This window comes from Ursus americanus, chromosome 13, assembly GCF_024610735.1.
Source record: "Ursus americanus isolate L20-20 chromosome 13, mUrsAme1.1.p, whole genome shotgun sequence".
Lineage (NCBI taxonomy): Eukaryota > Metazoa > Chordata > Mammalia > Carnivora > Ursidae > Ursus > Ursus americanus.
The window spans coordinates 72225691-72514048 of NC_142139.1; the positions used below are offsets into that span (position 1 = coordinate 72225691).

Genomic DNA, 288358 nt, shown 5'->3' on the forward strand with positions numbered 1-288358 from the left:
TGCAAATACCTTCTCCCATTCTGTAGGTTGACTTTTAGTTTTGTGGACTGTTTCCTTTCCTGTGCAAAAGCTTTTTATCTTGGGACGCCTGGGTGGCACAGCGGTTAAGCGTCTGCCTCCGGCTCAGGGCATGATCCCGGCGTTATGAGATCGAGCCCCACATCAGGCTTCTCTGCTATGAGCCTGCTTCTTCCTCTCCTACTCCCCTGCTTGTGTTCCCTCTCTCACTGGCTGTCTCTATCTCTGTTAAATAAATAAATAAAATCTTTAAAAAAAAAAGAGCTTTTTATCTTGATGAGGTCCCAAGAGTTCATTTTTGCTTTTGTTTCCCTTGCCTTTGAAAATGTGTCTAGCAAGAAGTTGCTGTGGCTGAGGTCAAAGAGGTTGCTGCAAATTCTCCTCTAGAATTTGATGGATTCCTGTCTCACATTGAGGTCTTTCATCCATTTTGAGTTTATTTTAGTGTATGGTGTAAGAAACTAGTCCAGTTTCATTTTTCTGCATGTGCCTGGCAAAAGACCCCTTTTGACATTCATGGGTTCCAGGGATTGATATGGACATATCTTGTGTGCATGTGTGTGTGTGTGTGTGTGCATGCGTGTGTGTGTGCATGCGTGTGTGCGTGTGTGCGCATGCGTGTGTGCGTGTGTGTGTGCATGCGTGTGTGTGCATGCGTGTGTGCGTGTGTGTGTGTGTGTGTGTGTGTGTGTGTGTGTAGAGGGCACTATTCAGCCCTTTGTACTCTCCTTTCACATGTTCTTATAGTTTTGTTTTCACCTGGTCATTAAAGTGGTCCCCTGGCCTTAGAGTAAAATGGAAAAACAAACAAACAAACAAAAACCCACAACTCCTTTTTTTTAAAGATTTTTATTTATTTATTTGACAGAGATAGAGACAGCCAGCGAGAGAGGGAACACAAGCAGGGGGAGTGGGAGAGGAAGAAGCAGGCTCCCAGTGGAGGAGCCTGATGTGGGGCTCGATCCCATAACGTCGGGATCACGCCCTGAGCCGAAGGCAGACGCTTAACGACTGAGCCACCCTGGCGCCCCCCACAACTCCTTTTAGTTTTAGTCCAAAAGACTTTATTTCCCAGGTCCCAGATAAGTCCCAAGCTGGACCGAAGGATCAGTCCTTAAGAATATATCTCTTCTTTTTTTATAAAAAAAAATTATTTTATTTTACATTATTTTTTCTCTTTTTAAAATTTAAATGCAATTAACAATTGTATAGTACATCATTAGTTTTGGTGTAATGTTCAATGATTCATTAGTTGTGTACAACACCCAGTGCTCATCACATCACATGCCCTCCTCAATGCCCATCACCCAGTTACCCCATCCTCCCACCCACCTCCCTTTCCACAACCCTCAGTTTGTTTCCTGGAGTCAAGAGTCTCTCATGGTTTGGCTCCCTCTCTGATTTCTTCCCATTCAGTTTTTCCTCCCTTCCCCTATGGTCCTCTTCACTATTCTTAATGTTCCACATATGAGTGAAACCATATGATAATTGTCTTTCTCTGCTTATGGATATTTCTGTAGGGTGTTTTTGGATGAGATTTGTAGTAAGTAGATGGACATCGAGTAAAGCGGATTGCTCTCCATAATATGAGTGAATCTCTGAAGGCAGAAAGAAAACAAAAGCCTGACCTCCCCCAAGCAAAGGAGAATTCTAGCAGCAGACTGCCTTAGGATTTCATCTTCAGTATCAGTTCTTCCTGGTTTGCCAATAGACTGCCTTTTTACCAAAACAGCAGCTCTTCTGAGACTCCAGCCTGCTGGTGTCCTCAGTCAGATTTTGGACTTGCCAAGGCCCCACAATTGCATGAGTGAGTTCCTTAAAATTAAATCACACACACACACACACACACACACACACACACACACACACACACAGCCCTTACTGGTTCTGTTTCTTTGGAAAGCTCTGACTAATGCACCCATGCTGTACCAAAGCCCAAACACAAAACCAGTGGCAAAAATACTGATTATTTTTAACTTGACTAAATTTGATATGGCTTTGCTCACTATTGAGTTAAAAGGCTTAGTATTCCAAAGTATTGGTGAGGATGTGGAGAAAAAGGAACTATCTTGCCCTGTTGGTGGGGATGCAAACTGGTGCAGCCACTGTGGAAGACAGTATGGAGGGTCCTCAAAAAGTTAAAAACAGAACTACCTTGTGATCATGCTACTGGGTATTTAGACCAAAAATACAAAAATACTAATTTGAAGGGATACATGCACTCTGATGTTTATAGCAGCATTATTTATAATAACCAAACTATGGAAGCTGCCCAAGTGTCCACTAACAGATGAATGGATAAAGAAGGTGTGACACATATATGTGATGCAATATTATTCAGCCATAAAAATAATAAAATTTTGCCATTTGCAATGGCATGGACAGAGATAGAAAGTATAATGCTAAGTGAAATAAGTCAGTCAGAGAAAGACAGATACCATATGATTTCACTCATGTGTGGAATTTAAGAAACAAAGCAAATGAGCAAGGGAAAAAAGAGACAGAGAGGCAAGCCAAAAAACAGACTCTTAACTATTGAGAACAAACTGATGGTTACACCGGGGAGGTGGGTGGGGGGGTGGGTGAAATAGGTGATGGAAATTAAGGAGTTCACTTGTCATGATGAGCACTGGATAATGTGTGGAATTGTTGAATCACTATATTGTATATCTGAAACTAATATAACACTGTATGTTAACTATACTGGAGTTAAATAAAAAGTAAAAAAAATTTTTTTAAAGAAAGATGCAGTGGTAAGGGGAAAAAACGTCTTAGTGTTCTTAAAAGTCATGTTGTGAAGTTTATTTTTATGTCCCACAATCTCAACAACAAACTCAGTTCACTTAACTGGATGCCTTATTTTTATATTTAGTTTGTTGATATGAAGTTTCCTCATGTCTGTGGTTGGCATCACTATGCAGTTTTATAAGCAGGAATAGAAGTTCCACTTAGCTTTGTTCTCAATCAGTAGAGGGGGTCTCAAAGAGCAACATAAGCATCACGAGGAACATGTTACAAATGAATACTCTCAGGCCCAACCAAAACCTACTGAATCAGAAGCTGTCAAGGAGTTTCTTTTAACAAGCTCCCCAGGTGATTTTGATGGAAGTTAAAGTTTGAGAATCAATTTCCCACAATGAAGATCAATGTCCTTCCCCAATTACCTCTATTGACTACTAGGGTCCTGAATAGAATCCTTTTAGATCAGCTATTGAAAAAAATATTAATTTCGTGCAACCAGAATTGCAGGTAATTTATAAAACAGTTCCAACCTGACTTTTGTTACACTTAAGAAATTAGCAAACGTGATAAAAAAATTTTTTATTCAGTACTTAATTAACACTTAATTCCTCTTCATTCCTGTTTTGTGACTTCCCTCATGCTTTATCCTGTCACCTAAATTACCTTACCCTCTCTCCAATTCATTGATTAATCATTCAAGGCCCAGCTGACGTCCTATCTTTCTCATGATGTCTTTTCAGCTACACTGCTTTCTCTTTTTACCAAATACCTCATTGGATTATTGCATTTTCTCATATGTAACTCGTTTCTCATTTCTCAGTGTGACTTAGCATTGGATTACATTTATATTTATCTTTTCTCCCCTCCCTGGGCCCTACAAATTATTAAAAACCTCTGAAGGGTAGGGTATACAACTTTAGGTAGTTGTACATTTCTATCTTGGTCAGCTCAGGTTGCTAAAATTAGTCACAAAGTGGGTGGCTTATCAACAACAGAAATTTATTTCTCATAGTTCCTTCAGGTCTGGTTTATAAAGCATGCAGCTAATCTCTAGTTTACTCTACTCCAACTGCTATATTTTAGAATCAACCCTATTTTTCCAGACTATAAGATCAAGTCTCTAAATCATAAACAAAGGAATTTTCATAGTGAGTACCATCTCTTCATGGCTGGACTCACACAAGTTTGGAGAGGTTGGAACTATTGAAGCCAAAGTTACTCAGACCTTGAGGTGTCCAAGGTCACCTGGCCCAGAATACTTGGTATTTTTAGAAACTGGTGTAGAGTTTCTATTGAGAAATGTGAGTGTGATAAAATTACTTCCAGCAGTATTTCTTGGCTGAACCGAATAATCTTGAAGGTTGTTTTGTGTTATGATAATAAGGTGAACAAAGTGTATGAGAGTATGGGATCTAATGAATTTAGAGATTTTTTTAAAAGATTTTTTATTTATTTATTCGACAGAGACAGCCAGCGAGAGAGGGAACACAAGCAGGGGCAGTGGGAGAGGAAGAAGCAGGCTCACAGCGGAGGAGCTGGATGTGGGGCTCGATCCCAGAATGCCGGGATCACGCCCTGAGCCTAAGGCAGACGCTTAACCGCTGTGCCACCCAGGCGCTCCAAATTTAGAGATTTTTTTCCCCATAAGCTTCTAAATGAAGCTGATCTCAAATACCAAAGGAATACATACTCTTTATTCGGGGCTTTTAGAATGTCATTGGTAACTTGAGGGTTGCAGCTTCAGTGGTACAGGATTCTCAGTATAGGATTTCAGGAGGACTCTTCCTTATTGGACATAATGGTAGCAGAGGTGGCCATATCAATAGTGAGGAGGAAAGAAAGTCCTGCTGTTCTCAGGCTAGGGAAGGGACTTAGAGATGTGAGGCCACCGGAATCTAGAAGGCCATATTTAGATGTTCTTAAGTTAATATGTCATAAGTTCTCAAAGAAAATATAAGAAAACTTTAATGAGAATTCTCGTCAGTTTGTTGGAGCTATTTTTGTTGTTCTTCTCCATGTCAGGCCATCTTTCAGAAAATCCAAACTTCCTATTAATAATCATATCAATGACTATCATTTATTGAGGACCTATCATAGCCTAGACCTGTGATTTCTAAAACAGTTTCAGCACGAGACTATTTAAATTTAAATTAAATTAGGTTAAAAATTAAAAATTCAGTTCCTCAGTCACATTAGCCACATTGAAAATAGTAGCCACATATGACTAATAGCTACTATATAAGATAGGGCAGCATAGGGAATTTCCATTACTGTGGAAAGTTCTTTTAGATTGTGGTACAGGCACTCTCTAAAATCCTTATGGGCATTATTCCTAATCCTCACACATCTCTACAGTAAATATTATTACCTCACTTTTGCTGCTAGGGAAACCAAATCTCAGAGGGATTCAGTGGTTTGGCCAAGTTCATGTACAAAGTGCAGAGGTGGGGCACAATTTTAATTTGGTCTCATTCCTAAGCCCCTTTTCCTCTTTTTGTCCCGTGTTTCTCGATTATAGTTTCTCATCATGGAGCCTTCTTTTCAAAGTCTTTCAAAAGGACATTCAACAAAGAGTAGAATTATTATTGAGCTACTGAGAATTTAAGTGGATGATATGATAAACTACCAAGGTGAAGGTTTCTTTAAGTTGTTAGAAAAATGGCATAGGAGCTTAGGTGTGGTTATGTGTAAATATACCCTATCATATATAGGTATAAGTAATGTAAAACAGATTTACAAAGTGTTAAACTGTATCCAATAGATTATCACCCAAGAAATGGATAAAGACATCCTTGAAGAAATCATTCCAAAGTACTCCTAAAGCCAAGAAGCATCAACCTAGGTGGATACCACCTATAAGCAGTGGGGAAAAAAGCAGAAAATGTGACTTCCTCTTATGGAAATTTATGTTTTGTCTAAAGCAGGAAGACTGTGTATATAATTTTAGAATGTACCTCAAGAAAGTCTTAAAATAGCTGTATAGAACGATCTTAGACATGGGAAACTAAATTTATTAAAGAAATAGATAACTTGTAGGTAAAAGGAGAAAAATATGTGCAAGTTTTTGCCAATGGGATAATAAAGGCAGGATTTTGACTACAGTAACCAGTCACTGTGTTTCTCAAACACAGGACCAGGTTTGCTGTTGTTGTTGTTGTTGTTAATCTCCTACAGCACATTGCATATTCCTGGCATACAGTTGTTGCTCATGAGCTATTTCTTGAACCAAATGTAAGAATTTTCTGACTCCACAGAAATAATTAGAGTTGAAATAATTAGAATAATAGGATGAAATAATTAGAATAATAGAATAGATAATATTCTAATGAAATATTTAGGATGAATATTTCTATTCATTGAAATGAAATAATTAGAATAAAATAATTAGAATGAAATAATGAAATAATTAGAATGAAATAATTAGAATAATAGAATAGATAATACAATGTGTCATTTTAGTCAATTTTTGGATTACAGCAGCTTTGTTCTTCTCTAACATGCATATTCTCTTCTACAACACATTTGTGTTTGATAATGTGTTCAGTTTATGTGGCTAACAATTATTATGGTTTACCCTAACAAATTCCCTGTGAGAAGACAAGTTCATATCTTTCAGATTTGCAGACCCTTCAAAGTCAGCAGAGCTCAGTTCCAAGGGAACCTGTGTGTTCCACCTCAGATGCCTATAAGGTGGTGTGAGTACAGACTGTGAGTCCTTGAAACTTGGATGTTTGCCCTGGAAAGCAAGCTGGACAGAGATGACACCACCTGACCTCAAACACGAGAGGACAATGTGTTAATGACACAGAGAATAGGAATCAAGTCAAAGGACAGTGGATAGAATGGAATGGCCAGAGGGAAACACTCTGTCTTGCCAACATTTTTCTACTTGTAGGCAAACAATCATATTCAAAGCTACTTCTTATCAAGGTTGCAATGATAGGAGGCAGATCCTGCCTTACCTCTTCATGCAATGTATGCTGATACTTTATATTAATAGAATATAATCAGCCCAGGTGTCAGGCTCTGTGATTCACAAGAAGAACAAACAGTGGCGTATGTTGGGTACTTGTAAACTTCCCAACAGTACAAATCCCAGAGCTGGGAGTTACTGCTCTGAGCGGGTAAGAAAGTTTTACTATGCTCTCTTTTTCATGACTCATGCCTTGAGTCATGAAAAAACTATACATTTCTCCAAGCCCGGGAATAAGGCCTGTGCCTGGGGATTGTTCAAGGAGTGATTTAATGGTTCCCTCTACTTTGGGTAAGACAGGGCATTAATAAAAAAGATCAGTAGTAGCACAGAGAATGTTACAGGGATGAGAAGGAAGGAAAGCACTCCTTAGCCACTCTTAGTCTCTGCTAGTTTCTAAACTTCTCCATACAGTACTTTTGTGCTGGGTCAGTGCATTTAGAAAGCTGTCTAGTCATGTCATGTTGGGAATGGTGCTTCGATTCATTCATTTAACAAATATTGAGCCCTTATTCAATAGTGTTTGGTCATGACACTAGGAGGGCACTTAAACTAAAATGGGGTGGGGTGTAGAGAAAGTCTCCTCCCTAAGGGAAAGATTTCTGAGATATGATATTCACAATGGTAGTAATTAAAACAAACAAAAAAACCTAAGGGAAAGTTGTTCTATGCCCCAGGTGTGGTATATGCAAAGGCATACAGGTGAATAAAAGTGTAAATATTCAAGGAAAAGAGGTTCACAGTGACTACAGCATAAAACGTAAAGTGGGAGCAGTATGGATGATGATAGAGGGGGGAAGGGCCAGATCAAGCTCTCTAAGCCACACAAGTCTAGCAGCTCACATCAGCAGAGTATTGGTATGAATCCAACACTTTGTTTTATGTGTGTGATTTTCTTTACTAATCACAACAGCCCTAGGAAGTAGTTACAATTATTTCCCCCAATTTTAAAGATAAAGAAAGTGGGACTCAGTGAATTTATAGGACTTGTCTGTGATCATTCTTCTGTAGTTAGTGATAGCATCAGAATTTGAACCCAGGCAAATTCTGTCATCAGAACAATTTTCAGGATTAATTGACATAATCAATTCAGAGATCTAGGATTGGTGACCAAAACCAGATGTTAACCACACCTAATGAGCCACAGTGCTTTATAATTTAGTTAGAGGATTACTAATATTAGAATTTAATTATTAAACTCATTAATTTATTCCTTCAGTAATTAATCACTATATATTTATGGAGCTTCCACTGTGTGCTAACACTGTTGTAGGAACTAGAAATAAACCAGTGAACAAAATATACAAAAATTCTTGCTTTCACAAAATACATTTCTAATGAGGAAAGTTAGACAGTTAAAAACATTAACAAAAATATAATAAATAGAATTAGGGTTTCTTTCAATAAATGGAACTCTAATTTTAATATGTTGAATGATAAATATTTTCTTTTTTTTAATGTTTTTTTATTATATTCCATTAGTCACCATACAGTACATCCCTGGTTTTTGATGTGAAGTTCAATGATTCATTACTTAGCATTATCTCCTCCAGAGCCGTCCATGTTGCAGCATATGTTGAGGAATCGTTCTTTTTGATGGCTGAGTAATATTCCATTGTATATATGGACCACATTGAAGCTATGTTTTTTTTTCTTGTTTTAATGTTTTTTTATTATACTATGCTAGTCAACATACAGTACATCCCCGGTTTCTGATGTAAAGTTCGATGATTCATTAGTTGTGTATAACACCCAGTGCACCATGCAATACGTGCCCTCCTTACTACCCATCACCAGCTTATCCCATTCTCCCCCCCGCCTCCCCTCTGAAGCCCTCAGTTTGTTTCTCAGGGTCCATAGTCTCTCATGCTTCATTCCCCCTTCTGTTTACCCCCCTTTCATTATCCTTTTCTTCCCCTACTGATCTTCCTAGTTCTTATGTTCCATAGATGAGAGAAATCATATGATAATTGTCTTTCTCTGCTTGACTTATTTCACTTAGCATTATCTCCTCCAGTGCCGTCTGTGTTGCAGCAAATGTTGAGAACTCGTTCTTTCTGATAGCTGAGTAATATTCCATTGTATATATGGACCACAACTTCTTAATCCAGTCATCTGTTGAAGGGCATCTCGGTTCCTTCCACGATTTAGCTATTGTGGACAATGCTACTATGAACATTGGGGTGCATATGGCCCTTCTCTTTACTACGTCTGTATCTTTGGGGTAAACACCCAGTAGTGCAATGGCTGGATCATAGGGTAGCTCAATTCTTAACTTTTTAAGTTAAAACTCCACACTGTTTTCCAGAGTGGCTGTACCAACTTGCATTCCCACCAACAATGTAGGAGGGATCCCCTTTCTCCACATCCTCTCCAGCAATTGTTGTTTCTTGCCTTGTCAATTTTTGCCATTCTAACTGGCGTAAGGTGGTATGTCAGTGTGGTTTTGATTTGAATTTCCCGATGGCTAATAATTTTGAACATTTTTTCATGTGTCTGTTATTCATTTATATGTCTTCATTGGAAAAGTGTCTGTTCATATCTTCTGCCCATTTTTTGATTTGTTTATTTGTTTCTCACATATTGAGATTGAGAAGTTCTTTGTAGATCTTGGATACCAGTCTTTTATCAGTAGTATCATTTGCAAATATATTCTCCCATTCCGTGGGCTGCCTCTTAGTTTTTTTGACTGTTTCCTTGGCTGTGCAGAAGCTTTTTATCTTGATGAAGTCCCACAAGTTCATTTTATCTTTTGTTTCTCTTGCCTTTGGAGATGTGTCATAAAAAAGGTTGCTTTGGCCAATGTCGTAGAGGTTGCTGCCTCTGTTCTCCTCTAGGATTTTGATGGATTCCTGTCTCACATCGAGGTATTTCATCCATTTGGAGTTTATTTTTGTGTATGGTGTGAGAGAGTGGTCAAGTTTCATTCTTTTGCATGTAGCTGTCCAATTTTCCCAGCACCATTTATTGAAGAGACTGTCTTTTTTCTACGGGATGTTTTTTCCTGGTTTATCAAAGATTAGTTGCCCAAAGAGCCAAGGGTCCATTTCTGGGTTCTCTATTCTGTTCCATTGGTCTATGTGTCTGTTTTTGTGCCAGTACCATGCTGTCTTTGTGATCACAGCTTTGTAGTACAGCTCAAAATCCGGCATTGTGATGCCCCCAGCTTTGTTTTTCCTTTTCAACAGTTCCTTGGAGATTCAGGGCCTTTTCTGGTTCCATACAAATTTAAGGACTATTTGTTCCAGTTCTTTGAAAAATGTCCTCGGTATTTTGATCGGGATAGCATTGAAAGTGTAGATTGCTCTGGGTAGCATGGACATTTTAACTATGTTAATTCTTCCGATCCATGAACATGGAATATTTTTCCATCTTTTTGTGTCTTCTTCAATGTCTTTCAAGAGTGATTTATAGTTTCTAGAATATAGGTCCTTTATGTCTCTGGTTAAGTTAATTCCTAGGTAGCGTATGGTTTTTGGTGCTATTGTAAATGGGATGGATTCCCTAATTTCTCTTTCTTCAGTCTTGTTATTCGTGTATAGAAATGCAACTGATTTCTGAGCATTGATTTTGAATCCCGCCACGTTACTGAATTGCTCTATAACTTCTAATAGTTTGGGAGTGGCTTCTTTTGGGTTTTCCATATAGAGTATCATGTCATCTGCGAAGAGAGACAGTTTGACTTCTTCTTTGCCGATTTGGATACCTCTTATCCCTTTTTGTCGTCTGATTGCTGTTGCAAGGACTTCTAGTACTATGTTGAATAATAGTGAAGAGAGTGGGCATCCTTGTCGTGTTCCTGATCTTAAGGGAATGGCTTCCAGCTTTTCCCCATTGAGAATGAAATTTGCTGTAGGCTTTTCATAGATGGTTTTTATGAGATTGAGGAATGTACCCTCTATCCCTACACTCTGAAGGGTTTTAATCAGGAAAGGATGCTGTATTTTGTCAAATGCTTTTTCTTTTTTTTTTTTTTTATTTTTTTATTATTTTTTTTTTGATATCATAGAATCCTTTTTATTTTTTTTTTTATTTTTTATTTTTTTTATTTTTTATTTATTTTTTTTTTATTTTTTTTTTTTTATTAATAACGATTTTTTATTATATTATGTTAGTCACCATACAGTACATCCCCGGTTTTCGATGTAAGGCTCGATGATTCATTAGTTGTGTATAACACCCAGTGCACCATGCAATATGTGCCCTCCTTACTACCCATCACCGGTCTATCCCATTCCCCCACCCCCCTCCCCTCTGTAGCCCTCAGTTTGTTTCTCATAGTCCATAGTCTCTCATGTTTCATTCCCCCTTCTGATTACCCCCCCTTTCTTTATCCCTTTCTTCCCCTACTGATCATTCTAGTTCTTATGTTCCATAGATGAGAGAAATCATATGATAGTTGTCTTTCTCTGCTTGACTTATTTCACTAAGCATTATCTCCTCCAGTGCTGTCCATGTTGTAGCAAATGTTGAGAACTCATTCTTTCTGATTGCTGAGTAATATTCCATTGTATATATGGACCACAACTTCATAATCCAGTCATCTGTTGCAGGGCATCTCGGCTCCTTCCACGATTTAGCTATTGTGGACATTGCTGCTATGAACATTGGGGTGCATATGGCCCTTCTCTTCACTACGTCTGTATCTTTGGGGTAAACACCCAGTAGTGCAATGGCTGGATCATAGGGTAGCTCAATTTTTAACTTTTTAAGGGACTTCCACACGGTCTTCCAGAGTGGCTGTACCAACTTGCATTCCCACCAACAATGTAGGAGGGATCCCCTTTCTCCACATCCTCTCCAACAATTGTTGTTTCTTGCCTTGTCTATTTTTGCCATTCTAACTGGCGTAAGGTGGTATCTCAGTGTGGTTTTGATTTGAATTTCCTTGATGGCTAATGATTTTGAACATTTTTTCATGTGTCTGTTAGCCATTTGTATGTCTTCATTGGAAAAGTGTCTGTTCATATCTTCTGCCCATTTTTTGATTTGTTTATTTGTTTCTCGTGTATTGAGTTTGAGAAGTTCTTTGTAGATCTTGGATACCAGTCCTTTATCTGTAGTGTCATTTGCAAATATATTCTCCCATTCCGTGGGCTGCCTCTTAGTTTTTCTGACTGTTTCCTTGGATGTGCAGAAACTTTTAATCTTGATGAAGTCCCATAAATTCATTTTATCTTTTGTTTCTCTTGCCTTTGGGGATGTGTCATGAAAAAGGTTGCTTTGGCCGATGTCGTAGAGGTTGCTGCCTCTGTTCTCCTCTAGAATTTTGATGGATTCCTGTCTCACATCGAGGTATTTCATCCATTTGGAGTTTATTTTTGTGTATGGTGTGAGATAGTGATCAAGTTTCATTCTTTTGCATGTAGCTGTCCAATTTTCCCAGCACCATTTATTGAAGAGACTGTCTTTTTCCCACCGGATGTTTTTTCCTGCTTTATCAAATATTAGTTGCCCAAAGAGCTGAGGGTCCATTTCTGGGCTCTCTATTCTGTTCCATTGGTCTATGTGTCTGTTTTTGTGCCAGTACCATGCTGTCTTTGTGATCACAGCTTTGTAGTACAGCTCGAAATCCGGCATTGTGATGCCCCCAGCTTTGTTTTTCCTTTTCAACAGTTCCTTGGAGATTCGGGGTCTTTTCTGGTTCCATACAAATTTAAGGACTATTTGTTCCAGTTCTTTGAAAAACGTTCTCGGTATTTTGATTGGGATAGCATTGAAAGTGTAGATTGCTCTGGGTAGCATGGACATTTTAACTATGTTAATTCTTCCGATCCATGAGCATGGAATATCTTTCCATCTTTTTATGTCTTCCTCAATGTCTTTTAAGTTCTAGAATAAAGGTCCTTTACGTCTCTGGTTAAGTTAATTCCAAGGTAACGTATGGTTTTTGGTGCTATTGTAAATGGGATGGATTCCCTGATTTCTCTTTCTTCGTTCTCGTTATTCGTGTACAGAAATGCGACTGATTTCTGAGCATTGATTTTGTATCCCGCCACGTTACTGAATTGCTCTATAACTTCTAATAGTTTGGGAGTGGCTTCTTTTGGGTTTTCCATATAGAGTATCATGTCGTCTGCGAAGAGAGACATTTTGACTTCTTCTTTGCCGATTTGAATACCTTTGATCCCTTTTTGTTGTCTGATTGCTGTTGCAAGGACTTCTAGTACTATGTTGAATAATAGTGGCGAGAGTGGGCATCCTTGTCGTGTTCCTGATCTTAAGGGAAAGGCTTCCAGCTTTTCCCCATTGAGAATAATATTTGCAGTAGGCTTTTCATAGATGGCTTTTATGAGATTGAGAAATGTACCTTCTATTCCTACACTCTGAAGGGTTTTAATCAGGAAAGGATGCTGTATTTTGTCAAATGCTTTTTCGGCATCGATTGAGAGGATCATATGGTTCTTGAGTCTTTTCTTGTTGATATGATGTATCACGCTGATTGATTTGCGAATATTGAACCACGCTTGCATCCCAGGTATGAATCCCACTTGATCGTGGTGGATAATCCTTTTAATGAACTGTTGGATTCTATTAGCAAGTATCTTGTTGAGGATTTTGGCGTCCATATTCATTAGGGAAATCGGTCTGTAATTCTCCTTTTTGAGGGGGTCTTTGCCTGGTTTGGGGATCAAGGTAATATTGGCCTCATAGAATGAGTTTGGTAGCTTTCCTTCTGTTTCTATTTTTCGAAATAGCTTTAGGAGAATACATATTATTTCTTCTTTGAATGTTTGGTAGAATTCCCCAGGAAAACCATCTGGGCCTGGAGTTTTGTTATTTGGAAGGTTGTTTATCACTGTTTCAATTTCTTCATAATTAATTGGCCTGTTTAAGAAATCAATTTATTCCTGTTTTAATCTTGATATTTTATAGGTTTCCAGGAAGTCCTCCATCTCTTCCAGATTGCTTAATATATTGGCATAAAGCTGTTGATAAAGTTTCTAATAATCCTCCAATTTCATTGGTGTTGGTTGTGACCTCTCCTTTTTCATTCAAAATTTTATTAATTTGGGTCCTTTCTCTTTTCTTTTGGATAAGTCTTGCCAGTGGTTTCTCAATTTTATTTACTCTTTCAAAGAACCAGCTTCTAGTTCTGTTGATCTGCTCTTCTGTTCTCCTGGATTCTAATTCATTGATTTCTGCTCTAATCTTGATCAACTGCTTTCACGTGCGTGGATTAGGCCTGTCCCTCTGTTGCTGTTCCAGCTTCTTGAGGTGAGAATATAAAAACTGCATTTTAGATTTTTCTATTCTTCTGAGTGAGGCTTGGATGGCTATTTATTTTCCCCTTAGGACTGCCTTTGCAATATCCCATAGGTTTTGGACCGTTGTGTTTTCATTCTCGTTGGTCTCCATAAATTGCTTAAATTGATTTTTGTTTTCCTGGTTTATCGAGTCTTTCCTGAGCAGGATGGTTCCTAGTCTCCAAGTGTTTGAGTTTCTTCCAAATTTTTCCTTGTGGTTGAGTTCCAATTTCAAAGTGTTGTGGTCTGAGAATATGCAGGGAATAATTTCGGTCTTTTGGTATTGGTTGAGAACTGTTTTGTGACCCAGAACATGGTCTATTCTTGAGAATGTTCCATGGGCATTAGAATAGAATGAGTATTGTTTGGTTCTGGGGTGTAGTGTTCTATATATATCTATGAGGTCCAACTCATCGAGTATGGCATTCAAAGCCCTTGCTTCGTTGTCGATTTTTTGCCAGGGTGTTCTGTCTATTTCTGATAGTGGAGTGTTGAGGTCCCCTACTATTAATGTATTTTTATCTATATGTCTCTTTATTGTGGTTAAGAGTTGGCTTGTGTATCTTGCCACTCCCCTGTTGGGGGCATATATATTTATAATTGTCATATCCACTTGTTGGATACATCCCTTAAGAATAATATAGTGCCCTTCTGCGTCTCTAACTATAGTCTTTAGTTTAAAATCCAAACTGTCTGATATGAGAATTGCTACCCCAGCTTTCTTTTGAGGTACATTGGCATGAAAGATGGTATTCCATCCCTTTACTTTCAGTTTGAATGTATCTTTAGGCTCAAAATGAGTCTCTTGTAGACAGCAAATGGATGGGTCATGTCTTTTTATCCAATCTGCAACCCTGTGGTGGTTTATGGGAGCATTTAGGCCATTTACATTGAGACTGAATATTGAGAGATATGATTTTAATGATGCCATGTTGCCAGTAAAGTCTTTGTTTCTATAGATTGTGACTTTTGTGTTCTGTATCCCTCTTGGGGTCTTTTTACTTTTATAGAACCCCCTTTAATATCTCCTGTAGGGCTGGTTTTGTGGTTATGAGATTGGTCAATGACTGGAGATTCTGGAAGGTCCTTATCTCTCCATCAATTCTGAATGACAGCCTTGCTGGATAAAGGATCCTTGGCTGCATGTTTTTCTCTGAAAGAGCTTTAAAAATGCCCCCCCAACCCTTTCTCTCATTCCAGGTCTGTGTAGACAGGTCTGACGTAATTCTGATGCCTTTGCCTTGTTTCGTGAGAAATTTCTTTGCCCTGGCCATTTTCAATACTGTATCCTTGGATCTAATATTTGCCAATTGCACAATGACGTGACGTGGTGTAGGTTTGTCATGGTTGAGCTTGGGAGGGTTCCTCTCTGCCTCTTGGACACGAATGTTTGTTTCCCTCGCTAGATTAGGGAAGTTTTCAGCTACAATTTGTTCAAATATCTCTTCTAGACCTCTGTTTTTCTCCACCCCCTCGGGGATGCCGATGATTCTGACATTGGAATGTTTCATTGAGTCAGTAATCTCCTGCAACCTACATTCGTGGGCGTGGATTTTTTTTTTTTTGAGATTTTGTTTATTTATTGACAGAGAGAGAGACAGGCAGCGAGAGAGGGAACACAAGCAGGGGGAGTGGGAGAGGAAGAAGCAGGCTCCCAGCAGAGGAGCCTGATGTGGGGATCGATCCCAGAACACCGGGATCACGCCCTGAGCCGAAGGCAGACGCTTAACGACTGAGCCACCCCTGGCCCCCCCTGGGCATGGATTTTTTTAAGACCAGCTTGTATTTCTGTTTTTTCCTCTATTAACCCATCCTCCAATTCACTAACCCGTTCCTCTGCTTCTGCGACCCTGGCCGTCAGAGCCTCTAGTTTTGCCTGCATTTGGCTCATAGAATTTTTAATTTCTGTCAGATTCGCTCTCATTTCTGTCCTTAAGGATTCTATATTCTCAGTAACCTTTGCGTTAATACTTTTTTCAATTCTACTCATCATTTTGACCATCGTTACTCTGAATTCCATTTCTGATAATTTGGTTACATCCATATCCATTATTTGTATGGCACAGACTCACTGTCTTTTCTTTGCTGGGGGGGGGCGGATTCTCCTTCTTGTCATTCTGATGAGGAGAGGTTGCAGGGTTGTCCAGAGCCCAAATTATTGACTGGGTCCCAGGCTGTGCCCCTTGTTTTATAGGGATCTTAGGGATGTGGGCTTCTTCTTTAAAGATTTTATTTATTTATTTATGTGGCAGCGAGCCAACCAGCGAGAGAGGGAACACAAGCAGGGGAGTGGGAGAGGAAGAAGCAGGCTCCCAGCGGAGAAGCCCAATGAGGGACTCCTTTCCGGAACGCCGGGATCACGCCCTGAGCCGAAGATAGGCGCTCAATGACTGTGCCACCCAGGCGCCCCGGGTTGTGGGCTTCTTGATTTTTCAGCCTGCCTTCTGGGGGAGGGGCCTGCCGTGCTGAAACTCAGGCAACCCTGTTTGGCTAGAGTCTCCGTGTCCCCTGTGAGGGGGGATGGGGATGGGCACGCTGTGAGCCGGTATTTCCAAGCTTTTGTTCTCTGGCGGCTTTCCCTGGTGGTCAGCTGTGCCTCTTCTGAGAGTCAGAGCAGCAGCGGCCGAATTTCAGCCTCTGTCACAGAACAGAGGGATTGCGGCCCGTTCTCTACTAATGTTCTGGCCACTTTAACTCTGTTTCTGTTGGTGCTGCTCAACCCTGCAGCGTCCCGGGATGTGCGCCCCACACCCGGAGTCCCAGCCCTCACTTCCAGGGCCGGCGCGTCTCTGTCCTTTGTGTTTCTAACGCCGCCAGCCGCCAGCCACCAGCCGCCCCCACATGCTCCGGGAGCTCCCGGTCTCAGTCTGAATCCAGTGAGCACACCGGGAGGGATTCCGTTGTTCCGCGAGATGCCTGGTGGCACGCGCACCCAGCTCACGGTCTCAGTCCGCTCTCTCGCAGGTGCCGATAGGTGAGTCCGAGTCCGCCTGCTCCCTGGTGCAGGTGGCTACCGCTTCCCGGGGCCCGAACGCGGCAGCTCCCTCCCCCTTCTGTTTATCTTCCGATATCTGTGCGCGGTTTCACGGCCCCCTGCTTTGTACCTCAATACTCAGCGCTGGAGATGTTCATTTGTAGAGATCCAGATGTATCTTCCTGCGTCTCAGGCTGATTCCGTGGTTGTTTAGGCTGGTCTGGTACCTATCCAGCTCGACTCAGGGGACCAGCTGAAAAAGGGGTCCCCTACTCCTCTGCCATCTTAACTCCTTCCTCGGTTTTTATGACTTTTAATTTAGTTTTTACATTTGCTTCCTGTGTCTGTTGTAGCAAATCACTACAAATTTTGTGGCTTAAAACAACAGAAATTTACTCTTCCACAGTTCTAGCATTCAGAAGTCTGAAACCAAGTTGTAAGCAGGGTTGAGCTCTCTACAGAGGTTCTAAGGGAAACACTTCCTTGCCTCTTTCAACTTCTGATGGCTGCCAGAATTCCCTCATTTGTGGCAATAACACTCCAATCTCTGCCTCCATTACCTTCATTGCCTTCTCTTCAGTCTGTTGTCAAATCTCCCTCTGCCTCTCTCTTATAAAGACACTTGTGATTGTCTTTGGAGCCCAGCCAGATAATCCAGGAAAATCTCTCCATCTCAAGATCTTTAATTTATCATGCTTGCAAAGTCTTTGCCATACAAGACAATTTTCATAAATTTCAAGAATTAGGACATAGACATCTTAGAAGACATTTTCAGCCCACTACAGGGGCTATGCTTAAATTTATACTATACAAATGTTCAGCTATTATTGTTCTAACAAAATATAAAGCAGACTACAGCAAGGAACTTGGAGCACTTTACCCTTAGAACACTTCCCCTTCTGAAAAATTTTAAAGATTTTATTTATTTGAGAGAGAGAGAGAGAGAGCACAAGCAGTGGGATGGGCAGAGGGAAAAGGAGAAGCAAGACTCCCCGCTGAGCAGGGAGCCCAATGTGAGGCTGGATCCCTGGACCTGATCATGACCTAATCATGACCTAAGCCAAAAGCAGGGACTTAACTGAATGAGCCACCCAGGCACCCCTCCCCATTTGATTTTTTAGAAACATTTTTCATTTATAAGAGAGAGAGAGAGAGCATGAGCAGGGGGGATTGTCAGAGGGAGAGAGAGGACCAGACTCCCAGTGAAGCAGGGTGCCTGACATGGGGCTTCCATCTGATTTTCATTACGTGTTTTATTTCTACTCATTTTTTAAAAAAAATAAAACATTTTTAAGTTTTCATTCAAGTTCCAGTTAGTTAAAATACAGTGTAATATTGGTTTCAGGTGTACAATTTAGTGATTTAACACTTCCATACAACACTGGGTGCTCATCACAACAAGTGCCCTCCTTAATCCCCATCACCTATTTAATCCATCCACCCCACCTTTGGTAACCATCAGTTTGTTTTCTATAGTTAAGAGTCTGTTTCTTAGTTTGCCTCACATTTTCCCCCCTACTCATTGTGTTTCTTAAATTCTACATATGAGTGAACTCATATGGTATTTTTCTTTCTCTGACTGACTTATTTTGTTTAGCATAATACTCTCTAGCTCCATCCATATCTTTGCAAATTGCAAAATTTCATTCTTCTTTATGGCTGAATAATATTCCATTGTGTGTGTGTGTGTGTGTGTGTGTGTGTGTGTGTATACACTATTCTTTATCCATTAATCAGTTGATGGACATTTGGGTTCTTTCCATAATTTGGCTATTGTAGATAATGCTGCTATAAACATCAGGGTGCAGGTATCCCCTTGAATTAATATTTTGTATTCTTTGGGTAAATACCTAGTAGTGCAATTGCTAGATGATAGGGTAGCTCTATTTTTAACTTTTTGAGGAACCTCCATACTGTTTCGAGGAGTGACTGCACCAGTTTGCATTCCCACCAACAGTGTAAGAAGTTTCCCCTTTCTCCACATCCTTGCCAATACCTGTTGTTTCTTGTGTTGTTAATTTTAGCCTAAAACATTCTTTTATTCAGTAGTTAATTAAATTGACATTTGTTGTCAATTTGTGGTACTATTGTTTCTTGTTCCTGCGTTCACTTTTTTCTTGCTGTTATTTTGTAGATATCTTAGCAAGGATCTATGGTCGATTAATTCTCTTGTCCATCATATTGACTGAGCACAAAATCCTGTTGACTGTAATATTCCTTCAACACTTTAAAATATTACTCTATTGTCATCTATTGTAGCTGGTGAGAAGTATGTTCTATGTCCAATTCTTCATGGGTGACATGCCCTTTGTTTCTGGCACATTTTTTTTTAAGATTTTATTTATTTATTCGACAGAGATAGAGACAGCCAGCTAGAGAGGGAACACAAGCAGGGGGAGTGGGAGAGGAAGAAGCGGGCTCATAGCAGAGGAGCCTGATGTGGGGCTTGATCCCATAACGCTGGGATCACGCGCTGAGCCGAAGGCAGACGCCTAACGGCTGTGCCACCCAGGCGCCCCTGTTTCTGGAACATTGTTAAGTTTTGTTTTAATTTCTTTAATTTCTCTAATTTACCAATTCAAAAATTCTCTCTTTAGCAGTCCATTCAAGATTTATATTTTCATTTACCAAATATGGTCTTTTAATTTAACCATTTTTTAAAAGATTTTATTCATTTATTTGACAGTGAGAAAGAGTGAGAGGGCACAAGCAGGGAGAGCGGCAGATGGAGAGGAAGAAGCAGGCTTCTGCTGAGCCGGGAACTTGATGCGGGGCTCAATCCCAGGACCCTGAGATCATGACCTGAGCTGAAGGCAGCTGTTTAACCAACTGAGCCACCTAGGTTCCCCCAATTTAACCATTTCTTTTATACTGTTCTTCCAGAACGTTAATAGACAAATATTGGGCCCCTTCTATTTATACTGTATGTCTTACACCTGCTATTTACTTTTTTATATCTCTGTGAATTTTGTACTGAGGAATTTTGTGTTAAATTCTTTTTTTTAATAATAATATTTTTATTATATTATGTTAGTCACCATACAGTACATCCCCGGTTTCCGATGTAAAGTTCAATGATTCATTAGTTGCGTATAACACCCAGTGCACCATGCAATATGTGCCCTCCCTACCACCCATCACCAGTCCATCCCATTCCCCCACCCCCTCCCCTCTGAACCCTTCAGTTTGTTTCCCAGAGTCCATAGTCTCTCATGCTTCATTTCCCCTTCTGACTACCCCCCCTTTCTTTATCCCTTTCTTCTCCTACCAGTCTTCCTAGTTCTTATGTTCCATAGATGAGAGAAACGATATGATAATTGTCTTTCTCTGCTTGACTTATTTCACTGAGCATTATCTCCTCCAGTGCCATCCATGTTGCAGCAAATGTTGAGAAATTGTTCTTTTTGATGGCTGAGTAATATTCCATTGTATATATTGACCACATTTTCTTTATTCATTCGTTTGTTGAAGGGCATCTCGGCTCCTTCCACAATTTAGCTATTATGGACAATGCTGCTATGAACATTTGGGTGCATATGGCCCTTCTCTTTACTACATCTGTATCTTTGGGGTAAATACCCAGTAGTGCAATTTTTGGATCATTAGATTTATTTCGGATCTCTAATCTTCCAATTTAAAAATTCTCTTTTCAACAGTCCATTCACGATTTAGGCAGAATTAGGGAGTGTGTAAGTGCTAAGGCTCTGCTTCCAATCTGTCTAGGTTCAATTCCACTTCTACCATTCATTAGCTAACTGGGATTAAACAAATTACTAGTTTCTCTGAAGTTCATTTTCCTTATCTGTAAAATGTAGATAATAGTACTTACTTTGTTGTAATTATGAATATTGGGAAAGCCAATATATGTAAAGCACTTAAAATTGTTCTTAGCATACATGGTAAAGCTCAGTAAATACTAACTTTTATTGATATTGTTCTATTAATATCTAAATTTATTTCAAAAAATTTAGGGAACATGGAAAAGTAGGAGAACCCTAAGCTCACCCCATCCCACATTCACAACAAGATATCGCTCACATCCAAGTCAATAAACCAGAGAGTGATAAAAAAACTGACAAAAAAAACTCCACAATTAAATATAGAAAAGAAGCTGCATCTGAAAGGTTAGGAAGATCAGAAAGGTGGAGGAGGGCTGCCTGTAGAAGGGAGGGAGCTTTCACACAGAGAAACAGGTCTTCACACTGGGAAGCTCACATGGGGAAGACTAATCCCCATGAAGTAAGCCTTTGAAAACCAGAGGGGCTGAATTTTTTGAGTTTGTATAATGGTTGAGACTTGGAGCCTGGAGCATTAAAAGTGGGTTGACTCTTATCATATGTATGATAAGAGTATGTATGGTGACTAACATAATATAATAAAAAAACATAATAAAATAAAATAAAATAAGTGGGTTGACTCAACATTGGGATAGAGGGGAGAGTGAGTGATAGCTGGGTTGCCACCTTTAAAGAGACAGTAACCTGCACAGAGAGACAACATTAAAACAGCAGTTTTTACAATGCTGGAGCAAATGGGAAATGAATCTGTTCATAGTGATTTCACAGTATGTTAGGGGACTTCTCCTAAAATGATGAAGATCACAGGCACTGTTTTCCTCCCCTGCCCCACAGCATAAAAATAAAGGAGGCGGGACTTCAGGAGGTGGGACTGCACAGACACTTGCTACCTAAACTGCTAGCAGCATGCCACACCCATAAGTTGTCCTGAGGGCTCACCCATTCCAATCCTGTTAGCACCAGCCCTGGGCTCAGGGCAAATTTTGGTAAAGCTGTGTACACATGGTGCCCAGCCACCAGGTGCATAGTTGTTTCCACATGCCGGGCCCAGCCGACGAGACTGTGGGATACTGGTGAGGTGAGGTGGCCTGGAGTCCGGAACCGATGACCAAGAAAAAATTCTTGAGACGTCTTTGGTGCAAAAAGGTGGTTTATTAAAGCACGGGGACAGGACCCATGGGCAGAAACAGCTGCACCAGGGTCATGAGGAATGGCCCATTATATACCCTGAAGTTGGGGGGGGGGTTAGGGATAGCATAAATCTCTAAGGAATTTTGGAAGCAAGGTTTCCAGGACCTTGAGGGTGCTAGCTTTTGTTGGGAAAAGGTCATTTATTACCGTCTAATAAAACTGTAGTCATAAGACCCTTCAGATGTATATCGGTGGGCCATATGCTTGGGGGATGATTGCCAATATGTATCTTGGGGGTGGGGATTAGAGATAAAAGAAGTTTCCAAAGGAATTTTTATATGTCAAAGCAAACTTACAGGATACTGGTTAGGGGGGGTGTTCAGGCTGGGATTGCTTTTTGCCCTTAGCAAAGTATTATCATTGAGGCAGTTGAATCCCTAGAGGAATGTCACTCTGCCTGTTTCAAGGACTTGTCAATGAGCTGCAGGTAGTAAAGAAATTTAATAATTTTTCTTCTGCCTTTGTTTCCCACATCACATGCCACTGTCATGGCATGCTACACCCAACTGTCACACTGCACCCAGGCTCTGTTGCAGTGCCCACCCACTGTTTCTCATCCAGCGGGGCCCAGCCATTGCTGCACCCAGCCTTGTACCCCTGGCTACCCCTGTGCACACTCCATAGCACTGCAGTGCTGCATAGGACTAGTGGCCCAGCACAAATTTTGCTAACACTGTTGCCCAACTCCCAAGTTACCCAGTGGGCACACCCTCTCAGAGCTGACCTCCCTGGGGTCCAGTAACAACACAAAGAGAAAACACAGCCCATAACAGGCAGAGAATCAGTGCAGATGATTGCACTGAAAGGAAAAGTGACTCAGACACAAAAGCAGGACATAAAATACATGTATTTTCCAGAAGGATACTTTCCTGAAGTGCCAGGATCTGGTGAACAAGGGTTCACTGCAGGCAGGGCACTCCAGGAACTCCTCTTCAATACTTTTAAGAGCAGAAGATATAGCTGACTTTCTTAACAGAGAAACAGACACAGAGAGGAAGATAAAATGAGGAGACAGAGAATTTTATCCCAAATGAAAGAACAGGATGAGGCCACATCCAAGTATCTAAACAAAACAGATATAAGTTAACATGCCTGATGGTGAATTTAAAGCAACAATAATAAGGATACTCACTGGACTTGAGAAAAGAGCAGATAAGGTGAGTGAGACCCTTAACACAGAGATAAGGAATAGCGCAGAGATAAAAGAGCTCAATAAATGAAATGAGAAACACACTCGATGGAACAAACAATAGGTTGGAAAAAGCACAGAAATGAATTAGTGACCTAGAAGAAGGAGTAATGGAAAATAATCAAGCTAAACAAAAGAGAGAAAAAAATAACTATGCAAAATGAGAGTAGACTTAGGGAACTCAGTAACCCCATCGAAGGAAATAACATTAGTGTTATAGGAGTCCCAGAAGAAGAAGAGAAAGATAAGGGGGTAGAAAATCTATTTGAAGAAGTAATAGCTGAAAACTTCCCTAATCTGGCGAAGGAACTGATATCCAGATCCAGGAGGCACAGAAACCTTCAACAAAATTGAGAAAAGCAGATCCACACCAAGATATACAGTAATTAAAATGATAAAATATAATGGTAAAGAAAAAATCTTTTAAAAATTTTATTTGTTTGTCAGAGAGAGAGACGGAGAGCACAAGCAGGGGGAGCGGCAGACTGAGGGAGAAGCAGACTCCCCACTCAGCAGGAGCCTGATGCAGGACTGATCCCAGGACTCTGGGATCATGACCTGAGCTGAAGGCAGACACTTAACCGACTGAACTACTCAGGCGTCCCTGGAAATGAAAAAAAATCTTAAAAGCAGCATGACAAAAAAAGACAGTTATATGCATATCTCTCAATAATTTGAATATAAATGAACTAAATACTCCAATCAAAACACATAGGGTGACAGAGTGGATTTAAAAAAAAAGACAAGGATTGCCTATATGTTGTCTATAAGAGACTCATTTTAGACCTAAAGAAACAGATTGAAAGTGGGGGGATGAAGAAATATCTATCATGCAAATGGATGTTTAAAAAAAAAAAAGCAAAGTAGTAATACATATATAAGACAAAATAGATTTTAAAACAAAGACTCTTACAAGAGATAAAGAAGGACATTATATAATAATAAAGGGACAATCCAACAAGAAGATATAACAATTATAAATGTTTATGAACACAACATAGGAGCACCCACATGTATAAATCGATTAATAACAAACATAAAAGGATTGATATAATATTCGTAGGGGCTTTGACACCCCACTTACATCAATAGGCAGATCATCTCACTGAATATCAACAAAGACATAAGGGCTTTGAATGGATGGATTTAACAGACATGTACAGAATAGGCCGTTCTAAGACGGCAGAATACACATTCTTTTCAATTGCAAATGGGACATCTCCAGAACAGGTTACATATTAGGCCACAAAACAGCTTCAACAAATTTAAAAAGATTGAACTCATACCTTGCATCTTCTCTGAACACAGAGCTATGAAACTAGAAGTCAACCAAAAGAAAAAATCTGGAAAGACCACAAATACTTGAAGGTTAAATAACATGCTACTAAACAATGAATTGGTTAACCAGAAATAAAACCACAGAAAATAACACGGAAACAAGTGAAAATGAAAACCCAATGGTCCAAAACCTTTGGGATGCAGCAAAAATGGTTCTAAGCGGGAAGTATATAGCAACACAGGCCTACCTCAAGAAGCAAGAAAAATCTCAAACAACATAAACTTACACCTAAAGGAGATAGAAAAAGAACAATAAAAAAACCTAAAACCAGCGGAAAGAAGTAATAAAAATTAGAGCAGAAATCAATGATATAGAAACTAAAAAAAAAAAAAAAAAACCCCATAAAAACCAATAGAACACATCAATGAAACCAGGGGTTGGTTTTTTGAAAAAAATCAATAAAATTGATAACCTCTAGCCAGACTCATCAAGAAAAAAAGATAAAAGACTTAAAGAAAAAAATGACAAATGAGAGAAGAGAAATAACAATCAACACTACAGAAATACAAACAATTATAAAAGACTATTATGAAGACCTATATGCCAAAATTGGACAACCTGAAAGAAATGGATAAATTCCTAGAAATATAACCTACCAAAAATGAAGCAGGAAGAAATATAAAATTTGCACAGACTGATAACCAGTAAAGAAATTGAATCATTAATCAAAAAACTCCCAAAAACAACAACAACAAAGTCCAGGACCAGATGGCTTCACAGGCAAATTCTACCAAACACTTAAAGAAGAATTAATTTCTATTCTTCTCAAAAGATTCCAAAAACTAGAAAAGGAAGGAAAACTTCCAAATTCAGCCTATGAGGCCAGCATTACCCTGATACTAAAATCAGATAAAGACACCACAAGAAAAGAGAAGTACAGGTCAATATCTCTGATGAAAATACATCCAAAAATCTCAACAAAAATACTAGCAAACTGAATTTAACAATAAATTTTAATCATTCACCACAGTCAGGTGGGACTTACTCCTGGTTTGCACGGGTGGTTCAATATTCACAAATTAATCAATGTGATACATCATATTAATAAAAGAAAAGGTAGAAATATGATCATTTCAATAGATGAAAAGAAAGCATTTGACAAAGTAGGACAACCATTCATAAAAAAAAATTCAACAAAGTAGGTTTAGAGGGAATATACCTCAACATAATAAAGGCCATAGATGAAAAACCCACAGTGAGCATCATATTCAATGGGGAAAAACTGAGAGATTTTTCCCCTAAGGTCAGGAACAAAACAAGGATGTCTGCTCTCACCACTTTTATTTAACGTAGTATTTGGAGTCCTACTCACATTTATTGGACAACAAAAAGAGTTAAAATGCATCCAAATTGGTAAGGAAGAAGCAGAATTTTCACTATTTGCCAATGACATGATACGATATCTAGAAAACCCAAAAGATTCCACCAAAAAACTGCTAGAACTGCTAGAACTGATACATGAATTGAGTAAAGTTGCAGGATACAAAATCAATGTGCAAAAGTCTGTTGCATTTCTATACACTAATAATAAAACAGCAGAAAGAGAAATTAAGAAAATAATTCCATTTACAATTGCACCAAAAATAAGATACTAGGAATAAACTGAACCAAAGAGGAGAAAGAAGTGTACTCTGAAAACTATAAAACTATAAGAATTGAAGATGACATAAAGAAATGAAAAGACATTCCATGCTCATGGATTGGAAGAACAAATATTGTTAAAATGTCTATACTAGCCAAAGCAATCCACACATTTAATACAATCCCTATCAAAATACCAACAGCATTTTTCACAGAACGGAAACAAACAATTTTAAAATTTGTATGGAACCACAAAACTCTAATAGGGATAACAATTTTGAAAAAGGAAAGCAAAGCTGGAGGCATAACAATTCCAGACTTCAAGTTATATTACAAAAGCATAGTAATCAGAACAGTATGTTATTGGCACAAAAATAGACACATAGATCAGTGGAACAGATTAGAAAACTTAGAAATGAATGACCTAGAATACGGTCAGTTAATCTTCAACAACACAGGAAAGAATATTCAATGGGAAAAGGAGTGCCTCTTTGATAAATGGTGTTGAGAAAACTGGACAACAATAAGCACAAGAATGAAACTGAACCACTTTCTTACACCATACACAGAAGTAAACTCAAAATGGATGGTGAAACACCTAAATGTGAGACAGGAATTCATCAAAATCCTAGAGGAGAATGTAGGCAGTAATCTCTTTGACATCATCCGTAGCAACTTTTTTCTAGATATATCTCCTGAGGCAAGGGAAACAAAAGCAAAAATAAACTAATGGGACTACATCAAAATAAGAAGCAAGAGAGGATACAATCAACCAAACTAAAAGGCAACCTACTGAATGGGAGAAGATATTTGCAAATGACCTATCTGATAAAGGGTTAGTATTCAAAACATATAAAGAAATGATAAAACTCAACACCCCAAAACAAATAATCCAATTACTAAATGGACAGAAGACATGAACAGACATTTCTCCAAAGACAACATCTAGATGGTCAACAGACACATGAAAAGATATTCATCACTTACCATCATGGAAATATAAATCAAAACTACAATGAGATATCATCATACACCTGTCAGCATGGCTAAAATTAACAACACAGGAAACAACAGGTGTTGGTGAGGATGTGGAGAAAGGGAAAATCTTTTATATTGTTGGAGGAAATGCAAACTGGTTCAGCCACTCTGGAAAACAATAAGGAGTTTTCTCAACGTGTTAAAATAGAACAAGCCTGCAGTCCAGCAATTACTCTACTGGGTATTTATCCAAAGAATACAAAAACACTAATTCAAAGGGATACATGCACCCCGGTGTTTATAGCAGCATTACTTAACAATAGCCAAGATATGGCAGCAGCTCCAGTATCCATAGTTGATGACTGGATAAAGAAGATGTGGTATATACATGCAATGGAATGTTATTCAGCCATAAAAAAAGAATGAAATATTGCCATTTGCAATGACGTGGATGGATCTACAGAGTATTGTGTTAAGCAAAATTAGTCAGTCAGAGAAAGGCAAATACCATATGATTTTCCTCATATGTGTAATTTAAGAAACAAATGAGCAAAGGGGAAAAAAGAGAGGGAGGGAGAGACAAATCAGGTAACAGAATCTAAATTATAAAGAAAAAATGATGGTTACTAGAGGGGAGGGGGCTAGGGAGATGGATTAAATGGGTGATGGGGACTAAGGAGTGAACTTATGATGAGTAGCAGGTGATATATCGAAGTGTTGAATCAATTTATTGTATACCTGAAGCTAATATAATACTGTATGTTAACTAACTCCATTAAAATAAAAACTTTTAAAAAATAAAATGGGAAAAAATTGGAAAAAAATTCAAAAATTTTTAAAAATTATTTTTATTTAAATTCCAGTTAGTTAACATAGTGTAATATTAGTTTCAGGTATACAGTTTAGTGATTCAGCACTTCCATACAATACCCAGTGTTTGTCACAAGAGCACGCCTTAATCCCCATCACCTATTTCACCCATTCCCCCACCCACCTCCCGTCTGGTAACCATCAATTTGTTCTCTATAGTTATGTCTCTTTCTTGGTTTGCTTCTCACTCTCTCTCTCTCTCTCTTTGCCCTATGATTGTTTTATTTCTTAAATTCCACATTAGTTTTTATATCATTTTTTAGTTGCTGACTTTAAATATAATTGCTTATTTTTAATGCAAATTTCATCTTCATTTATTTCTTTGAACATCACAAACATCTTTACTTTTAAGTATTTTCCATATTGCTCTAAAACCAGAATTCCATCTGAGAAAATTCCTTTTCCGATTCTTGTGTCTGTTGTCTATTTTATTAAATGTCATGGGTTTTGGGATGTTGAGTGACAGGCTCATTTTGAGTAGGAGATTTTTTCCTTCTCTCTTTTGCTCCAGGTAAACTCGGAATTGCCTCTTTCTTTCTAACAAGTTTGTGGTTGCTTCCATCTGGCCTTCTAGACCTCCAAGTAAGAAGATCCTTTGATGATAATTTGGAGCTCATTCCTACCCTGGATTGATATTAGGGATATCAAAGATGGTGTCACAGAATCAATCCCTAGTCAGGAACTATGAATTAAATAAAAGCAATGTATCATATTCTACAAAATCCAGGATGTTACTGACTAGAGGGTACAGTTTTATGGCATTCTATGCACCAATTAAAGAAAACTGCCAATTAAATCTTGCTATAATGCTTTTGAATCACATATAATTTTTACTTTATACTTATCAAAAAAGAATTCTTTTGACTTAGATGTCAATTTTTATTATACATTACTCTATACATGTAAAAAAAAGTCAATGGCCAACATGTTCCTAGAATATCTTTACCTCTTTCAATTCAGACACTGATGTTCCATATTTTCTCACATCATGTTGGTCCCTGTGCCAATTAGAGCCTGGGTAATACAGCATTTCTTAACATGTCTTCATGAAGTTCTTTGCAACTCTGACCATCATTCTAGTTTTGATTCTTATGGTTTGTCAGGGACAATTTGCATCACAAGTATCTGCTCTCCAAAAGAAATTCTGTAATGTTTTCAGGTTTTAGAGATATTGCGATGTGAAAAAATGCACAGCATAAAATTGTTTTTTAAAAAGTGGTAATTACCAGGGTGCCTGGATGGCTCAGCCAGTTAAGCATCTGCCTTCATCTCAGGTCATGATCCTAGGGTCCTGGGATCGAGCCCCACGTCAGGCTCCCTGCTCATCAGGGAGCTTGCTTCTCCCCCTCCTGCTGCTCCCTCTGCTTGTGCTGTCTTGCATTCTCTCTCCTTCAAATAAATAAAATCTTAAAAAAAAAATTAAAAAGTGGCAATTACCAGTTTGTATTTCTATCCAGAAAAAGATATTTAATAGAATTTGAGACATTTTAATTGAGAATGAAAGGGGAGGCACGCTAGAATTTCCACCATTTGGCTTAAAGGAGAATCTGTGGTGCTTAAGAGCACTGGCAAAAACAAACAAATAAAAATGAAAACACTTCTTAGAGATATCACCTTGGTCAAACGAATTAATCTCTCTGTACCTCAGTATTCTTCCCTAATAGGGTTGTAAGATAAGTAAATGAATTAATATATGTAAAGCACCTAGAACCATCTGTGTTCATGATTATCCTTCTTCCCATTCCTACACTTGTCTAACTGCCCCAGCAAAGTTACGTCTTGTTTCTAACATCCTTTCACTGGCAGGGAGGCTCCTCACCACAGCCTTTGACTTCTAGCTATAAGCTTGGTTCAGGGAAGTGCCCTTTCTCCCCTCACCCCAACCCTTTCTGCTCAAATGAGACTTGTTTTCAGTCATCTTTTCCTGGCAGAATCTCAGTTCTGGTCACAGTACCTATTTCCAGCCCAGAGCCTGTCCCTTTAGCCCTGTTAACTGCTCAATTTCCAGCTCATGGAAAAGTTTATCTGGTTTTTGAGCTCAGCTATGTCATTTTGGTTTTCTCTTTTTATATTTTACCACTGTTAAAAGATAAAACTGGGCATATTAAATTTTTAAGACTTCATTTTAGCAAAAATGACCTCAAATCAGGCAGCAACAAACTGTAAATGGTTAGGAGCACTCCACTCACAGAAGCTAGAGGAAAAAATTTTATAGAGAAGTTGTGAAAGCAAAACAAGGAAATTATTTGATTGGCTTAAGGAGTTGCACTTTTTGGAAAAGACTAGTTGGTTATTTGTAACTGGTTGTCCTTAGGTTTTGATTTCTTAACTTTGAGGCATTTATAGGCTTAGGTTTTCATTTGCTTACCTAGTCTGCTAAGGTGTTAGGGCTGCCTCAGCCTAATGGCCTTGCTTAATTAATTTAACACCAATAACAATTAAAGCATGAATTCTTTGTGTCACCTTGGCTGGAGTTTTTAACCACGTTTATATATAATTGTATTCTTTTTTTTTTTTTTTTAAGATTTTATTTATTTGACAGAGAGACAGCCAGCGAGAGAGGGAACACAAGCAGGGGGAGTGGGAGAGGAAGAAGCAGACCCATAGCAGAAGAGCCTGATGTGGGGCTCGATCCCATAACGCCGGGATCACGCCCTGAGCCGAAGGCAGACGCCCAACCGCTGTGCCACCCAGGCGCCCCATATAATTGTATTCTTAACTAGTGTTCACGCCTTATTCAACTTGGTGTTAGTCCAGCACCTGACACAGTGCAGTAGAACTAAACAGAAATGATTAGATGAATGAAATAAACATTTTGCTTTACTTCAAAACTTATTTCAGTGTCATTTTATAATGTTTTGTTTTATTAATTTAATTTGGAACTCTGAGTTTCTATTTTTGTTCTTATGAGATTTAAGAGTCATAAATTTTTGTTTGCTTTTTTTTAAATTTTAAATATTTATTTACTTATTCGAGAGGGCAGGAGGGAGGGGCAAAGGGAGAGAGCATCTTAAGCAGACTCCAAGCTTAGCACAGAGCCAGATGTGGGGCTCAATATCACAACCCTGGGATCAGGACTTGAACCAAAACCAAGAGTCAGATTCTTAACCAACTGTGCCACCCAGGCATCTCTTGTTTGCTTTTTTAAAAGCAAGGTTGTTGGTTTTTTTTTTTTTTAATAGTTTTAAATCTATAGAAAAGTTGCTAGGGCAGTATAAAAAAACTCTAGCTTTTCCACTTAAAATTTCTATTTACTACATTATCTCCATCTTCATCCTTCTCTCCCTTCTCTATGTATTTGTGTATGTGTATACACACACACACAGAAATGATGCCCCATCACCCCTAAATACTAGAGGACATAACTTCTAAAAACAAGAACACTCTCTTACATCACCATCTATAAATCACCAATGTAACAACACAACCATCCAATCTATAGTCTCCATTCAAATTTTCCTCATTGTTTCAACAACTTATTTTTTCCATTCTGGTTTAGGATCTTATGCAGAAACTAGTACCATATTTAGTTGTCATGTGTCTTAGTCCATGACCATAGTCTAGGTAGCTTATAAACACCAGATATTTATTTCTTGGAGTTCTGGAAACTGGAAGTTTGAGATCAGGATGGTTGGATTGAGGGCCCTCTTCTTGCGGCAGTTTTCTTGTATCTTCATGTAGGGGAGAAATAATAATTTTTCTCTATCCTTCTGTGTTCATAGCCTATAATATAAGACAGATTAACAGGAGAAATAAAACAATTTTAATCACATATGTACATATGGGAGCCCCACAAAAATGTGAGACTCAAAAAACAGCCAGACTATTAAGGCTTATATATCAGCCTGAGCTGGGCTAGGAGTCAGAAATGATAGGGGTGGGGCTTCAAAGAGGGGAAGGCAATTCACAGGAAGGTGAGAGGAGAAAATGTTCCACAAACAAATGTTTCCCTGCCCTGCAGATAAGTCTTTCAGGTGAAAAAGTTTTCTCTGGCACTCGTTCTCTACCTGGTATAGGCTCACTTTGTAATGGAAATTTCTTTATAAGTGAAGATTTTCCTTACAAAAGGGTAACTTCGACTCTGCTTTCAGAACTTCTTTTGTGCATGCAGTTTCTCAAAATAATCAGCTCAAGATAATTCTTGTGGCAGAAAAAAGCATATGTTGGAGTAGCATATTCTGCTACCCTTCACCCACATGGTGGAAGGGCAAAGAAACTCTCTCTGGCCTCTTTCATAAGGACATTAATCTCATGATGTAATGATTTCCTGAAGGCCCCATTCCTACTAACATCATATTGGGGGCTAAAGTTTCAACATATAAATTTGAAGGGGACACAAACATTCAGACCATAGTATCACATTGCATCAGTTTCCTTCAGTCTGGAACAGTTCCTCTCTCCTGCTGTCTTGGTCCTTCTAAGGCATTTCCTTCTGTAAAATGTCCCTTAACCTGGGCTCATTCAACATTACCCTGGCCAGACTTAGGCCATGCGTGCATGCCAGGGAATCCCACAAAATTTCTGCTGCTCCTTTCTTAGCTCATCAATCATGAGGGACACAATGTTGGTTCAGACCATTGCTGGTCATGTTACCCTTGATCATCTGGTCAAGTTGGTCACTTCCAGGTTTCTTTACAATAAAAACTGCCATTTTGTTTGTGTTTGATTAGCATTTTGTAAGGAGATAGTCCAATATTACACCAATATCCTATTTCTCACCAAATCTTCTCCATTGAAGAGGAACAGAATGTGACACACCAAAATATGTCTCTTTGGCATAAAGATTATCCTGAGCTGGTTAATTTTAAGAAACACTAGACATAGGTGAAGCTCTGAAAACTGAGTGGAAGTTACTCTTTTGTAAGGAACAATTTACATTTATAAAAGAAATCTCTTTAAAAAATTTTTTATTTAAATTTCAATTAGTTAACATACAGTGTAATATTAGTTTTAGGTGTACAATTAGTAATTCAACACTTACATACAACACCCAGTGCTCATCCCAACAAATGCATCAACTACTTCACCCACCCACCTCCCCCCTCCTCCCTGGTAACCATCAGTTTGTTCTCTAGGGCTGAGTCTGTTTTTTGGTTTGCCTGTCTTTGTCCCCCTCTGATTGAAATCTCCACTTGTAAGGGTGTATCCCTTTCTCTACCAGGAAGAAAAAGAAGTCTCTAAATCACAAGACCTCTTATTAATGAAGAAGTCACTTACTTAAATCTACATGACAGCTTTACCCTAGTTTCCTGTGCTTTTCCCTGATAACCTCCCATAATGTCACTCCTCTCTCTCCTGACCCCAATATCTTTTCTCTTTAGCTGAAGATGGTATTTAAAGTGTTGTCTCAAGCCATTTGTGGGTGTTACTCAGTTTTCTTGGGTATCTCCCTTGTATACAGAAGTTTACATGTTATTAAACATCTGTTTGTTTTTCTATTGTTAATCTTTCTTTTATAACAGAGGAGTCTCAACTAAAAACCAAGAAAGATAAAGAGGAAATTAATTTTCAGCATCCATTGATGACTCCTGCCTATATCAACTGCCACTGTCATGGTTGACAAAGAATTATTCTCAATTTCCATTGTTGGGGTTGACAAAGAATTATTCTCTATTTCCATTGTGGAGTCCACCCCACAATATACCACTTTGGCATATTGATCATTTTGAATCAAAGTTACTTAAGAAGCAGCTGGTATAAGGACACGTTGACCCTCCCTTGTCCCCCTGAAAGCAGGAAGTAAATCTTCCACATGAAAGGTATCCTCCCTATACCAGAAGGTAGAGAGATATTCTTATCACAAGAGATAGAGAACTTAGGGCTGCAAAGGCTATATAGACTAACCTATTTCTTCACCAATTTACTGCACAAGCCCAAATTTCTTTGTCTTGTCAATTCCTTGTGAATTTATTGTCCTTTTGTCCAAAACATGCGTGTTTTGGTCCCTTCTTTGAGTCTCATATTTCTATAAACTCCCAGATTTTTGAGATTAAAATTTGTTTTTTCTCCTGTTAATTTGTCTTGTGTCAATTAAATTATTAGACTAGAACCGAGAAGGGAAGAAACGAAAACTTCCTTCCCTACAGTTTTGGTGCCCACTATGACATCCTCCACTGACTGGACACTGCCCAGCTCAGGGCTACTGCAGCTGAGAGATCCTGGGACCTCTGACATAGCTGGCATAAGGTAGAAATTCTTACCACAAAATCCCCTTGGATCTCTGCCTGCAAAGTCTGGTGGAAGCAAGAGTGGTGAAAGTCCTTTTCTTTGTCTAAAATTAAAATGCAGGAAAAAATGTTTGTGTGAATTAGTTGCTTGCATATAGTGACTGATAACGATTTAAGTAGTCTTCATTTCTACTGATCCCATTCCTCCCAGAGATAGTCACTGTTTCTTTTCTTTTCTTTTCCTTCTTTCTTTCTTTCTTTTTTTTTTCTTTTAGGTTTTACTTATTTATTTGAGAGAGAGAGAGCAAGGAAGAGAGAGAGCATGAGCAGGGGGAGGGGCAGAGGGAGAGGGAGAAGCAGACTTCCCACGGAGCAGGGAGCTGGATGTGGGGCTCAATCCCAGGACCCCGGGGTCATGACCTGAGCCAAAGTCAGATGCATAACCAACTGAGCCACCCAGGAGCCCCTCTTTTGTCTCTGTCTTTTGTGCAGTTTCTCATAATGAGTTTATGAGGGGGGGGGGAACCCTCTCTAAAGGCCTGATATATAAGAGAAGCCATTTTAGATTTCTTTCTAAGTTAGCATGACTGTACACAAACTTTGTTTAAAACAAAAGCCTGATTTATGGCCCACCAAACATACATTGTACATCAGTTTTGTAAATGAGTAGCCTAAAGAAAAAACATCCTGTCATTCAGATATCAATCAATGCTTCTACCCCTGCATTTCTTGATATTAAAACTTGTGATTCCTGCCTTTATGTTAATCTATAATCTTTTGAGCTTTTTACAAGATGTAAAAAAAAAGTATATGTATATGATCCTGTAAAAACTGTTTATTCTCTGGAGCACTTTCTTCCCCATGAAGAGTATGTTTCCTGGGCAGCTGTCCTAACTTGGGCTCAAATAAAACTCCCTTTTTTAACTTTTAGAGATTCTAAAAGGTTTATTCATTTTTTGTCAACAGGCAAGACCTCAAGCATAGTTCCTATAAGCCACTGGTGAGCCAGCCTCACACATCAGTGAGCTCATACTTCTCACTGGACCAGTGTCTATTCCGTGAAGCTTTGCTGTGGGTCCCCTATGTAAAAAAACTAGGAACAGTTTTCTTTTCATCTTATTCTGTGTCCTGAGTGCTTGGTTTTGTGACCAGGATCTCTGGTCCCTGTCATCCAGGGGTGCACATAATGGTGTGAATCTAGTGGCCAGTTGAATATACTGGGGTTCTGAGATACAAAGTCACAAATAGCATTTTCTTTGTCCAGCCAGGCCAGCTGTCAGAGGAGTTTGTCATAAGAGGTCCCAGTCCATCAGGGGCCTTTGTCATCTCAACCTTTGTTATCTTGATTCTGCTAGAAAAGCCCCACCCCAGCAGTGCCTGCCCAGTGTCACAGATCAGTGAGTCTATGACTGGAGGTGCCACATATCCCTATGAGAGAGAAGAGACACTATTCTTACTACACTGTACTTACTGCCTATGACAATAAAGGTCTTTGCTTTCTTAGGATAACTCTGAGAGTAGACTTCTCAGTCATGTATGCTGTATCTTCTGCACCCACTTCAGGAATGCCTCTCACATACATGGTAAAGATTTATTCTAAACCTCGAAGTCACCTCCACGTTTTTCTATAAAAAAACACAAAGGAATATCATGACTAGCCTTAGGGACTCCTTTAACAAGATGGAAAAAAAAAAAAGAAATTGAACTTGGAACAAAAATTAAAATCCACATCCAATGTAAATTCCCTCTGTCCACCCTCTCATACATCTCATTATTCACCAACTCCCTGTCTCTGACCCTCCAGAAGATTTTTTGAATGTCTGGTCCCCTGTTTAAATTCCCCTTCTCAAAATCCAAACCTATCACCTCAACAACCTTTCTTAGCTCCCCAAATTCTCCAATGTCCTCAGAAAATCCCTAAACACACACATACTTGTTTTATCATCTCTTTCCTTAGAAGATTTACAGAAAACACCAAGTCCTGACCTCCATGTCCAGGGTAAACAGTTTATTTTTATAAATGCTAAATGTCAGGAATGAATGTAGCAGAAACACCTGGGACAGGTGGTGATAAGGATTGTTTTATTGTGCCTTGCAGCTCCTCCTTCCTTCCAGTGATCAGTAATCGGGTCCTACAAGTTTGGGGCCTTCCTATGCAATGTCCAGTGTGGGTGTATCCTAGACCCTCAGAGCAAAGAATTCATTTCCCTTGTACAACAACAGATCCTTTAAATTATAAAGCCCCTTTACTTATACTTTCAGAAGATTCTACCAAATTTATAGGGCAATTAGAAAGATTAGTGGCCATTCACAACTCCACTCACAGAGAGAGCTAAAGGGGTGTTTTCCCCCCTCCCATGATTATATTGTTGTAAAACAAGACAGATGGCCCCCTGGAGAAAACCTCCCCTCACAAGTAAAAACAGATGGCCAGAAACTCCCAGGCCCTCCTTAAAGTGACAAGGAAATAGCTCAGCTAGAGGATGATATTCAAGGCTTGACAGGTGTAATTTTAGAGGCTTTCCACCCTAAAATGAATTGGTCTAAAGTTGAATTGCGCATCTGAAGGTCTTTGTTGAATGCTTTATGCAAAATTTTCAAAGGCATTACTATGCTAAACCCAGAAGCTCTAGAGCACAGGAATCTTTTTTTTTCTTTTTTCAAAGAAAGAAACCTTTTAATTTCCACCTTAGTAGGAAATTTTCTTCCTGACATAAAGAAGCAAATATAAAATAATGTAGTTGGATGGGTCAGCCAACCTATTAAGTGTCATGGTAGAAGTAGTTACTTAATTATTTGAGAATAGGTTTCAGGAATAAGGGGGGGGGGATAAATCAACAATTGTTGCTTTGCAACTTAAATCTTTAGAAAGATAAAAGTATAACTCTAAAAACAACTCAGAGCCCTTCTTATTTTCCTCTAGACATTTGCAGACATTGTGAAAGGAAAAAAAAAAAGCAGGCCATTGGAAGAATAATTGTCCTGCACTTAAGAGAAAGGAACATTTTAAAAATAATCCCCCTAGGTCCTTGCACCCCTAGAGAGTGAATTTTTCCCCTCCTATGAGGCAGCTCACCATTGACTGATGAGATTAGCTGATCCTCAGTCACATCTCAGAGTTCTCCATTAAAACTTTTTAAAAAAGGATCAAAATCTGGATTTTAAAATTGACACTGGTGGGAATTTACCATCTGTTGAGAGGATTTATCTCTACCTATCATCTCTGATTCTAATGAGGCTGTCAGAGTCTCAGGGCAACCTATATCATTACCAATATCTCCGGCCACCCAAATATCTTTAAGCTTTCTTAACAACACCATGCCTTTCTAGTTCCCAACTCCAGCCAAACTTTTTGGTAGAGATCTCTTATGTTACATTTAATGCCACTATGAATTGTGATGAGAAATGCATTTTTAGTTCTCTGCTTTCAGATAAAACCTTAAATTTCTACTTTCTTTCTTTTTTTTTGTTTTAGAATTAAGCTTTTATTTTTTTATTATGTTATCTTAGTCACCACACAGTATGTCATTAGTTTTTGATGTAGTGTTCCATGATTCTTGTTTGCATATAATACTCAGAGCTCGTTGCAATACGTGCCCTCCTTAATACCCATCACCAGGCTAACCCATTCCCCCACTCCCATCCCTTCTGAAGCCCTCAGTTTGTTTCCCAGAGTCCATAGTAACTCATGGTTTATCTCCCCCTCTGATACCCCCCCTTCATTTCTCCCTTCCTTCTCCTAATATCCTCCATGCTGTTCTTTATATTCCACATATAAGTGTAACCATATGATAACTTACTATTGCTTGACTTATTTCACTTAGCATAATCCCCTCCAGTTCCATCCATGTCAATGCAAATGTTGGGTATTCATCCTTTGTGATGGCTGAGTAATATTACATTGTGTATATGAACCACATCTTTAAACCAAAGACAGCAGTAAGGAATGAAGAGGGACACTGTATCATGCTTAAAGGGTCTATCCAACAATTACAAATATTTATAACAATTATAAATACTCATGCCCCTAACTTGGGAGCAGCCAATTATATAAACCAATTAATACCCAAATTAAAGAAATACATTGATAATAATACAATAATAGCAGGGAACTTCAACACCCCATTCACAGCAAAGAACTGATCATCTAATCAAAGGATCAACAAGGAAACAAGAATGTTGAATGACACTCAGGACTAGATGGACTTCACAGCTATATACAGAAGATTCCACCCTAAAGCAACAGAATACACATTCTTCTCGAGTGCACATGGAACATTTTCCAGAATAAATCACATACGGGTTACAAATCAGGTCTCAACTGATACCAAAAGATTGAGATTATTCCCTGCATATTTTCACATTACAAAGCTTCAAAACTTGAACTCAATCACAAGAGGAAATTTGGAAACACTTGGAGGTTAAAAAGCATCCTATAAAGAATGAATGGGTCAGCCAGGAAATTAAAAAATTTAAAAAAATTCATGGAAACTAATGAGAATGAAAACACACTGTTCAAACATCTGGGATACAGCAAAGGGGGGTACTGAGAAGGAAGTACATAGCAATACAAAATCAGAAAAGTCTTAAATACACAAGCTAACATTACACCTAAAGGACCCGGAGAAAGAGCAAGTAATAAAGCCTAAACCAAGCAGGAAAGAGAAATAATAAGATTAGAGAAGAAATCAATGAAAGAGAAATCAGAACAGCAGAACAAATCAACAAAACTAGAAGCTGGTTCTTTGAAAGAATTATAAGATCAGTAAACCACTAGCCAGACTTATCAAAAAGAAATAAAAAGGACCCAAGGAGATGAAATCATGAATGAAGAGGAGAGATCACACAACCACCAAACAATTTTAAGAACATATTATGAACAACTATATGCCAACAAATTAGGCAACTTGGAAGAAATGGATGCTTTCCTGGAAACATATGAACTACCAAAACTAAAATAGGAAGAAATAAAAAATCTGAACAGACCAATAACTAGCAAGGAATTTAAGGCAGTAATCAAGAATCATGCCCCCCCAAAAGAGTCCAGGGCCAGATGGCTTCCCAGGGGAATTCTACCAAACATTTAAAAAGAAATAATACTTATGCTATTGAAGCTGTTTCAAAAAATAGAAATGGAAAGAAAATTTCCCAATTCTCTATAAGGCCAGGATGACCTTGATCCCAAAACCAAAGGCCCCATCAAAAAGGAGAATTACAGAACGATATCCCTGATGAATATGGAGGCCAAAATTCTCACCAAGATACTAGCCAATAGGATCCAAGTGTATATTAAAAGGATTATTCACCACAACCAGGTAGGATTTATTCCTAGGATATAGGGGTGGTTCAACATTCACAAATCAATCAATGTGATATATCACATTAATAAGGAAAAGGACAAGAATTATATGATCCTCTCAGTTGATGCAGAAAAAACATTTGGCAAAATGCAGCATCTTTTCCTGATTAAACTCTTCAAAGTGTAAAAGCCATCTCTGAAAAGCCCACAGCAAAATATCATTCTCAATGGAGAAAAACTTATCAAACTCAACATCCAAAAATAAATAATCCAGTCAAGAAATGGGCAGAAGACATGAACACACATTTCTCCAAAGAAGACATACAAATGGCTAACAGATGCATGAAAAAATGTTCAACATCACTTGGCATCAGGGAAATACAAATCAAAACCACAATGAGATACCACCTTACCCAGTCAGAGTGGCAAAAATTAACAAGAGAAGGAACAACAAATGTTTGTGTGGATGCGGAGAAAGGGAATCCTCTTACACTGTTGGTTGGAATGCAAGCTGGTATGGCCACTCTGGAAAGCAGGATGGAGGTTGTCAAGAAGTTAAAAAAAGAGCTACCATATGACCCAGCAATGGCATTACTGGGTGTTTACCCCAAAGACACAGAGGTAGTGAAACAAAGGGGCACCTGCTCCCCAATGTTCATAACAACAATGTCCACAATAGCCAGACTGTGGAAGGAGCAAAGATGCCCTTCAACAAATGAATGGATAAAGAAGATGTGGTTCATATATACAAAGTAATATTACTCATCCATCAGAAATGGTGAATACCTACCATTTCATTGACATGGATGGAACTGGAGGGGATTATGCTAAGTGAAATAAGTTAAGCAGAGAAAGACAATTATCATATGGTTTCACTCATATGTGGAATTAAGGAATAGCATGGAGAACTAAACGGGAAGTGAGGGAAAACTGAGTGGAAGAAATCAGAGAGACAAACCATGAGAGACTCTGGACTCTGGAAACAAACTGAAGGTTGGGGAAGGGGAGGTCTTTGGGTGGATGGGTAGCTGGGTGATAGGTATTAAGTGTCATGTGTTGTAATGGGCACTGGGTGTTATATACAACTAATGAATCATTGAACATTACATCAAAAACTAATGATGTACTATATGTTGGCTAACTGAACATAATAAAATAAATAAATAAAATAAAAAATAAATAAAATGAGTTTGCTGGCCTGACTCATTCCATAATGGAATGACAAATGCAAATAACCTGTTATTAATTTCTTTACTGCTATCTTGATATTAATTTCTTTACTACTATTGTAGCATCAGAGACTTACAATATCCCTGAGGTGAGTAAATGTTAACTGTCTCCCTCTAAAGGTAAATTCAACTATCATTCGATCCATCCACTAAACTTGCAGACGATAACCAAACAGTGAGAATAGCCCAAAGCTGGAGGCAAGTTTATAAAGTCCATTTGAAGCGCAGCAAAGGGCAGTATGTGCCTAGGAGGACTCGCTGGGCTTTACTGATTTCTTCTAGAAAGATGGTGTATTTACAATTGGTGCACTGGGAAAAGTTTGTTCAGACATTTTGTGGATGTCAAGGCAGAAGCAATTTCAGTTCCTTAGTTATCACCGTTCTGCTTATCTGTCCCGTTTAATGGGAGATAAGTACAAGCCAAAAAGTCAAAAGAGAGGAAGATAGAAGAAGTCCATTTGGCCTAATGTATAATCTGATAACTGTTTGGCACCTTGTATTTTTCATTTGTCTTTTTCAGATTGTGGGGCATTTGCCTGGTAGTTAATAATATCAGGCAAGGATAAAAGCAGGCTTAAAAACTGGGTGGAAAAAGGATGGGGGGCTCCATTTGAGGCTACAGAATGCCAGTGAGATTTAAGGATTGGAGAAACTATTAAGGATTTACAATATGCCTGAGATATGCAAATCCATGTTAACTGTTTCCCTTTAAATGTAAATGCAAAAAGAAATCACAAGTCAGGATGCAATGGGATTCAAAAGAAAGTTGAACAGAGGTAAATTACTGTAAATCAAGCTGTATCAGCAAGAATTAAAGAATAGTATCTGGATTAGGGACTATGGGCAGTGAGCAATTACAAAAGAGTTTATGGCTCTTAGGTCTTGCACAAACTGATTTCTGAGTCAATTTTGCCTTCTTTCCTTGTTGGCAAGATTAGAGTACCAGAGGCTGAGAAAGTAAAGACAAATACACCCTGTTACAAAAGCCAGTTTATTGTAAATTCAGTTCCCCACTATTCATCTCTCCCTAGAGATTTTGGATTACTGATGAAAATGGCTTATTTTTTTTTTCCAAGTAATGCACACAGACTCTGCATTTGGTAACAATCTAATTTCATTTTGATGTGTGGCCCAAGGGTTAATTGGGAGATTTTTAAAAATTTGGAAAAAATTATGTTTTTTTAAACTTTAATTCCAGTATAATTAACATACAGTGTAATATTATTTTCAGGTGTACGATATTAAATAATTCTATACATTACTCATTGCTCATCATTATAAGTGTACTCTTAATCCTCTTTGCTTATTTCATCTATCCTCTACCCACCCCTGTCTCTGGTAACCATCAGTTTGTTCTCTATTCTTAAGAGTGTATTTTTTTGTCTCTTTTTTTCCTTTCTTTGTTTTGTTTCTTAAATTCCATGTAATGAACTCATGTGGTATCTGTCTTTCTCTGACTGACTTATTTCACTTAGCATTATGCCCTTTAGATTCAACCATGTTGTTGCCAGTGACAAGATTTCACTCTTTTTTATGGCTGAATAACATTACATTGGATATATACTCCAAATCTTCTTTATCCATTCATCTATCCAAGGACACTTGGGTTGAATCTATAATTTGAAATGTCTGAACAAACTTTTCTATACAAATTTTAGGATTCTTTGTTCTAGTTCTGTGGAAAATGCTGTTGGGATTTGGATAAAGACTGTAAATAATGCTGCCGTGAACATAGGGATGCATATATCTTTTTTAATTGGTGTTTTTGTGTTCTTCGGGCAAATACCTAGTAGTGGAATTACTGGTTCATATAGTAATTTTATTTTTAACTTTTTGAGGAACTTCCATGATGTTTTCCACAATGGCTGCACCGGTTTGCATTCCCACCAACAATAGATGAGTGTTCCTTCTTCTCCACAGCCTCAACAACACTTGCTGTATCTTGTGTTTTTTACCTTACCCTTTCTGAAAGGTGTGAAGTTATATCTGCAGTTTTGATTTGCCTTTCTTTTATTAGTGAAAATTAGTGATGTTGGGCATATTTACATGTGTCTGTTGGCCATCTGAATATCATCTTTGGAGAAATGTCTGTTCATGGCTTCTGTTCATTTTTTAATTGGATTAATTGTGTTTTTTTGGTGTTGAGTTGTATATGTTCTCTATATATTTTGTACACTAACCCCTTATCAGATATATTACTTGCAAATATCTGCTCCCATTCTGTAGGTTGCCTTTTGGTTTTGTTGATTGTTTTCTTTCCTGTGTAGATGTTTTTTATTTTGATGCAATTCTAACAGTTTATTTTTGCTTTTGCTTCCCTTGCCTCTCAGGAGACATATCTAGAAAAAAATGTTGCTCTATCTGATGTCAAATAAATTACTACCTGTGCTCTCCTCTAGGATTTTTACGGTTTCAGATCTCATATTTATTTATTTATTTATTTACTTATTTTATCTTCAATTTTTAAAATTCTAGCTATTTAACATACAGTAATATTGGTTTCAGGAGTAGAATTCAGTGATTCTTCACTTACATACAACATCCAGTGCTCATCATAAGTGCCTTCTTAATACCCATCACCCATCTAGCCCATCCGCCACACACCTCCCTCCATCAACCCTTAGTTTTTTCTCTATCTTTAAGAGTCTTGTATGGTTTGTTTCCTTCTCTCTTTTTTCTACCCACCATTCATCTGTTTGTTTTCTTAAATGCTACATATGAGTGAAAAGATATATTTGTCTTTCTCTTACTGACTTATTTCATTTAGCATATTATACTCTAGCTGCATCCACGTTGCTGCAAATGACAAGATTTCTTTCCTTTTGATGGCTGAGTAATTATTACCCAGGTCTCATTTTTAGGTCTTTAATCCATTTTGAGTTTATTTATTTCTTTTTATTTAAAATCAATTACTTAACATATAGTGTATTATTAGTTTCAGAGGTAGAATTTAGTGATTCATCAGTTGCATATAACACCCAGTGCTCATTACATCAAGTGCCCTCTGTATGCCCATCACCCAGTTACCCCATCCCCCCACCCACCTTCCCTTCTACAACCCTCAGTTTGTTTCCTAGAGTTAAGAGTCTCCTATGATTTGTCTCCTTCTCTGATTTTATCTTATTTAATATTTTTCCATCCCTTCCCCTATGTTCATCTGTTTTGTTTCTTATATTCCACTTATGAATGCGATCATATGATATTTGTCTTTCTCTGACTTATTTTGTTTGGCATAATACCCTTTACCTCCATCCATGTCATTGCAAGTGGCAAGATTTCATTCTTTTCAATGGCTGAGTAATATTCCTTTGTGTGTGCATACCACTTCTCCTTTATTCATTCATCTATCGATGGATGTCTAGGCTCTTTTTATATTTTGGCTAATTGTGGACAATGTTGCTACAAACTTTGGGGTGCAGGTGACCTTTTGAATCACTGTTTTATCCTTTAGATAAATACCTAGTAGAGCAATTGTTGGGTTGTAGGATAGCTCTATTTTTAACTTTTTGAGGAATCTCCATTTGTTTTTCATAGTGGTTGTACCAGTTTGCATTCCCACCAACAGTGTAAGAGGGTTCCCCTTTCTCCTCAACCTCACCAACATCTGTTGTTTTCTGAGTTGTTAATTTTAGCCATTCTGACCAGTGTGAGGTGGTATCTCATTGTGGTTTTGATTTCTATTTCCCTGATGTGAATGATGTTGAGCCTTTTTTCATGTGTCTGTTGGCCATACAGGTGTCTTCTTTGGAGAAATGTCTGTTCATGACTTCTGCCCATTCTTGACTGGACATTTTTAGTTTATTTTTGTGAATGGGGTAAGAAAGTTGTCCATTTTCACTCTTTTGCATGTTGCTGTCCAGTTTTCCCGATATTGTTTGTTGAAGAGACTCTTTCTCCCATTGAATATTCTTGCCTATTTTGTGGAGGATTCATTGACCATTTAATCGTGGATTTAATTTTGGTCTCTCTATTCTGTTCTGTTGATCTATGTATCTATTTTTATGCCAGTATGTACTGTTCTGATTACTACAGCATTATAGTATAACTTGAAATCTTGGACTGTCATACCTCCAGTTCTGTCATTTTTCAAGATTATTTTGGCTATTTGGGGCCTTCTGTGGTTCTATACAAATTTTAGGATTCTTTGTTCTAGTTCTGTGGAAAATGCTGTTGGGATTTGGATAAGGACTGCATCAAACCTATAGATTGCTTTGGGTAGTATGAACATTTTAACAATATTTGTTCTTCCAATCATAATGAATGGGATATCTTTCTTTCTTTCTCTCTTTCTTTCTTTCTTTCTTTCTTTCTTTCTTTCTTTCTTTTCTTTTTTGGTGGTCATCTTTACTTATGTCATCAAAATTTTATAGTTTTCAGAGTAAGGGCTTTTACCTCCTTGGCTCAGTTTATTCCTAAGTATTTTATTATTTTTGGTGCAATTGTAAATGGGATAGTTATCTTAATTTCCCTTTCCAATGCTTCATTATTAGTATACAGAAATACAATGGATTTCTGGTATTTTGTATCCCACAACTTTATTGAATTCATTTATCAGTTCTAGTAGTGTTTTGGTGTATTCTTTCAGGTTTTCTATATATAGTATCATGTCAAGTGCAAATGGTGAAATGGTTACTTCTTCATTACCAATTTGGAAGACTTTTATTTCCTTTTTTCCAGATTTATTTTACTTTTTAACTTTTTTAAATTTAAATTTAATTAGCTTTTCTCCACATCCATACCAACATTTGTTGTTCCCTCTCTTGTTAATTTTTGCCACTTTGACTGGGTAAGGTGGTATCTCATTGTGGTTTTGATTTGTATTTCCCTGATGCCAAGTGATGTTGAACATTTTTTCATGAGTCTGTTAGCCATTTTTATGTCTTCTTTGGAGAAATGTGTGTTCATGTCTTCCGCCCATTTCTTGACTGGATTATTTGTTTTGGATGTTGAGTTTGATAAGTTCTTTATAGATCTTGGATACCAGCCCTTTATCTGTAATGTCATTTGCAAATATCTTCTCCCATTCCATGGGTTGCCTCTTACTTTTGTTGACTGTTGCCTTTCCTGTGAAGAAGCTTTTTATCATGATGAAGTTCCAATAATTCATTTTTGTTTTTGTTTCCCATGCCTTTAGAGACATGTCTTGCAAGAAGTTGCTGTGGCCGATGTCAAGGCGGCTCCTGCCTATGTTCTCCTCTAGGATTTTGATGGATTCCTGTCTCACTTTGAGGTCTTTCATCCATTTTGAGTTTATCTTTGTGTATGATGTAAAAGAATGGTCCAGTTTCATTCTTCTGCAATGTGGCTGTCCAATTTTCCCAGCACCATTTATTGAAGAGACTGTCTTTTTTCCACTGGAGGTTTTTTCTGCTTTTTTGAAGATTAGTTGATCATAGAGCTGAGGGTCCATTTTTGGGCTCTGTATTCTGTTCCACTGGTTTACATGTTTGTTTTTGTGCCAATACCATGCTATCTTGATGATCACAGCTTTGTAACACAGCTTAAAGTCAGGCATTGTTATGCCTCAAGTTTTGGTTTTCTTTTTCAACATTCCACTGGTGATGCAGGGTCTTTTCTGGTTCTATACAGATTTTAGGATTGCTCATTCCAGCCCTGTGAAAAATGTCAATGGTATTCTGATAGGGATTACAATGAAAGTGTAGATTGCTCTGGGCAGCATAGACATTTTCACAATGTTTATTCTTCCAATCCATGGGCATGAAATTATTTTTCCATCTCTTTGTGTCTTCCTCAATTTCTTTCATCAGTGTTCTGTAGTTTCTAGAACATAGATCCTTTACCTCTTTCATTAGGTTTATTCCTATTAATCTTATGATTTTTGGTGCTGTTGCAAATGGGATAGATTCCTTAATTTCTCTTTCTTCAGTCACATTTTTTTTTTTGGTGTGTGTATAGAAATGCAACTGATTTCTGTGCATTGATTTTGTATCTTGCCATGTTGCTGAGTTGCTATAAGAGTTCTAGTAATTTGGGGGTGGAGCCTTTTGGGTTTTCCACATAAAGTATCATATCGTCTGCAAAGAGAGAGAGTTTGACTTCTTTTTTTTTGTCAATTTGAATGCCTTTTATTTCTTTTTGTTGTCTGAATGCTGAGGCTAAGACTTCTAGTACTATGGTGAACAACAGTGGTGAGCATGGGCATCCCTGTCATGTTCCTGACCTTAGGGGAAAAGCTCTCAGTTTTTCTCCATTGAGAATGATATTTCACTGTGAGCTTTTCAGAGATGGCTTTTGTGATATTGAGGTATATTCTCTCTATCCCTATACTTTGAAGAGTTTTAATCAGGAAAGGATTAAAGTGCTTTATCACATTAATTGATTTGTGAATGTTTGAACCACCCCTACATCCTAGGAATGAATCCCACCTGGTTGCGGTGGATAATCCTTTTAAGGTACTGTTGGATCCTATTGGCTAGTATCTTGATGAGAATTTTGGCCTCCATATTCATCCAGGATATTGGCCCATAATTCTCTTTTCTGATGGGTCTTTGTCTGGTTTGGGGATCAAGGTCATGCAGGCCTCATAGGACGAATTTGGAAGTTTTCCTTCTGTTCCTATTTTTTTTAACACCATCAGTAGAATAGGTATTATTCCTTCTTTAAGCCATCTGGCCCTGGACTCTTGTTTTTGGGGGAGATTTTTAATTACTGCTTCAATTTTCTTACTGGTTATTGGTCTATTCAGATTGTCTATTTCTTCCTGTTCCAGTGTTGGTCATTTATAAGTTTCCAGGAATGCATCCATTTCTTCCAGGTTGCCTAATTTGTTGGCATAGAGTTGCTCGTAATAATTCCTAATAATTGTTTCTGTTTCCTTGGTCTTAGTTGTGATCTCTCCCCTTTCATTCATGATTTCATTGATTTGGGTCCTTTCTCTTTTCTTTTGGATAAGTCTGGCCAGTGGTTTGTCAATCTTATTAACTCTTTCAAGGAACAAGCTTCTAGTTTTGTTGATCTGTACTGTTTTTCGGGTTTTTAGTTCATTGATCTCTGCTCTAATCTTTATTATTTCTCTTTTCCTGCTTGGTTTAAGTTTTATTTGCTGTTCTTTCTCCAGCTCCTTTAGGTGTAAGGTTACCTTGTGCATTTGGGATTTTTCTAATTTTCTGAGAGAGGCTTGGATGGCTAAATATTTCCCCCTTAGGACCGCCTTTGCAGTATCCCACAGGTTTTGGACTGATGTGTTTTCCTTCTCATTAGTTTCCATGAATTGTTTAAGTTCTTCTTTAATTTCCTGCTTGATCCAATCATTCTTTAGCAGGATGCTCTTTAACTTCAATGTGTTTGCATTCCTACCAAATTCTTCTTGGGGTTGCGTTCCAGTTTCAAAGAATTGTGGTCTGAAAATATGTAGGGAATAATCTCAGTCTTTTGGTATTGGTTGAGCCCTGATTTGTGACCCAGTATGTGGTCTATTCTGGAGAAAGTTCCATGTGTACTTGAGAAGAATGAGCATTCTATGAAGTCCATTTGATCCAATGTGTCATTCAAAGCTCTTGTTTCTTTTTCAATCTGCTTAGATGATCTGTCCATTGCTGTGAGGGGAGTGTTGAGGTCTCCTACTATTAATGTATTATTATCAGTGTATTTCTTTATTGGTTATTAATTGGTTTATATAATTGGCTGCTCCCACGTTGGGGCATAGATATTTACAATTCTTAGATCTTCTTGTTGAATAGACCCTTTAAGTATGATATAGTGTCCCTTTACATCTCTTACTATGGTCTTTGTTTTGAAATCTAATTTGTCTGATATGAGGATTGCTACCCCAGCTTTCTTTTGAGGTCCATTAGTGTGGTAAATGGTTCTCCATCCCTTCACTTTCAGTTTGGAAGTTCTTTATATTCAAAATGAGTCTCTTGTAGAAAGCATATGGATGGGTCCTGTTTTTTTATCCAATCTGAAATCCTGTGTCTTCACATGGGAGCATTCAGCCCACTTACATTCAGAATAACTATTGAAAGATATGAATTTAGTTCCATTGTATTGCCTGTAAAATCCCTGTTTCTATAGATTTTCTCTGTTTCTTTCTGGTCCACGTGACTCTTGGGGTCTCTCTTCACTTATATATTACCCTTACTATTTCTTGCAGGGCTGGCTTGAAGGTCGCATATTTTTTCAGTTTCTGCCTGTCCTGAAAGCTCCTTATCTCTCCATCCATTCTGGATTACAGCCTTGCTGGATAAAGTATTCTTGGCTGCATGTTCTTCTCGTTTAGTACCCTAAATATGTCTTGCCAGCCCTTTCTGGCTTGCTAGTTTTCTGTGGACAGGTCTGATGTTATTCTGATGTTCCTCTCTCCATATGTAAGTAACCTCTTCTCCCAGCTATTCTCAGGATAGCTTCTTTGACTGTAAAATTTGCAAGCTGCACTATTATATGTCGTGGTGTTGATCTATTTTTATTGATTTTGAGAGGGGTTCTCTCTGCCTCTTGGACATGAATGCTTGTTCCTTCCCCAGATTAGGGAATTTCTCAGCTATGATTTGCTCAAACACCTTCTAGCCCTCCCCCCTCAGCGATCCCAGTAATTCTGAAATTGGAACATTTCATAGTATGATTAATCTCTCCAGTCTTCTTTCTCATGTGCTACTAGCAGCCTATCTCTGTTTTCTTCAGCTTCCTTCCTTTCCATCAGCTTATCTTCTAGATCACTAATTCTCTCTTCTGTTTCCTTTACCCTGGCTGTTAGAGTATCCAGTTTAGACTGCATCTCATTCATAGAATTTTTTAGTTCAGCCTGATTAGATCTCATTTCTGCTCTTAGAGATACTATATTGTCACTAATGCTTTTTTCAAGCCTAGCTATCTTGAATTTTATCTCTGACATCTTGCTTATATTCATATCCATTAGTTCTGTGGCAGTGGACATTGTCTCTTGTTTCTTTTCTTTGTTGAGAGCTCCTCCTCATAGTCATTCTGTTGAAGATGGTTGAGGGAATGTACAGAGTCCAAAATATCAACCATGACCAAAGCAAGATGCACCCTAGCAAAATCCAGAGTGGTCAGAAGCCTCCACCAAAAAAAAAAAAAAAAGCCAAAATGAAACACAAGAATAAAATTTTAAAAATTTTTAAAATTTTTTTAAAAATAAAAAATGTGGGGGAGAGGATGGGGGACTATATTCCCTCAGTGTGGACAAAGCAGAGTGTTTCAGTTGTTCCTGGGTGTGTTTTGGTCTGTGTGTTAGAGGACACTATATCCCAAACTTACAAAAAAACAAGAGCTTGTATATATATATATATATATATATATATATATATATATATATATATATATAAAGGTAAAATTGAATAGTGAAAAAAGGACTATAATAAAGCTTATATCTATAAAAAATGTAGGTGTGAAAAAATACAAGTTAGAAAGCTACTGAGAAATAAAAGTTGATATAATAAACATCTAGTTGAATGAGAAGGTAAAAAGAAAAGAAAAACAGAGAAAATCATAAGAAGGAAAAAAGAAAAAGAAAAGGAAAGTTTTATCTGAAAAATAAAGAAGTTGTAAGGTGACACCTGGAGATTAATATATAATTTTCCTGGGCCTTGGGATTTTACAGTCTTCTGGGATCCATAGGCTTGGCATCCAGCTGTCCTTCCAGCCTGTCTTCTGGGGGAGGGGCCTGCCACAAAGTTTCTCGGGTAACTCTGCCTGGGCGGAGTTGCTCCACCCGCTGTTAGGGGGATGGGCTCAGTGGAAACTAGTCTTCTGTGCGGCTTTTGTTCCCTGGGGGCTTTCTGCTCCTCTTCAGAGGATCAGAGCAAAAATGGCTGCTGCCCAGTCTCCAACCCAGAGCAGAAAATTCACAGTCTGCCTTTTAATAAACCCTCTAAGACAAACTGTCTCCACTTCTGTATGTGCAGCCAAAAACCGCAGCCTCCCGTGTGCCCACAGCAACTCTCAGAGGTAGTCCCAGGGGCTCAGGAGGGCCACTGCCCTTTGTGATTCTAAAACCTCGAGCAGCTGTGGGCTGGCTCACACACACCAAAAGCTCCTGGATCAGGTCTGGGCACTGCTCTAAACCCCTTTCTGGGACACTACCTCTCTGTGAGTTTTTGCCTGGGCATGGGCGCAGGTTCCAGATTTTTTCGGCTTGCAAAAAGCAGTTGTTTTTCTGCTTGTAGAGAACCAGATACATATTTTTACATCTCAGGCTGATTTCATGGGTGTTCAAAATGGTTTGGTAGATATCCAGCTAACTTCAGGGGACCAGTTGAAATGGGGTCCCCTACTCCTCTGCCATCTTCCAGGGAACTCATTTCATAGCAGAAATAAACCACTTGTTTGCAAAGACTCTGGAGTACTCATTAAAATTTCACATCTTGTACAATTCTTTACCATCAGAACAAGTGGTACCTAAAAATTTAGACAGAAGAAGGACTTTAGTAAAGATCTGTCAAGAAACGGGGGCTAGAGGGGCCTGGGTGACTCAGTTGGTTAAGTGTCTGCCTTCAGCTTGGGTTATGATCCCAGGGTGAGGAGTCTTCTTGTCCCTCTCCCTCTCCCTCTGCCCCTGCCCCCACTCATGCGTGCTCTCCCTCTCTCTCTCTCTAAAATAAATAAAATCTTAAAAAAAAAACAACAAGAACTAAAAGAGACTGTGGCTAAATGTCCAGAAGAATTGCTCTTGGCCCTTTTAAAGATCCAGAATATTCAACATAGAAGCTGTGAATTGACAAGTTTTCAGATAGTGTTTGCCTCATGGCATCTCTAAACTTTTCATTCCCAGATTAAGTGAACATTGTGGGAACTTAAGTGAACGATTTGATGCTATGACTAGTTATATATAAAAACTAACTAGTGTACTTGAAGTATATTGCCAACAGGTAAATGAGGCATGGCCTCTACTGACTGGCAAGCCCTGCCATCCCTTTCAACCAGGAAACCAGGTACACATCAAGTCTGTAGAAAGAAACATTCTCTGTCACCTCCCTGAGAAAAACTTTATGAGGAATGCTAATCTCCCACACTGCCACCAAAATAAAAGAAATACCTGAATTCATGGAAGCCATGCCAACGTAGATCCAAATTATCATTCCCATAATAACTGGAAGACAGGCCCTGCAAATGACTTCCAGAGTCAATTCCGAGGTTTTTTAAGCAGAAGGCATCACAAAGTGGACAGCTTTTCCCAACATCAAGAAGCCCTTTTTACCTGTTTCCCTTCCTTTGTAAGACTCCCTCCCCACAGAGCTTATTAATGAATACTTTTTTCCTTCCATATTTATTAATTATTAGAAGACTGACAAAAGATTGATTGTTTCAATCTGTCCTACTCCCCCTCTGGGTTTTACACAATAATTCTCTTTCAATCTATGTCTTGATCCTATTAAGCCTTACTTTTTCAACAAATCACATACAAACTAAACACTCGTTTATGCCATTTTACCAAACCCTGGTGAAACCAATGATTGATTATGTCAAAATTTGGATAGTGCAAAAGAACCCGAACAAAAAGTTCCTGCCAATGTGAATACCTGGTGGACTAAGTATGAAAGATGGATGAATGACAGGGCATGGTATCCACAACTAGAAAAACATCACTCTGTTTCTTCTTCTGGTGAGTTATTTGAACTGCAAAAACCTTGATAGAAGCTCAAGGACTGTCTTTTACCCAGATAAAGACAATAGGTGATAATATTTCCCTTTGTTTTGAAAACACACATGCCACTGGATGCCACTTTCCTGGGTAACATACCAGGACAATATTTCAATCAAGCCCTGTACTTTGATTTCAGACATTTCCAAACCTGTCAGGGAGATTAAAATTGACTGTAGCATTACCTTCTACAGCACAAATGTTGCCAAATCACAAGATGTTTTGAATGGTTCACAGGCCACCTTTGTATGACTTGGGGTATCTCAGCTGCTCCCCTGATTAGACTGCCCAACACCCCAAACTATATATGGATGGACGAAAAATCTGGACTAACTTGACCAGGTGACAAAACCAAGCTTTATAGCTGCCAAAACCAGACTGCAGGTCCCCCTTTTCAGGCAATTTGCAATGTGTTCTGCTCCTACACACTAACAGAAGTGCATGGTAAGTGGAGATGTATCAACGCTAACATTAATTGTAGCAAAGGTCATGGAATGTCTCAGATCTGGAAAATTACTAATTCTGCTCTGACTTTATCTTTGAATCACACTGGTCTTTTTATCTTATGTGGCAACAAGGTATATAAAGTGTTCCATATAAATGGTCAGGATGAGGTAGACTTGGATACCTGGCTCCTCTATCACCAGATATTCCACCTTAAATGCCAAACAAATTAATCACAAACTCAGGCTTCTTTTTTCATAAAGTCATATCATATGATCATATTAGATGAGAAATTGTAGAAAATCTGCCTGTGTATTACTACTCCAAGGTCTTCTCAATGTTGAGGACTTTAATCGCAGGCTTTGAGACTTAACGAATTTCCAATAATTAAGACTCGGGAAAAGGCAATCTTAAATCTTTATATGGTAATAGAACAAGAGTCCAGTGCTACTATGCAGACTTTTGAGCTATGCCAGTCAAAACGTAAAAACTAAGCCTCCAAAATCATGCTCTAGTTACACTGACTACCCAGCAAGGGGTAGTGAAAAAATAATGCTTTTATATAAATCAAACAGGACAAGTAGTGTCTAACTTACATCTGTTAAAAGAGAAGATTAATACTTTCTATCAGATAAATGAAGCACAGCCATTTTATTGGACTGATCTTATTGGGAGCTGGCTTAACAGGTTGTGGGGAAATGTTCTTCAATTTTTTTCGTTTCTTCATTTTCTAATCTATGGGTTTTTTTTCTCCCTTTGCAGATCTTTTACCAACTACTAAACTGATTCTGTTCTCCATATCTGTTATTTCAACTTTTGATATGTGAAACTTCCAGGGAAGTTTCAGAGGAGGGAATTGAACTGATAGGGTTTAGTGAAGACCACCCTAAAATATGTCACCGTGGCATTGTGATCATTTTGAATTAATGTTACTAAAGAAGGAGGACACTCTGTCACCTTGAAAGCAGGAAATAAATCTCCCATGTGAAAGGTATCTTCCCTGTACCAGAGGGTAGAGAGACATCCTTATCACCAGAGATTTAGGACTGAAACATATCTTGTTCGCCTTCACCAATTAACCCTGAGGCCCAAACCTCTTTGTTTTGTCAATTCCCCACAAATGTATTGTTTCTTTGTCTAAAAGGTATAAAAGCTGCTTACTTTGGTCATTTCTTTGAGTCTTATGTTTTTGTGAGCTCCTGCACATAGGAAATTAAAATTTGTTTTTTTTCTTCTTAATCTGTCTTGGGTCAATTTAATTATTAGACCAGCCAAAAAACCAAGAAGGGAAGAAAGGAAAGTTTTCCTTCCCTATACCATCATCACTTCTACATTTATTAAATGACAGTCTAATGTAAGAAATAGCCCTTACTTCTCCTCCATTTATTTATTTATTTACTTATTTACTTACTTATTTATAGACTCATGATTTCTGTTTTATTTATTGGTTTGTAATACGACACTCAGTATTGTCTGAGATTTTGCTAGTAAGAGTTCTGTGTCCTTTGTCCTTTTGGCATATCTGCATCATTCTCTGAGCACTTTCTTACTTTTTGATATAGGAAGATGTTTCAGACTCATCTTGGAATTTTCTTACTGCAGTCTTAAAATCAGCTATATTTTAGGGAGTCCTGGTTCCCCTTAGTGGAGGACGGTATTTAGAAACCAAGATCTGGGTGGTGTGTTCTTTGCTTATTGCTATTAGTGTGTCACTGTTTATTGGCCATATGGGCAAACAAAGTAGGAAATATATTTATGTATATACACACACATGCATACACACATATTTATATACAGCTGAACTCTGTAGCTATACAGACACATACAACCATTTCCACATCGATGTGCATATACGTGTATGTGAGCATTTCACAAGCACTTTGGCCACACACACAGCTTATCATTTCATGTGGCCCTCCCCACCTCACTGTCCTACTTCTTCAGACACCGGGTAATCCCTTCACACCACACCTCCTTCCACTCACCACACCATTTCCTAGGACACCTACATTCCCATGCCTGGAGGGAAAAGAAAGACAAGGAAAGACAGGAAGGGAAGAAAGAGTTGATCTTTATTGTTGTTTTGTTCTCTTCTTTACTTCTGTTTGAGAGATCTACAACACTTGACTCCAGCTTCCCACAGAAAGTATAAAGTAAATGATAATCTCAAGTTCCCATTTTTGTGAGAAGCTGATCTGTCTAAACAAAGAGCCTCACCCAGCTGCAGTTTTGGGTCTCCCACTCAGTCAGATGACAGCACACTTCCTTCTTTGGCCCACATTTCTCCCTTGCCAGAAGTTCTCTGAGTTCCTGTACTTGGAAGGATGAGTAATGCCACTGATTGAAATTGTTTCCATTTCACTGGGAAACAAATAGAATGATCCCTGTATTCATGGGAAGGAACAGAACTAAAAATATCACTGGCTTTTACGGAGCTGCTGCTCAGTGACATTCAGGATAGAAAGGATGAAACAAGACCCCAGGAGACAGATGGTGGCTGGCAGAAGCTCTGCTACAGGCCCATTCACACCTCAGTTTTCTATTTAGACACCCAGGACACTGGTTCTTAAACAATGGCTTCAAGAAAGCTTTCTACTATAGTCAGTCAGTAGACAAAGGGCCAAAATCTGTTGGTTCAGTTATAAGATCTTGAGTTTGGGACCTTTTTCTAGTCAGTCCCAAGCTCTCTGGTCATGTGCTCAATATCTGCACCCTTGTGGGCTGACATGATGAGGCTGCTAGGTTCCCTGCTGGGTCTCAAAAAGGTTAGACCCCAAGCCAGTGGAGGCTCTACAAATTTCCCATACACTCCAGGGGAATGACTCCAAGGGCAGGGGTTCAGCAAATGCAAAGGCCATCTTAGCTCCAACAAGAGCTTTGCAAATCACTTTCTGTTTCTTCACTTTCTCTGTTTTCTTCATTTGAAAAACAGAGATAACATCTGATTCACCTCAAGACTTTTGTGACTGTCACATGACATATTAGATATGAACATATTTTCAATAAATATCAGGTACTATTATCAAGGCTCCAGTTTATTTAAACCTAATTGAATTGGCATTTAAATGGTGCTTTTCAGACAAGGAAGAATTTCCAACCTATTACCAAATTTATCCTAATCAAGAACTGCCTGATGCTTCAAAGAATGGTCTGAGAATTAAGGGAAATTAGAAGCCTACTCTTGGCTAGACTCAGCCAATGCTCTTGGTTTGTTTTATTAGCCTTGACTCTTGGTATCCCACTGCCATGAATAGTTTTCCGGCATATATTCTTCCTCCCTTTCTCCATTCAACTCTCTCCTCCATGTACATTATTACAGAGGCCTTCCTTGATCATCCTATATAAAATTCCTCCACCCTTGACTCACAGTATTTTCCTTCCACCACTCCTGCTTTAATTTGCTTTTATAGTATGCCTCACTACCTGACAAACAATATGCCTGTTTGTTTGATTATCATATGTTTCCCCCAACTAAAATGTGAGCTCCATACAAGTAAGGACGTTTTCCTGTTTTATTCACTGTTGCCTCCCCAGTACTCAGAACAGGACTGGCACATGGTAGGTACTTATTAAATATCTCCTGAATAATTATTTGAGTTCTTATTTTTATAACAGAGCTTTACTTTTCAAAGAACTTTCATACACATTAATAATAACACCATGGGGCAGGTATGATAGCTATTTTATATCCTCATTTTAGAGTAAAGAACAAGACACAGAGAGGGTCGGTAACTGGCGCAATATCACACAGCTACTTAATAAGAAGATCCAGATTTCCAAAGCTCTTTTATGATATCATTTGCTAGGTTATTTATGAAAACATCCTGAGAGATTATTTACCTATTAAAATACCCAAATCTCAGAATCATTTGGCAAATAAAATAAGCAGGGTTCCTTCTCTCAGAGAAGTTGTGGCCTAAACTGTTGACTAATGAATAGAGTTTTCAATCAAAAGAAATCTACTTGCCAAATAAGATTTATATTCTTAAATGTTCTTGATGATAAGGACCACAACAGAAAGTGAGGGGCCACCACAAGAGATTAAAAAAAAGAGAAGCAGGAAAAAAAAGAGAAAGATATGCAAACATATCAGTATATAAGTCATCCTAAGAATTTAGGCTCCTTAAGTAGAGGAAACAAACTGAGGGTTGCTGGAGGGGAGGTGGATGGGGGGGATGGTATAAGTGGGTGAAGTGCATTAAGGAGGGCACTTGATATAATGAACATGGGGTGTTATATGCAATTAATGAATCACTAAATTCCACCTCTGAAACTAATAATACACTATATGTTAACTAAATTGAATTTAAATAATTTTTTAAAAGAATATAGGCCCCAATATGAAAGAGAAAACAAGAAAGGGTCAGCATTTTTAGGTGCCAGAATAGCCTGGTGGCTCCTTTGATTTCCTGGATCGATGGACTAGTACCTACATTGAATTTTTACTAAAAACTTTCAAACTCCGGTCAAGATTCAACTAAGCCAGGCCTGAAAAGGAGACCTATGTCATTAAGTTCAGTGTAAAATACATTACTGCCACTCTGTTCATGCCCTTCTTCTCTAGAATGTTTCATGCCCAGTGATTGTGAAAGTCATAATGTGAAACTCAAGACTTCTCCAAATTGACATCTCTCCTAGAGCATTGATGGGAGGCTGAATTGGAGTAAGAGTTTTTGAAATGATTTGAACTACTGTATTTAATGCTGTATTTGTTCTCCTTACAAATATTAACTGTTGACTTTTGGTTAAAAATGGCATCTGACCAGCCATCCCTCCAACTTCTCTGCTTTCTGAACTAAAATAACCAAAAAAATGTAAAAGAAAGATACAAAAATTTAAAAAAATGCTGGATAATTTTGAGGAATTTCCACAAATGATAAAGCTATTTGAACCACTGAAAACCAAAAATGGAGATAAAATTTACTGTTCTACCATCATTAATATCTTGAGATTGCTCATACAAAAATTTAAAAAAGGCCACGTCATGTTCCATCCCTCCATTACATTTGCCCTAGTTCAGAAAAACAAAGTTTCCACAATCCAGAAAACTGTCCAGCTAAGCTGGAGTTAGCCATTATATTCTCCAACCCTGCCTCCACAGTGGTATCTTTCTTCTCCTATAGCGATATGAAGTCTGTAGTTCTTAAGAATACAATTAAGAAACTGAGGGAAGTGAAGGAGCCCTGGTTAATTGCATCTTGGGAAGAATGCATATATAACCCTTTAATTTTAAGCATAACTCATGGTTATAAATATGTATAAAAGTCAATTAATATGTTATTTAATTATACTCCATCTTTTGGATATATATCTAGAATTCATTTATTCTATTTTTCCATTTTCCTTTACAAGTGAACCTATAGTGATATGGCTTAAACACAATAAGCATCTCATTAAGGCTTAAATAATAAATTTTGACATTTCTAATTATTTCTATTCTTGTATTTAGTTTTTAAGTCATTTACTTCTTATCACTGCCATCAACACTTATTTTTTCCATTTTCTACTCCATTTATGAACTTAAGGATGAACTAAAATATTCAAATAATTTCACAAAGACTTATACATACAAAGATGATGATAGTGCTACAATATAACTTGGTTGGGGAAACAGGAGCAGAGCTCCTTTGAAGCAAAGCTCAAAATTTTGTATGTCAGTGTATATACAAGAGTCTGAATATAATGGATAAAAGCCAAAACTAAATAATTAAGGAGATACTTACATGTGATTTTAGACTTTTTTTTAAAGCAAGGAAATGATAACTACAAAATTCTATATGGCTATGCCTGGGTGAGAAGGAGGGGGATAGGATTAGGGAGAAATATACAGGTAGATCCAATGTTACCAGTAATTCTAGATCTTATTTTGGGTAGTACATTTTGGCTCATACATGTTTGTTTTATATTTCATAACGTACATTTATTTTTTTAAGATTCTATTTGACAGAGAGAAAGAGAGAGCACAAGCCCAGGGGAGGGGCAGAAGGAGAGGGAGAAGCAGACTCCCTACTTGAGCCCAATGCGGGACTAGATTCAATGACCCTGAGATCATGATCTGAGCTGAAGGCAGACACTTACCTGACTGAGCCACCCAGGTGCCCCAATAATATACATTTATGTTTTATATATAGATAACACACACATATCATACACATAATTTTATTTAGTGGTCACTCAAATTAGCCCTTCTCTGTAATAGAATTATGAATTCCAACCCTGTTGGAAGTCATCTGTTATTATGACATAAGCTAGTGTATCTTGACTGGTATGGGGTGTGCGTGTGTGTGTGTGGGTATATATGAACCATTACATAACTGAAAAATTTGAGTACTTGGAGGAATTAAGAAATAATGTACAAAAACATGTTATAAAAACTTTTATCTTATGAAAGATAAGGACCATCTGCAGTCCCCACAATTAAATCAGTATGAGCAATGAACAAGACAAAAGCCTGAAAAGCAGTGCAGCCTGAGAACAGTAGGTTTTAAATATATTATATCTGTTCAAATTATCAGAAAGCTAGGAAGTCCCACATAAAAATATTCCACTTTAGTCCAAACCATTCAGAGTAGAGGAAAATTTGTTAGGCTTTAGGAATTGGCTTAGAGGCTCTGAGTCTGTAATTGTCACCTCTCTGTAACACTCAGGAGCCACAACTGCATTAAGATGGGGAAAAGTGGGGCCAGACAGAAACACACACTCTGCCTGCTGGCCAAAGATAAGACTACTGGGGTTTCTTCACTTATAGATGAGTATATAGGAAAACAAAACAATATGAAATTTGTTTAAAAAAATAACACATATGTATATATTTATTTTATATATATATATATGTATATATACATATATATATATATTATGTTAAGATTGAGGAGTGCAAATATCCTGAAATTATAGGAAATTCTAAAAGAAGAAACTTTCGGGGCGCCTGGGTGGCACAGTCGTTGAGGGTCTGCCTTCAGCTCAGGGCGTGATCCCGGCGTTATGGGATCGAGCCCCACATCAGGCTCCTCTGCTATGAGCCTGCTTCTTCCTCTCCCACTCCCCCTGTTTGTGTTCCCTCTCTCGCTGGCTGTCTCTATCTCTGTTAAATAAATAAATAAAATCTTTAAAAAAAATAAAAGAAGAAACTTTCAGAAAACCATTTATTACTGTCAATATGTGAGAAGCTATAGTCTCTATTAAATAGAAGGAAAAATAATAAAGAACAGGCTGAAATAAGAACATGAGAGGATTGGATAAAGAGGGATATATATGAAGTAAAGATTTTCCCCCAAATTAGAAATTCAAAGGAATAATTTAAATACCCTTTGAAGGGAATAAAAAATAAAATGACACTTCAGAAAACTGAATGGTTTATGTAGAGGAGAAAATTGAGAAGTCTCTCTATAATGTAAAGAAAGGTCACCAAGGTAAAACCCTGAAGGAGACAATAGACAACTTCAGAAGCAAGATCCTATCTCAGAGATAGACATGATCTTTAGGGAACAATCAAGACACAAGGAACAAAAGCAAGGATGAAAGACTTACTTGCATAAACCTTGCCTAAATTAGCAATATCCGTTTGTGTGTATATCTGAATGAATATGCAGGCTAAAAGTGCCATATTTCAAACAAAAATCACTGAAAGATGTCCCCCCCCCTTTTTTTTAAGATTTTATTTATTTGTCAGAGAGAGAGAGCACAAGCAGGGGGAGTGGCAGGCAGAGGGAGAAGCAGACTCCCAGCTGAGCAAGGAGCCTGATGCAGAACTCAATCCCAGGACCCCGGGATCATGACCTGAGCTGAAGGCAGATGCTTAACCAACTGAGGCACCCCAGGTGTCCCCCCATATCTATTCTTGATTAGACCTTCAAATTATATAGAGAAAACTCCAGAAATTCAGGAAGATTAAAAAGGGCAGCAACTTTTTTCTTTTTTTTCTCTTCTTTTTTTCTTTTTTATTTAAATTCAAGTCAGTTAACAGTAGTGTATTATTAGTTTCAGAGGTGGAGTTTAGTGATTCATCAATTGTATATAACATCCAGTGCTCATTACAACAAGTGGCCTCCTTAATGCCCATCACCCAGTTACCCCAACCCCCCAGCAATTCTTAGTTTGTTCCCTAGAGTTAAGTCCCTCTCTGTTTTCATCTTATTTTATTTTTCCTTCCCTTCCCCTATGTTCATCTGTTTTATTTCTTAAATTTTACATGTGAGTGAAATCATATGATATTTGTCTTTCTCCGACTGACTTCTTTCACTTAGCATAAGACCCTCTAGCTCTAACCGCATCATTGCAAATGGCAAGATTTCATTCTTTTTGATGGCTGAGTAATATTCGATTGCATATATGTGTGTGTGTGTGTATATATATATATGTATATATATATATATATATGTGTCTGTGTATGTGTTTCATTCTCAAGGAAACATTTTCATGCAGTTATTTAAGAATGATTGATGGTATTTCTCTATCACTAACGACCAGGTCACTCATATTAAATTAGTACAGTGAAGTGTCAATTACAATGTTAAGACTGAGATCTAGATTTTATTACACTTTATTCTAAATTCTAGAATTGGGACAAACCCAACTCTTGGGTGTCAACGTTATCACCATTGAAGTTGGAGAAACAAATAACACAGCAAACAGGGTCTAATTCACCACCTAACTCACCATCGAAAGACTGGAGTCCCTGTTTCAGCAAGCTTTGAAACCTCCTGTGAGGCGGGTATGTCAGAAAAAGTGAAGGAAGTCATTATAGTTTGTTGAGGATTGGCTTAGAACTAAAATTGACATGAATAGTGTGTTCTCTAAACAGCATATTAAAGGCAAGCCTGCGTAGGAAATATAAAGATTATCTTGTTCTTGTACACTGAAAAGTATAAAACAAGTGTCATAAGATTACCTTGGCATTTTCTTTTTAAATAAAGAAGTGTTAACAATCGATGTTTGTACTTTTCTGTCTGTTCCTACCTTCCATTATCCACCTCTGATTTTCTGCATTTTGGTATAGTTTGTGTCAGATATCCCAGTCTCCTCACCTGGCAAAGAAAGAGTATGTAGTCTTGTGACACTAAATGCCACTGACTACTCAGCCCATCCCAACTGACTTAATAATCTCCACAATGGGCTGTCTGTGTTTGGCAGAGTAATGCCACCCTCTTGGCCCTCCCAGATATCCACCCAGGTCCTAATCCCTGGAATCTGTTAATATACTACCTTACATAGCAAAAGAGAATTTGCACATGTGATTAAGTTAAGGATCTTCAGATGGGGAGCACTATCTTTGATTATCCGGAAGGCCTAATGTTAATTACACATCATACTAAGAGCAACAGGGTCAGAGTCAACAAGAAAATGTGATGAAAGAAACAGAGGTCTGAATGATGTTATTAGCAGCTTTGAAGATGGAGGAAAGAACCATGAGTCAAGCAAGGAATGTGGGCAGTAGAGCAAAGAAACTGATTCTCCCCTATAGCCTCTAAAAGGCTGTCCACGTGTTGATGTTAGCTCAGTGAAACCTATTTCAGATCCCTGACATCCAGTATTGTAATATGATAAGTTTGTGTTTTGTCAGTTATGAAAAAAAGCTACTATAAACATCTGTGTGCAGGTTTTTTGTGGACATGTTTTCAACTCCTTTGGGTAAACACTGAGGGCACAAATACTGGCTCACAAGGTAAGAGTATGTTAAATTTTGTAAGAAACCACCAGGCTGTCTTTCAAAGTGGCTACATCCCCTTCTGCATTCCCACCAGAAATCAATGAGGGTTCCTGCTGTTCCACATCCTGACCAGCTTTTGGTGTTTGTGCTCCAGATTTGGGCTATTCTGATTTTGGCCATTTAATTTGTATTTCCCTGATGACAAATGATGTGGAGCAGCTTTTCATGTAATTATTTGCCATCTTTATGTCCTTTGGTGAGATTTCTATTAAAGTCTTAGGCTCATTTTTAAATCACATTTTTGTTTTCTCACTATTGAGTTTTAAGAGTTTTAAGTGTACTTTTGGTACCTTTTGGGATAACAGTCCTTTATCAGATGTGTTGTTTGTAAATATTTCCCAAAGCATGTGGCTTACCTTCTCATTCTGTTAACACTGACTTTCACAACACAGAAATCTTTATTAATGAATATTAATGAAGTTGAGCTCATCCATTATGTCTTTCATAGATTTGCCTTTGTTGTTGTACCTAAAATGACAGTGTCACCATAAAGTTCGTCTAGTATTTTTCTTATGTTCTCTTCTAAGAGTTTTGTGCTTCTGTCTTTTACATTTAGATCTGTGATCCATTTTGAGTTGCTTTTGTGAAGGGTATAAAGTATGTGTCTATGGATTCTTCTTTTTTTTAATGTGAATATTCAGTTGTTCCAGCGTCTTGTTAAAGATCAGTTGACTGTGTTTACGAAAGTCTATTTGTGGGCTCTCTAGTGTATTCCACTGATAGACTTCTCTATTCTCACAACAATACCACACTATCTTAATTACAGTAGCTTTATGGTAAGTCCCGAAGATGAGCAGTGTCATCCTCCGATTTTGTTATTTAATATTATGTTGGCTGTCCTGTTGTTTTGCTTGATTGTTTTTGTTTTTGTTTTGCCTTTTCACATAAATTTTCACAGAAGTTAGCCAATATTCACAAAATAACTTGCTGGAATTTTGATTTGGATTTTGTTGAATCTATAGGCCAAATTTAGAAGAACTGACGTCTTGATTGTATTGAATCCTCTTAGTCATGGAAATGAAATGTCTATCCATTTATTTCATTTTTCTTTGATTTATTTCATCAGAGTTTTGTATTTTCCTCCTATAGATTGAATACATATTTTGCTAGATTTATACGTAAGTATTTCTGTTGGGGTAGAATTACTAACACAAATGGTATTTTGTTTTTAACTTCAAATTTCTTATTAATTGCTGCTTTATAGGAAAACAACTGGCCTTTCCATATTAATTAAACTTGTATCCTATAACTTTGTTATAATCACTTACTACTTCCAGGATTTTTTTTTTAATCAAATCTTCAGTGTTTTACAAAGATGATCATGTCATCTGCAACCAAACACTGTTTTATTTTTTCTTGCCTTATGTGTATACATTTTATTTTATTTTCTTATTACTGCATTGACAAGGACTTCCAGTAAAATGTTGAGAAAAGTGGTGAGAGAAGACATCCTCAACTTGTTCCTGATCTCAGTGGGAATGTTTCAAGATTCTCATTGAGTATGGTGTTAGCTGTAGGGTGTTTTATAGATAATCTTTATGAAGTTGTAGACATTGCTTCTATTTCTACTTCAGTGAGAGTTTTATCAGGAATGGGTGTTGGATTATGTCGAGTGTTTTCTCTGCATTTATTGATATGATCATGTGATATTTCCTTTTTAGTCTGTTGAAGTGATGGATTATATTAATTGATTTTTGAATGGTGAGCCAGAATGCATACCTAGAATAAAAATGACTTGGTTTGATATATAATACTTTTTATATATATTTTGAGTTGATTGCTAATTTGTGGTTGATGATTTTGCATCTGTGATCATGAGACAGATTGGCCTTCAGTTTTCTTTTTTGTAATGTCTTTTTTGGTTTGAGTAGTGGGATAATGCTGACCTCATAGAATGAGTTAGCAAATTTTCTCTCTGCTTCCATCCTCTGAAAGGGACTGTAAATAATTGTATATTTGTATAATTGTAATAACTATACAACAATTGTAAAATTGTTTACTTAAGTGTTGGGTAGAATTACATTACCCATGATCCAATCTGGTCCTGGTGCCTTCTGTTTCAGAAGGTTATTAATTATTGATTCAATTTCTTAAAAGATATAGATGTATTCAAATTGTCCATTTTTTTTTTTTGCATGAATCTTAGCAGATTTTTTTCAAGGAATTGTTCTCTTTCATCTGGGTAATTATATCTGTGAGCATAGAGTTGTGCATGGTATTCCTTTATTATTCTTTACCTATCCATGGACTCTGTAGTGATGTCTTATAATATAATTTCTGGTATTAGTAATTTGTGTCCTCCTTCTCTTTTTCTTATGTAGCCTGGGTATAGCCTTATTGATTTTACTGATCTTTTCAAAGAAACATCATTTTGTTTTGTTGATTTTGTCTATTAATTTCCTGCTGTCATTTTCATTAATTACTGCTCTGATTTTTGTCTTTTACTTTCTTCTTCCTACTTTGTCATCCTTTGCTCTTTTCTAAGTTTTTAATAGAGAAGCTTAACTAATTGGTTTTAGATCTTCTTTTCTATTTTTTGAGAATTGAAATTATTTACTTCAATATCTACTGAGTTGTAATAAAAATATCCAACACCCAATTAAGAATCATAATACATAAAAATGTAATAAACTGTGACCCACAGTCATGAAGGGAAATAGCCAACAGAACAAACAAAGAGATGACCCAGATGATTATAGGATAAAACCAAACAATGAAAACACTACTGCAAAACTCCTAAGGGATCTACCGGAAAAGAAGGTAGATAACATATACAAAGAAAGATACATGAGAATTTTAGCAGACACATGGGTATTTCTCCTCAAGCACTGTAGTTTCCATCTCCAGTTTTTATATAGTTCATGTCTCTCTATTCTTTTTACCTTTTAAAGCATGTTTAGTACAGTTATAAATTCATATACATATGAATATATGAATCTTAATATAAAATTTCTAACATTTGTGCTAGTTCTTAGTGGATTTTGATGGATTTTTCTCTTGATTTTGCATTATATTTATCTGTTTCTTTGCATGCCTAATACTACTTTTAAAGAAAATTTACATTCCAGTAATTAACATATAATGTATGTTTCAGAGGTACAGGTCTGTGATTCATCAGTCTTGTGTAATACCCAGTGCATATCCATTACCCAATTACCCCATCCCTCTACCCCTCTCCCCTCCAGCAACCCTAAGTTTGTTTTCTATGATTAAGAGTCTCTTATGGTTTGTCTCCCTCTCTGGTTTCATCTTGAAACAATCAGCAAAACTAAAAGGCAACCTAAGGAGTGGGAGAAGATATTTGAAAATGGCATATCAGATAAAGGGTTAGTATCCAAAAACTACTTCTAGAAAGGAATGAAAAGTTTAACAGCAACAAATAGTGGTGCAACACTCATCAGGTTATAAGTGTGAAAAAGACCACTGCCTAGTTAGGCTGGAACTCATGGGTATGAGCAACAAAAATTCAAGAATGTTCAAAATGAAATATTCAAGAAGGCCATAATCTTGCTTTATTGGCTTGGGTCCTAAATTCAAAAATCAAGCTTTTAAAAATTCTATTAGTGCAGGTAAAAATCATCAATGGATGCTAAAATTAGCACAAGTATGATAAGAAACAGGATGTTCAACCATCTCAAATCATTTACCCATAAAATAATTATTAATTACAAAAGGAAGAATTATAACTTTTCAGAGAAACCTTGCAGAGGCAAACATAACCAAATTATCAAAGTTATTATGAGTAATAAGGCATACAGACATCACATCTCTCTTAACATGATAAACTGAGAAATGTACATCGTTTCTGTGGTATTCTCACCAAATGTGCATAAATTCAACTAAATCAGGAGAAGATATCTGATAACCCCAAACTGAAGTATGTTCGATTTGGCTAGTACACTTCAAGTACCAAAGTCATAAAAGACAAAGAAAGACTAAGGGATTGGCATAGAGGAGATGGAAGAAACATGACAACCAGATATAATGTGGAATCCTAGTTTGGTTCCCAGGCCAGAAGAAGAACACTGGTGGGAAAACTAGTGAAATACAAATATATAGATAAGTTAATTACATTATGTGATATATTATTTAAAAAATTTAACACAATTACACATATGTTATATGATAATATATTTGTACATTTTTATAAAGTTTGCAAAAGTAAGATATTTATCCCCCAACTGGTCAGGGCCACTTTCTTTCACCACTCTGACTTCTCTGTCACAGGGTAGTGTTGGAGAGATGGCATCAATAATGAGATCTTACTAAGTGCAAGCTTATTTAGGAATACATTTAATTTTGGCTAAGTGGGCTATATTATGTGGTTCGTTACAATATAGTGTAGTTATTGCTACCTATTATGGCATAAGAATAGCTTCTAGGAAAACTGCTACTGCCCACTGTGCCAACCATCCAGCACTGTAAATAAAAGTGAAGTATTATATTGACACAAAAAACATATCTGTGAACTAACGTAGAATGTCATACGCATAGGGGGAAAAAGGTTTAAAATGTATGGAGCCAGAAACTAGTTTATGGAAAGATGTTCCAAAACTTAAAGCCCACATTGAAAGAAAATTGTTAGAGGATTACTCAAATTTGGCAAAGGTTTTAGAAATTCACTTTACTCTGATATTACATTGTCAACAAAAAGTGTGAAGCTGAAAGAAACTTTTGTAATAATCAATGGTGAAGAACAATTTCATTCACAATAGAAGAAATAATGTGTGCATAACCTTTGATATTCTATTTCTTTCTTCTTTTTTGTGATTAACAAAGAATTTTATTTTATTTTATTTTATTTTATTTTTTTAATGTTTTTTTAAATTATATTATGTTAGTCACCATACAGTACATCCCTGGTTTTTTGATGTAAAGTTCCATGATTCCTTAGTTGCATAAAACACCCAGTGAACCATGCAATACGTGCCCTCCTTACTACCCATCACCAGCCTATCCCATTCCCCTACCCCCTCCCCTCTGAAACCCTCAGTTTGTTTCTCAGAGTCCATAGTCTCTCCTGCTTCATTCCCTCTTCTGATTACCCACCCTTTCTTTATCCCTTTCTTCTCCTACCGATCTTCCTAGTTCTTATGTTCCATAGATGAGAGAAATCATATGATAATTGTCTTTCTCTGCTTGACTTATTTCACTTACCATTATCTCCTCCAGTGCCATCCATGTTGCAGCAAATGTTGAGAAATCATTCTTTTTGATAGCTGAATAATATTCCATTGTATATATGGACCATAACTTCTTAATCCAGTCATCCGATGGAGGGTCTCTGCTCCTTCCATGTGGACAAAGCTGCTATGAACATTGGGGTGCATATAGCCCTTCTCTTCACTACGTCTGTATCTTTGGGGTAAATACCCAGTAGTGCAATGGCTGGGTCATAGGGTAGCTCAATTTTTCACTTTTAAGGGACCTCCACACTGTTTTCCAGAGTGGTTGTACCAACTTGCATTCCCACCAACAATGTAGGAGGGATCCCCTTTCTCCACAGACTCTCCAGCAATTGTTGCTTCTTGCCTTGTCAATTTTTGCCATTCTAACTGGTGTAAGGTGGTATCTTAGTAGTGTGGTTTTGATTTGAATTTCCCGATGGCTAATGATCTTGAACATTTTTTCATGTGTCTGTTAGCCATTTGCACGTCATCATTGGAAAAGTGTCTGTTCATATCTTCTCCCCATTTTATGATTTATTTGTTTCTCACGTATTGAGTTTGAGAAGTTCTTTTTAGATCTTGGATAACAGTCCTTTATCTGTAGTATCATTTGCAAATATATTCTCCCATTCCGTGGCTACCTCTTAGTTTTTTTGACTGTTTCCTTGGCTGTGCAGAAGCTTTTTATCTTGATGAAGTCCCACAAGTTCATTTTATCTTTTGTTTCTCTTGCCTTTGGAGATGTGTCATGAAAAAGGTTGCTGTGGCCAATGTCGTAGAGGCTGCTGCCTATGTTCTCCTCTAGGATTTTGATGGATTCCTGTCTCACATCGAGGTATTTCATCCATTTGGAGTTTATCTTTGTGTATGGTGTGAGAGAGTGGTCAAGTTTCATTCTTTTGCATGTAGCTGTCCAATTTTCCCAGAACCATTTATTGAAGAGACTGTCTTTTTTCTACGGGATGTTTTTTCCTGCTTTATCAAAGATTAGTTGCCCAAAGAGTCGAGGGTCCTTTTCTGGGTTCTCTACTCTGCTCTATTGGTCTATGTGTCTGTTTTTGTGCCAGTACCATGCTGTCTTTGTGATCACAGCTTTGTAGTACAGCTTGAAATCCAGCATTGTGATGCCCCCAGCTTTGTTTTTCCTTCTCAACAATTTCCTGGCGATTCAGGGCCTTTTCTGGTTCCATACAAATTTAAGGACTATTTGAAAAATGTTATCAGTATTTTGATCGGGATAGCTTTGAAAGTGTAGATTGCTCTGGGTAGCATGGACATTGTAACTATGTTAATTCTTCCGATCCATGAGCATGGAATATTTTTACATCTTTTTGTGTCTTCTTCAATGTCTTTCGAGAGTGATCTGTAGTTTCTAGAATATAAGTCCTTTACGTCTCTGGTTAACTTAATTCCAAGGTAACATATGGTTTTTGTTGCTATTGTAAATGGGATGGATTCCCTAAGTTCTCTTTCTTCAGTCTCATTATTCGTGTATAGAAATGCAACTGATTTCTGAGCATTGATTTTGTATCCCGCCACATTACTGAATTGCTCTATAAGTTCTAGTAGTTTGGGGGTGGAGTCTTTTGGGTTTTCCATATAGAGTATCATGTCATCTGTGAAGAGAGACAGTTTGACTTCTTCTTTGCTGATTTGGATAACTTTTATCCCTTTTTGTTGTCTGATTGCTGTTGCTAGGACTTCTAGTACTATGTTGAATAATAATGGCGAGAGTGGGCATCCTTGTTGTGTTCCTGATCATAAGGGAAAGGCTTACAGCTTTTCCCCATTGAGAATAATATTTGCAGTAGGCTTTTCATAGATGGTTTTTATGAAATTGAGGAATGCACTCTCTATCCTTACACTCTGAAGGGTTTAATCAGGAAAGGATGCTGTATTTTGTCAAATGCTTTTTCTGCATCAATTGAGGGGATCATAATATTCCTGAGTCTTTTCTTGTTGAAATGATGTATCACGCTGATCGATTTGCGAATGTTGAACCATGCTTGCATCTCAGGGATTAATCCCACTTGGTCATGATGGATAATCCTTTTAATGTACTGTTGGATCCTATTAGCTAGGATCTTGTTGAGAATTTTGGCGTCCATATTCATCAGGGATATCGGTCTGTAATTCTCCTTTTTGATGGCGTCTTTGCCTGGTTTGGGGACCAAGGTAATACTGGCCTCATAGAATGAGTTTGGTAGTTTTCCTTCTGTTTCTATTTTTTGAAACAGCTTCAGAAGAATAGGTATTATTTCTTTGAATGTTTGGTAGAATTCCCCGGGGAATCCATCAGGCCCTGGACTCTTGTTTTTCAGGAGATTTTTGATCACTGCTTCAATCTCTTCATAATTAATTGGTCTATTTAATACATCAATTTCTTCCTGTTTCAGTCTTGGTAGTTTATAGGTTCCAGGAAGGCATCCATTTCTTCCAGGTTGTTTAATTAATTGGCATAAAGCTGTTGATAAAAGTTTCTAAAGATCCTTCCTGTTTCATTGGTGTTGGTTGTGACCTCTCCCTTTTCATTCATAATTTTATTAATTTGGGTCCTTTCTCTATTCTTTTGGATAAGTCTTGCCAGTGGTTTGTCAATTTTATTTACTCTTTCAAAGAAACAGCTTCTAGTTCTGTTGATCTGCTCTACTGTGCTTCTGGTTTCTAATTCATTGATCTCTGCTCTAATCTTGTTCAACTGCTTTCTCGTGCGTGGATTAGGGTTCTTCTTCTGTTCCTATTCCAGCTTCTTGAAGTGAGAATATAAAAACTGCATTTTAGATTTTTCTATTCTTTTGAATGAGGCTGCATGGCTGTGTATTTTCCCCTTAGGATTGCCTTTGCAGTGTCCCATAGGTTTCGGACCAATGTGTTTCCATTCTCGTTGGTCTCCATAAATTGTTTAAATTGATTTTCGATTTCCTGGTTTATTGAATCATTCTTGAGCAGGATGGTTCTTAGTTTCCAAGTGTTTGAGTTTCTTCCAAATTTTTCCTTGTGATTGAGTTCCAATTTCAAAGCATTGTTGTCTAAGAATATGCAGGGAATAATTTCACTCTTTTGGTATCTTTTGAGACCTGTTTTGTGACCCAGCATATGGTCTATTCTGGAGAAAGTCGATGTGCATTCAAAAAGAATGAGTATTCTTTTCTTCTGGGGTGTAGTGTTCTATTTATATCTATGAGGTCCATTTGGTCTAGTATGGCATTCAAAGCTCTTGTTTCTTTGTTGATTTTCTGCTTAGGTGATCTGTCTAGTGCTAATAGTGGAGTGTTGAGGTCCCCTACTATTAACATATTTTTATCTATATGTCTTTTTATTCTGGTTAAGAGTTGGCTTGCATATCTTGCTTCTCCCCTGTTGGGGGCATAGATATTTATAATTGTCATATCCACTTGTTGGATACATCCTTTAAGTATAATATAGTGCCCTTCTGTATCTCTAACTACAGCCCTTAGTTTAAAATCCAATCTGTCTGATATGAGAATTGTTACCCCAGCTTTCTTTTGAGGTCCATTGGCATGAAAAATGGTTTTCCATCCCTTCACTTTCAGTCTGGAAGTATCTTTAGGTTCAAAATGAGTCTCTTGTAGACAGCAAATGGATGGGTCATGCCTTTTGTCCAATCTGCAACCCTGTGGCATTTTATTTAATCATTTAGGCCATTCACATTGAGAGTGATAATTGAGAAATATGATTTTAATGATGTCATGTTGACTGTAAAGTCTTTGTTTCTATAGATTGTAAATTTCTGTTCTGTATCACTCTTGGGGCCTTTTTAGTTTTATAGAACTGCCCCTTAGTATCTCCTGTAGGGATTGTTTTATGGTTACGAAATTGGTCAGTGACTGGTGATTCTGGAAGGTCCTTACTTCTCCATCAATTCTGAATGACAGCCTTGCTGAATAAAGGATCCTTGGCTGCATGTTTTTCTCTGAAAGAGCTTTAAAAATGCCCCCGCAACCCTTTCTCTCATTCCAGGTCTGTGTAGACAGGTCTGACGTAATCCTTATATTTTTGCCTTGTACATGAAAAATTTCTTTGCCCTGGCCACTTTCAATACTGGATCCTTGGATCTAATATTTGCGAACTGCACTATGACGTGAAGTGGTGTAGGTTTGTCGTGGTTGAGCTTGGGAGGGGTCCTCTCTGCCTCTTGGACATGAATGCTTGTTTACTTTGCTAGATTAGGGAAGTTTTCAGCTACAATTTGTTCAAGTATCTCTTCTAGACCTCTCTCTTTCCCCACCCCCTCTGGGATGCCGATGTTTCTGACATTGGAACGTTTCATTGAGTCAGTAATCTCCTGTAACCTACATTCTTGAGATTGGATTTTTTTGAGACAAGTTTCTGTTTTAGCTTTCTCTTCTACCATCCCACCCTCCATTCACTAATTCGTTCTTCTGCCTCATTTACTCTGGCCGTCAGAGCATCTAGTTTTGAGTGCATTTGATTCATAGCATTTTTAATTTCTACCAGATTCGTTCTCATTTCCGCCCTTAGAGATTCTATATTCTCGTTAATATTTTTTTCAAGTCTACACATCATCTTGACTATTGTTACTCTGAACTCCATTTCTGATAATTTGGTTATATCCATATCCATCAGTTCTGTGGCAGAGGCCACAGACTCATTATCTTTTCTTTGCCAGGGGCGGGGATTTATCCTTCTCGTCATTCTGATGAGGAGAGGTTGCGGGGTTTCCCAGAGCCGAAATTATTGACCAGGACCCATGCAGCATGCTCTTGTTTTATAGGGACCTTAGGGATATGGGCTTTTTGATTTTTTAGCCTGCCTTCTGGGGGAGGGGCCTGCTGTGCTGATACTCAGGCAACTCTATTTGGGTAGAGTCGCCCCATCCCCTGCGAGGGGGGATGGGGATGGGCACAATGTGAGCTGGTATTTCTGGTCTTTTGTTCTCTGGCAGCTTTCCCTGGTGGTTTTCTGTGACTCTTCTGAGAGAACAGCAGTGGCCAAATCCTAGCCTCTGTCTCAGAACAGAGAGATCGCAGTCCTCTCTCCACTGAGCTCTCCTAGCCTCTTTAACTCTGTTTCTGTTGGTGCTGATAAAAACCCTGCAGCTTCCGCATTGTGCACCCCACACCCAGCGTCCCACCCCTCACTTCCAGGGCCAGCATGTCTCTGTCCTTTGTGTTTCTAACACCACCAGCTACCAGCTGCCAGCCACCCCCTGTGCGCTCGCTAGCTCCCTGTTTCAGTATGGTTCGGGGGCACTCTGGAGCACTGGTTTTCAGTCTGCTTGTATGTGTGTTCCCTGGCTCACAGTCTCAGTCTGCTCTCTTGGGGGTGTGGGTGAGAGTCCGGCCCACTCCCCAGTGCAGGTGGCTACTGTTTCCCAGTGCCTGAGCGCAGAGGCTCCCTCCCCCTTCCGTCTTTCTTCCGATATCTGTGCGCGGATTCACGGCTCCCCACTTCATACCTCAATACTCAGCGCTGGAGATGTTCATTTGTAGAGATCCGGATGTATCTTGCTACGTCTCAGGCTGATTCTGTGGGTTTTCAGGATGGACTGGTACCTATCCAGCTCGACTCAGGGGACCAGCTGAAAAAGGGGACCCCTACTCCTCCACCATCTTAACTCCTCCCCCCCCCGATACCTTAACTCTTAAGAGATTAATAGGTAGTTGCACTAGAGTTACTAACTCCAAGGCACTAAGGGTGAGTACACTAGTTTTAGTGGAATGGGAGGGATAAGTTGGAATCAGAAGTATCAGTTTATGGTGCTTTCTATGTATAGATGGCTTCTTGCACATCAAAGACTATTTGTGGCTACTTTATATAAAATTAATTTTTAATTCATTAATGTAAATATTTAAAAATCCTAGTTCTTTTTTAAAATTATTTTCAATTAGACAACATATAGTACATCATTAGTTTTTGATGTATCATTCAACTATTCATTAGTTGTGTATAATACCCAGTGCTTATTACATCACATGCCCTCCTTAATACACATCACCCGCTTACCCCATCCCCCAACCCCCCCTTCCTTCTGTAACTCTGTTTGTTTCTCGGAGTCAAGAGTCTCTCATAGTTTGTCTCCCTCTCTCATGTCTTCCCATTCAGTTTTCCCTTCCTTCCCCTATGATTCTCTGAGCTATTCCTTATATTCCACATATGAGTGAAATCATATGATAATTGTCTTTCTCTGTTTGACTTATTTCACTTAGCATAATCCCCTCCAGTTCCACCCATGTCGATCCAAATGATAGGTATTCATCCTTTCTGATGGCTGAATAATATTCCAAAATATTGATTCAATATTCCAAAATTATGATTTTTGGTACAATATTTTCATGATGTGGGTAGGACTCCCACAAATAGGAATTTGAAATCTCTACTTGATCCTAACATGGTATTGGGAAACTGGCTGGCTTGCTTTAAAAGCAACACAGGCCCATTTTATACATACAGACATTCTCCTTTCTGTCTGCTAAATCATCCTTGGCTGTACGCTATCCTTTCACTGCATCTCTTACAGCATTAGAACCTAAATGGTCCTATAGTGACCTCAGTCTGACTCTTATTTTCAGTTCAGGTTGTGGGCTCGAGCTCTGCATGGGTCTCCCTCCTGAGCAGGAAGTCTGCTTGAGATTCTCTCTCCTTCCCACCCCCACTAGCTCTCTCCCTCTCTCTATCTCTCTAAATAAATAAATAAATAAATAAATAAATAAATAAATAAATCTTAAAAAAAATAAATGGTTCTATAGAGATTTTTTCCTACCTTTAGGCAGTTAGTGTGTTATTCCCAACTTTAGAAATAAGTCACCGACAAATGAAATGCAAAATTTCATGGTAGTAAATAGAACAGGGTAAGACTGGAATCCATGTTTCCTGACTTCAACATTCTTTATTCCCCTTATTTTTCCCTTCAAAGCACCTTATAACATTCATTTTATTCACATTTTGAAAAGCATTATTGGGCAGGAAAGGTATACCATGCAATTGTCTCATTCTGCTGGGACATGATTCTACACTCGTTGACCAAAGAATCACTCTTAGAACTGTGCCTTAACAAAAATGGAGAATAAGAAAGGCTGCATTGCAAAGGAAGAAAAGATTTTGAGCAGTACAAAGTTCAATAAAACCCCAAACCAGAACTGCTCTGTGTTGTCGTAAACCAGTCTTTCTGTTAACATACATCCTAGATGGGGTTCAGGCAGAGTCTGGAGTATAGGAACCAGAGCAGTTTCTGTGATTGGATCCTGAGATGCAGGAGACAAGAGGGACAGAATATTAAAGACAGATTTGATTGTCTTTGGGAAACTAGTGCTTTTTCTCTCTTCAAATCAAACCCAATTCCCAGAAAGAAAAAAAAAATCTGTTCTTGGTCACTTACACAATCCAAGTCAGTAAATAACCTCTCCAAGGGTGTTTGCATTTTAGCTGTTTTATTTTGGCTGTAAGAAATAGAACTAAATTTTGGCTAAATTTTATTAATCATGTGGAATTTCATATTGTGTCTTTCCGTTTGCTTACACTCCTCTGCTTTCATGTTGAGATTTGGCTTTGATTTTTCTTACTGTTAAATTCTCTATTGTAAAAAGATTTATATTTAAAGGTACATCTGAACATTTTTGTTGCTAGAGTATAATTTATTAAGCTGAGAAATAACTATGTCTCCTGCAAATATTTATTTTCCATAAGGTGATTTCCCCCTCTTAAATCACATCATATAGTCCTAGCCTATTCCACTGACAGAAGGGAGCTGCCTTGTCCTCATCATCCCCAAAGAGGCTGCAGGAGGCCCTGACCCATCAGAACTCTTTTTTGGAATTCTAAGCAAAGGACAAAACACCCAGGCAGTCTATGTGCCTAGAAACTTAGAGGAAAGCAAGCTAAAAAGCAGGGGAATCAGTAATCCTTTAAAGAATTTAAAAGTAAATGAAAGTTCTTCTCAGTATTTTGATAGGAAAAACTGAAATAATCCCAAATATCAAGAAGTTAATTTACTTTGCCTTCATGTGAATTCTCTGATGGTTCTGCCAGCATTCCTTCACTCCTTCTCCTCTTTTTGAGAGTGTTCCCTTAGTTTCTCCACCCATCTAGTACTGGTCCTGGCTCCATCTCTCAAACATTCCCATAGGAGATCCTCTCTAGTCCACTGGAAGAACATCCAGAGAAGCATTCCAATCTCTACTCTGTGATGCTCTGCCTTGACTGTGCCTTGCATCTGGAGGCCATTGTGACTGGATCAGAAGTTGAGTCTTTCCAGTCAGGAAAGCAGACCTACCAGTTCTTTTGCCCCACAGTTACCTGTAAGACTCTGCATCTTTCACTGCCCTGCAATAACCCCATCCAGCTCTCTTGTGTCAGGGAAACAATTGTCATGTGTTTATTGAAGATGATACCTAGAGAGGATCATAAAGAGATCATTAAGCAACTCCCCTACAAGAGCATGGTCTACTGACCTAGTTTACGAGCTTAGACCTAGGGCCTGGGTTAGTTTTTATAATTCCATCCTTCTACTCTATTTCCACCTTGCTGCAGGCTCAGCAGAAATGAAACACAGCTGGTTGTCATTATTTTCTCCACCACTACTGTCCACAAAATTGAAAACAACTACTTCAGACTTTCTTTCCTCAGATGAAATAATGCCAAATCTATAAATATTTCCTCCATGTTCCATTTTCCAACCCAAATAATCTTCAGTGTGAACATCTCATTTGGGTAATTGATTTAAAATCAATGTATTTTTTCAGAGACAGATATTCAAATTAGATAATGTTAAATTATTTTTATTTATTTTTAATAGATTATTTATGCATATATGCAAACACTTAAAAGGTGCATGAGGGGATAGAGTGCAAAGGCAGTCTCTCTCCTACCCAGGTCCCTGACCCAGAAACACTTACTGTTACCAGTTTCTGAGGGTCCTAGTAGAAATGGTCAGTGCATTACAGAACTTATATGATTCTATATATTCCCCCCACACAAGTGGTAACAAACACACTGTTCTATAATTATTTCACTTAATATATTTTTAGATCTTCCCAAATCAGTATAGATGAAGCTACATCTTTGTTTTTTTTTTTAATAATATTTTTTTAAAGATTTTATTTATTTATTTGACAGAGAGAGAGACAGCCAGCGAGAGGGAACACAAGCAGGGGGAGTGGGAGAGGAAGAAGCAGGCTTCCCAGTGGAGCAGGGAGCCTGATGCGGGGCTTGATCCCAGGACTCTGGGATCACGCAACGAGCCAAAGGCAGATGCTTAATGGCTGAGCCACCCAGGTGCCCCATAATAATATTTTTTAATTATATTATGTTAGCCACCATACAGTACATCCTTAATTTTTTATGTAAAGTTCCATGATTCATTACTTGCGTATAACACCCAGTGCACCATGCAATACGTGCCCTCCTTACTACCCATCACCAGCCTATCCCATTCCCCCACCCCCTCCCCTCTGAAGCCCTCAGTTTGTTTCCCAGAGTCCATAGTCTCTCATGTTTCATTCCCCCTTCTGTTTACCCCCCTTTCTTTATTCCTTTCTTCTCCTACCGGTCTTCCTACTTCTTATGTTCCATAAATGAGTGAAACCATATGATAATTGTCTTTCTCTGCTTGACTTATTTTACTTTGCATTATCTCCTCCAGTGCCGTCCATGTTGCAGCAAATGTTGAGGAATCCTTCTTTTTGATGGCTGAGTAATATTCCATTGTATATATGGACCACATCAAAGTTATATTTTTTTCTTGTTTTAATGTTTTTTATTATATTATGTTAGTCACCATACAGTACATCCCTGGTTTCTGATGTAAAGTTCCATGATTCATTAGTTGCGTATAACACCCGGTGCACCATGCAATACGTGCCCTCCTTACTACCCCTCACCAGCCTATCCCATTCCCCCACCCCCCTCCCCTCTGAAGCCCTCAGTTTGTTTCTCATAGTCCATAGTCTCTCATGTGAAGCTATATTTTTGAAATGACCACATACAGCAATATAGTGATACAGCATAATTTAATTATTAAATTAAATTATTATTACTATATTAAATTCATTACTATATTAAATTATTACTATATTAAATTCATTTTGTTATTACAAACAACAATGTAATTAGTATCTGTGTATATTTTACCACTTCACATATGTACGAATTTATATGTAGGATAAAAACTTAAAAGTATTGCTGAGTTAAAACATTTATCAGTTTTTAATTCTGAAAGATACAGTGCTCAGTGTCCCTGGCAGGCAGTTGTAGCAGAACACACTCCCACCTGCAGTGTAAGAGTCAGGTCCCCACACTCTCACTGGCACCATTTTTTATGAAACTTTCTTTCTTCTTCTTTTTTTAATCACCTCATTGTAATTGTAATTGTAATTTGCATCTTTATTATTATGACTGAGTCTGAGTATCTTTCCAAAAAATTTAAAACCATTCAGATTTCTTTTTTTTTTTAAGATTTTATTTATTTATCTGACAGAGAGAGAGACAGCCAGCGAGAGAGGGAACACAAGCAGGGGGAGTGGGAGAGGAAGAAGCAGGCTCATAGCAGAGGAGCCTGATGTGGGGCTTGATCCCAGAACGCTGGGATCACGCCCTGAGCTGAAGGCAGACGCCTAACAACTGCGCCACCTAGGCGCCCCAACCATTCAGATTTCTTAACATGTGACTATCTGGTCATATTTTTGCCCACTTTTATAATAATTCACTAGACTCTTCAGTATTGATTTGTGGTGCTAAAGAATTTAACTCTGTGATTTGTGTTTACTTTTTTTTAATGTTTAAACTTTTAAACCATATGGAATTTATTTGGATGTGACATGTGAAATAGTGATCAATTTATTTTCCCAGAAGGCTACTTAGTTGTTCCAATACCATTGGTTAAGTAATCTAATTCTTTTTCAATGATGTGAAATGTTAATTTATAATACATATATATGTACACATTAAATATATACCCATATGCACTAAAATTATATGTGTATTTAGTCTATTTTTGCCCCTTGATCTGTCTTTTCATGCACCAGACAACACTATTTTAATGACTTGTAGTTTTCTAATATATCTTAATATTTGGCACAGTTTGTCCTTAGACACTGTTTTTATTATTTTTCAGAATCTGTCTTATTCTTACCTCTTTATTTTCCATGTGATTTTTAGAAATGTGAATTATTTGTTGTTATTAAAAATTATATTGGTATATTATTAGTTTCAAAATAAAATCTACTGATCAATTTAAGGATAAAATGTATTTTTACAATTCTTAATTCAATATTTAAATTAATAATTGTAATCAAGGTCATGATATGTCATTCCATGTGTTTATCTTTTTCTGTGTCCAAATAACAACTTTGAAATCTATTCTTATTCCTTTTTAAACTCCTTCTTACATATTCAATCTTTTTTGTTGCTGTCGTAAAAGTGGTTTTTTCATTTTATATACCAACTTTGTATATATGAAAGCTATATACTTTTTGTATATTAATTTCACCCCCCAGCCACCATACTGAATTTTGTAACAAGTATAATAAAATTTCAATTGGTTATATTAGAGTTTTTAGGTACATAATCTTATTATCTTCATGTAATCATAATTTTCTCTTCCTTCCTAATGTTTATATAACTTTGTTTTTCAATAAGTTTCCTAAATTTATTTATATAAACTTCAGCAAAGTAATCTCTTATGATTATTTATGATAATTTAAATTTCCTCTAGATCTATGGTTATTTCCCTACTATCCTTTCTTATCTTCAGATTTTAAGAGTTTTCCTTTTTATATGATTAAGTTAGCCAATCATATACTCATTTAATCTTTATAAAGACCTAACCTTTGAATTAATTTATTAGTTCTATTTTTTCTGTTTTTCTACTTATTTTTTGGTTTTTTTTCTATGTTTTTCTTGTTTCCATGTCCCTCAGGTTTATTTTATTATTATTTTTTCTAATCTCCTGAATAGATGTTTCGTTTATTTTCATAATTCTTATTTATTAAGTTCTTAGAAGCATGAGCATCATTTTAGCTGAATTCTGTAAGTACTGATATGTAATGTTTTTATGATTGTTATATTCAAGGATGCTGTCATTTGTGTTTTATTTTTCTTTTAAGCCACAGAGTTCTGTGAGAAAGTTTTTGTTTTTCACCTCCCTATTGTCTCTGTCTTTTTAGTCATGTTATTTATTATTGGTTTTATTGTACTGTGATCTTGGCTGTCTGTACCATGTCTACTTTTCAGAATTTATTGAGATTTTATTAGTGGTCTTGTATTTATGGTCAGTTATTTTTATAATGTTTCACATGATAAGAAGATATTTTCCCTATTTTAAGGAGAAAATGACAGACATAACAACAAGAATGGCCTCATCTTATTGTTTTTTAGGTATTTTATGCCATTACCTAACTTTTGACCACTCGAATATTCATAGGTTGAGAAAGTGATTCAAAGTCTTTGATAGTCTATTTTTTAATTTCCTATGAAGTTTGCTGGGTGAATGGTGATTCTATATTATTTGATATATTAGCAACTATTGGATTTTTATTTTAGATTGTGCATCTTATTATGAAAAGACATCTTAGTCTCATTTAGTATTTTGGCTCTGAAAATAATTTGGTCTGCTACTAACCTTACAACTATACTTTTTGGGTTTTTTAAAATTTTTTTAATATTTATTTATTTATTTTACAGAAAGCAAGTGAGAAACTTGGGGGAACAGAAGGAGAGGAAGAGAATCTGAAGCAGACTCCCCATTGAGCATGGAGCCTCATATGGGCTCCACTCAGGACCCTGAGATTATGACCTGAGCTGAAATCAAATCAGAGACTTCACCAACTGAGCCACCCAGGGGCCCTTGCTTTTTGTTTTTAATGGCATATATGCCTTTTTCAACTTCTATTCTCAATATGACTGAATTCTTTTGTTTTAAACATCTCTCAAGCATGCTGCGAAAAGTTGGACTTTTCTCTTTGATCATACCTGAGTCACTTGCGTTTAATAAGTGAGTTTATATCAAACATTTGTCTTTACTGAAGTTACAATATATGCAAGATAGACTTGTAGTTAATTTTAAAATGTTTTTATATAAGTATTCAAACTTTTGTGCTACAGAAGATATGACACACCAGTTTTAAAATTTTTACCCAAGAGTACTTACTGAAGAATAATTTTGATGTATTTGGATACAAGAATTCTGAGGCATATTCCTGTTCAGTTTTCTCATGTTTAAACAAAGCTAAATATATAAAATGTCTCATAAATTAAATGAGATGTGAAAATATCTGACATAGATATATTTGTCAGTATTTATGTTGATATATATTTATATACATTAGATTTTATTTGATCCATTTTAAATTCCCCAATATTTTTATTAAATCAAAGTATAAGATTTGGCTTAAAAATCAAAAGGAACAGAGGACTTAAATGAAAAGTGACAATTCTCTGCATCAGAGGCAGCCACTTTGAATCATTTTTATTTTTAGTTTTTTAATAACTATATCTTCACATTTCTAAACAATACCTTTACTCAGCTGTTTCTTTGTTCATTAATTTTAGACATTGTCGTTTGATGTTTTATTGTGACAGATGAGGGTTTTGTCCATTTACACACAGTTCCCTGGTCCCACTCTATACTCCCAATGTCATTATCTGCTTTAGTTTTTTATTGATTGTTTTGTTATTCTTATTATGTATTACTCTTATATTAGTTGTTTATTGCTATGCAACAAATTACACTAAATTTTAGTGACTTACAACTGCAATAAACATTTATTATCTCATGCAGTCTCTGGGTCAGGACTTCAGAAGCAAATTATTTCAGTTGTCCTGGCTCATGAGATTGTAATCAAGATGTTAGCTGGAACTGCAGTCATCTGAAGACTTGACCAGGGCTTTGAGAATTTGCTTCCAAAATGGCTCACTCTTATGGATGGTGAATTGGTGTTGTTATCAGAAGACCTTTGTTCCTTGCCATGTGGGGTGCTTCATAGGGCTATGTAATTGTCTTCACTGCAAGACATTAGCTACCCCCAGAATAAGTGATCCAAGGAAAGGCCAGGTAGAATCCTCCACATGTTTTATGGCCTGCCTTTGAAAGTCACACACCATTATTTCTGTAATATCCTCTTGATTTATACAGGCCAGCCCTGTTTAATGTGAAAGTGGACCACACAAGGTCAAGGTCAAGAATAACAGAAATGGGATCATCTTGGAAACTACCTCCACAGTCTTCCCTCTGGTCTCCCATGATTCATATCTCTCCTACATGAAACAAACAAACAAAAACACTTAACCTTCTCAAGATGTTATACAGGATTTATCCCTTTATAGGATGCTGGAAGTCCAGGATCTTCCTATTTAAATCAGATGTAGGTGTAGGTGTGGTTACTTGAGTACAGGTCCTAGAGTATAATTCCTGCTAATCTGAAGACCTGTGAACTGAAGAGACAAGTTATTGCTCCATATATCCAACATACAATGACAGACATAGGATAATCACAATAGACTCATTTGAAAAGGGGGTAAAAGTGATCATTGGTCCATACCATTCCAAAGTCCAGTTGGAATTTTCTTGACTTAAAAGTTCCTTGACTTAGTCCTACTTTTTTCCTGGAATGATTCTCCATGGTTTGTGGCAATGCCTTCTGGGCTACTGTATCCATCCTTCGGATTATTCTACATTTTCCATAAGAGATTGTCTGTGTTTCCAGCTGAATAATCTCTTTGCTTGCTTCCTGCCTGTAAGTTTGTGGGTCCTTCTTTTTTTCCCCCATATGGTTTCTATTACTTTCAATCCAAGCTAGCAATATTTCTTTTGAATATATATATATGGTATATTGACTCCATTGGACAGAAGATACACACACACACACACACACACACACACACACACACACAGAAGAAGTTCTTTATGATAAGTTCATCTTGATCTTCAGCTAACACTGTTGAGAGACAGCACCCTTAAGCTTCTTAGAAATCTCCATTGCTTAAAGCATCACCATAGATCTTTCTGGGGTATTAACAGGATTTTATAGCCAAACCCTTGCCTTTACCTTTAGAAACTATTTTCATGATAGTGATCAAGATTGTATCTTTTCCTAGAAGCCATACCTTAATTTAGCATTGTTTTCCACATCAAGAGGCTGGAAAATTTCAAAACTTGACTTCATCAAGTTCTGGCTTCTTTCTGTATAGAAGTTATTTTTTTAGTTTATCTCTTTCCACTGATTTTTTTTAAAGATTTTATTTATTTATTTGACGGAGAGAGAGAGACAACCAACGAGAGAGGGAACACAAGCAGATGGAGTGGGAGAAGAAGCAGGCTTCCAGCGGAGGAGCCTGATGTGGGGCTCGACCCCAGGACCCCGGGATCATGCCCTGAGCCAAAGGCAGACGCCCAACGACTGAGCCACCCAGGTGCCCCTCCACTGATATTTTAATATAAGCTGTAAGAAGAAACCAGGTGACACCATCAACTTCCTGTCTGGAAATCTTCATTAGATCATTCAGGTTATTAGGGACATTTTCTGTTTTCCATTTTGTTTCAGGCAGCAGTATTGCTACTTTATGTCACTACATAACAAGGACTCTCATTCCTCAGTTTTCAGAAACATTTTCCTTAGTTTCTTTTAAGCTCTGACCAGCAGCCTCTTCAAAGGCTATCCAGGGTCTACTAAAGTCACTTCAAGGCACTTTAGGTTTTCACTAACATTCTTTTTAAAGTCCTTGCAATTTCTACCCACTGTCCAGTTCCCATGACATGCTCACACTTTAGGTATGTGTTATGGCATCGCCTCACTTCTAGTAATAAAGTCTGTATCAGTTGTCTATTGTTGCTTAAATAATTGCCCCAAAACATAGCTTAAATTAAGTTTAAATCAATTCCACTTCTTTCTAACTCAAGTGACCAAAATTATGCCACTTATTAATTTCTTTTTTATATAAACCATGCCCTTCTTGTGTCATTTTTACTTCTCTGGAGTTTAACTATCCTTTTTTTTTTTTTTATCATTAGAAGAGACCTATGCCTTCTAAATACATCCTGTTCTTACCTTTCTTTTGTTTTTTCCTATTTATTCAGTCTGATTTTTTTGTTGTTATGGAAGTACCTATTCAGTGTTTTCAGCCTCAAAGAACAAAAAGAACAACTCAAACTGAAGTAAATAACTGAAAATCCAAAGTAAGATGTCTTTTCAGGGACCTGGGTTTCTTTGTTGTTGTTGTCATTGTTTTTTTTTTGTTTGTTTGTTTGTTTGTTTTTCACAAATATAGGGTAGCTACCTTCACTTGAAGGTGATTTTTTTTCTCATTATGACAAGTTAAAACAGAGAGTAACTCCCAGAAGCTTTTCCAGAAGAATAAGGAATGTTTCCAGACCACCCAGGCAAACCTTTTCTACTGCCTTTGTGGTCTGGATTATTGCTCCTCCTGACCATTCTTGAATCAGTCATTCAGAAAGATTTACTCGGATTGGCATATGCCAATAAGGGTCTGTTCCTGATGCTGGAGATAGAGCCACTGTCTCCTAAATTGTATTAGCTAAATGGAAATCTAGAAAACTGAGTGTCAGGTTTCTCTTAGGAGGGAGTTGTGAATTCTGGGTAGACAGTTGTAGACATACATTAACTACTAAATGGATGGCCTTTTATTTTCTTTGAATTCTTTAAATTTGGAAATTTAGCAGTGATGTTTTTGGGTGTAGTTCTTTTTCCTTTATCTTACTTGGGACATAATAGGCTTTTTCAATTTGAAGTCATGTTTTTCAACTACAAAATTTTTTATGTTATTTCTTTGATAATATCTCTCCCATGATTTTTCTCTGTCTAGCCTGTAGGTCAATTATCTGATTTGTCTTCATGAAGTAAATGACTGCCTTGAATCCCCAGTTTTGATCCCTAGTTTCAATCCAGATATTCATCCTTTCATAAACTTACAGAATCATTTACTAAAACTCTACTAACTACTATCACATAATAGGCACTGAGCTATGTGCTAAAAGCACAAATATAACTAAGATATTTCCCTTGTCTTCAAAGAGCATATAGTCTAGTGAAGAAGATATACTTTTAAATAGGGGCAATGATATACGCAGCGCTGTAGTTAAAATACGTGCAGAATAGAGTTGGAGTAAAAAGGAAGGGGTAGATTATTCAATGGGCAGTAAACAGGATTTTGTCATGAATGTAATACTTAGGCTGCATCTTGAAAGATGAGCAGGTACTTACCAAGTCAATGGTGGACAAGGTGTCAGGACTTCCCAGGCAAGAGAAGCAAAGTAACATGATGCCTTTGGAGAAACTTGAAAGAGTTTGAGATGGTATAATTGTAGAGTTATGGTGGTATAGGATGAAGAGAAGGAACTAGGCAGTACCCAAATCAAAGAAGGCTTTATATGACAGGCTATGGAGTTTTCATTTTATCTCATAGGCAATGGGATTCCCTTAAAGGGAAGTCTAGAGAATGACATCATAATTATGTATTAGATATGCTACACTGGTTATGGTACAGAAAGTGAATTGAGGTATTAGAACCTAGGAAACTAGTTAGAATACTGTTGTTATATTTTATGTGTGGGATAATGATTACATGATCTTGTAGGAGATCATAATATGTTACCTCAAAATATGCCACTCTGGCATAAGGATTATTTTGAACTCAAGGCAATTGAGAAAAAGGGCACAGGATGAGCTCTCCTCCTTCCTCCTACCTACCTGAAAACAAGATAATAAAATCCTCTCGTGAAGATGTACCCCTGTCTCCTACCTAAACCAGGGAGGGAATAAATATCGTATCACCAATGATGAGATGGCACTGAGAAAGAGTCAACACAAACAAACCTTACTACTTCTTACCTACCATTAGTTTCCCATATTTTTGCCTTCCTGCAATTTATTATCCCTAGAAACTCAAAGTTCTTTTCCTTTGTTTTGTTAGTTCTCCTTAAATTTAACCTACTTTGTTCAAAAGGCATAGAAGTCTCAAAGATTAGCCATTTCTTTAGAAGTTTTCTCTTCCTTCTATGAAGACCTCCTTACCCACCCCATGCCACATAAAACTTATAACATCAAATAAATGTGTATGCTTTTTCTTAAACTCTCTGTTGTCAGTTTATTTCACAGACCCAGCTACAGATCCTAAGAGAATAGAGAATTTTTCTCCCCTACAATCTAAAGTCACAGAAAAGTGTATGAAGAAATATGAATAATGTGATCGAGGTTGTATTAAGGGAACTTAGTTAGATGTGGATGAGGGTAAGATAAGGAAATATCCAGAGTGACAATCAAGTTTCTGGCTAGATGAATGGTTGGGCTTTGATGTCATTCACTGAATTATCAAGCACAGGATGAAGAATAACAGAATATTTCAAGAGAAGAAAATGTATTTGTGTGTGTGTCCTGTTTAATTTCACACACTTGTAGGACATTCAATAGATATCTAATGGAGAGTTGTATGGGTTTGTGCATGCACATGCACGAACCCACACATGTGTGCATGCACACACACACAGCACAAGGAAGGTCATTGACTATAGATAAAGATTTCAATTGCATTTAGTGTTACATGTATTAGGTGAAGACATAAGAATTGATGAGATCACCCAGAGACTGCATAAAGAATTAAAAAAGGAAATAATCAAGAACAGACTCCTGGAAGCATGAGTACATAGTAGGTACCTGATAAATTTATTTTCAATACATGCACTTTAACCTACATGACTTCCTTGACCAATTTAGAGTATAAGCACAGCCACATTTCTCTTATTTTTTCAACTATTTTGAGTTCTCACATGTCTTTACTAGCAGCAAGTCAAACACCTAACTCAGAAGACTCCCCCTAATATCTGAATTTGGGTATAAATCTTAATCAGCTTCCTCCCAGAAGACTCTTGGACTCCACTAGGACTGTTGCCCAAGCCAAAAACAAAAACCTGAGAGTCATTCTTAATTACACTTTGTTCTTTATTTCCCACCACACATCCAATCCTGTAGCAACTCTATCTCTAAATATATCTTCAATGTATTCATTTACTTTTCCCCATAACCACCACTACAGAAACACTATCAGCTCTTGACTGAACAATTGCAATGGCTTACAAATTTCCCACTTTTACTCTTGCCATACAAAATTCATTTTCCATGTAATATCAGCCAAAATTATCTTTTAAAAAAGGTAAATCATGGACTCTGAGAAACAAACTGAGGGCTTCAGAGGGGAGGGGGTGGGGGAATGCGATAGACTGGTGATGGGTAGTAAGGAGGGCACGTATTGCATGGTGCACTGGGTGTTATACGCAACTAATGAATCATCGAACTTTACATCAGAAACCAGGGGTGTACTGTATGGTGACTAACATAATATAATAAAAAAACATTAAAATAAAAAAAGGTAAATCAGTTCATATTATTATTCTGCTTAAATACCTCAGTGCTTTCCACTGTATTTTGAATAAAACCTAACATTATTATCATGTGCTACAAAGCCTTCACGATAACTTCTCTGTCTGCTTCTCTTTCTCAATATCCTCTAGTACCATTGGACTGTAACCCTACTCCACTCTCCAGCTCCATACTTCTGGAAAATACCAATCTTGTTCCTTCATCAGGATATTTGCATTAGCTTCTCCCACACCTCACTTAGAGGGCTCTTCCCCTTGTTCTGTCCATGGCTTGCTCTCTCCTGTTATTTAGGTCTTAGTTTACATGTCACCCCCCTTCACAGAGACCTTCCTTGACCACCTAAATTAGAATAGCACCACGCGTCCCATTCCATCATATTGCTCAGCACTCCCTGCAGTCAATGATAGTAGGCAATGAAAGAGATAATTTTATTCAGGCTATTACAATAGAAAGAACATTCATTAATGAGAAGTGTCTCAAAGGAGAAGAAGGGAGTCTGGGGTTTTATAGGGGTAGGTAAACAAGAAAGTCCACAGCAAGACTTAGTGGGAGTAGTGAAGAAGTAGGGAGGGGGATATGCAAAAACAGGGTGGGCCTTTGTGGCTGGCTTTTTCTCACAATACAGAAAAATTTGTCAACATAGCTGCTTTCTGTGAGCACAGGCCTTAAAATTCAACTCTCTCTCTCTCTCTCTCTCTCTCTCTCTCCTCCCTCCCTGTTTATCTGTTTAATAACAAACTTACAGATATTTGAAATAAAACTTTTAATAGTTTCAGTAAGATTAGATTAGATGCTCAAAGATCACTTTTTCTGGCTGAAAATCAAATTTTAAAATGCTATATTGTGTATCTTATTATCTACTTTGAATTGAGTCTTACCTGCATATTACAAATCTTTGGATTAATATGCCATCTGGAAAATGTTCAGTGATAGATTCAGAGATTAATCTAAATCTGAATTTGAAGGAAATAGTGGAAAATTAAGCCTAAAAGACAAACCTTCGAAGTACTCAAATATGATAGGAAGTCAGATTTCCAAAATAATACCATGGGTAATTACATAAAATAGTAGAATATTAGAACTGTTGGAGACCTCCACCAGTCCAAACTCACAATTTTAGAAACAAGAAAACTGAGTCCCAGAGGAAATGGAATTATTTGTCCAAAGGCATACAGGACAGAGAGGAGTCTGGAGCCATCTCCTTATTTCTAGTCCAGTGTTCTTTTCAGTGTATTATTTCTCCATGTGTTTAAACATAGAAACAAAAGTCAAGAACATTGCTTTATAGGTTGTTTATTCTCAAATAAAAATTAGATTGTAGTCATTTTAAGCTAAAAAGAGAAAAAAGAAAAAGAAAGGTGGGTGAATCCTGTCGGACTCTTATCTTTTAAGTTCACATGGACTTAAGCCAGGTTGTTGAAATAAAGTTTATTTTAAGTTTGAGGTTTCATTAACTATTTATAGACATGCCTGATGAGGTTGTGGAATATACGTGAGGTTCAGTGGGGTGGAGTCCGGAGCCGACGACCAAGAAAGAATTCTTGAGATGCCTTTGGTGCAAAACTTGTGGTTTATTAAAGCACAGGGACAGGACCTGTGGGCAAAAAGAGCTGCTGCCCCGGGTTTTGAGGGATGGCTGATTATAAACCATGGGGTTGGGGGAGGTGAGGAAAAAGGCTGAGAAAGCACTTTCATATGTCAAAGAAGACTCCCAGGACTCTGGAGGCCCCGCCATCATCAAGCCAAGGCTGCCCACACTATCACTGTGTCCTTATCAATGAGCTGCAGGTACCTTCATATGTCAAAGAAGACTCGCAGGATATTAGAGGCCCCGCTATTGTCAAGCCAAGGCTGTTTACACTATCACTGTGTCCTTATCAATGAGCTGCAGGTCCTTTCCTTAGTTTTAGGGCAGCTAGGAGTGCCAAGGAATGTTGCATACATGGCGGGGGGGGGGCAGTTGTAGGGTGTCAGCTTCTGCTTTGTCTTCAGCTTGCCTTCCATTCCCTCATCATGCCCATTGCAAATTTTTCCTTGGACAACTTATTCTGAGAGCCCATGCCCTTGATTAAGTCTTTGCCCTGGGGGCACCTTTAGTTTGAGAGGCAAGAGTTCTGTTTTTGAAATTTTTTAGGGTCTTAGATTAGTGAATAAATAAGAATGCTTTTAATTATCATATCAGTTCATTTTTGGAAAATTGATCCGAAGAAGTTATAAGTATGGTACTTAGAAATAGGTCTCTTTCCCGGAGTCCATAGTCTCTTGTGGTTCATTTCTCCCTCTGCTTACCCACCGCCCCCCCCTTCATTTTTCCCTTCCTTCTCTGGGAAACAAACTGAGAGTTTTAGAGGGGAGAGGGGTGAGGGGGATGGGCTAGCCCAGTGAAGGGTCTTAAGGAGAGCATGTATTGCATGGAGCACTGGGTATTATATACAAACAATGAATCATGGAACACTACATCAAAAGCTAATGATGACTAACATATCATAATAATAATATAAAAAATAAGTCCCTTAAAGGAGTACTTAAATGGTTAAAAGACTTCGCAGTGATGTTAGTTAAAATGCTGAAAATATTTTCTTTTTATTCTTAGATAAGATACTTCAACCCATGCCATGCTTTTTCATTGGTAATAAAAAAAAATCTCAAAACTAGGGGAGTTCAAATTAATGAGCTCTTAGAGACCTTTCAATATACGGTCCACATTATACCCGGCATTTTTAAGGAAGCAAATCTAATAGGCCCAGGACTAGATGTATTGTCAACATTTAAAAAATGTCAAAGAGAATAAGATCACTTCTCACTAAAATAATAAGTTGGATTATAAACTTTTATAGGATTTCTTTCCTCCCAAAATGAATTCACAAAAGTCCAAGATTCTCTAGAACTCATTTTTGAAACTCTTTAAGAAAACAAGAAATTCAGATCTTAGTTTATACAGTTTTTATACTTAAAAACACTAGATCAGGAAAAAAACCTTTATAAAAAAGTTTGTCTAAACAATTATTATCTTTTGAGCATTGACTATAAAGTATCATTTTAGTCTGGGCAGTGAGAGAAGTTGAGGCAGGTATGACTGAAATAGAGTTCCTAACTTTAAGAAGCTTGCAATATACTAGAAGAGATAAGACATATGAAGAAATATCCTTAATGCAAAATAATTGTGATATGTCAAAAGACAGGCAAAAACACAGGATATGACATTTCAGAAAGGGGCAATAGGGATGCAGCAGCAAGCAAAACAAAATCGCCTTTTTCAAGGAGCTTTCATTCTATTGCGAAAGTCGCATTATATACAAATAAATAATCTATATCCATATCTATATTCATACTTATCTATATGTGTATATAATGTCAGATACAGACTAAGGTGAAGACAAAAGAGTGAAACTATTTTAAACAGGGTGTTCTGAGAAGGCCTTTCTTGATACTGTGTTATTTGAGACTTGATAGAAGAAAAAAAATGAGCCAAAAGGAGTATCTGGCAGAGAAGAGCATTCTAGGCACATGGGGGGGGGAAATTCCAGGAATTTTTCAGTGTGGCTAGAGCTCAGTTAGTACTGGGGGAGGTAGTCATGAGGTTAGTTAAGAAATGTGGCTGGAAAGATAGCTGGGACTTCAAAGCCAAGGGCTTTGAAGGTTCTTGAAAGAACACTGGCTTTTGCTCTGAATAAGGTGGGAACCACTGGAGAGCTTTGAATAATCTGAATTGGGTTCCAAAAAGATTACTCTGATTGCTATGGGGGACAAGTACAGAAGAAGGAAGATCATTAGGGGGATGTATTAGTTTCCTAGGCCTATATAACAAATTACCAAGTAAAAACACTAGATGGCTTAAAACAAGAGAAATATATTCTCTCCCAGTTTTGGAAGCTAGAAGGTGACCATACAGTTGATTTCTTCTGAAGGCTCTAAGGAACAGCCCACTTCATCCCTTTCTTTTAGCTTCTTAGTCGTAGCCAACAATCCCTGGTGTTTCTTGAATTGTAGACATATCACTCTAATCTCTGTCGTCCTTTTCATATGGACTCCTTTCTGTGTCTATGTCCATTTCTACTTTTTTTTTCACCTTTTATAAGAATATTTGTCATTGGACTTAAGGCCCACTCCAAGCCAAGAAAATCTCAAGATCCTTAACTGAGTTACATTGACAAAGACCTTTCCTCCAAATAAGATCATATGCTGAGGTTCTGGGTGGACATGTGTTTTGGGGGGCTACTATTCAACCCAGTGCAGGGTGTGTTTGAGTAATTCTGACCAAGGGCATTAGAGTGATGTGGGGAAAAGTCAAATCCTAAGTTTCTTGAAGGCAAAGAGCAGGGTGTGTCAACTTTGTTTACTTTTGTGTCCTCAGGCAATAGAATGGCCTGGCACGTATGAGGTGCTCCATAAATGCTGAAATAATCTGCATTATATCCTCTGCTCATCATGAAGGCCAGGACAGCGACAATAGTCCAGGGTCAGGAAAACCCCTTGCTTCCCCGAGGTATGCCAGCCTATCTCGGGCCCTCCCCCATGAGGCCCTCGATGACTACTCCTGTTCCTTCGTTAACCTCCTATAACCCCGATTGTCACTTAAATGAGCACTTGTGGTTTTAGGTTCCCTGAAGGAGCCTTTTATCTCTTGTATTTTTACCAATTTATCAACTCTGCAAAGGGTTCAAAGAACACTTCTTACCGTTGCATTCAGCAAAACAAAAACTACTAGCATCCTATAAACTGTTGATTGCTTGTCTGAACAATCCAGAAGAGCCTAGGAAACTAGAGATCTTTGAGCTTTTTAATTGCTCCTGTAGCTAGATGAGGAGCGGGGTTTCGTCTACAACTCACGGATACCTTTGTCTATAACATGATTATACTCATAATCTGTGCTGAAGGTCTTGTCTTTCTCATTTGTGATTCCTCTCTGAATTGGGGGAGAAGCCCATTCTATTCCTTAATTCCCATATTTCTAAATCAGTATCATCATTCCTGGAGGTTCCTGTCAGGACAATGGTTCTCAGACTTGACTACACATGGAAATCACCTGGAGGAATTTTTAAAAATAGAGATGCCTGTGTCCCATCCTTAGAGATTTTTATTTTTTTTAATGTTTTTTTATTATATTATGTTAGTCACCATACAGTACATCCCCGGTTTCTGATGTAATGTTCGATGATTCATTAGTTGCGTATAACACCCAGTGCACCATGCAATACGTGCCCTCCTTAATACCCATCACCAGTCTATCCCATTCCCCCACCCCCCCTCCCCTCTGAAGTCCTCAGTTTGTTTCTCATAGTCCATAGTCTAGAGATTTTTATTTAGTTCAGAGGGTATATGATGAGCATTTGCATTAATCAAATCTCCCTGGTTAATTATAATATACAGTAAAGTTTGAGAACAATTGTCTTGGGGTGCCTGGGTGGCTCAGTTGGTTAAGCATCTGACTTTAGATCAGGTCATGATCCCACTGGGATTGGAGAGGAGCCTGGCGCCAGGCTCCCTGCTCAGTGGGGAGTCTGCTTCTCCCTCTACTCCTCCCCCCACTCATGTTCTCTCTCTCACTCACTTTCTTTCTCTCAAATAAATAAATAAAATCTTAAAAAAAAGAGATAGAGAAAGAGAGCCATTGTCTTTGCAGAATGTGTAGGGCAGGCTTCAGCTGATACCAATTAATTACTTTTGTGGGGCCTGTTGCCTGACTCTTTGTACTTTTTGTATGAAAAACCAGCAAGCTAGATAATTCTACAGGGAACTCCCCAATGCCAAACCCACATGTTGCTTTAGAGCCAGCTGTAGTCACATGCAAATCACAGCCAGGAATTATGAGAAAGAATTTGTCCAAAAGTAACCTTCCTTTGCCCCCCCCCCCCACCCACTTGGAATTTTACTGTTTAAACACTATTCTTCATGCTCAGTCTACAATAAATGACTTGACCAGTTTTTAGGAGAGACAGCCAATACAAGTCACATGACTATTTTTCCCTTCATAAACATTAGAGAGGCTAAAACAGTTGTTTTTAATTACTGTTTGTTTCTTAGGCCAAGGAATAGCTGGCTTCTCTGGCCGTGATTGTTTCTGTTTTTCCTTTAACACTTAAATGCAGTGGCTCCCAGTAGTTAGTAGTGACTTTAGTGCTTTAGCACATTAGACTTTGTCAGAAAGAGGAAAGGAGGAGGAGAGGGTCTGGTCTGAGCCTGCCTAGGGTATACTGAGATCCAGAAGCAGTAGAAGCAGTGTGTAGAGGCTAACATTAGGATTTCATGGTTTCAAGTGTCCCAGGGACTATGTTAGCTGCTGCTTTCTAGTAATAATTCTAATTAGATACAGTTACTCACAGATTAACTAACAAAAATATACTTCAGTAATTTTTAAATTGCTCTGGATATTTTTAATTATTCAAGAAATCATCTAGCATTGATTCCCAGTCTCTCACTCCCCCACACCCCATGACTCCCAGCAGCTCTGCTAGTCTCAGTTTAGGAGATGATATGCCTTTGAAAGTTTTTTAAAAGAATTACTTTAGGAGGTGCCCATGTTCCTCACCAGCTCTGAAGCATATGTGATGTAGGAAAAGATAGAAATTACTCATAAGAATTCATATTTGCTTCAGGAAGAAAGTATAAATCCCTTTGTAGCCGAACTAACACAAGTTTCCTCCTTGGTGAGTTACAGATAGAGACTGCATCAGGTAGAGTTATCACACAAAGGAAACTTTATTTTCAGCAAATAAGGAGATCACAGGGAATAATTTTCAATTATTCATGACACCTACAGCAGGGGTGAGTGGGCTCCTTTTGTTTAGGGTTAGGATGAGTATTCAAAAACTGGCGCTTTGTCATGATATGTAAAGGTGGGCATAAGGTCATGCATGGGTCTTAAGGAAACATGCTTATATGCACATTGTATTTATGTTGAGATTTGTGCTCCTCCTTGGGTGGAGATTTTGACATTGTTGAATTGTCTCCTTTATTATGATATCACACCCTTCTTTATCTCTTCTTACAGTCTTTATTTTAATTCCAGTTTTTCTGTTTTAAGTTTTGGTACTCTGGCTTTCTTTTGATACTCATTTCCATGATAAATATGTGTCCACCCCTCAGTTTCAATCTTCAGGTGTCTTTAGGTCTAGAATGTATTTCTTGTAGGCAGCATATAGATGGGTCTTATTTTGTATCCATTCTGATAACTTATATCCTTTGATTGGAATGTTTAGTCCATATACATTCAAAGTAATTATTGATAGATATGTATTTATTGTCATTTTATCACTTCTTTTCTTGTTTCTGGAGATTTTTTCTGATCCTTTCTTGTCTTTGTCATTTTTGGTCTCTGCTTTGCACTCAGAGTCCCCTTTAATATTTCTCGCAGGGGTGATTTAATGTTCACAATCCCCCTTAGTTTTTGTTTGTCTGGGAAACTTGTTCTGTCTCCTTCTATTTTGAATGATAAACTCGCTGGATAGAGTATGCTTGGCTGCAGGTCTTTCCCATTTAGCACTTTGAGTGTATCATGTCATTCTCCTCTGTCAAGTTTCTGTTGAGAAGTCTCCAGCTAGCCTTAGGGGTCTTCCCTTGAAACTTAACAATTTCTTTTGTCTTTGCTTTTGAGAATTTTTTTGTCACTATAGTTTGCAAATTTATTTACAAAATTTAGCTGTTGGCCTGTTTTTGTTTATTTTGATGAATGGTCTCTGTGCCTCTTGGATTTAGACATCTGTATCCTTCCCCAGCTTAGGGAAATTTTCAGCTATGATTTCCTCAAATAAATTTCCTGCCCCCTTTTCCTCTCTTCTTCTTTGGGCCTCCTATAATATGAATTTTATTATATTTGATGGTCCAGGTCCCTTAGCTCCTTAGGTCCACTCTCTGTTACATAATTCTTCTGTCTCTCTTTTGTTCAGCTTCATTATTTTTCTTTTTTTTTATTACAATTTTACTTAGTTAACATACAGTGCAAAATTGTCTTCTGAAGTAGAATTCAGAGATTCATTACTTACATAAAACACTCAATACTCATCACAAGCGCCCTCCTTAATATCCTTCAACCATCTAGCTCATCCCTTCACTCATATCTCTCCCTCCCTCAGCCCCCAGTTTGTTCTCTATCATTATGGGTAGTAAGGAGGGCACGTACTGCATGGTGCACTGGGTGTTATACGCAACTAATGAATCATCGAACTTTACATCAAAAACCAGGGATGTACTGTATGGTGACTAACATAATATAATAAAAAAACATTTAAAAAAAAGAGTCTCTTATGGTTTATTTCCCTCTCTTCTTTCCCCCCACCCTTTGCCATATGTTTATCTGTTTTCTTTCTTAAATTCCATATATGAATAAGATCATATAGTATTTGTCTTTCTCTGTGACTTATTTCACTTAGCATAATATACTCTAGCTCCATCCATGTTATTGCAAATGGCAAGATTTCATCTTTGGATGGCTGAATAATATTCCATTGCATAGTCATACCAATTCTTCTTTATCCATTCATCTGTTAATGGACTTTTGGGCTCTTTCAATAGTTTGACTATTGATGATGCCACTATAAACATCCGGGTGCATGTATTCATTCAAAGTGAATGAATAGTGAAATGAATAGTAGTGAAATTGCTGGATCATAGAATACTTCTATTTTTAACTTTTTGAAAACTAAATACTGTTTTCCAGAGTGGCTGCACAGTGTGTATTCCCACCAAGAGTGTAAGAGCATTCCCCTTTCTCCACATCATCTCCAACATCTATTGTTTCTTGTTTTGTTAAATTTAGCCATTCTGACCGGTGTAACATGGTATCTCATCATGGTTTTGATTTGTATTTCCCTGATGATGAGTGATGGTGAACATTTCTTTATGTGTCTGTTAGCCATCTGCAACCCTTCTTTGGAAAAATGTGACATGTCTTCTGCCCATTTTTAAAGTGGATTATTTGTTTTTTGGGTGTTGAGTTTGATAAGTTCTTTATATATTTTGGATACTAACCATTTATCAGATATGTCATTTGCAAATATCTTCTTCCATTCTGTAGGCTGCTTTTTAGTTTTGTGGATTATTTCCATCACTGTGCAGAAACTTTTTATCTTGCTGAAGTCCCAACACTTCATTTTTTCTTTTGTTTCCTTGTGTTCAGCAATGTGTTTAGTATGAAGTTTCTATGGCCAAGAGCGAAGAGGTTGCTGCCTGTGTTGTCCTCTAAGATTTTAATGGTTTCCTGTCTCACATTTAGGTCTTTCATCCATTTTGAATTTATTTTTCTGTTTGGTGTAAGAAAGTGGTCCAGTTTCATTCTTTTGCATATTGCTGTCCAGTTTTACCACATCAATTGTTGAAGAGACTGTCTTTTTCCCATTGGATATTCTTTCCTGCTTTATTGAAGATTAGTTGACCATATAGTTGTGGGTCCAAATCTTGGTTCTCCATTCTGTTCCATTGAACTATGTATCTATTTTTGTGCCAATTCCATACTGTTTTGATGACTACAGTTTTGTATTATAGCTTGAAATCTGAAATTCTGATGCCTCCAGTTTTATTTTCTTTTTCAAGATTGCTTTGGCTATTTGGGGTCTTTTGTGATTCCATACAAATTTTAGAATTGTTTGTTCTAGCTCTGTGGAAAATGTCAATGGTATTTTGATAGGGATTGCATTAGATGTGTAGATTGCTTTGGGTTGTATGGACATTTTAAGAGTGTTTGTTCTTTCAGGGGCACCTGGGTGGTGCAGTCGTTAAGCGTCTGCCTTCAGCTCAGGGAGTGATCCCAGGTTCTAGGATCGAGCTCCACATCAGGCTCCTCCACTAGGAGCCTGCTTCTTCCTTTCCCACTCCCCCTCCTTGTGTTCCCTCTCTCACTGGCTGTCTCTGTCAAATAAATAAATAAAATCTTTAGGGGGAAAAAAAAAGAGTGTTTGTTCTTCCAGTCCATGAGTATGGAATGTTTTTCCACTTCTGTGGGTCATCTTCAATTACTTTCATAAGTGTTCTATACTTTTCAGGGTAAGGATTTTTACCTCTGTAGTTAGTTTTATTCCTAGGAATCTTATTGTTTTTGGTGCAATTGCAATTTGGATTGCTTCCTTGATTTCTTTTTCTGCTGCTTCATTATTAGTGTGTAGAAATGAAACAGATTTCTGCACATTGATTTTATATCCTTCAACTGTGCAGAGTTCATGTTTTGGCTCTAGCTTTTAAAAAAAATTTATTTTTTTAAAGTTTTTTACAGATGTAGTGAAGAGAAGGGCCATATGCACCGCAATGTTCATGGCAGCATTGTCCACAATAGCTAAATCATGGAAAGAACCGAGATGCCCTTCAACAGATGACTGGATTAAGAGGTTGTGGTCCATATATACAATGGAATATTACTCAGCTATAAAAAAAATGATTTCTCAACATTTGCTGCAACATGGACGGCACTGGAGGAGATAGTGCTAAGTGAAATAAGTCAAGCAGAGAAAGACAATTATATGGTTTCTCTCATCTATGGAACATAAGAACTAGGAAGATTGGTAGGAGAAGAAAGGTATAAAGAAAGGGGGGGTAATCAGAAGGAGGAATGAAGGGGGGTGGGGGAATGGGATAGGCTGGTGATGGGTAGTAAGGAGGGCACATATTGCATGGTGCACTGGGTGTTATACGCAACTAATGAATCATCAAACTTTACATCAAAAACCAGGGATGTACTGTATGGTGACTAACATAATATAATAAAAAATATATAAAAACAAAAAAGAAGGGGGAATGAAGCATGAGAGACTATGGACTCTGAGAAACAAACTGAGGGCTTCAGAGGGGAGGGGGATGGGGGAATGGGATAGGCTGGTGAAGGGTAGTAAGGAGGACACGTATTGCATGGTGCACTGGGTGCTATACGCAACTAATGAATCATCGAACTTTACATCAAAAAATAAATAAAAATTAAAAATTAATAAAATAAATAAATAAACAAAAAGTTATTTTTATATTTTTTATTTTTATTTTTTTATTATGTTGAGTTAGCCCCTGTGTAGTACATCATTAGTTTTTGATGGAGGGTTCAGTGATTCATTAGTTGCATATAACACCAGTGCTCACCACAACATGTACTCTCCTTAGTACCCATCATCCAGCTACTGCATCCCTGAACCCCTTCCCCTCTGAAACCCTCCTGTTGTTTCCTGGAGTCCATAGTCTCTCATGGTTCATCTCCTTCTCTGATTTCTCCCCCTTCAGTTTTCCCTCCCTTCCCCTATGGCCCTCCGTGTTGTTCCTTATGTTCCACATATGAGTGAAGCCATATGATAATTGTCTTTCTCTGCTTGACTTATTTCACTTAGCATAATCTCCTCCAGTTCCATTCATGTCGATGCAAAAGGTAGGTTTTCATCCTTTCTGATGGTTGAGTAATATTCCATTGTATATATGAACCACATGTTCTTTATCCATTCATCCATTGAAGGGCATCTCGGTTCCTTTCACAGTTTGGCTATTGTGGATACTGCTGCTATGAACATTGGGGTGCATGTGGCTCTTCATTTCACTACCTCTGTGTCTTTAGGGTAAATACCCAGTAGTGCCATTGCTGGGTCATATGGTAGCTCTATTTTTAACTTCTTGAACAGCCTCCATACTGTTTTCCAGAGTGGCTGTACCAGCTTGCATTCCAACCAACAGTGTAAGAGGGTTCCACTTTCTCCACATCCACACCAACATTTATTGTTCCCTGTCTTGTTAATTTTTGCTATTTTAATTGGTGTAAGGTGGTATCTTATTGTGGTTTTGATTTGTATTTCCTTGATGGCTAGTGATGTCGAGCATTTTTTCATGTGTCTGTTAGCCATTTGTATGTCTTCTTTGGAGAAGTGTCTGCTCATGTCTTCTGCCCATTTCTTGATGGGATTACTTGGTTTTTGGATGTTGAGTTTGAGAAGTTCTTTATAGATCTTGGATACCAGCCCTTTATCTGTAATGTCATTCACAAATATCTTCTCTCATTCCATGGGTTGCCTCTTACTTTTGTTGACTGCTTCTTTTCCTGTGAAGAAGTTTTTAACTTGATGAAGTCCCAATAGTTCATTTTTGCTTTTGTTTCCCTTGCCTTTAGAGATGTATCTTGCAAGAAGTTGCTTTGTCTAAGATCAAAGAGGTTGCTGCCTGTGTCCTCCTCTAGGATTTTGATGGATTCTTGTCTCACATTTAGGTCGTTCATCCATTTTGAGTTTATCTTTGTGTATGGTGTAAGAGAATGGTCCAGTTTCATTCTTTGCACGTGGCTGTCCAAGTTTCCCAGCATCATTTATTGAAGAGACTCTCTTTTCTCCATTGGATGTTCTTTCCTGCATTGTTGAAGATTAGTTGACCATAGAGTTTAGGGTCCATTTCTGGAGATTCCATTCTGTTCCACTGGTTTGTGTGTCTGTTTTTGTGCCAGTACCATGCTGTCTTGATGATCACAGCTTTCTGATAAAGCTTAAAGTCAGGCATTGTTATGCCCCCAGCTTTGGTTTTCTTTTTCCATATTCCCTCAGCAATTCCAGGTCTTTACTGGTTCCATAAAATACTTGAGGATTGTTTGTTCCAGCTCTGTGAAAAATGTCAATGGTATTCTGATAGGGATTGCATTGAAAGTGTAGATTGTTCTGGGCAGCATACACATTTGCACAATGTTTACTCTTCTGATCCATGAGCATGGAATGTTTTTCCATTTCGTGTCTTCCTCACTTTCTTTCATAAGTGTTTTGTAGTTTCTAGAGTTTAGATCCTTTACCTCTTTGGTTAGGTTTATTCCTAGGTACCTTATGGTTCCTGGTGCTATTGTAAATGGAATTGATTCCTTAATTCTTCAGTCTTCAGTCACATTGTTCATGTATAGAAATGCAACTGATTTCTGTGCATTGACTTTGTATCCTGCTGTGTTGTTGAATTGCTATATGAGTTCTAGTAATTCGGGGGTGGAGTATTTTGGGTTTTCCACATAAGGTATCATATCATCTGTGAAGAGAGAGAGTTTGACTTCTTCTTTGGCTAGGACTTCTAGTAATATGTTGAACAACAACAGTGAGAATGGGCATCCCTGTCATGTTTTTTACCTTAAGGGAAAAGCTCTCAGCTTTTCCCATTGAGAATGATATTCTCTGTGGGCTTTTCATAGATGGCTTTTATGATATCGATGTATGTTCCTTCTATCTCTATATTTTGAAGAGCTTTAATCAGGAAAGGATGATGTATTTTGTCAAATGCCTTTTTTGCATCAATTGAGAGGATCTCTATGTTCTTGTCTTTTCTTTTATTAATGTGCTCTATCATGTTGATTTATTTGTGAATGTCAAACAAGCCCTACATCCCAGAATAAATCCCACTTGGTCATGGTGAATAATCCTTTCAATGTACTGTTGGATCGTATTGGTTAGGATATTTTTTAGTATTTTGGCATCCATATGCACCAGGGATATTGTTCTGTAATTCTCCTTTTTGATGAAGTCTTTGGTTTTGGGATCAGGGTAATGCTGGCCTCATAGAACAAGTTTGGAAGTTTTCCTTCCATTTCTATTTTTTGAAACACCTTCAGTAGAATAGGTATTATTTCTTCTCTAAATGTTTGGTAGAATTTTGCCTGGGAAGCCATCTGGCCCTGGACTCTTGTTTTTTTTTTTTTTTTTTTTTTGGGGGGGGTGATTACTGCTTCAATTTCCTTACTGGTGATTGGTCTATTCAGATTGTTTATTTCTTCCTGTTTCAGTGTTGATCATTTATAAATTTCCAGGAATGCATCCATTTCTTCCAGGTTGCTTAATTTGTTGGCATATAGTTGCTGGTAGTAATTTCTAATAATTGTGTCTATTTCCTTGGTCTTAGTCATGATCTCTCCCCTTTTATTCATGATTTCATTGCTTTGGGTCCTTTCTCTTTTCTTTTGGATAAGTCTGGCCAGTGGTTTATGGATCTTATTAATTCTTTCAAGGAACAAGATTCTAGTTTTGTAGCTCTACTCAACTGTTTTTCTGGTTTCTAGTTCATTGATCTCTACTCTAATCTTTATTATTTCTCTTCTCCTGCTTGGCTTAGGTTTTATTTGCTGTTCTTTCTCCAGCTCCTTTAGGTATAAGGTTAGCTTGTGCATTTGGGTTTTTTCTAATTTTCTGAGAGAGGCTTGGGTGACTATGTATTTCCTGCTTTTGCAGTATCCCACAGGTTTTGGACCAATGTGTTTTCCTTTGCATTAGTTTCCATGAATTGTTTAAGTTCTTCTTTAATTTCCTGCTTGACCCAGTCATGCTCTTTAACTTCCAAGTGCTTGAATTTCTTCCAAATTTCTTCTTGTGATTGAGTTTCAGTTTCAAGGTATTGTGGTCTGACAACATGCAGGGAATAATCTCAATCTTTTGGAATCGGCTGAGACCTGATTTGTGACGCAGTATGTGGTCCATTCTGGAGAAAGTTCCATGTGCATTGGAGAAGAGTATTTTGTTGTTTTAGGGTGGAATGTTCTGTATATATCTACAAAGTCCATCTGGTCCAATGTGGCATTCAAAGCCCTTGTTTAATTGTTGATTTTCTGCTTAGATGATCTGTCCATTGCTGCAAGCGGAGTGTTAAGATCTCCTACTATTAGTGTATTATTATCAATATGATTCTTTATTTTGGTTAACAGCTGGCTTATGTAGTTGGATGTTCTCATGTTGGAGGCATAAATATTTACAAGTGTTAGATTTTCTTGTTGGGTAGACATTTTAAGTATGATATAGTCTCTCTACATCTCTTACTACAGTCTTTAAAATATAATTTGTCTGATATGAGAATCGCTACCCCAGCTTTCTTTTGAGGTCCGTTGACATGAAAAATCATTCTCCATCCCCTCACTTTCAATCTGGAGGTCTTTGGGTTCAAAATGAATCTCTTGTAGACAGCATATGGATGGGCTCTTTTTATCCAGTCTGCAATTTCATAAGAGCATTTAGGCCATTCACGTTGAGAGTAACTACTGAAAGGTATGTATTTAGTGCCATCATATTGCTGTAAATTCCCTGTTTCTATAGATTGTCTCTGTAAATGTATGGTCTATATTACTCTTGGGGTCTTTCTTCTTTTATAGAATCCCCCTTAATATTTCTTATGGAGCTGGCTTGGTGGTCACATATTTTTTCAGTTTCTGCAAGTCCTGGAAGCTCTTTGTCTCTCCATCCATTCTGAATGACAGCCTTGTTGGATAAAGTATTCTTGGCTGCATGTTCTTCTCATTAATACCCTGAATATGTCTTGCAAGCCCTTTCTGGCTTGCTAGGTCTCTGTGGAGAGGTCTGATGTTATTCTGATGTTTCTCCCTCCATACATAAGAAATCTTTTCCCCCTAGCTGTTCTCAGGATAGCTTCCTTGGCTCTAGGATGGGCAAATTTTATTATATGCTGGGGTGTTGGTCTATTTTTATTGATCTTGGGAGGGGTTCTCTCTGCCTCTTGGACATGAATGTTTGTTTCCTTCCCCAGGTTTGGGAAGTTCTTAGCTATGATTTGCTCAAATATATCTTCTAGCTCTCTCTCTCTCTCTCTCTCTCTGTCTGTCTCCACCCACTTGGGGATCCCAATAATTCTGTCATTGGAATGTTTCATGGCATCATTGATCTCTCTAAGAAGGTCATTGTTCTCATGGGCTTCTAGTTGTTTATCCCAGTCCTCCTCAGCTTCCTTCCTTTCTATCAGCTTATCTTCTGGATCACTAATTTGTTATTCTGCCTCATTTACCCTGACTGTTAGAGTATCCAGTTTAGACTGCATTTAATTTATAGCATTTTTAAGTTCGGCCTGATTAGATCTCATTTCTGCTCTTAAGGATTCTATGCTGTTGCTAGTGGTTTTCTCAAGCCTAACTATTGATTTCATAATTGCTACCCTGAAGTCTATCTCACATCTTGCTTATATCCATATCCATTAGGTCTGTGGCAGAGGCCATTGTCTCTGGTTCTTTTCTTTGTTGGGAGTACTTCCTCCTAGTCATTCTGTTGAGGGATGGTTGAGGGAATGTACAGATTCCAAAATATCAACCATGACCCAAGGAAGATACACCCTAGGAAAATCCAGAATAGTTGGAAGCCACCACCAAAAAAAAAAAAAAAAAACAAAGCCACAATGAAACCCAAGAATAAAATTTATAGAATTATTTCTTTAATAAAAAATTTTTAAAAAGAAAAGGAAGGGGGAGGGAAAGGAGGTTATAATCCCTCAGGGTGGTCAAAGTAGGGCATTTTAGTTTTTCCTGGGTGTATTTTGTTCTGTTTGTTAGAGGGCACTACTTCCTAAAATTACAGGGAAAGTAAAACTGATATACATATAAAGGTAATATTGAATAGGGAAAAAAGGACTACACTAAAGCATATATCTATATAAAAATATATAGGTGCAGAAAAGTACAAGCTAAAAAGCTGCTATGAATTATAAATTGATATATTGAACATCTGGTTGAAATGAGAAGAAGGTAAAAAGAAAAAACAGAGAAGAAGCATAAGAGGAAGAATAAAAAGAAAAAGAGAGTTATCTGAAAATATACGAGCTGTGAGGCAATGCCTGGGGCTCAATATACTATTTTCCCCTGGTGTAGGAGTTTTACAGTTTTTTGGAGGCCCTAGGGTTGTTGACCTCTTCTTCTTCCAGCCTGTCTTCTGAGGGAGGGGTCTGCCACACTCTTTCTCAGGCAACCCAGCTTGGGCAGAGTTGCCCTGCCCCCTGTCAGGGGGCTGGGCTCTGTCAAAACTGGTATTTTAAGCCTTTGTTCTCTGGCAGCTTTCTGCACCTCTTCTGAGGATTAGAGCAAAAATGGCTATACCCAGACCTCTGCCCCAGAGCAGAGAAATCACAGTCTGCTCTTCTCTGAATACTCCAGAACACACAGTCTCTGTTTCTTTCTGTATGTGCTGCTGAAAACCTCAGCCTCCTGCGAGTGGTGTGTGCCCACAGCAAACTTCTCAGTGGTTGATCCAGTGGCCCAGGCTTGTCTCTGCCCTTTGTGCTTCTCAAACCCCAAGAGGTCCCAGTTCACATGCCCCCCCCCCCCAGACTCTGGATCCATTTGAGCACTGCACTAAAGCTCTTTCCTGGCTGGTACTGCTCTGCAAGTTTTTGCCTGGCCCCCAGCACAAGAAGCGCTTTCGCTTTAGTGTTATATCACTTTCCAGGCACCAGCTTATGGCAGCTTCCTCCCCCTTCTGCTTATCTTCGGATGTCTGACTACAGATTCATAATTCCGCCCCTCCTACCTCAAGACACAATATTTTTCTGCTTGTAGAGATCCATGGATAGATAGATAGATAGATAGATAGATAGATAGATAGATAGATAGATATAGATATAGATATATATATATCTCAGGCTGATTTTGTGGGTGTTCAGAATGGTTTGGTAGATATCCAGCTAAATTCAGCAGACTGACTGAAAGGAGGTCCCCGACTCCTCTGCCAACTTGCCCCCTCCCCCTAAAATTTATTTATTTTAGAGAGAGAGAGCATGCAGGGGGGAGGGGCAGAGGAAGAGGGAGAGAGAAACACTTAAGGAGACTCCCCACTGAGTGCAGAACCCAATGTGGGGCTTGATCTCACAACTCTGAGATCATGACCTGAACCAAAATCAAGAGTTGGATGTTCAACTTACTGAGCCACCTAGGTGACCCAGTTCTAATGATTTTTTGGTGGAATCTTTCAGGTTTTCTATGCAGAGTATCATGTCCTTTGCAAATAGTGAAAATTTGACTTCTTCCTTGCTGATTTGGATGTATTTTATTTCTTTTTGTTGTCTGATTGCTGAGGCTAAGACTTCCAGTACTATGTTAAATAGTAATAGTGAAAGTGGACATCCCTGCCTTATTCCTGACCATAGGGGAAAGACTTTCAGTTTTTCCCCATTCACAATGATATCAGTTGTGGGTCTTTCATATATGATCTTTATGATGTTGAGATACATTTCATCTATCACTACTTTGTTGAGGGTTTTTATCCAGAAAGCATGCTGTATTTTGTCAAATCTTTTTCTCTGAATCTATAGATGGGAACAACATGTTCTTATCCTTTCTTTTATTAGTGTAGTGTATCACATTGATTGATTTGCAAATATCAAACCACCTCTGCAGCCCAGGAATAAATCCCACTTGATCATGGTGAATAATATTTTTAATGTACTGTTGAATTCTATTTCCTAATATTTTATCGAGAATTTTTAAATCCCTGTTTATCAAGAATATTGGTCTGTAATTACTTTTAGTGGGGTCTTCTGTCTGGGTTTGGAATCAAGGTAATGCTGGCGTCATAGAAAGAGATTGGAAGTTTTCCTCCCACTTTTTTTTTTTTAAGAGTTTGAGAAGAATAGTATTAACTCTTCTTTAAATGTCTGTTAGAATTCCCCTGGGAAGTCCTGGACTTTTGTTTATTAGGAGACTTTTGATTGTTAATTCAATTTCTTTGCTGCTTATGGGTCTTTTCAAATTTTCTATTTCTTCCTGTTTCAGTTTTGGTAGTTTGTAAATTTGTAGGAATTTGTCCATTTCTTCCAGATTGCTTACTTTGTTGGTATATAATTTTCATAGTATTCTCTTATAATCATTTGTATTTCTGTGGTGTTTGTTGTGAACTCTCTTCTTTATCTATTTGGGTCCTCTCTCTCTCTCTCTCTCTCTCTCTGTATGTCTAGTTAAGGGTTAATCAATTTTTTAAATTATTTTTTAAAGAACCAGCTCTTAATTTCATTGATCCATTCTGGTTTTGTTGCTGTGGTTTGTTTCTATATCATTTATTTCATCTCTAATCTTTATTATTTCCCTTCTTGTGCTGACTTTAGGCTTTATTTGCTGCTCTTTTTATGACTTCTTTAGGTGTAAAGTTAGGTTGTGTATTGAGACTCTTGTCTCTTCTTGAGGTAGGCCTATATTTCAATATAGTTCCCTTTAAGGACAGCTGAATCCCAAAGGTTTTGGACTGTCATGTTTTCATTTTCATTTGCTTCCATGCATTTTTAAAATTTCTTCTGTAATTTCCTCGTTAAACCATTCTTTACTAGGATGCTCTTTAACCTCCATGTATTTGAGGTCTTTCCAATTTTTTTCTTGTGGTTGACTTTAAGTTTCATAGAATTGTGTTCTGAACTATATACATGGTATGATCTCACTCTTTTTGTACTTCTTGCGGGCTGATTTGTGATCCAGTGTGTGATCTGTTCTGGAGAATGTTCCATGTGCACTCAAAAAGAATGTGTACTCTGCTGCTTTAGGATGAATTGTTCTGAATATATCTGTTAAGGCCATCTGGTCCAGTATGCCATTCAATGCCATTGTTTTTTTGTTGATTTTCTGCTTAGATGATCTGTCCATTGTTGTAAGTGGGGTATTAAATTCTCCTACTATTATTGTATTATTATTAATGAGTTTCTTTATATTTATTATTAATTGATTTGGGTGCTCCCAATTTGGGGGCATAAGTATTTACAATTGTAAGGTCTCCTTGATGTATAGACCCCTTAATTATCATAGATTGCCCATCTTCATTTAGTTACAGTTTTTGCTCTAAAATATAGTTTACCTGATATAAGTATAGCTACTCTGGCTTTCTTTTGATGTCTATTTGTGTGATAGATGATTCTCTATCCCCTCACTTTTAATCTGCAGATGTCTTTAAGTCTAAAATGAGTCTCTTGTAAGCAACATATAGATGGATCGTGGTTTTTTAATCCATTCTGATACTTTACGGCTTTTGATTGGAGCATTTAGTCCATTTAGGTTCAATGATTTTTAAAAGATATGAATTTAGTGCTATTGTTTATCTATAGTGTTGGTGTTTCTGGTGATGTTCTCTGGTCCTTTCTAGTTTTTCTTGCTTTTGGTATTTTTTCCCACTCAAAGAGTCCCCCTTAATATCTTTTGTAGGGCTGGTTTAGTGATCACAAATTCCTTTAGCTTTTGTTTGTGTGGGAAACTCTTTATTTCTCCTATTCTGAATGACAGCCTTGCTGGTTAAAGAATTCTTGGCTGCATATTTTTCCCATTTAGCACATTGACTGAATCTTGCCACTCTCTTCTGGTCTGCCAAGTTTCTGTGGACAGATCTGCTGGGAAACTGATTTTTCTCCCCTTGTAAGTTGACTCCCCCCCGCCCTTGCATGCTTTCAGGATCTTTTCTTGTATGTATATTTTATGAATTTGACTATGGTATACCTTGGTGATGGTTGGCTTTTCTTTAATTTAATGGGTATTCTCCGTAATTCTTGGGTTTTGATGCTCGTATCCTTTCCCAGATTAGGGAAGTTTTCAGCTATAATTTCCTCAAATAAACCTTCTGCCCTTTTTTCTCTCTCTTCATCTTCTGGGACTCCTTTCATACGATTATTCCATTTTAATAAGTCGCTGAGTTCCCTAAGTTTACCTTTGTGATCCATTACCTTTGTTTCCCTCTTCTTTTCAGCTTCATGATTGTCCATCATTTTATCTTCTTTATCACTGATTCATTCCCCTGTTTCCTCCATCATCATTTTTAGGGACTCCATTTGGGTTTGCATCTCAATTATAGCATTTTTAATTTCAGCCTGACTAGATTTTAGTTCTTTTATTGCTGTAGTAAGGGATTCTGTAGTGTTTTCTATGCTTTTTTCAATCCTAGCTAGTATCTTTATAATTGTTTTAAATTCTAGTTCAGACATCTTACTTATACCTGCATTTATTAAAATCTCTTGTTGTCATTTCTTCTTCTTTGGGGGAGGTGAATTCATTTGTCTTGTCATTTTAGAGGTAAAAAAAGAAAAAAATAAAAATTCAAAAAATTTAAAAATTCAAAAAATAAAATAAGATAAAATAACATGCATAAAGGAAGCTAGATCTTAGGTGTGTTTTGGTTTGCTTGTTATGAGAAACTTATTAGAAAAAAATGTAGGCTGAAAGAAAAGAAAAGAAAAAGGAGTAAAGACTTAAAAAATTAAAAATACAATAAAATAAAAAGAAACAAAAGATTGCTCTTTCTGTATCCAAGAAACAAGAAACAAAAAACAAAATAAAAATAGCAGACAAAAACAAAGACAAAACCAAAAAGAAATGGAAAAAAAAAAGATGCTAGATCTCTAGAGCTGATACTTTACAGCCCTTTACAATCAGCAGACTTGGTGGGGGTGAGGGGTTTGTGCTGGTCTTCTTCGGGAGGGTTTGCTGCTCTGATACTCAGGTGAACTTGCCCTAGAGAAGATGTGCCTGCAGGGCACAGGGGGTAGGGATGGGGTGGTGGCAGTGGGGCTTGGTGTAGTGTTCCGGTTCTCCACTTGGTGCCACTGTTCAGCTCACCGACGTGGGTCAAGCTGATGGGTACGGGAGAAAATGGCTTCCTCCTGTTCTCTCCTTTCTGGAGTGGGAAATGCTCACCACCCGTCTTTAGTGAGCCCTCAGAGATCCACAAACAATGACCCCTCCTGTATCTCTAGTTTCCATTAAGTCCATGCCTTCACCCTGTCTGTGTCAGAACTGTCTGCCTGCCAGATGGTGCAGTGCTCCTGTGTTTTATCTCAGGCATGGCTGTATTTCAAAACCCCACATTTCAGAGACCCCCAAGGTATGGACCCACACTGATCCTCTGCAGGAGGCTTTCCCTGCATTGTGGCCAGTCCTGACTTATAACAGAAGACAGTGGCATGACCACTTAGCAGTTCAGAGTCTACAGTGAATGGCAACACACAGCCAACATCAGGTTTTGCAGCCCTCAGCCAAGTTCTTTGTTCCTGTTCTGGTGGACAGGGCAGTGCTATGGTTCTTTCAGGGTCCTTTGCCTTCAGAGAGGCTGTTACACCTTTCCCAAATGCACTCAAACTGTGGCCTATGCAGCTGGTCCCAAAGACAGTGGCATGACTGCACAGTGGTTCAGAGTTTATGGTAAATCACAACACACAGCCAGCGTGGGGGTTTGTGCCCCTCAGTTGGTGTCTTTGTTTCTATCCTGGTGGGTGAAGCAGCTCAATGTTGCCAGCAGGGTCTTTTGCCCACTGAGTGGTCATATTGCCTCCCAAATGCACTCCAAACAGGGGAATTGCTTTCTTCCTATGTGATCCTGGGGATCTTCTGGCTTGCTACTGCTGTGGCTCAGCTCTGCTCCCCCACCAGAGCACCACTCAGCTCTCCTGGCCTGAATCTATGTCACAAACTTTGAGCCATCCTTCAAAACCTGCACTCTGTTGCTTATGGAAAACTGGCAGTATTGTAGCCCTCTCCTTTCCCCCCCATCAGTGGTTTTGAGCAATAGTTTTCTTGTGGAGACCCTAGCATGTGTTTTCACTCTTTTTTCCCCCTATGTTTTTTCTCTCTCTTCCTTCTATCTCGCTACTCTCTCTTTAGTCAAGGCTCTCTCCCCTGAGGAGTGCCCACCACTCTTCTCCCACAGATCAACTCTCTGAAGTTCCTACTTCCCACGGGTCATTTTTCTGGTTTGTAGATGTGCAGCTTTGTTCTCTAAGACTTCCTATTGATTTCTTGGGTGCTCAGAAAGATTTGATATTAATCTAGCTGTGTTCCAGTAAGGAAGCAGGCTTAGGGTTGCTCTATTCCTCCACCACCTTACCTCCCTCTTTCATTATTTTTCATTGTTTTGTCTCTTAGGTCATTAATTTGTTCCTCTGCTTCTTCCAACCTGCTGCTTCAAGCTTGTTTCTAATCTCATTTGTTGCATTTTTCATCTCTGATTCTTTTTTATCTCTGTGGTAATTCTCTGTGGTAATTCTCTCCCTGATGCTTTCTTTCTTTTCTCAAGTCCATTGTGTATCCTGATGATCGTTGCTTTAAATTATCCATTAGACATGTTATTTATACCTCTTTCCCTTAGATCTCTGTCTGTGGCCTTACCTTGTTCTTTCATTTGGGATTAAATTCCTCCACCTTGGCATTTTGTCTAAGTATCTGCCTTCTCTGTGTTAGAAAAGCCTGTTATGTCTCCTGCTCCTGAAAGCAATGGCCTCATAAAAAAGAGATCAAGTAGTGCCCAGCACCTAGTGCTTCAGGGAGTGTCTCTGGTGTGTGCTGCAAGCACACTGCTGTTGTGTTTTGACTGCTCTATCCTTCAGGCCAGTTGTCTTCAGGGGTTCTCCTGGCCCACAGTGGGCAGTATTTGGTCCTTGGCCTGAATGTTTGAGTTTTAACTAACTATGCTCTGTTCTACTTGTGAAATGAGATCTGATACAACTTCCATGAGAACTGAGGTCCTGCAGAACTCTGATTGGGAGTCATGGTGTAAGCAAGGGTTTGCGCTGGAGGGGTAAGGGCCCCACCACACTGGGAATGAGGCATGCTTTAACTGAGAAGGCAGTCCCACCAAAACATAAGGGCATGGGGCTTGGGGCAATCAAGTTAGGCAGCCAGTGTTGTTGCCGCCCTGCTTCCTTCAGGTGACTTTGTGTATTTATGTTGAGAAGCAGGAGAGGAAAGCGGCACTAGCCAGCTCTTTTATCTCAGGAGAGGCATATCTGTGAATGCTGCCTCTCAGAGACACACTCCAAGAAGAGTGAAAAATCTCCCCACTGTGTGCACCAGGTATTCTTCAAATCACTGTTTTCTTGCCATCTGCCATTAGGTTGTTTGCCTGCCTTCTTTCCAGGAACAGACAGTGCCCTCAAGGTTCTATCTCAGCCAAACCCACTGATCTTTAAAACTCCAGGCTTTAAGTCCTGTGGTTTGCAAGAATTCACAAAATTCAACCCCTCTCATTTTCTAAGCCAATGGCTTTGAAGAAACATTCTGTGTGTGTGTGTGTGTGTGTGCTTCTCTCTCTCACTTTTCTCTGGGAACACAACTCCCTCCCCTGTGCAACACCTGTGTTCTCTTTCTCTGCTAAACCATGGTCTCTGCATTTCCTACCTTCTATGATGTGACCCCATCTTTCTCTTTAGATGTGGAGTTTGTTCTGTCAGTCTTCAGGTCAATTTCTGGTGTATTTAGGATGAGTTGATTGTCATCTAGTTCTGTTTGTGTGTTGAGACATTCCAAAGGTCCTCCTACTCCACCACCATCTTCCTTCTGTCAGGTAAAACTGTAAATGATTTTTAAAATTAGTTAAAAGACACCAAAAAGATGATGAATGACATGTAAAAGCTACATATGTAAAATTGGAAAAATCAGAAATAATGTGACAGAATTTAAGGAAGAAGTAAAAATATAATAAAATTATTAAAAGTAAACTAGAAGGAAAACAAAAACCAGGGATGTACTGTATGGTGACTAACATAATATAATAAAAGATAAATAAATAAATAAATAAATAAATAAATAAATAAATAAATAGTCAAAACCTAAAAAACAAACAAACAAACAAACCACAATGAGATACCACCTTACACCAGTCAGAATGGCTAGAATTAACAAGACAGGAAACAAAAAATGTTGGCAAGGATGTGGAGAAAGGGGAACTCTCTTACACTATAGGTAACAATGCAAGATGGTATAACTACTCTGGAAAACAGTATGGAGGATCCTCAAGACATTAAAAATACAGCTATGCTATGACCCAGCAATTGCACTACTGGGTATTTACCCCAAAGATACAGATGTAGTGAAAAGAAAGGGCATATACACCCCAATGTTCATAGCAACAATATTCACAATAGCCAAACTGTGGAAGGAGCTGAGATGCCCTTCAACAGATGAATGGATAAAGAAGATGTGGTCCATATATACAACGGAATATTACTCAGCCGTCAGAAAGGATGAATACCTACCATTTGCAGCAACATGGATGGAACTGGAGGGGATTATGCTAAGTGAAATAAGTCAAGCAGAGAAAGACAATTATCATATGGCTTCACTCATATGTGGAACATAAGGAACAGCACAGAGGGCCATAGGGGAAGGGAGGGAAAACTGAAGGGGGAGAAATCAGAGAAGGATATGAACCATGAGAGACTATGGACTCCAGGAAACAATCTGAGGGTTTCAGAGGGGAAGGGGATTGCAGGATGGGGTAACCGAGTGATGGGTATTAAAGAGGGCATATGATGTGATGAGCACTGGGTGTTATATGCAACTAATGAATCATTGAACACTACATCAAAAACTAATCATGTACTATATGTTGGCTAACTGAACATAATAAAAAAAATAAAAAAGAATGAAATGATAGGATTACAGTGTCACCATTTATTTTACAACCCCCAACAAATTAATGAATTTTGATGATGATCATCAAAGGTTGATAACATCACAAGAAGTGGCACAATGAAAAGACACACTATGGTCTTGCCAACAGAATCAAACCTGAGTCTGATCAAGTCTCTGGCTCCAGCTGCCAATATCCAGAAAGCATAGAGGACAGAAGAACATACTGAGGAGTACCATGACCAAAATCCTGAGCAAGGAAAACTTGACAGGTCAAATGGGCCTGCTTTTTGAGCAAACTAATTTAACATTATATGAAATTCATAATATATTATGAACCCATGGAGTTTATCCCAAGAATGCAAGGTTGGTTTAGTCTTAGAATATCAATTGATGTCATTCACCATTTTTACCAACTTAAGAAAGAAAATATCTCAGTATACACAGAAAAGAAATTTCAGAAATTACAACATCCATTCCTGATGAAATTGCACAGCAAATTAGAAATAGAAACTTAATATTAATCTGATAAAGGGCATCTAGGAGAAATCTACTACATATCTAAGAGAAGCCTGAATATTTCTCTCCCAAGATAAGGAGCATGGCACAGAGATTCATTCTCACCACTTTTTTTTATGGTTGTTACGTATTTATGGAAATAGATACATTTGCTGAATGAAAAAAAAAACTGGGTTGCAGTCCAGAATATATAACATGATCCCGTTCTGTAAAATTATACATGTATATGTATATATAGTCATCAGAAGGAGGTCTCTTGGTGATGGGCTTTTGGGGTGATTTTTAATTTTCTGTTTCTTTTGGTGTCTTCTTTATATCTTTGTACATCGTTTATATATTTTACAGTTAGTAAGGATTGTTTTTATTTTTTTTCATAATAACATATTTATTATATTATGTTAGTCACCATACAGTACATCCCTGGTTTTTTATGTAAAGTTCCATGATTCATTAGTTGCATATAACACCCAGTGCACCATGCAATACGTGCCCTCTTTAATACCCATCACCAGCCTATCCCATTCCCCCACCCCCCTCCCCTCTGAAGCCCTCAGTTTGTTTCTCAGAGCCCATAGTCTCTCATGCTTCATTCCCCCTTCTGATTACCCCCCTTTCTTTACCACTTCTATTCAACATTTTACTAGAGGTTCTCACTAGGTAACAAGGCAAGATAAAGAAATGAAAATATTTTGATTGGAAAGAAAAAACGTGATACTGTCTATATTCACATCTGATACGATCGTCTATGTAGAATCTACAATAAAACAAAACAAAATTCTGTGGAATAAAAAAAAGTGGATTCAATAAACAAATTCAGCAAAATTATAGAATTCAAGACCAATATATAGAAATCAATTGTATTTCCATGTTTGCAATCAACAGAGAAGTTGAAATCTCTTGTAAAAAATTATGATTTATAATACTATGAAAATATGACATAGGATAAATCTGACAAAAAATGTGCCATATCTGTATATTGAAAACTACAAAATAATGACAGGAATTTATAAATTACTAAATAAATTAACATATATACCATACTCATAGATTTGAATAGTCAATGTCATACAAATATCAGTTCTATCCATAATTATCCATAGATTCAAGGCAATCCTAATCAAAATCCCAGCAGGGTGTTTTTGTTGTTGTGGTGTTTTTTTAGAAATTAACAAGCTTATTTTAGCATTCATATGGAAATACAAAGAACAAAGAATATCCAAAACAACTTTGAAAAAGAAATTTGGAAGGCTTAAAATATCTGATTCATGACTTATTATAAGTTTACAGTAATCAAGACAGCATAATATTGGCATCAAGAGAGTCAAATAGATTAATGGAACAGAAAAAAAAAAAACAAGAAAGAGACCATACTTACATGATCAATTGATTTTTGACAAAATACAAAAACAATTCATGATAGAGTAGATAGTTTTTTGACAAATGGTGAAGTAATAATTTGATATTTGTAGAAAAAAACAGTTTGGCCCATACATGATATTGTATATAAAAATTCACTCAAATGCATCACAGACTAGAAATCCTAGGTCTCAGAGAAAGACAAATACCATATGATTTCACACTTATGTGGAATTTAAGAAAGAAACAAATGATCATAGGAGGAAAAAAGAAACAGGCAAACCAAGAAACAGATTCTTAACTATAGAGAACAAACCAGAGGGGAGGTGGGTGTGGGAATGGGTTAATAGGTGATGGGGATTAAGGAGTGCACTTGTAATGAGCACTGCGTGTTGTAGGTGTTGAATCACTAAATTGTACACCTGAAACTGATATTACACTGTATGTTAACTAACTGGAATTTAAATAAAACTTTAAAAAATTCTGTATCTCATAAAGGCCTTGTATCTGGAACTCTGAAGACTCAATAATGAGAAAAAAATAGTAATCATTTTTAATGGGCAAATAATTTGCACAGATAATCCCCCAGAGATATACAGATGGCAAATAAACCCATAAAAAGTTGCTCAACATTATTAGTCATCTGGAGGTAATAGATATGTTCATTATATTAATTATGGAGATGGTTTCCTGGAGATATAAACAGTAATTAGAAGAAAAGTTTTAAGATTAGGTGCTATATTAGAAGAGTTGTTACATATCAATGACTACTGTCTGCCTTAAGAAACTAGAAAAGGAAAAACAAAAAATTAAACCAAAATGTGTGTGTATATATACACACATATATAGATATGTCTATCTATATCTATACTTTAAAAATTGTGTACTTTAAACATGTGAAACTTATTGGGTTTTTTCAATATTGTTGACACATACAGGAACACACAGACAAAGAGAGAAAAAACAGGAAGGGAAATACCATCTTTATTAGTCTCAAAAATTCTCTGAAGCCTTTTGTTTTTATTGCCATGTTTTTACTTAAGAGAAAGTTTCAGGGGCTTTTTTTTTTTTTTAAACCTGGAGGGAAATATCTCAGCTTATAGTCCAGTTTTATTCTACAAGCTGAAAGAACCAAAAGCAACTGCATTTACATTTTTATCAATTAAGCAACTGGTATTTTTTGAATACCTATAATCCATAGGTGGGAGAGAGATTCCCAAGAAGTGTCAGACTTCTCTCTTCCTTAGCTCTAGTATCTAAGCAAATAAGATACACAAGGAGTGTTTCAAAATGATGCAAAGCTGTTACATTCAGGGCCAAATGAGTGATCAAAAAATGTCTACTCAAATTTAGGAAAAGTTAAGAATCTGGCCTTAGTCTGAAGCCTGAGGGAGGAGATGTGTCTTAAGTGAGGCCTAACATGCTGGATCAAATTTGTCTGGCTGGTGAACCCAAGAAGTCAAAACATTCTGCTAAGGAGAGGTTTGGAATCTGGAATAGGTTAACTGGCCAGAGGATTTCATGTTTGGGAATAACATTTAGGCAGTCCAAGTTACTAGATGAATTATCTTTTCTTTTTTTTCAGTATTGTTGACACATACAGGAACACACACACAAAGACAGAGAGAGACAGAGAAAAAAGGGAGGAAAATGCCGTCTTTTAAAGGTATTTAGTCTACTGATCATATTCTCACTGAACATACACTCTTGTCCAGAAGTAAAAGGAAGTCATTGCCCTCATTTATTCATCTATAAGCTCCTCTTGGTACCTTCTGAAGACTGGTAACATGAAAATAAGCACTGGTCATTTTTTCCTTAATTCAATGCTGCCTCACCTTCAAAAGAAACAAATATCATATTTACTAATAATGTATGTACCTCATTAGTACACTACTTGACAGATTCTATTTTTAGGAGGGAAAAAATGTGTGCATTTTTACCTTTTTCACTTCACTTTCTACCACTGACAAATAGTACAGCTTTTGCCAGGCCTGGCTGTACTGTTTTCCAAAAGTGGAGATATTTTTTTAAAAGATTTTATTTATTTATTTGACAGAGATAGAGACAGCCAGAGAGAGAGGGAACACAAGCAGGGGGAGTGGGAGAGGAAGAAGCAGGCTCATAGTGGAGGAGCCTGATGTGGGGCTTGATCCCACAACACTGGGATCACGCCCTGAGCCGAAGGCAGACGCTTAACTGCTGTGCCACCCAGGCACCCCCCCAAAAGTGGAGATATTTAACAGGGTCTCACTTCTATCAACTTCAGAAGAAAATTAAGCTCAGAATTAAGTATGCAGGGGTCACTGTGCCCACAAGAAAAGTCAGACACAAAGTGAGCAAATAATATACTTATTTTCAGGGGTCTTGAGACTAATAAGTGTTACGGACTGAATTGTGCATATAGTGTAGATTTCTGTTGTTGTTGTTTTTTTTTTTTAAGTTTTGTTTAAATAATCTCTATTCCTGGGTGGGGCTTGAACTCACAACACTGAGATCAAGAGTTGCACGCTTTTCCAACTGAGCCAGCCAGGTGCCCCAGGGTGTAGATTTCTGAGAAGAAAGAAAAAAATTAGTATTTTGCAGTTCTCCCTACTGATTTGATCTGCCTTCCTCTCTTCCCCATGAATTTTCAAGACTGTAGGTTTGGGGAAGATTCCTTATTCTTGGATATTTGTAAAACTATTCAGTGGCTTCCACTAATTTAAGTAAAGTCTAATGGTACACAGTTTTGTGTGGTTTTGCCCCCACTCTTTGCACCCTCCTCCTCTTGTGCCTCTTAGGCTCCATAAACATTGACTTTCTCTTTGTTCTTCATTCTCCAAACAAATTTCTGTCTCAGAACTTTGTACATACTGTTCCCACCGCCTAGAACACTCACCCTTTCCTATCCCACTTTTTGCCTGAATAACTTTTATTTATCTTTTAAATCTCAATTTAAATCAACCTTCCTTCTTGATCCCCAAATGAGGTTGGCATCGTTGTCAAACAGCTTAAGGGCACCCTGTTCTTTTCATTCTTGGCACATTATCTAAGATTATAATTAACTAAATGCCTATCTCTCCATTAGAACTTCAGCTTCATGAGAGGCAGAGATCTGTTTATTCACCATTAAATCCCCAGCACCTAGAATAGACCTTGGTTCATCCTAGGCATTCAAATACTTGTTAAATTAATGAATGCATAAATAATTGAATGAATAAAACTTGATATATGTTTCAAGCAGAAATGCAAGTAGCTGTTTCATGTTAACTAAACTTTGAGAAGTTTTGATAAAACAACTGTTTTCCTAGCCATGCTTTTTTTTTATTATATTATGTTAGTCACCATACAGTACATCCCTGGTTTTTGATGTAAAGTTTGATGATTCATTACTTGCGTATAACACCCAGTGCACCATGCAATACGTGCCCTCCTTAATACCCATCACAAGCCTATCCCATTCCCCCACCCTCCTCCCCTCTGACGCCCTCAGTTTGTTTCTGAGTCCATAGTCTCTCATGCTTCATTTCCCCTTCTGATTACCCCCCTTTCTTTATCCCTTTCTTCTCCTACCGATCTTCCTAGTTCTTATGTTCCATAGATTAGAGAAACCATATAATTGTCTTTCTCTGCTTGACTTATTTCACTTAGCATTACCTAGCCATGCTTTTAACTCTTTAGCACTTATTAGCATCTTCTTTCACATTAAAAAAATTAATAGTCATTAATAGTCTGCAGTCAGAATAATATATAGTACTGCTAAGTCAAATAAGCAACCAAATCCTGTATTTTGGATTCTAGATTTTTCTATGGTAAATTAGCTTATGAATTAGCCAGCTTCATATTTCACAAGCAGCTATTATAAACAGTAAGCACTGTTAATGATTTGCTTGAACTTCAACTTCCTATCTTTGGCCAATGGGGAATCTATGGTGCCATCCTGCCTTCAGGAAAAGTACAACTGCTTCAAATTACTGTTGGAATCTATGCTTCTCTCACTGCATATTTTTTGGAGCTGCCACAGGCTAAGGTAGCTTTTCTGACAAGTTTATGAAGTAGAAGGAGAAGGAAGAAGCTTTAATGCAGGGGTGTGGTGGTGACTCTCCAGGACTTTGAGATCCTTCATTTCTAGGGGACAAGTGGCTGCAACAGATTCAAAGAAGACAGCTCTAAGAATAGAAATGCCTCTCAGTCTTATTTTGCTCTTTTGTACTTTGTAACACGATTTCTTCCCTTTATAAAGACTTTCTTCAAAGGTCATTGTAACCAATATAAGGAGAAACCATATAAGGAGAAGTATATTGTTATCTGCTATAAGAATCAAATTTTCTAGTAATGGTCCTGGTCTCTCTAAGGACAATTGATAGAGTTACACATTTCTCTTCCATTATTCTTCTCTTAAGATGTGACATTTCCCACCAGCCTCTGACTTATCTGTTTCCCTCTTGTGAGTGTCAGGGACAATTTTTCTTCCAATTTTCAAGAGCAACAGTAATCTGTGCAGATGCACACATCCTCATGACCTTCATGCATTTTGGGTGCTTTCCTGGGCTCTCAGGAGAGGGTGTGTATTTGAGTATGCCCTGCAGTTTGCTGAACCCATTTTATTTTATTTTATTTTATTTTATTTTATTTTATTTTATTTTATTTATTTTATTTTATTATTTTATAAGATTTATTCATTTATTTATTTATTTTAGAGAGAGAGAGTATGTGTGAGTGGGGGGAAAGGCAGAGGGAGACAGAGAGGGAGAGAAGCAGACTGCCTGTTGAGCATGGAGCCTGATGCAGAGCTCAATCCCACAATTCTGAGATCATGACCTGAGTCAAAATCAAGAGTCAGAAGCTTAAGTAACAGCCATCCCAGGTGTCCCATTGAGCCTGTTTTAAACAGTGTGTGTATGTGTGTGTGTGTGTGTGTGTGTGTGTGTGTGTGTGTAACACAGTATTGAATTATTTTAAATAAACTGTCCATATATGATTTCATTTTGGACGGTCATCCTGAAGGAATAGGTTTCCAATATCTAGGCAAATAGTTTGGATGATAATGATGATGATGATGTTGATGATGATGATACAGTGGCTGGGTTTATGCTATTATAGAAAACTGTACTTTGTGCTAGATAAGAAAGAAAAATTGATACATTCATTAACTGGGATCCTAACTGGATCCTAATTCATGCCTTTGGTTATGAAGGATGATCATTTGTTTTACCCAAAATACTGTGCTTTGATGAAGGTATAGTGAGATAATGAAACTATGATTGGATATTTGTGTTTGGTTCTCTTTCTTTTCTTCCTTTCTTTTTCTTTTCTTTTTTTTTTTTTTACATTTGAATAGGTGGTATAGTAAAATAATTCAAAAAATGAAAGAACATTGAAAAGATATATCAGAGGAGCACTCTATTTCTGCAGAATCCATTTCTTTAACCATTACTACCATGGGTAACCACATTTACTGGTTTAGTCTGTATCCTTCCATAGTTTCTTTATGCTAACAATTTTGTTTATACAGCACCCTATAGGGATGTCACAGGAGAGGGAACATTTCACCCTATGCTTTTAAACTACACTCTTTAATCAGCCAAAGGCTTAAGTTAAAATGATAAATGATTATCCTTCATAAGAGAAGTGCAGTAATTCATGTTATGTGATATGATTTATTCCTTCCCTTCCCTTATTTTTTTCCTTTAAGTTGTGATTTCAATTCCAGTTAGTTAACAATGTTCTATTAATTTCAGGTGTACAATATACTAATTTAACACTTCCATATGTCACCCTATGCTCATCACAGTAAGTGCATACCTTTATCCACATCACCTATTTAACCCATCCCCACACCCAGCTCTCCTCTGGTGACCATCAGATTGTTCTCTATAGATGAGAATTTGTTTCTTGGAGACCTAGGTGACTCAGATGGTTAAGTGTCTGCCTTCGGCTCAGGTCATGGTCCCATGGTCCTGGGATCAAGCCCCATGTCGGGGTCCCTGCTCAGTGGGGAGTCTGCTTCTCTCTCTCCCTCTACCCCACCCCCACTCATGTGCTCTCTCTCTCTCTCTCTCTCTCAAATGAATAAATAAAAAAATTTTAAAGAGGAACCTGTTTCTTTCTTCACCTCTCTTTTTCATGTTTTCCCCTTTGCTGGCTTGTTTTGTTTCTTAAATTCCACATGTGAAGGGGGTGCCTAGGTTGCTCAGTCATTAAGTGTCTGCCTTTGGCTCAGGTCATGATGCCAGGGTCCTGGAATTGAGCCCCACATCAGGCTCCCTACTCAGTGAGGAGGCTGCTTCTCCCTCTCTCACTCCCCCTGCTTGTATTCCCTCTCTAGCTGTCTCTCTCTCTCTGTCAAATAAATAAATAAAATCTTTTTTTAATTCCACATATGAGTAAAAGCATATGGTATTTGTCTTTCTCTGACTGACTTATTTTGCTTAGCATAATACACTCTAGCTCCATCCATGTCTTTTTTTTTTTTTTGAGAAAACTCCAAATTGTCTTCCAGAATGACTGCACCAGTTTGCATTCCCATCAGCACTGTTAGAGTTCCAACATTTATTGTTTCCTGTGTTGTTAATTTTAGCCTTTCTGACAGGTGTGAGGTGGTATCTGATTGTAGTTTTTGATTTGTATTTCCCTGGTGATGAGTGATATTAAGTATCTTTTCAGGTGTCTGTTGGCCATCTGTATGCCATCTTTGGAAAAATGTCTAGTCATGTCTTTTGCCCATTTCTTAACTGGATTATTTGGTTTTTGGGTGTTGAGTTTGGTAAGTTATTTATATATTGTTGGAAAAACCCTTTATCAGAAATGTTATTTGCATATATCTTCTTCCATTCTGTAGGTTGCCTTTTAGTTTTGTGGATTGTTTCCTTTGCTGTGCTTTTTATCTTGATGAAGCACCAATAATTCATTTTTGTTTTTGTTTCCCTTGCCTCAGGTGACGTGTCAGTAAGAAGTTGCTATAGTTGATGTTAAAGAGATTGCTGCCTTTGTTCTCCTGTAGGATTTTAATGGTTTCCTGTCTCACATTTAGGTCTTTCAACCATTTTGAATTTATTTTTGTGTATGGTGTAAGAAAGTGGTCAAGTTTCATTCTTTTGCATATTGCTGTATAGTTTTACCAACACTATTTGTTGAAGAGAATTTTTTCCATTGGATATTCTTTCTGCTTTGTTGAAGATTAGTTGACCATAGAGTTGCGGGTCCATTTCAGGGTTTTCTATTCTCTTCCATTGATCTACGTGTCTGTGTTTGAACTAGTACCATACCGTCTTGATAACTACAGCTTTATAATATAGCTTGAAGTCCAGAATTGGTATGCCCCCAGCTTTGCTTTTCTTTTTCAAGATTGCTTTGGCTATTCAGAGTCTTTTGTGGCTCCATTTAAATTTTAGGATTGTTTGTGTTCTGTGAAAACTGCTGATGATTTTTGATAGAAATTGCATTAGATGTGTAGATTGCTTTGGGTAGTATAGACATTTTAACAATATTTGTTCTCCCAGTCCATGAGCATGGAATATATTTCCATTTCTTTGAATCCTCTTCACTTTCTACCCTAAGTGTTTTACAGTTTTCAGAGTACAGGTCTTTCACCTCTTGGTTAGCTTTATTCCTAGATATCTTATGGTTTTGGGTATAATTGTAAATGGGAGGGATTCCTTGGCTTCTCTTTCTACTGCTTCATTATTAGTGTAGAGAAATGCAACAGAATTCTGTACGTTGATTTTGTATCCTGTGACTTTACTGAACTCATGTATCAGTTCTAGCAATTTTTTGGTAGAGTCTTTCAGGTTTTCAGTCATGTCATGTCATCTGCAAATAGTGAGTGTTTGACTTCTTCCTTGACAATTTGGATGCCTTGTATTTTTTTGTTGTCTGATTGCTGAGGCTAGGATTTCCAGTACTATGTTAAATAAAGTGGTAAGAGTGGACACCCCTATCTTGTTCCAGACCATAGAGGGAGAGTTTTCAGTTGTTCCCTTTGAGGATGATATTAGCCATGGGGTTTTCATATATGGCCTTCATGTTTAGGTAAGTTTCCTCTTACCCTACTTTCTTGAAGCTTTTTTATCATTAATGCATGTTGTACTTTGTCAAATTCATTTTTTACATCTTTTTAAAAGATCATATGATTATTATTCTTTCTTTTTTTAATGTGGTGTATTATGTTGATTGTTTTGTGAATATTGAACCACGCTTGCAGCTCAGGAATAAATCACACTTGATTTTGGTGAATGATTCTTATACTTTATTGTTGGATTCAATTTGCTAGTATTTTGTTGAGAATTTTTGCATCTTTGTTCATCAGGAATATTGACCTGTAGTTCTCTTTTTTAGTGAAGTGTTTGTCTGGTTTTATTTATTTCTTTTTTTACTTTTTTAAAATATTTTAATGTTTTTTTTATTATATTGTGTTAGTCACAGTACATCCCTGGTTTCTGATGTAAAGTTCGATGATTCATTAGTTGCGTATAACACCCAGTGCGCCATGCAATACGTGCCCTCCTTACTACCCATCACCAGTCTATCCCATTCCCCCACCCCCCTCCCCTCTGTAGCCCTCAGTTTGTTTCTCAGAGTCCATAGTCTCTCATGCTTCGTTCCCCCTTCTGATTACCCCCCCTTTCTTTATCCCTTTCTTCCCCTACCGATCTTCCTAGTTCTTGTGTTCCATAGATGAGAGAAATCATATGATAATTGTCTTTCTCTGCTTGACTTATTTCACTTAGCCTTATCTTAACGAAAATGTTTGTCTGGTTTTAGAATCAAGATAATGCTGGCCTCATAAAATGAATTTGGAAGTTTTCCTTCTTCCCTTTCTTGGAATTATTTGAGAAGAATAGGTATTAATCCTTTTTTTAATTAAAAATTTGGTATTACTTCTTCTTTAAATGTTTGGTAGAATGCTCTTGGACCTTATTGGATGGAAGATTTTTGATTACTGGTTCAACTTCTTTGCTGGTTGTTGGTCTGTTCAAGTTTTCTATTTCTACCTGTTGTTTTTTTCCCCCATAGTTTATGTTTCTAGGAATTTGTCCATTTCTTCCAGGTTGCCAATTTTTGCCTTATAGTTTCTCATAATATTTTCCTAAGATTGTTTGTATTTCTGTGGTTTTGGTTGTTATTTCTCCTCTCTCATTCATTATTTTATTTGATTTGGGTTCTTTCTCTTTTCTTTTTGATAAGTCTGACTAGAGGTTTATCATTTTTATCAATTTTTTTCAAAGAATCAAGCCCTCATTTCATTGATCTGTTCTACTCTTTTTTTTTGTTTTTAGTTTTTATATCATTTTTTCTCTGCTTTAATCTTTATTATTTTACTTCTTCTGCTGGCTTTACACCTGAAACTAATATTACACTGTATGTTAACCAACTGGAATTTAAATAAAAACTTGAAAAAAATGAAATAAAATCTAGCCAAGAAAATAATTATATTTTTAGACACTATATTAAGTCAAATTATTATTTCATTAACATAGTTATGATATTGTTATATATTAATGCCATACATAAGTAATGCATAATGTAGTATATTATAATACACTTTCGATAATTAATATAAATTTGTTTTTTTATATGGTAAATGCTGATATTTATTGATTTTAACTGAGGCAGAGATAGTCATGGTATCAGTCTACACTGGAAAATACTTAGAAACAACTACAAAGGCACCTTCCTAAAAGTTCCCTACAAATATTGCAGAGATTTTCTGGGATACCTCATCTAATAATTCTCAAATGGCTAACATAATGAGACTTTGAGTCAGGAAATGTCACACTTTCCCTTTTATTCTGCCCATCTTTATATGCAGGACTGGATCATTGGCCCCTAACCTGGCTTTGGCCCTTGGAACTTTACCTACAGGCCCACGATCTTGCCTATGGCTACTGTCCCAGTTGGGGCTCTGATGTTGCCTCAGGCCTCCTGGCTTCAAGCCTGAACTCTGCTCTGTTCTTGCCCTGGAGGTCTTTTGGCATTCCTGCACTGACTCTGGAAAGAGTCCAGGTTTTCCCTGTTCTTTTTTTTAAATTATAATAATATTTTTATTATACTATGTTAATCACCATACATCTCTAGTTTTTGATGTAAAGTTCCATGATTCATTACTTGTGTATAACACCCAGTGCACCATGCAATACGTGCCCTCCTTAATACCCATCACCAGCCTATCCCATTCCCCCACCCCCCTCCCCTCTGAAGCCCTCAGTTTGTTTCCCAGAGTTCATAGTCCCTCGTGGTTCATTCCCCCTTCTCTTTACCCCCCTCTTTCTTTATCCCTTTCTTCTCCTACCGATCTTCTTACTTCTTATGTTCCATAAATGAGTGAAACCATATGACAATTGTCTTTCTCTACTCGACTTATTTCACTTAGCACTATCTCCTCCAGTGCCGTCCATGTTGCAGCAAATGTTGAGAAATCGTTCTTTTTGATGGCTGAGTAATTATAATAATTAATATAAATTTGAATTAAAATTTTGATACGGAGATAGGCAAAGAAAGCAGTAGTTATCACAATGGTGTGGATGTGAGCATATTAGAATGTCTGGGGAGATTCCAGTTGAATGTGCTTGTCCTGTTCATTCACCCCTGACATGGTTATAAAATGCCTCTCTAAGCATGGCTCCTTTTGATAAGGATCAGAGATGCAATATGACCTGGGGAGTGATAACAATATGGTAGCTCTAGGTATACAGAACTGGGGTCCTCTGAAGACCACTGTGGGAACAAAAGAAAGATGAAAGAAGCCTTTTTAAAAGGCTATAAAACTGCATATTATAAGATATGTAGGATTTCCTTAACCAAGGTGAGAATTTGTGGGAGTACTCTTTATCAAGGCTTCATCCTCAGTCTGTCTAGTTAGTTGCCACATCCCTATTTATTAAGTCCAAAATAATCTTACTCAAAAGAAATTTTCTTGGATTTACTGTACACCAAATTGTTTTCCAGCATTCTATTATTATACCAGGTGACTTATTATTACTAACCCATTAATAATGATGCCAATAATAATGGCCACACTTCTTCAGCAAATGAGTTAGGATCTTTGCAAGGTAATTTAAATGCATTACTTCAAATCACTGTTATAATTGTACTATGCACTTAGTACTATATACCTTTTTTTATAATAATTTTTTAATATATTATGTTAGTCACCAGTACATCCCTGGTTTTTGATGTAAAGTTCCATGATTCATTACTTGCGTATAACACCTAGTGCACCATGCAAAATGTGCACTCCTTAATACACATCACCAGCCTATTCCAGTCCCCCACCCCTCTCCCCTCTGAAGCCCTCAGTTTGTTTCCCAGAGTCCATAGTCTCTCACGGTTCATTCCCCCTTCTGTTTACCCCCCCCCTTTCTTCTTCCCTTTCTTCTCCTACCGATCTTCCTACTTCTTATGTTTCATAAATGAGTGAAACCTTATGATAATTGTCTTTCTCTGCTTGACTTATTTCGCTTAGCATTATCTCCTTCAGTTACATCCATGTTGCTGCAAATGTTGTGAAATCATTCTTTTTGATGGCTGAGTGATATTCCATTGTACATATAGACCACATCTTCTTAATCCAGTCATCTGTTGAAGGGCATCTCAGCTCCTTCCAAAATTTAGCTATTGTGGACAAGGCTGCTATGAACATTGGGATGCATATGGCCCTTCTCTTCACTCCGTCTGTATCTTTGGGGTAAATACCCAGAAGTGCAATTGCTGAATCATAGGATACCTCAATTTTTACCTTTTTAAGGGACTGCCACACTGTTTTCCAAAGTGGCTACAAACTTACATTCCCGCCAACAGTGTAAGAGGGATCCACTTCCTCCAATATTTGTTTTCTCTTGCCTTCTCAATTTTTGCCATTCTAAGTGCTCTAAGATGGTATCTCAATGTGGTTTTGATTTGAATTTCCCTGATGGCTAATGATGTTGAGCATTTTTTCATGTCTGTTAGCGATTCGCATGTCTTCTTTGGAAAAGTGTCTGTTCATATCTTCTGCCCATTTTTAAATTTGATTATTTGTTTTGTGGGTTTTGAGTTTGAGAAGTTCTTTATAGATCTTGGATACCAACCCTTTATCTGAAATGTCATTTGCAAATATCTTAGTCCATTCCGTCAGTTGCCTCTTTACTTCGTTGACTATTTCCTTTGCTGTGCAGAAGTTTTATCTTGATGAAGTCCCTAAACTTCATCTTTGCTTTTGTTTCCCTTGCCTTTATGGACATGTCATGAAAGAGGTTGTTGTGGCTGATGTCGAAGAGGTTACTGCCTATGTTCTCCTCTATGATTTTGATGGATTCCTGTCTCACATTGAGGTCTTTCATCCATTTGGAGTTTATCTTTGTGTATGCTGTGAGAGAATGGTCGAGTTTCAGTCATCTGTATATAGCTGCCCAATTTACCCAGCACCACTGCATTGAAGAGACTTTTTTCCATTGGATGTTTTTTCCTGCTTTGTTGAAGATTAGTTGACCATAGTGTTGAGGGTCCATTTCTGAAGTCTCTATTCTGTTCCATTGAACAGAATGTGTTCCATTTTTGTGCCAGTACCCTGCTGTCTTGATGATCACAGCTTTGTAGTATAGCTTGAAATCAGCCATGATTATGCCCCCAGCTTTGGTGTTTTTTTTTTTTTCTACATTTCCTTGGTGATTCGGGGTCTTTTCTGGTTCCACACTAATTTTAGGATTGTTTGTTTCAGCACTTTGAACAAAGGCATTGGTATTTTTATCAGGTTGGCGTTGAAAGTATGGATTGCTCTAGCATAGAGATTTTAACTATGTTTATTCTTCTGATCCATGAGTATGGAATGTTTTTCATCTTTTTGTGTCTTCTTCAATGTCTTTCAACAGTGTTCTGAAGTTTCTAGAGTATAGACCCTTTACCTCTCTTGTTAAGTGTATTCCAAGATATCTTATGGTTTTTGGTGTTATTGTAAATGGAATCTATTCCCTAATTTCTCTTTCTTCAGTCTCATTGTTAGTGTATGGAAATTTAACTAATTTCTATGCATTAATTTTGTATCCTGCCATGTTACTAAATTGTTGTATGAGTTCTGGTAATTTGGGGGTGGATTCTTTTGGGTTTTCCACATAAAGTATCATGTCATCTGTGAAGTGAGAGAGTTTGACTTCTTTGCCAAGATGAGTATCTTTTATTCTTTTTTGTTGTCTGATTGCTATTAGAAGGATTCCTAGTACTATGTTGAACAATAATGGTGAGAGTGAGCATCCTTGTCATGTTCCTGATCTTAAGGGAAAGGCTTTCAGCTTTTCCCCATTGAGAATGATATTCACTGTAGGTTTTTCATAGATGGCTTTTATGAAATTGAGGACTGTACCCTCTATCCCTACACTCTGAATGGTTCTAATCAGGAAAGCATGCTGTCTTTTGTCAAATGCTTTTTCTGCATCAATTGAGAGGACCATATGATTCTTGGCTTTTCTCTTATTAATGTGTTCTATCACACTGATTGATTTGCAAATGTTGAACCACCTTGCATCCCAGGGATGAATCCCACCTGGTCATGATGGATAATTCTTTTAATGTACTGTTGAATCCTATTAGCTAGGATCTTGTTGAGAATTTTGGCATCTGTATTCATCAGGGATATAGGTCTGTAATTCTCCTTTTTGGTGGGGTCTTTGCCTGGTTTTAGGATCAAAGTAATGCTGGCCTCATAGAATGAGTTTGGTAGTTTTCCTTCTGTTTCTATGCTTTAAAACAGCTTCAGGAGAATAGGTATTATTTCTTCTTTGAATGTTTGGTAGAATTCCCCAGGGGATCCATCAGGCCCTGGACTCCTGTTTTTTGGGAGGTTTTTGATCATTGCTTCGATCTTGTTACTGGATATTGGCCTATTTATGATGTCAATCTCTTCCTGTTTCAGTCTTGGTAGTTTATAGGTTTCCAGGAAGGCATCCATTTCTTCCAGGTTGCTTAATTTAATGGCATATAGTTGTCGATAATAGTTTCTAATGATTGTTTGTATTTCCTTGGTGTTAGTCGTGATCTTCCCCTTTCATTCATAATTTCATTAATTTTGGGTCCTTTCTCTTTTCTTTTGGATAAGTCTGGCCAGTGGTTTATTGATCTTATTAATTCTTTCAAAGAACCAGCTACTAGTTTCTTTGATCTGCTCTACTGCATTTCTGGTTTCTAATTCATTGATCTCTGCTCTAATCTTAATCTGTTCTCTTTTCATGCATGGCTTAGAACTGTTCTTCTGTTCCATATCCAGTTGTTTGAGGTGTGTGTATAGGGTCTGTATTTTTAGATTTTTCTATTCTTTTGAGTCAGGATCTGATGGCTATGTATTTCCCCCTTAGGACCATCTTTGCAGTGTCCCATAGATTTTGGACTGATGTGTTTTCATTCTCATTGGTTTCCATAAATTGCTTAAGTTCTTCTTTAATTTCCTGGTTTACCCAAACAGTCTTAAGCAGGATGGTCCTTAGCTTCCAAGTGTTTGAGTTTCTTCCAATTTTTTTCTTGTCATTGAGTTCCAGGTTCAAAGCACTGTGGGCTGAGAATATGCAGGGAATAATCTCAGTCTTTTGGGATTGGTTGAGATCTGTTTTGTGACCCAGTATATGGTCTATTCTGGAGAAAGTTCCATGTGAGTTTGAAAAGAATGAATATTCTGTTGTTTTAGGGTGGAATGTTCTGTATATATCTATGAGGTCCATCTGGTCCAGTGCATCATTCAAAGTTCTTGTTTCTTTGTTGATTTTCTGCATAGATGATCTGCCTATTGGTAAGAGTGGAGTTTTGAGGCCCCCTACTATTAATGTACTATTATCTATACGTCTCTTTATTTTGGTTAACAGTTGGCTTATGTAGTTGTCTGCTTCCCTTTTGGGGGCATAGATATTTATAATTATTAGATCCTCTTGTTGGATATACCCTTTAAGAATAATATAGTGTCCTTCTGTATCTCTACCTACAGTCGTTAACTTAAAATCTAGTTTGTCTGTTATGAGAATTGCTACCCCAGCTTTCTTTTGAGGTCCGTTGGCATGAAAAATGGTTCTCCATCCCTTCACTTTGAGTTTGGATGTATATTTAAGTTCATAGTGAGTCTCTTGTGGACAGCATATGGATGGGTCATGTCTTTTTATCCAATCTGCAACCCTGTGGCATTTTATGGGAGCATTTAGGCCATTCACATTGAGAGTGATTATTGAGAGATATGATTTTAATGTATCATGTTGTCTGTGAAGTCCTTGTTTCTATAGATTGTTTCTGTAAATTTCTGTTCTGTATCACTCTTAGGATCTTTCTTCTTTCATAGAACCCCCCCCCCCTTAATAATTCTTGCAAGGCTGGCTTAGGGGTCACATATTCTTTCAGTTTCTGATGGTCTTGGGAGCTTCTTGTCTCTCCATCTGTTCTGAGTGACAGCCTTGCTGGATACAGTATCCATGGCTCCATGTTCTTCTCATTTAGTACTCTGAATATATCTTGCTAACCCTTTCTGGCTTGCCGGGTCTCTGTAGACAGGTCTGACATTATTCGGATGTTCCTCCCTCTGTACATAAGAAATCTCTTCCCCTTTGCCACTTTCAAGATTGTTTCCTTGGATCTAAGATTTGCAAATTGTACTATTACATGTCATGGTATCCATCTGTTCTCATTGATCTTGGGAGGGGTCCTCTCTGCCTCTTGGACACGAATGCTTGTTTCCTTCCCCAGATTAGGGAAGTTCTCATCTACAGTTTGTTCAAATATCTCTTCTAGACCTCTCTTTTTCTCCAGCCCCTCAGGGATCCCAATAATTCTGATATTGGAATGTTTCATTGAGTCAGTAATCTCCCTCACCTTAGTTTCTTGAAATTGGATTCTTTTTTCCTATGTCACCTCTATTTCCTTCTTTTCTATCATCTTATCTTCTAACTCACTAATTTGTTCTTCTGCCTTATTTACCGTGGCAGTCAGAGCATCCAGTTGAGACTGCATTTCATTCATAGCATTTTTAAGTTCTGTCAGATTAGTTCTCATTTCAGTCCTTAGAGATTCTATATTTATTTAATATTTTTCTCAAGCTTATATATCATCTTAATAATTGTTACTCTGAAATCCATTTCTCACATCTTGGTTTTATCCATATCTATTAGTTCTATGGCAGAGGCCACAGTCTCTGTTTCTTTCCTTTGTTGGGGGTTCCTCCTCCTTGTCATTCTGATGAAGTGTGGTTGCAGGAATGTACAGAGTCCAAATTATTGACCAGGACCCAAGCAAGATGCATCTGTTTTAAAGGGACCTTAGGGATGTGGGTTTCTTGTTCTTCTAGTCTGCCTTCTGGGGGAGAGGCCTCCCACGCTGATACTCAGGTAACCCTATTTGGGCAGAGTCGTCTTGCCCCCAGTGAGGGGAGGGGATGAGCTCAGTGAGAACCGGTTTTGGGGGGCTTTTGTTCTCTGGCAGCTTTCCCTGGTGGCTTTCAGTGTCTCTTCTGAGAGTCAGAGTAAAAGTGACCATATCCAAGCATCTATCTCAGAATACAGAGATCACAGTCTGCCCTTCACTGAGCTCTCCAGGCAACACTGACTCTGTTTCTAACTGTGCTGCTAAAAACCCACAGCGTCCTGGGTTGTGCTCCCCAGAGCCGCTCTCCCAGTCCTCGCTACCAGGGCTGGGCATGGCTCTGCCCTTTGTACTTCTAAAATGGCCAGCTGCCCCAGGTTCTCGCATGCACTCCCAAGCTCTAGGTTTCAGTCTGGGGGGTGGTGTCCTAAAGAACTTTCCCCGCCTCTACCAGTCTGCGAGTCTGTGCCCTGTCCCCAGTGTGGGAGGATTTTGCCTTCCCAGCCAAGTTCATGGAGGTTCTATCCCCATTCTGTTTATTTTCTGATATCTGCCCTCAGACTCTCGGCTCCCCATTTCATACCTCGAGACCAACCACAGGAGAAGTTCTGTTTGTAGAGATCCATATATATCTTCTTACATCTCAGGCTGATTTCATGGATGTTCAGAATGGTTTGGTAGATATCCAGCTCAATTCAGGGGACTGGTTGAAATAGGGTCCCCTACTCCTTCGCCATCTTTCCCCTTCCCTCTAGTAACATTTTAAAGTCTATTTTGTCTGATATTAGTTTAAGCACACCAGCTTTCTTGTGGTTGCTCTTTGCATAATGTATCTTTTCAAAAAATTATTTTACTTTCAATCCATTTATCTCTTTAAATTTTCCACTTAAAACTTTACTTTTAATTTAATTTTTAGCATATTTTTAAAAATGGGTTGTTGTTTCATTTGCAGCAACATGGACGGGACTGGAGGAGATAATGCTAAGTGAAATAAGTCAAGCAGAGAAAGACAATTATCCTATGATTTCACTCATTTATGGAACATAAGAAATAAGAAGATCGGTAGGAGAAGGAAGGGAAGAATGAAGAGGGGGGATAAACAGAAGAGGGAATGAACCATGAGAGACTATGGACTCTGGGAAACAAACTGAGGGCTTCAGAGGGGAGGGGAGGTGGGGGAATGGGATAGGCCAGTAATGGGTATTAAGGAGGGCATGTATTGCATGGCGCACTGGGTGTTATATGCAAGTAATGAGTCATGGAACATTACATCAAAAACTAGGGATGTACTGTATGGTGACTAACATAACATAATAAAAGAATCATTATTTCAAAAATGGGTTGTTGTTTTCTTAATATTGAGTTGTGAGGGGTTTTTATACATTTTTCCCCAGTGTTAGAAAACTTTTATCTTAAATACTTCAGAAAGCTCTTTCAGAGCAGTATACGTTAGTGCCTGTCTCAGGCCACTTACTCCCCCATTCACTCTTAGTGGTCCCACATCCTGCCAAATAGAAGAGTTAGAGACTCAACTCCTGGTAAGTGGAGTCCTTGGCTTCATGCCTGGTGTGCTGAGAAGGCCCAGCTTGGGTTTGAAGTAGGGGAGGCTGAGGTCCCTCAGTTCCCACCAGAGCTGGAGAGCAGACAGTTATTTCTTTCTTTTTCTGGTATATGGTAGGGGAAGGGTCTCAGGCCTATGCACCAAAGCCTGAAGGATTCTGGTTCTACCAATGCCACAGATCTTCACATATCCCGCCTAGCCCTAAGGCTGTATACAGCCCAGCTCCCTGAAGGCCAGGTTGAGGTTGGCATAATAGGAAGCCACAATGCCTTCCCACAATGCCACCACCTTGTATGAGATCTTCTGCTTGGAAGCCTCCTTCCTGGCCTGGACCACCTATAGCACCCAATAGCCCATGCCTGAGCCCAGGTTGTAAATCCAGTAACCACACTCTTCCTTCAGCTTCCTCAAGTCCACTATATGGCCCTTGGTCAGATCCACTACATGGATTAATCCTTGATGTCTATGTCATCCTCTGTGTCATAGTCATTGCCAGAGACATTCAGTACCTCCTATCACACAATCTCTATAGGGCAGGAAGTTGTTAGGGATGCCTGCAGATCCTTACCAATGCAGCCTGAAGCATGGGCACCCATGGGGTTGAAATATTGCAGAAGCACTGCATTCCAGTCTGCCTGACACAGGTCCAGGATCATTTTCTCAGTGAAGAACTGGGATTTGAAGTAGGGGTTGGTATAGCCACCTGTGGGGTAGGCCCCATCCAGGGGAAGCTACTAGGGGTTCCTGTAATGTGATGGCTGAGTTGCCAAACACCAGGCTCTTCATTCCATGGGCCCTCATGATCTCCAGAAGCTGGATAGTTCCTGTCAGTTTAACTCTGTAATAATCCAGAGGTTTCAGGACTGATTCTTCCACAACCTTGAGGCCCACAAAGTGGATGACTGCCATAAAGCTGTGCTTCTTTGAAGGGATGCTACAGGGCTGCTTGGTCCAAGATGTCCATCTCCACAAACTCCAAAGAGCAGCCTGTCAGCTCCTGAATCCAATACAGGCTGTCTAGCATGGAGCCCCTTCCACAGATAGCATTATGGAAGTTGCTCATTCCCACGAAGAAATAGCCAGCCCCCTGCATGTCCAGCACCATGTGGCTGCTGATTTAACCAGCCTGGCCTGTCACCAGTACCTTCTCTACTATTGCAACTCCTCTGGACCTGCATCCCATGCTGCCTCCTGCGGTGCTGCCTCTCTTTATATATTTTGGATACAAGTTTTGATCAGATTTTTTTTTTTGTTTTTTTGTTTGAATTCAATTAGCCAACATATCATTAGTTTTTAATGTAGCATTCATTGATTCATTAGTTGTGTATAACATCAGTGCTCATCACATCATGTGCCCTCCTTAATGCCCATCTCCCAGTTACCCCATCTTCCTACCCACCTCCCCTTCTGCAACCTTCAGTTTCTTCCCAGAGTCAAAATTCTCTCATGGTTTGTCTTCCTCTCTGATAATCAGATGCTTTGCAAATACTTTCCCAGTCCAATTTGTCTTGTCGTTTTCTTAACACTGTCTTTGGAAGAACAAAGGTTTTAAATTTTGATTAAATTTCAGTTATCAATATCTTATTTTACGGTTTGTGCTTTTGGTATCTTACCTAAGTGATTTTTGCCTAATTCAACTTCACAAAAATCTCCTTCTGTGTTTTTTCTTTAAGATTTTATAGTTTTAGGTTGTACTTTCAGGTCCATTTCTGTTAATTTTTGTATATAGTGCAGGCTATGAATAAGGTCCATTACGTTGTTGTTTGCCTTTTTTTTAACTTAAAGATGTCTAATTCTAGCACCATTTGTTACAAAGACTACCTGACCACATTAAACTGCAGGAAAACATTGCAGATCTTTTCTTCTTTTCTTTTCTTTTTATAAAGTTCATTTGGTTAACTACACAGGTGATCATGTAGTTTGCAAATAAAAAGAGTTTTATTTCTTCCTTTCCAACTGGATGTCATATATTTCATTTTCTTGCATTATTGCACTGAGGGAAGCTCCAATATAAATTTTAAATAAGAGTGGGAAGGTGATTATTTTTGCTTTGTTCCTGATCTTAGGGGAAAACATTTAATATTTCACCAGTTAATATGATAATAGCTGTAGATATTTTTATACATGTCTGTGATTGTTTATTTTAGTGTCAGTTTGACTGTGTTAGAGGACATGGCAGGAAGATGGCAGAGTATTAGGACCCTAAGCTCACTTCATCCCATCTTTACAACTAGATATCACTCACATCCAAGTCAATAAACCAGCGAGTGATCTGAAGACTAGTAGAACAAACTCCACAACTAAATGAAGAGAAGTAGAGACATATGAGAGGTGGTCAGAAGCTACCCACAAGAGAGAGGGAGCTGTGGTTTTTATCATGAATGAATGCTATATTTTGTCAAATGCTTTTTCCACATCTGTTGAGAGGATCATATGGTTCTTATATTTTCTTTTATTAATGTGGCAAATATTGAATAGCCCCTTCAGCCCAGAATAAATCCCACTTGATTGTGGTGAATAGTTCTTTTAATGTATTGTAGAATTCAATATGCCAGTATTTTGTGGAGAATTTTTGTAGCCATGTTGATCAGGAATATTTGGCTTATAATTCTCCTTTTAGTGAGGTCTTTGTTTCATTTTGGAATCAAGGTAATCCTGGATTTGTAGGAGTTTGGAAGTTTTCCTTCTATTTCTACTTTTTGGAAATATTTTGGAAAAACAGGTATTAACTCTCCTTAAAGTTGTGGTAGAATTCCCTTGGGAAGCTTTCAAAGTCAGTTGACTCAGCACTGGGTAAGTGAAGAGGACAAGTGATAGCTGTGTCACCACCCTTAAAGAGACAATTACTGCAGGAGAAGTGGCATAGAAGTGACGGCTTGCACAACAGGAGGGAGTTCTTTTAAACTGATTTGGGAGTGTATTGGGGTACTTCTCTGGGAACAAAGGAGCTGGCAGGTGCCCTTCTCCTCCCCTGCCCCCTGGCATAAACACAGAGCCACCTGCAGGAGTCAGCACTTCACAGACACTTGCTACCTAATCTGCTAGCAGTGCACCCTACCCACAAGTTCTCCTGAAGACTTGCCCATTCCAAGCCTGCTGGCCTCATCCCTGGGTTCATCACAATTTTTGTTAACACTGCTATTGCACCCCCCCGCCCAGCCACTGCCTCTGTACACTGTGCCCCTGTGACCACTGTGTTTCAGGGGATCCAGCCTAAGGCTAGCATCTCGGTGCAAATTTTGACAATGCAGTGCATATATCCTGCCCAACCACCACCCACAAATGCCATGTACCTCCAGCTGCCACAACTGTCCCTGTGTGGTGTGTCCCTGGTGGCCACCTAGCTGTGGGGGATCTGGCTTAGGAATAGCAAGCAGCTCAGTGCAAATTTTGCTAACACTGCTGCCCCACCCCTGAACCTTTCTGCTGTCTTCCCCTTCAGAGCTAGCCTGGTTACATCTCGTTAACATCACAGATAGTAATCAGAGACCACAACATGTAGAGAGAGTAAGTGCAGATTTCTGGACTGAAAAGAAATGTGACTTAGAATAGCAGGATACAAGCAATACACATAGGAGACTCCCCAAGGTGCCAGGTTTTGGTGAACAGTGGACACTGAACTACAGGGCATTACAGGAACTCTTCTTCATAAAGCTACTACTTTCAACATTGAACACATAGCTGACTTTCATAACACACAGAAGCAGTCAAAGGGAGGTAGGCAAAATGAGGAGAGAGAAATATGTCCCAAGTGAAAGAACACCACAAAATCACAGTAGGACACCTAAGTGAAGGAGAAATAAAATAAATGCCTAATAGAGAATTTAAAGTAATGACCATAAAGGTACTCACTGGACTTCAGAAAAGGGTGGAGAACATCTGTGAGACCCTTAACAAGGAGATAAAAAATAACTCATCATATTCATTCAGAGAGGCACAGTCAGAGAGAAAAACAAAGAAAGAGGAGTCTAGATATAGAAGAACAGACAGATATGAGATATTCAGACATAAAAAGACACATGGAGAAAGAAATTTAGGCATAGAGACAGACAAGAACAGACACCAAGAAAGACAAACAGAAATGCATACATACATACAAACAGAGACAGACAGACAAGGTGAGAGACAAAATCAGAAACATATAGAGACAGACAGACAGACAGAGAATCAGGGCAGTTAGAGAAAGACAAAGATACACAAGTGTAAAGAGAGATAGAGAGTCAAACATAGAGACTTACAGAGACAGAGATTGGTGGACAAATAGACAGATGGCAAGAGATAGAGACTGAGAGAAACTAACAGACAAAGAGAGACAGACAGAGACAAATAGACTGAGGCAAAAAGAGACAGAGTATCAGAGACAGAGAGGCACCTACACAGAGGCAGAAAGACACAGAGAGACAAATAAAGACAGATGGGCAGAGAGAAAAAGACAACACAGAGAGAGAGACATATAAGCAAAAAAAAAAAAATAGTCAACAGTAGAAAGACAGACAGACAAGAAGATACTACCAAAGACAAAGGTAGATTTAGGAAAAAAAATATAGGCACAGGTAGTAAACAGTGCCAGGCAGACAGAGAAACAGAGATAGAAACAGATAAAGACATATAGAGTCTGAGAGACAGAGTTAATATCTACAGATTAATATAGATGCAGAGAACAACAATAACAGCTAGAGACAGAAACGCAGAAACAGACAGAAACAAAGACAGAGAAAAAGACAAGTAGGCAGAGATACACAGAAAGGGACAGGCAGATATAGACAGAGAGACAGACCAAGACAGATACAGACAGAAGCAGTTAATTGGCAGTTGGACAGTGACAGAAAGATTAAGATACAGTCAGATACAGACAGAGGCAAAAGAAGACATAGACACCCTGACAGAGACAGAAAGAGACTAACAGAAACAGAAACATTCAGATGGAGCCAGACAGAGCCAGTCATACAGACATATATGACAACTCATAGTCATGTCTCAACAAAGATAAAACATGAATGCTTTCCAAGCCACAAAACACCAAACATTCTCCTCTCCTGGCTAATATGCAGCTTCTTTACTAAGTATAGCTTGGTCTCACTCTAGTCTGCAAAATACCATCAACATTTTTCACGGAGCTGGGACAAACAATCCTCAAATTTGTATGGAACCGGAAAAGACCCAGAATTGCCAGGGGAATGTTGAAAAAGAAAACCAAAGCTGGGGGCATCACAATGCCTGATTCAAGCTATATTACAAAGCTGTGATCATCAAGACAGCAGGGTACTGGCACAAAAACAGACACATAGGTCAATGGAACAGAACAGAGAGCCCAGAAATAGACCCTCAACTCTGTGGTCAACTAATCTTCAACAAAGCAGGAAAGAATATCCAATAGGAAAATAACAAACTCTTCAATAAATGGTGCTGGGAAAATTGGACAGCCACATGCAGAAGAATGAAACTGGACCATTCTCTTATACCACACACAAGATAAACTCAAAATGGATGAAAGACCTTAATGTGAGGCAGGAATCCATCAAAATCCTAGAGGAGAACACAGGCAGCAGCCTCTTTGACCTCAGCAACTTCTTGCAAGACATGTCTGCAAAGGCAAGGGAAACAAAAGCAAAAATGAACTATTGGAACTTCATCAAGATAAAAAGCTTCTGTCCTGCAAATAAACAGTCAATAAAACTAAGAGGCAACCCATGGAATGGGAGAAGATATTTGCAAATGACATTACAGATAAAAGGCTGGTATCCAAGAATTATAAAGAACTTCTCAAACTCGACACCAAAAAACAAATAATCCAGTCAAGAAATGGGCAGAAGACATGAACAGACACTTCTCCAAAGAAGACATACAAATGGCTAAGAGACATATGAGAAAATGCTCCACATCACTTGCCATCAGGGAAATACAAATCAAAACCACAATGAGGCAGCCCACGGAGTGGGAGAATATATTTGCAAATGATACTATAGATAAAAGACTGGTATCCAAGATCTACAAAGAACTTCTCAAACTCAATATACAGGAAACAAACAAATCATAAAATGGGCAGAAGATATGAACAGACACTTTTCCAATGAAGACATACAAGTGGCTAACAGACACAGGACAAAATTTTCAAAATCATTAGCCATCGGGGAAATTCAAATCAAAACCACACTGAGATACCACCTTACACCAGTTAGAATGGCAAAAATTGACAAAGCAAGAAACAACAATTGTTGGAGAGGATGTGGAGAAAGGGGATCCCTCCTACATTGTTGGCAGGAATGCAAGTTGGTACAGCCACTCTGGAATACAGTGTGGAGGTCCCTTAAAAAGTTAAAAATTGAGCTACCCTATGATCCAGCCATTGCACTACTGGGTATTTACCCCAAAGATACAGACATAGTGAAGAGAAGGGCCATACGCACCCCAGTGTTCATAGCAGCATTGTCCACAATAGTTAAATTGTGGAAGGAGCTGAGATACCCTTCAACAGATGACTGAATTAAGAAGATGTGGTCCATACATAGAATGGAATATTGCTCAGCCATCAAAAAGAACGATTTCTCAACATTTGCTGCAACATGGATGGCACTGGAGGAGATAATGCTCAGTGAAATAAGTCAAGCAGAGAAAGACAATTATCATATGGCTTCTCTCATCTATGGAACATAAGAACTAGGAAGATCAGTAGGGGAAGAAAGGGATAAAGAAAGGGTGGGTAATCAGAAGGGGGAATGAAGCATGAGAGACTATGGACTATGAGAAACAAACTGAGGGCTACAGAGGGGAGGGGGGTGGGGGAATGGGATAGGCTGGTGATGGGTAGTAAGGAGGGCACGTATTGCATGGTGCACTGGGTGTTATGTGCAACTAATGAATCATGGAACTTTACATCAAAACCAGGGATGTACTATATGGTGACTAACATAATACAATAATAAATAAATAAATAGTCAAAACCTAAAAAAAAAAAAACAAAACACCACAATGAGATACCACCTTACACCAGTCAGAATGGCTAGAATTAACAAGACAGGAAATAAAAAATGTTGGCAAGGATGTGGAGAAAGGGGAATCTTCTTATACTGTTAGTGGCAATGAAAGTCGGTACAGCCACTTTGGAAAACACTATGGTTTCCTCAAAAAGTTAAAAATAGAACTACCCTATGTCCCAGCAATTGCACCACTGGATATTTACCCCAAACATACAGATGTAGTGAAAAGAAGGGTCACATGCACCCCAATGTTCATAGCAGCAATGTCCACAATAGCCAAACTGTGGAGGAGTCTAGATATCTATCCTTCAACAGATGAATGGATAAAGAAGATGTGGTCCATATATACAATGGAATATTACTCAGCCATCAGAAAGGATAAACACTCACCATTTGCATCAACATAGATGGAACTGGAGGGGATTATGCTAAGTGAAATAAATCAAGTGAGAAAGACAATTATATGGTTTCACTCATACATGGAACATAAGGAATAGCATGGAGGACATTAGGGGAAGGAAGGGAAAACTGAAGGGGGGGAAATCAGAGGGAGAGATGAATCATGAGAGATTCTGGACTCCAGGAATCTGAGGGTTTCAGAGGGGAGAGGGTGGGGGGATAGGCTAGCCCAGTGATGGGTATTAAGGAGGGCTCATATTGCAATGAGCACTGGGTGTTATATGCAAATAATGAATCATGGAAGTCTACATCAAAAACTAATGAGGTATTGTATAGTAACTAACACAACATAATAAAAAAATAAACTCTGTAATAAGTGACAAAAAGGACACTATATAATAATAAAGGAGACAATCCAACAAGAAGATATAACATTTATAAATGTATACGCACCCAACAGGGGAGCATCTAAATACATAAAACAGTTAATAGTAAACGTAAAGGAACTAGTTGATATTAATACAATGGCATTAGGGGACTTTAACACCCTACACAGATCATTCAAACAGAAAATCAACAAGTAAACAGTGGCTTTGAATAACACACTAGACCAGATGGATTTAACAGATATATTAAGAACATTTCATCCAAAACAGCAGAATACACATTATTTTCAAGTGCATATGGAACATTCCCCGGAGCAGATCACAAATTAGACCACAAAACAAGCCTCAACTAATAAAAAGGATCAAAGTCATAGCATGCAAATTTTTTGACCACTACACTATGAAATTAAAAATCAACCACAAGAAAAAAGTCTGGAAAGACCACAAATACATGGAAGTGAAATAACATGTTACTAAATAATGAATAGGTAAATCAAGAAATCAAAGAAGCAATCAATAAGTACATGGAAATAAGCAAAAATAAAAACATAATGGTCCTAAACTTTTAGGATTCAAGAAAAGCAGTTCTAAGAGTGGAGTTTATAGCAATGTAGGCCTACTTGCTCAAGAAACAAGAAATATCTCTAATAAACAGCTAACCTTATACCTAAAGGAGCTAGAATAAGAACAATGAAACCTAAAACCAGCATAAGGGAGGATAGAACAAAGATTGGAGCAGAAATAAGTGATATAGAAACTAAAACAAAACAAAACCCTCAGAGAACAGATCAATGAAACTAGAAGTTGGATTGTGGAAAGATCAACAAAACTGATAAACCTGTAGCCAGACTCATCAAAAAACAAACAAACAAAAACAAACTAAACAGATTGATAGGGACAGAGACAGGGAGAGAGAGAGTGAGAAAGAACTCAAACAAACATCAATGAAAGAGGAGAAATAACAACCAATACCACAGAAATACAAACAATTGTCAGAAAATATTATGAAAAACTATGTGCCAACAAATTAGACAACCTAGAAAAATAGATAAATCCCTCAAAATATATAACCTACCAAAACTGAAGCAGGAAGAAATAGAAAATTTGAACAGATCGATTACCAACAAGGAGATAAAATCAGTAAACAAACTCCCAACAAACAAAAGTCCAGGACTGGACTTCACAGGTGAATTCTACCAAATGTTAAAAAAAAAATTTGTACCTATCTCACTCAAACTATTCCAAAAAATAGAAAAGGAAGGAAAACTTCCAGTTTCATTCTATGAGGCAAGTATCACCCTGATACCAAAACCAGATAAAGGCACCATAAAAAAGAAACAGAGAGAGAGAGAGAGATAGAGAGAACTACAAGCCAATATCTCTGATGAACACAGACACAAAAACCCACAACAAAATATTAGCAAACAAAATCCAACAATACATTAAAAAATCTATCCCCACTGAAGGTGATATAATACTATATATAGAAAACTCTAAAAAGTCCACTAAAAAACTACTAGAACTGATAAATGAATTCAGTAAAGTTGCAACATGCAAAATGTGCAGAAATCTGTTGTTTTTTTATACACTGATAATAAGCCAGCAGAAAGAGAAATCAAGGAATCCATCCCATTTACAATTGCACCAAAAGCCATAAGATACTTAGGAATAAACCTAACCAAAGAGGTGAAAGACCTGTACTTTGAAAACTATAAAACACTGATGAAAGAAACTGAAGAAGACACAAAGAAATGGAAAGACATTCCATGCTCATGAATTGGAAGAATAAATATTGTAAAAATGTCTGTACTACCCAAAGCGATCTACACATTTAAAGCAATCTCTATTTAAATACCAGCAGCATTTTCACAGAGCTATATTAAACAATCCTAAAATTTATATGGAACCACAAAAGGCCCTGAATAGCCAAAGCAATCTTGAAAAAGAAATGCAAAGCTGGAGGCATCACACTTCCAGACTTCAAGTTATACTACAAAGCTGCAGTCATCAAAACAGTATGGTACTGGCACAAAAATAGAAACATAAATAAATAGAACAGAATAGGAAACCCAGAAAGAAACCCACAGTTATGTGGTCAATTAATTTTGGACAAAGCAGGAAAGAGTTAACCAATGGGAAAAAGACATTCTTTTCAACAAATGGTGTTTGGAAAACTGGATAGCTAAAGCAAAACCATGAAACTGTACCATTTTCTTACATCATACACAAAAATAAATTCCAAATGGATTCAAGACCTCAAAATCCTAGAGTACAGCACAGGCACTAATGTCTCTAGCATCGGCCACAGCAACATTTGTCTAGGTATGTCTCCTGATGCAAGGGAAGCAAAAACAAAATAAACTATTGGGATTACATCAAACTAAAAAGCTTCTGCACAGTGAAGGAAATAACAAAACTAAATGGCAACCTCTTGAATAGGAAAAGATGTTTGCAAATGATATCCGATAAACTGCTAGTATCTGAAATATATAAACAGCTTATATAATTAAACACCCCAAAAAAGAAAAAATCCAATTTGAAAATGAGCAGAAGACGTGAACAGACATTTCTCCAAAGAAGATATCCAGATAGCCAACAGACACATGAAAAGATGCTCAACATCACTCATCATCAGGGAAATACAAATCAAAACTACAATGAGATACCCCACACCTGTCAGAATGGCCAAAATGAAAAACAGAAGAAGCATCAGATATTGGTGAGGATGTGGAGAAAAAGGAACACTTGTGCTCTGTTGGTGGGAATGTAAACTGGTGTAGCCACTCTGGAAAATAGTATGGAGGTTCCTGAAAAAGATAAAACTAGAACTACCCTAGGATCCTGCAATTGCACTACCAGGTATTTACCCAAAGTATACAAAAGTGTAGATGTAAAGGGGTACATGCACCCAATGTTTATAGTAGTATTATCAATAATAGCCAAACTATGGAGAATGTTCAAATGTCCAATGACTGAGGAATGGATAAAGAAAATGTGATATATATAGTGGAATATTACTCAGCTATCAAAAAGAATGAAATCTTCCCATTTGCAATAACATGGATGGAGTGAGAGTGTATTATGCTAAGTGGAATAAATCAGAGAAAGTTAAATACCATGTGATTTCACTCATATGTGGAATTTAAGAAAACAAACAAGCAAAGGAAAAAAGGGAGAGAGAAAGAGAGATAAACCAAGAAACAGACTCTTAACTATAGAGAACAAACTAACAGTTACCAGATGGGAGGGGAGTGGGGAGGTGGGTAAAATAGGAATCAGGATGACGGAGTGTTTTTGTTTTGATGGGCACGGAGTGATGTACGAAATTGTTGAATCATCGTATTATACACCTGAAACTAATATAACACTATATGTTAACTATACTGGAACTTAAAATAAACAAAATGGTTAAAATAAAATAAAATAAAATAAAATAAAATAAAATAAAATAAAATAATATACAGATAGTTGACAAAACATTATTTCTGGGTGTGTCTGTGAGTGTCTCCAGAAAAGATTAGCATTTGAATCAGTAGTCTGAGTAAAGAAGATAATCTTTCCCATGCTGGTAAGCATCATCCAATCTGCTGAGTGTCTCAATAGAACAAAAAGGCAGATCTGTCTGCTTGACCTGAGACATCCATCTTCTGCCCTCAGACACTGGCACCCCTGGTTCTTGGGCTTTCAGATTCAGACTGGGACTTACACCACTGGCCCCCAATTTTCAGGCCTTTGGACTTAGACTGACTTGAATCACCTCTTTTCTGGGTTCCCTAGCTTGCAGATAGCAGATTGTGAGACTTCTAAGCCTCTATAACTATGTGAGCCAAATCCTATAATAAATCTCTTTGTATCTCTATCTCTATCATCTCTGCTTTATAATGTCTCTGTATATTCTATTGATTCTGTTTCTTCTAGAGAAACCTAATAAAATGTTCTTCAAATTGAGATTATACCCTACTATTCCTAATTTTTGGAGGGCTTTATCATGAATGGATGCCAAATTTTGACAAATGTTTTTTCATCCTCAATTTTTTATGGTTGCAAATAATTTTAATTAATGGACATATGTGTTGTTCACAAATTTGCTATTAAAAACAAAACTGTGATGAATGGCACCATACTAATATCTTTTTGCAGATGTGAATCTTCAAGATAAACTTCCTAGGAGCAAGGATATTAGAAAAGGATATGCATTTATAATTTTGATAGGTATTACCAATTGCCCTCCATGGTCATTGTAACAATGTACATTCCTACCACCAATGTACAAGAGTTCTTAGTTCCTTTTATTTATTTTTTATTTTTTAATACTGATACTTTACTATAATACAATTCTCAGCCTCTATTCAAGTTCCTCCAATTATCCCCAAACATGCACTTTGTAAGAAAAACAGGCAGTCCTAAATCCAGATCTTACAAAACAGACAAACACCTATAGTTTTCTTTTTTTTCTCTGTGTATTTTTTTATAATAATTTCTTATTATGTTATGTTAGTCACCATACAATATATCCTTAGTTTCTGATGTAGTGTTCCATGATTCCTTATTTGCGTATAACTTCCAGTGCACCATGCAATATGTGCCCTCCTTAATACCCATCACCGGCCTATGCCATTCCCCCACCTCACTCCCCCTGAAGCACTCAGTTAGTTTTGCAGAGTTCAGAGTCTCTCATGGTTCATTCCCCCTTCTGTTTACCCCCGCCTTCATTCTTCCCTTCCTTCTCCTACCAATCTTCGTGCTATTTCTTATGTTCCATAAATGAGTGAAACCATATGACAATTGTCTTTCTCTGCTTGACTAATTTCACTTAGCATAATCTCTTCCAGACCCGTCCATGTTGCTGCAAATGTTGTGCAATCATCATTTCTGATGGTTGAGTGATATTCCATTGTATATACTGACCACATCTTCTTAATCCAGTCATCTGTTGAAGGGCATCTCGGCTCCTTCCAAAATTTAGCAATGGTGCACAATGCTGCTATGAACATTGGGGTGCATATGGCCCTTCTCTTCACTATGTCTGTATCTTTGGGGTAAATACCCAGTAGTGCAGTTACTGGATCATAGAGTAGCTCAATTTTTAACTTTTTAAGGGACCTCCACACTGTTTTCCAAAGTGACTGTACCAACTTGCATTCCCACCAACAGTGCAAGAGGGATTCCTGTTCTCCACATCCTCTACAACAATTGTTGTTTCTTGCTTTGTCAATTTTTGCCATTCTAACTGGTGTAAGGAGGTATCCCAATGTGGTTTTGATTTGAATTTCCCTGATGGTTAATGATTTTGAACATTTTTTCATGTGTCTGTTAGCCACTTGTATGTCTTCATTGGAAAAGTGTCTGTTCATATCTTTTGCCCATTTTTTGATTTGATTATTTGTTTCCCGTGTATTGAGCTTGAGAAGTTCTTTGTAGATCTTGCATACCAGTCTTTTATCTGTAGTGTCATTTGCAAATATCTTCTCCCATTCCGTGGGCTGCCTCTTAGTTTTTTTGACTGTTTCCTTGGCTGTGCAGAAGCTTTTTATCTTGATGAAGTCCCACAAGTTCATTTTTTTCTTTTGTTTCCCTTGCCTTAGTAGATGTGTCATGAAAAAAGTTGCTGTGGCCGATGTCAAAGAGGTTGCAGCCTGTGTTCTCCTCTAGGATTTTGATGGAGACCTCTCACACCGAGGTCTTTCATCCATTTGGAGTTTATCTTTGTATAGGGTGTGAGAGAGTGGTCAATTTCATTCTTTTGCATATATCTGTCCAATTTTCCCAGCACCATTTATTGAAAAGACTGTCTTTTTTCCACCAGATGTTTTTTCCTGCTTTGCCAAAGATTAGTTGCCCAAATTGCTGAGGGTCCATTTCTGGTTTCTCTATTCTGTTCCATTGGTCTATGTGTCTGTTTTTGTGCCAGTACCATGCTGTCTTTGCGATCATAACTTTGTAGTGTAGCTTGAAATCTGGCGACGTGATGCCCCCAGCTTTGTTTTTCCTTTTCAACAATTCGTTGGTGATTCGGGGCCTTTTCTGTTTCCATACAAATTAAGGCAGTTTATTCCAGTTCTTTGAAAAATGTCATTGGTATTTTGATCGGGATGACATTGAAAGTGTAGATTGCTCTGGGTAGCATAGGCATTTTAACTATGTTAATTTTTCCGATCCATGACCATGGAATATTTTTCCATTTTTTGTGTCTTCTTCAATGTCTTTCGAGAGTGATTTGTAGTTTCTAGAATATAGATCCTTTACATCTCTGATTAAGTTAATTCCGAGATAACATATGATTTTTGGTGCTATTATAAATGGAATGGATTCCCTAAGTTCTCTATCTTCAGTCTCCTTGTTTGTGTATAGAAATTCAACGGATTTCTGAGCACTGATTTTGTATCCTGCCACATTACTGAATTGCTCTATAAGTTCTAGTAGTTTGGGGGTGGAGTCTTTTGGGTTTTCCATATAGAGTATCATGTCATCTGTGAAGAGAGACAGTTTGACTTCTTCTTTGCTGATTTGGATACCTTTTATCCCTTTTTGTTGTCTGATTGCTGTTGCTAGGACTTCTAGTACTCTGTTGAATAATAATGGTGAGAGTGGGCATCCTTGTTGTGTTCCTGATCTTAAGGGAAAGGCTTCCAGCTTTTCCCCACTGAGAATGATATTTGCTGTAGGCTTTTCATAGATGGTTTTTATGAAATTGAGGAATGTACACTCTATCCCTACACTCTGAAGGGTTTTAAGCAGGAAAGGATGCTGTATTTTGTCAAATGCTTCTTCTGCATCTATTGAGAGGATCATATGGTTCTTGACTCTTTTCTAGTTGATATGATCTATCACACTTATCGATTTGTGAATGTTGAACCGCCCTTGCATCCCAGGGATGAATCCCACTTGGTCATAATGGATAACCCTTTTAATGTACTGTTGGATCCTATTAACTAGGATCTTGTTGAGAATTTTGGCATCCAAAGTCATTAGGGATATCGGTCTGTAATTCTCCTTTTTGATGGGGTCTTTGCCTGGTTTGGGGATCAAGGTAATACTGGCCTCATAGAATAAGTTTGGTAGTTTTCCTTCTGTTTCTATTTTTTTATGGGATAAAGAAAGGGGGGTAATCAGAAGGGAGAATGTTTCTATTTTTTGAAACAGCTTCAGGAGAATAGGTATTATTTCTTCTTTGAATGTATGATAGAATTCCCTGGGGAATCTGTCAGGCCCTGGAAACTTGTTTTTAGGGAGGTTTTTAATCACTGCTTCAATCTCTTCATAATTAATTAGCCTGTTTAAAAAATCAGTTTCTTCTTGTTTCAGTATTGGTAGTTTATAGATTTCCAGGAGGGCATCCATTTCTTACCAGTTGTTTAATTTATTGGCATAAAGCTGTTGATAAAAGTTTCTAATGATCATTCCTGTTTCATTGGTGTTGGTTGTGACCTCTCCCTTTTCATTCATAATTTTATTAATTTGGGTCCTTTCTCTATTGTTTTGAATAAATCTGGCCAGTGGCTTATCAATCTTATTTATTCTTTCAATGAACCAGCTTCTAGTTCTGTTGATCTGCTCTACTGTGCTCCTGGTTTCTAATTCATTGACCTTTGCTCTAAACTTGATTACTTGCCTTCTTGTGCATGGGTTAGGCCTGTTCTTCTGTTCCAGCTCCAGCTTCTTTAGGTGAGAATATAAAAACTGCATTTTAGATTTTTCTATTCTTTCAAGTGAGGCTTGGATGGCTATGTATTTTCCCCTTAAGAATGCCTTTGCAGTGTCCCATTGGTTTCGGACCTATGTGTTTGCATTGTCGTTGGTCTCCATAAATTGTTTAAATTGATTTTTAATGTCCTGGTTTACCGAATCATTCTTGATCAGGATGGTTCTTAGTTTCCAAGTGTTTGAATTTCTACCAAATTTTTCCTTGTGATTGAGTTCCAGTTTCAAAGCATTGTGGTCTGAGGATATGCAGGGAATAATCTGTCTTTTGGTATCAGTTGAGTCCTGTTTTGTGACCCAGCATATAATCTGTTCTGGAGAAAATTCCATGTGCATTCGAAAAGAATGAGTATTCTGTTGTTCTGGGGTGTAGTGTTGTGTATATATCTATGAGGTCCATCTGGTCCAGTGTGGCATTCAAAGCTCTTGTTTTTGTTGATTTTCTGCTTAGGTGATCTGTCTATTGCTGAGAGTGGAGTGTTAAGGTCCCCTACTATTAACGTATTATTACCTATATGTCTCTTTATTCTGGTTAAGAGTTGGCTTGTGTATCTAGCTGCTCCACTGTTGCAGGCATAGATATTTATAAAGGTCAAATCCACTTGTTGGATACATCTTTTAAGAATAATATAGTGTCCTTCTGTTTCTCTCACTACAGCTTTTAGTTTAAAATCTAATCTTTCTGATATGAGAATTGTTACCCCAGCTTTCTTTTGAGGTCCATTGGCATGAAAAATCTTTTTCCATCCCTTCACTTTCATTTTGCATGTATTTTTGGTTCAAAATGAGTCTCTTGTAGACAGCAAATGGAGGGGTCATGTCTTTTTATCCAATCTGCAACTGTGTGGCATTTTATGGGAGCATTTAGGCCATTCACATTAAGAGTGATTATTGAGAAATATGATTTGTATGATGTCATGTTGCCTGTGAAGTCTTTGTTTCTATAGATTGTAAATTTCTGTTCTGTATCACTCTTGGGGTCTTTTTACTTTTATAGAACCTCCCTTAGTATCTCCTGAAGGGCTGGTTTGGTGGTTACAAATTTGTTCAGTTCCTGCCGATTCTGGATGGTCCTTATCTCTCCATCAATTCTAAATGGCAACCTTGCTAGATAAAGGATCTTTGGCTGCCTGTTCTTCTCGGATAGAGCTTTGAAAATTCCCTGCCAATCCTTCCTATCTTGCCAGGTCTGTGTAGACAGGTCTGTCTTTATTCTGATATTCTCATCTCTGTACATTAAGGAATTTCTTTGCCCTGGCCACTTTCAATACCGTATCCTTGGATCTAAAATTTGTGAATTGCACTATGACGTGACGTGACGTGGCGTAGGTTTGTCGTTGTTGAATTTGGGAGGGGTCCTCTCTACCTCTTGGACACGAATGCTTGTTTCCTTTGCTAGATTAGGGAAGTTTTCAGCTACAATTTGTTCAAATATCTCTTCTAGAGCTTTCGCTTTCTCCATCCCCTTGTGGATGCCGATGATTCTAACATTGGATCGTTTCATTGAGTCAGTAATCTCCCATATCCTACATTCTTGACATTGGATTTTTTTGAGCCATGTTTCTGTTTTAGCTTTCTCTTCTACCCTCCCATCCTCCAATTCACTAATTCATTCTTCTGCCTCATTTACTCTGGCCGTCAGAGCATCTAGTTTTGAGTGCATTTGATTCATAGCATTTTTAATTTCTGCCAGATTCACTCTCATTTCCGCCCTTAGAGATTCTATATTCTCATTAACATTTTCAGTAATATTTTTTTCAAGTCTACACATTATCTTGACCATTGTTACTCTGAACTCCATTTCTGATAATTTGGCTATATCCATATCCATCAGTTCTGTGGCAGAGGCCACAGCCTCATTATCTTTTCTTTGCTGGGCGGGGGGATTTCTCCTTCTCGTCATTCTGATGAGGAGAGGTTGTGGGGTTGCCCAGAGCCCAAATTATTGACCAGGACCCAGGCAGTGTGCTCTTGTTTTATAGGGACCTTAGGGATGTGGGCTCCTTGATTTTTCAGCCTGCCTTCTGGGGAAGGGGACTGCCACACTGATATTCAGGCAACCCTGTTTGGGTAGAGTCTCCCTGTCCCCTGCGAGGGGGGATGGGGATGGGCACAATATGAGCTGGTATTTCTGGGCTTTTGTTCCCTGGTGGTTTTCTGTGACTCTTCTGAGAGTCAGAGCAACAGTGACCGAATCCTAGCCTTTGTCTCAGAATAGAGAGATCGCAGTCCTCTCTCCACTGAGCTCTCCTGGCCTCTTTAACTTTGTTTCCATTGGTGCTGCTAAAAACCCTGCAGTGTCCCATGTTGTGCACCCCATAGCCAGTGTCCCAATTCTCACTTCCAGGGCTGGCGCCTCTCTGTTTCTTTGTGTTTCTAACACCGCCAGCTGCCCCGTGTGCATTCCCGAGCTCTCTGTTTCAGTGTGGTTCATGCGCACTCCAGAGCACCTGTTTTCAGTCTCGTTGTGCACGTGCGCTCCCAAGCTCCTAGTATCAACCTGGCTCCAGTGAGCACTCCGGAGCTCCGGTTTTCAGTCTGGTCGCATGCACGTTCCTAGGCTCACAGTCTCAGTCTGCTCTCTCACAAATGCCAGTCTGTGAGTCCAGGCCTGCTCCCCAGTGCAGGTGGCTACTGCTTCCCGGTACCCGAGTGCAGAGGCTCCCTCCCCCTTCCATTTTTCTTCCGATATCTGTGTGCGGATTCACGGCTCCCCGCTTCATTCCTCAATACTCACTGCTGGAGATGTTCGTTTGTAGAGATCCAGAAGTATCTTCCTGTATCTCAGGCTGATTCTGTGGATTTTCAGGATGGTCTGGTACATATCCAGCTCAACTCAGGGGGCCAGCTGAAAAAGGGGACCCCTACTCCTCCGCCATCTTAACCTTGAGCAATCTGGGGACTTCTGAGAGACTGATTTTCTAGTCCTTTCTTACATATCAAAATGCTGAGTTCACAAGGATGAATTCAACCAGCTCTTTATTTAACCTTGCTTTTGTGTATGACACTACCTCACATGATGTTGGCACACACAGTAGGAAATAGTTGTTTTTTCTTTTAAAGTTAACATTAACTACATAGTGTTAAGATATGAATATCTTCCTTCCTTCTTTTTAACTTCTGCTTTCTATTGGGTTTTTTTCCTAACACCAACTCAATTCACTCAATCTTTACTTAGCTTTTTTTTAGGTCAGCATCTCAGTTCCTTTTTATATTCTTCTTCTTAGGACATACGGGAAAATCTCTTCCTGGAGCTAATTATGTTCGTGTTTGTTACATTCTTGAGAAATCCATTTTAATAAATCAAAGAATGTATTTTTAGAACATCCTAAATGTCCTGTTTGCAGAGAGAATGAATGTACTGGTCAATTTCAATTATACCCATTGCTTATAGTAACCTATAGAAGTAGAGATATGGAGAGCAAAGTGAAGTTTCATTCATTTATGCTACTTGTCAGAGTTTAAAAAGTACTTATTCTTCACTATTTTTTTTGTTTCTTAAGTGAGAGACATGCCAGGACACAGACTCTTAACTATCGAAAACAAACTGATGGCTATAAGAGGAGAGGTGGGTGGGAAATGGGTATAGTAGGTGATGGGGATTAAGGAGTGCATTTGTCATGAGATCCCTGGTTGATGTACAGAATTGTTGAACCACTATTGTACACCTGAAACTAATATAGTTCTATATGTTAACTATATTGGAATTAAAATTTAAAAAATAAAGAAAAAAAGTACTTATTCATGATTGTCACCATCCTTTTATTTATGCATCTAATTAACAAAGAGTTGTTAATATAAATATATTTATTTTTATACTCCGAGCTTTTTTAAGTAGTTAGATGATACAATCATTATTACTAAAGGAACCTGGTGTCCATCTGGGAAGGCAAGATAAACAATGATATAAATTCATTTCTGGAGAAATAGAATGATGGACGCAACATAGAGTCAACACACAATATGACACAGCATTATTTTCTAGCTCCTACTTCATATACAGATACCTCCAGCATCTTTAAATCTTCCCTCCCTAACTAATTTTGGTGAAGGACAAGGCAGAGAATAAAGTCAGTGCTAATATGTACGGGGTCTTTGATTGAATTACAAAACAATGCCCATTCTGGGTAGCTGAATTACAAAAAGACATTCACTTAGGAGCACATGAAGCATATGAAGATCTATGTCATTCATAGCTTTCCTATTTACTCCCATATGCCTGCTCAAACTTGCCATAGGTACTGTGACCCTAGCACTTTACAAATTGTCTGCATGTAGTAGGTGCCTAATAAAATTGTCAGCTTAAATTGACTTTATACTTGCCTTCCTCTGTGCCTCCAGCTGCTAATAATATCACTTGTCACAGCTCACCACCAATGAATCATTTAAATTGAAGAGATGTCAAGATTTTCTGATTGAGTCCCCAGTGAAGCCATTGCAGCTTACAAAAAGCACCAGAGATTCCTGTGCATTAAAACTTCCTGGGAAAATGTTTGGCCCCACACCATGGATGCTTAATCTAGCCATCCACATATTAGCCCCTTCTCCCTAAAATTCAGACATACCTCCATATGGGCTGGATTGCAAGACAGCAGAATAGACACATGGCAGAATTCAAAAATTGTTTTTCTTTCCCGTCCTGGCCCCTCATCCATGAGTTGCTCTTGTGTAATCTTGTTTTCTTTTCTCTGCCAATAGATTCCTTGTGGACCATCCCCCAAGTGCACTGACATGCTCAAACAGGTTTAAAAGTTAGAGGAGAAACAAAAACTTTGATGTCAGACTTGGGTTTGAATTCTAACTTATCCATTTACTAGTCTTTAATTTCTAAGTTACTTAATTTCTCTGTACCTCAATGTATTCATCAATAAGGAGGATATAAAAATATCTGTCTTGGGGGCTATTGTGAGAATAAAACAAATGTAGGAGTGCCTGGGTGGTTCAATTGGTTAAGTTGCCAACTCTTGATTTTGGCTCAGGTCATGATCTCAGGGTCTTGGGATAGAGCCCTGTGTTGGCCTCCATGCTCACCAGGAGTCTGCTTCAGGATTCTCTCTCCAAGTGCCCCTCCCCCCCACTCTCTCTTTCTAAAATAAATAAATAAATCTTTTAAAACATCAAATGTAAACAAAGTGACTTGCACAGTGTCTGGCACATAGTTGATGCAGAGAAAATGGTATCTGTTTTTCTTATTAAAGCAATATCATGATGTGATGAGCACTGGGTGTTATACACTACTAATGAATCATTGAACACTATATAAAAAACTAATGATGTACTGTATATTGGATAAGTGAACTTAATAATAAAAAAGCAATATCTGAATACATGCTACACTCATGCTGACAGATCCTATTGGTCATGTAGCAATGGAAGAAAGGAGATTGAGGGAGGGAGCTTAGAACTCTGAATACAGTCATTAAAAGTATAGAGAAGATACAGTCGTTATTCTTGGCAGGTAGGGCCATATGAGCAAAAATGTATAAGTCAGAGTAAGAAATCTTGTTTGGGGAAAGAGTAAGAGTCCATGTTGTCTGGGGCAGAGCCACCATATTAGATTAATGAAGAATTACTTGATTGAATTAGAAAAGTATAGGAAATACAATGAGTTATTGTCTCTTTATTTATCCACTTCTCTTGACCCGCATTTAGACTATTATCTCACCATTAAAGGGCTTAAAGAACTCCTAATTTTGATTTGGCTCAGCCTAATTCAGGGGATGGTCTTGGGATTATATCTCCTGGTAGTCATATTCTGGTAGTGTAAGCTTGGACTTTGCACATAACATTTCCTCAGCTATAATGGGGCAATGATGCCAACCACATGGATTATTACAAGGATTAGAAAAGAAGATGCATGTGAGGGCCTAGAACCATAGCCTCTGGATCTCAGGTGCAGATCATGTACCAATCTTCAGCATCTCATCCATGACGTGATTTCTGCTACTATACTACCCCCTTATAGGAATACCAAGACTGTAAGGAAAATTTCACCATCCTTGGCTTATGCAGGCAATTTTGCTAATTATTGATCTTATTCCTTTACGCAATTTCTTCTGTTGTGTTTTAAGAATGAGTTTCATTTGGATTGTGAAATCTTTGTGTTTTATCTTTCACTAAAGAAATGTTGCTTTAGCTTATAAATTAAAAGATATCTATGTCCAAAAAAGACTTTAAAGATGTTGGAACCATGTCAAAGGAATAGGAGAGGTCAGAGAAATAACTTAGGTCTAGGTACTTCTCTTTTATTTTTTTAAGATTTTATTTATTTATTTACTTACTTACTTATTTATTTATTTGACAGAGAGAGAGAGCCAGCGAGAGAGGGAACACAAGCAGGGGGAGTGGGAGAGGAAGAAGCAGGCTCCCAGTGGAGCAGGGAGCCTGATGTGGGGCTTGATCCCAGGACTCTGGGATCACTCCCTGAGCCGAAGGCAGATGCTTAATGACTGAGCCACCCAGGCACACCTAGGTACTTCTCTTAATCTCACATTTTAAGCAGATTTCCATTTTAGGTCCAGAAGCCTGGAATGAGAAGGTAAACAAAAAACTTAAGCCATGATAAAACAGGGAAATCCCCACATTAGAACTTTTGTGCAAGCTTTCTGAGTTTAATCTGTTCAGAGCCCAAATACACCAAAAAAATCAATCATTATGAGTAAATGATCTGTGAGGATCAGAGAACAGAGTTGCCAATGTGATTCAATGGAGAAAGGCCAGTCTTTCCTTTCTTTCTTTCTTTCTTTCTTTCTTTCTTTCTTTCTTTCTTTCTTTCTTTCTTTCTTTCTTTCTCTTTCTTTCTTCTTTCTTTCTTTCTTCTTTCTTTCTTTCTTTCTTTCTTTCTTTCTTTCTTTCTTTCCTTCCTTCCTTCCTTCCTTCCTTCCTTCCTTCCTTTTTCTTTCTTTCTTTTTATTATATTATGTTAGTTACCATACAGTACATCCCTAGTTTTTGATGTAAAGTTCCATGATTCATTACTTGCGTATAACACACGATGCACCATGCAATATGTGCCCTCCTAATGCCCATCACCAGCCTATCCCATTCCCCCACCCCCCTCCCCTCTGAAGCGCTCAGTTTATTTCCCATAGTCTTTCATGGGTCATTCCCCCTTCTGTTTACCCCCCTTTCTTCTTCCCTTTCTTCTCCTACCGATCTTCTTACTTCTTATGTTCCATAAATGAGTGAAACCCTATGATAATTGTCTTTCTCTGCTTGATTTATTTCGCTTAGCATTATCTCCTCCAGTCCTGTCCATGTTGCAGCAAATGTTGAGAAATCATTCTTTTTGATGAAGGCCAGTAGGGAAGACCAAATTCTGCTGAAACAATTTGACTATATTAAGTAAAAAAAGCAAACAATGACTGCCACTTCCACCATAACAATGAAAACCCCTGCATCCATAGCTTGCACCATATATAAAAATTAACTAGAAATGGGCTAAATGTAAAATAGCGTAAACAACGCACACACATATATGCACTCACACACACATGCATGCACATACCTGCACACACATTTGCTCAAATATGCAAATAATAATTTACGGTTTTGTTGTTGGCAGAGAAATTAAGTTTTGAGTAGAGGAATGGGATTGTTATGTTGTATTCTAGAAAGTTCACGTGTCTGTTATATCATTACAAGACTAATGGGTAGCCAAGACAATTGCAGAGAGATTAAGGGAAGACTATTGTAATAATCCAGTTAAGATTTGATAGTGATAGCATTAATAAGGTGAAAAGTGGTCAGATTCAGGATATATTTTGAATCAGAGCTGAAAGGATTTCTTGACTGATTGACTATGCCTTGTGGAGGGGGGGAGAAAGGATTTAAGGATAAATTGTAAGGTTTTCTTCCTGAGCAACAGGCAGAAGGAATTTGCCATTAACCGGGTGGGAAAAAGTGGGGAATTAGAAGGTTTATAATCAATAGTTATGTTTTCTACATGTTAGATTTGAAACACCTATTAGAAAGCCAAGTGGAGATATTTATTTATTTATTTATTTATTTATTTATTTATTTATTTATTAACTTTATTGAGAAACCATTGAGAAATACAATTGTATATATTTAAAGTCTACAATGTAATAACTTGATATACATATATATTATAGAATAATTACAAAGATCAAGATAGTTAACACAGCATCATCTCAAATAGTTAACACAGTTAACTCGTGTGTGTGTGTGTGTGTGTGTGTGTGTGTGTGTGTGTGTGTGTGTGTGCGCGCGCGTGCAGTTTGGTGAGAATGCTTAAGATTTGCTCTCAGTGACTTTCAAGTACACAATACCTACCATATTCTTTTTTTTTTTTAAGAGGGAGCATGGGAGGGGCAGAGAGAGAGAAGAGGGAGAGAGAGAATCTTAAGCAAGTTCCATGCCTAGCATGGAGCCCCACTCAGAGCTTAATCTCACAGCCCTGAGATCATGACCTGAGCTGAAATTAAGAGCTGGATGCTTAAATGACTGAGCCACCTAGGTGCCCCCACAATGCTATACTCTTTTTTTGGCATAGTCACTATGCTGTATATTAGATTCCTAGAACTTCTTTTTATAACTGAAAGTTTCCAACAGGAGATATTTAATAGGCAATTGGATATACACAAGTCTGGAATTTAGAAAAGAGATACAGGCTGAAGATGAAAATTTTGGATTCATCATCAAATATGTGGTGTTTAAAGCCATGTAATTAAATAGGATCACTTTGAAGAAAGGGCTGAGGACTGAACACTGGCAAACTCAAACTTAAAGGTAAAAAAGATGAGCTGGAACCAACAGAGGAAATTGAGAAGGAGTAGATAATTAGAGAGGAGGATGGTAAATAGCAGTTCCAGAGATCAATGAGAAAATGTTTAAAGGAAAGAGTAATTTGATGTATCAAATTATGCTGGGAAATCAAGTAAGCAAAAGGAGAATTGACCATTGGGTTTAGCATCATGGTAATCTCAACAAGACTAAGTTTGGTAGAATAAAAGTGACAGCTTGATTAGACTTTGAAAATGGAGAAAGGGAGTAGAAAAAGTGAATGGAGACAAATCAGGCAGTTTTGCCTTAAAAAGAAAACAGAAATAGAATGGTAATTGGAGATGGACTGGGATCAAAGAAATGTTGTTTTATTTTTAAGTAGCAACTGTTACAGCTCATTTATATACTGACAGAATGATTTAGTAGGGAAGCAAAAACAGGGGCAGAAAAGAACAGGGACAACTTTAGAGCAATGTCTGAGTAGGAGAGAAGGAATTCCTTCTCCTTCACAATTGGTATATACAGGTATTGGCCTTAGATAGGCATAGGGAAAATATGGCATATCAAGAAGGAAAACAGAGTATATGGACATAGTAGCAGGGAGATTGGTAAATTGAGGAGCAGAATACATAAAAGTTCTCCTTATGATTGCATCTATATTGTCAGTAAAATAAGAAGCTAAATAATCGGCTGTGAGTGAAGAGAGGTAAGGAGTTATTGCAGGTTTGAGATAAAATAATCACTGGGTAGAGTAAAAGAATATTTGGAAATGTAGTAGAATAACTGAGCAGCTGTCAGGGACAGTTTGAATGAGGTGGTGACAAAGTTAAAGTGAGATAGTCACCAGAGTTGTGTGTGTGTGCATGTGTGTTATGTGTGTATGCACACATGCACTTATGTGCATGAATTTGTGTTTCTAGTCACATTCTGCAGTTCAGATGCAGTCATTGAGAAAGTGATGATTTGAATTTATTCAGGATTTGCATTTTGCCCTGAGAAGTTCAATTCAGGGAGAGAGGGGCAAGAACTTTGAGAGTTTTCGCAGTAAAGTAATAATGACCTTGGGCCTTAAAATCTAAGCTGAGTAAGGATCAAAGTGAGGATACGTAAGGAAGCAGGAGATGGATAAATCAATGAATTGGAGGTTTCAAGGCATTTGAGGAATTGTTGCAGTGGGAATATTAGATTGATTAAATAGAAAAAAAGTAGTGGCCAAAGAGGGGAGATCTTGAAATGGAATTTATGAGTGATGTAATAATGTAATAACGGCATGATGTAATACATGACTCAGAAAGTCTATGTAAATGTAGATTGGAAGACAAGACCATGGTAGGAGAGGAGATGAAGAAATTGTGAGGCCACAATATTGGAAGCATCATCTGTATACATTCCGGTTATCTATTGTTGCATAGTGAATCTCCCTGAAACTTAGTTAAAACAATTATTATCTCTCATAGTACTGTAGGTCGACTAGGCTTAGCTGGACAGTTCTTTATTGGGGTCTCTCATGTGATTGCATTCAAGTGCCAGCTGGAATTTCAGTCTTCTGAACACTCAATAGCTGTAATTCCAAAATGCCTCATTCATATGGCTGACAGTCAGTGCTAGCTGCTGGCTGGACACTGGGCTATTTGCTTTTTTGTTTGTTTGGTTTTTGTTCTGTTTTGTTTGTTTGTTTGTTTGTTTGTTTCTTTCTTTCTTTCTTTCTTTCTTTCTTTCTTTCTTTCTTTCTTTCTTTCTTTCTTTCTTTTTCTTTTACCAGAGTGCCAACATATGGCCTTTACATGTAGCTTGGACTTCTAATATCACAAGTGCTGGTTTCCAAAGAGAAGTGTCCCAAGAGTGAGCATTCCAAAAGGTAGAAATCAGAAGCTCCAAAGCTGGTAAAGGGTTATACCCAAACTGATGCAGTGTCATATCTACCATATTCCATTAGTAGAAGCAATCTCAGGGCCCACATAGATTCAAAGGAGTAGGGAGAACAGATCCCAGCTCTTGATGGGAACATAAAACATTGTAGAAGAACATGTAGAATGGGAAATATTGTTGTGGTCATTTTGGGGAAATAAAATCTGCCACAGTGTGGATATCCAATCAATAAGAATAATGACAAGACTAGCGTTAGAGAGAGAGAGTGTGAGCCAGGTCCTAAAATAACGGTTAGGAAGTATAACTCAGAGGTCTATATAGATATCTGCAAGGAGAGAGAGAAGATAATGAGTTCATTGACATGAGCTTTAGCAAACTTGGGGTTTGAGGGAAGAGGAAAGGGCAATGGTATAAAAGTGGCAAGGAGAAGCAGAGTTATCTACACCCTCAGGCCAAGTGACAAAAGAGGAAAGAAAATATCTACCATTACAGAAGGCTACAAAGAAAGGGGCATTCTCAAGGGACAACCAAGTCTCAGAGAAGAAAGGTAAAGATTATGTTCAGAAGAGATGTTGAGCATACAATGGATATTTTTATTATGTTCAATTAGCCAACATATAGTACATCATTAGTTTTTGATATAGTGTTCAACAATTCATTAGTTTCATATAACACCCAATGCTCATCACATAATGAACACTCCTCCTTAATACCAATCACCTGGTTACCCCATTCCCCCAACCCCTCTCTTCTGTAACCCTCAGTTTGTTTCTCAGAGCCCAGAGTCTCTCATGTTTTATCTCCCTCTCTGATATCTTCCCATTCAGTTTTTCCTCTCTTCCCCTATGATCCTCCATGCTATTCCTTATGTTCCACATATGAGTGAAACCATATGATAATTCTCTTTCCCTGCTTGACTTATTTCACTTAGCATAATACCCTCCAGTTCCATCTATGTCAATGCAAATGGTAAGTATTCATCCTTTTTGATGGCTAAGTAATATTCCATTGTATATATGGACCACATCATCTTTATCCATTCATCTGTTGAAGGACATCTCACCTCCTTCCACAGTTTGGCTATTGCACGTTGCTTCTATGAACATTGGGGTGCACGTGCCCCTTCTTTTCACTACATCTCTTTCTTTGGGGTAAATACCGAGTAGCATCAATGGATTTTACTAATGACAATTCAAGAACCCCAGAGGAAAATGTGGAAGGATGTGTAGAGTTGGGGGAGGGTGGGAGACAGAGTCAAATTAAGGAATATACAGAGTCATAAAGGGAGGAGAGTTAGATGATGAATGATGTAGGAATCTTGAGCTTCTTTGGTGAACGATAAAAACAAATTTACTGAACATGATGGAACTAAGACATGATGGTCTGTAAGACAATTTGTTACATGAAAGCTGCACATATTGGTGAAGGTATTCCCAAGGTTTTTCTGGAGCAGATAGAGCTTTGTGAGACTCCTCTTCAATTATTTGGCCCCAGCAATGGTTATTTCTGTAAGAGAAAAATTGATTTTTAATATATCCATGGGTAAATATTATATAGCTTTTTCTCTATTTTGTTTTGTTTTGGGCAGCTTATTGAAGTATAATTCACATACAATAAACTATAGAAACTACATTTCTAAGTATACAATTTAATAAGTGTTCTAACAGTGTAACCATCACCACAGCCAAGATAATGAACATATCCACAATCCCAAATACTTACTCATGTTGCCTTACAACCCTTCTCTTCTGTCTTCCCTCACTTCAGTCTTCAGGCAATCATTAGTCAGCATTCTGTCATTATAGATTAATTTGAAATTAGCAGAATTTTAGATAAATGAAATAATACAATCTGTACTCTTCTTCTGTCTGGCTTCTTCACACAGCCATAATTATTTTGAGATTAGTTTATGTTGTTGAGTGTATCAACAGTCCACAATTTGTTCACACATTCACATGTTGATAGTTTTGTGGTTTGTTTCCAGTTTATAACTATTACAAATAGATCTGCTATAAACATTCCTATGCAAGTCTGTATGAATGTATGCTTTCATTATTCTTTGTTAAGTTCTTAAGAGTACATAGTCTGAATTATATGGTAGGTGTTTGTTTAGCTTTTTAAGAATTTGCCAAACTGTTTTCCAAAATGAATATACATTAATACTCCCACTAGTCATGTATGAGAGTTTTAGTTTCTCATTATTATTCTCTCTGATGATCTCTTAATATATATATATATATTCTCTTAATATATTATATATTCTCTTTATATATATTCTCTTTTTATTTATATATATTTTTATTTTATTTATATGTATATTATTTTATTTATATATATATTTATATATATATTCTCTTTTTAATTAAGCTTAAAGAAGGGGCTACTTAAGTAGCCCCAACATGGGGCTTAAACTCACAGCCCTGAGATCAAGACCTGAGCTAAAATCAAGAGTCATATGCCTAACCAACTGAGCCACTCAGACCCCTAAAATCCCCTTTTATTGGGGGGTGTATATAACATTTATGATTAATGTTATTATTGATATGGTTAGAATTAAGGATATTATTTTCTAATTGTGTTCTATTTGTCCATCTTGTTCTCTGTTTCTCTTTCCTTTTTGTTTCTCTTTTTCTTTTTTTTTAATATTTTTTTATTATATTATGTTAGTCACCATACAGTACATCCCTGGTTTTTGATGTAAAGTTCCATGATTCATTAGTTGCGTATAACACCCAGTGCACAATGCAATACGTGCCCTCCTTACTGCCCATCACCAGCCTATCCCATTCCCCCACCCCCCTCCCCTCTGAAACCCTCAGTTTGTTTCTCATAGTCCATAGTCTCTCATGCTTCATTTCCCCTTCTGATTACCCCCCTTTCTTTATCCCTTTCTTCTCTTACCGATCGTCCTAGTTCTTATGTTCCATAGATGAGAGAAACCATATGATAATTGTCTTTCTCTGCTTGACTTATTTCACTTAGCATTATCTCCTCCAGTCCCGTCCATGTTGCAGCAAATGTTGAGAACTCGTTCTTTCTGATAGCTGAGTAATATTCCATTGTATATATGGACCACAACTTCTTAATCCAGTCACATTTGGGTCTTTCATCCATTTTGAGTTTATCTTTGTGTATGGTGTAAGAGAATGGTCTAGTTTCATTCTTCTGCATGTGGCTGTCCAATTTTCCCAGCACCATTTATTGAAGAGACTGTCCTTTTTCCATTGGATAGTCTTTCCTGCTTTGTTGAAGATTAATTGACCATAGAGTTGAAGGTCATTTTGGGTTCTCTATTCTGTTCCATTGACCTATGTGTCTGTTTTTGTGCCAGTACCCTGCTGTCTTGATGATCACAGCTTTGTAACACAGCTTGTAGTCAGGCATTGTGATGCCTCCAGATTTGGTTTTCTTTTTCAACATTCCCCTGGCAATTCAGGGTCTTTTCTGGTTCCATAAACAATTTGAGGATTGTCTGTTCCAGTTCTGTGAAAAATGTTGATGGTATTTTGACAGAGATTACATTTAATGTGTAGGTTGCTCTGGGCAACATAGACATTTTCACAATGTTTATTCTTCCAATCCATGAGCTTTTCCATCTCTTTGTGTCAATTTCTTTCATAAGTGTTCTGTAGTTTCTAGAATACAGATCCTTTACCTCTTTGGTTAGTTTTATTCCTAATATCTTATAGTTTTTGGTGCAATTGTAAATGGGATTGATTCCTTAATTTCTCTTTCTTCAGTCACATTGTTCGTATACAGAAATGCCACTGATTTATGTGCATTGATTTTGTATCCTGCCATGTTTCTGAATTGCTGTGTGAGTTCTAGCAATTTTGGGGTGGAGTCCTTTGGGTTTTCCACATTAAGTATCATGTCATCTGCAAAGATAGAGAGTTTGGCTATCTCTTTGCCAATTTGGATGCTTTTAATTTATTTTGTGGTCATAGTTGTCTGATTGCTGAAGCTGGGACTTCTAGTACTATGTTGAATAATAATGGTAAGAGTGGGCATCCCTAGGGGAGCCTGGGTGGCTCAGTCAGTTAAGCGGTGTCTTTGGCTTAGGTCATGATCCCAGGGCCCTGGGATTGAGCCTCTCATTGGGCTCTCTGCTCAGTGGGGAGCCTGCTTCTGCCTCTCCCTCTGCCTGCTTCTCCCCTGCTTGTGCTCTCTCTGTCAAAATAAGAAATAAAATCTTAAAAAATAAAAAAACAATAGGCATCCCTGTCATGTTCCTGACCTTAAGGGAAAAGCTCTTGGTTTCTTCTCATTGAGAATGATATTTGCTGTTGGCTTTTCATAGATGACTTTTATGATATTGAGGTATGTTCCCTCTATCCTTATACTTTGAAGAGTTTTAATCAAGAAAGGATGCTGTATTTTGTCAAATGCTTTTTCTGCATCAGTTGAGAGGATCACATGGTTTTTGTCTTTTCTTTTATTAATGTGATCTATCATGTTGATTGATTTGCAAATGTTGAACCACCTGGCATTCCAGGAATAAATCCCACTTCATCGTAGTGAACAATCCTTTTAATGTACTGTTAGATCCTATTGGCTAGTATCTTGGTGAGCATTTTGGCATCCTTATTAATCAGGGATATTGGTCTGTAATTCTCCATTTAGATGGGGTCTTTGGTTTTAGGATCAAGGTAATGCTGGCCTCATAGAATGAGTTTGGAAGTTCTCCCTCCATTTCTATTGAAGCAGCTTCAGTAGAATAGGTATTATTTCTTCTTTAAATGTTTGGTAGAATTCCCCTGGGATGTCATCTGGCCTGGTTATGGCTCTGTTCAGATGGTCTGCTTCAGTCTTTGGAGTTTATAAGTTTCCAGGAGTGCATCCATTTCTTCCAGATTGCCTAATTTGTTGGCATATAGTTGCTCACCATATGTTCTTGAGATTATTTATATTTCCCTGGTGTTGGTCATGATCTCGCCCCTTTCATTCATGATTTTATTAATTTGGGTCCTTTCTCTTTTCTCTGGCCAATGGTTTATTGATCTTATTAATTCTTTCAAAGAGCCAGCTTCTAGTTTTGTTGATCTGTTCTACTGGTTTCTATTTCATTGATCTCTGCTCTAATCTTTATTATTTCTCTTCTCCTGCTTTGTTTAGGCTTTATTTGCTGTTCATTTTCCAGCTCCTGTAGGTATAAGATTAGCTTGTATATTTCAGATTTTTCTAATTTTTTGAGAGAGGCTTATATTGTAATATACTTTCCTCTTAGGACTGCCTTTGCTGTATCCCAAATATTTTGAACTGATGTTTTTCATTTTAATGAACGAATTTCTAAAATTCTTCTTTAATTTCCTGGTTGACCCATTCATTCTTTAGTAGGATGCTCTTTAACCTCCAAGTGTATGAGTTCCTTCCAAACTTAATCTTGTGATTGAGTTCCAGTTTTAAAGCACTGAGGTCTGAAAAAATTCAGGGAATAATCTCAATCTTTTGGTATCAGTTGAGAACTGATTTGTGACCCAGTATGTGATCTATTCTGAAGAAAGTTCCATGTTCACTTGAGAAGAATGAGTATTCTGTTGTTTTAGGATAGAATATATCTGTGAAGTCCATCCGATCCAGTGTGTCATTCAAAGCTCTTGTTTCTTTGTTGACTTTCTGTTTAGATGATCTGTCCATTGCTGTGAGTGCAGTTTTTAAGTCCCCCATTATTGATGTAGTATTATCAATGTGTTTCTTTAGTTTGGTTATTAATTGGTTTATATAGTTGTCTGCTTCCACGTTGGGGGCATAAATACTCACAATTGTTAGATCTTCTTGTTGGATAGACCCTTTAAGTATGATATAGTGTCCCTCTACATCTCTTACTACAGTCTTTGGTTTAAAATCTAGTTTGTCTGTTATGAGGATTGCTACCCCAGCTCTCTTTTGAGGTCTATTAGCATGGTAAATCCTTCTTCACCCCCTTGGTTCAAGTCTGGAGGTGTCTTTAGGTCTAAAATGAGTCTCTTGTAGACAACGTATGAATGGGTCTTGCTTTTTTATCTAATCTGGTACCCTTTGTCTTTTGATTGGAGCATTCAGCCCATTTACATTCAGAGTAACTACTGAAATATATGAATTTAGTGCCATAGTATTGCCTGTAAATTCCCTGTTTCTGTAGATTGTCTCTGTTTCTTTTTGGTCTATGTTACTCTTGGACTTTCTTTTTGCTTACATGATCCCCCTTAATATTTCTTGCAGGGACGGCTTGGTGGTCACATATTCTTTCAGTTCTCTCTGACCTGGAAGCTCTTTATCTCTCCTTCCATTCTGATTCATAACCTTCTCACTAAAGTATTCTTGGCTGCATTTTCTACTCAACTAGTATCTTAAATATATCTTTCCAGCTTCTTCTGGCCTGACAGGTTTCTGTGGAGAGGTCTGATGTTAATCTGATGTTCCTCCCTCTGTAAGTAAGCAGCCTTTTGTCTCAAGCTGCTCTTAAGAGTCTCTTTCTCTAAAATTTGTAAGCTTCACTATTATATGTTGGGGTGTTGATCTACTTTTATTGATTTTAAGAGGGGTCCTCTCTGCCTCTTGGACATGAATGTTGTTTCCTTCCCTGGATTAGGGAATTTCTCAGCTACGATTTGCTCAAATATACTTTCTGGCCCTCCCTCTCTCTCTCTCTTCTCCCTCAGACACCCCCAAAATTCTGACATTGGTTCATTTCAGGGCATCATTAATATCTTAGAGGCTTTCTTCACAGGCTTTGAGTTGTTTTTCTCTCTTTTCCTCAACTTCCTACTTTTCCATCTGCCTGTCTTCAAGATCACTTACGTTCTCTTCTGTCTCATTCACCCTAGCTGTTTGAACATCCAATTTAGACTACATCTCAGTTATAAAATTTTTATGTTCAGTCTGATTAGATCTCATTTCTGCACTAAGAGATTCTCTACTGTCTTTTATGCATTTTTTCAAGCTTAGCTATAAACTTTATAATTGCTATCCTGAATTCCATCTTACTTATATTCATATAGATTAGATCTGTGAAAGAAAATATTAACTCTGGTTCTCTCTTTTGTTGTGAATTCCTCCTTCTAGTCCTTTTACCCAGAGAAGAATGGTGAGTGAGGGAGCAGAATCAAAAATATCAGCCACGACCCAAGCAAAATACACACTAGACAAATCCAAAGTGGTCAGAAACCAAAACAGAAATGCAAACAAATACAAAGCAAAACAGAACAAAAAAGAGAAAAGGGGGGGCAGGAAGCAAGACTATACTCTCACAAGGTGGACAAAACAGAATGATCTACTTGTTTCTGAGTGTATTTTGGCTTGTGTGTTAGAGGACTCTAGACCTTGGGGGATGGTTAAGATGGCGGAGGAGTAGGGGACCCCTTTTTCAGCCCGTCTGCCGAGTCGAGTTGGATAGGTAACAGACCAGCCTGAACATCCATGGAATTCCCCATGAGATGGGGAAGATACGTCTGGATCTCTACAAATGAACATCTCCAGTGTTGAGTATTGAGGTATGAAACGGGGAGCCGTGAAACCACGCACAGATATCAGAAGATAAACAGAAGGGGGAGGGAGCCGCCATGTTCAGGCGCCAGGAGGTGGTAGCCACCTGCATGGGGGAGCGGGCGGACTCGCAGACTGGCAGCCACGAGAGAGCAGACTAAGACCATGAGCCAGGGAATGCACGACCAGACTGAAAACCAGAGCTCCGGTGCGCTCACTGGAACCAGACTGAGACCGGGAACTCCAGGAGCGTGGGGGCGGATGGTGGTGTTATAAACACAAAGGACAGAGACGCGCCAGCCCTGGAAGTGAGGGCTGGGATGCCGGGTGTGGGGCACACATCCCGGGATGCTGCAGGGTTTTTAGCAACACAAACAGAAACAGAGTTAAAGTGGCCAGAACATCAGTGGAGAACAGTCCGTGATCCCTCTGTTCTGAGACAGAGGCTGAGATTTGGCCACTGCAGCTCTGACTCTCAGAAGAGGCAGAGCAAACTGCCAGGGAAAGCTGCCAGAGAACAAAAGCCTGGAAATACCGGAGCACAGTGTGCCCATCCCCACCCCCCCCTCTCAGGGGAAATGGAGATTCTACTCAAACAGGGTTGCCTGAGTATCGGAGTGGCAGGCCCCTCCCCCAGAAGGCAGACTGAAAAATCAAGAAGCCCATATCCCTAAGATCCCAATAAAACAAGGGCACATGGCCTGGGTCCTGGTCAATAATTTGGGCTCTGGACAACCCCGCAACCTCTCCTCATCAGAATGACGAGAAGGAAATCCATCCCAGCAAAGAAAAGACAATGAGTCTGTGGCCTCTGCCACAGAGCTAATGGATATGGATATAACCAAATGATCAGAAATGGAATTCAGAGTAACAATGGTCAAGAGGATGTGTGGACTTGAAAAAAGTATTCACAAAAATGTTAATGAGAATATAGAATCTCTAAGGGTGGAAATGAGAGCGAATCTGGCAGAAATTAAAAATTCTATGAGCCAAATGCAGTCAAAACTAGAGGCTCTGACGGCCAGGGTAAATGAGGCAGAAGAACGTCTCAACGAATTGGAGGATAGATTAGTAGAAGAAAGAGCTAAAATAGAATCTGGACTTAAAAAAATCCATGCTCAGGAATGTAAGTTATGGGAGATTACTGACTCAATGAAACATTCCAATGTCAGAATCATCGGCATCCCCGAGGGGGTGGAGAAAAACAGAGGTCTAGAAGAGATATTTGAACAAATTGTAGCTGAAAACTTCCCTAATCTAGCAAGGGAAACAAACATTCATGTCCAAGAGGCAGAGAGGACCCCTCCCAAGCTCAACTAAGACAAACCTACACCACGTCACATCATAGTGCATTTCACTAATCTTAGATCCAAGGATACAGTATTGAAAGTGGCCAGGGCAAACAAATTTCTCACGTACCAAGGCAAAGGTGTCAGAATTATGTCAGACCTGTCTACTCAGACCTGGAATGAGAGAAAGGGTTGGGAGGCATTTTAAAGCTCTTTCAGAGAAAAACATGCAGCCAAGGATCCTTTATCCAGCAAGGCTGTCATACAGAATTGACAGAGAAATAAAGACCTTCCAGAATCGGCAGTCATTGACCAAATTCGTAACCACGAAACCAGCCCTACAGGAGATATTAAGGGGGGTTCTAGAAAAGTAAAAAGGCCCCAGGGGTGATACAGAACAGAAAGTCACAATCTATAGAAACAAAGACTTCACTGGCAACATGGCATCATTAAAATCATATCTCTCAATAATCAGTCTCAATGTAAATGGCCTAAATGCTCCCATAAAGTGCCACAGAGTTGCAGATTGGACAAAAAGATATGACTCATCCATTTGCTGTCTACAAGAGACTCATTTCGAACCTAAGGATACATTCAGACTGAAAGTAAAGGGATGGAATACCATCTTTCATGCCAATGTACCTCAAAAGAAAGCTGGGGTAGCAATTTTCATATCAGACAGATTGGATTTTAAACTAAAGACTATAGTTAGAGACACAGAAGGGCACTATATTATTCTTAAAGGATGTATCCAACAAGTGGATATGACAATTATAAACATATATGCCCCCAACAGGGGAGCAGCAAGATACACAAGCCAACTCTTAACCACAATAAAGAGACATATAGATAAAAATACGTTAATAGTAAGGGAACTCAACACTCCACTATCAGCAATAGAAAGATCACCTAAGCAAGAAATCAGCAAAGAAACAAGAGCTTTGAATGCCATGCTCAACGTATTGGACCTCATAGATATATATAGAACACTACACCCCAGAACCAAAGAATATTCATTCTACTCTAATGCCCATGGAACATTCTCAAGAATAGACTGTATTCTGGGTCACAAAACAGGTCTCAAATGATACCAAAAGACTGAAATTATTCCCTGCATACTCTCAGACCACAACGCTCTGAAATTGGAACTCAACCACAAGGAAAAATTTGGAAGAAACTCAAACACTTGGAGACTAAGAACCATCCTACTCAGGAATGACTTCATAAACCAGGAAATCAAAAATCAAATTAAACAATTTATGGAGACCAAAGAGAATGAAAACACAATGGTCCAAAACCTATGGGATACTGCAAAGGCAAGCCTAAGGGGGAAATACATAGCCATCCAAGCCTCACTCAAAAGAACAGAAAAATCTAAAATGCAGTTTTTAAGGGCTCCTGGGTGGCACAGTGGTTAAGCATCTGCCTTCGCCTCAGGGCATGAACCCAGCATTATGGAATTGAGCCCCACATCAGGCTCCTCCACTATGAGCCTGCTTCTTCCTCTCCCACTCCCCCTGGTTGTGTTCCCCCTCTCGCTGGCTGTCTCTATCTCTGTCAAATAAATAAATAAAATCTTTAAAAATATATATAAAATGCAGTTTTTATATTATCACCTCAAGAAGCTGGGACAGCAACAGAGGGACAGGCCTAATCCACGCACAAGGAAGCAGTTGCCCAAGATTAGAGCAGAAATCAATGAATTAGAAACCAGGAGTATAGTAGAGCAGATCAACAGAACTAGTAACTGGTTCTTGGAGAGAATTAATAAAATTGACAGACCACTGGCAAGACTTATCCAAAAGAATAGAGAAAGGACCCAAATTAATAAAATTATGCATGAAAAAGGAGAGGTCACAACCAACACCAATGAAATTGGAAGGATTATTAGAAACTTTTATCAACAGCTATATGCCAATAATTTAAGCAATCTGGAAGAGATGGAGGTCTTCCTGGAAACCTACAAACTACCAAGACTGAAACAGGAAGAAATTGATTTTTTAAACAGGCCAATTAATTATGAAGAGATTGAGCCAGTGATAAACAACCTTCCAAATAACAAAACTCCAGGCATGGACGGTTTTCCTGGGGAATTCTACCAAACATTCAAAGAAGAAATAATACCATACTCCTAAAGCTATTTCAAAAAATAGGAACCGAAGGAAAGCTACCAAACTCATTCTATGAGGCCAATATTACCTTGATCTCCAAACCAGGCAAAGACCCCATCAAAAAGGAGAATTACAGACCAATTTCCCTAATGAATATGGACGCCAAAATCCTCAACAAGGTCATGGCTAATAGAATCCAACAGTACATTAAAAGGATTATCCATCATGACCAAGTGGGATTCATCCCTGGGATGCAAGGTGGTTCAACATTCGCAAATCGATCAGCATGATACATCATATCAACAAGAAAAGACTCAAGAACCATATGATCCCCTCAACTGATGCAGAAAAAGCATTTGACGAAATGCAGCATACTTTCCTGATTAAAACCCTTCAGAGTGTAGGGATAGAGGGTACATTCCTCAATTTCATAAAAACCATTTATGAAAAGCCTACAGCAAATATCATTCTCAATGGGGAAAAGCTGGAAGCCTTTCCCTTAAGATCAGGAACACGACAAGGATGCCCACTCTTGCCACTATTATTCAACATAGTACTAGAAGTCCTTGCAACAGCAATCGGACAACAAAAAGGGATAAGAGGTATCCAAATCGGCAAAGAAGAAGTCAAAATGTCTCTCTTCGCAGATGACATGATACTCTATATGGAAAACCCAAAAGAATCCACTCCCAAACTATTAGAAGTTATAGAGCAATTCAGTAATGTGGTGGGATACAAAATCAATGCTCAGAAATCAGTTGCATTTCTATACACAAATAATGAGACTGAAGAAAGAGAAATTAGGGAATCAGTCCCATTTACAATAGCATCAAAAGCCATACGCTACCTTGGAATTAACTTAACCAGCGACGTAAAGGATCTATATTCGAGAAACTATAAATCACTCTTGAAAGACATTGAAGAAGACACAAAAGATGAAAAAATATTCCATGCTCATGGATCGGAAGATTTAACATAGTTAAAATGTCCATGCTACCCAGAGCAATCTACACTTTCAATGCTATCCCAATCAAAATACCGATGACATTTTTCAAAGAACTGGAACAAATAGTCCTTAAATTTGTATGGAACCAGAAAAGGCCCCGATTCACCAAGGAACTGTTGAAAAGGAAAAAGAAGGCTAGGGGCATCACAATGCTGGATTTCGAGCTGTACTACAAAGCTGTGATCACAAAGACAGCATGGTACTGGCACAAAAAGAGACACATAGACCAATGAATCAATATAGAGAACCCAGAGATGACCCTCGGCTCTTTGGGCAACTAATCTTTGATAAAGCAGCAAAAAACATCCACTGGAAAAAAGACAGTCTCTTCAATAAATGGTGCTGGGAAAATTGGAGAGCTACATTCAAAAGAATGAAACTTGACCACTCTTTCACACCATACACAAAAATAAACTCCAAATGGACGAAAGTCCTCGATGTGAGACAGGAATACATCAAAATCCTAGAGGAGAACATAGGCAGCAACCTCTATGACATCGGCCAAAGCAACCTTTTTCATGACACATCTCCAAAGGCAAGAGAAACAAAAGATAAAATGAAGTTGTGGGACTTCATCAAGATAAAAAGCTTCTGCACAGCCAAGGAAACAGTCAGAAAAACGAAGAGGCAGCCCACGGAATGGGACAATATATTTCCAAATGATGCTACAGATAAAAGACTGGTATCCAAGATCTACAAAGAACTTCTCAAACTCAGTACACGAGAAACAAATAAACAAATCAAAAAATGGGCAGAAGATATGAACAGACACTTTTCCAATGAAGACATACAAATGGCTAACAGACACATGAAAAAATGTTCAAAATCATTAGCCATCAGGGAAATTCAAATCAAAACCACACTAAGATACCACCATACGCCAGTTAGAATGGCAAAAATGGACAAGGCAAGAAACAACAATTGCTGGAGGGGATGTGGAGAAAGGGGATCCCTCCTACATTGTTGGTGGGAGTGCAAGTTGGTACAGCCACTCTGGAAAACAGTGTGGAGTTCCCTTAAAAAGTTCAAAATTGAGCTACCCTATGACCCAGCCATTGCACTACTGGGTATTTACCCCAAAGTACAGTCGTAGTGAAGAGAAGGGCCATATGACCCCAATGTTCACAGCAGCATTGTCCACAATAGTTAAATTGTGGAAGGAGCCGAGATGCCCTTCAACAGATGACTGGATTATGAAGTTGTGGTCCATATATACAATGGAATATTACTGAGCTATCAGAAAGAATGAGTTCTCAACATTTGCTGCAACATGGACAGCACTGGAGGAGATAATGCTAAGTGAAATAAGTCAAGCAGGGAAAGACAATTATCATATGATTTCTCTCATCTATGGAACATAAGAACTAGGAAGATCGGTAGGGGAAGAAAGGGATAAAGAAAGGGGGGGTAATCAGAAGGGGGAATGAAGCATGAGAGACTATGGTCCCTGAGAAACAAACTGAGGGCTTCAGAGGGAGGGTAGTGGAGGAATAGGATAAACCGGTGCTGGGCAGTAAGGAGGGCACGTATTGCATGGTGCACTGGGTGTTATGTGCAACTAATGAATCATAGAACTTTACATCAGAAACCAGGGATGTACTGTGTGGTGACTAACAAAATATAATAAAAAAACATTAAATTAAAATTTAAAAATACCTTAAAAAAAAAAGAAGACACTGGACACAATCTCAAATTGCAAAGAAAGCAAAACCTATATATATGCAGAAATAAAATTGAATAGAGTGAAAAAAGCCAAAAATGAGGCATTTATGTATAAGATGTAGATATAAACAATAAAATTTAAAAAGTGACTTTTAAAAAGTTGGTAAAATAAGAGACTAGTTGAAATAGGAAAAAAAGAAAGAAAAGAAATGGAAAATTTTAGACTGAAAGATAAATGAATGATGAGGAAAAAAATCTCAAGCTCAATATGTTATTTTCCCCTGGCGCTGGAGTTTTACAGTCTTGTGGGATCCATAAAGTATTTGTCCACCTGTTCTTTCCTTTGCTCTTCTGGGGGAGGGGCCTGCTGTGCTGCTCCCCAGGTGTCTTTGCTTGGGTGTAGTTGTACCACCTCTTTCCCGGGGGCTGGGCAGAGTATTAGATGGTCCTCTGTGTGGCTTTTGTGCCCTGGAGCCTCTTTAGAGGATCAGAATAAAAATGGCTGTTCCCCAATCTCTGGACCAAAGCCAGAGGTCATGGAAGCCCCTCTTCAGTAAACCTTCTGGAACAAACAGTTCTTCACTTTTGTGTGTGCCAAACTTCACAGATTCCTGCGGTTTGTGCCCTCTTCAATCCTCCTGGGGAAGTCCAAGGGTTTGGGATTACTGCCCTTTGTGTGCAGGCTTGTGGGCTTGTAAATGGATACCGAATTTTGTAAAGTTCTTTCTCTGCATATATTGAGATGGTCATATGATTTTTAGCCTTCATTTTGTTGATATTGTGTATCACATTGATTGATTTACAAATATAGAACCATCATTGCACCCCAGAATAAATCCTATTTGATCATAGTGGATGATTCTTTCTTTCTTTTTTTTTTTTAAATGATTTTTTATTATATTATGTTAGTCACCATACAGTACATCCCCGGTTTCCGATGTAAGGCTCGATGATTCATTAGTTGTGTATAACACCCAGTGCACCATGCAATACGTGCCCTCCTTACTACCCATCACCGGTCTATCCCATTCCCCCACCCCCCTCCCCTCTGAAGTCGTCAGTTTGTTTCTCATAGTCCATAGTCTCTCATGTTTCATTCCCCCTTCTGATTACCCCCCCTTTCTTTATCCCTTTCTTCCCCTACCGATCATCCTAGTTCTTATGTTCCATAGATGAGAGAAATCATATGATAGTTGTCTTTCTCTGCTTGACTTATTTCACTTAGCATTATCTCCTCCAGTGCTGTCCATGTTGTAGCAAATGTTGAGAACTCGTTCTTTCTATAGCTGAGTAATATTCCATCGTATATATGGACCACAACTTCATAATCCAGTCATCTGTTGAAGGGCATCTTGGCTCCTTCCACAATTTAGCTATTGTGGACATTGCTGCTATGAACATTGGGGTGCATATGGCCCTTCTCTTCACTACGTCTGTATCTTTGGGGTAAATACCCAGTAGTACAATGGCTGGATCATAGGGTAGCTCAATTTTGAACTTTTTAAGGGACCTCCACACTGTTTCCCAGAGTGGCTGTACCAACTTGCATTCCCACCAACAATGTAGGAGGGATCCCCTTTCTCCACATCCTCTCCAACAATTGTTGTTTCTTGCCTTGTCTACTTTTGCCATTCTAACTGGCGTAAGGTGGTATCTCAGTGTGGTTTTGATTTGAATTTCCTTGATGGCTAATGATTTTGAACATCTTTTCATGTGTCTGTTAGCCATTTGTATGTCTTCATTGGAAAAGTGTCTGTTCATATCTTCTGCCCATTTTTTGATTTGTTTATTTGTTTCTCGTGTATTGAGTTTGAGAAGTTCTTTGTAGATCTTGGGTACCAGTCCTTTATCTGTAGTGTCATTTGCAAATATATTCTCCCATTCTGTGGGCTGCCTCTTAGTTTTTCTGACTGTTTCCTTGGATGTGCAGAAACTTTTAATCTTGATGAAGTCCCATAAATTCATTTTATCTTTTGTTTCTCTTGCCTTTGGGGATGTGTCATGAAAAAGGTTGCTTTGGCCGATGTCGTAGAGGTTGTTGCCTATGTTCTCCTCTAGAATTTTGATGGATTCCTGTCTCACATCGAGGTCTTTCATCCATTTGGAGTTTATTTTTGTGTATGGTGTGAGATAGTGGTCAAGTTTCATTCTCTTGCATGTAGCTGTCCAATTTTCCCAGCACCATTTATTGAAGAGACTGTCTTTTTTCTACGGGATGTTTTTTCCTGCTTTATCAAAGATTAGTTGCCCAAAGAGCCGAGGGTCCATTTCTGGGCTCTCTATTCTGTTCCATTGGTCTATGTGTCTGTTTTTGTGCCAGTACCATGCTGTCTTTGTGATCACAGCTTTGTAGTACAGCTCAAAATCCGGCATTGTGATGCCCCCAGCTTTGTTTTTCCTTTTCAACAGTTCCTTGGAGATTCGGGGCCTTTTCTGTTTCCATACAAATTTAAGGACTGTTTGTTCCAGTTCTTTGAAAAATGTCCTTGGTATTTTGATCGGGATAGCATTGAAAGTGTAGATTGCTCTGGGTAGCATGGACATTTTAACTATGTTAATTCTTCCGATCCATGAGCATGGAATATCTTTCCATCTTTTTATGTCTTCCTCAATGTCTTTCAAGAGTGATTTATAGTTTCTAGAATATAGGTCCTTTACGTCTCTGGTTAAGTTAATTCCAAGGTAACGTATGGTTTTTGGTGCTATTGTAAATGGGATGGATTCCCTAATTTCTCTTTCTTCAGTCTCGTTATTCGTGTATAGAAATGCAACTGATTTCTGAGCATTTATTTTGTATCCCGCCACATTACTGAATTGCTCTATAACTTCTAATAGTTTGGGAGTGGCTACTTTTGGGTTTTCCATATAGAGTATCATGTCATCTGCGAAGAGAGACATTTTGACTTCTTCTTTGCCGATTTGAATACCTTTGATCCCTTTTTGTCGTCTGATTGCTGTTGCAAGGACTTCTAGTACTATGTTGAATAATAGTGGCGAGAGTGGGCATCCTTGTCGAGTTCCTGATCTTAAGGGAAAGGATTCCAGCTTTTCCCCATTGAGAATAATATTTGCAGTAGGCTTTTCATAGATGGCTTTTATGAGATTGAGAAATGTACCTTCTATTCCTACACTCTGAAGGGTTTTAATCAGGAAAGGATGCTGTATTTTGTCAAATGCTTTTTCGGCATCGATTGAGAGGATAATATGGTTCCTGAGTCTTTTCTTGTTGATATGATGTATCACGCTGATTGATTTGCGAATATTGAACCATGCTTGCATCCCAGGTATGAATCCCACTTGATCGTGATGGATAATCCTTTTAATGTACTGTTGGATTCTATTAGCAAGTATCTTGTTGAGGATTTTGGCGTCCATATTCATTAGGGAAATCGGTCTGTAATTCTCCTTTTTGAGGGGGTCTTTGCCTGGTTTGGGGATCAAGGTAATATTGGCCTCATAGAATGAGTTTGGTAGCTTTCCTTCTGTTTCTATTTTTTGAAATAGCTTTAGGAGAATAGGTATTATTTCTTCTTTGAATGTTTGGTAGAATTCCCCAGGAAAACCATCCAGGCCTGGAGTTTTGTTATTTGGAAGGTTGTTTATCACTGACTCAATTTCTTCATAATTAATTGGCCTGTTTAAGGAATCAATTTCTTCTGGTTTCAATCTTGGTAGTTTATAGGTTTCCAGGAAGGATTCCATCTCTTCCAGATTGCTTAGTTTATTGGCATATAGCTGTTGATAAAAATTTCTAATAATCCTTCCAATTTCAATGGTGCTCGTCGTGACCTCTCCTTTTTCATTCATAATTTTAATAATCTGGGTCCTTTCTCTTTTCTTTTGGATAATTCTTGCCAGTGGTCTGTCAATTTTATTGATTCTCTCCAAGAACCAGCTTCTAGTCCTGTTGATCTGCTCTACTGTACTTCTGGTTTCTGCTTGATTGATTTCAGCTCTAATTTTGGTCAACTGCTTCCTTGTGCATGGATTAGGCCTGTCCCTCTGTTGCTGTTCCACCTTCTTGAGGTGAGAATATAAAAACTGCATTTTAGATTTTTCTATTCTTTTGAGTGAGGCTTGGATGGCTATGTATTTCCCCCTTAGGACTGCCTTTGCAGTATCCCATAGGTTTTGGACTGTTGTATTTCCATTCACATTGGTCTCCATAAATTGTTTAATTTGATTTTTGATTTCCTGGTTTATCGAGTCATTCCTGAGCAGGATGGTTCTTAGTCTCCAAGTGTTTGAGTTTCTTCCAAATTTTTCCTTGTGGTTGAGTTCCAATTTCAGAGTGTTGTGGTCTGAGAATATGCAGGGGATAATTTCAATCTTTTGGTATTGGTTGAGACCTGTTTTGTGTCCCAGAACATGGTCTATTCTTGAGAATGTTCCATGGGCATTAGAATAGAATGAGTATTCTTTGGTTCTGGGGTGTAGTGTTCTATATATATCTATGAGGTCCAACTCGTCGAGTATGGCATTCAAAGCCTTTGATTCTTTGCTTAGTTTTTGCCAGAGTGTTCTGTCTATTTCTGAGAGTGGAGTGTTGAGGTCCCCTACTATTAATGTATTTTTATTTATATGTCTCTTTATTCTGGTTAAGAGTTGGCTTGTGTATCTTGCTGCTTCCCTGTTGGGGGCATCTATATTTATAATTGTCATATCCACTTATTGAATACTTCCCTTAAGAATAATATAGTGCCCTTCTGCATCTCTAACTATAGTCTGTAGTTTAAAATCCAATTTATCTGATATGAGAATTGCTACCCCAGCTTTCTTTTGAGGTCCATTTGCGTGAAAGATGGTACTCCATCCCCTTACTCTCAGTCTGAATGCATCTTTGGGTTTGAAATGAGTCTCTTGTAGACAGCAAATGGATGGGTCATTTCTTTTTATTCAATCTGCAACCCTGTGCCGTTTTATGGGATGGTTCAAATCATTTACATTAAGACTGATTACTGAGAGATATGATTTTAATGTTGCCATGTTGCCAGTAAAGTCTTTGTTTGTATTGGCTGTGACTTTCTGTTCTGTATCACTCTTGGGGCCTTTTTACTTTTATAGAACCCCCCGTAATACCTCCTGTAGGGCTGGTTTCGTGGTTACAAAATTGGTTAGTGACTGGCGATTCTGAAATGTCTTTATTTCTCCATCAATTCTGAATGACAGCCTTGCTGGATAAAGGATCCTTGGCTGCATGTTTTTCTCTGAAAGAGCTTTAAATATGCTTCCCCAACCCTTTCTCTCATTCCAGGTCTGTGTAGACAGGTCTGACGTAATTCTGATGCTTTTGCCTTGGTACGTGAGAAATTTCTTTGCCCTGGCCGCTTTCAATACTGTATCCTTGCATCTAATATTTGCGAATTGCACTATTACGTGACGTGGTGTAGGTTTGTCATGGTTGAACTTGGGAGGGGTCCTCTCTGCCTCTTGGACACGAATGTTTGTTTCCCTCGCTAGATTAGGGAAATTTTCAGCTACAATTTGTTCAAATATCTCTTCTAGACCTCTGTTTTTCTCCACCCCCTCGGGGATGCCGATGATTCTAACATTGGATCGTTTCATTGAGTCAGTAACCTCCCGTAACCTACATTCGTGGGCGTGGATTTTTTTAAGACCATCTTCTATTTTCATTTTTTCCTCTATTAACCCATCCTCCAATTCACTAACCCGTTCCTCTGCTTCTGCGACCCTGGCTGTCAGAGCCTCTAGTTTTGCCTGCATTTGGCTCATAGAATTTTTAATTTCTGTCAGATTCGCTCTCATTTCTGTCCTTAGGGATTCTATATTCTCAGTAACCTTTTCGTTAATAGTTTTTTCAATTCTACTCATCATTTTGACCATCCTTACTCTGAATTCCATTTCTGATAATTTGGTTACATCCATATCCATTATTTCTGTGGCAGAGGCCACAGACTCACTGTCTTTTCCTTGCTGGGGGGGGCTTCTCCTTCTTGTCATTCTGATGAGGAGAGGTTGCGGGGTTTCCAGAGCCCAAATTATTGACTGGGTCCCAGGCCGTGCCCCTTGTTTTATAGGGATCTTAGGGATGTGGGCTTCTTCTTTAAAGATTTTATTTATTTATTTATGTGGCAGCCAACCAGCGAGAGAGGGAACAGAAGCAGGGGAGTGGGAGAGGAAGAAGTAAGCTCCCAGCGGAGGAGCCCAATGAGGGACTCCTTTCTGGAACGCCGGGATCACGCCCTAAGCCGAAGGCAGGCGCTCAATGACTGTGCGACCCAGGCCCCGGGTTGTGGGCTTCTTGATTTTTCAGCCTGCCTTCTGGGGGAGGGGCCTGCCGCGCCAATACTCAGGCAGCCCTGTTTGGGTAGAGTCTCGGCGTCCCCTGCGAGGGCGGATGGGGATGGGCACTCTCTGAGCCGGTATTTCCAGGCTTTTGTTCCCTGGCGACTTTCCCTGGTGGTTTGCTGTGCCTCTTCTGAGAGTCAGAGCAGCAGCGGCCGAATTTCAGCCTCTGTCACAGAACAGAGGGATTGCGGCCCGTTCTCCACTGACGTTCTGGCCACTTTAACTCTGTTACTGTTGGTGCTGCTCAACCCTGCAGCGTCCCGGGATGTGCGCCCCACACCCGGTGTCCCTGCCCTCACTTCCAGGGCCGGCACGTCTCTGTCCTTTGTGTTTCTAATGCGGCCAGCCGCCAGCCGCCAGCCGCCAGCCGCCCCGCGCTCGCTCCTGGATCTCCCGGTCTCAGTCGATCCAGTGAGCGCACCGGGATTCCAGTGTTTCGCGAGATGCCTGGTGGCGCGCGCGCACCCGGCTCACGGTTCAGTCTGCTGTTTTGCGGGTGCCGTCCGCAAGCCCCGCCCGCTCTCCCATGCAAGTGGCTACCGCTTCCCGGCGCCCGAACGCGGCGGCTCCCTCCCCCTTCCGTTTATCTTCCGATATCTGTGCACAGTTTCATGGCTCCCCGCTTCGTACCTCAATACTCAGCGCTGGAGATGTTCATTTGTAGAGTTCCAGATGCGTCTTCCTGCGTCTCAGGCTGGTTCCGTGGTTGTTTAGGCTGGTCTGGTACCTATCCAGCTCGACTCGGGGGACCGGCTGAAAACGGTGTCTCCTACTCCTCCACCATCTTAACTCCCTCTCTCCTGACTTGCAAGATTCTTGTTGCAACTGGACTAGGCAGGCTGAAGACAGGGCCCAAGGACAAGGCCTAGTTGAAAAGAGGTCTCAGAGGAGCCTGACTGAAGTTTGGTCAAGGAGAGAATCTTTGTCACTTAGGAGCTCAAACTGAAGCGGACCATCGTCTTTGTTGGGTGTCATCTGAACACCAAGGGTTCTCTGTGACCATTGCTTATATGGAGACAAAGACACAAATGTGGCTTTTGAGCCTTCTGGCTTTATATTTGAGTTTCATGTTGCTTTCCCTGTTCTGGCTCAGTGAAAAGTTCTGTAGCTACAGGAACTAGAAGCAGCTAGAATCAGCAGATAGGAATCCTAAAGCCATTAGGATCAAATATCGGATGATTCTTTCAATACACTGTTGAATGTAGATTGCTAATATTTTGTTGAGTTTTACATCTATGCTCATCAAGGATATTGGCCTGTAATTTTCTATTTTTGTAGTATCTTTGTCAACTCTTGGTATCGTAGTAATCCTGGCGTCATAGAATGTTTTTGGTAGCTTCCCTTCTATTTTTTTGGAATAGTTTGAAGAGAATATTTATTAACTCTTCTTTAAATGTTTTGTAGAATTCACCTGTGAATCCATCTTTTCCTGGACTTTTGTTTTTTGTAGTTTTCTGTAGTTTCCAATTCAATTAGCTTACTCATGTTTGTCCTTTCAGTTTTGGAAAATTGTATGTTTCCAGGAATTTATCATTTTCCTCTAGGTTGCTGAATTTGCTGACATATAATTTTTCATACTGTTATATTATAATCCTTTGTGTTTCTGTATGCCAATCATTGCTTCTCTTTCCTTTCTAATTTTGAGTCCTTTCTCTTTTTGTCTTGATGAATGTGGCTCACAATTTATCAATTTTGTTTATTTTTTCAAAGAACCACCTCTTGGTTTCATTGATTTTCTTTCTTTCTTCTTTTTTTTTTTTTTTGGTCTCTATTTCATTTATTTCTGTTCCAATATTTATTGTTCCCATCTTTCTGCTAACCTTGGGTTTTGTTCATTCCTTTTTCCCCCTAGTTCTTTAGGTGTAAGGTTAGGTTGTTTATTTGAGATTTTTCTTGCTTCTTGGGATGGGCCTGTATTGCTATAAATTTTCAGAGGTAGAATTTAGTGATTTATCAGTTGCATATATAAAAGAAGACATTTTTTAATAGAACAAGGTTATGGCAGCTTTCACTTATGACAAACTGCCATGTGTTGGGCCCTGGGATACACAAGGCTGTGTTAGAGGATAGTAGATAAACACTGCAGATTCCTCCTGTAGAGGCAAGGTGGGAGAGTCTCCAAATTATAGTTTTCATAGGTTAGAATGTAATGTGATTGTGTCTATCCCCACAGGTCTATGCATATACATTTTTAAGACCTTTATTGAGGCATGCCGTAAAAGTCACCCATTTTATTAAGTGTACAATATAATTTTTTTAGTAAAGTACAGAGTTGTGCAGTCATGACCACAATCTAATTTTCTTCATCCCCAAAAGATCCCTTATATTCATCTGTAATTAATTTTCTTCCAACTCTCATCCCCACTTAACAACTAAATCTACTTTTTTCTCTATAAATTTGCCTTTTCAGGAAATTTCATACAAATGGATTCATACAATATGTAGCCTTTTGCATCTGGTCCTTTCATATAGCAAAAGTGTTTGAGGTACATCCATGTTATAGCAGATATCAACAGTTCATTCCTTTAATTTTCAATAATATTCCTTTGTATGAACATACCACATTTTCTTTAGGTCTTTACCAGTTGATGGACATTTGGGTTGTTTCCACTTTGGGGCTCTTATGAATAATGCTGCTATGAACATTTTGTCAAATCTTTGTGGATATGTTTCATTCCTCTTGGGTATATACCTTGTAGTGGAATCACCAGGTCAAATGGGTTAAACTCTATAATCAACTTTTGGAAACACTGCCAAACTGTTTTCCAGAGTGTCCACACTGTTTTACACTCCCATCAGCAATACATGCAGGTTCACATTTCTCTACAGCCTTGCCAACTCCTGTTATTATTTGTCTTTTTGATTATTTCAACAGGCATTGATGGACAGTGAGCAAAGTTTAAACTGGAAGTCTCTTCCTGTCAAGGGGACCCCAGACCAGAAGGCCCTATACCCAACTAACATTGAAGTTTTGGGTCAGTGGCCACTGAAACAATTGTTGTCTGTATGAAATTCTTTCTGACTGTACTAAGACGCAATCTCTACTTAGTTGCATGTATGGCTATGTTGTTCTTTTCCCAATGAAAAGTTCTAAAAAATGCAGCTTCCCACATCGAATAATTTTATTGCACAAACTCACTTCGTGAGTAACAATTAGACCTCAGAAATAAAGACAATGTATTCTAGAAAATGGTCAGAATTTTTTATATTTAACATTTTACTAGTGAAAAAGTAGGTGCAGGCAGGGAAAATTCTGTGCATTTTATTTAGGAAAAAATCTGTATTACTTCCCTTTATAGTTAGTTTAAAGGATTTCTAAGGCTTTGTACAAATGTAAATATAAAAATAAAATATAATGTGCATTGTAATTTTTAGAAGCTATATTTTTTACCAAATAGAGTAATTTTACTCAGTAAAAATGTGCTGAATGAATTTGCCCTAAGAATAAATATCTTTTTAGGGAACTAAAACAATACAAAATAATGACTTAGTGTTAATAAAATTTTGTCAATTTTATTAAAAGCAGATTCCATTTCTTAACATAGTTAATTTTTCTTTAAAAAAAAAGTCTACTTTATGGTATTATTTCATCAGAGTAAGTTGGCCCAGTGAGACTGTCATTGACAAAGACATGTACAAAGTTAGCACCACATGTCTATAAATGCAGTTAGCCACAACCTTTCCAATATACAATTTCCCTTTGCTCATACACACATATATTTACAGCTAATAAATAACATTTAAAGCCAAAGCATTGCTAATATATATATAATGAAGTCTGTAGAAGCCAGAGTTCCTAGGGCCATACACTGATTGGATCCATATTTTCTCAAGTTTACACACCCTGTTCAAAACCCAAATCCAGAAACTTAATGAATTAGCAATAAAGGGGGATGACAACAACAAATCTCACAATATTTTATTTTTAGAGAAAATTCATTCCAAGTTGGCTGACAATCACAGCATTCATCCTACTTTGTAGAGGTATAACCATATTTCTGAAATGAAAGGCTGAAGTTCTGGCACCTCTGGAATAATTTCTAGTCCAATATGTCCTAATACTGTATCTCTTGATTATTTATTTTCCAAGCTATGCTGAATAATAAATGTACATGTGGGGCTTCATATGTGAGTAATATGTTTAGATAGCCACACATGTTCACAGCTTGGATTCCCAGCAATAATCTTCGAGACATTTTACTTCCTTAGCAATTTACATTAATATATAGAAGATCATTCTGAAAATATGCTATCTAGTTTATAAATAGATATATTTATCTGTTCGCTCACTCTTGACTAGTTAAAAATAACACCTCTCGTGGCATTTCATATGGCTATGGCAATTGAGGATTCTTTTAATTTTCCAATTTGGTTTTAAGCACTGTTTATGGATATATACTCTTTCACCTCTTAACTTAGTAACAATGGCCCTTGTCTAAAATTTATAGGAGTTTGCATGTTGTAAAATTTGACCTTGAGTACATATTTTCTTACTAAAACCACGGAAGAAAGAGACATGCTCAAAGAATGATTGAAGCATGACTGAGATAAACCTAAAATTGAACAGTGTCTATGAGATATTAAATGACTTCAAATTGATGAATATAAGTTCAGAAATCTGATTAATGAAATTGTGGTATCATTTTCTTTCCCCATAGTTAAAATTATGTGTCAGCTGACAATAACAGGCTCATTTAAAACACCAACATAGAAAGCAATGTTAAAATATAATCTTGAGGCAAATGGCGGGTAGAGATTAAAGCCTATTAAAACTGAATTGGTCTAAATTTTATATCTCTTTTAATTTGTAACTTAGCAATGATGCAACCAGCTTCAGGGAGGGTTTAGAGTTTCAGTGATTTATCAACTTCATTTTCTATTCCTCTCTCCAAGTCACTAGTCCCTGGTTAACTCCTGGACAACACAGCACCCAATGGCAAGAGAAGAACCATTCCAAAAAAGTCAGGTGTCTTGACTAGTAAGTAAATGGGTCCAACTCATGTCACCAAAAAAAAAAAAAAAAAAATTATTTTCTATATTCAGACTTGGAGAAAACTTTGAGATGGTATCAGTCCAGAAAATGCAGACTTCCAATTAAAAAATGAGATTCTACTCAATTTTAAGCTGTGGTTAAACTCACCAGATAAAGAAGGCTTATTACATTACCATGAGCCAAATTGGTTCTTATTTCTTTCTCAAAGGACAAAACAGTGATTTTCAAATCTGCAATCTTTTAATGTTAGAAGATGTGCTATTTGGCCACTATATTCCTCAAACTGAATTAGCCACTTTTTTGGGTATTTGAGACTGTATCCTAAAATAACTAATTAATTACTGATTAGGGATTAATACTCAGGAAAATTCTCTTTGAAACACCCAAAGCACTGGGCATCTTTTGTAAAAAGTTATTTCATTCTTCATGGAATTCATATGCTGTTCTTCCTTCTGCAGATTTGCCCAGGTTCTGAGAAAAAGTAGAGGAAGGGCAATTTATTATTTGCTTAGTGTTTTACAACACTCTCCCCTCCCACCTTCATGATGAAAAAGTTATTCAACTGGAAGTTCAGGACAAAGGTTGTGAGTACATACCCAGGGGATATGTGGATAATGAATCAGACATGGATAAGGGCAGGCTTGGGGGCATGAAAGACACTCTAAGATCTACTTAGCCATGTTCCAATAAGGACTATCATTTTCAGAAGACTGAACCAAATTATTTCAAAGAAGATATGATTTAAGAAGACTTCTTAATTCTAAAACTTGTCAAATGAAATGCCTGATTCTTTTCTTTTCTTGTGATATGAGTCCTCTAAAGAGTTATATCAGAAGATAAGAGACAGAGAACTTTTGATTAATTTGGTGACAGAAGAGAGAAACTGCAGAATGTTATTAGTATGATTCATAATTCCTAGATAAAGTTCAGATGCATAAGGAAAAGCCACCTAAATATCTGTGGTCTCAGTAATCCTATAATCAGACAAGGAATGTATCACTAGACTTTCTCAGGTAAATGATTATGACTTACATAAATAATATGACCAGAAATACTTTTAAAACAGCTGGAGATATTTCCTAAATTTTCAGGTTTTCTTTTTACATTCCCATATAGATTTAAAGTTGTGGATGATTTGGGGAAAATGTAGGTGTACAAGTGTTTGTGTATGTTTGTATGTGACATAAATACATGTATAAAACTTCACAGAGGAGTCACTTCTAAAAGTTGAAGCAAATATGAAATTATCTCATATTTGTGAGGAGGGAAAACAAAGCAATGAACCTCTGAGTAGAATAGTCTCCACTTCGATAAAAATTCAGTTATTCTGGCTCAATACCATCAACTATTTTCCATTTTAAGTTTATCTTGAGTGCTCCCACATTAATGTTTTTAATCAAATGGCTTCAATCTTATTGTTCAAAGTGTATGTCATAATTCCATTTTTGTAAAAAAAATGAAAAAATATTAATATTATATATGTGTTGAGAAGGTCTGAAAGAATATAAATTTAAATGTTAATTGGGAGTTATCCCTGGGGGATAGAGTCACAGTGATTTTATTTTTGCCTATTTTTCCTAATTTATCCATAATTCATAATTATCCATGGATAAATTACAACATAAAATAGAAATTTAAAATAATAGAGATATTCCACATAGGGTCTTTAATATGCTTTTCTGATTAGGCAACTCTTATTCTGTACTTTTGTCAATAAATGTTAACTGAGAGAAGACAAACCAGAGGACAAACCAGAAGCAATTATTTTTTCTATTTCTGGATAATGTTGTACCAGCCTTTCCCATTGTTTCTTGTTTCCCTGGCTTGTATGACATGATCTAAGCTTTTCTCCTTTATACTTGTAACCCATTAGAACTTGGTATCTGGCAGGAGAATGAGCAGAGAAATAAAAGTGAGATAATGTGAGAATTCAGGAGGGGAGAGAGAGGGTCACATGCTTAATCTCCACTTAGTATTGATCTGGAAAGATTTAGCTGACAGCTGCCATATGGATTAGTCTTAAAGTTTGGTAGAAAAGAGCCAGGGTATTGTTTTGAGACGGAAAAGAAGATCATCTCCTGAATTCTAACTCCATTATCTCCACATCGTTGGGGATTTTGAGATGGAGGCTTGGTAGCTTCCCCTTTTTGGCTCTCTGTCCTGGAGTCGGCTGCCACCTGGGGCACCAAGAAGGACTATGTGCTGCCGCTGATGTTTTGCTCCCCTGGAACGGCTATGCCCACAGTCACAATGACGACTACTGTGTTGTACACTCTGAACACAGGCTCCGTAAAGGTAGCAGGGAAGCAGTACAGAAAAAAGCAGCAGTAAAGATTTTGTGGTAGTGCAAAAGGAAAATATAGAACAGAAAGAGAATGAAAAAAGAGGAAGTACTGCCAAAAACAAATGGGCCAGGCCAATGTGTATATGGAAGGGCTAAGAAAGAGCACCTGAAGATTCTAGCCGCAAGAATCAGTGCAAGTCTTTAGTTACAGGATGAAGAGAGACGTATGCAGCAGTGTCCCTAAGTGCAAGCTCAGGATACCCAAGGAACTTCAGCCCCTGATGCTCACCAGCCAGACTTGTTCTTCAGAGACTTGTCATGGCATTTCACAAATACCACAGATGACTTTCCTTTCTGCAGATGAGATACTTTCTCCCTGGAACAGAAGATTACCCTGTAGAAGAAAATGAATGTGAACATGTCATATGGGAAAAGAGAAACAACTGAAAATATATGGTTCGATCAGGGCTGTTTAAATCCTACCTGATCACTAGGATTCATTACTTTGATATTTTCAATAAACTGTTTAAAGTCAGGCCATTCTGGTCAGCAACACATCTGAACCAGAGAGTTATTTGAGGGCCTAACCCACTGTTCAACAATAGAGTTAATCAGTCTAGACAGGCACATAAACAGCTTGGAGCAGCCTTAAAATCACAAAGCTTTCACCACGAGGTGACACAAGATCAACTTTACCACTTCCTCGTATCTGCATTAGGGAATTCACAAACCATCCTTCAACTGGCCTGCTAGAGAAACAAATGCTCTGCATAGCCTCTCCATCCACAACCTGTTTTTTGTGTTTTTGTTTTGCTTTGTTATGAAAGAAAATGACCAAAGAGAAAAAATTTATCAATCCTAACTTAAGGAGTCATTTTTATTAACAACAATGGCACACTATAGTTTGCAAAATCCCTGTACATTTAGTATAAAAGTCTTAAATGCTATGGGGCTCTCTATGCAATTAATTTATAGATATACGTGAGGTGGGGTGGGGAGACAGAATGAGATTACCTTTTCATTCTTCTCGAAGAGCTGATTTTAATCTTTGAATGTCAAAGTAACATCTCTGAGATTCTTTCCATAACTGTTTTGTGCTTGCAAGAAACAGTGCTAAATGAGAAGCTGAGATCCTCAACTTAAAATCTCAGCTCTCACTCAATAATTGTGATCAATTAATGGCTTATAGTTTCTTTCCATGAAATTCAGAAATACTATTACTTCGATAGTATGATAATAAAAGAACACTCCTCCCCAGAATTATAGGTATAATTATCTAGTTGATATAGTCTTAAAGAAAAAGCTTACTAAAGCTCCACCTGAACTTATCCCTAGGTAAGGATGCAGTGAGTCTAAAGTGAATGGAGAAAAATAAATTTAATTACTTTTTTTGAGTCTCTCCTGCCTTTACTCTGATCTTCTCAATAGCAAAGCCAGGGCTGCTCCACCAGTCTGACCAGCTGAAGTATGAATCACTCTTCCATTTGAGTTTCAACATTAGCAGTTCCCCAATATCCACCTCCGTGTAAATCAGAAAGGAGTATGTCTTATTCGCAGAAACTTCAGACCTGAAGCAAAAATCAGCGTATTTGGTTAGTTCTGGAAACAAGTGTTTTATTTTTCTCATTTTTCTTCCTCCCAAGATATAAATAAATAGCTTTATTGTTTGGGAGATATTTTAAAAATGCAAAAAATGTCCAACAAAATACTCAAAATGAAGATCAATGGCATTCAGGGTATTTTAAAAGATATCTACACCCTTTTAATCTATTCTAAATTTTACACTAACAATATGAACTATTTAATACAACTCTTAAGAAAAAAAATCCATAAATCAATCATTCAGAGACATTTATATTCATTTTCATATATCCCCTTTCAATCTATATTGCTATGTGAACATGTTTACTTTGTTAAAGTCATAAGATACATATAATTCTCTATTCTTTCTTTACTTCATATTTTACTTTCCATTTCTTGCCATGTTGTACCTAGTTTTCTATAATTACAGTTTTAGAAGCAACCTCTTTGACATCGGCCACAGCAACTTTTTTCATGACACATCTCCAAAGGCAAGAGAAACAAAAGAAAAAATGAACTCGTGGGACTTCATCAAGATAAAAAGCTTCTGCACAGTCAAGGAAACAGTCAAAAAAACGAAGAGGCAGCCCATGGAATGGGAGAATATATTTGCAAATGACACTACAGATAAAAGACTGGTATCCAAGATCTACAAAGAACTTCTCAAACTCAACACACGGGAAACAAATAAATCAAAAAAATGGGCAGAAGATATGAACAGACACTTTTCCAATGAAGATATACAAATAGTAACAGACACATGAAAAAATGTTCAAAATCATTAGCCATCAGGGAAATTCAAATCAAAACCACGTTGAGATACCACCTTACACCAGTTAGAATGGCAAAAATAGACAAGGCAAGAAACAACAGATGTTGGAGAGGATGTGGAGAAAGGGGATCCCTCTTACACTGTTGGTGGGAATGCAAGTTGGTACAGCCACTCTGGAAAATAGTGTGGAGGTCCCTTAAAAAGTTAAAAATAGAGCTACCCTGTGATCCAGCCATTGCACTACTGGGTATTTACCCCAAAGATACAGACGGAGTGAAGAGAAGGGCCATATGCACCCCAATGTTCATAGCAGCATCGTCCACAATAGCTAAATTGTGGAAGGAGCCGAGATGCCCTTCAACAGATGACTGGATTAAGATGTGGTCCATATATACAATGGAATATTAGTCATCAGAAAGAGCGATTGCACAACATTTGCAGCAACATGGATGGGACTTGAGGAGATAATGCTAAGTGAAGTAAGTCAAGCAGAGAAAGACAATTATCATATGATTTCTCTCATCTGTGGAACATAAGAAGTGGAAGATCGGTAGAAGAAAGGGAAGAATGAAGGGGGGTAAACAGAAGGGGGAATGAACCATGAGAGACTAGGGACTCTGGGAAACAAACTGAGGGCTTCGGAGGGGAGGAGGTGGGGGAATGGGATAGGCTGGTGATGGGTAGTAAGGAGGGCACGTATTGCATGGTGCACTGGGTGTTATACGCAAGTAATGAATCATCGAACTTTACATCAGAAACCAGGGATGTACTGTATGGTGACTAACATAATATAATAAAAAATTTTCATTAAAAAAAAAAGAAGCTAGATTGATTTCATTGACTTTAAACTTTAACCACTGCCTCAATGTTGGGTACTTATTTTGTTTCTAATCCATGCTATTATATGTACCAATGTAATGAATATCGTTTGCCATAAAGTTTTTTTAAAAAATCTGATGACTATTTCTTTTCCAAGTGTTCTACTCATCTTCTGCTCTAAGGACCAATGGTTATGGCAGGTAACAGTACCATGATCAACCCACATGCTGGAGGTAATGCCCTGCGGCTACTCACAGGGTAAAAGGGATGTTCTCACTCTCAGCCACAGTGCCATACAGAGAGATCTCAAAGGCCTGGTTGGTCTGTGTATTACTCTCAGTCCCGGTAAAATGTATCTTTACTTGGTAATGGAAGACTGTAGGGAGAAAATTGGAACAAGTGCTGATCAGTTTTTATGGAAACACCACCACCCCCAGATAAGCAGGCAACTCAGAACCACAGAATTCTGATCCATTAAATAGGAAGTGTTCACACATGACTACCAGTGTAGCTTGGAAAGATTTCTTCATGTCTGCACAGTGTTTGTTACTAGAAACTTCAGACCTTGCATTCCACTCCCTTTCAGGAAAGTGTGGTTGTAGCAGATAGGAGGAACCCAGGTGCATATGAATTGTTAAGTAGTCCTAGAAAGTAATCATCTTTGATGGGACACAAGGGAGATCAAATTGAGAAGCTGAAATACCCATGATTCTTTCTCCAAGAACTCTACCCTTTCTTGGCCATCTTTGTCCCCGGATATCTATACAGAGCATATTTGGCATTTGTTAATGGGACACTGTATGTGACTGTTTCTTCATGTTTTATGGGTACGTCTGACTCCCTACCCTATGTGTAAATTCCCTCAGGTCAGAAGATCACGTTTATCCTCTTTATCCCCCCACCATCTAGCACACAGTAGGTATTATAGTAGGCTCACAATCAAACTTATTCATTGAATCATCAGTGAGGCCATAAAGACTGCTAGTTCTTAACGTGTTCTGTAATTAGGGAGAACCTCTGGAAGCAGATAATTGAACTTCTACATTTCCTCCCTGCTCATGCCATCTCTACTAAAAACCCTGAGTAAATGGGATGGGGGAGGTTAAGGAGATAGGAACAGCAGCAGGTTTAACATACAGCTACTAACAGTGAAGAGAAACAGAGTTTGGGGTTGAATGGAGCCCTTGCAGGCATCACCACAGACCACAGCAGGGGAAGTGGAGACTGCCAAAGTATCCCCAAGAATAGTGATGGAGCACTGCATAGCAACAAGCAGGACACCTGGGGATGAGTCTTCAGAAGATTCCAGTCTCCTCTATACCTCACACCCACTTTCTCATTCTGAAGAGTCAGAAAAACTAAGGGTTTCCTCATTGCTTAAAAGGTTCCCTTGAATTATTGCTGCTCCAAACCTTGGGGCCACCAAATACACCACTATGGAGGTTCTAACAAACCACCTTACAAATAGTTGCCTCCGTCAGATATATTTTACCTTGGAAAACCGTACTTCAATTATCATCCTTTCCCTCAGACTTCCACCTGGACTCCACATAAGTTAGCTTTTCTGGTCTTAGTTCCTCTTGCCAGATTTCCTTGGTATCTCCTCTCGCTTCCCTTCAATCCCTATAAATCTCGCTCTAAACAAGTCTGAAATTCAACTGTACAAATTCATGACAAAATGGAAATATTTTGAGGTCTGATATATTCTTCCCTCCCAGAAATAGCTGAATTTTAAAATACAGGTAGTTTTTGCCCTCACTTAAAGCAAACTTTAGGAGTGGGTAAACTCTTTTCTGTGAAGGGCCAGATAGCAATAATTTAGGCTTTGTGGGCCATACAGTCTTTGTCCCAACTACTTAACTCTGCTGCAGTAGCACAAAAGCACTCTTAGTCAACACAAAAATGAATGTGTGTGGCTGTTTTCTAATAAAACTTTCTTTACAAAAGCAGGCGATGGGCTGGATTTGGCCCATAGTTAGCTTGCTGACCCTGGAAAGATGGATGGTTTTACATTAGCTCACAGCCTGGTACTAATGGGCTGGCCCACGCGAGTGGTCATAATGGCAGAGGAGGGTGGAAAGCAAGGCTGCTGCATAGGGTAGTGCAGGTTGCGCCCTGGGCCTTACTGGCAATGGGAATTGGGAGCTTCAGTTAAATGGACCAGGGTAACTCCCTCTCTACCAACGGAAATACAAGTGAGGGTTCAGGGTTGAGTAATACCGTTTCGCTACCTCTGTTGCAATGGACAGACGCAGTACATGTGATGCAATGAGCAATAAGAAATAGGATGGAATTTATTTTCTTTATTCACAACATCCTCCAGCCTACCTTTGTAAGGCATCTGAGAGCGAGTCTTCAGGTACATTTTGCTGCTTCTTTTGGCTCTGACTTTATTGATCTCATAGCCCAAGTTGTTGCAACGGTTCTTTCTGCAACTCAGGCAGAGCCCTTTCTCAAAGGCTTCCTTTGAATTGCACCGGTAGGCCTTGCTTGGATTTTCTTCATTCAACAGAGAGTCAATAAAGAGATGAATGGAGCGCTCATGGGAACACTTCACTAGCTGGTCCACATCTGGGGAAAATGAGGCACAAAGAAAATTCAGCTCCATGAGTGTCCACAATGAGTGTTTCATCCTGTATGTCTGAACTAGTTTCAGAATAAAATTACCTAAGGATCTAGTCCTATGACTGCTTGAGTGTAAGTCCTATTTAAGGAGGTATTTTTGGTGGCAGTGTCTCATCTCTTTCTGAGTGTCAAAATTGCAAATTTTCAGAGAACTTTTGCCTTTTCTGCTGTCTTATGTATGTTTATGAAGATATAATAAGAGACAATCAAGGTAGAAGTTGATTTCCCCCAGTTTGTCACATCCTTCTCTTATACTGAAAACATAAGACATTTCTACATGCTTCTAGAAACATCATAAAAGGCAGAATTGTTAAGTGAATAGTATTTTATCATAGATATTATGTATAATTGGAGGTTGTCTCACTAACAATTTTTACATCAAATGAACCACAGAAATAATTAGCAATGTAATAAAAGTGTACCTCTTACCATAAGCTTTTATAACTATTGAAAATAGTAATATTAAGCTGTAATTTCTATAACATATGCACAAAAAACCTGAGCATATTGACTATAGGTAGGTTCCATTGCCCACAAAGGATGAAAAGATCCCTTAAATTATAAATTTAACACGAACATGATTATTGAAGTAAACATTAAGATAATAATAAATTATGGGGCGCCTGAGTGGCTCAGTCATTAAGCGTCTGCCTTCGGCTCAGGGCGTGATCCCGGCATTCTGGGTTCGAGCCCCACATCAGACTCCTCCACTGGAAGCCTGTTTCCTCCTCTCCCACTCCCCCTGCTTGTGTTCCCTCTCTCTCTGGCTGTCTCTATCTCTGTGAAATAAATAAATAAAATCTTTTAAAAAAAAGATAATATTAAATTATATCTTCTTTAAATTTTGGAATATTTATTATTAGAGAATGGTGATTTATTTTATTTTTTTAAAGATTTATTTATTTATTTTAGAGAAAGCTAAGAAGAGAGAGAACACATGTGCATGAGTGAGGGGAAGGGCAGAGGGAAAGAATCTTTAAGCAGACTCCCCACTGAGGGCAGAGCCCCACTCAGGGCTGGATCTCATGACCCACGTAATCATGACCTGAGCCAAAACCAAGAGTCAGATGCTTAACAGACTGAGCCACCCAAGAGCCCTTTGTTTCTTATTTGTACATCTCTTTAAAAGATTGACAAAAGAAATTTGGACTAATTAACAATAACTCTTATGGTTTCACAACCATATTCAAAGTATAACAACATGTGGCTCATTATCATTTTATGCTGCTGTTATCCAACACAATGGAGGTTTCTTGTGTAGCTCTCACCTTTCGCTCCTTTTATTTCTGGAAGCTCAGTACTCAGCGTAGTCTACAATATAGTACATAAAAGAAAACATATCTGTCTGTCTGACCAAAGCCAGTACTAAGGCTGTAAAGGGATTGTGCTGAATACGATAGCTTCTTCAGAAACATTTCTTGATTAAATGTGTATATTAAATCTACATACTTGTGGGGAATGGGTAGGAGACTGGATCAATAAGAATTAAGTGTGAAACTTACATTTAATTAACTTCTTTTTTCAAAGATTTTATTTATTTATTTGACAGAGAGACAGCCAGAGAGAGAGGGACACAAGCAGGGGGAGTGGGAGAGGAAGAAGCAGGCTCCCAGCAGAGGAGCCCGATGTGGGGCTCGATCCCAGGACCCTGGGAGCACGCCCTGGGCGGAAGGCAGACGCTTAATGACTGAGCCACCCAGGCGCCCCGCCATTTAATTAACTTCTAAATCGTATTTACCTCCAAGGCCTCTCTCTGCAATCACACGGATAGCTTCCCCAATGTTACATCCAGGTTGAAAAGTGCCTCCATTAGGATAAATGTCAACATGTCCTACTGGTTTCTGGATTCCAATACTTCGGCCAGGCGACCCTCTGGTGAATGTGTGTAAGACGTCTACAAAATCTGCATCATCGGGAGAAAGGCGACTTGGAGCTTCTGCATATTCAAAGTTAGGTCCAGCTGGATCTAGGCCTTAATGCAAAAAAAAAAAAAAAAAAAAAAAGAAGAGGCCTCACAGATTTTTAAATTCCCATTCGTTTTAGCCTCAATTAGTATCACCTTAGCATTCGATTTTTCATCATTTGAATGCCCTGGTTGACTGTCTTCCTTTCTCCAAATAGCCTCTAGTGTTGGCCCTTCTTCTCACTGATGTGAGAGATGACGTACGTGCAATACATCAGCAAAGCACAGAGCAGAGGGAGGAGGGGAATGAGCTTCCCAGGGACTCCACTGAGCTCTCTGTGCTTAACTCTGCTCTACTTCTTTTCTAACAGTAGGAAGTAAGCCCAGGAGAGCAAGGGTCCATATTCTATCCTACTCCAGAAAAAAAAAAAAAAGCCCTCCCACGAGATAATTTGCTGTGTTTGCTGGGCAAACACAAAAGAACACCAGACACATATGGGTATTTGACAAACATTCTGATTCTCTTTCAGAATGACAGGCATCTCAACTCTTCTGTGATAAGACTACTGGCACTGCTTTCTTTTTTTTTTTTTTTTTTTTTTTGGATTTTAATAATGATTTTTTATTATATTATGTTAGTCACCATACAGTACATCCCCGGTTTTCGATGTAAGGCTCGATGATTCATTAGTTGTGTATAACACCCAGTGCACCATGCAATACGTGCCCTCCTTACTACCCATCACCGGTCTATCCCATTCCCCTCTGTAGCCCTCAGTTTGTTTCTCATAGTCCATAGTCTCTCATGTTTCATTCCCCCTTCTGATTACCCCCCCTTTCTTTATCCCTTTCTTCCCCTACTGATCATTCTAGTTCTTATGTTCCATAGATGAGAGAAATCATATGATAGTTGTCTTTCTCTGCTTATTTCACTAAGCATTATCTCCTCCAGTGCCGTCCATGTTGTAGCAAATGTTGAGAACTCATTCTTTCTGATTGCTGAGTAATATTCCATTGTATATATGGACCACAACTTCTTAATCCAGTCATCTGTTGCAGGGCATCTCGGCTCCTTCCATGATTTAGCTATTGTGGACATTGCTGCTATGAACATTGGGGTGCATATGGCCCTTCTCTTCACTACGTCTGTATCTTTGGGGTAAACACCCAGTAGTTGGCACTGCTTTCTTACCAGTAATTCTATTGACCTTCTTATTGGTCAGACTTCCTGCAATGCCAGCAGCGTGGGCTCCAAGGCTGTATCCCAAGAGATGGACATTGTCCAGAGGATAGTGAAATTCCTCCTTTGGAAGAGAAAAAGAAAAAGGGGTTCTTACAGTTCTGTACAAAAGATCAAAGCTAAAAGGAAAAAAAATATGTAAGTATTGTTTTTGAAATACAGGCAATGCTGAAAATTAAACACTACTTATTTTAATTTTGTGTTCTAGATCAGTCTATAGTGTTGAGATTTTCTCTTTCTTTAAAAACATATTTAAGTTAGAAAGTTTTCCCATCCATCTGAAATCAAAGTGTATGGAAATCTGAATTTCCACAGATCTGAAAATATATGTATGAATGTATGTGTGTAGCTACATATTTATATGTAGATATATGTATATATATGTGAACTATATGTAGATAAGCTATATGTAAATACACACAAATATATTAAATATATATTTAACTTCAACTCATTATTCCCTACTCTAAATACCCTACATCACTTTATTCTTTAAGGTTAGTCAGAAAATGACTTAAAACCAGGAAATATTACAGGGAGAAAGAACCATAGATACATATGGTCCAGCCTCTTTATTCAACCTATGAGAAGTCTGAGGCTCAGGCAGGTGATCTAATTTGCCAGGTTCACTTTCCTGATAAGCAAAAGGGTGAAGAAAAGAACTTTTATCTTTTAATGACCAGTCTAATAAACAGAGATTATTTTTTATCTTCAAGTATCTGGCTTAAATAATTTGGCCCTGTCAGAGTATTAACTTTCTTTCAGCCAACCCTAAGATACTTTTCAAAGGTAATTTTCAGGGGATGACATCGGAGAATACAAGTGGATAAAGTGGAAGCTAAATCAGAACTCCTGACCCATAGCCACCTCATAGTCTACAGACCTTCCCTGCCATTTTCTTCCTAGCTCAAATCTATCAGTCTATCTAACCCTCAACAAAAATCTGGATCTTTAATCTACACTATGGAGTGGGTAGTATTAATCTTTTCATGAAAAAGACTGGTATTTTAATGGGTCAAATGCAGGACAGGATTTCCATGTGCCAGCCAAGTGGTAGAGAAGGATTTGGCTAAACATGACATCTTTCCTCTGCCCTGAAATAAAAAGCTTTTGTCTGCTCTGCCCACTTAGTTCTTGGTCTCACCAGATCTATTCACTATGAGAATATCAAAGGATGCGGCAGGGCAGGACTATGCCTTGACTTTACAGTTTTATCATTCTTATCACCATGCTGCTTTCTGGCTAAAAAATGCCTGTGCTTATTCTGAAGATTTGAGTTGCCCCAGAAAATATTTATATTTAAGTGAAAAGGAATCAAGACCACCATTTTGTTCAGTACTAGCAAAGAGGCTAGTTTTGGACGCATAAGGCTTCTTCCCCCAGTCTTACCGCCATCCAGTTGATGAACTTGGCCACATCTTTTCCCACCAGCTTGGTGTACCCTGCAGACACTGGATAATGCTGCTGGGCCCGCGACAGCCAGTCCACCACAATGACATTGGAGTCCGGTTCCCTCTTGTACAGGGCAGCCACAAGTTTTGGCACCCAGTTCTCATACATTCCTGTCACCTGAAGAGGATGATACAAGCTTTCCTAAAATACCCACCTGCAACGTATTATAGGTATGTCAGCCTAATACACCTACATTAAATGGAAAGAAAACGACCAAACAAACCAGAAAGGAAGCCCAGTGGCTCAGAAAGATAACCCAAACCATGCAAAAGTGTATTCAGAGACTTGTGCCTGCCTCTACTGAGGCAAATTTGAGTATGCCAAAGAAGGAATGTGTTGAACTGAGGAATGGCAGATTAGGTTTGCACTACCGATTTTTAAAAACTTGTTTTATAAATTCTGTAAAACCAATAATTTATATAAAAGATCAATCTGAATAAGTTAAAATTCTGCAGCAGAATCTATAATTCTGAATATATTCAAAATATATTTAATTTAATTACTTGCAATTAGCCTGTAAATTTTTCCCAACCACATTATTTTGGAGGATGTGAATGCACCTTTTTTTTCTTATAAAGAGTCATTTATATAAAACATTTGATGTGCTAATGAAAAAAATAGTTTCAAACATACTAATCCTAACAGAAGGTAAATTCATTTAGCAATCTCTTTGTTAATACATAAGCAAATGATCAGCTTTGGCTTAGATTTTTTTTTTTTTATAATTCTCTCCAATTCTTAATTATCAGAGTGGAAATTAATGAGATTTAATAGTCACAATTCCCAAATTATTCGATTGGCCCTGTTTGGAGATAAGGAGACTTCCAACTGTAATTCTTTGCTTCTTATTTTAAAAAGGCTCCCAAATTCAGAGTCAAAAGAACTGTAAGAGTTCTCAGGTTAATTCTATTTATGTAAAATTTTATTTTACGTTTCCAGAGAGGACATTGGACACCTTTGCAAAGATGCATACTTTAAAATAATTAAAACACACTTAAACACTGCAGATTGTAAAATTGTGTATCATCTTGCTTCAATGTAGCAGTAACCTGATTCAAATCCCCAAATCTCCCCACCCCTACTATGACCTGAGAGAAAATCATGTTGTAGGCATAGTAAAGGTTACTTAAATATGTACTCAACAAAGAAGGTTCTCAAATACATTTTTAAGGTAGCTTGTCAGGGGAGACCTATAAAACCTATATTCTTCTTAGATTAATTCCAGTAACAAAAGTAGGAGTCATGAATTATCAAATCAAGGGACTTCATTTGGAATTTTGATCTTATACAGCAGATTCTTTCCGATTTATGCTTCCATTTTATTTAGTTTATTTTCTAGACTAAAACTATCAAAACATGAGATCTCACTTCACTCCTGACACTAGCAACTGCACAATTTTTCACTTCACAGCTGTGCTCTCTGGTAGGAAAAAGCAAACCTGGAACTCAGGAGATTTTGCTTTCAGTCCCAGCTATTCCAATAATTACTTGTACGAACGCAGGCACTGTTTTAACCTTGTAGGCCACCAATAAAACAAAGGGTTTGAGTTCAGATGATTTTGGTTACCTGCCACCTCATAAATGTCTTCTTGTAACCATTTTGATTCCCAATCTATTTGCAGTGATGTAATACCAGCTCTAAATCTATTGCCATTTCAAGTATGAAGAGAAAAAAAGAAAAGGTATAAAGGTGATATTAGTCCATTAGAAACTCATTTAAACCTTCTTTGAACCTGTCTCAGCTAGAGGTTGCTTTAAAAAGTCTATGTGCAGCCTGGGTCATTGAGGGAACAAGTCAGAACTCCACCAAGCCCCAAACCCTGATGAACTGGTCCTGTCTCCCCTTCTCCTGTCTTAGATGTTGGGGGTTTGCCACCCTTTGCCTTTCAAGAGACGATGATGTCAGTTCTTCAGAATGCAATGTTAACCACTCCTTCTTTCAGCCAGGCATGAGGACCTCCTACCACAATGAGAATTCTGTACTTAACACTCTGCTCCATGAAACCTAAGCAGGTGGCAAAGCTCCAGGACAGCTGTGTCTAAACTGCCTTCTGGGATGTGTTCTATGCACACTACATGCTAAGCATTCTTTCGGATTTTCCACGGCAAAGGCACAGAACTTCTTCATTTCCCTGTGTCCTATGACCTTGAGTTGCTAAATAGTTTACCTCAGATAAGGCAAAAAATCTTGTTTGCTCTAAGCCCCTATTATAATTTTTTCAGCATTATCAATGTTTCCAAGTTAGGCAATCTGTGAAAGAGTAAGTAACCCAACTTACTCCTACAGTGACTGATACTTTTATTAACTGCCTAAAAACTATTCTAATCCTTTCTTTTTTAATTCGACATAAAATACTGCTGTTAGTAGCCCTGAACAACAAAGGGGTGGAAAATCCAAGTACTCACCCTCTTTAATCCTAAAAAGGCATTATTTACTAGGTTTTTTTTTTCCTGAGGTTCCTTAAATCACCACAAATTTTTAAAATCTTTGATTCTCAGACACACAGCTGAACTGAAGCCCTTCTGGCCACTCATTCCAGGTGGTCCAACTGAACCAGCCAGACAGTCCACTGCGATAAGCTGAGATCAGTTACCCAGTGTGGCTGGATTAGTTATTGCATAGGCTAAACAGCTCTTTATGATGAAACTCAGTTTCATAGCTAGTGGCCTAGCCTCTGAGCTCAGGCTCTCAAAATGTCAGGACACACAATGTGAAGAATATGGTGGGCTTAGTGGGCAGGAGGACCAATGATAAAATTGGCACTCTCTACTGAGACTGGGTTAGTCATGTCATCTTTGCATGAGAAGGAACTATGCTTTTGAAAAATTCCTCAAGTATCAAGTTCTCTTAGGGATAAGATTGAGATATCTGAGATATTCAATTTATTCTGTCATATAAAATGTTTATTACGCTTACTATACTTTTCTGAAAAGTATTTAATGTTCTGTGTACAACCAAAATGTCTCTAAAACTACCAATGGTTACTTCCTCTTATTTAAATCTCTTAAAACGTAAAAACATCTATGTTAAGAATTTGAATATTTATTTTTATCATAAGATATATAATTTATTATGTTAACTCTAGTAAATAGATTTTTTTGAAGAAACATCCATGTAAATTCTGTTAGTAGTTGCCTTCACCTCCATAAAAGTTATAGCAATTGTCCTGGATTGTTAATTAAGAAAGGCACTTAAGTTACACAGGAAAAGAAATCGAGACTAGAAGTCTATCAGTCATTCTCTAATTTATCTCATTAGAATTTATTTAGTGTCTATTAGCTCTGACATAATGGCAGGACTATTTCTCTTTAACTTCCCATCTTAAAAAAGTCCTTTTTATATAAAAAATGAAATCTGCTCACTAGGGTTTTAAAATATTACCAACTGAAGTAGCTAAGAACTCCACCGTGGAAAGTGACTGTCTGGCATACTTAGAAGTCACTACTTTAATCATATTCTTTTTTTTTTTTCTTTTTTTAAAAGTTTTTATTTAAATTCCAGTTAGTTAACACACAGTTTCACATGTAAAATTTAGTGATTCAACATTTCCATACAACATCTGGTGCTTATCACAACAAGTGCACTCCTTAATCCCCATCACCTATTCTTATTCTTTAAAAGGAAAAGTAAATGTAACCACAGTTTTCACTTTTTCTAATCATTTTGCATGATATTTCCCTGGCTAACCCTCTTTCATCTCTAGAAAAGTTCCCTAAAGTTTACAACTGGAGAATTCTGGAAGTAGAGTCTAACCTCTTTGTCTTACACCTCATTCAACTGAGGCCCAGAGATGAGAAGTAGCATCAATCACATCACAGAGTTGGAAAATGGCAAAGCCAGAACCAAAATCAATAGTTCCTCACTCCACTCCAATCCCCTCCTCTCTCTGACAGGTTTTCCCTTAGGAAAGGACCTTTGGTGATGTGCTGCATGCATCAGGACCTTGCCAGGTTTCCACTGGTTTCCTAAAATCATAACCTACATTCTGCTCTGTAGTTGAGCAAAGGCTTGTTTTCCCACCTCACAAGAATGTCTGGTTCGAGGACACCAACTAGGTACCATGGTAAAATGAAGGATGGCACTACCTGGAGGAAGTACTCATGAACCCATGATTTTAGATTCCACAATCCCCACCCCAAGCCAGAATTGCCTGCACTCAAGTTTAAAGTAAAGCCATTGGAAAACAAGCTTTGGAAAGCCATTGGAAAACAAGGCATTGGAAAACAATCTCCATACAGGATATGGAGACTCATCACAGGGTTCCCAATAAAGATAGCAAACCAGTCAGGCAGGATGCCTGGTCTACCCCAATTTGCTCCTTCCTAAAGAGACTGTCTTACCGTCCAGCCATGGATCACCACAAAGGTTTTGCTGCTGTGGTTGAAGTGGCAGTTAGCCACAGATTCTGTCACTCCAGGAATGAGGTGGCAAGTATCCTCAGCTGTGTCTTCAGGGGTCCTTAGAGCAAATTTACTTTCAATATCTATAAACTCTCTTCCTCCTGTAATTCCTGAAAAGGGAAAATTGGATAGGTGGCTAATTGGAAGGCTGTTCGTTTTATTTGCTGGAATGGTATGTTTTAGGTTTATAAGCAACTACCACCAGTGCTATTTTTGTTTCTATTTTTTTTAAATATATGTAGATTGAAAGAGAATGACTAATCCTCGATTGGTGATCAAAGTTGACAGAGACCAAAATCCAGGTCTCTTGGTTATAATTCAAAACTCATTCTCCCAAAGAACATCGGCTTATGGCTCTTGCATTGTGAAGTCCCACTTATTTCATATATTATTTCATCCTCTTTCAATCTCTGGTTACATCAAAGAAATGTTTTCCCAAAATATTATATAATAGGCTTGAGAAAAGCTTGTTTCCTTTTCACTAGGATAATTTTTTTAAATGTTAGTAATTACAAAAGTTGGAAGCCCAAGTAAATTTTTGTATAAAATTATTCCCACCCCCATAGCAAGGTACATCAGTTAAAAAATGTTTTAAAAAATCATTCAGTGGTTTGTTCAGAAATACCTGTGCTATGTGTGAACTGGTTAATTCATTTTTTTAAAATATTTTTATTTATTTATTTGACAGCGAGAGCACGAGAGCGCATAAGCAGGGGGAGCAACAGAGGGAGAGGGAGAAGCAGACTCCCCACTGAGCAGGGAGCCCAACACAGGGCTCAATCCCAGGACCCTGCGATCATGACCTGAGGCAAAGGCAGATGCTTAACTGACTGAGCCATCCAGGAGCCCCTGAACTGGTTAATTCTTTTTGCAGATATTTCTTTTCCAATATTTCTTGTCTTTGCAGTCTTTCACACAAAGTCAAAGCTTAAAAAACTACAGCAAAGCAGATTTGGGAAAGAATCCACTTTGACTCTTCATACTCAACCCCAAAGTGAATAAGGAGAGAAATAAAACTTCAGCCAACCTTTTGACTCTCTTGACAATAAATCTAAATTTTGATAAATCTTCATTTAATACTACAGTGAATGCTTGAAGTAAATTGTATTTCAAATAAAGTCAAATTCTTACACAAAGTGAGCAAGTCAAAGGGAAGTTATATTAGGGGAAATTATTTAATTTCTTAACAAGTAAAAAAATTAAAAACTATTTACTATAAGGTAATAATTTGTAGTTTTTAGATTTCTCTATTTAACACTCAGAAGATAAATAATTGGTCCGTCTAATTTCTTAATCTAAACTTCCTCTTTTCACAATTCAAATGCTGAAAATCTATAATTTCAAATAATATTGCAAAAGCCAGGCCAAAAAGTGAAAATAAGAATGATATAGTATAGTGAATGTACAGGAATTCAAATCAGGCTGAGCACTGGTCAACATTTTCCTTTTTAATTACTTTCTAAAACTCCTTAAGTAATTCATTATAGGTGACATGTTGATCACACACACACACACACACTTCTAGCACCTGAACATTCCAAAATAATTTATTCAAATAATAGCTGTGGTAAACTATTGATACTTAAGGGTTTTTTTTCATTTTCAAATAGTAAAATTGCACTTGAAAGCCACTGACCCATCAAAAATACACTTTGCCTTCCATCTTACTTGAAGATGTAGGTCTTCCTTTTCCTTTCTAACCAGGAAGTACTCTGGTGGTCTCATTATTTGCCTGATAGTAGAAGAAAAATATTGTAAATTTTTAATCTGATTCTGCTCTCGGGTCTTGAAGGTTCCCTCTCAAAAAAAAAAAAAAAAAAAATCATAGCTCCTGTACAGATTATCTGCATAGCCCATTGAGAGGTCCAATTTTCCACAACTAACATTTTCTGTTGGGTACATAGCTTCTAAGTAAAAAAATAGGAAATTCATACATTCTCAAATTCGTATTTGGAGATTTTTATTTCACTTCTCAGGGAAATTCTTTTTCATTTTAAGTTATAGAAAGCATAATGAAGCATTTGACAGGAAGACAGCACCACTCTATATGCTACGAGACATTTTCAATTCTATGTCAGTTCTATATATGAAATCATAAATGTTAGTAGCAATTACAGTCAGTCTTTCCTTCTCTTTGGTATTCTGATAGAAATTTTCACACTACTGGTGTAAGAGTGTCTCAGCATTCTAAAGATGAATGTATTTCCCAAGCTTCACTTTCTCACACAACTGATGTGGGTCAGTCAATATGTTTAGTTGTCCCAGTATATACACTGGGATTGCTCTTGGCTGGCAGATGAACTGATTTGACTCAATTGTTACTAAGGGAATTATTGTTTTCCATACACGAAAATGGTATTAATGACTCTGGGTTTATCTTCTTTAAGGGGACCAGAATCTTTTTTATCAGGTCACCTTAGAAATTAAAGCTACCTTAAATTAGCGGAAGGGAGGCCGCCTAAGGTGTATTCCTTCTTAAGAGATCATATCAGCAGCACCACACCAACTGGTTGGTTCCCATCAGATATGTCATTATTCAGCACTAAGGTAAGATTTGGGGTAAGTTACAAGTTAATGCATTTCTCGACTATGTAATCTTTATTTCTAAATTATTAAGTAGCTAAAATTCTAAGTGTATAAACAAAGACAAGGAATTCACTTAATGTGGATAATAACTCACAGAGATGAAATTAGGTTGAGAGATCAAAGCGCTTCAAAGGTAAATTTATAGGGATACATTATTGTTCTGAAAAGAAGGGACATTAAGCATCCCAGGAAAGCTAAAGTCATCTCACAATTATCAGATGAATAGGATTAGTGTGCATATGAAGACAAGGTACAAGGCTCAATTATGATGCAATTCTCTTTGAAGTTTCTACTCTACCACACACATACCTAAAGGACTTCATCAATAATTTACCTTCTCTCTGAAATTGATGGTCATACCTCCTGACGCATGCAGCTTCTACAGAATGCCAAAAACCAGACTGACTGGGTGAGAACAAAAAAAGTTTGATGAGGGGGGAAAAAATCAATATCCTGTCTGACTGAATTGTTGGTCTTTTCAGATATTTCAATGCAGACAATGCTCTTGACTTATTTAACAAGCAGATTTGCTTTTCATTTTTATAGAAAAAAATATTCATAAAAGAGAAGCAGTAAACTATATAGCTCAATTTCTCCTCCTGGAACAAAGCAAAGAAGGAAGGTTAAGCTAAAAATACACTACACTAACCTGAAAGTGAAAATTTTCCATTGTAACTCTACCCCTGTGTCTGGCACGCACTTTTCAATACTACTATTAATCAATCACACCAGTGCTGAGTTCTGCTCCATTTGCAAATGGTATCAGCTATTTTGCTGTCATCACCCATCACATTTAACTTAGATGTTAGCCTGGAAATTCACTATGGCAGGTCAAATAGAATCGCAGCTACTGAGTACTGATCCATATGCTCCTTGTCTAGCTCTTCTAGTTTCCTAACGAGGGCCTGCAGACTGACGTGGCTTCAAGAACAAAGAGCCTAAGGGCAGTGAGTGCCTCCTAGCCTCACATTCTTCTTAGGAAAAAAAAAAAAAAAATTCAGAATAAGTAAAGTCACAGCCCAGAGTGGTGTTGTTTACCATGCTCTCACACTCATAACTCTTGCGTCTGAAATTGTTGTATTCCTAGATGAATTCATCTGGAGGAGAAAGGGGTGGAAATTTGCTGTGATGGGAGAAGCATAATATAAAGGGAGGGAGTGGTGGAGTGAGAGTAGGAGGGAAGGATAGGAGGGATTAATTTCAAGTCTCCTTAAAAATGATTCCTCCCTAGGGGCGCCTAGGTGGTTAAGTCCCTTGTGCATCTAACTTTTGATTTCCGCTCAGGTTAAGGTCTCAGGCTTTGGAGATGGAGCCCAGGCTGGGTGTGAAGCCTGTTTAGGATTCACTCTCATTCTCTCCTCATGCTCAGGCTCAGTCTCTCTTAAAAAACAAAAAGTTTAGGGGCGTCTGGGTGGCTCAGTCATTAAGCCTCTGCCTTCGGCTCAGGGTGTGATTCCAACGTTCTGGGATCGAGCCCCACATCAGGCTCCTCCACTGGAAGCCTGCTTCTTCCTCTCCCACTCCCCCTGCTTGTGTTCCCTCTCTCACTGGCTGTCTCTATCTCTCTCAAATAAATAAATAAAATCTTAAAAAATAAAGTTTAAAATTATTTTTAAAAAAAGATTGCTCCCTTGATACATTTACAGCTAGCTAAAGCATGCATTGGTTAAAATCCAATTAATTCATCGATTGCAAAGCGTCCACTTAAATCGAAGAGTATGAATTAGAGGAGCCTAAGAATTTTGAGTGTGGCCTGAACTCCTCATTTTTGAGTTGAGGAATCTAAACCCAGAAAGGTGACACTAACTAGACCAGGAATTTAGGGTCCTGAACTTCTAAGAAGCCAGTAAAAACAGGGGCTCCTGGGTGGCTCCATTCGTTAAGCCTCTGCCTTAGCTCAGGTCATGATCCAGGAGTCTGCTTCTCCCTCTCCCTCTCCCTCTCCCCCCTCCCCGCCTTGTGCGAGTTCACACGTGCTCTCTCTCTCCCTTTCCCTCTCTCAAAATAAATTTTAAAAAAAATTATGGAGGCGAACATGTCACTAAGATATTTAAGGCTTTTTTTTACTGAACCTCCAGATATTGGTTTTTTTATCCAATCAGACTTGATGAAATCTACATTTTTAAAATAAATTTAACAAAAATGTTCTTTTACAACCGCCGCTGAAATAAACTTTCAGCTGCAAAGTCGTGGACAAACTCGACTATAACTTGAACCAAGCACATCCAAGCGACACTGCCTTAACTGCAATTTCACCACAAATGGAGAAGAAAATGTTGCCTTTTATGATTTGCTTCAGTTGCCTTTATATTGCTGTTGTATGTTCGGTGAACCAAGCACGGTTCAAGGTACGAGGACTGCCCCTGTTCGCATCTCTCCCGTAATGCTTTAACGGTGATGACGAGCCGGCGGCGCCGGGCAGTGACTAGGGTTCACGCGGCGGCTTCCGGAAGCCCCACGTGCTGGAGGACTCAGCGAGGCCGGGCGTCGGAGCGGGACTCGGACCGGAGGACTCCAAGGGTAGCCAAACGCAAACCGTGTAACTCCCAAGCCGGCGCCACAGACTGCTGGCCTCCGCGCCATGTTTTTAGGAAGGCAGCCCTTCGCTAGGTTTTCTGGGTGCTAAGAAGAGCGGCGCGTGCAAGGATGGAAGCTGGAGAGCTTCCCGGACCCCCGAACGCGTACAGGTAGCTGAGTCCGCGGGACTCGGCGCCACGCGTCCCAGTCCCCCACCACCGTGTAGACGCCGAGAGCGAGTGGCCAGTGCTCCCGAGATGCGGACATCGCCTCCCGCCAGCCCCCGTCCGCACCCCCTCGGGTCGGCTTCTCTAAGAGAAGGATCCACTCTACCCGCGCTCCCATAGGCGAGGGCTGAGCCGCGGTTGCGGTTGCGGCCGCGCCAGGGTCACCTTGACCTGCGTGCCTTTCATTCCAGGGTCCTCGAGGGAGGAAGTCGCTGCCGATCACCGCCATTTAAGCCCTTCCTCTGATCTCTCTCGTCCCGCCCCTCGAGCTGCCCCCTACTCTTCCTCTCCGAGTCTAAGGACCCGGAAACACCGCCTCAGCCAGATTGGAAGGGACAGCGCGGGAACGGCTCCAAGGAGATCAGAGGGGGAATTCTCTGCCTATCCCTCCCGGATCCCAGCCCGTTGACTCTTCTCTGGGCCGGCGCTCAGTTTAGGAAAGTCTCCGGTGCGCATCTGCAACCCCTTTCGACTTCCTCTTTTCAACCTCATAACGTGTGGAAGTGGCCAAAGTGGAGTCTGAGGGTGGAGGGTAGTCTACGGGCAAAACTTACTGTCGGCGGCGGCCACCCCTCCGCGGGTGGCGGTCAGACTCTGGAGCCACATGCCGAGGGCCACCAGGAACAGTGCTTTGCTCTCCATCTCGGGGCGCGTCTCTCTGGGGGAGCTACAGGGCACCAGCAGAAGCGCGGACAGGGTGATGGACCAGCTGAGCCCGAGGTGGGAGCAGGCTGGAGCTGAGGTCCGGCGTGGGCAAGTTGCCCTTTAAAAGGGAGGGCAGGGCAGCTGGAAGTGGCAGGTTCCCTCTGAGGAGGAGGAGGAGGAAGAATCGAGTCTGGCACTGTTTCCACTCTACAGCTGCTTATGTGACTGGAAATATGCAAATAAACCTCATCACCTATTGGCTATAAAATCAGAAGTTGGGGGAGGGCCCTAAATTCATTTCCAAGTATTTGAACAAACTGTATTGAGGATAAACCTCACCCGCGAGAAGAGGGGAAAAGGGCAGAACGGAAAATTTGCTTTCTCTGTAAGGTTCCTATTTGCTTTTCCGAAGGACTCTGTCTTGCAAGGGCCCCCTGTACAAGCACCAAACAAATTTATATGCATTTATGTTAAATACTCTCAATCACCAGTTTTCCAAGGAGGGGAAGTTAAGCTGTTAAACTACATTTGATCAATATGTAAGCTATACTTCTCTTTCGATAGCTTCTGTTTGTAACTTGCAAAGTTTGTTGTTTGTTTTTCCAAAAATTCTCCTGGACAATGTCAATTTAGGGATCCATGGACACACATTGTTCTGCAGCTTATGCTTGCACAATCTGGTATACTGATATTGGCAAAATGGATTAGCCTATGTGGTGGAGAAAAGCCCTCCTGCTCTGACTAGTTTCTAAATTTTCTCTCAGGAAAATTATAATCAATCTTCGAACTCATAAAGGAACCCATGGATAACATTTTATCATCAGAGACAGATTATTGAGGTCAAATAATATAAAACTAGATTGTTATGCAAAGTGAAAGAAGCCAGTCACAAAAAATACTTATTGTATGATTCTATTTATGTAAAAATCCACGAATAGGCACATTTTAGAGACCAAGTAGATTAGTGGTTGCCTGGAGCTGAGGAATAGGAGCTGGGGAACAATGGAGAAGTTTTGGGGGAAGAGTGATAAAAAATGTTTTAAAGTTACATTATGGTTTTGGTTGTACAACTGGATAAATATACTTTAAAAACATTAACCTGTACACTTTCAATGGGTGAAATTTATGGCATGTAATTTATATCTTAATAAACCTATTAAACATGTTGTCTTGAGGTATGCAAGTAAAATAAGAATAATGAAGCCTCGTTGGATATTTTTTTTTTTGCCAAAATGTTCAGAATACTTTCAAATATTTTTCTAGATGTAAATAATTTGCATTAGCCAAGAAAAATAATTATCTTTATACTCCACACTACATCTGAGAAACAGGTTCATAAATCAAAACCTCCAATTCACTGTCTATATTGAATTATTTCTTTGAATATCTTTAACGCTTCCTTCTACTCATTCTACCCCCACCCACATTTGTGTGTGAGAAGGCTGAAAGGCCACAGAATTTAAACTGGGCTCATATGTTAAATTTTTCTTATAAATGAAATACATCCCATAATACCCCAATAATTCTAAAATTGTTTTCTGTAAAATAAAATTATATTGTTAATTTTGATGCATCGAATGCCACAACACAATATATTGTCTTGCACTGCAATTATTTAACAATATATCGTGCACATTCGTTCTATATGACAAAGCATGTAGAGGAATTCTGAAACCTACCAAGGATTAAACCCCTCCGAGGAACTTTAGAACAGACTGTGCAGGAGATGAATAACTATGATGTGGTAGTCCTCCAAAAATATATAGTACATTCTAATTTTAAAAAATGACACAAAACGAATGCAGTTGCATGGAATGTGCTCAAGATATAAATGACATATAAACAAAAGTGCAAAAATACTATCTTATATAGAATACTCATGAAGTCTGTTTTCACACATAAATATTGTTTGCTAAGATAAACAATCCAATCTGCACTTCTGTGTCTTCCAGAGAACTACAAGAAGATTTTACGTAATTGATAAAGGAAAATCTGAGTCTTATAATGTATGTTTAAAATGATTTCCCAGGTTAACAGACAACAAAATCAAAGAAATCAAGGGATAGAGTAATTTTTTTTTTTTTTTACATGAAACCAGCTTTGGAATGGCCTGTGCTGTTTATGCTGCATGTCCATCAGAGTTGCAGCGATTTCCAGGAAGAATTAGCTCCTAGCAACTCAGCCTGTTAAAAAAGGAGACAGTTTGGCTCCAATCCCCCGACAAGCAAGGAACAGGTGGGTGTGGCGGCAACGCGCTCTCCTGATTGGCTGTTCTCAGAGATGCCTGCGTGTCCTGAGGAGGCTCAGTTTATCTCTGAGCCTGGACTGCCTGTGCGTTAGCGAAATGCCTCAGTGAAGTGCGTCGTCCAAACTTCAGCAAAGTTATTTGATTACCGATAGCATGATGCTTGACTTTTTTCACAATTGGCATTTCCTTTGTAACAGGCTTAAAAATCTTCAGATTAGAAGAAGCTAAACTGTTTAATAAATGTTTAACAACCCAGCACTCTTATTGCTCCTGATACAAGTTTAAAATGATGTAAATAAAAAGTTAAATGGGTATGTATACCTATAGAAAGGACCAGGAACTCCAGAACTGTAATGAAGTTCTATCTACCTATGATCTATTATTTAGATTGAGGGACTGCTATTTGCATACACTGAGCACTTTTCATCCCTTTCTGCAGTTAATTATTACAAAAAAAAAAAAAAAAAAGCCCTGGACTTAATAATATTCCCATTGTACAGTTGAAGGAAGATGAAACTCAAGAATAAATAACAGTAACCACAAATCATAAAGTTTTTTCCTTTGGCGATCCCGAGGGGTGGGGGGGGGGTGGAATTTGATGGTTATATTTTAATCTTGCTGTAATTACAAACTGGAAAATGCTGAGAAGCAGATGTTTGTTGCACATGCATAATTTAGGGCATATATTTTTTGCGGCTTTTTTCTCTAAATCAAAATATTTTGGAATGTCTAAGTGGGCCCTAAAAGAACGTCAGTACTGAAGTAGATCTGGTCTTTATCACAAAAATTATATTTAATGTAGAAAAAACATGGCTAATGAAAATAAAAGTTACAAATATAAACTTGTAAATATAAAAAGTACTTAAAAATCTATTGACTTTTAATAAGAAAAAGCAAAAGCAAAATGCTAACCAAAAACTGCTGTGAAAGACTTTTCCAGTGTTACTTACCATATGCACAAATGCACGAGCTGCATCTGTCAGGGATGGTGATGTGACAATGAGGATGAGGTTGAGATCATAGCTCTGGGATCTGGTGCCTGAGGCTAGAGCTGTCCTACTGAACAGTGGAGATGCTGGTCTTGCAGACCTCTTTTATTCATCACCTAGCAGAGCTATGTTGAAGAAATCCCAAGTAGCAGTTCAAAAGAATGTTAAATTCAGAGAGAGTATAATTCTCCATTGGTAAAGTTGGGTGTTGTATTTTGAAAAAGATAAAGCATAAATAAATATTATACTTAGCCAATTTGCTACTATCTCTTTCCTCCACTAGGTTTGAATAAAGGAACCAGTGATACTTTCTTTGCTTTGTGGGTGAAGGAACTGTGGAGTATGGAAAGAATTGCTTCAATGGATAAAAGTATGGTGTTAAATAATCCAGACACATTTCAAGGATTTTAGTTTTTTGGGTTGGGGATATCCATCCCCTCCCCTCTTCCAAGAACAAAATAAAGTAGACAACAGGGGCGCCTGGGTGGCACAGCGGTTAAGCGTCTGCCTTCGGCTCAGGGCGTGATCCCGGTGTTCTGGGATCGAGTCCCATATCAGGCTCCTCCGCTATGAGCCTGCTTCTCCCACTCCCCCTGCTTGTGTTCCCTCTCTTGATGGCTGTCTCTATCTCTATTGAATAAATAAAATCTTAAAAAAAAAAAAGTAGACAACGAAAGAAAGAAAGAAATCATATTTTAATATCAGCATTAAAAGATTAACGTGAATAAAGTTTAGAAGAGAAATAAAAGATAATTTTTAAAAAGAGAGTGAAAAATAATTTAAAAAGCCAATGCATTGCAATGACATGTCCTGGAACAAGGCTTTATGGTGAGGAAGACACATCAGAACCTACCAGAGAGACATATACTGTGACTGGCTGAGGGGGAGAAAGGTGTAGGCCTTTTCTAGAAGACAGCTCATAAAAACCAAAATGAATGTCCCACAAATAACGTACTGGATATATAATCCATGTTTATTTTTAAGTAGTTTTATTTAAAAAAAAAAACTTAAAAACTGAAATCCATGTAGGAAATAAACAGAGAGTTTCTTTGAGACCTAGTTCGTGACTTGAATATGTAAGACAACAAGTGTTTTTTGTTGAGGACTTCACATTCTGAGGTAACTTCAGACAAAACATCAAAGACCTAAGGTGAAAAGGAGCTAAATTGAACTTAGCACAGATATGTTTGAAGTGCCCCCTGCTGACTTCTAGTGACACTGTAACATCTCAAAAAAAGCTATTTTAGGAAGCTTCAGACAGAATTAACTTGAATAATTATTAACTCTTTTATTACTTGAATTTTTCTTGTTTATCTTGTTAAATTTTATGTAACATGAAGGAAGGTATTGTTCTTATCACCTCTGTGGTACTTCCCATAGCGTCAGACTATGCTGGGAACTTAAGAGGTTCTTGGTCAATAGCTGTTGGGGGAATTAATAACACTGAGGAAAAGATGATCCAGTGTTAAATGTGGGAGAAAGCAAGATATTTTTTATTTTTAATTTTTACTGAATTTTGAAATTGTGAAACTTGTCATAATCTAAGCCAAATCTACCTGGATTATGAAAATGGAGGATAACTTTATTTGACTGGAGCTTTCTGCTGGCCTTATATTTCTCTTCTTCCTCTTAACTAACTCTTTAGTAAAAAAAGTAATTTATTCTTGACCAAAATAAAACCACAAAAGACAAAAAAACTTCAAACAGCACAAATGTGTGTGCAACCAAATAAAAGTCTTCTAACCTCATACTTTCAATCCTCCAGTCTTTCTCCAGAAGCAGCTAGTTCCCTTTCTTATGTACCTTTGTAGAAAGTCTATGCATTTACAAGCATAAATGTGTTTGTAAATGTGTGCTTGTGTATGTTCATATTTATCCACAAATTCACAACTTACTTTTACAGTAATGTTAGCATACTGTAAGAACTGTTCTGCAATTTATTTTTCCACTTAATATGTGACTTAGAGATGAGCTTATGAAGAGCACCTCTCTTTTTAAAATTTTAACGGCCAGGTGAATTTCCCTTATATGGTGGTACCATCATTTATTAAACCAGACATCATTAATAGTTATTTAGATCTTTTGATAATATAAACTAGGCTATGATGAACAAAGACAAATTCTTTAAAATTATTGAGTCAAAAATTATGAATATTTATCATCTTAATAAGTAAAGTCTCCTGTCCTCTAACTAAAAGGAACCGACTTACATTCCTACCTACAGTGTGGGAGAGTTGAGTGCTTGTGGATATTCTGGTCATTACTATATATTATTGAACTATTTAATCTCTACCAACCTGGAAAGTGAAAAATGATCTCTTGTTTTAATTTTTATTTTAAATAATAACAGCTAGCTCTCATATAGCACTTGCGTCATTCTAAGAGCTTTAGATATATGACTAATGTGATACAAAATACCTTTATTAAGATATAAGTCATATACAATCCATCCATTTAAGGCATGCAATTGTTTTTAATATGTTAACAGAGCTGTGTGTACATGACCAATTTTAGAACATTTTGATCATGCCCAAAGAAGGTCTGTACCCATTAGTTGTCACTTCCCCTCCTCCTTCCCCCAGCCCCAACCCTGGGCTACTTTCTGTCTCTATAGTTTTATCTATTCTAGATATTTTATAAAAGATAAAATCATATAATATGTGGTTTTTGTGAATTTTTTTCATTTAGTATAATATTTTTAAGTTTCATTCACCTTGAAGATGAGTGAGTACCTCATTCCTTTTCATTGCTAAATAATATTTCATTGTATGCATATAACATTTTATTTATCTATTTGTCAGTTAATGAATACAGGTTGTTCCCACTTTTTGGTCACCATGAGTAAAGCTGCTAATAAATATTCATGTACAAGTTTTTGTGTGATCAGTATGTTTTTAATTTTCTTAGGTATATATGAAGGAATAGAATTGCTGTGTCATACAGTAAGTAACTCTATTTCTAAGTCTTTGAAGGACTGCCATATTATTAAGTACCTCTTTCTTCATAGAGTTTCCCAGATTTCCTTCCAAGAGTTTGTTATGACCTCCCGGTGTTGCAAAACAGTATCCATTTATTGATATTATACATACAATATAATATTGTTTACTGTCTATTTATTGCTTGAGATGGTAGCCTCACAAAGTTACGGATGAAACCTCAATCATAGCCTCTGTTTCCCTAGCACCAAATATAGATTTGGGCACCACTATAGATACTCAAACATTTATATGAACAAATGATGAATAGAGTAAGAAAGGAAGGGAAAGTTTAAAAGGTGAAAATCAGTATATAATACAAGGTATTTACATTTATCTCAAAATTTGTTTCTAGTTTCCTTGGCAAAATAGTTAAGTAAAAAGCCAGAATTAAAAGGATAAATTGAAATCTTTGAAGTTTTAGAGAAGCTTACGTATGACTGAACTTGGCAATGTAATGCCATTCACAAATGAAATGCAAATCAGAACCAAATCAAGAGGATCCAGATCTGAGCTTGCCTTGTCATAAACATTTGTGATTATACAGTAATATGTTTTAATTTTATTGTATGATTTAGAAATGTTATAGCAACCAGCATAATTTTATAAGTGATATTTTTCTCCTACTTGTATTGCTATTTTAGTATAAAACTAACCTTGCCATTTTACTGATTTTTTGTCATCACTAGTAGAGTTAGAGTACTATTTTATCAAAAATTATGTATATGTTGTCCAGTACCAATGCCAATGCCTTTCATGCAAGATATGTAAATAGTCTAATAATACATTGTGCCACATGTGAACAGTCTTCAGCATTATAAAGGCTGAGGCATCATACTCAGAACTGAGAATTTGCCTGGACTTGGACAATCACTTGGGAAAATCAGACAAATTAATCTTTAGAATTATTTCTACAAAGCTTATTCTCTGACTTCACACACCCATTACCATATGTCTTCTCACTACACAGAGATTTGATTGACCCTTGTCCAAAGTTCTACACAGTCATCCCAAGACTACTACACATATCCTACCCTAGATGCACTCTTTGGACTATTTCAAGCTACAGGTCAACCCAGTTGACTTATTACCTAAGAGAAATGAAAGAAGGGCATAAATCTGCCAGGACCTTGAGCCCATATTGTTAAGGGCTTTCTCTAGAGGCCTTGAATCCAATTTGTCTACTTGACTGGCCAGGAGGAAATAGGGAGTCTTGTCATCTCAGTCCTGCCTGAATGGCAAAGACTTTTCTATCTTGGAATTCGGCTGTAGCAGCTTCACTGAAAAGTTCCAAGGAAAGCAAGTCATTAGATCTTGATAGAGAACATTGAGAATAGGTGTCAAAGTCCACAATGAAAGGAGAGGAGACCACAAAAGTTGGAGCTCTGGGCCTATTCTTGGTTACTAGAATCCTGGTCCAGGAATCACTTTAACATCAACAGTCTCAGTTGGACTGCTCTATTCACTCAAGCACTGTTAATCCTTATCTGTAATCTGCTGAAGCAGGCTTTATAAAACCTTGCTAAAGATTACTGCTAAACCTTTAGGAACTATGCAAGCAGGTTGATGGCATTTGAGCTTGAAACAATCCATTAAGGGAGTATGGAAATTGGCAAATAGTACAAACTAAAACTAAGTCGTGTGTGTGTGTGTGTGTGTGTGTGTGTGTGTGTGTGTGTGTTTTCCACAAAACAGTGAGTAGGCTAAATATTTATGGTACAGCACTTATTCCTACCCTTTAAAGTGTTACATATAAAACATAAGTTCTCAACCAGGGGTGATTTGGGCTCACAGGTGACATTTGGCAATCTATGGGGACATTTTTGGTTGTCATGAAAGGTAAGGGCAGGGAGGTGTTACTGCCATCTTGTGGGTAGAAGCCAGAAATGCTGCTAAACATTTTTTTAAAAATTTTTATTTAAATTCTGATTATTTAGCATACAGTGCAATATAAAACCAAACCATATAGCAATACAAGTAGGAGAAAAATATCACTTATAAAATTATGCTGGTTGCTATAACATTTCTAAATCATACAATAAAATTAAAACATATTACTGTATAATCACAAATGTTTATGACAAGGCAAGCTCAGATCTGGATCCTCTTGATTTGGTTCTGATTTGCATTTCATTTGGTTTCAGGAGGGGAGTCTGGGTGGGTCAGTCGGTTAAGCATCTGCCTTCAGCTCAGGTCATGATCCTGGGGTCTTGGTATTGAGCCAGTGTCCTGATCCCTGCTCTGCAGGGAGTCGGCTTCTCCCTTTCCCTCTGCCCTTCCCCAACCCCTCTACTCATGTGTGTGTTCTCCCTCTCTCTCTCAAACAAATAAAAAAGATATATTGGTTTCAGGAGTAAAATTCAGTGATTCATCACTTAGATACAACATCCAGTGTTCATCAGAACAAGTGCCCTCCTAAATACCCGCCACTCATCTAGCCCATCCATCACCCACCTCCCTCCATCAACCCTCAGTTTGTTCTCTATCCTTAATAGTCTCTTATGGTTTATTTTTCTCTATTTCCCCCCCTCCCACATGTTCATCTGTTTTGTTTCTTAAATTCCACATATGAGTGAGATCATATGGTATTTGTCTTTCACTGACTGACTTATCTCACTTAGCATAATATACTCTAGCTCCAACCACATTGTTGCAAATGGCAAGAATTCATTCTTTTTGATGGCAGAGTAGTATTCTATTTTATATATATACCACATCTTCTTTATCCATTCATCATTTGATGGTCAATGGGGCTCTTTCTATAGCTTGGCTATTGTTGATAATGCTGCTATAAACAACAGGATGCGTGTACTCTTTCAAATCTGTATTTTTGTAACTTTTGGATAAATATCTAGTACTGCAACTGCTGCATCACAGGGTAGCTCTATTTTTAACTTTTTGAGGAATGTCCAAAGTGTTCTCCAGAGTAGCAACACCAGTTTGCATTCCCACCAACAGGGTAAGAGGGTTCATCTTTCTCCACATCCTCACCAATGCCTGTTGTTTCCTGTGTTGTTAATTTTGGCCATGCTGACAGGTGTGATGTGATATCTCCTCGTGGGTTTGATTTGTATTTCCCTGGTGATGAGTGATGTTCAGTGTCTTTCCATGTGTCTGCTAGCCATCTGGATGTCTTCCTTGTAAAAGTGTGTATTCATGTCTTCTGCCCATTTCTTGACTGGATTATTTGGTTTTTAGGTGTTGAGTTTGATAAGTTCTTTATAGATTTTGGATACTAACACTTTATCCAATAATGTTGTTTGCAAATATCCATTCTGTAGGCTGCCTTTTAATTTTGTGGATTATTTCCATCACTGTGCAGAAGATTTTTATCTTGATGAAGTCCCAATAGTTCATTTTTGCTTATGTTTCCCTTGCCACCAATGACGTGTTGCATAAGAAGTTTCTATCGCCAAGGTGAAAGCGGTTGCTGCCGATGTGCTACTCTAGGATTTTGATGGATTCCTGTCTCACACTTAGATTTTTCATCCATTTTGAATTTGTTCTTGTGTATGGTATAAGAGAGTCCAGTTTCATTCTTCTGAATGTTGCTGTTCAGTTTCCCCAACACCATTTCTTGAAGAGGCTTGTCTTTTTTCCACTGGATATTCTTTCCCTCTTTGTCAAAGATTAGTTGACCATATAGTTGTAGTACCATTTCTCGGTTTTCTTTCCTTTAAAAAATATATTTTTTATAAATATTAAATATTTAAAAATATTTATTTATTTGTTTATTTGACAGAGGGGGAGAAGGGCAAGGGGGAGAGAAACCCAAGCAGACTCCCACTGAGTACAGACCTAAACTTGAGGCTCCATCCCACAACCCAAGCCAAAATCATGAGTTGGACACTTAACGGACTGAGCCACCCAGGAGTCACCTTTTCTGGGTTTGGGTTCTGTTCCATTGATCTATGTGTCTGTTTTTGTGCAGATACCGTACTGGAACAGTTTGAGAAGAATAGGTATTAACTCTTCTTTTAAATGTCTGGTAGAATTCCCCAGGGAAGCCATCTGGCTCTGGACTTTTGTTTGTTGGGAGGTTTTTATTACTGATTCAATTTCTTTACTGTTTATGGGTCTGTTCAAATTTTCCATATCTTCCTATTTCAGTTTTGGTAGTATGAATGTTTCTAGGAATTTGCTTCCAGATTGCCCAGTTTGTTGTCATATTATTCTTCATAATATTCTCTTATAATTGTTTGTATTTCTGTAGTATTGTTTGTGATCTCTCCTATTTCATTCATGATTTTATTTATTTGGGTCCTTTCTCCTTTGTTTTTTGATAAGTCTGGCTAGGGGTTTTTCAATTATATGGATTCTTTCAAAGAACCAATTCTTAGTTTTATTGATCTGTTCTACTATTTTTGTTTGTTTATTTCTATATCATTTATTTCTGCTTTAATCTTTATTATTTCTTTCTTATGCTGGATATGGGCTTCCTTTACTCTTCCTTTTCTAGCTCCTTTAGATGTAAGGTGAAGTTGTGTATTTCAGTCATTTTTTTCTTCTTGAGGTAGGTCTGTATTACAATATACTTCCTTCTTAGAACTGCCTTTGCTGCATCCCAGAGGTTTTGGACTGTCATGTTTCATTTTCATTTGCTTACATGTACTTTTTAAAAATTTCCTCTTTAATTTCCTGGTTAACCCATTCATTCTTTTGTACTATGTTTAACCTCCATGGATTTGAAGTCCTTCCAAATTTTTTCTTGTGGTTGACTTAAGTTTCATAGCATTGTGACCTTTAAATACATATGGTTTGATCTCAGTCCCTTTTGGTACTTGAAGAGAGGCCTGATTTGTAACACAGTACGTGATCTATTCTGAAGAATATTCCATGCGCACTCAAAAAGAATGTGTATTCTGCTGCTTTAGGATGAAGTGTTCTGAATATATCTGTTAAATCCATTGGGTCTTGTCTGTCATTTGAAGCCATTGTTTCCCTAGATGATCTATTCATTGCTGTTAGTGGGGTATTAATGTCCCCTGCTATTATTGTATTATTATCAATGGGTTTCCTTATCAATTAAAATTGATTTAAATATTTGGCTGCTCCCAAGTTAGGGGCATAAATATTTGTAATTGTTAAATCTTCTTAATGGAAAGACCCCTTAATTATGATATAATGCCCTTCTTCATCTCTTGTTGCAGTCTTTGGTTTAAAATCTAGGTTGTATGACATAAGTATGGCTACTCCAGCTTTCTTTTCATGTTCATTAGCAAGATGGACAGTTCTCCAACCTTTCACTTTCAGTCTGCTGGTATCTTTAGGTTTAAAATGACTCTCTTGTAGGCAGCATATAGATGGGTCTTCTTTTTTTTTTATCCATTCTGATACCCTGTGTCTTTTGATTGGATTATTTAATCAATTTACATTCAGAGTGATTATAGAAAGATATGAATTTAGTGTCATTGTGTGTCCTATAAAATTGGTATTCCTGATGATGTTCTCTATTCCTTTTTTGTCTTTGTTGCTTTTGCTCTCCCTCCACATCCCCCCAAATGGTCCTTTTAATGTCTCTTTCAGGGCTTGTTTAGTGGTCACAAACTCCTTTAGTTTTTGCTTGTCCTGTAAACTCTATCTCTCCTTCCATTCTGAATGACAGCCTTGCTAGATAAAGTATTCTTGACTGAATATTTTTCCCATTCAGCATGTTGAATATATTATGCCACTCTCTCCTGGCCAGCCTAATTTCTGTGAACAGATCTGCTGTGACCTGATCTGTCTCCCCTTGTGGGTTAAGGACTTTTTTTTTCCTTTGCTGCTTTCAAAATTTTTCCATGTGCATTTGTGAATTTGACTACCATATGTCTTGGTGATGGCTGGCTTTCGTTGAATTTAGTGGGAGTTCTCTGGGCTTCTTGGATTTTGAAGTCTGTGTCCTTCCCTAGATTAGGGAAGTTTTCAGGTACAGTTTGTGCAATAAACGTTCTGCCCCCTTTCTCTCTCTTCATCTTCTGGGACTCCTACAATACAAATGTTAATGGGTTTTAAGGAGTCACTGAGCTTTCTAATTCTACATTCATGATCCAATACCATTTTCCCCTCTTCTTTCAGCTTCATTATTTCCCATAATTTTATCATCTATATCACTGATTCATACCTGTGCTTCATCCATCTTTATTGTCATGACATCGACTTGGGTTTGATTGGGTTTGGCTATAGCATTTTTAATTTTGTCCTTACTAGGTTTTAGTTCTTTTATTTCTGCAGTAAGGGATTCTCTAGTGTCTTCTATTCTTTTTCCAATCCCAGCTGGTATCCTTATAATTGCTTTCTTTTCTTTTCTTTTTTTTTTTTTTCATTCTAGTTCAGACACCTTATGTCTATATTGATTAAATTCCTGGCTGTAACTTCTTCCTGTTCTTTCTTTTGAGGTAAATTCCTCCCTCTTGACATTTTGGAGGTTTAAAAAAATACAAATAAAAGTTTTTAGGTATGTTTTGATCTGCTTGTTAAGAGAAGCTTGATCCAAAAAATAAAAATTAAATTAAACTTAATTTAATTTAATTTAAAAAAAATAAAATAATAAAAATAAAAATAAAATAATTTTTAAAAAATTGTTTTCTGTAACCAAAAAACAAAACAAACAAAAATGAAACAACAACAACAAAAAAGGAAGCTAGATTCTGTTTCCCCAGAGCTGAAGCTTTGCAGGACTTTTAGTAGACTTGGTGCATGCAAGGGGTTTGTGCTGGTCTTCTGGGGGAGAGGCCTGCTCCTCAGATTCTCTGGTGAACTTGCTCTAGTGGAGATGCACCTGCATGGCACAAGGGGGTAGGGCTTGGTTTAATTGGCTCCAGCCACCACTTGGTGGTGCTGTTTTTTTCACCCATGTAGGTCAGTGCTGATGGGTTGGGGGTGAAAATGGCTTTGCCCTGACATTCTGCACACCTTTCCTGCAGCCTGCCATTCTTCAAGGATGCAGCCTTGAGAAACCAATGTGCTGTTGAGACCATCCGAACAGTCTATGTGGGGACTAAACCCAGCTATGCCCTTCATATAAACTTCTAAGATTCTGGTGGGAGTGTGGAGATCTGTTCATCTTGCGGGTGCCCAAGACAAGCGTCAATACTCTTGGACATGCAGTGAAGCCGTTTGGGAACCTCCTGACCATCCCATCTGCCAGTTGTGGACCACTTAGCTGATGGCACAAAGAGCAAAGGAATTGCCCATCCACACCCTGCCCAGAACCCAGAATTCTCCAAGATGGTGGAGGAGCAGAAGACTTAAAGTTCGTCTGGTCCCAGGAATTCAGCTAGAGAGCTACCAAACCATTCTGAATACCTATGAACGCAACTGGAGAACAAAGAAAAGAGTAGCAGAAACTATGAACAAAAATGCAACCACTTTCTGCAAGGAGGAGAAAAGATGGCAGAGGAGTAGGGGACCCCTTTCTCAGCTGGTCCCCTGAGTCAAGCTGGATATCTACCAGACCAACCTGAAAACCCAAGGAATCAGCCTGAGATGCAGGAAGATACATCTGGATCTCTACAAACAAACATCTCCAGTGCTGAATATTGAGGTACGAAGTGGGGAGCCATGAATCCGTGCACAGATATCCGAACATGCTCAGGTGCCAGGAAGCAGTAGCCACCTGCACTGGGGAGTGGGCTGGACTCATGGACCAGCACCCATGCAATAGCAGACTGAGACCATGAGCCTGGGAACGGGCATGTGACCAGAGTGAAAACCAGAGCTCCGGAGCACTCACTGGAAGTGGACTGATACTGGGAGCTTGGGAGCGTGTGCACGAACCAGACTGAAACCAGAAGATCCGGAGCGCAAACCACACTGAAACAGAGAGGTCAGGAGCATGCACAGGAACCAGGGGCGGCTGGTGGTGTTAGAAGCACAAAGGAAAGAGTTGTGCCAGCCCTGGAAGTGAGGGCTGGGAGAGCAGCTGTGGGGTGCACAACCCTGGATGCTGCAGGGTTTTTAGCAGCACCAACAGAAACAGAGTTACACTGGCCAGGAGAGCTCAGTGGAGAGTGGACTGTGATCTCTCTGTTCTGAGACAGAGGCTAGGAAACAGCCACTGCTGCTCTGACTCTCAGAAGAGTCACAGAAAACCACCAGGGAAAGCTGGCAGAGAACAAAAGCCCAGAAATACCAGCTCACATTGTGCCCATCCCGATCCCCCCTCGCAGGGGACAGAGCAACTCTACCCAAACAGTGTTGCCTGAGTACCAGCGTGGCATGACCCTCCCCCAGAAGGCAGTCTGAAAAATCAAGAAGCCCACATCCCTAAGGTCCCTATAAAACAAGTGAACACTGCTTGGGTCCTGGTCAATAATTTCGGCTCTAGGCATCCCAGCAAACTCTCCTCATTAGAATGATGAGAAGGAGAAATCCCCCACCAGCAAAGAAAAGATAATGAGTCTGTGGCCTCTGCCACAGAACTGATGGATATGGATATAACCAAATTGTCAGAAATGGAGTTCAGAGTAACAATGGTCAAGTTGATGTGTAGGCTGGTAAAAATACTAACAAAAATATTAATGAGAATATAGAATCTCTAAGGGAGGAAATGAGAGCAAATCTGGCAGAAATTAAAAATGCTAAGAATCAAATGCAGTCTAAAATAGATGCTCTAATGGCCAGTGCAAATGAGGCAGAAGAACGAATTAGTGAATTGGAGGATAGGATGGTAAAAGACAAAGTTAAAACAGAAACTTGTCTCAAAAAAATCCAATCTCAAGAATGTAGATTACGGGAGATAACTGATTCAATGAAACGTTCCAATGTCAGAATCATTGGCATCCCCAAGGTGGTGGAGAAAGAGAGAGGTCTAGAAGAGATATTTGAACAAATTGTAGCTGAGAACTTCTCTAATCTGGCAAAGGAAACAAGCATTCATATCCAAGAGACAGAGAAGACCCCTCCCAAGGTCAATGAGAGCAGACCTACACCACGTCACGTCATAATGCATTTCACAAATATTAGATCCAAGTATACAGTATTGAAAGTAGCCAGGGCAAAGAAATTCCTTATGTACAGAGGTAAGAATATCAGAATAAAGTCAGACATGTCTACACAGACCGGGTAAGATAGGAAGGGTTGGCAGGGTATTTTCAAAGCTCTATCCGAGAAGAACATGCAGCCAAGGCTCCTTTATCCAGCAAGGCTGTCATTTAGAATTGATGGAGAGATAAGGACCTTTCAGAATCACCAGAAACTGACCAAATTCGTAACCACCAAACCAGCCCTACAGGAGATACTAAGGGGGGTTCTATAAAAGTAAAAAGACCCCAAGAGTGATACAGGAAAAAAAATTTACAATCTACAGAAACAAAGACTTCACAGGCAACATGACATCTTTAAAATCACATCTCTCAATAATCACTCTCAATGTGAATGTCCTAAATGCTCCCATAAATGCCACAGGGTTGCAGATTGGATAAAAAGACATGACCCATCCATTTGTTTCTATAAGAGACTCATCTTGAATCTAAAGATACACCCAGACTGAAAGTGAAGGGATGGAAAACCATTTTTCATGCCAATGGACCTCAAAAGAAAGCTGGGGTAGCAATTCTCATATCAGACAGATTAGATTTTAAACTAAAGACTGTTGTTAGAGATACAGAAGGACACTATATTGCTCTTAAAAGATGTATCCAACAAGTGGATATGGCAATTATAAATATCTGTGCCCCCAACAGTGCAGCAGCTAGATACACAAGATAACTCTTAACCAGAATAAAGAGACATATAGATAATAATATGTTAATAGTAGGGGACCTCAATACTCCATTTTCAGCAATAAACAGATCACCTAAACAGAAAATCAACAAAGAAACAAGAGCTTTGAATGCCATACTGGACCAGATGGACCTCATAGATATATACACAACACTACACCCAAGAACAACAGAAAACTCATTCTTTTCGAATGCACATGGAACTTTCTCCAGAATAGACCATATACTGGGTCACAAAACAGGTCTCAACCGATACCAAAAGACTGAGAATATTCCCTGCATATTCTCAGACCACAATGCTTTGAAACTGGAACTCAATCACAGAGAAAATTTTCGAAGAAACTCAAATACTTGGAAACTAAGAACCATCCTGATCAAGAATGATTGGGTAAACCAGGAAATTAAAAATCAGTTTAAACAATTTTTGGAGATCAATGAAAATGAAAACACATTGGTCCAAAACCTGTGTGACACTGCAAAGGCAGTCCTAAGGGGAAAATACATAGCCATCCAAGCCGCACTCAAAATAGAAAAATTTAAAGTGCAGTTTTATATTCTCACCTCAAGAAGCTGGAGCTGGAACAGAAGAATAGGCCTAACCATCACATGAGAAGGCAGTTGATCAAGATCAGAGCAGAGATCAATGAATTAGGGACCAGGAGCACAGTAGAGCAGATTAACAGAACTAGAAGCTGATTCTTTGAAAGAATAAATGAGATCAATAAGCCACTTGCCAGATTTATTCAAAAGAATAGAGAAAGGACCCAAATTAATAAAATTATGAATGAAGGGGAGAGATCACGGCCAATGGCAATGAAATAGGAAGGATCATTAGAAACTTTTATCAACAACTTTATGCCAATAAATTAAACAACTGGGAAGAAATGGATGCCATCCTGGAAACCTATAAACTACCAAGACTGAAACAGGAAGAAATTGATTATTTAAACAGACCGATTAATTATGAAGAGATTGAAGCAGTGATCAAAAACCTCCCAAAAAACAAGAGTCCAGGGCCTGATGGATTCCCCAGGGAATTCTACCAAACATTCAAAGAAGAAATAATACCTATCCTCCTGAAGCTGTTTCCAAATATAGAAACAGAAGGAAAACTACCAAACTCATTCTATGAGGCCAGTATTACCTTGATTCCCAAACCAGGCAAAGACCCCATCAAAAAGGAGAATTACAGACCAATTTCCCTGATGAATATGGATGCCAAAATTCTCAACAAGAGCCTAGCTAATAGGATCCAACACAACATGAAAAGGATTATCCATCATGACCAAGTGGGATGCCAGGGTGGTTCAACATTCGCAAATCAATCAGTGTGACAGATCATATCAACAAGAAAAGAATCAAGAACCATCTGATTCTCTCAATTGATGCAAAAAATCATTTGACAAAATACAGCATCCTTTCCTGATTAAAACCCTTCAGAGTGTAGGGATAGAGGGTACATTCCTCAATTTCATAAAAACCATCTATGAAAAACCTGCAGTGAATATCATTCTCAATGGGGAAAAGATGAAAGCCTTTCCCTTAAGATCAGGAACACGACAAGGATGCCCACTCTCACCATTATTATTCAACATAGTACTAGAAGTCCTTGCAACAGCAATCAGACAACAAAGAGGGATAAAATGTATCCAAATTGGCAAAGAAGAAGTCAAACATTCCATGATACTCTATATGGAAAACCCAAAAGACTCCACCCCCAAACTACTAAAACTTATAGAGCAATTCAGTAATGTGGTGGGATACAAAATCAATTCTCAGAAATCAGTTGATTTTTCTATACACGAACAATGAGACTAAAGAAAGAGAAATTAGGGAATCCATTCCATTTACAATAGCACCAAAAATCATATGTTATCTCAGAATTAAATTAACCAGAGATGTGAAGCATCTATATTCTACTAACTACGAATCACTCTAGAAAGACACTGAAGAAGACACAAAAAGATGGAAAAATATTCCATGCTCATGGATTGGAAGAATTAACATAGTTAAAATGTCTATGCTACCCAGAGCTATCTACATCTTCAATGCCATCCTGATCAAATACCAAAGACATTTTTCAAAGAACTGGAACAAACAGCTCTTAAATTTGTGTGGAACCAGAAAAGGCCCTGAATCGCCAGCGAATCGTTGAAAAGGAAAAACAAAGCTGTGGGCATCACGTTGCCAGATTTCAAGCTGTACTACAATGCTGTGATCACAAGGACAGCATGGTACTGGCACAGAAACAGACACATAGACCAATGGAACAGAATAGAGAATCCAGAAATGGACCCTTGGCTCTTTGGGCAACTAATCTTTGACAAAGCAGGAAAAAACATCCAGAGGAAAAAAGACAGTCTCTTCAGTAAATGATGCTGGGAAAATTGGACAGCTACATGCAATAGAATGAAACTTGACCAATCTTTCACACCATATACAAAGATAAACTCCAAATGGATGAAAGACCTCGATGTGAGACAGGAATCCATCAAAATCCTAGAGGAGAAATCAGGCTGCAACATCTCTGACATTGGCCACAGCAACTTTTTTCATGACACATGTCCAAACAAGAGAAACAAAAGAAAAAATGACCTTGTGGGACTTCATCAAGATAAAAAGCTTCTGCACAGCCAAGGAAACAGTCAAAAAAACTAAGAGGCAGCCCACGGAATAGGAGAAGATATTTGCAAATGACACTACAGATAAAAGACTGGTATCCAAGACCTACAAAGAACTTCTCAAACTCAACACACGAGAAACAAATAATCAAATCAATAAATGGGCAGAAGATATGAACAGACACTTTTCCAATGAAGACATACAAATGGCTAACAGACACAGGAAAAAGTGTTCAAAATCATTAGACGTCAGGGAAATTCAAATCAAAACCACATTGAGATACCACCTTACACCAGTTAGAATGGCAAAATTGGACAAGGCAGGAAACAACAGATGTTGGAGAGGATGTGGAGAAAGGGGATCCCTCTTATGCTGTTGGTGGGAATGCAAGTTGGTACAGCCACTTTGGAAAACAGTGTGGAGGTCCCTTAAAAAGTTAAAAATTGAGTTACCCTATCATCCAATAACTGCACTACTGGGTATTTACCCCAAAGATACAGGTGTAGTGAAGAGAAGGGCCATATGCACCCCAATGTTCATAGCAGCGTTGTCCACAGTAGCTAAATTGTGGAAGGAGCCGAGATACCCTTTAACAGATGACTGGATTAAGAAGATGTGGTCCATATATACAATGGAATATTACTCAGCCATCAGAAAGAATGATTTCACATTTGCAGCAACATGGAGGTGACTGGAGGGGATTATGCTAAGTGAAATAAGTCAAGCAGAGAAAGACAATCATCATATGGTTTCACTCATTTATGGAACATAAGAAATAGGAAGATTGGTAGGAGATGGAAGGAAAGAATGAAGGGGGGTAAACAGAAGTGGGAATGAACCATGAGTGTCTGTGGACTCTGGGAAGCAAACTGGGGGCTTCAGAGGGGAAGGGGGTGGGGGATTGGGATAGGCCAGTGATGGGTATTAAGGAGGGCACATATTGCATGGTGCTCTGGGTGTTATACGCAAATAATGAATCATGGAACATTGCATCAAGAACTGGGGATGTACTGTATCGTGACTAATGTAACAAAATAAAAACTAAAAAAAAAAAAAAAAAAAAAAAGAAGAAGAAAGAAAATAGCCCTGCCCTGCTCTCTCACGTCTGGACCAGGAAGCTTCACCCACTACTCTTCAGGAAACCCTCACAGATGAGCAATCGCCCCTCCTGTGTTCCTGGCTTCTGTCTGATCCCTGCCTTCACCCTGTCTGTGTCTCAGCTGTCTGCCTGCCAGGCTGCACACCACTCCGGTGTTTTATCTCAGGCATGGCTGGGCTTCAAAACTCCAAACTTCAGAGACCCCTATGACATGGACCTATGCTGATCCTCTGGGGGAGGGTCTTCCTGCACTGTGGTTGTTGCAGGAAGCTTGTCCCAGAAAATGGTGGCATGACTGTGCAGCAGTGCAGAGTTTATGGAGAGCACAGCACAAAGCCAGAGCCAAGGTTTGCTGCCCTCATCCAGCACCTTAATTCCTATGCTGGTGAACAAGGCTGCTCAATGGTGCGTGCAGGGTCTTTTGCCCCCTGAGAGACTATATCACCTCTACCAAATGCACTCCAAGCAGGGGACTTGTTTCTATGCATATGACCCAGGGAATCCTCAGACCATGCTACCTGCTTCTGGATCTCCACCCTCCTACCCTGCTGGAGCACCACCAAGAACTCCAGGTATGACACTGGCAATGCTGAAGACCTCTGAAACTTCAGACTCTGTGCTCCACTGTTTATTAAAAAAAAATGTGATATTTAAACTCTCTCCTTTTCCCAGTCAGTGGTTAAGGGGAAGAGTTTATCTTGTGCAATTCCCTGCATGTGTTTTTTTTTAAGATTTTATTTATTTATTTGACAGAGAGAGAGAGAGAGAGAGACAGCCATGAGGTGATCATTTTTCTGCTTATAGATGTACAGCTTTGTTCTCTCAGTCCTCAGATTGATTTCTTCACTGTTCAGAATGATTTAATATTTACCTAGCTGTGGGTTTGAGAGAGAAGGCAAGCTTAGGGTCACCCCACTCCTCTGCCATTTTAACCCTCCTCTCACTGCTAAACATCCTAATACAACTCCACATAATAAAGAATTGTCCAGCCTCAAATGTCAATAATGTCACTGAGAAACCTTGGTGAAACCTTGAGAAAAATAAAGCTTCCTAATGTCATGTTATTAAGACTCACATAGATTCCCAGGGGTAGAACTGACTAGGATATCGATATCCCTATAATTATTCTCTCCTTCTTCATTTAAAGGTTCATGGGACCACCTTACAACCATGGCTAGTGCCCGTGTATTAAAACTTAAACTTGCAGGGGCTTCACACCTGAAATGTTGCCTCTTCTGTATTATTCATATCTGCTTGTATTACAGCCCTGCCCACCTCCCAATGACTTGTATCTCATTGCCTTTTTATACCTATCCCAGCGACATTCTGCTACCTGTAACCACCCCTACCACTATTAAAGAGGGAGAGAGAGAGAGAGAGAGAGAGAGAAGACAGCTTTATCGAGATATAATTCACATACCATAAAATTTATCTTTTTTTTTTTATTAGAGAGAGAGAGAGCTAGAGAGAACAAGCAGGGTGAAAGGCAGAGGGAGAAGAAGACTTCCCACTGAACAGGGAGCCCAATGTGGAACTTGATCCCTGGACCCTGGAATCATGACCTGAGCTGAAGGCAGACGCTTAACCAACTGAGCCACCAGGCACCCCAAATTTATCTATTTAAAGTATACAATTAAATGTCCTTTAGTATATTCACAGAGTTCTACAACCATTACTACAATCAATTTTAAAACGTTTTCATCACCTCAAAAACAAACCTCAAACCTATAACAAGTCAATCCCAATTTCCCCCAAGCTTCCCAGCCCTAGGCAACCACTATTATACTTTCTATTTCTATAGATCTGACTATTCTCAATATTTCATATGAATGGAATTGTATAACATGTGGTTTTGTCATCATGTTGAATCATGTGTCAGTACTTCATTTCTTTATATGACAGATAATATTCCATTATATGGATATACCACGTTTTATTTATCCATTTATTGGTTAATGGGCCTTTGAATTGTTCCAAGTTTTTGGCTATTTTGAATAATGCTGCTATAAACATTCATAGGTACAAATTTTTATGTGGACATGTGTTTTCACCAAGGAGTAGAATTGCTGAGTCAAATGGTAACCCTGTGTTTAATCATTGGAGGAATTACCAGACTGCTTCCCAAAGTCACTGCACCATTTTGCACTCCTACCAGCAGTGTATAAGGTTTCTAATTTCTCTAAATCCTCACAAGCACTTATTATTATCTGTCTTCTTGATTACAGACATCTTAGTGTAAAGTGTTATCTCATTGTGGATTTGATTTACATGTACTTAATAGCTAATGATATTGAGGATCTTTTTCTGTGCATACTAGCCATCTGTATATCTTCTCTGAAGAAATGTGGATTATTTGGATTATTTGTCTTTTATTATTGAGGTGTAGTTTTCCATGTATTCTATATACAAATTGTTTATCAGATATATAATTTGTAACTTTTTTTCCAGTTCTTTGGATTGTCTCCTCACATTCTTGATGGTGCCCCTTGAATCTCAGATGCTTTGCTGTTGTTGTTGTTGTTGTTGTTGTTGTTTTTAATTTTGATGAAGTCCAATTTATGTATTTTTTTCTTCTATAGTGTGTGTCTTTGTTATCATGTCTAAGAAACCATTGCCTACTCAAAGATCACAGAGATTTACCCCTGTTTTCTTCTAAACGCTTTGCGGTTTTAGCTATCATGTTTAGATTTCTAATCCATTTTGAGTTAATTTTTATGAATGCTGTGGTATAGGGATCCGAGTTTATTCTTCTGACCATGGATAACCAGTTCTCTAGCAACATGTGTTGAAAAGACTATTCTTTCCCTAATCTTATCAAAAAATCAATTGACCACAAATGTGAAAACTGATTTATTTCTGGACTCTCGATTCTATTTCTTTGATTATATCTCTATCTTTTAGTCTGTACCATACTATCTTGATTGTAATGGTTTTGTAGTAAGTTAAGCAGGAAATGTGAAACAGCTAACTTTATTCTGTCTTTTAACACTGGTTTGGTTATTCTGTTTTTTTTTTAATTTCTATATGTTATTGATTTCTAATTTCATCCCACTGTGGTCATGGAACCTTCTTTGTATAAGTTCTTTAAATTTACTAAGGCTTGTTTTATGACATAGCATGTGTTCTATTCTATAGAATATTCCATGTGCACTTGAGGAGACTGAATACTCTGCTACTGTTGGGTGAAATGTTCAGTAGATGTTTGTATCATATGTGTTTTTAATTTTCTGTAGGTATTATGATGTTTGGACATCTTAATTTCTGGCTGGGGAGAGACTGCCTTTTGCTGGGATGGTCAATTCCAAAAAAAAAATGGTAAAGACCTAGTGGGGATATGACTTTCATAATGCAAACTAACAAATCCAGAGCCATATTTCCTCTAGCCTGCCATTTCAGGAGACAATACTCCTCCATCTTAACCATTCCCAGGCCATATATTAGGCAAGAGAGACCACCCTTATAATTCAAAGCCCACCAAAATTATTCAATGAGTGTTTCTTTAATTGCAGTGAAATACGTATAACATGACATTTACAGTTGTAAGCATTTAAGAGTACAATCCAAGTGGTGTTAAGTACATTCACATTGTTGTGCAATGCTCACCACTATAAATCTCCAGAGCTTTTTCATCAGCCCAAATCAAAACTCTATATTCATTAAACTATAATTCTCCATTTATTCTCCTTCCCCTGGTAACCACTACTATAATTTATTTCTCTATGATTTTGACTATTCTAGGTCCCTCATATAGGTGAATTCATACAATATTTATCTTTTTTATGGCTTATTTCATTTTGCACAATGTCTTCAAGATTCATCCATTCTGTAGCATGCGTCAGAATTTCTGTCCTTTTAAAAATTGGATAATATTCCATCATATGCATATAACACATTTTGTTCATGCATATTTTCATCAATGAACATTTGGGTTTTTTCCACCTGTTGGCTATTATGAGTAATAACATTTGTGTATAAACATCTATTTAAGTCCCTGCTTTAAATTCTTTTGAATAGTTACCCTTAAGTAGAATTGTTAAATACAGCAGTTCTATATTTTTTTTGAAGAACTGTCATGCTGTTTTCCACAGAAGCTGGATCATTTTACATTCCCAACAGCAATGCACAGGGCACCAACTCTTGTTAGTTTCTGTTTTGGGGTTAGTTTAGTTTATAATAGCCACTGTAATAGATATCAAGCCTTACTCCAGATTCTCTTCCTGGATGTTCTATTGTTGCATATTCACCCATAATCTCTTCCCCCAGATGTCTGTGAAATTTAGTCTCCCTAAAACATTGCTAAGCACCATCTGATCCTTGTCTCTGCTTGAGCTCTGAGTGAGAAGAAACTGAAACCAGTCCTTCGTGAAACCCTCAGATAAGTTAGAATATAACAAATAAGATCTTTTCTGCTTCATTTGGTTCAAAAGAGGAACTGGGAACTGGGCTGCTGCATTCAGCGGTCTACCATATATCTTCACTTGTAATTTCTTGCCCTAGGCATCTGTGGATTTTTGTCTCCCTGTAGCTTTTCTGAGCCCTCTGCTTGGATAGGAATGAAGAAAAAGAGACCATTTCTTCAGGCTGCCCCCAAATGGGTTAGAATTTTTCAAATAAGGTCTGCTTTACTTCTTTTGGTTCATGAGGAGATTTGGAATTGGGCTGTTTACTTCTCTAGACCAAGCCTGTCACACGGGATATGTAGAAGAAGGGATAGGGAAAAGGCAAGCAAAAACATCACAAACTTTCCTACTGATTTAAACGTGTCTTTTTCTTGATTGGGTGTTCACTTAGTTGCTATAGACTTGTAACTAGTTTTCAGAGCTTCCTATTAGTTTTTTTTTTTTAGCAAGGTTTTGATTATATCTTGATGTCTCCATGGAAGAACAAGGACTCAGAGCTTCCTAATGTGCCATTTTGCTGATGTCACTCCTCGCCAATAAGTTTTGACCACAATAATCAAGATATAGAATATTTTCATCATGCCAGAAAGTTCTCATTCTACTTGTTGTAGAAATGTTGTATAACGGGAAACAAACAGTACATACTCTATCATGTCTATCTCTTTCAGCCAACTTAATATTTTTGAGATTCTTGCATATTGTTTTGTACATCAGTAGTTTGTTCCTTGGTATAGTTGGGTAATACTTCATTGTATAAATATGAATCCATGTTTACCTAATCATCTCTTGGTAGACATTTGGATTATTTCCATTTTTTTTTTTGCTATTACACAGAAAGCTTTTTATGAATATTCATATATAAGTGATTTCTTTTGGGTATATACCTAGTAAAATAGCTAGATCATAGGGAAGTTGTATGTTTATAAGAAACTCTCAAACTGTTTTCCAACATAGTTTTACCATTTTGCACTCCCAACATCTAGTTATGATAATTCCAATTCTTCCATATCTTTATCTACACTTTATATATTCAGTCTTTTAAGTTTTAGACATTCAAGTGTACATAGTGATATCACATAGTTGTATTTTACATTCTCTGATAATTATTGATTTTGAACATGTTTTTCATGTGCTTATTGACAATTGGTGATATTTTTTAATTATTTTGCCTAATTTAAAATTGTGAGAGGGGAGGAGTTAAGGTGACAGAGTAGTAAGGGGACCCTGAACTTGCCTTGTCCTTCAAATACAGGTAGATCAACATTCAACTATTTTGAACAATTAGGAAGACGATCTGAGGATTATGGAAATAATCAGCACAGTTGGAGCAAGAGAACATGGCAGATGTGAGATTTGGGACCGTGAATTTGGGGAGAGGAAAGTGGCATGGCTGCAAAGGGGAGGTAACCCTTTTCCAGAGCAAAGTCAGGAAGAGGGAGAAAGTCAGAAAGAGCTCAGTGGGTAGGGACCACATAATAAGCCAAGATGAGGAGATCCCCTGGGTAGCACAGGGAGAGATCACTCCCCTTCCTAGAGGGTATTTGGAAGAGTGCATTTTGCCTCTGCAAGGACAAAGGGGCAGCCAGGGAGCTATTGAGCAGCGCTCAACAGCAGGGTCAGAGATTCATGCACAGGGCAGAATATCTCTTAACAACTTTTCACTGTGAGCCACAATAGGCTTAAGTCTCTGCATGCATGCTTAGTGGTTGCTTTGCAGCAGCTGAACTGAGCAGAGAGCAGAGAGACTGGAGTATATTGCAGGTAACCTGGCTGCCACTTTTCACTGTCTGCCACAATAGATTCAAGCCTCTGTGTGACTGCTTTTCTGGGACAGAAGGAAGTAGGGGACTGAGCAAAGTGCAGATGGCTGATAACATGATTCCAGCTTTTCACAGAACATTGCAATAAACTCTAGGCCCTGGACACACACTGTGTAATGGCTTTTCTGGGGCAGGATGGTGCTGAGCATGCCCTGAGCCTCTCCTCTGGGGGATAAGTGTGGGCCCACACCTTACCAGGTCCTTTAAAACTTGGAGTTTTGAATCCCAGCCACTGGACAGAGATAAAATACAGGAGATTTGTGGCTCTGGGCATTCTGACAGCCCAGGCGCAGACAGGTTAAGGGCAAGGAGCTGATGAAAACCTGGCCACAGGAGATTGCTTTTATAAGAGGGCCTTCTGAACAGCAGTGTCTTGGAGTCCCACTCCCCAGGGAAAACAGGGCAGGTGACACAATATTCTACATCCTCCACCACCCCTCCCTCTTCCTGACCACGAGCACAGTCCTACTTCAGAGAGAAATACAGCACCTCCACTGGAGGTTGGAGTTCCCTACACTAAATTCTGTCCCCCTGTGCCTGACAGACATATCTTTACAAGGGCAAGTCAGCTTGTGAGTCAGCCCAGCAGGCCTCTCCCTCAGAAGACCAACACAGGCATCCATATCTACCAAGTCTACTGATTAAAGAAAGCTCCAAAACATCAGCTTCCAGTGGAAATAGGACCAGACTTCCTTCTTTTTTTTCCTCCTCTTTTCTTAATTTAAAAATAAATAAATAAAATATATTTTTTTAAATTTTGTATTATGTTATGTTAGTCACCATACAGTACATCATTAGTTTTTGATGTAGTGTTCCATGATTCATTGTTGGCATATAACACCCAGTGCTCCATGCAATGCATGCCCTCCTTAATACCCATCACCAGCCTAGCCCAATCCCCCAAGCCCTCCCCTCTGAAGCCCTCAGTTTGTTTCCTAGAGTCCACAGTCTCTCGTGGCTCATTCCGCCTTCTCTTTGCCCCCCGCTTCATTCTTCCCTTCCTTTTCCTACCAATCTCCCTGCCGTTTCTTGTGTTCCATAAATATTTTCTTTTTCTTTTTCTTATGTTTTATTCTTTATCCCTTATTATATATATATATGTAAATATATATATATATATATGTATTTCTTTAATCTTTCTCTCTCACACACACTTTTTTTTAACATCAGACTCATAATCTTTTGTTCATTTGTTGGTTCTTTTGTTTCCTTTTCCTATTTTTTGGGTCAGCTTCATCTTTTTTTCCCTTCACTTTTCTTCTTTTCCTACTTTTTTTTTCCTTTCTTCTTTCTTCTTTTTTGGAATAAGGCTTATAATTTATTGTTTGTCTGTTTCCATCTTTGTTCTATTTCCTCTTCTCTTATCTTGGATCAGACTTTTGTTTTTTATTTTTGTTTTTCATTTTATTTTGTCTTCTTTTCTTTTCTTTTTTCCTTTACAGGCTTATCTTGACAAACAAATCAAAGGACACCTACTCCTCAATACAAGCAAGGAGGAACTCTGTAGAAGAAGGACCAGTGGGAAAGAGGAGCCAAAACACAACAAAAGAGTGCACACACCATATGCCAGAAACACTTCCTGAAATTTTTGTTGTTGTTGCTGTTATTGTTTTTGATGTTTTTATTTCTTGTATTTTTTCTTTCCTCCTTTCTTTTCTGAACACAATGACTAGATGGAAAAAAAATCACCTCAAAAGAAAGAACAGGAGGTAATACTCACCACCAGGTATTTAATCAATAAGGAGATAAGTAAAATGTCTGAACTAGATTTTTAAAAAACAATTATAAAGATACTAGGCTTGAAGCATAGAAGACACTACAGAATCCCTTACTGTAGAAATAAAAGAACTAAAATCTAATCAGGCTAAAATTAAAAATGCTATTACTGAGATGCAGTCATGAATGGAATCTTTAACAACAAGGATAAATGAGACAGAAGAGAGAGTCAGTGTGACATAGAAGGCAAAATAATGGAGAATAAGGAAGCTGAAAAGAAAAGAGGAAGACAACTACTGGATCACAAATAGGGACTTTGAGAAATTGGTGACTCCATAAAGCAAAATAACATCCAGATAGTAGGAGTCCCAAAAAATGAAGAGAGAGAGAAGGACAGATTGTTTATTTAAACAAATTATAGCTGAGAACTTCCTGAATCTGGGGAAGAACCCAGGAGGCACAGAGAACCTCCCTCAAATCAATAAAAATAGGTCAACATCTAAACATATAATAATGAAACTTGCAAATTTCAAAGATAAAGAGAAAATCCTGAAAGCAGCCCCGGACAAGAAGTCTTTAACTTACAAGGGTGGAAACATTGGGCTGGCAGGAGCCTGTCCACAGAGCCATGACAGGACATAAAGGACTGCCATGATATATACAACACACTAAATGGGAAAGATAAGTAACCAAGAGTACTTTATCCAGCAAGGCTGTCATTCAGAATACAAGGAGAGATAGAGTTTCCAGGACAAATGAAAACTAAAGGAATTTGTGAAGATTAAACCAGCCCTGCAAGAAATATTAAAGGAACTCCTTTGAGTGAAGAGAGAGCCCAAAAGTAACAAAGATCAGAAAGGAATAGAGACAATCAAAGGAGTGGTGACTTTACAGGTAAAACAATGGCACTAACTTCATATCTTTCAATAATTACTCTGAATGTAAATGGACTAAATGCTCCAAAGACATAAAGTATTAAAATGAAAAAAAAAAAACCCACAAAAAACCAAGACCCATGAATATGCTGTGTGGAGGAGACCTGTTTTAGACAAAAAGGCACCACCAGATTAAAAATAAGAGGGTGGAGAACAATTTATCATGCCAATGGACATCAAAAGAAAGATGAGGTAACTGTCCTTATATCAGGAAAACTAGATTTTCAACCAGAGATTGTGATAGGAGCTGAAGAAGTACACTATATCATAATAAAAGTGTCTATCCAACAAGAATATAAAACAATTATAAATATTTATCCCCCCAACATGGGAGCAGCCAAATATATAAGCCAATTAATAACAAAATTAAAGACACACATTGATAATAATACAATAATAGTAGGCAATGTTAACACTCCACTCACAGCAACAGACAGATCATGTAAGAAGAAGATCAACAAAAAAGCAAGGGTTTTGAATGACACACTGGATAGATGGACTTAACAAATTTATTAACAGCATTTCATCGGAAAGCAGCAGAATATGCATTCTTTTCAAGTACACATGGAACATTCTCCAGAATAGATCACATACTGGGCCACAAAACCATTTGCAACTGGTACAAAAAGACTGAGATTAATTCCCTGCATATTTTCAGACCACAAGGCTTTAAAACTTGAAGTCAAACAAAAAAAAGTTTTGGAAGAAACATAAATATACAGAGAGGTTAAAGAACATACTAAGGAATGAATAGGTCAATAGGGGAATTAAAGAAGAATTAAAAAAAATACATCAAAGCAAATGAAAAGGAACACAACAGTTCAGATCTTTTGAGATTCAGCAAAGGCAGTCTTAAGAAGGAAGTATATATGGCAATAAGGACTTTCTCAAAAAACAAGAAAAGTCTCAAATATGCAACCTTACCTTACATCTAAAGAAACTGGAAAAAGAACAGCAAATAAAACATAAATCCAGTAGAAGAAAAGGAATAATAAACATTAGAGCAGAAATAAATGATATAGAAATTTAAAAAAAAAGTAAAATGGAAAAATGAAACTAGAAGCTGGTTCTTTGAAAGAATTATTAAGATCAATAAACCCCGAGCCAGAATTACCAAAAAGACAAGAGAAAGCACCCAAATAAATAAAATCATGAATGAAAGAAGAGAGATCACAACCAACACCACAAAAATACAAACAATTCTAAGAGAATATTATAAGCAATTATATCCCAAAAAATTAGTTAATCTGGCAGAAATGGATGCATTCCTAGAAACATATAAAGTACCAAAACTGAAACAGGAAGAAATAGAAAACTGGAACAGACCCATAACCAGCAAGGAAATTGAAGCAGTAATCAAAAATCTCTCAACAAACAAAGTCCATGGCCAGCAGGCTTCCCAGAGGAGTTCTACTAAACATTTAAAGAAAAAATAATACCTATTCTTCTGAAGCTGTTTCAAAAAATAGAAATAGAAGGAAAACTTCCAAATTTGTGCTATGAGGCCAGTATTATCTTGATCCAAAACCAGACAAAGACCCCACCAAAAGGAGAATTACAGACAAATTTCCCTGATGAACATGGATGCCAAAATTCTCACCAAGATCCTAGCCAATAAGATCCAACAGTACATTAAAAGGATTATTCACTGGGGTGCCTGGGTGGCTCAGTCATTTAGTGTCTGCCTTCGGCTCAGGGCATGATCCCAGGGTCCTGGGATCAAGCCCTGCATCAGGCTCCCTGCTCTGCTCGGAGCCTGCTTCTTCCTCTCACACTCCCCCTGCTTGTGTTACCTCTCTCGCTGGCTGTCTCTCTCTCTGTCAAATAAATAAATAAATAAAAATCTTAAAAAAAAAAAAAAGACTAACCACCACCAAGTGGGATTTATTCCTGGGCTAGAAAGGTGGCTCAACATGCTCAAATCAATCAATGTCATATACACATTAATAATAATTAAAAAAAGACAAGAACCATATGATCCTCTCAACTCATGCAGAAAAAAACATTTGACAAAATACAGCATCCTTTCTTGATTAAAACTCTTCAAAGTGTAGGGATAGAGGGAACACATCTCAATATCCTAAAAGTCATCTATGAAAATCCCACAACAAATAACATTCACAATGGGGAAAAACAGAGCTTTTCCCCTAAGATCAGGAACACAACAGGGATGCCCACCCTCACCACTGTTGTTCAACATAGTACTAGAAGTCCTGGCCTCAGGAATCAGACATCAAAAAGAAATAAACTATTTCAAATTGGTAAATAAGAAGTCAAACTCTCACTTTTCACAGATGACATGATACTTTATGTGGAAAACCTAAAAACTCATACAGCAATCAACAATGTGTCAGGGTATAAAATCAATACACAGAAATTAGTTGCATTTCTATACACAAACAATGTGACTGAAGAAAGAGAAATTAAGAATTGATCCAATTACAATTGCACCTAAAACCATAAGATACCTAGGAATAAACCTAACCAAAGAGGTAGAGGACTAGGTGTTATGCAACTAATGAAGCATTGAACACTACATCAAGAACTAATGATGTACTACATGTTGGCTAATTGAACTTTAAAAAGAAAAAAAGATGTAAAAGACGTGTACTCTAAAAACCACAGAATGTTTATGAGAGAAATTGAGGAAAATACAGAGATGGAAAATCATTCCATGCTCATGGATTGGAAAAATAAATATTATTTAAAGGTCTATGCTATCCTGAGCAATCTACACATTTAATGCAATCTCTATCAAAATACCACGGACATTTTTCACATAGCAGGAACAAACAATCCTAAAATTTGTATGGAACCAGAAAAGACCCTAAATAGCCAGAAAAACATTGAAAAACAAATCCAAAGCTGATGGCATCACAATGCTAAGCTTCAAGCTCTATTACAAAGCTGTAATCAACAAGATAGTATGGTACTGACACAAAAACAGACACATAGATCAATGGAAAAAAATAGAGAACCCAGAAATGGACCCTCACCTCTATGGCCAACTAATCTTTGACAAAGCAGGAAAGAATATCCAATGGAAAAAAAGACAGTCTTTTCAACAAATGGTGTTAGAAAAATTGGACAGCTACAATTAGAAGAATGAAAGACCATTTTCTTACGCCATATACAAAGATAAACTCAAAATGGATGAAAGACCTAAATGTGAGACAAGAATCCATCAAAATCCTAGAGAAGAACACAGGCAACAAACTCTTCAACCTCAGCCACAGCAAATTTTTGCTGGACAAATCAAAAGTGAGAGAAACAAAAACAAAAATGAACTATTGGAACTTCATCAAGATAAAATATTTTTGCACAGCAAAGGAAACAGTTGACAAAACCAAAGGAAAACCTAGGGAATGGGAGAAAATATTTCCAAATGTCTTATCAGATAAAGGCTAATATCCAAGATCTATAAAGAACTTACCAAACTCAGTACCCAAAAAACAAAGAATGTAGTCAAGAAATGGGCAGAAGACATGAACAGACATTTCTCAAAAAAAAAAAAAAAAAAAAGAAAGAAATACAAATGGCCAACAGACACATGAAAAAATGCTCAACATCATTCATCATCAGAGAAATACTAGTCAAAACCACAATGAGAAACCACCTGACACTGATCAGAATGGCTAAAAGTAACAACTCAGGGAACAACAGGTGTTGCTGAGGATGATCAAAAATGGGAACCAATCTTACACTGTTGGTGGGAATGCAAACTGGTGCAGTCATTCTGGAAGACAGTATGGAGGTTCCTCAAAAAGTTAAAAATAAAGTTACCCTATGGCCCAGCAATTGCAGTACTAGATATTTATCCAAAGGATAGAAAAATAGTGATCTGAAGTGGCACATGCACCCCAATTTCATAGCAGCAATATCCACAATATCCAAACTATGTACAGAGCCCAGATGTCCTTCAGAGATGAATACATAAATAAGTGGTATATATGTAAAATGGAATATTACTAAGCCATCAAAAGAATGAAACCTTGCCAATTGCAACAATGTGGATGGACCTAGAGGGTATTATGTTAAGTGAAATAAGTCAGTTAGAAAAATACAAATATCATATGATTTCAATCATATGTGGAGTTTAAGAAACAAAACAGATGAACATAGGGGAAGGGAAGGGAAGGAAAAATAAAATAAAAGGAAAGCAGAGAAGGATATAAAGAACAAAGTGAAGGTTGTTGGAGAGGATGTGGGAGCGCAGATGGGGTAACTGGGTGATGGGCATTAAGGAGACCACTTGAAGTAATGAGCACTGGGTGTTGTATGCAACTGATGATACACTGAATTCTACCTCTGAAACTAATACAATATATGTTAATTAAGTTGAATTTGGATAGAAAAAATTTTTAATTGTGTTGATCATTTTTTATTACTGAATTAAATTCATATATCCTGAATGTGTTTTTGTCAAATACACTTACTACAAATATTTCCTCTCAGTATGTGGTGTGACTTTTTACATTCATAACAGTCTTTTTGAAGAGAAGGTTTTAACTTTAATGGAGTCAAATATGACCTTTTTACCCCTTTATTTAGCTTCCTTTCCCGAGGAACTCTTCGCCAACTGGAGGTTTGGAAAGATATTGTACTATGTAATCTCCTCAAAGTTTTTATAGTTTTCACTTTTTTTATTAATGTCTATGATCCTTAATTTTTATGAGGAAAGGATTCAATTCTATCTCCTTTTGACACCTTTTCTGAAAATCAGTTGATCTGATGTGTATGGTTTCTACACACACTTTGTGTTTTTTTAACTTTGTCTACACTTCTGCTAGGACTATACTCTTTTAACTTTTTATTTAAATTCAATTAGCCAACATTAGTACATCTTTAGTTTCAAAAGTAGTGTTTAATACTTTACCAGTTGCATATAACATCCAGCGCTCATCACATCACATGCCCTACTCAATGCCTATCACCTAATTACCTCATCCATCCAATTACCCCATTCCCCCACTAACCTCCCCTCCAGCAATCCTGTTTGTTTCCTATAGTGGAGTCTTTCCTGGTTTTTCTCCCTCTCTGATGAATTCCCCTCAGCTTTTCCTCCCTTACTCTATGATCCTTCCGCTGTTCTTATATTCCACATATGAGTGAAGCCATATGATAATTGTCTTTCATTCTTTGATTTATTACTTTCAGCTTAATACCCTCCAGTTCCATCCACGTTGATGTAAATGGTAAGTATTCATCCTTTCTGATGACTGAGTAATATTCCTTTGTATATATGAACCACACCTCTTTATCCATTCATCTGTCAATGGACATCTTGGCTCTTTCCACAGTTCAGCTATTGTGGACATTGCTGTTATGAACATTGGGGTCCAGGTGCTCCTTCGGATCACTATATTTGTATATTCAGAGTAAAAATCTAGTAGTACAATTACTAGGTCATAGGATAACTCTATTTTTAACTTCTTGAGGAACCTCCAAACCATTTTCCAGAGTGGCTGTACCAGCTTGCATTCCCACCAACAGTGTAAGAGGGTTCCCTTTTCTCCACATCCTCACCAACATTTGTTCTTCCCTGCCTTGTAATTTTAGCCATTCTGACTGGTGTTAAGGTGGTATCTCATTGTGGTTTTGATTTGTATTTCCCTGATGTTAGAATTACTTCTTATTTGACAGTAATTCCCATGTAATTTAGGATATCAAATAGTTCTAGTTTACCAAACCCTTTAAAATGTTTCAGCTTAAAAATATTTAAGCAGACAAAAGTCCAAAAAACAAAATTCTGTCCTTTTAACAGAGAGAAAATAGTTAATAGTTAAACTTTGAATTGCCTCTAGAGCTGCATTTCTAGTTCTGTAGGATTTGTAAGATAGAAACTGTTGCCGAGTAGAAGTACCTTTGGCGTGTGTTGTCCTAGGAACGTAACTCAATAACTACCAAATCATTCTAAATACCCCAGAAATCAACATGAAGACTGACAGAACACATTCCACAACTAGAGAGAAGCCATATTGAAGAAGAAGGAAGTGTGGACCATGGTTTAGAGGGATAATAGGTCAAAGGTATTGCAGAGAGGAGGGAGCCATGGTTACAAAGAAAAGCAAGAGAAAGAGGAGCACACAGGGAAACACACAAGGATAACATTTCCTCAAAGCCATTGGCTGGGAAAATGAGACTGACGTTTTAATGTTTAGCAGGCTTGGCTGGGATAGAGCCCTGAGGACACCGCCCTACATTGCCCCATTAAACAACAAAGGGTCAGACAGTGTGAAAACAGCAAACTGAAAAATGCCTAGGACACAGAAGGGGAAGATTAATTGATCTTCTTGGAGCACATTTCTGAGAGGCAGCATTCACCAAGACACTTCTCTAGAGACAAAGGAGTTTCCCCTCAGTATAAACACAGAGACACCTGCACAGGTAGAGCAGAGCTGACACAGGTTGCCTATCTTGCTTACACCAAGTCTCACACCCCTGCACTCTGGCACTACTGCCCTTCTTGGTCAGGCTTGCCTCAGTCCAAGTACAGTGGGCCCCTCCCCCAGAAGAACAGCTCAAACCCCCATCCACACTATGTCCCTAAAGCTTGGAGTTTTAAAAGTCAGCAGGGTTGGTTGAGATAGAGCTTGGGGGACACAGCTCTGCTCCTGGAGAGAAGGCAGGCAAACAAGTAGAAGGCAGACTGTGGAAACAGCGATCTGAAAAATGACTGGGACAAATGGAGGGGGGAGGGGGAGATTATTCACTCTTCTTGGAGCACATTCCTGAGAAGCAGCATTGATGGAGATGTCTCTCTGGGAGCAAAGGAGCTGGCTGGCACCATTTCCTTCTCCCACCTCTCAGCATAAACACATGGCCACATGCAGGAAACAGGGCAGTGCCCACCTAGGCTGCCTAACCTGCTTACGCCAGGCTCCACCCCCTTGAGCTCTGGCAGAACTGCCCTTCAAGGTCAAGCTTACCTCAGTCTAAGCATGGTGGGTCCCTTTCCCAAAAGACCAGCAGAAACTCCTGCCCCACCACATCTCCCAAGCAGAGAGTTCTGCAGGGTTTCAGTTCTAGGGGAAGGAGCATCAGGTCTCATTGAATAAGCAGTTAAAACTTGTCACATTCTGGCAAAGATCCAAACACTGCCCATTGCACACAAGGATAGCCTCTGCAGATGACTAGATTGGAGAATAGAGCAGCCAAAACAACAGCAAAGCACACGCAGCACACACCAAAGACACTCCCTGAAGCACCAGGCCCTGGACACTAGATGACCTCTTCATAAAACCATTACTCTCAGGGGCAGAAACATAACAAGTTCTAAAATACACAGAAGAAGACAGAGACTTAGACATAATACCCAGAGAGAGGAATTCATCGCAAATGAAAGAACAAGATAAGGTCATGACTAGAGACTAAGTGAAACAGATATAAGGAACCTGCCTGATGGAGAATTTAAAGCAACAATCATAAAGATACTCGCTGGGTTTCAGAAAAAATTGGGATATAAGTCAGTCAAAGAAAAGCAAATACCATATGATTTCACTCATATGTGGAATTTAAGAAACAAAACAGATGAACATAGGGGAAGGGAAGGAAAAATAAAATAAAACAAAAACAGAGAGTGAGGCAAACCATAAAAGACTTTTAATTATAGGAAACAAACAGGGTTGCTGAAGAGGAGGTGGGTGGGGGAATGGGGTAATTGTGTGATGGGCATTAGGGAGGGCACTTGATGTAAGGAGCATTGGGTGTTATATACAACTGATAAATCACTAAATTCTACCTCTAAAACCAATAATACACTATATGTTAACTAAATGGAATTTAAATAAAATAAAAAAATTTGCATACATATGGTTTAAATGTTACTTATTGCTAGAATAATTCACGGTTCACCTTAAATTTCATTTATTTTTAAAATTTAATTCCTGTGTAATTAACATACAGTGTTATATTCACTTCAGGTGTATAATATATTGATTCAACAATTCCATGTATTACTCAGTGTTCATCAAAATCAGTGTACTCTTAATACCTGTCATTTATTTCACCCACCCCCTCTACCCAGCTCTTCTCTTAACCATCTGTTTGTTCTTTATAGTTAAGAGTCTGTTCGGGGTTTCTCCCTCTTTTTTTTCCCCCTTGTTCATTTGTTTTGTTTCTTAAAGTTCAAATATGAGTGAAATTATATGGTATTTGTCTTTTCCTGACTGACTTATTTCCCTTAGTATTATACCCTCTAGATCCATCTGTGTTGTTGCAAATGGCAAGATTTCATTCTTTTTCATGGCTGGATAATATTTTATTATATATGGCATATACATAATACATTATATATTACTATAACATATATAATATTTTATATATATAAACATACACATACCATCTCTTCTATATCCATTCATCTATCAATGGACTCTTAGGTTGCTTCCATAATTTGGGTATTGTAAATAATGCTGCTATAAACATAGGGGTGCATATATCCCATTGAATCAGCATTTTCATATTCTTTGAATAAATACCCAGTAGTGAGATTGATGGATCTTAGGATATTTCTATTTTTAACTTTCTGAGGAAACTCCATACTGTCTTCCACAGTGGATCATTTTGTTTTCATTTTCATTTCGTCTTTTTTTATTTCCTCTTGGACTTCTCGGTTGACCTATTCATTGTTTAGGAGAATGATATTAATTTCCATGTATTTGTGCTTTTCCCAGTTCTTTTCTTGTGGTTGATTCCTAGTTTCGTTGTGTAATGATCAGAAAAGATGCATGGTATAAGCAATATTTTTGAAATTGTTGAGACTTGTTTTGTGACCCAATATGTGATCTGTTCTGAAGAATGTTCCATATGCTCTTGAAAAGAATGTGTATTCTGATGTTTTAGGATGTCACATTCTGAATATATCTGTTAAATCCATCTGGCCTAGTGTGTCATTCAAAGCCACTGTTTCCTTGTTGATTTTCTGTTTAGATGATCTGTCCATTGATGTAATCAGGGTGTTAAAGGCCCCTCCTATTATTATATTACTATTGGTTATTTACTTTGTATTTGTTTTTAACTCTTTTATATATTTGGGTCATCCCATTTGGGGTGCACGAATATTTATAATTGTTTTAAAAATGTACTTTTCACAATTTTATTTTTATTTATATGTGTTTAAGCATTAGCAATCCTTTTTAATTTAAATAAATAAGTAAAAATGCAGAAAAATTTGTAAAACCAATGTCATTCTGTTCTTATAATTCTTTTGTAGTTACAGAGAAAAACCACATACTAATCTACCACTAAACATGATTTTAAGAAGCATTTATTTACAAATAGACTAGATTCTCCTAGTTTTTTTTATTTGGTTCTGTTTTCAGAAAACAGAAATATATTGTTCCCAAAGCAGTTATTTATTTTTTCAATACTGGATACCAATGTTTTTAATTGTTTCACTTCTTAGTTTCTCTGAGGATGTCATGCCCCGAGGCAAAGTACTCAATAATGGTAGCTGTTGATAGCAATATCTGTGAGTCCCAGATATCCCTCAAGGCACTGACTAAGCCTCTAGTGTGACAATTTCCTTTTGTTATATTCAGAATACCAAACATCAATTCACAGTTTCAAATGGACTATCTATTTACCTAGATAAATGTTACCTTCTTCATGAAAACTTCCTTCACATTTCCAGCTTTCATCAGAACTCTTCAAACACTATAAACTATTTTATATGATGTTAAGATTAGCTACATAGTGTTTTATGTTGTTTCATTTCTGTGTATTAATCATGTGATCTAAGTCAGGTCATATTCTTTCTGAGGACAACAATTCTGATTTATAATCCTATATATTGTGATTTGGGAAACAAAGGCAGAAGAGAAATTATTAAATTTCCTTACCTACAGCCCATTGACAAGTCTTTGAAACAGACAGAGTGACACTCTTCTAGGGACTCAACTGTTGACACTTTGCTAAGGGCAAAAGGCAGTTCTAGCCCAAACCCACCCCCCCCATCCTGTAAGTCTACTTTAACATATAAAAATTCCTTTAGAAATTTCCTTTATCTCTAAACCCCCCAAGATACATGTTCGCAATCATCCCCCAAGTATATGTCCCACCAAGATACATCTGAAGTGTCTCATGACTAGGGTTTTCTTAGACCGTAATAAATGACCTTCTCCCACAATAGCACCCTCAAGGTCCTGGAAGCCTTGCTTCCAAAATTCCTTAGAAACTTATGCTACCCCAAACCCGTTCCCAACGTGAAAGTATATAATGGGCCACTCCACATGACCCCAGTGCAGCTCTTTGTGTCCATAGGTCCTGTTCCCATGCTTTAATAAAACCACCTTTTTGCACCAAAAAATTCTTTCTCAAGAATTCTTTCTTGTAATCGGCTTCAAACCCTATCATTTTTCCTCTACCATACGGCACCCAAACATGGGGCTTTGAGTCCAGAGTCTCATCTCTACCCTGAGCTGCAGTGCAAACTTGGTGAATACTTTCTCTCCTCTTCCTTTACTCTCATTCCAGGGGCTCTTCAAGGAGTATGGTCATATTGGATTTCATGTCAATTGCCCAGGCTGCAATCCTTTAACCTGTTGTTATTCTATGGGGAGGAGAAAACCTGCCTTTTGGCCGGAACTTAGTACCCTGGCTATAATGGTAATAACATCGAGAAACTTGATGCCCTCTCTTTATTCCTGCCTTTTACAAAGTTCTCTGTCTTGGGCACAGGACAGCCACCTAAGTCACAAGGACAGCTACTATTCTTAAGAATCCCATGTGAGGTTTCCTCCTGATCAATCTAATGTGATCTCCTTCCCATCCTTGGTCTAGCTGCTTGTGGACATGAGCACCCCACAGGGAGCCAGCCAAAACCAGTACCTGACTGAATTTGAACCTAACCAGGGACCGTTTCCTAGAGAAGATGGCTATGAAGACTACATGTATTAGAATGTTGCCTAGACCATGATGCATTTCTATCTCTACTGTTTTTCATCAATGTCCTCCATTAACTACTTAAATTATAAAATTGGGTAATTTCCCCTTCCTTTTTAAAAAAGTTTTTATATTTTTTTACTTATTTTTTTATATTTTTACTTTGTGTTTTAATAATAATTTTTTTATGTTAGTCACCATACAGTATATCTTTAGTTGTTGATGTAATGTTCCATGATTCATTATTTGTGTATAACACCCAGTGCAGGATCAAACATGTGCCCTACTTAATACCCATCACCAGTCTATCCCAATCCCCCAACTACCTCCCCTCTGAAGCCCTCAGTTTGTTTCCCAGAGTCCACAATCTCTCATGGTTCATTCCTCCTTCTGTTTACCCCTCCTTCATTCTTCCCTTCCTTCTCCTACCGATCTTCCTACTTCTTATGTCCCATAAATGAGTGAAACAACATGATAATTATCTTTCTCTGCTTGACTTATTTCACTTAGCATAATCTCCTCCAGTCCCGCTCATGTTACTGCAAATGTTGTGTAATTGTTCATTCTGATGGCTGAGTAATATTCCATTATATATGGACCACAGCTTCTTAATCCAGTCATCTGTTGAAGGGCATCTCGGCTCCTTCCATGATTTAGCTATCGTGGACAATGCTGCTAGGAACATTGGGGTGCATATGGCACTTCACTTCACTCCGTCTGTATCTTTGGGGTAAATACCCAGTAGTGCAATTGTTGGATCATAGGGTAGCTCAATTTTTAGCTTTTTAAGGGACCTCCACACTGTTCTCCAAGTGACTGCACCAACTTGCATTCCCACCAACAGAACAAAAGGGATCCCCATTCTCCAAATCCTCTCCAACATCTGTTGTTTCCTGCCTTGTCAATTTTTGCCATTCTAACTGGTGTAAGGAGGTATCTCAATGTGGTTTTGATTTGAAATTCCCTGATGGCTAATGATTTTGAACATTTTGTACTGTGTATGCTAGGCATTTGCATGTCTTCATTGGAAAAGTGTCTGATCATATTTTCTGCCCATTTTTTTAATGTTTTTTTATTATATTATGTTAGTCACCATACAGTACATTCCTGGTTTCTGATGTAAGGTTCGATGATTCATTAGTTGCGTATAACACCCAGTGAACCATGCAATACGTGCCCTCCTTACTACCCATCACCAGTCTATCCCATTCCCCTACCCCCCTCCCCTCTGAAGCCCTCAGTTTGTTTCTCAGAGACCATAGTCTTTCATGCTTCATTCCCCCTTCTGATTAACCCCCTTTCTTTATCCCTTTCTTTCCCTACTGATCTTCCTAGTTATGTTCCATAGATGAGAGAAATCATATGATAATTGTCTTTCTCTGCTTGACTTATTTCACTTAGCATTATCTTTTCCAGTGCTCCATGTTGCGGCAAATGTTGAGAACTCGTTCTTTCTGATAGCTGAGTAATATTCCATTGTATATATGGACCACAACTTCATAATCCAGTCATCTGTTGAAGGGCATCTTGGTTCCTTCCACGATTTAGCTATTGTGGACAATGCTGCTATGAACATTGGGGTGCATATGGCCCTTCTCTTCACTACGTCTGTATCTCTGGGGTAAATATCCAGTAGTGCAATGGCTGGGTCATAGGGTAGCTCAATTTTTAACTTTTTAAGGGAACTCCACACTGTTTTCCAGAGTGGCTGTACCAACTTGCATTCCCACCAACAATGTAGGAGGGATCCCCTTTCTCCACATCCTCTCCAGCAATTGTTGTTTCTTGCCTTGTCAATTTTTGCCATTCTAACTGGCGTATGGTGGTATCTTAGTGTGGTTTTGATTTGAATTTCCCTGATGGCTAATGATTTTGAACATTTTTTCATGTGTCTGTTAGCCATTTGTATGTCTTCATTGGAAAAGTGTCTGTTCATATCTTCTGCCCATTTTATGATTTGTTTATTTATTTCTCGCGTATTGAGTTTGAGAAGTTCTTTGTAGATCTTGGGTACCAGTCCTTTATCTGTAGTATCATTTGCAAATATATTTTCCCATTCCGTGGACTGCCTCTTAGTTTTTTTGACTGTTTCCTTGGCTGTGCAGAAGCTTTTTATCTTGATGAAGTCCCACAAGCTCATTTTTACTTTTGTTTCTCTTGCCTTTGGACATGTGTCATGAAAAGGCTGCTGTGGCTGATGTGAAAGAGGTTGCTGCCTCTGTTCTCCTCTAGGATTTTGATGGATTCCTGTCTCACATCGAGGTCTTTCATCCATTTGGAGTTTATCTTTGTGTATGGTGTGAGCGAGTGGTCAAGATTCATTCTCTTGCATGTAGCTGTCCAATTTTCCCAGCACCGTTTATTGAAGAGACTGTCTTTTTTCCACTGGATGTTTTTTCCTGCTTTGGCAAAGATTTGTGACCCAAAGAGCCGAGGGTCCATTTCTGGGTTCTCTATTCTGTCCCATTGGTCTATGTGTCTGTTTCTGTGCCAGTACCATGCTGTCTTTGCGATCACAACTTTGTAGTGTAGCTTGAAATCTGGTGACGTGATGCCCCCAGCTTTGTTTTTCCTTTTCAACAATTTGTTGGCGATTCAGGGCCTTTTCTGGTTCCATGCAAATTTAAGAACTATTTGTTCCAGTTCTTTGAAAAATGTCATCAGTACTTTGATCGGGATGACATTGAAAGTGTAGATTGCTCTGGGTAGCATAGACATTTTAACTATGTTTCTTCTTCTGATCCATGAGCATGGAATGTTTTTCCATCTTTTTGTGTCTTCTTCAATGTCTTTCAAGAGTGATCTGTAGTTTCTAGCATATAGATCCTTTACCACTCTGGTTAATTTAATTCTGAGATAACATGATTTTTGGTGGTATTGTAAATGGAATCGATTCCCTAATTTCTCTTTCTTCAGTCTCATTGTTCACGTATAGAAATGCAACTGATTTCTGAGCATTGATTTTGTATCCCGCCACATTACTGAATTGCTCTCTCAGTTCTAGTAGTTTGGGGGTGGAGTCTTTTGGGTTTTCCATATAGAGTATCATGTCATCCGTGAAGAGAGACAGTTTGACTTCTTCTTTGCCGATTTGGATACCTCTGATCCCTTTTTATTGTCTGATTGCTGTTGCTAGAATTTCTACTACTATGTTGCATAATAATGGAGAGATGGGCATCCTTGTCGTGTTCCCATTCTTAAGGGAAAGGCTGTCAGCTTATCCCCATTAAGAATGGTATTTGCTGTAGGTTTTTCATAGATGGTTTTTATGAAATTGAGGAACGTACCCTGTATCCCTACACTCTGAATGGTCTTAATCAGGAAATGATGCTGTATTTTGTCAAATGTTTTTTCTGCATCAATTGAGAGAATCATATGGTTCTCGACTCTCTTCTTGCTGATGTGATCTATCCCACTGATCGATTTGCGAATGTTGAACCAAACTTGCATCCCAGGGATGAATCCCACTTGGTCATGATGGATAATCCTTTTAATGTTCTGTTGGATCCTATTAGCTAGGATCTTGTTGAGAATTTTGGCATCCATGTATATCAGGGATATCGTTCTATAATTCTCTTTTTTGATGTGGTCTTTGCCTGGTTTGGGAATCAAGGTAATCCTGGCCTCAGAGAATGAATTTGATAGTTTTCCTTCTGTTTCTATTTTTTGAAACAGCTTCAGGAGGATAGGTATTATTTCTTCTTTGAATGTTTGGTAGAATTCCCCGGGGAATCCGTCAGGCCCTGGAGGGGAGAGATCACTTGTTTTTGGGGAGGTTTTTGATCACCGCTTCATTCTCTTCATAATTAATCGGTCTGTTTAAATAATCAATTTCTTCCTGTTTCAGTCTTGGTAGTTTATAGGTTTCCAGGAAGGCATCCATTTCTTCCCGGTTGTTTAATTTATTGGCATAAAGTTGTTGATAAATGTTTTAATGATCCTATTACATTGGTGTTGGTCGTGATCTCTCCCCTTTCATTCTTAATTTTATTAATTTGAGTCCTTTCTCTATTCTTTTGAATAAGTCTGGCCAGTGGCTTATCGATCTTATTTATTCGTTCAAAGAACCAGCTTCTAGTTCTGTTGATCTGCTCTACTATGCTCCTGGTTTCTAATTCATTGATCTCTGTCCTAATCTTGAGCAACTGCTTTCTTGTGTATTGGTTGGGTCTTTCTTCTGTTCCAGCTCCAGCTTCTTCAGGTGGGAATAAAAAAAACCCTGCATTTTAGATTTTTCTATTCTTTTGAGTGAGGCTTGGATGGCTATGTATTTTCCCCTTAAGACTGCCTTTGCAATGTCACATAGGTTTGGGAACGATGCGTTTTCATTTTCGTTGGTCTCCAAAAATTGTTTAATCTCCTTCTTAATTCCTTGGTTTACCCAATCATTCTTGAGCAGGATGGTTCTTAGTTTCCAAGTGTTTGAGTTTCTTCGAAATTTTTCCTTGTGATTGAGTTCTAATTTCAAAGCATTGTGGTCTGAGAATATGCAGGGACTAATCTCAGTCTTTTGGTATCAGTTGAGACCTGTTTTGTGACCCAGAACATGATCTATTCTGGAGAAAGTTCCATGTGCATTCGAAAAGAATGAGTATTCTGTTGTTCTTGGGTGTAGTGTTGTGTATATATCTATGAGGTCCACCTGGTCCAGTATGGCATTCAAAGCTCTTGTTTCTTTGTTGATTTTCTGCTTAGGTGATCTGTGTGTTGCTGAGAATGGAGTGTTGAGGTCCCCTACCATTAACATATTATTATCTATAAGTCTCTTTAGTCTGGTTAAGAGTTATTTGTGCTGTATGGTGACTAACGTAATATAATAAAAAATATTATTAAAACAAGCAGCAAAACAAAAGAAATCTCTAAGCTAGAAGCTAAGACAAATCAGGATAGCAAGAGATCTTTCTACAGTATTTCTGTGTTTTGTCTCAGGCATGTGGCTATGTTTCAAAACTCCAATTTTTAAGACCCAGGGCACCATGGATTCATGCTGATCCTTCAACTGAGGATGCTGTGGCTGGTACCTGTTTTTCATAGAAAAGCAGTTGCAGGAATCACAGGGTATCAGAGTTTATGATAAAGTGTAGAAAAAAGCTGGCACAAAGGTTTGCTGCCCTTAGCAGGTGTCTCTGTTCCTATGCTAATAAACAGGAGAGCATTTTGGCACCCTTCATCTCTTTGTCCCCTTAGAGGCCATATCACCTCTCCCAAATGTACTCCAAGAAGGGGACCTAGCTTTCCCAATGTGTCCCATGGGATCTTCAGTCCATGTTGACTGCTCCTGAGCCTCTGGTTCTCTCCCCACAGGAGAAACTCTATGCCCACCTGTCTCCATCCAGCAGTGGCTCGGACTTCCACAACTTCAGACTTTAATCTCTGCTCTTTGTAATATTTGCAATAATCAGCCCCTCTAGTTTTCTCAGTCAATAGTTTTGGGGAAGTGTGTCTCTTGCACAATCATGTGTGCACTGCTTTCTCTCTGCTTCTCTATCTCTCTCCTCTTTCTGAGATCAAGCCTCCCTCCCCTCCACAGCACCTGAGATTTTTTTTCTCCCTGGAATCACACCTCTGCAGCTCCTACCTTCCATGATGTGGCTTCTTTTCTCCCTCTCATTCTGCAGTTTGTTCTCTCAGCATTCAGATCAATTTCTTGGGTATTTGGAATGATTTGATATTTATTTAGCTGTGTTTAAAGGATGAGGCAATCATATCGTCCCCCTACTGTTCTGCTATCTTAACTCCCAGCTCACCATTATTTATTTAAATAAGACTTCTGGATCCTTCTCTCTCTTTCCTGAAATTCTGATGATTCACAAATTGTTTTTTTTCTTGGTGTACCATAGATCATATGCTCTTTATTATTTTTAATTCTTTTATTTTTTCCTCTAGTTGGAAAATTTCAATTGGTCTGTCTTTATGCTCACTGATTTTTTTCTTCTGTTTTTTCAAACCTGATTTGGAAGCTATCTACTTAATTTTAGTTCAGTCATTGTGAGCATCTTGAGAACAATTACTTTCAATTATTTGTTAGGTAATTCCTTTATCTCCATTTCTTTGGGTTCAGTTACTGGAGGTTCATAGTATTCCTTTGGTGGAATCATGTTTCCCTGATTCTCCCTGATCCCTGTGGGCTTGTGGAGGTGTTTATGTATTTGAAGAAGCAATCACCTCTTCTAAGCTTTATGGAATGACTTTGGTAAAAACAAAACAAAACAAAACAAAACAAAAACAAAAAAACCTTCTACTTGGAAGTCACACTAGGGTGTGTTTTGTCCCTGGGCCTACTGGTAGGCATCAAATGGGAGATGTGTGGTGGCATGGGGGCATGATGTCTCTTCAACTCGGGCCACTGGGTCTACAGCCTTGCAAATGTGCGGCTCTTGGTGAATGCTACCACGTATCCATAGTGGCTGCAAGGGCTATTGGGTTCTTCAGCTGTGCCTCCAGATCCAGTTGGTAGGGACCACAGCAGTCAGTGGTGCTATCTGGAACTGCTGGTGTGCACACATTTGGCTGTGTGGGCCAGGTGCAGGTACCTATTTACTGGTAGTTACCAGACAGAGACACACATATTATTCAGCCCAGGTTGGCAGCTGCTGTCACACTGCTGTTTCAGAGGCCCTGACTATTGGCACCTACTACCCTGGCTGCTGGGTCTTGTTTTCTGCAGTAAGATGAGGGGGTTGGGATGACAGAATTCAGGTGCTAGGCTGTAGAGGTTATCTTTGCAGGTGATCACAGTGGTACAGGCCAGTGACAGAAAATAGGGTCTCATCCCAGCCCAGAAGCTGCTGTGGTGGCCATGGCTGCCAGATGTTCTCTCCTGTGGCTGCAGTCTTTCCTGGGTGTGCATATACAGTGAAAGCTGGTGGTGAGTGTCAGGCTGGCAATGTGCAGGCATACAACTAGAGGGGCTAGACTAAAGCACACACACAACTGTGGGAATTATCCACAAGGACCTAGACCGGTATCTTGCACTTAAATAGGTACAGAAGTATGGCTGGCTGCTGTTGTGATTCCTGGGCTGGGAGGGGGAGGTAGAGGTGGAGACTCCAGTGGCTGTAGTTAGTGAATGTGAATACTTGGGAAAGCTGGCAAAATCTACAGGGTGTTTGCAGCAGCTGTGCCAGCCATTGATTTTTTTCCTCATTATCAAAAGCTGTTGTGTTTGTCTACAGAGCAGGTTACGGTGAACCGCAATCACATACATGTATGGATGTTATCAGTAGCCCCTGCTATTCTTCTTTGTTCCTAGCCATCTTTACAGATCTCAGCTTTGCTGGTCTGGGAAGAATAAAATGGAAGCAGAACCTTCATACAGTACTCTGAAAGGCTGGAGAAGCTAGTGGATCACTCAATTCTCTATTTTGTTGAGGAAAACTTGAACTCATTCTAGCTAGGATGTTCCCTCTTGGCAATGAGTAATGCCAGTTTGGAGATGGGATGAAGTAGGGGAAATAAAGCTGTCTTCCTTCTCACCTTGTGTACTTATATTCAGGTTTTTTATTCCACTGTGTTGCCTAATGAACTCCAGAGCTCTCCCAGAGGTTTTTGTTCACAGATAGCTGTCTAATTGTCGATCTTTGTGAGGAGAGGGAGGCAGGAGCCTCCTATGCTCCTATATTGATGATGTCATTCTGGCCTCAAGTGCTGGTTATATAAATAGATGCAGTTCTTACTACAACCCTGGTGGTGATTTTATCATTGTCAATATTTCATGTAAGTGTAAACAGCCTCTAAAATGGTCAGGATTTGCAATGTCGTGTGCTTAGAAGTGGAGCTATCTGATAATAGGGACCCAGTTCTTCCATTTACCTCCAGCTATCTGCAAGTGATACAGCTTTTTAAAAATATTTTATTTTTTAAAAAACCTCTACACGCAACACGGGGCTTGAACTCAAAACCCCAAGATCAAGAGTCACATGCCCCACCAACTGAGCCAGTCAGGTATCTTGTGACACAGCTTTTAATTTGGAGATTTTATGTTACTTCTTTCAGATCCAGGAATGAAAATGGTAAAGGTCGCCATCAGCTGGCTTCAACAATGCACACAAAGTTACATGACCTTTAGGATTTGCTTATTGACTAATGTGGGTCATTCCCATTTTCACCTGGGGAAGGAGGTAGGGACAGGTGTCTAAATGGGATAAGGATACTCTACTTATCTCAGAGTTTTTTGAATCTCAAATAAGGTAATGTGTATGAACACTTCTTAAACTGTAAAACACCATAACAAAAAAGCATATTGTTAATAATGCTAAATAAATTGTTTAAGTAAACTTATTTTTATGATCCTATGCTGTCACCTTTCATAGTTTGAATTAAATATGTACTATCAAATCTTGTTACACACTGGGCAAGGCAATTTCTGATTTTCTTGTCTCCTATAGAGTTTAACTTGTATATTTTCATGTTTTGTGACATTTTATTTCAGTAGATATTTAATTTTTTAGTTTTCTATTTTAGGACTTCCTGGTTTTATAAAGTCACTTCATGTGACTGTTAATTTTATGTTTTGGAGGAGAAGTACATATTAGGCAATTTTCCCCTTTTATTTAACCTTTCTAACTCTATTAAGCAACTATAAGAAATTGTTCTTTGATATTTCTCAGTTTTCATAGTGACACAACTTCTATGGGGCAAGATTTTCTCTATTTTAAGATCTTTATCTTGCTCAATTCACATGCATGGCTGTTGGTTGTCATTGGCCAGACATTGGAAAGCTGCAAAAGACATTTTCATAATGTCTTCACATTTCAAAATTCATGCAAATATTAAAAACAAGTAATTTTCCAGGCACTCCTGATGTCAGATCAGAATTGCATTTTAAATTTGCAATACATTACTTATTGATATTATATCAGACTTGTCTAAAAATCTATTGAAGTAATTGTGTACCTTTTATGTTGCAGGTGAGAAAGAAAAAAAAGCCCAACATATAGTGATTTGTTTAAGATAATGTAGTTAGGTAAAAAGAGAGTTCTGGGGCTTCTGTATGACTTTCCCTATGTTATGCTACCTACCTTGAAGTGATTGGAACCACTTTTGCTACAGAGAGCTGACAGCCTCAATTCCTACAGGACTCTGTCCTTGAATATATATTTAATCATGTTCTGTCTCTGGATTTGGTGAGGATTTCAGTATCTTGCATTCATGGTCATGTTTAGTTTATTGTCATCTGTAAAAGGTTCAGAAATTATTGTATTGTGTGCAGATCTGAACTGGGCATCTGAAATATGTGTGAAGAACACAGAAATTACACTATTTGCTTTTTTAAAAAGTTCACAACTTCATTTTATTTAACCTCTTACCCATTTTTTTATCATTGTTAATAAACTAGCATTCAATCACTTGAGATTTTTTGACTTGTAATGATTTTCAGTTGCAATACACCAAATGATCTAAAAATATATCTTTAGACATGGTGAATACAAAATATAATTTTTAATAATATTTTTTATTATATTATGTTAGTCACCATACAGTACCTCCTCAGTTTTTGATGTAAAGTTCCATGATTCATTACTTGCATATAACACCCAGTGCACCATGCAATATGTGCGCTCCTTAAAACCCAACACCAGCCCATCCCATTCCCTCACTCCCCTCCCCTCTGAAGCCCTCAGCTTGTTTCCCAGAGTCCATAGTGTCTCATGCTTCATTCCCCCTTCTGTTTACCCCCCCTTCATTCTTCCCTTCCTTCTCCTACTGATCTTCCTACTTCTTATGTTCCATAAATGAGTGAAACCATATGATAATTGTCTTTCTCTGCTTGACCTATTTCGCTTAGCATTATCTCCTCCAGTCCCGTCCATGTTTCTGGGAAGGTTGTGTAATCGTTCTTTCTGATGGCTGAGTAATATTCCATTGTATATATGGACCACATCTTAATCCAGTCATCTGTTGAAGGGCATCTCGGCTCCTTCCATGATTTAGCTATTGTGGACAATGCTGCTATGAACACTGGGGTGCATATGGCCCTTCTCTTCACTACATCTGTATCTTTGAGGTAAATACCCAGTAGTGCAATGGCTGGATCATAGAGTAGCTCTATTTTTAACTTCTTAAGGGACCTCCACACTGTTTTCCAAAGTGGCTGTACCAACTTGCATTCCCACCAACAGTGTAGGAGGGATCCCCTTCCTCCACATCCTCTCCAACATCTGTTGTTTCCTGCCTTGTCAATTTTTGCCATTCTAACTGGCATAAGGTGGTATCTCAGTGTGGTTTTGATTTGAATTTCCTTGATGGCTAATGATTTTGAACATTTTTTCCTGTGTCTGTTAGCCATTTGTATGTCTTCATTGGAAAAGTGTCTTTCATATCTTCTGCCCATTTTTTGTTTTGTTTATTTGTTTCTCGTGTATTGAGTTTGAGAAGTTCTTTGTAGATCTTGGATACCAGTCTTTTATCTGTAGTAATTTTTAAATAAAATTGATTATTCTTAAATGACTTAATTCAACAGTTTTCACTCAATCTTGCCCTTAAGTTGCTCTCAGGAGGAATCTCCATATTCACAAAAGTAGGCACAGAAGAAAAGCTGAATGGAAGTCAAAGCAAAGCAAAACTCTCTTATCTCTCATAATGTTCTGTATTTATAAATCTATTAAAGCAAGTTTCCTCATGCCTTTGGAGAGTTCATCGAGCTTTTTTTGTTTTTTTTAATTTGGGAACTTTGATAAATTCAGTAAAAGTTGGTTAGAAGTACTTTGTTCTCTGATATAAGCCATGCTTGTTCTAGTGGGCACCTGGTCCATTTCTGAGCAGGAGCGACTATCTAAAATATTTCTTTGTGTATTGAGTTTGAGAAGTTCTTTGTAGATCTTGGATACCAGTCTTTTATCTGTAGTGTCATTTGCAAATATCTTCTCCCATTCCGAAGGCATACAAATGGCTAACAGACACATGAAAAAATGTTCAACATCATTAGCCATCAGGGAAATTCAAATCAAAACCACTGTATGGTGACTAATATAATATAATAAAAATACTATTATAATAAAAAAAAGAAGAATGTCATAGTACAATTCAAAGGGATTATGAGGGAAAAAGGGAGGGGCTCTAGAATTTGATAGCAATACTTTCATGGCTATGTTAAACTCAAAGTAACGTATTTTGTTCATTTAAGTGTTCTAGTCTTCCACACTGGGAAGATATTCATAACCAAAATTAATTGAGCTAGTGTACAAATGGATTGTATCTATTTTGCTATTTGGTGTATTTTTTGGTTCTTTATATTCAATACAATATGATGTATACAATTTGAAATAAAACAGAATGGTTGAATGCCCTGTGGGAAATATTTAGGCTGGCACGTAGAAGTAACTTAAAGATGCCTCAAGAGAATGGTGTTTTTAAGGAACTTTGGGAGTATAAAATATTTTTCTTAAGGCTTATTTGTGATTATTTAAATTTATATTTGGGAAAGAAAAAGGTGTTGAAGTTTTAGTCTGCATATGGCAATTTTCCTCTACAGATGGTTTCCTTAGTAAGAGAAAAGTCAAGGTCATTTTAATGTTTAGCATTCTTACAGCAAGTATATTATGGCTCAATATGTATCATGAATTAAAAAATAATTTTATGTTAGTCAAGATGACCCAGATAGAAGAATGTTTTTTCTTAAACTGATCTCTCTGAGTGGTATAAAATAGTTGAGCTAAACATACTTAGATCTGTCCTTCTTCCCCTAAATTCTTGAAAGCAAATAAGACAAGGAGAGGAACTATTTCTCTGACCCAGATTCTCAGGGGAAAACCATGAACATTAGTGAAAAATGTGTACAACTTTGAAAGACAGAAATAATGTAGTTTGAGCAACATGGACAGTTACTCAAATGTCTGTGCCTCATCTCAGAATAGTATTGTTGTACTGGCATTAAATATGCTCTATTAACACAATATTCTGAGCCCTAACCTTGCTGCTAAAGCCCTCCTAGGATTAGAGACATAGAACCATATTCACTTATGGTCCAGGATAAGAGTTAAACCTAAGTACCACGAGCCTTTCATTCCAAGGGTGTAAGTGCTGAGAGTCATTCATCCACACAGCAGAAGAATTGTTGCCTTGGGAAAAAGATCAGAGCCCATACTTCTTTTCCCACTGTTGTGTTAAATGATGCTTAATTTATCCATACGAAGATTGCAAAAATCTGCCTATAAATTAATGAAGTTAACACAAATAAATCATTCTGAATACCTAAAAAAAGAAACACACACATTGAGATACCACCTTACGCCAGTTAGAATGGCAAAAATTGACAAGGCAGGAAACAACAGATGTTGGAGAGGATGTGGAGGAAGGGGATCCCTCCTACACTGTTGGTGGGAATGCAAGTTGGTACAGCCACTTTGGAAAACAGTGTGGAGGTCCCTTAAGAAGTTAAAAATAGAGCTACCCTATGATCCAGCCATTGCACTACTGGGTATTTACCCCAAAGATATAGACGTAGTGAAGAGAAGGGCCATATGCACCCCAGTGTTCATAGCAGCATTGTCCACAATAGTTAAATTGTGGAAGGAGCCGAGATGCCCTTCAACAGATGACTGGATTAAGATGTGGTCCATATATACAATGGAATATTACTCAGCCATCAGAAAGAACGATTACACAACCTTCCCAGAAACATGGACGGGACTGGAGGAGATAATGCTAAGCGAAATAAGTCAAGCAGAGAAAGACAATTATCATATGGTTTCACTCATTTATGGAACATAAGAAGTAGAAAGATCGGTAGGAGAAGGAAGGGAAGAATGAAGGGGGGGGTAAACAGAAGGGGGAATGAAGCATGAGACACTGTGGACTCTGGGAAACAAGCTGAGGGCTTCAGAGGGGAGGGGAGTGAGGGAATGGGATGGGCTGGTGATGGGTTTTAAGGAGCGCACATATTGCATGGTGCACTGGGTGTTATATGCAAGTAATGAATCATGGAACTTTACATCAGAAACTCGGGATGTACTGTATGGTGACTAACATAATATAATAAAAAATATTAAAAAATAAAATAAAATAAAATATTTCCTTATGCTGAATCCAAATCTCAATTTGCCTAATGCTATTTATTGAGGAAAAGACACATTTTGCCTGATTTGGGTATTGTGGGGAAAAAACTAGAATTATAGAGATAATTATAATTATAGAGATAAAGAAAATAACTCATTTTTTGAGTTAATAAGAGTGTAGCAAGTCTGGAAATGGTGAATAAAAAAGTGAATTACACAGACAAATATGGTGACAGATACAGTACAATGTGATAGGTATTATGACTTAGGCATCCCTGTAAGAGTATCCGCAAAGTCTTCAGACCTAGACCAGGCAACATAGTTGCAAATATAGCACTTGACTTAAAATATAGGTCTCAGGCAAGGACCAAATAACCTTAGAATCCAAACTTACAAATATCTCAGCTCACAGAAAACTATTAACTAGATGTATGTCAAAGGCAAAATTTTAAAAATCAGGTTTATCAGGAAATAACTTACATTGTACAATATACCCTTTTTAGTGTATAGTTCTATGAGTTTTGGTAAATGCATTCAACCGTGTAACCACCATCATGAAGCAAAACAATTCCATCGCCCCCCAAATTTCTTTGGTATCCTTCTGTTATAAGCTCCTCTCCTTACTGATAGTCCCTTGACAACCATTGATTTCTTCTTAATCCTGGTAGTTTAAAAGCAGGACTCTCAATCTTTATAAGCTTGATTTTCTCATTTATCAATGGAAATATTATATTATATTATATTACTTATTATTACCTATTTCCTGGGATTGTTTAAAAATTACACACACGTACATATTTGGCACAACACCTGATTTATTATGAGCATGAGATAAATGTCAGTGAAAATGATGACAATGACAAGGATGATGATGGTGATGGTGAAAGCATTGAGGATTGAATTGTAACCCTAAAATTATAACAGTATAGTAAGTAAATCTAAGTTAGATTTTGTAAAACCACAATCTCCTATGTAATGTAGAAGCATTTTCTATAGTATCCTGACAATTGATCATGAAGCCTCAATTAGAATGCTTCCATTAATGAGAAACTCAGGATTTCTCAAGGCAGTTTATTGAATTAATGGACAGCAATGATTACGTATTTTTTTTTGCCTTTCCATAACTTCTTTTTTTTAATTAATTTATTTGTTTATTTATTTGACATAGAGAGAGACAGCCAGCTAGAGATGGAACACAATCCGGGGGAGTGGGAGAGGAAGAAGCAACCTCCCAGAGGAGCAAGGAGCCTGATGCAGGGCTTGATCCCAGGACCCTGGAATCACACCCTGAGCCAAAGGCAGACACTGAACAACTGAGCCACCGAGGTGTCCCTGCCTTTCCATAACTTTTATTCATAGATCACAATGACCTCAGTACACACATTCAACTTCACTTTCCATAATGGGTCCTTATAAAAACTAGGACCATTTTCCCTTTAAGCTCATTTGTTACTGATTTTTCCCTTATCACAGGAGGAATATTTGGCTCTTTGTCGCTGGTTAAAAGACATAGTTCTGAATTTTGCACAGTGGCACCATTCCTGGTATAGCACTAGGAGGAAGCTCTGAGGTCATGGATGTCAATGGTAAAAACTAACTACACACACACACACACACACACACACACACACAAACTGGTGTCCTTGAATCTGCTGGACACCTTCCATCATGTGGTGTCTTATTCTTTCAAACTGCCAGGAACTGTACTCACAAACTTTACACTCAATGCCCAAGTACATTTTTTATTATTTTATTTTATTTTATTTTTTAAATATTTATTTTTTTATTTGAAAGAGAGGGGGGAGGGAGAGAGAGAGAGACTGTGCACGAGATGGGGAGGGGCACAGTGGAAGAAGACTTCCCTCTGAGCATGGAGCCCAAGATGGCCCTCAATATCACAACCCTGAGATCACAACCTGAGAAAAGGAAATACTGAGTAGACCTGGGTGGTGTGACAAACATGAGCTCTATTAGATGTTAATAGTAGAAACCTTGGGCAGTTCCCCTATTCCCATTTCCAGTTATTAAGTTTCTTAATCTCAGTTTTCAAAACTTTTCTCTGTTGTCCCTATTCCTATGGAAAACAAATCCATACTGTCTCCTTTTTCATGTCTCAAGAAATTGTCAGAAGTGAGCTAAGTATCTGAAAATTGTATGAGTACAAATACTTTTTTCAATGAATAAATATAATGTCAAGGGAGAGATTTAGTAATCCCACTCAATGACTACGGAAGAAGTTGAATTATTCTATGGACCAGACACACTTTTGGAAGCAGGTAAATTTTGTGAGCAGATCTAAGTCAATGACAGGATTATTTCTTAGAAAGTGCAAAGTTCTATTTCTTATCATCATGTCATGAAGCTAAATTCCCCTAATTTTTTTATGGTGCAGGATGCCATTATATCTTCATATAATAATGGTTGAATCACCAGGTAAAAGTTTTATCAAGTCCCTTTCTTTCCCGAAGCTCTTTACTGTGTGCCAATTTAAAGGAATTGTGAGAGCTGTACGATAAAATTACAGATCTTAAAAATGGACAGGGATTCAAGGTTGGTACTTTTCCAGGGACTCTGGCTGCAGTCATGCCTATTTTCATACACTTCTTTACAGATAAAGGAAATTAGTTCTCAGACGCACAAAGTAAAGGGACTTGTTTAAGATTACTCATCTGTGACAAGTGGAGATAGTGTCATTGCCTGTTCCATACGTCTCTGTTCTTTGTAAGTTTAATCCTAGTTCATTCATTTTCACCTGAAGTCTCATCATTTGCATATTTTATTCTAAAACTGAGGCAAAATAACTCCATCACTGACCAATACCAAGTTATTCAATATCGGAAAAACGTTTCAGTTTGTTCATTTGTTTGCTTCTACACTCACCAAATGTTTGTAAATGCTGTGGTGACCTTTATTTGTATAGCTCTTCACTATTTTCATAGTGTTCCATACATATTATTTAATGTGTGAGGTGAAATGTTGTTACTGAATCCATGATAAAAGAGAGAGTGCACAATTTGTTCAGAAGGATAACAAAAGGAAAGAAATATAGCAAAAGGAAAGAAAACTAATCTTAGCCTTAACCTTAACCCATACAGAAGAACAAAGCAATGTTATTACCAATGGAAAGAAAATGGACAAGAATTAAAAACAAACAAAAAACAAAAGAAACCACATCAAAAAAGCCCCAGAAAAAATACAATACAAAATGTTAAAAAGAATAAAAACTACTAAATGGAGGAAAGAGTGGGTAAGATAAAGTGATGAGAATGAGTGCAAAGAAAGTGATATGAGAAAGCTGTTAGATAGTAGGTGAATAGACAGACTGACAGGTGAGAGGAGAAGAGATGAACACCAAAATTAGAGAGAAAGTGTGAGAAGAGGGCAGGGTCTAAGAGTGAGCAAGTGTCAGGTGCCAGACAGGACAAAACATTGATAAGGCAATTATAGGTGAGTAGTATTCAGGAACTATTACTCAATAAATTAATATTTTCTGTTGCTTCAAGATTTACTTTCTAGTGTCATGTAGAGATAGTGGAGGTGGACTTAAGTGAAATCAATTGAAGCTCTAATCTTACCCTTTGGGATCAGTGCCTATTTAGATTCCAAATTATATCATCATAACAGACCACATTGGTATTTTCTCTTTTTTTAAACAATATTCATAAAGGTTTATTTTTTTAATAATAATTTTTTAATCATATCACCATACAGTACATCCCTAGTTTTTGATGTAAAGTTCCATGATTCATTACTTGTGTATAACACCCAGTGCACCATGCAATACGTGCCCTCCTTACTACCCATCACCAGCCTATCCCTCCCCCTGCCGAAGCCCTCAGTTTGTTTCCCAGAGTCCATAGTCTTTCATGGTTCATTCCCCCTTCTGTTTACCCCCCCTTTCTTCTTCCCTTTCTTCCCCTACCGATCTTCCTACTTCTTATGTTCCATAAATGAGTGAAACCATATGATAATTGTCTTTCTCTGCTTGACTTATTTCGCTTAGCATTGGTATTTTCAAAATTTGATACTTGTTAATGAATTATCAGGTTAAGTAGGTAAATGCATAGCTGGCTTTGTGAAAATCTGCTGGTGTTTTTTGAAGGCAGGTATTTGTGAAAAATGGAAAAGGTTAGTGAATTCATCTCCGCTTTACAAAAAAAATCAGTATAAATTTACATTATTAGATAATGTTTGACAATTTCGGTTTAGTGTAATCACTATACAAAGATACGTAGTTGCCTAAAATCTATAGAAACAGTTTTCAATTTTCTCAATGCAAATTAGTTTATGCTTCTTATTTCCTGTGGGGGAGAGAGTATACAATTTAATGTAATCAAACAAGTGGGGAAAAGTAGAGGAGGCAGGATTTAGGGGAATAAAATCTCACATGGAGAAAAAGACAATAGTGCCATCTGCTGGTAAACAGGTAACACCTTTTTTTAATATCCTTTTTTTTTTTTTTTTTTTTTTTTTAAATCTTACTCAAGTTCAAGGAAGTTAACATACAGTGTATTATTAGTTTCAGGGGTAGAGGTCAGTGATTCATCAGTCTTTTATAATACCCAGTGCTCATTTTATCACATGCCCTTCTTAATGTCCATCACCCATTTACCCATCCCCACCCACCACCCCTCCAGCAACCCTGTTTGTTTTCTAAAGTTGCGTCTCTTATGGTTTGCCTCCCTCTCTTTTTTAAATCTTATTTTATTTTCCTTCCCTTCCTCTATGTTCATCTGTTTTTTTTTTCTTAAATTCCACATACAAGTGAAATCATATGATATTTGTCTTTCTCTGACTGATTTATTTCCCTCAGCATGATACACTCTAGGTCCATCCACTTCATTGCAAATGGCAAGATTTCAATCTTTGTGTGTGTGTGTGTGTGTGTGTGTGTGTATACACACATACCGCATCTTCTATACCCATTCATCTGTCAATGGACATCTGAGCTCTTTCCATATTTTGGCTATTGTGAACATTGCTGCTATAAACATTGGGGTGCATGTGCCCCTTTGAATCACTATTTCTGTATCCTTTGGGTAAATACATAGTAGTGAAATTGCTGGGTCAAACAGTAGTTCTATTTTTAACTTTTTGAGGAATCTCCATACTGTTTTCCAGCTCAAGACTTTTGGTTGTTGGAGAATTTTGATTACTGATTCAATTTCTTTGTTGATTATGGATCTGTTCAAGGTTCGTATCTCTTTTTATATCAGTTTTGGTAATTTGTACGTTTCTGGGAATTTGTCCATTTCTTCCAGATTTCCCAGTTTGCATATAACTTTTCAAAGTATTCTCATAATTGTTTGTAATTCTGTGGTGTTGTTTGTGATCTCTCCTCCTTCATTCATGATTTCATCTATTTGGGTCCTTTCTCTTTTCTTTTGATAAATCTGGCTAGGGATTTATCAATTTTATTGATTCTTTTGTAGAACCAGTTCTTAGTTTTGTTAATTGGTTCTGTTATTTTTCTGTTTCTATGTCATTTATTTCTACTCTAATCTTTATTATTCCCTACATGTAAGGTTAAGTTGCGTATTTGAGACTTTTCTTGCTTCTTACAGAAGGCCTATATTGCTATATGTTTCCTTTTTAGGACTACCTTTGCTGGCATCCCAAAGGTTTTGGACTGTGGGGTTTTCATTTTCATTTTCTTCCATTTACTTTTTTATTTCTTCTTTAATATCCTGGTTGACCCATTCATTCTTTAGTAGGATGTTCTTTAAACTTCATATATTTGTGTGTTTCCTAATGTTTTCTTGTGCTTGACTTCAAATTTCATAACATTGTGGTCTGAATGTTATGAATCGCAATCTTTTGTTCTTGTTGAGGGCTGATTTGTGACCCAGTCTGTGATCTATTCTGGAGAATATTCCATGAGGACTTGAGAAGAATGTGTATTCTTAAGGGTGCAATGCTCTGAATATATCAGTAAAGTCATATGTTTCAGTGTGTCATTCAAAGTCATTGTTTCCTTGTTGAGCTACTGCTTAGATATCTATCCATTGCTATAAGTGGGCATTAAAGTCCCCTAGTATTATTGTATTATTATCAGTGAGTTTCATTATGGTGTTATTAATTGATTTATATATTTGGGTGCTCCCAAGTTGGGATATTTTTACCCTTGTTGGATCTTCTTAATGGATAGGCCCCTTAATTATGATATAATGCCTATCTTCACCTCTTGTTATATTATTTGCTTAAAAGTCTAGTTTGTCTGATATAAGTATTACCCCTCTGGCTTCTTGTTTCCTTCCATCAGCATGACAGATGGCTCCCCATCCCCTCACTTTCAATCTGCAGGACTCTTAAGATGTAAAATCTGTCTCTTTAGGCAGCATATAGATGGATCTTGTTTTTAGTCCATTCAGGTACCCTAGGCCTTTTGATTGGAGCATTTAATCTATTTACATTCAGAATGATTATTGAAAGATATGAATTTATTGTCATTGTGTTACCTGAAGAGTTGGTGTTTCTGGCGATGTTCTCTGGTCCTTTCTAGTCTTTCTTGATTTGGGTCTTTTTTTTCTCCAAAGAGTTCCCCTTAAAATTTCTTGTAGGACTGGTTTAGTGGTCACAAACTCCTTTAGCTTTTATTTGTCTTTTATGACAATCTTTTATGACAGTCTTGCTCCATAATGACTGCTTAGCTACATATTTTTCCCATTCAGCATATTGAACATTTTCTTTCACTGGTTTTGGCCTGCCAAGTTTCAGTGGAAAGATCTGCCACCAACTCGATCTGTCTCCCTTTGTACGTTAAGGACTTTTTTCCCTTGCTGCTTTCAGTATTATTTCCTTATTGTATTTTGTGAGTTTGACTGTGGTATGACTTGGAAATGTGGACTTTTAGTGGGAGTTCTCTGTGCTTCTTGGATTTTGATGTCTGTGTCCTACCCCAGATTAGGGAAGGTCTGTCCCTTTATGTCTCGCTTCATCTTCTGGGATTCCTATGATATAAATGTTATTACATTCTAATAAGTTGCTTAGTTTCCCAAGTCTATCTTCATGGTCTGATACCTTTCCTTCCGTCTTCTTTTCAGCTTCCTTCTTTTCCATAATTTTATCTTCTATATCATTGATTCACTCCTCTACTTTGTCCATCCTCATTTTTATGGCCACCACTTGGGACTGCATTTCAGTTATAGCATTTTCAATTTTGGCCTGACTAGATTTTAGTTCTTTTATCTGCAGTATGGTATTCTCTAGTGTCTTCTATGCATTTTTCCAGTCCAGCTAGTAGCTTTATAATCATTTTTAAATTCTAGTTCAGACATCTTATTTTTATCTGTATTGATTAAATCCCTGGCTTTGAGTATGACTTTCTATTCTTTCTTTTGGGAGGAACTTCTGTGTCTCATCATTTTTTCCAGAAAAGAAAAGAAGAAAGAATAAGAAAACAACAACAACAACAAAAACACTAGATCCTGGGTGTGTTTTGGTCTGCTTCTTAAAAGAAGCTGGATCTCAAAATAAGAAAGAAAGAAGGAAGGAAAAAAGGAAAAAAAAAGAAAGAAAGAAAAAAGAAAGTAAAATACAATGAAAGGAAACAAAAAATTTAAAAATATATATGTATATAAAGTATGCATATATACATAATTTTTTTAATTTAAAAAATAATTGAAAAAATAAAATAAATGAAAAAAGTAATAAAACTTAAGAATAAAACTACAAAGGAAGCTAGATACTATTTTCTCCTAGAGCTGAATCTTTGCAGCTCTCTCTCATCAGTAAGCTTTGTGCAAATTATTTGTTTATGCTGGTCTTCTGGGGAGAGGCCTGTTGCACTAATTCTCAGGTAGACTTGTCCTAGTAGAAATGTGTCTGCAGGGTGCAGAGGCAGGGATTGGTGTAAGGTGCTTTGGAGTAAACTGGGGAAAATACCTAGTAGTGCAATTGCTGGGTCATAGGGTAGCTCTATTTTTCACATCTTGAGGAAGCTCCAGGTGCACTCCAGTCACCTGGAGGTGCACTAATTCTCAAGTAGACTTGTCCTAGTAGAAATGTGTCTGCAGGGTGCAGAGGCAGGGATTGGTGTAAGGTGACTATAATAGTCACCACCAGGTGACTCTGTTTTGCTTCCCTAATTCTGATCCCTGATGGGCAGAAAATGGCAATTTTCAGCCCCAGAGCTGAAAATTCCCATCACTCACTCCTCAGTGAGCCCTCACAGAAGAATAATCACTCTTGTCTCCCCAGTTTCTGTCAGAATCCTATGTTCAACCTGTGTGTCTGAGCTTTTTTATCTTAGGTATGAACTGACTTTCAAAACCAAATTTTAGGGCCATGGCATGGGCCCAAGCTATTCTTCCTTGGGAGGATCTCACCATGCTTCTGTCCTTTGCATGACCAGTCCCAGGAAAGCACTCACACAGCCACACAGTGGTTGGCAGTTTATAGCAATAAAGAACAGATAATTGGCACCTAGGCTTACTGTTCTCAGTTGGGTTCCAACCTCCTATGCCTGGGAACAGTACAGTATTTAGGTGCCACCCATTCTTGTGACCCAACGAATCCTAAGCATGGTATAACAACCAGGATTCCATACAGTAGTTCTATTTTTAACGTTTTGAGGAACATCTGTACTCTTTGTCGGAGCGCCTGTCCCAGTTTGCATTCCCATCAATAGTTCTCCATGTACTTGCTAACATCTGTCGTTTTTAATTTTAGATCTTCTAACAGGTTTGAGGTGGTATCTCATTGTAGTTCTGATTTGTATTTCCTAATGATGAGTGATGTTGAGCATTTTTTTCATGGTTGTCTGTTTGTATGTCTTCTTTGGAAAAATGTCTGTTCATGTTTCTGCCCATATCTTAACTGGATTATTTATTCTTTTGCTGTTGATTTTGATGGGTTCTTTATAGATTCTGGATACTAGCCCTTTGTGTTATATGTCATTTGCAAGTATTTTCTCCCATTCTGTAGGTTACCTTTTAGTTCTTGCCTTTCACTGTACAGAAGCTTTTCATCTTGATGAAGCCGAATAGTTCATTTTAGCTTTTGTTTCCCTTGCCTCAGGTGACATATCTAGTAAGTTGCTATGACTGAGATGAAAGAGGTTTCTGTATGTGTTCCCCTCTACAATTGTAATAGTTTTCTGTCACACATTTAAGTCTTACATCCATTTTGAGTTTATCTTTGTGTATGGTGTAAGAGAATGCTGCAGTTTCGATTTTCTGCATGTGGTTGCCTAGTTTTCCCAGCATGATTTGTTAGAGAGACTCTCTTTTTCCCACTGGATATTCTTTCCTGCTTTGTTGAAGATTAGTTGGCGGTAGAGCTGAGGGTCCATTTCTGGGTTCTCTATTTTGTTCCATTAATCTATGTGTCTGTTTTTGTGCCACTACCATACTGTCTTGATGATTACAGTTTGTAATACAGCTTGAAGTCTGGCATTGTGATGCCACCAGATTTGTTTTTCTTTTTCAACATACCCTTGGCTATTCAGGGTCTTTCTGGTTCTGTACAAACTTTATGATTTTTTGTTCTAGCTCTGTAAAAAATCCTGGTGTTCAGTTAGAATAGCAAAAATTAACACAACAGGAAACACCAAGTGTTGGCAAGGATGTGGTTTGGAAAGGGGAACCCTCTTGTACTGTTGGTAGGAATGCAAGCTGGTATTGCCACTCTGGAAAACAGTATGGAGCTTCCTCAAGATGTGAAAAATAGAGCTACCCTATGACCCAGCAATTGCACTGCTAGGTATTTACCCCAAAGATACATATTTAGTGAAAAGAAGGGACCCTGCACCCCAATGTTCATAGCAGCAATGTCCACAATAGCCAAACTGTGGAAGATGAGATGCCCTTCACAGATGAATGGATAAAGAAGATATGGTTCATATATACAATGGAATATCACTCAGCCATCAGAAAGGATGAACATCTACCATTTTCATCGCCATGGAAAGGACTAGAGGGTATTATGCTACATGAAATAAGTCAAGCAGAGAAAGACAATTATCATATGGTTTCACACATATGTGGAACAGAAAGAATAGCATGGAGCACCATATGGGAAGGAAGGGGAAACTGAATGGGAAGAAATCAGAGAGAGAGACAAACCATGAGAAACTCTTGACTTCCAGAAACAAACTTAGGGTTACAGAAGGTAGGGGGGTGGGGTGAAAGGGTAACCTGGTGATGGGTATTAAGGAGGGCATGTGTGGTGATGAGCACTGGGTGTTACATGCAACTAATGAATCATTGAACAGCATATCAAAAACTAATGATATGTTGACTAACTTAACATAATAAACATAATTTAAAAAACAACATAATAAGAAAAAAGAAAAATGGTGTTATTTTAATCAAGATTGCATTGAATATGTTTGGGTAGTATAGACATTTTAACAATATTTGCTCTTCCGATCCATAAGCATAAAATATTTTTTTCATTTCTATGGGTCTTCCTCAATTTTTTTCATAAGTGTTCTATAGTTTTCAGAGTCCATATTCATTACCCTCTTTGGTTAGGTTTATTTCTAGGTATCTTATGGTTTTGGTGCAACTGTAAATTGAATCAATCCCCTGATTTCTTCTGCTCTTTCATTATTGGTGTATAGAAATGCAACAGATTTCTCTGCATTGATTTTATGTCCTGCAACTTTTATGAATTCCTGTATCAGTTCTAGCAATATTTGGTGGAGTCTTGTTTTCTACATACAGTATCACATCATCTACAAAAAGTAAAAATTTGACTTCTTCCTTGCTGATTTGGATCCCTTTTCTTTCTTTTTGTTGCCTGATTGCTGAGGCTATGACTTCCAACACTATGTTGAAAAACAGTGGTGAGAGTGGACATCCTTGCTGTGTTCCTGACCTTAGGGGAAAAGCTCTGTTTTTCCTCATTGAGGATGATATTAGCTGTGGGTCTTTCATATATGGCATCATGATGTTCTAGCATATTCCCTCTATGCCCACTTTGCTGAGGGTTTTTAATAGGAAAAGAGGCTGTACTTTGTCAAATGCTTTTTCTGCATCTTTTAAGAAGATCATATGGTTCTTACCCTTTCTTTTCTTAATGTGATGTATCACATTGATTGTTTTGTGGATATTGAACCACCTCTGAAACCCAGGAATGAATCATGGTGATTTATAATCCACTTAATATACTGTTGGAATCTATCAGCTAGTATTTTGGTGAGAATTTTTGCATCCATTTCATCAGGGATATTGTTCTGTAGTTCCTTTTAGTGGGATCATTGTCTGGTTTTGAAATAAAGAGAATGCTGACCTTGTAGAATGAGTTTGTAAGTTTTCCTGTCATTTTTAATTTTTGGAACAGCTTCAGAAGAACAGATATTAATCGTCTTTTAATGTTTAGTAGAATTCCCCTGGGAAGCCATCTGGCCCTGAACTCTTGTTTCTTGAAAGATTTTTGATTACTGCTTGTGGGAATTCATAGTGTCTGGATAGAGAAGATTTAATAAACACAGCCCTTCCTGGATGAGACTAGTTCAAAGGCAAAGAAGGAGTGTCCAGAAAACTGGGCCCCCTTAAAGGTTTCTGGGCTGAAAACATCCAGATTCATGTTGCAGCTCAATGCACTCATCCAGGGAGTAAATATTTGACTTAGGAGAAACATTTATCTTTGGAGGTCAGACACTCCATGTACTCCCTGTCTGCAATGCCCGTCATAGCACAATACTTGTTCTATTCACACAATATTCCCTATGCCACTGTCTTGATAGTTACAGCTTCACATTCCTTCTTGTTTTTCTTATTCCTTTGTTGTATTGATAATATTCACAATAAAGGTGGAGGCAGGGTCTGGCTCGGGACCTTTCACCACTGGAGCAGCTGGTCCCCAGGCCCTTTCCTTTCTCCTCCTAAGGTGTCTGGAGTAATCTTTTCATTTACCGCCTCAAGGTTTGCTGGCCAAACCTGACAACTGATTAAATTTCTTTCCTGGTTATGGATCTGTTCAAATTTTCTATTTCTTCCTTTTTCAGTTTTGGTAGTATGTATGTTTCTAGGAATTTGTCCATTTCTTCCAGATTCCTTACTTTGTTGGTATACAATTTTTTGTAGTATTCTCTTTTAATCACTTGTATTTCTGTGGTGTTGGTTGTGAACTCTCATCTTTCTTTCATGATTTTATCTATTCAAATCCCTTCTCTTTCCTTTTTGATTAGTATGACTAAGGGTATATCATTTTTTTATTATGTTCAATTAACCAACATATAATACATCATTAGTTTTTGATGTAGTGTTCAACGATTCATTAGTTGCATATAACATCCAGTGCTCATCACAGCACATTTTTCCCATTCAGCACATTTCCTGCCACTGTCTTCTGGCCTGTCAACTTTTAGTGGACAAGTCTGCTGATAATCTTATGTGTATACCCTTGTAGATTAAGGACCTTTTGTCCCTAGCTGTTCTCAGAATTTTCTACTTATCTTTGTATTTTTCAATTTTCACTATGATGTGTCTTGGTGTTGATCTGTTTTTGTTGACTTTGAGCAGAGTTCTGAATGATTCTTGGTCTTAAATGCCTTTTTTTTTCCTCCAGATTAGGAAGCTCTTGGCTATAATTTGCTTTTTTTTTTTTGGTCAAAAAGAACCTTTATTATTGTTTTTAATAGCCTCTTATGCTTTTTATGCTTTCTTCCCAGATGCCTTTGGAGCAGGTGCTTTCTGGGCTGGAGCTTTCTGACCCTTCTGAGCCTTTGGAGGTGCTGCCTTCTGGCCTGCAGCTTTCAGGGAAGGAACCTTCTGGGCTGGAGCCTTTTTGCCCGCAGCGGCCATCTTTTTGGCTGGAACCTTCACAGCAGCAGCAGCTGCTGCAGCTACACCCTTAACAGCAGGTGCTTTTTTAGGAGACGCTTTCAGGAGAGCTGCTGTTTGTAGCTTCCTAACTTCAAGCTTGATTATTCTATTCCTCATTTTCTTTGCTTTCATGACTTTGTAATGATCAAAATCTGTCATCTTGGCTTTCCTTTCCCTGTTGACTTATTTCACTTAGCATTATCTCCTCCAGTGCTCCATGTTGCAGCAAATGTTGAGAACTCATTCTTTCTTTATTTTTTAAAGATTGTATTTATTTATTTGACATAGAGACAGCCAGCGAGAGAGGGAACACAAGCAGGGGGAGCAGGAGAGGAAGAAGCAGGCTCCCAGCGGAGGAGCCTGATGTGGGACTCGATCCCAGAATGCCAGGATCACTCCCTGAGCCGAAGGCAGACACTTAACGACTGCGCTACCCAGGCGCCCCAAGAACTCATTCTTTCTGATAGCTGAGTAATATTCCATTGTATATATGGACCACAACTTCTTAATCCAGTCATCTGTTGAAAGGCATCTCGGCTCCTTCCACGATTTAGCTGTTGTGGACAATGCTGCTATGAACATTGGGGTGCATATGGCCCTTCTCTTCACTACGTCTGTATCTTTGGGGTAAATACCCAGTAGTGCAATGGCTGGATCATAGGGTAACTCAATTTTTAACTTAAAAAAAAAAACCTTATGCTCCCCTTTTCCCCACTCTTATTCTTCTCTCACTCTTATGATATGGATATTATTGCAATTTGTGAAATCCCTGAGTTCTCTAAGTCTCCCTCCATGATCTAATAGTTCTCTTTCCCTCTTTTCAGCTTCATTATTTTCCATAATTTTATCTTGTATATCACTTATCAATTCCTCTGCCTCTTCCATCATCATTGTGATTACATCTGGTCAGTTTTGTATCACAGTTATAGCATTTTTTATTTTGAACTGACTAGTTTTGGGGACTTTTATCTCTGCAGCCAGGGTTTCTCTGGTGTTTTCTATGCTTCTTTCAAGCCCAGCTAGTATTCTTTTTTTTTTAAGATTTTATTTATTTATTCGACAGAGATAGAGACAGCCAGCGAGAGAGGGAACACAAGCAGGGGGAGTGGGAGAGAAAGAAGCAGGCTCATAGCAGAAGAGCCTGATGTGGGGCTCGATCCCATAATGCCGGGATCACGCCCTGAGCCGAAGGCAGATGCCTAACCGCTGTGCCACCCAGGCGCCCCCCAGCTAGTATTCTTATGACTGTTGTTCTAAATTCAGGTTCAGATAAATTGCTTATATCTCTTTTGAGCAAATTCTTGGCTGTGGTTTCTTCTGGATCTTTCTTTTGGGGAGAATTCCTCTGTCTTATCATTTTGTATATTGTGTGTTGTGAAAGCTTGTTATGTTTCCTGCTCCTAATAGCAATACTATATTAAGAAGGGTTCCTACACTGTCTAGGGTCTGGTGTTTCAGGAAGTGTTCCTGTTGTATGCTCTGTGCACTATAATGTGTTTTGGCTGTTCTTTCCCACAGGTCAGTACTCTGCAGATTTTCTTCTTGCTTGCAGTGGGGAGTTTTTGCACCATTAACTAGGTGCACTTTGGTTTGTTTGTTAAGATAAGCTTGATATGAAAAAGAAAGAAGAAAAAAGCCTGATCCAAGACAAGAGAAAAGGAAAAGGAACAAGACACCAAACAGATAAAAATATATAAACTGATTCTAAAGAAAAAGAAAGAAGGGGAAAAAAGAAAGAGAAAAAAAAACTGTTCCAAAAAATGAGAAAAGGAAACAAACAAGCCAAAAAATGATGCCAAAGGCAAGGGGGGGGGGAGAAAAAGGAAAAGGAAAAATAAAGTTTTAAAAAAGAAAAAAAGCATTTAAAAAACCATGTCCTATTTCCACCACAACTGAGTCTGATACTTTGGAGCACTCGTTTATCAGCGGCCTTAATGTATGTGGAGGGCCTGTGTTAGTCTTTGGAGGGAGAGGCCTGATTCACTGGATCACAGTCAGGCCTGTCCTTGTAAAGATTCCCCTGCCAGGCACAGGGTGGGGGTGGGAGTGAGGCAGGTTTTGGTGTGACCCCAGCCTCTGCTGAAGACACTGGGTTTCTCCCTGAAGTCCAAATGTGCTGGTGGGAAGGGGGATGGAAAATGGATTCTCCTACCCACTCTTCCCAAGGGAAGGGAAAGAGCAGCTGCTGATGAAGAAGGGGTCCTCACAGAAAAATGAACAATTTCCTTTCCTGAGTACCAGATTTCATCAGATTACTGCCCAACCTGTCTGTGCCTGGCCATCAGCACACACAGTGACACAGTTCTTTTGTGTCTTATCTCTGGCTAGCAGCTGGGATTCTTTTTTTTTTTTAATTCAATTAGCAAACATTTCATTGTTTCAGAGGTAGTGCTCAATAATTCATCAATTGCGTATAACACACAGTACTCATCACATCACGTGCCCACCTTAATGCGCATTACACAATTTTCTTTTCTTTTTTTAAATTCTTTATTATGTTATGTTAGTCACCATACAGTACATCCTTAGTTTTTGATGTAGTGTTCTATGATTCATTGTTTGCATATAACACCCAGTCCTCCATGCAATATGTGCCCTCTTTAATACCCATCATTGGTCTAGCCCAATCCCCCACCTCCCTCCCCTCTGAAACCCTCAGTTTGTTTCCAGAGTCCATAGTCTCTCATGGTTCATTCTCCCTTCCATTACACAATTTTCTGATCCTCAGCCCACCGCCCCTTCCACAACCCTCAGTTTGTTTCCCAGAGTTAAGAGTCTCTCATACTTTGTCTCCCTCTCTGATTTCTTTCCATTCAGTTTTCCCTCAGTTTCCTTATGGAAACTTTGCACTATTTCTTATATTCCACTTTTGAGTGAAACCATATAAAAATTGTCTTTCTTTCATTGACTTATTTCACTTAGCATAATACCCTCCAGTTCCTTCCATATCAATAGTAAATGGTAGGGATTCATCCTCTCTGATGGCTGAGCATAATGCCGTTGAATATATGAACCGTATCATTTTTATCAATTCATCTGTAAAATGGCTTCTAGGCTCCTTAGATAGTTTGGCTATTGTAGACATTGCTGCTATGAACATTGGGGTGAATGTGCCCCTTCTTTGTATGACATCTATATCTTTGGGGTAAACACCCAGTAGTGCTACTGCTGGGTTGAAAGGTACTTCTTTTTTTTTTAAGATTTTATTTATTTATTTGACAGAGATAGAGACAGCAAGTGAGAGAGGGAACACAAGCAGGGGGAGTGGGAGAGGAAGAAGCAGGCTTCCAGCAGTGGAGCCTGATGTGGGGCTCGATCCCAGAATGCTGGGATCATGCCCTGAGCTGAAGGCAGACGCTTAATGACTAAGCCACCCAGGCGCCCCTCAAAAGTTCTATCAACATCCCGAAGAAGATGCATATTTTTTTCCAAAATGGCTGTACCAACTTGCATTCCCACCAACAGTGTAAGAGGGTTCCCCTTTCTCCACATCCTCGCGAACATTTGTTCATCCCTGTCTTGTTAATTTTAGCCATTCTGACTGGTGTAAGGTGATATCTCACTGTGGTTTTGAATTATATTTCCCTAAGGCAAGTGAGGTGGAGCATTTTTTCATGCGTCTATTGGCCAACTGTATGTCTTTTTTGGAGAAGCGTGTCTTCATGTTTTCCACCCAATTTTTTTAAGTCTTTTTTTTTTTAAGATTTTATTTATTTATTCGACAAAGAGACAGCCAGCGAGAGAGGGAACACAGCAGGGGAGTGGGAGAGGAAAAAGCAGGCTCCCACCGGAGGAGCCCGATGTGGGACTCGATCCCGGAACGCCAGGATCACACCCTGAGCCAAAGGCAGACGCTTAACGACTGCACCACCCAGGCACCTCTCCACCTATTTCTTGACTGGACTACTTCATCTTTAGGGATTGCGTTTGGTAAATTCTTTATATTTCTTGGGTATCAGACCTTTAACTGTAATCCCATCTGCAAATATCTTCTCCCATTCCATTGGTTGCCTTTTAGTTTTGTTGACTGTCTCTTTTGCCATGCAGAAGCTTTTTATCTTAATGAATTCCCAATAGTTCATTTTTCCTTTTGTTTCCCTTGTCTTTAGAGACATGTATTGCAAAAAGTTGCTGTGTTTAAAGTAAAAGAGTTTGCTGCAGGTGTTCTCCTCTAGCATTTTGATGGATTCCTGTCTGACATTGAGGTCTCTCATTCATTTTGAGTGTATCTTTGTGTATGGTGTAAGAGAATGTCCAATTTCATTCTTCATGTGGCAGTCCAATTTTCCCAGCACCATTTATTGAAGAGATTGTCTTTTTCTCTTTGGATATTCTTCCCTGTTCTGTCGAAGAGTAGTTGACCATTGAGTTGAGTGTCCATTTCTTGGCTCTCTATTTTGTTCCTTTGATCTATGTGTCTGTTTTTGTGCCAGTACCCTGCTGTCTTGATGACCACAGCTCTGTAATATAGCTTGAATCAGACATAATGATGCCCCCAGCTTTGGTTTTCATTTTCAACATTCCCTTGGAGATTCAGGGTCTTTTCTGATTCCATACGAATTTTAGGAAATTTTTCGTTCCAGCTCTGTGAAAAATGTTGATGGTATTTTCATAGTGATTGCGTTGAATGTGTAGATTGCTCATAGACATGTTCACAATGTTTATTCTTCCAATACGTGAGCATGGAATGGTTTTTCATCTCTGGTGTCTTCCTCAGTTTCTTTCATAAGTGCTCTGCAAGATTCAAGAGTACGGATCATGTACCTCTTTGGTTAGTTTATTCCTAGGTATCTTATGGTTTTTGGTGCAATTGTATGTGGGATTGATTCCTTAATTTCTCTTTTTCAGGGACATTGTTCATATATAGAAATGCAACTGATTTCTGGACATTGATATTATTTCCGGGTAGTTAAAATTTGGTTTATTTCCAGTGCTGTTTCCTAGCGTTAAGTATACGGCACTTTCTTTAAGCTTCAACATACATACTGGAAAATGCTGGACTCTCCATGAATCAGGATTTTAGTTGGAAGTTGCATTCTAGCTACACAGACTTGGTTCTCAGAATTAAGTAGATGGCACTTTCTTGACGTGTTCACTCACACCTTTAAAATTTTGCCTCCATTTTCATGATGAAAGATGTGAAGTGAAAGATACTTTCTATGTGGTGTTCTTACTTAGAGTTAAGTAGATGGCACTTTCCTTAAGCTGTCACTCACACTTTTGCAAATTTGCTTCAATCTGCATGACAGAAGATGTGAGTAGGAAGATCTTTTCTATGTGGTGTTCTTACTGAGAGTTAAGTATATGGCACTTTCTTAAGGTTGAAAACACATATTTGAAATCACTTGTATCTTTATGAATCAAGATGTTACTTCAAAGTCGCATCAAATCTATACAGACTTGGATCTCAGAATTAAGTAGATGGCACATCCTTTACACTTTAACCCACACTTGCAAATGCTTCCAACTTCATGACAGAAGATGTGAGTTGAAAGATGATTTCTATACAGTGTTCTTAGAGTTAAGTATAGGACACTATATGCATTCACACACACTATTGCAAATACTACCATCTACACGACAGAAGATGTGAATTGGAACATGGTGTATTGCATGGTGCACTGAGTATTATACACTAGTAATGAATCATGGAACTTTACATCAAAAACTAGGGATGTACTGTATGGTGACTAACATAATATAATAAAAATATTATTATTAAAAAAATAATAATTTATAATACTAATATGAAACAAAGGAAACATTTGAGACAAACAAAAAAGTATTTATTATAATGATAGCCACTTGTCACGGATGAAAGGCAAAATTGAAAATAGATTCATAAATCATAAAATATTTGCACTAAATTGCATAAAAACAAAATAGGAACTGTTATAAATATAAAGACCACTATTATGGAAAGATGTGTGCCCCCCCAAATTCATTATGATGATATCCTTACCCCCAATGGGATGGTATTAAGAGGGGGCCCTTTGGGAGGTGATTAGGTCACAAAGGCAAAGTCCTCATGAATGGCATTGATGAGACTAGAGCCCTTTTAAAAGAAATCCCAGAAAGCTCTCTTGTCCCTTCAACATATGCTGGACATGGTAAGAAGAGAGCCCTCTGTGAAGCAAGAAGCAAGCCTCACCAGACAGCAAATCTGTCAGTGCCTTGATCTAAGATTTCACAGCCTATACAACTGAAAGAGAGAGGTCTAGAAGAGATATTTGAACTAATTGTAACTGAGAGCTTCCCTAATCTGGTAAAGGAAACAAGCATTCATGTTCAAGAGGCAGAGAGGAACCCTCCCAAGGTCAAAGAGAACAGACCTACACCACATCACGTCATAGTGCAAGTCGCAAATATTAGATCCAAGGATACAGTATTGGAAGTGGCCAGGGGGAAGAAAATCCTTAGGTACAGAGGGAAAAATATCAGAATAATGTCAGACCAGTCCACAGAGACCTGGCAAGATAGGAAGGGTTGGCAGGGTATTTTCAAATCTCTATCTGAGAAGAACATGCACCCAAGGATCCTTTATCCTGCAAGGCTGTCATTCAGAATTGATGGAGAGATAAGGACCTTCCAGGATCGGCAGAAACTGACTGAAAGCATAACCACCAAACCAGCCCTACAGGAGATATTAAGGGGGGTTCTATAAAAGTAAAAAGGCCCCAAGAGTGATACAGAACAGAAATTTACAATCTATAGAAACAAAGACTTCACAGTCAACATGACATCATTAAAATCATATCTCTCAATAATCACGCTCAATGTGAATGGCCTAAATGCTCCCATAATGCCACAGGGTTGCAGATTGGATAAAAAGACATGACCCATCCATTTGCTTTCTACAAGAGACTCATTTTGAACCTAAAGATACATTCAGACTGAAAGTGAAGGGATGGAAAACCATTTTTCATGCCAATGGACCTCAAAAGAAAGCTGGGGTAGCAATTCTCATATCAGACAGATTAGATTTTAAACTAAAGACTGTTGTTAGAGATACAGAAGGACACTATATTATTCTTAAAGGATGTATCCAACAAGTGGATATGACAATTACAAATATCTATGCCCCTAACAGGGGAGCAGCAAGATACACAAGATAACCCTTAACCAGAATAAAAAGACATATAGATAATAATACGTTAATAGTAGGGTACCTCAACACTCCATTCTCAGCAACAAACAGATCACCTAAGCAGAAAATCAACAAAGAAACAAGAGCTTTGAATGCCATACTGGACCAGATGGACCTCATAGATATATACACAACACTACACCCAAGAACAACAGAATACTCATTCTTTTCGAATGCACATGGAACTTTCTCCAGAATAGATCATGTTCTGGGTCACAAAACAGGTCTCAACTGTTACCAAAAGACTGAGATTAGTCCCTCCATATTCTCAGACCACAGTGCTTTGAAACTGGAACTCAACCATAAGGAAAAATTTTGAAGAAACTCAAACACTTGGAAACTAAGAACCATCCTGCTCAAGAATGATTGGGTAGGGGCGCCTGGGTGGCGCAGCGGTTGAGCGTCTGCCTTCGGCTCAGGGCGTGATCCCGGCGATCTGGGATCGAGCCCCACATCAGGCTCTTCTGCTATGAGCCTGCTTCTTCCTCTCCCACTCCCCCTGCTTGTGTTCCCTCTCTCGCTGGCTGTCTCTATCTCTGTCGAATAAATAAATAAAAAAAAAATCTTTAAAAAAAAAAAAAAGAATGATTGGGTAAACCAAGGAATTAAGAAGGAGATTAAACAATTTTTGGAGACCAACGAAAATGAAAACGCATCGTTCCCAAACCTATGTGACACTGCAAAGGCAGTCCTAAGGGGAAAATACACAGCCATCCAAGCCTCACTCAAAAGAATAGAAAAATCTAAAATGCAGGGTTTTTTTTTATTCCCACCTGAAGAAGCTGGAGCTGGAACAGAAGAACAGACTTTACCCATGCACAAGAAAGCAGTTGCTCAAGATTAGAACAGAGATCAATTAATTAGGGACCAGGAGCACAGTAGAGCAGATCAACAGAACTAGAAGCTGGTTCTTTGAACGAATAAATAAGATCGATAAGCCACTGGCCAGACTTATTCAAAAGAATAGAGAAAGGACTCAAATTAATAAAATTAAGAATGAAATGGGAGAGATCACGACCAACACTGATGTAATAGGATCATTAAAACATTTATCAACAAATTTATGCCAATCAATTTAAAAACCGGGAAGAAATGGATACCTTCCTGGAAAGTTATAAACTACCAAGACTGAAACAGGAAGAAATTGATTATTTAAACAGACTGATTAATTATGAAGAGATTGAAGCAGTGATCAAAAACCTCCCCCCAAAAAAGAGTCCAGGGCCTGACGGATTCCCCGGAGAATTCTACCAATCATTCAAAGAAGAAATAATACCTATCCTCCTGAAGCTGTTTCAAAAAAAAAGAAACAGAAGGAAAACTATCAAATTCATTGTTTGAGGCCAGTATTACCTTGATCCTCAAACCAGACAAAGACCCCATCAAAAAGGAGAATTACAGACCGATATCCCTGATGAATTTGGATGCCAAAATTCTCAACAAGAGCATAGCTAATAGGATCCAACAGTACATTAAAAGGATTATCCATCATGACCAAGTGGGATTCATCCCTGGGATCCAAGCGTGGTTCAACATTCATGAATCCATCAGTGTGATAGATCATATCAAAAAGAAAAGAGTCAAGAACCATATCAGCCTCTCAATTGATACAGAAACAGCATTTGACAAAATACAGCATAGTTTCCTGGTTAAAACCCTTCAGAGTGTAGGGATACAGGGTACATTCCTCAATTGCATAAAAACATTCTATGAAAAACCTACAGCGAATATCATTCTCAATGGGGACAAGCTGAAAGCCTTTCCCTTAAGATCAGGAACACGGCTAGGATGCCCACTCTCACCATTATTATTCAACATATTACTAGAAGTCCTAGCAACAACAATCAGACAACTAAAAGGGATAAAAGTTATCCAAATCAGCAAAGAAGAAGTCAAACTGTCTCTCTTCACAGATGACATGATACCCTATATGGAAAACCCAAAAGACTCCACCAAAGTACTAGAACTTATAGAGCAATTCAGTAATGTGGTGGATAGAAAATCAATGCTCAGAAATTAGTTGCATTTCTATACACGAACAATGAGACTGAAGAAAGAGAAATTAGGGAATCGATTCCATTTACCACACCACCAATAATCATATGTTATCTCAGAATTAAATTAACCAGAGAGGTAAAGGATCTATATTCTAGAAACTACAGGTCACTCTTGAAAGACATTGAAGAAGACACAAAAGATGGAAAAATATTCCATGCTCATGGATCAAAACAAACATAGTTAAAATGTCTATGCTACCCAGAGCAATCTACAGTTTCAATTGCCATCCCTATCAAAATAACAATGACATTTTTCAAAGAACTGGAACAAACAGTCCTTAAATTTGTGTGGAACAAGAAAGGGCCCCAAATAGCCAAGGAATTGTTGAAAAGGAAAAGCAAACCTGGGGGTATCACGTTGCCAGATTTCAAGCTACACTGCAAAGCTGTGATCTCAAAGACAGCATGGTACTGGCACAAAAACAGACACATAGACCAATGGAACAGAATAGAGAACCCAGAAATGGACCCTCGGCTCTTTGGGCAACTAATCTTTGGTAAAGCAAGAAAAAACATCTGGTGGAAAAAAGACAGTCTCTTCAATAAATGGTGCTGGGAAAATTGGGCAGCAACATGCAAAAGAATGAAACTTGATCACTCTCTAACACCATACACAAAGATAAACTCCAAATGGATGAAAGACCTCGATGTGAGACAGGAATCCATCAAAATCCTAGAGGAGAACATAGTCAACAACCTCTCTGACATTGGCCACGCAAATTTTTTTCATGACACATCTCCAAAGGCAAGAGAAACATAAGAAAAAATGAACTGGTGGGACTTCATCAAGATAAAAAGCTTCTGCACAGCCAAAGAAACAGTAAAAAACAAAACAAAACAAAACATGAAAAGGCAGCCCATGCAATGGGAGAAGATATTTGCAAATACACTACATATAAAAGATTTGTATTCAAGATCTACAAAGAACGTCTCAAACTCAATACACGAGAAACAAATAAACAAATCAAAAAATGGGTAAAAGACATGAACAGACACTTTTCCAATGAAGAGATACAAATGGCTAACAGACCCAGGAAAAAATGTTCAAAATCATTAGCCATCAGGGAAATTCAAATCAAAACCACATTGAGATACCATCTTACACCAGTTAGAATGCCAAAAAATTGACAAGTCCAAAAACAATTGATGGAGAGGATGTGGAGAAAGGGGATCCCTCTTACACTGTTGGTGGGAATGCAAGTTGGTACAGCCACTCTGGAAAACAGTGTGGAGGTCCCTTAAAAAGTTAAACACTGAGCTACCCTATGATCCATCAATTGCACCACTGGGTATTTACCCCAAAGATACAAACATACTGAAGACAAGTGCCATATGCTCCCCAATGTTCATAGCAGCATTGTCCACAATAGCTAAATCATGGAAGGAGCCGAGATGCCCTTCAGCAGATGACTAGATTAAGAAGTTGTGGTCCATATATACAATGAAATATTTCTCAGCCAATCAGAAAGAATGGTTACCCAACATTTGCAACAACATGGATGGGACTGGAGGAGATAATGCTAAGTAAAATAAGTCAAGCAGAGAAAGACAATTATCATATGGTTTCACTCATTTATGGAACATAAGAAATAGGATGATTGGTAGGAGAAGGAAGGAAAGAATGAAGGGGGGTAAACAGAAGGGGGAATGAACCATGAGAGATTCTGGACTCTGGGAAACAAACTGAGGGCTTCAGAGGGGAGGGGAATGGAGGATTGGGATTGGACCGTGATGGGTATTAAGGAGGACATATATTGCATGGTGCAGTGGGTGTTATACACAAATAATGAATCATTGAACATTGCATCGAAAACTGGAGATGTACTGTATGGTGATTATTATAACAAAATAAAAATTATAAGGAAAAAATAAAGTTGTGTTCTGTCTACACAGACTTGGATCTCAGAATTTAGTAGATCGCACTTTCTTTATTCTTTCACTCATACTTTTGGAAATGCTTCCATCTTCATAAAGAAGACGTGAGTTGAAAGGTGGTTTCTATATGGTGTTCTTACCTGCAGTTGACTATAGGCACTTTTGTTATGCTTTCATACACAATTTGAAAATAGACCCTCGGCTTTTGTGCCACTAATCTTTGACAAAGCAGGAAAAAACATCTGATGGAAAAAGACAGTCTCTTCAATAAATGATGCTGGGAAAATTGGACAGCTACATGCAAGAGAATGAAACTTGACCACTCTCTCACACCAAACACAAAGATAAACTCCAAATGGATGAAAGACCTCGACGTGAGACAGAAATCCATCAAAATCCTAGAGGAGAACATAGGCTGCAACCTCTACAACATTGGCCAAAGCAACCTTTTTCATGACACATATCCAAAGGCAAGAGAAACAAAAGAAAAAAATGAACTTGTGGGACTTCATCAGGATAAAAAACTTCTGCACAGCCAAGGAAACAGTCAAAAAAACTAAGAGGCAGCCCACGGAATGGGAGAATATATTTGTAAATGATACTACAGATAAAAGACTTGTATCCAAGATCTACAAAGAACTTCTCAAACCGAGATGCCCTTCAACAGATGACTGGATTAAGAAGTTGTGGTCCATATATACAATGGAATATTACTCAGCTATCAGAAAGAACAAATTCTCAACATTTGCTGCAACATGGAGCACTGGAGGAGATAATGCTAAGTGAAATAAGTCAAGCAGAGAAAGACAACTATCATATGATTTCTCTCATCTATGGAACATAACTAGGAAGATCAGTAGGGGAAGAAAGAGATAAAGAAAGGGGGTAATCAGAAGGGGGAAATGAAGCATGAGAGAGTATGGATTCTGAGAAACAAACTGAGGGCTTCAGAGGGGAGGGGGGTGGGCGAATGGGATAGGCTGGTGGTGGGTAGTAAGGAGGGCACATATTGTGTGGTGCACTGGGTGATATACACAACTAATGAATCATCGAACTTTGCATCAAAAAACAGGGATGTACTGTATGGTGACTAACATAATATAATAGTAATAAAAAAAGAAAATGCTGTCATCTTCATGACAGAAGATGTGCATTGGAAGATGGTTTCTATATGGTTTTCTTCCTTAGAGTTAAGTGTATGGCACTTTCCTTGTGCTTTCATAGATAGTTTTGAAAATGTTTTCACCTTCATGACAGAAGATGTGAGTTGAAAGCTGGATTCTATACAATGTTCATTCTTAAGATAAGTATATGTCATTTTTCTTATGCTTTCATACACATCTTTCAAATGTTTCAATCTTCATGACAGAAGAAGTGATTTAGGAGATTGTTTCTATGAGGTGTTCTTATGTAAAGTTAAGTGTATGGCACTTTCCTTAATGTTCAACACATATATTAGAAAAAGCTTCTGTCTACAAGAATCGGGATGTTTGAAGTTTCATTCTCACTACACAGATTCGGTTCTCAGAATTAAGTAGATGGCACTTCATTACGCATCCTCTCACACTTTGGACAATGCTTCCATCTTCATGATAGAAGATGTGAGATGAAAGATGCTTTGTATATGGTGTTCTTAGAATTAAGTGTATGTCACTTACCTTAAGCTTCAACACCCGTATGTGAAAATGCTTTTGTCTACATGAATCAGGATGTTATTTTGAAGTTGCAATCTATCTACACAGATTAGGGGCTCAGAATTAAGTAGATGGCACTTTCTTTACACATTCACACATATTTTTGGAAATGAGTCCATCTTCATGAAATAAGATGTGAGTTGAAAGTTGGTTTCTATACAGTTTTCTTACTTAGCGTTAAGTATCTGGCATTATCTGTATGCTTTCATACACAATTTTGCAAATGCTTCCATCTTCATACGAGAAGATGTGAATAGGAAGATGTTTTCTATACGGTGTTCTTATAGTTAAGTACATAGCCCTTTCCTTATGTTTTCATACACAATGTTGAAAATGCATCCAACTTCATGACAGAAGATGTGAGTTGGAAGGTGGGGTCTACCTAGTGTTCTTACTTAGAATTAAGTACATGGCACGTTCCTTAAGGTTCAACACACGTATTTGAAGATGCTTGTATATTCATGAATCAGGATGTCAGTTCGAGTTACACTCTATCTACACAGACTGGGTTCTCATATAAGTAGATGGCAGTTTCTTTACACGTTCGCTCACACATTTGCAAATGCTTCAAATTCATGACGGAAGATATGTATTGAAAGATTTTTTCTATACAGTGTTCTTTGTTTTTTTTTTAATAATATTTATTTTGTTATATTAGTCACCATACAGTACATCACGAGTTCTTGATGCAATGTTCCATGATTCATTACTTGCATGTAACACCCAGTGCACCATGCAATATGTGCCCTCCTTAATACCCATCACTAGCCTATCCCAATCCCCCACACCCCTCCCCTCTGAAGCCCTCAGTTTGTTTCCCAGAGTCCACAGTCTCTCATGGTTCATTCCCCCTTCTGTTTACCCCCCTTCATTCTTCCCTTCCTTCTCATATTGATCTTCCTATTTCTCATATTCCATAAATGAGTGAGACCATATGATAATTGTCTTTCTCTGCTTGACTTATTTCACTTAGCGTAATCTCCTCCAGTCCCGTCCATGTTGCTGCAAATGTTGTGTAATCGTTCTTTCTGATGGCTGAGTAATATTCCATTGTATATATGGACCACATCTTCTTAATCCAGTCAGCTGTTGAAGGGCATCTCAGCTCCTTCCACAATTTAGCTATTGTGGACAATGCTGCTATGAACATTGGGGTGCATATGGCCCTTGTCTTCACTACGTCTGTATCTGTGGGGTAAATACCCCGTAGTGCAATTGTTGGATCATAGGGTAGCTCAATTTTTAACTTTTTAAGGGACCTCCACACTGTTTTCCAGAGTGGCTGTACCAACTTGCATTCCCACCAACAGTGTAAAAGGGATCCCCTTTCTCCACATCCTCTCCAACATTTGTTGTTTCCTGCCTTGTTCATTTTTTGCCATTCTAACTGGTGTAAGATGGTATCTCAATGTGGTTTTGATTTGAATTTCCCTGATGGCTAATGATTTTGAACATTTTTCATGTGTCTGTTAGCCATTTGTATGTCTTCATTGGAAAAGTGTCTGTTCATATCTTCTGCCCATTTATTGATTTGATTATTTGTTTCTCGTGTATTGAGTTTGAGAAGTTCTTTGTAGATCTTGGATACAAGTCTTTTATCTGTAGTGTCATTTGCAAATATATTCTCCCATTCCATGGACTGCCTCTTAGTTTTTTTGACTGTTTCCTTGGCTGTGCAGAAGTTTTTTATCTTTATGAAGTCCCACAAGTTCATTTTTTCTTTTGTTTCTCTTGCCTTTGGATATGTGTCATGAGAAAAGTTGCTGTGGCCGATGTCGTAGAGGGTGCAGCCTATGTTCTCCTCTAGGATTTTGATGGATTCCTGTCTTACATTGAGGTCTTTCAACCATTTGGAGTTTATCTTTGTGTATGGTGTGAGAGAGTGATCAACTTTCATTCTTTTGCATATATGTGTCCAATTTTCCCAGCACCATTTACTGAACAGACTGTCTTTTTTGCACTCGATGTTTTTTCCTGCTTTGGCAAAGATTAGTGGCCCAAAGAGCCAAGGGTCCATTTCTGGGTTCTCTATTCTGTTCCATTGGTCTATGTGTCTGTTTTTCTGCCAGTTACCATGCTGTCTTTGTGATCACAGCTTAGTAGTACAGCTTGAAATCCGGCAATGTGATGCCCCCAGCTTTGTTTTTCCTTTTCAATGATTCCTTGGAGATTCCTTGGAGATTCCTTGGTCTTTTCTGGTTCCACACAAATTTAAGGGCTGTTTGTTCCAATTCTTTGAAAAATGTCATTGGTATTTTGATCAGGATGGCATTGAAAGTTATACGATGTTCTTTCTACAACTTAAGTACATGGTCCTTTCCTTCTGCTTTCATACACATTGTTCAAAATGTTTAAATCTTCATGACAGAAGATGTCAGTTGGAAAATGGTGTCTGTATGGTGTTCTTATTAGACTTAAGTTTATGGCACTTTCCTAATGTGAGACATGAATATTTGGGAACATTCAAATCCTCATGAATCAAAATGTTAGTTCAAAGTTGCATTCTGTCTACACGGACTTGAATCTCAAAATTAAGTAGATAGTACTTTCCTACTCTTTCACACATACATTTGCAAATGCTTCCATCTTCATGACAGATGGGAGTTGGAAGATGATTTCTCTATGGTGTTCTTACTTAGAGTTAAGTAGATGGCCCTATCCTTAAGAGTTCACTCACACTTTTCCAAGTTTCTTTCCATCGTCATGACAGAAAATGTGAGTTGAAAGATGGATTCCATACAGAGCTATTTCTTAAAGATAAGTACATGGCCCTTTCCTTATGCCATCGTACACACTTTTGAAAATGTTTCCTTCTTCATGACAGAAGATGTGAGTTGGAAGATGGCATTTATAAGGAGTTCTTACCGTGAGTTATGAATATGGCATGGTCCCTAAGTTTGAACATACATAAGGAAAACCCTTGAGCATTCATGAATCAGAATGTTCGTTTGAAATTGCATTCTGTCTACACAGACTTGGGTCTCAGAATTAAGTCGATGTCACTTTATGCTTTCACTTTCCCTTTTGAAAATGCTTCCATCTTTATGACAGAAGATGTGAGTTGGAAGATGCTTTCTATATGGTGTTCTTATTGAGAATAACATATATGGCACTTTCCTTAAGGTTCAAACACATACATATATGAAAAGCCTTGTATCTTCATGAATCAGGATGTTAGTTTGATGTTGCAGTCTATATACACAAACTTCGTTCTCAGAATTAAGCACACGGCACTTCACGCTTTCACACACACATTTGGAAAGGCTTCCATCTTCATCACAGAAGATGTGAGTTCAGAGATGGATTCAAAGTAGTGTTCTGTCATAACCATAAGTATATATATCACCTTCCTTATACTTCCATACACACTCTTAAAAATGCTTCCATACTCATGACAGATGTGAGTTGGGAGATGTGAGTTGAAGACTGTTTCTGAATGGAGTTCTTTCTTAAAGTTAAGTATACATTAATTTTCCTCTGCTTAAGGGGGAATGAACCCTGAGAGACTATGGACTCTGGAAAACAAACTGAGGGCTTCAGAGGGGAAGGGTGTGGGGGAATGGGATAGGCCAGTGGTGTGTATTAAGGAGGGCATGTACTGCACAGTGCACTGGGTGCTATACGCAAGTAATGAATCATGGATTTTACATTAAAAAACTAGGGATGCACTGTACGGTGACAAACATAATATAATAAAAAATATTATTAAAAAATGCTTCCGTCTTCATGAAAGGAGATGAGAGTTGAAAGTTTGGATTCTATAGGATGTTCTTTCTTAAAGATAAGTGACTTTTTCCTTATACTTTCATACACACTTTTGCAAATGCGTCTACCTTGATGATAGAAGACATGACTTGGACAACTAATTCTATTAGGTGTTCTCATGTAGCATCATGTAGGAAGCATTTTCCTTTAGGTTCAGCACACATATTTGTAAAAGCTTGTATCTTCCTGAAACAGAATGTTCAAACTTGCATTCTCGCTACACGGAATAGGTATGCAGAATTAAGTACACGGCACTTTCTTTTTGTTTTCACACACTCTGGAGAGGCTTCCATCTTCATGACAGATGTGAGTTGAGAGATGGTGTCTATACAATGTTCTTATATACAGTTAAGTAAAGCACTTTATGTTTAGGTTTTCATACACACTTTTACAAAAGCTTCCGTTTTCATGACAGAAGACTGTGAGATGCAAGATGTTTTCTATACAGTGTTCTTTCTTAGACTTCAGTATATGGCACTTTCCTTATATTTTCTCATACACCTGTGAAATGGTTTCAACTTCATGACCGAAGAAGTGAGTTGCAAGATGGAGTTGCTATAATGTTCTTTCTTAAAGATTAGTTGATGGCCCTTTCCTTAGGCTTTCATACGCACTCTGAAACATGCTTCCATCATCATGACAGATGTGAGTTGGAAGACCCTTTCTATACCCTCTTCTTACTGACAGTTACGTCTATGGCTGTTTCCTTAAGTTTCAACACACGTGTTGGGAAACACCTGTATCTTCTTCACTGATCAATGTTGCAGTCTCTCTACACAAACTCAGTTTGCTGAATTAACTGATGGCACTTTCTTTTCATTTTCACACAACCTTTTTGAATGGCTTTCCTCTTCAAGACAGATGTGAGTTGAGAGATGCTTTCTATGTAGTGTTCTTACGTAGTTAAACGAAGGGCATTATCTTTAAGCTTTCAGACAACATTTTGCATAGTGCTCCCACTTCATGACACCAGACGTGAGATGCAAGATGTGCATTCAGAGTGTTCTCTCCTAGCGTAAAGTAGGTGGCACATTCC

The 288358-nt window shown here is 38.1% G+C and overlaps 1 protein-coding gene, 1 long non-coding RNA gene and 1 pseudogene across 3 annotated transcripts; 1 reads left to right on the plus strand and 2 right to left on the minus strand.

The window, feature by feature from the left end:
• Positions 1-15802: 15802 nt before the first annotated feature.
• LOC148109120 (uncharacterized) lies at positions 15803-180737 on the plus strand. 2 transcript variants are annotated; one of them, XR_015726559.1, is made up of 3 exons: positions 15803-16954; positions 80193-80502; positions 180455-180737. It is a non-coding gene; the product is annotated as an uncharacterized LOC148109120 (long non-coding RNA). The 2 variants fall into 2 exon arrangements; XR_015726558.1 differs by lacking the exon at positions 180455-180737 and adding an exon at positions 131053-131453 and having other exon boundaries at positions 15805-16954.
• On the minus strand, positions 131582-132844 carry LOC123789898 (UDP-glucose 4-epimerase pseudogene; annotated as a pseudogene).
• Positions 180738-181481: 744 nt separating the features above from the next.
• On the minus strand, positions 181482-205831 carry LPL (lipoprotein lipase). The gene is made up of 10 exons (XM_045793857.2): positions 205534-205831; positions 199590-199759; positions 195186-195365; positions 193749-193860; positions 192392-192625; positions 190357-190599; positions 188284-188404; positions 186242-186424; positions 185146-185250; positions 181482-183043 (listed from the first exon to the last, which is right to left on the minus strand). Coding segments are annotated over exons 1-10 (1437 nt in total). The 5' UTR covers positions 205622-205831; the 3' UTR covers positions 181482-183042.
• Between the last annotated feature and the right edge of the window lie 82527 nt (positions 205832-288358).

Bases quoted from the DNA above. Each gene is read 5' to 3' on its own strand.
- LPL (XM_045793857.2), bottom strand. From the start codon at position 205,621: ATGGAGAGCAAAGCACTGTTCCTGGTGGCCCTCGGCATGTGGCTCCAG. The intron at 190,600-192,391 runs GTAAATACGATT...CATTTTCCCCAG, and splicing joins TGCAGAGAGAGGCCTTGGAG to ATGTGGACCAGCTAGTGAAG. The intron at 188,405-190,356 runs GTAGGCTGGAGG...TTCTCCCTACAG, and splicing joins CTCTCAGATGCCTTACAAAG to TCTTCCATTACCAAGTAAAG.